Raw genomic sequence first — 249,502 nt, 5'->3', positions numbered from 1 at the left:
GTATGCATATGAGATGAATAATGTGGGGTAAGTAACATTATATAAGGTAGCATTGTTTAAAGTGGCTAGTGATATATTTACATCATTTCCCATCAATTTCCATTATTAAAGTGGCTGGAGTAGAGTCAGTGTCATTGACAGTGTGTTGGCAGTAGCCACTCAATGTTAGTGGTGGCTGTTTAACAGTCTAATGGCCTTGAGATAGAAGCTGTTTTTCAGTCTCTCGGTCCCAGCTTTGATGCACCTGTACTGACCTCGCCTTCTGGATGACAGCGGGGTGAACAGGCAGTGGCTCGGGTGGTTGATGTCCTTGATGATCTTTATGGCCTTCCTGTAGCATCGGGTGGTGTAGGTGTCCTGGAGGGCAGGTAGTTTGCCCCCGGTGATGCGTTGTGCAGACCTCACTACCCTCTGGAGAGCCTTACGGTTGAGGGCGGTGCAGTTGCCATACCAGGCGGTGATACAGCCCGCCAGGATGCTCTCGATTGTGCATCTGTAGAAGTTTGTGAGTGCTTTTGGTGACAAGCCGAATTTCTTCAGCCTCCTGAGGTTGAAGAGGCGCTGCTGCGCCTTCCTCACGATGCGGTCTGTGTGAGTGGACCAATTCAGTTTGTCTGTGATGTGTATGCCGAGGAACTTAAAACTTGCTACCCTCTCCACTACTGTTCCATCGATGTGGATGGGGGGGGTGTTCCCTCTGCTGTTTCCTGAAGTCCACAATCATCTCCTTAGTTTTGTTGACGTTGAGTGTGAGGTTATTTTCCTGACACCACACTCCGAGGGCCCTCACCTCCTCCCTGTAGGCCGTCTCGTCGTTGTTGGTAATCAAGCCTACCACTGTTGTGTCGTCCGCAAACTTGATGATTGAGTTGGAGGCGTGCGTGGCCGCGCAGTCGTGGGTGAACAGGGAGTACAGGAGAGGGCTCAGAATGCACCCTTGTGGGGCCCCAGTGTTGAGGATCAGCGGGGAGGAGATGTTGTTGCCTACCCTCACCACCTGGGGGCGGCCCGTCAGGAAGTCCAGTACCCAGTTGCACAGGGCGGGGTCGAGACCCAGGGTCTCGAGCTTGATGACGAGCTTGGAGGGTACTATGGTGTTGAATGCCGAGCTGTAGTCGATGAACAGCATTCTCACATAGGTATTCCTCTTGTCCAGGTGGGTTAGGGCAGTGTGCAGTGTGGTTGAGATTGCATCGTCTGTGGACCTATTTGGGCGGTAAGCAAATTGGAGTGGGTCAAGGGTGTCAGGTAGGGTGGAGGTGATATGGTCCTTGACTAGTCTCTCAAAGCACTTCATGATGACGGATGTGAGTGCTACGGGGCGGTAGTCGTTTAGCTCAGTTACCTTAGCTTTCTAAAATGGATGAAATTGTTTTTCCCCCCTCAATCTACACAAAATACCCCATAATGACAAAGCAAAAACAGGTTTTTAGAAATGTTTCAAATGTATAAAAAAAATTATTAAATGTGATATTTCAGTTTCATAAGTATTCAGAACCTTTAGCGATTACAGCCTTGATTCTTCTTGGGTATGACTCTACAAGCTTGGCACACCTGTATTTGGGGAGTTTCTCCCATTCTTCTCTGCAGAACCTCTCGCTCTGTCAGGTTGGCTAGGGAGTGTTGCTGCACAGCTATTTTCAGGACTCTCCAGAGATATTCGGGTTCAAGTCCGGGCTCAGGCCAAAGAGTTCAATCTTGGTTTCATCAGGCCAGAGATTCTTGTTTCTCAAGGTCTGAGTCGTTTAGGTGCCTTTTGGCAAACTCTAAGCATGCTTTCATGTGCCTTTTACTAGGAAGTGGGTTCTGTCTGGCCACTCTACCATAAAGGCCTAATTGGTGGAGTGCTGTAGAGATGGTTGTCCTACTGGAAGGGTCTCCCATCTCCCCAGAAGAACTATGGAGCTCTGTCGGAGTGACCATCAGTTTCTTGGTCAAATCCCTAACCAAGGACATTCTCCCCCGATTGCTCAGTTTGGCCGGGCGGCCAGCTCTAGGAAGTTTTGGTGTGTTTCTTCCATTTAAGAATGATGGCAGCCACTGTGTTCTTGGGGACCTTTAATGTTGCAGAAATGTTTTGGTACCCTTCCCCAGATATGTGCCTCAACACAATCTTGTCTCGGAGCTCTATGGACAATTCCATTGACATTACGGCTTGGTTTTTGCTCTGACAATTGTGGGACCTTAGACAGTTGTGTGCCTTTCCAATCATGTCCAAATTAAATTTACCACAGGTGGACTCCAATAAAATTGTAAACATCAAGGATAATCAATGGAAACAGAATGTACCAGACAATTCTCATATTCAAACATAAAAAATAAAAAACTGTATTTGCTTCATCATTATGGGGTATTGTGTATAGATTGATGAGGTAAAACATTTATTTAATCCATTTTAGAACATAGGTTGAGGTAAATATCTTCTCATCTGCAGCAACATGGTCCAGTTCTGTTGAGTTTTCTGTAGGTTCCCCATCACCTCCATGACAATCTGGAGAGAACAAGAAGAAATGCAGTTCAGACAAATTCCATAGTCTGTTCCTATGGTGTTGAAATATTTTCTTCAACATACAGTGCATTTGGAAAGTATTCAGACCCCTTCCCTTTTTCCACATTTTGTTACAGCCTTATTCAAAAATTGATTAAATAAAAAATAAATCATCAATATCACAATGACAAAGCAAAAAAATAAATAAAAAGTTTAGAAATGTGTGCAAATGTATTCAAAATTAAAAACAGATACCCTACTGGTCAAAAGTTTTAGAACACCTACTCATTCAAGGGTTTTTCTTTATTTTGACTATTTTCCACATTGTAGAATAATAGTGAAGACGTCTAAACATATGGAATCATGTAGTAGCAAAAAAAACAAGTGTTAAATCAAAACATACTTTATATTTGAGATTCTTCAAACAGCCACCCTATGCCTTTGCAAAGCTGTCACACTCTTAGCATTCTCTCAACCAGCTTAATGAGGTAGTCACCTGGAATCTATTTCAATTAACAGGTGTGCCTGGTTAAAAGTTAATTTGTAAAATTGATTTCCTTCTTAATGCGTTTGAGCCAATCAGTTGTGTTGTGACAAGATAGGGGGGATATACAGAAGACTGCCCTATTTGGTAAAAGTCCAAGTCCATATTATGGCAACAGCAGCTCAAATAAGCAAAGAGAAACGACAGTCCATCATTACTTTGAGACATGAAGGTCAGTCAATGCGGAAAATTAATAACTTTGAAAGTTCTTCAAGTGTAGTCGCAAAAAAACATCAAGCGCTATGATGAAACTGGACCGCCACAGGAATGGAAGACCCAGAGTTACCTCTGCTGTCATTAGACTTGCCAGCCTCAGAAATTGCAGCCCAAATAAATGCTTCAGAGTTCAAGTAACAGACATCAACAGTTCAGAGGAGACGGAGTCAGGCCTTCATGGTCGAGTTGCTGCATAGAAACCACTACTAAAGTACACCAATTAGAAGAGGCTTGCTTGGGCAAGAAACACGAGCAATGGACATTTGCTTCAATTTGTCCTTTGTTCTGATGATCCAAATTGGAGATTTATGGTTCCAATCGCCGTGTCTTTGTGAGACGCGGTGTGGGTAAACGGATGATCTCCGCACTTTTATTTCCCACCGTAAAGCATGGAGGAGGAGGTGTTATGGTGTGGGGGTACTTTGCTGGTGACACTGTCTGTGATTTATTTAGAATTCAAGGCACACTTAACCAGCATGGCTACCACAGCATTCTGCAGCGATACGCCATCCCATCTGGTTTGGGCTTAGTGGGACTATCATTTGTTTTCCAACAGGACAATGACCCAACACACCTCCTGGCTGTGTAAGGGCTATTTGACCAAGGAGAGTGATGGAGTGCTGCATCAGGTGATCTGGCCTCCACAATCCCCCCCGACCTCAACCCAATTGAGATGGTTTGGAATTATTCGGAGCGCAGAGTAAAGGAAAAGCAGCCAACAAGTGCTCCACATACGTGGGAACTCCTTCAAGGCTGTTGGAAAAGCATTCCAGGTGAAGCTGGTTGAGGGAATGCCAAGAGTGTGCAAAGCTGTCAAAGGCAAAGGGTGGCTATTTGAATTCTCAAATCTAAAATGTATTTTGAATTTGTTTAACACTTGATTTTATGTGTTATTTCATAGTTTTGATGTCTTCTATTATTCTACAATGTAGAAAATAGTAGAATAAAGAAAAACCCTTGAATGAGTAGGTGATCTAAAACTTTTGACAGGTAGTGTATCTTATTTACATAAGTATTCTGAATATTTAAGACTCGATATTGAGCTCAGATGCATCCGGTTTCCATTGATCATCCTTGATGTTTCTACAACATGATGGGAGTCCACCTGTGGTAAATTCAATTGATTGGACATGATTTGGAAAGACACACACACCTGTCTAAGGTCCCACAGATGACAGTGCATGTCAGAGCAAAAACCAAGCCATTAGGTTGAAGGAATTGCCGTAGACCTCTGAGACAGGATTGTGTCGAGGCACAGATCTGGGAAAGGGTACCAAAATATTTCTGCAGCATTGAAGGTCCAAGAACACACTGTTAAATGGAAGAAGTTTGTGGTTCCAAAGACTCTTCATAGAGCTGGCCGCCTGGCCAAACTGAGCAATCAGGGGAGAAGGGCCTTGGTCAGGGAGGTGACCAAGAACCTGATGGTCACTGACAGAGCTCCAGAGTTCCAGAAGGACAACCATCTATGCAGCACTCCACCAATCAGGCCTTTATGGTAGATTGCCCAGACGGATGCCAATCCTCAGTAAAAGACAACAGCCCGCTTGGAGTTTGCCAAAAGGACTCTCAGACCATGAGACACAAGACTCTCTGGCCTGATGAAACCAAGATTGAACTCTTGCCCTGAATGCCAAGCGTCATGTCCGGAGGTGAAGCAAGGTGGTGGCAGCATCCTGCTGTGGATATTTTTTATCAGAGGCAGGTACTGGGAGACTCAGGACCTCAGACTCGGGCGAAAATTCACCTTCCAACAGGACAACGACCCTAAGCACACAGCCAGAACAACACAGGAGTGGCTTCAGGACAAGTCTCTGAATGTCCTTGAGTGGCCCAGCCAGAGCCCGGACTTGAACCCAATCGAACATCTCTGGAGAGGCCTGAAAATAGCAGTACAGCGACACTCCCCATCCAACCTGACAAGAACTTGAGAGATTCTGCAGAGGAGAATCAAATACAGGTGTCTCAAGCTTGTAGCCACATACCCAAGACTCGAGGCTGTAATCGCTGCCAAAGACGCTTCAACAAAGTACTGAGAAAAGGGTATGTCTTTGGAACCACAAACTTCTTCCATTTAACAGTGTGTTCTTGGACCTTCAATGCAGAAATATTTTGGTACTTATGTCAATGTCATGTTTCCATTTATTTTATACATTAGATACATTTTTGAAAAATCTGTTTTTGCTTTGTCATTCAGGTAGTGTAGATTGAGGGGGGGAAAACTATTTAATCAATTTTAGAATAAGGCTGTGGAAAAACTCAGTGTCTGAAAATTTTCTGAATGCACTGTACAGTAACTAAGACTATGACTAAGAGCAATGTACTGTTCTATGGAGTACGGTTACTTTTACAATGTACAATTATTGTTGTGCTGGTAGCCTAGCAGTTAAGAGTGTTGGGCCAGTAACAGTAGGGTCCCTGGTTCGAATCACCGAGCCAACTAGGTGACAATTCTGTTGATGTGCCCTTCAGCAAGGCACTTAACCCTACTTGGGAAAGGGGGGTAACCTAGTCAGTTGTACAATTGAATGCATTCAACTGAAATGTGTCTTCCGAATTTAACCCAACCCTAATTGCTCCTGTAAGTCGCTCTGGACAAGAGCGTCTGCTAAATGACTAAAATGTCAATGTATAATTTAACAGCTTTGACAGTGCTGCAGCTAAAGAGGGTTGATGCAGAGTACCATAATAAAATGGTAGACAAACACCTATATAGGGCTCTGGTCCACTAGCCACGTAGGACCAGCCTGATTTTTGCGCTCCCCATTCCATTTAACAAGAGTGAGCTATAGACAGGTCTGGCTGGTTCACAAGGCTACTGGTCCACAATCATTATCAAGAATTAAACATGATATCTCACCTGGTCCTTTATAGACCATGTCTCTCTCACAGAGCTCCATGTCAGCCGAGTCATCGTGTCCTGAGGTGTCCAGCTCAGCCCTGGTCGGGAAGTCCTTTGGGGCCTCAGCAATGGCCCTGATAGCCTGGTCCTCCAGGGCCAAGGCTGTGTGACACGTCAGAATGGACAAAGGACCTGGATGTAGTGGGGTGTCCAACAGGAAATTAACAGATGGGGGGGGACATACGCTGCAAGAAGTTTATATTCCTCAAAGTAGATTAATACAGCTAAATAGGCTGCAGGGAAAGTAAAAGGCAGATTTTTGTGAGAATGTACAACCAAACTGTAAGCCTTGTTAACGCTGTTCTAGGAGATGTTTGTAGCAAAGTGTTATTTTAGTATTAAAGTATTTTAGAAGCTATTTTGGTATCGAAGACCCATCATTTAAGTTTGCCTTAAAAAAAAAAGCCTGAACTTTTATATTGGGTTTTGTCTGGCATCCCAAGAAATCGAGCAAGAAATCATGTGCAAATCCTGGAGACAGTCATGGTTAATTTATTAACACATTCTTACATACTGACTAGACTGGCCATGTTGATTTTGTCCATCCACACCAGACGCGATCAGGACACGCAGGTTGAAATATCAAAACGAACTCTGAACCAACTAGATTAATTTGAGGAAAGGTCATGCACATTTAGCTAGCTAGCTTGCTGTTGTTAGCTAATTTGTCCTGGAATATAAACATTGGGTTGTTATTTTCTGGATCTTTGTAGAATTTTGACCCCTTTTGAGTAACAAAAAAAGCATGTTCTCTACTCTGACAATTAAATTGACAGATTAAAGGGGAAACCTAGTTGGTTTCTAGTAATCTCTCCTCCTTCAGTCTTCTTCTGTGGACTTTATATGGCAGTTGGCAACTAACTTTAAAGGTGCATTACCACCACCAACTGGACTTGAGTGTGGACCTCAGTTCATCTTTGAATCCCCCACGCGGGTATATGCTCCTAAAACCCAATGAGGAGATGGGAGAGGATGAACTTGCAGTGCACAAATATAAAAAAATAGAACCAAGTAATATATTAGTGCCTGGCTACGCAGATGCTAATTGATGCGGGCGAGCAGTTTGGATAAAATAGTAAAATAGAACGTTATTCAACTCTCGCAGTGTGGTCAGCACGTTAGACAGCTGTGTTGCAAAGGCAGGAAGTAGCTTTGAGCAGAGGTTTGCATTTTCAGTGCAGTTGCACTCATGCACATTCCCCACCAGAGTGTATAACACTTAAAACATGGGAGTCAAAACATGCAACATTTTAGACAGTTTGGGGGTGAACATTTGAGGAATAAAGGCGTTTATTCCTTCCAACTGAATTGACTATCCCCTTTGTTAATATGGGGGAAAACCAACAGATCATGAGAAGAGGTTAACGTTGTCCCGGTTTGGATCTGAACAGCTATAACAAGCTGCCAGACTTGATTAGGGAGAATGTAAATTATTATTTGGGGTGAAAATCAGTTTTTAAAAAAGTATGGGTATATTAGCCATGGGTTAATCATTATATTATGGATATATCATAAGAGCAGGAAACTTGGTGAGAGTCAGACTTTACTTACGTCGCTGAGCTCTAGCGGCAGGCTCTCCGTGGGCTGTAACGCTGCAGCACTCAGGTACATGTCTCTGGGTAGTACTGCATCTAGCTGCTCTGGGGCCAGGCTGTCTGCTGTTCAGACTGGTACATGGGGGGTGGCAGGCAGAGATGCAGGGGGCAGCGAGGCTCCTCAGACTGGCCCATGTGGACCGGCCTATCACACTGAACATCTTTTAGCCCCAAACACATGTTAAACAGTACCTGGTTACTGTCCTTGTAGATGTCTTTGTCTTATGGTCAAGGATAAACACTTAATTAAATAAAGTATTAGATTGCATCTTTGTGGAAAACACCATCAGACCGTGACTATTAGATCTAGGATATTAAGTCTATAGGATGTTATTGCATTTCCATAGATGCATATGGCATTAAGAAGTTAAACAGAAACAAACATCTACCAGTTAGTAACACATATAACATGGAGATTATCAGGGTTACTACAATTACCACATACCAATAAACTTAATATAATTACACTATGAATTAGACTTATGCAGCGATTACCAGCGTTACGTCACACAAGCTCACTACAATAACAGTATTTGGGTACTTGTATGAAAAGCTGGAAGGTGCAAATTATTTACAAGGTTGTTTGGTTTTGTACAACGATACTCTGTACCTCATTTACAATAGCTTTACTTTGAATTAAATCAGGGTTTATTGATTCTTGGAAAAACATGCTAAATCAACAGCTGAATCACTTGCTACATCAGTCATTATGTTCAGCTTACTCTTTCTTGGTGACTATACAGTGCATTCAGAAAGTATTCAGACCCCTTGACTTTTCCACACATTTTGTTACATTACAGCCTTATTCTAAAGTTGATTAAACTACTGTTGTCTCATCAATCTACACACAATACCCCATAGTGACAAAGCGAAAACGGGTTTATATATTTTTGCACATTTATAAAAAAATACAATACAGAAATACCTTATTTACATAAGTGTTCAGACCCTTTGCTATGAGTCTCGAAAATGAGCTCAGGTGCATCCTGTTTCCATTGATTATCCTTGATGTTTCTACAACTTGATTGGAGTCCACCTGTGGTAAATTCAATTAACTGGACATGATTTGGAAAGGCACACACCTGTCTATATAACGTCCGACAGTTGACAGTGCATGTCAAGGAAAAAACCAAGCCATGAGGTCGAAGGAATTGTCCATAGAGCTCCGAGACAGGATTGTGTCGAGGCACAGATCTGGGGAAGGGTACCAAAAAATTTCTGCAGCATTGAAGGTCCCCAAGAACAGCATGGCCTCAATCATTCTTAATTGGAAGGAGTTTGGAACCACCAAGATATTTTACAGCAGCAGGGACTGAGACTAAGTCAGGATCGAGGGAAAGATGAGCAGAGCAAAGTACAGAAAGATCCTTGATGAAAACCTACTCTAGAGTGCTAAGGACCTCAGACTGGGGTGAAGGTTCACCTTCCAACAGGACAACAATCCTAAGCACACAGCCAAGACAACACAGGAGTGACTTCGGGACAAGTCTCTGAATGTCCTTGAGTGGCCCAGCCAGAGCCCGGATTTGAATCCAATCGATTGAGGGAAAGAAAAACTATTTAATCAATTTTAGAATAAGGCTGTAACGTAATAAAATGTGGAAAAAGTCAAGTGGTATGAATACTTTCTGAATGCACTGTAAGCAGGTTACGTTTGAAAACATTGTTGGATGTATGCATCTGCTTGAAATAATGATATTATCATTTGTTAAGGAGAAAAGGAGGTGTTTGTTCCTTCCAACTGAATTGACTATCCCCTTTGCTAGAATGGGGGAAAACCAACAGACCATGGGAAGAGGTTAATGTTGCCCTGGTTTGGATCTGGACAGCTACAACAAGCTGCCAGACTTGATTTAAGGCCACGTTCACAATAAGAGGGAGTGCGAAAATGCAGGTGCATCTTCTTCAGTTCAAGCACATGTAAGAATTTGAAGGGCACGAATGTCCAAGTAGCGAGGCTGGCTGGTTAACATGGCAACATCCAAGCTTATGTTGTAGGTTTTGCCACAAAGAGCATTAATAACTTACATAAGTCCATGTAAGTTATTGTACTTGTGCACATTTTAAAATCAACCCATGATGGATCATAGATCATACTATGACGGATACCACAGATGCAGTGTCGTGTCATTGGAATAAAATTGTTAGAGCAGCGGGTCCCCTCCACGTAGAAGACACACCTCTGGTTGGATCTCACTGTACGGACCTGTAGAGAGAACACACAATAACAGGGCAAAAAAGATTAAAATCTTCAAACAAAAACTTCAGCTTCAAGTTTAACACAAAATACATATTGAACAGAGGTTTCGCATGCATTTGCTAAGAAGTTATTCACAAAAAACTATCTGTGCAGTCTGCAGCAAAATATCACACTGTGCCCTCTACTGGCACTGTATTGTACATGGAAGGTCAAGCAGAGTGGTTTTACGGTGCTATAGACGGGTTGGTTATTTAACAACAAACCGATGCATGCGGAACATTGGGGCAAAACAGACAGGGTTGGCTTAGATTGTTAACAAACTATATTTAGTCTCCAAATGTTTATTAAAAACATATATACATTTGCACAATGAGCACCCATCTCTCAAATAAATTGTTAGTTGTTGGTAAGTTAGCTAGCATAGAAGTGAAATCAGTCAAAACACCTCAAAACAAGACATCAAATCAAACGTTATGTCACATGCGCTGAATACAGGTGTAGACCTTACAGTGAAGTGCTTACTTACAAGCCCTTAACCAACAATGCAGTAAAGGAAATACTTTATAAATAAACACTTTTTTTTAAAACAATAAAATACCAACTTTAGAAGCTTCTGATAGGCTAATTGACATCATCTGAGTCAATTGGAGGTATACCTGTGGATGTATTTCAAGGCCTACCTTCAAACTCAGTGCCTCTTTCCTTGACATCATGGGAAAATAAAAATAAATCAGCCAAGACCTCAGAAATAAAATTGTAGACCTCCACAAGTCTGGTTCATCCTTGGGAGCAATTTCCAAACGCCTGAAGGCACCATGTTCATCTGTACAAACAATAGTATGCAAGTATAAACACCATGGGACCACGCAGCCATCTTACCGCTCAGGAGAAAGGCGCATTCTGTGTCCTAGAGACGAACGTACATTGGTGCGAACAGTGCAAATCAATCCCAGAACAACAGCAAAGGACCTCGTGAAGATGCTGGAGGAAACAGGTACAAAAGTATCTATATCCACAGTAAAACGAGTCCTACATCGACATAACCTGAAAAGCCACTCAGCGAGGAAGAAGCCACTGCTCCAAAACCGCCATAAAAAAAGCCAAACTACGGTTTGCAACTGCACATGGAGACAAAGATCATACATTTTGGAGAAATGTCCTCTGGGATGAAACAAACATAGAATGGTTTGGCCATAATGACCATCGTTATGTTTGGAGGAAAAAGGGGGAGACTTGCAAGCCGAAGAACACCATCCCAACCATGATGCACGGGGGTGGCAAAATGGCTTAAGGACAACAAAGTCAAGGTATTGGAATGGCTATCACAAAGGCCTGACCTCAATCCTATAAAAAAAAAACGTTGTGGGCAGAACTGAAAAAGCGTGTGCGAGCAAGGAGGCCTACAAACCTGACTCAGTTACATCAGACGGAATGGGCCAAAATTCACCCAACTTATTGTGGGAAGCTTGTGGAAGGCTACCCGAAGGCTACTATCATTCTTACATTTCACATTCTTAAAATAAAGTGGTGATCCTAACTGACCTAATTAAGGGTATTTTTACTAGGATTAATTGTCAGGAATTGTGAAAAACTGAGTTTAATGTATTTGGCTAAGGTGTATGTAAACTTCCGACTAACTATGCAAGTCAGTGAAGAATAAATTCTTATTTACAGTGACGGCCTACCCCAACCAAACCCGGATGACGCTGGGCCAATTGTGCGCCGCCCTCTGTCCCACTGTCAGCAGCGTCTCTGCCATTTGCCACTAAAAGTCTGGTTTGAAGTAGTTTGTTTCACCTCTCGGCCTATGTCGTGGTCTACTCACATAGGTAGGCGAGATTAGAACTCAGATCAAGAAGCCTTCTGAGCGTTGATCAACACTGGGAAGGCAATAATATGTGGATAAACGATAATTAAAATAAAAAAGGCGAGTAAATGCCATTTCACAAATGTACATTTTAATCATTTAGCAGACACTCTTCTCCAGAGTGATGTACAGTAGTGACTGCATACATTTTAGTACTGGTGCCCAGTGGAAATCGAACCCACAACCCTGGCATTGCAAGCGCCATGCTGTACCAACTGAGCTACACAGGATTATTTAAAAAATTGCGTGAACGCTATTTACCCTCCACTACGTCGCTGGATGGGTCTGGCAAAGCCATTCCTAAACATCAATATCCTGCAAGGCAGAACTGAATCTGCATTTGCTCTGCATTTTAGCTAACAATGTGATGTTTGGAGGCGCCTTATCAGTCAGTTCTGTACCTGCCTGGCTAACACTGAACCCACACCAGCTGTGCACGTGCGCCATCGTGCATACATTTATTTTGTCCCCCTACACCAAACATGATCACAACATGCAGGTTAAAATATAAAAACAAACTGAACCAATTACATTCATTGGGGACAGCTCGAAAAGCATGACACATTTATGGCAATTTAGCTAGTTAGCTTGCACTTGCTAGCTAATTTGTCCTATTTAGCTAGCTTGCTGTTGCTAGCTAATTTGTCCTGGGATATAAACAGTGAGTTGTTATTTGACCTGAAATGCACAAGGTCCTCTACTCCGACAATTAATCCACACATAAAACAGTCAACCGAATCGTTTCTAGTCATCTCTCCTCCTTCCAGGCTTTTTCATCTTTGAACTTATATGGTGATTGGCATCTAAACTAAAAGTATTACCACAACGACCTGCAACACAGTTCATCTTTCAATCACCCACATGGGTATAACCAATGAGGAGATGGCACGTGGGTACCTGCTTCTATAAACCAATGAGGAGATGGGAGAGGCAGGACTTGCAGCGCGATCTGCGTCAGAAATGGAAAGGACTTCTATTTTAGTCCTTGGCAACGCAGACGCTCATTGACGCGGACGAGCGGTATGGATGCAATAATAGGCTCTATGCATTATACCGCCTCCAACGTTCTAATTTACTTCTGCCCGGGTTGATGACTTCCGGAGCGAGTTCTGCTATTGTTTTTATCATTAGCTTACTAGCTGTCGTCGATGCATTTCTGACTGAAATCGTTCGCAATGACTATGTTTAAATTACAGCCCCGCAAAGGAGGTGCTAATGAACATTGGTCAGTGCCTCTGTGTTCAGTTTCTTCCAAATGTAATGGTATTGTGAGCTTCCATTGTTTCCCGGTCAATGTAGAGCTCAGAAAAATGTGTTTGGTGGCAGTACGTTTTGACAACTTTACGGTCACCAAACACAAAGGTGTGTAGAACACATTTTTTCGAAAGTGACTTAGTTGAGGGAAAAATGGGGGGGGGGGGGGGGGGCAAAGAAGACAGAAACCTCCTGCTCCGACTGAGGGGGATGAAGAACAAGGTGCGCTGCCTATGGACTATGCCGTCTCTGATGGGGTCCAGACCCATGATTACTGTGCAGTCCCTGAACCCGCAGCCCTGGACAAGAGAAATTGAGGCGCTTCGAGCCAAGCTGGAGAAACTGACCACCCAACACGGCTTTGGTCTACAGCGATTTGCTGGTTCTGACGAGGATATACGTTTTTACACAAGGTACAGTAATGGTTTATTATTATCCAGCATTACTATTGTTTATTATTTACTATTAATTATTAGTCTAATTATCCCAAAGTCCATGTTCATTGTTATTTGAAACTAGGCTAGCATATCTTAGCCTAAGTAGGCACGTTCAATGTATATTGTCTGTACATTACTTTTCAGTTAACCCCCAAAAATGCTCCCAGGTCGTTGCTTCAAATAAGATTTGGTTCTTAGTCCACTTTCGATGTTAAATAACAGAACATTTAAAACAAATTCACTGCTGTGTTGATAGCTGCTGTGAATTACAGTACGAATTGCAGTAACAAGAAACGAGGCTACAATAGCAGCTAGTGCTTAGAGAAGATGGGCAATAACAGTAATGAGCTTTTTTGGTATTCAAATACTCTGGGTCCATCTTTAGATTTGCAAGCTACACCCACCTGATGGCCTTCTGGCACTTGATTGAGCGGGCAGCAGAGACCAAGTTTATAAGAGTCACAAGCACCAATCCATCTGAAACAAGTGTTACTCAAAGAAAACCGGTAAGGGACAACTTCATTAAATACTTGAGTATATTATTTGTTCTTACTGTAATTGTTAAACATGATTTACTTTTTGTTATGGACCGAATATAAGGACTATTGTACTAAAATGGGTTTCTTTAAGTTCAGACACTGCAATCAATCGACGAGTTCTTCTTGTTTATCTGTCGCTGGGTCTGAAGCAGAAGGATTTAGCCCATCGGTTCAGCATCCACCAATCGACAGTGAGCCGGATTATCATCTCTTGGGCCAACTTCCTCTACTGTCTGCTTGGATGAGCACGGATATGGATCCCCAAGAAAACCGTAAAAGCCCACCTGCCACCTGAGTTCAAGGACTATCCAGACACCCAGATAGTGATCGACTGCACTGAACTGCGCTGCCAGACACCATCTTCACTACTACTGCAGAATGAGGTGTTTTCTTCCTACAAGTCACACTGTACCTTTAAGGGCATGTTGGGAATGTCACCACATGGAGCTGTCACTTTTGTGTCATTGTTGTATGCTGAATCTGTGAGTGACGTGGAGATCTTCAAGCAGTCTGGAATTCTTTCCTTACTCACCCCTGACATGGCCATTATGGTGGATAAGGGATTTCTCGTAGATTACATTGTTCTGTGCAAGGTCTACCGGCCAGCCTTTCTGTCAAGATGCACACAGATGCCAGCACATGAGGTTAGGGAGACCCAATCCATTGCCAGGCTGAGAGTGCATGTTGAAAGAATGATCCGCAGAGTAAAGAAGCACAAGCTGTTTGACACAGTCATCCCCCTGACCATCTCAGGCAGCATCAACCAATTATTTGCAGTGGCGTGCCTGTTGGTCAACTATCAAAACGGACCTTTGGTCAGAGCATGGGCCAAGCCAGTGTAAATGTACGTGTTTATTTTCTAGCAGAAAAATTATCATTTGTTTATCTATGACATGTATCAATCATTTGTGTTGTAGTGAATATCAGTTTGTGTGGAGCTTGTATTGGCTTTAATTAGGCAATGAGTAACAGGGGTGGGGGGAAGAAATCAGGTAAACACAGAATAACAAGAATGCAAGATTGAATACGATGTTGAAGATGTGTAATTGATTAACTGAACTGTTGAACATTTTTTTAACAAATCTATTCTACTGTAGATTTCTTCACAAGAACATCAATACTTATTTTTCATAAAACCACTAAATGTGGCACCCATGCAGGGGATCCATTCAGGTGCGAGAGACACTTCTGCAAGTAGTGGTAAAAATAAGTGGTCAACCTTCTCTCTTATAGTTTTTTAAGCCTGTAGATCTTTAAATATCCTTTCAACTAGGATGTCCTCCTATGCACAGCTGACAAAGTCACACCAGCTACAACCTGTGAGAAGGATTTGACCATGCACCTGCCAGTAGTAAGCATGAGATCTCAACTTCAGCTCTCCATTCTGTATCTTCAGGTAAGGGCAGTCAACATAACTTGGTACATTTGGGCACTTGACCTCTAAGAGTCCAAAGTGTGGTCTTACACTGGGATCAAATATGATTCCATCTGGAGAGGATCCTAACCACGGAGCATTTGGGTGCACTACGAAGCCACACGGAAAGAAGTTAACATTCTTCAGTGTGCAGTACTCCTGTACAGCCACTGGCTCCATGGCTAGCCCCCTCTTCATCTCCATGGTCTGCATACACATAACACTTCCTGCAACACAGGAGTAATGGCTTTGGACCACTATCACTGGTACGGAGTGCTTTAACACCATCTCTGAAGATAAGTGTGATGAAAGACTAAAGTGAGAATAAATAACAATAAACATAGTAGTGTCTAGTCTTCTTAACTAGGGGCTCATTTAACTATACAGGAATACATTGTGTTTCAGTAACAAAACTACCAAACACTGCATCAACAGATCTTTAGTGCTGCTTTTGATACCATCGATCACCACATTCTTTTGGAGAGATTGGAAACCCAAATTGGTCTACATGGACAAGTTCTGGCCTGGTTTAGATCTTATCTGTCGGAAAGTTATCCGTTTGTCTCTGTGAATGGTTTGTCCTCTGACAAATCAACTGTAAATTCCGGTGTTCCTCAAGGTTCCGTTTTAGGACCACAATTGTTTTCAATATATATTTTACCTCTTGGGGATGTCATTCGAAAACATAATGTTAACATTCACTGCTATGCGGATGACACACAGCTGTACATTTCAATGAAACATGGTGAAGCCCCAAAATTGCCCTCGCTAGAAGCCTGTGTTTCATACATAAGGAAGTGGATGGCTGCAAACTTTCTACTTTTAAACTCAGACAAAACAGAGATGCTTGTTCTAGGTCCCAAGAAACAAAGAGATCTTCTGTTGAATCTGACAATTAATCTTGATGGCGTTACTCTGGACCCTGATCTCTCTTTTGACCAACATATCAAGACTGTTTCAAGGACAGCTTTTTTCCATCTACGTAACATTGCAAAAATCAGAAACTTTCTGTCCAAAAATGATGCAGAAAAATGAATCCATGCTTCTTACTTCTAGGTTAGACTACTGTAATGCTCTACTTTCAGGCTACCCGGATAAAGCACTAAATAAACTTCAGTTAGTGCTAAATACGGCTGCTAGAATCCGGACTGAAAAATGTGATCATATTACTCCAGTGCTAGCCTCCCTACACTGGCTTCCTGTTAAGGCAAGGGCTGATATCAAGGTTTTACTGCTAACCTACAAAGCATTACATGGGCTTGCTCCTACCCATCTTTCCGATTTGGTCCTGCCGTACATACCTACATGTACGCTACAGTCACAAGACGCAGGCCTCCTAATTGTCCCTAGAATTTCTAAGCAAACAGCTGGAGGCAGGGCTTTCTCCTATAGAGCTCCATTTTATTGGAATGGTCTGCCTACCCATGTGAGAGACGCAGACTCGGCCTCAACCTTTAAGTCTTTACTGAAGACTCATCTCTTCAGTGGGTCATATGATTGCGTGTAGTCTGGCCCAGGAGTGTGAAGGTGAACGGATAGACTCTGGAGCAACGAACCGCCCTTGCTGTCTCTGCCTGGCCGGTTCCCCTCTCTCCACTGGGATTCTCTGCCTCTAACCCTATTACAGGGGCTGAATCACTGGCTTACTGGTGCTCTTTCATGCTGTCCCTAGGAGGGGTGAGTCACTTGAGTGGGTTGAGTCACTGACGTGATCTTCCTGTCTGGGTTGGCGCCCACCCTTGGGTTGATCTTTGTGGGCTATACTCGGCCTTGTCTCAGGATGGTAAGTTGGTGGTTGAAGATATCCCTCTAATGGTGTGGGGGCTGTGCTTTGGCAAAGTGGGTGGGGTTATATCCTTCTTGTTTGCCCTGTCATCGGATGGGGTCACAGTGTCTCCTGACCCCTCCTGTCTCAGCCTCCAGTATTTATGCTGCAGTAGTTTGTCGGGGGGCTAGGGTTAGTTTGTTACATCTGGAGTACTTCACCTGTGTTATCCGGTGTCCTGTGTAAATTTAAGTATGCTCTCTCTAATTCTTTCTTTCTCTCGGAGGACCTGAGCCCTAGGACCATGCCTCAGGACTACCTGGCATGATTACTCCTTGCTGTCCCCAGTCCACCTGGCCGTGCTGCTGCTCCAGTTTCAACTGTTCTGCCTGCGGCTATGGAACCCTGACCTGTTCACCGGATGTACTACCTGTCCCAGACCTGCTGTTTTCAACTCTCTAGAGACAGCAGGAGCGGTAGAGATAATCTTAATGATCGCGTATGAAAAGCCAACTGACATTTACTCCGGAGGTGCTGACCTGTTGCACCCTCGACAACTACTGTGATTATTATTATTTGACCATGCTGGTAATTTATGAACATTTGAACATCTTGGCCATGTTCTGTTATAATCGCCACCTGGCACATCCAGAAGAGGACTGGCCACCCCTCATAGCCTGGTTCCTCTCTAGGTTTCTTCCTAGGTTTTGGCCTTTCTAGGGAGTTTTTTCTAGCCACAGTGCTTCTACACCTGCATTGCTTGCTGTTTGGGGTTTTAGGCTGGGTTTCTGTACAGCACTTTGATATATCAGCTGATGTAAGAAGGGCTATATAAATAAATTTGATTTACCAAATAACCTGGTAAATGGGCAATTCTAAATTGGGATTGGGACCCATCATTAAAATCGATCTACTGATAAGATTAAACATTGACACCGTCTGCAAAACATTTTGACCATGATGACAGTGTCTCACAGGAGATGTTTAACAAGGTCCCTAGAAGCTATCTATAACCTTTCCCTACTCTCATGCTGTGCAGCTTCTCACTCTTCCTCATGGACCTGTGGCAGGCAGCCCTCACGGTGATCTCCCCTGTCAATGTATCTTTGTTAGATACTGTGTAGAAGACATGAATAACAATTATTTTAAGCTAGCAAATATAGCTAGCAAGCATAACTTAACAAAGCTAACGAAAATATACACATTCTCAGGTAGATTGTCAAACTTACATCATTTTACGAAGTAACTAGCTAGCTACAGTTAATAGTTAAATTAGCTAGCTAATGATTGTAGCTAGCTAACGTTATATCACTGACTTGGTACTCACCTTCATAGTTGTCTATGTAGCTTCCTATATACATATTGAACCCCTTTTCATTCTTGCTAGCTGGAGTCTCGGAGGCTGATGTAACAATTCGATGTACATCATTAATATTAATTTGAGGCAAATCCTGAAGACACCTAGTAAAAAACTGCGACATAATGGTAGTAACGTTATAATCGTCGATAACAACTAGACTGACCGGAAATTGCCAAACGGATAGGAAGTGTGTTTAGAACGTTCGATCATGGAATGTGCACAAGGGCTATTGAATAACAGATTTCTACATTTATTTTGCAGCGCACGCGACGCGAGCGGTGTAGTCAGGGTGAGGGGACAGCATAAATGTATGCACGATGCGCATGTGCACAGCCGGTTTGGGTTCGGTGTATGTGGCAGTGTGGGTAGAATGAGCGAGCTTGCCTGGCAGCCAGTGCGCAAAACACGTGAGAAAATGAAACTGTCGTCTGCCTGGAAATGTATTTGTAAAACCAATACATTTCTAATATTTTTAGGATTAACATATTTGATCATTTTCTATTCTCTCATTTTAATTCAACTTGAGAAAATGTCTGATTTAAGGTATTCTATTACTTGAATTTCAGAGTGCCAAATCCAAGTACTTTAAGAACCTCAAGCACTTTGTGCGAACCCTGTACATTGATAAAAGTTAAAATCATAAAGTTACTGGTCCCCTCCCCATGTCAAACTCTTGGATTCAGGAGGCGGGTTTATTAAGAGGATAGGGTGTTTCACCCTAACACTCATTTTAATACACCAACGGTAACGTAATATTCCCTTACTGAATTTAAATAAGTACCGCCTTGTAACCAATCAGAGAAGGCATGTTTGCAGAGGGGCGTGATTAATATAGCTATACTGCGGGAGTTGTCATGTCATTGCTGCTGTGAACCACATCACGAGATAACAAATGGGAGATGTATAATAAAATGCAATTTAAAATGTGGTTCGAGTTCTTTTATGCATCACCAGATTTTCTTGAAAATGTATTTAACTGCATCCAAGTTTCTTGACATTGGCGTTTCAAAGAGCTGTCAGTCAAGGCAAGCACAAGAATATAAACTCCCCGCCCACTCAGGGTCATGGCTAGTTACGAAAGCCACAAAGTCATAAACCCTTGCCATTTCTACAAATTATATTCAAACGTGATTTTAAACCTAACCTTAACTACACTGCTAACCTTAGGCCTAACCATAAATTAAGGTAGTTAGCAATGAGGAAAATGTTTTACTTAAATTGAGCATTTCTATCCGTAGCATTTAAAAAAAAATGGCTGCTATGTTTGTACCTCAAAGTGCTATTTTACATGGGAATCAGAATGACTGTTCGGGACCTTAATGAGGATCCTGCATAAACCCAATCACGTGCAACATGGAACTGGCCCGCCTCTTTTTTTTTTGCCGAAAATTCAGCGAACTGTAGCTTTTTTGTTATCTTGCTAGCCAGCTAGCTTTAGTAGCCATGTTTGTTTAGCGTTCGTTAGCCTCGATGTAGCAAAATAGTTATTTATTCGCTGTCAATGTACAGTTGCTCTCTGATGTAACCAAAATATGTAATGGACAAGAAAAGTAATTTTAAAAAGCATTTTGGTTGATACAACGAGGAGTTTACCGTGTCGTTACCTAACCAGTTATCGAAGGCAACTGCGCCTTTTTCCCCCGCACACCCTGAGTTGAGAAGATACCCGCCCCATTTGAGTTTTGATTGGTGTAGACTTGTGGGTGTGACATACACGATTGTTTGAAAGACCTCTCTGTCAAATTAGAGAACCCACATCTGAGCAAGCGGAGATATTCAATGCATCTAGCCTAAGAACAACCCACCACACCCCCTCGGACCATATTGCCTAAATATACTAAACATTAGGAACGTATTCCTAATATTGAGTGTGTAATGTCTGTAAAAACCAAGTTTGTTGCATGATAAGATACACAAGAACATTTAGAAAGGGGTTTTTCTTCAAACATTTATTGACATGGGATTATATCAAACACATTTTTTTTAAATAACCGTGTTCACAACAAAACAATGCAGACTTTTAGATAGCCCAAACATTCCTATTCCAGACCTGAGTTTGTGGTACCACGAAAACATTAACAAGATGTGACAATAGGTACAAACTGATACAACTTTTGGAAAAGTTTATGAAGTAGATGAGTAGCAGTGACTTTGCACTTGGTTGCATGTCTTCCTTCTATTTTCATATCAGTGTTATTTTGTAGTCATTCATGTTCAACAAGCATTCACACAAGACAGACTGCATACAGTTATCCATGTATCAGTCCCAGTCGATCCTTAACTAAATATAGTACGATAGTGTGTCTTATCTTATAATACAAAACACAGAATGGAAGCATAATGCTCTTGGTAATACAAAATACAATTTCCTCAGTTTTAACAATAAAAAATCTGTTTGATTACAATCTTGCTGGGGTAGAGATTCAGTGCATTTTAAAGTATATCCATGTGTTTCTCTTCATATATCATCATAAAGGCTTACCTGAGTGACAAGAATCAATGGTTGGGCTCAAGTACTGTAGAAACTGAGCAGACTGTAGAAACAGTAGAACCGTACACCTGTTCCCTTAATGCATCAGTTAAAGTACTAGGAAACAGCTCCCATAATGTCAACTCGTTCCATTATATACAAAACCAATCAATAGCAAAATACCACATCAAATCAGTATGCCACAGCTGTGTTACATGATTTCTAGCTGATTAATTGTCCATTGGCAGTTTATAGATTGGTTGGTTGTTAAGCAACAAAAGCGATGTGTGCACAACTATGGGGCAAAACAGACAGTGTTGGCTTAAATTGTTGACATGTAAACTATATTTAGTCTCCAATGTTTATTGAAAACATAAATACATTTGCACAATGAGCACTTGTCTCTCAAATACATTGTTACAGTTGTTGGTTAGCTAGCTTGTGAAGTTTAGCCATATTAGCAAAGATGTGACATCAGTCAAAACACCTAAAAACAAGACATGGTATCAAGAACAAGAAAACTAACTGAAATGAGCAGCCTCTTGTATTGGTTCTAGCCATCTGGCCATCCAGAATCACAACACACAGACTTCTGCCCCATTGAAACATGTGCATCGTTTTTGTGACGTTGTCAGCTAACCCATCCATTGGACAAAGAGTTCTGTTAAACGGTCTGAAACATGTCAGAGCTAAGTTCAAGCCCATTTCCACCATCATACAATTTTAAACATGATTTAAGGAGAAAGACTATACCAGTTTGTTCATAAGCATGACAAACAGCAAGTCTGGAACATGAAGGGAAAGATTATCTTAATTGAACAGGTCATTCTCACTGAAATTAAATGTAGACAGTGATGGTTGACACAGTGGTACCGGAGATGTTATGTTAAAACCTCTAAAAAGTCCCTCAGTTGAGCATGTGTGATTGCCACAAGCAACCACATGGTGTGATTGCCACAAGCAACCACATGGTGTGATTGCCACAAGCAACCACATGGTGTGATTGCCACAAGCAACCACATGGTGTGATTGCCACAAGCAACCACATGGTGTGATTGCCACAAGCAACCACATGGTGTGATTGCCACAAGCAACCACATGGTGTGATTGCCACAAGCAACCACATGGTGTGATTGCCACAAGCAACCACATGGTGTGATTGCCACAAGCAACCACATGGTGTGATTGCCACAAGCAACCACATGGTGTGATTGCCACAAGCAACCACATGGTGTGATTGCCACAAGCAACCACATGGTGTGATTGCCACAAGCAACCACATGGTGTGATTGCCACAAGCAACCACATGGTGTGATTGCCACAAGCAACCACATGGTGTGATTGCCACAAGCAACCACATGGTGTGATTGCCACAAGCAACCACATGGTGTGATTGCCACAAGCAACCACATGGTGTGATTGCCACAAGCAACCACATGGTGTGATTGCCACAAGCAACCACATGGTGTGATTGCCACAAGCAACCACATGGTGTGATTGCCACAAGCAACCACATGGTGTGATTGCCACAAGCAACCACATGGTGTGGCATGAAACCAGAAAAACAAATTATCTAAATAATATAGACAAATGATTATGCACCTTATCAAAATCTCACAAAAATACAATTTCAGTTGCATTCAAAATGTACGAGTGAAGACATCAGTTATCGTTAAAACAGTAGTGGAAGCAACACTATGAATTCTGTTCAAAGCACTAAGACAAAAATCAGTCCATTATCAAAATGTGTAGGAATATGTAGATAAGTACTGTAGTATAAACTCTGTACGTTAGTGTAATTATTTGAGTATTATGACTAACATTTTACAACCATTTAAAACAATGACTGCAACACATTCAAATCTAGAAACTAAAATACAAGCCTTAAGGAAAATAAAAAAATATATTTTTTAAAGTTAACTTCATATTTGTCATGTCCAGCATCTTCCCAAAATCAACATGTGAAAATGGCACATTTATGTTTAGTAAAAACATTTAATTTAAAAGAGAGGAAGATAAGTTTTCCTAATATGCACCATTGGATTTAAACCAAATACGGGTTGGCATTGCATACTCATTGGAAACACTTATATTACTCTATTTTTTACTACAAAAAAATGCACAATTTTCACATGTTGATGTAGGGGTGGTGCTAGGGATGAATATGAAGTAGAAAAACTGAAATGTTCCTTTTAAATTTCAAGTATTTTTTGCAACTTTTAACTAAATGTGAAAATATTTTGTCCACTAAAGTCATTTTACATAATTAATATATAAAGTGTTGCAAATAATGCAGAGGGGGAAAAAAATGTACTATAATAGACAAAATGGGGGTGATTCAGTGACTACTTTTTAAACAAAAACATTTAAAACGATGGCTTTGAAGACATGCATTCTCAAATAAACTTGTGTAAGGAGCACTCAACGATCATTCAGTTCAACAGGACACCGCAGAAAGCGCAGGGGAGGCAGTTGGCAAAATGTTCTAATTGCATTCAACACTAATAATAAATAGTACATTTAAAAACATTCTGAAAAATACTAATTGTTAGCGAGACATACACAATTTAAGAAGTGAAGCAGACAAGTTTGTTTCTTCTACTGTGCATTCAAAATTACTTAAACAGCCATGTTTAAAGTATCAGGTCCAGTCATTCCATGAAATTGGATTTGAGTTCATATCACAATAAAAAAATGAATAACATCAAAAATAGTATTTACATTTTTTTAAATAAATAAATTCATTATGTTTTCTTTCACACCTGTTATTGCCCCACAGATGTATTGGATATGATGATGTAACAAGGGAGAAACTTCTGTACATGCATCACTGATAAGTATGTATTGGAAGTACATTTCTTTGCTGTCAAGTTGAAAACCACAACATGATTCCTTCAAACACATAAAGGGACCCAAAGTCACAGTGCAAATGTCTTATGGAAGGATGTGGAGGCGTCTACAGATACTGTCAGTAATTCACCCCTTCATCAGGGATCATTTGGGTAAAGGGGGGTAGCGGGGGTGGAGGTTCAGCAGGCAGGGGTGGCGGTCGAGAGCCCCCCCTTGACCCTCCACTGTATCTGTACTCCCCGTACTGAGACCGGTAGTCAAACATGGGAGGCTGAGCAGGTTGGACCCCCTGAGCACTCAGTAAAGAGTTCAGCATCTCAAATGTGTCCTGGTACTCATTTGACTGGCTTCCCCCGCCTGCATTGTGTCCGTTAGTGTCAGTCTTGTCCCCCTTGGAGTGAGAGAAGTTTCCCTGGTGGAGGGAGGGGAGACCCAGGGATGGGAGGATCTCAGCAGTTTGCGCCCCCAGGGAGTGTGCACTGGAGGCAGCTAACAGAGCAGGTAGCTGGTAGGCTGAGTTCCTGGAGGACTTAGAGACTTTGGAGGGGTGGGATCCCTGGGACTCAGTGGAGTGTGTCCTCTTTCGAGAAGCAGAGGAAGAGCTCATTCTAGATGAGTCACTGGGGGTCTTTTTGCTACCACTTCCTCCTACAGCTCCAGCAGCACTGGCTGAGTGTTTATGTGACGAGGACGAAGAGACGGAAGCACCGCTCAAAGACGACGATGAATGATGGTGATGGTGGTGATGGTGGTGGTGGGAGCGATCTCGATGCTTGCCCTCCCTACTCTTGCCCCCCTCCTCTCCCGAGCCTGCACTGCGTACTTTCTCAGGCACCCGGATTCTCACTTTGATGTCCTGTTCTCCTCCAGCTCCTCTGTTCCCTCCTCCACTGTGCCCCCCTCCTCCCCCAGTCCCCAGAGGGAGGCGCATCTTCAGGGAGCTGCGCTCGCCCCTCTCCTTTTCCAGGGGGATCTTGAGGATGATGGGCGAGGGGCTGCTGAGGTCAGAGGAGGCTAAGCTGGAATGGTGGGAGCTGGACTGCGGTTGATCATGGTGGTACTTCTCCTTCCTCTGATGTTGGCCTATCAGAGCTTGGGCTGCCGAGGCATACTCTCTCTTCACGCTGGCCTCCATGTTCTCCAGCTTCCTCTTCTGAGCAGCCAGGACATCAGCGTGCTTGGCCCGGTACTCACTCAGTGACACCTTGGCTGGGGCGTGTAGCTCAACGTGGTTGGGCTGGTCGGAGCCACTGCCCAGGGTCGACTTGAGCTCCAGTAGTATGGGAGCCATGGATGAAGAGGAAGGGTTGGAGAGGCTGGCCAGCGTGGTCTCCGAGGACGACATGGAGATCATGCTCATCATACAATCTGTCTGGTCCCCGTCCTCTGGCACCTTAGACTTCCCTCCCTTCACTGTCTGACCTGCCGCCTGGGACAAGAGACCATTGCGTTAAGGAACAGTATAAGGAAATACCCTGAATGAAATGGTGCTATGAGAATTTAAAATCAGTGCAAGTATGTTACAAACTACAACTTACTTTCCAGTTGCGAATGCGTTTTAATCGGCTTGGTGTCTTCTCCAAGATCTGTAGGAAGTCGTGAGTGAGTTCTGTGGGTAACAAAGTATTACAAGGGGCTCTGCAATTCACTTCCTTACAATATAACCAACATCTGCAGTACATCTCAAAGCAAGTGGCTCAGCTGACAGCCATGAGTTGTTTATCACGTTACATCATCATATCCAACTAAATGAAATTCCAACATACCATCCAGCAGCTCAAGGGTGACAGTATTGTCCACATACTCCCACCAGTGCTTGCCGTCTGTGGAGACAGGGATCTCCCAGTTGGACCACTTGCAAGCCAGGTGGATGCAGACGCAGGCCACTATGGGTGGGCTGTACTGCAGGCAGAATGTGGTCAGGTGTAGGCTACACAGCAGGTTGGGTCCCAGATCAACAATCCAAAAGGGGGGGGGGGGGGGGGGGGGGGGGGGAGAGAAGAAACCGATTCAGTTCCAGAATACGATGAAAAAGGACTGTGCATCTCATCAATGGGTGGTGATTTCATTCTAATACAGGTCATAAGAACATCTCCTTTTTCAGTTTAGACAATGTTGCATTGCACTTGTATTGAATTGACAAATGTAAAGCTCAAAGTTGAACACAGAGTGAACAGCATACCTGTTGGTAGCCATGAAGTATGAGGTCTGGGCCAAATCCTTACTCGCTGGGACAACAACACGAGAAACAAGAAAATACAATTAAAACCTGCTGCGTTCAAAATAATGCCATTAAATACATGCAATAAAAACACTCATAATACATTTAAATAGGTAAGAACCATTTATGCTATTTGTAAAAGTACTAGGGTTCTCAAACTTCACCAGTAGTCTAGAAAGGGGGTTTGTTGATTCTTACCTCTGACGAGCTGGGTGCACTTGACAACATGAGTATGTGGGTGGTCAATGGTGATTTCAAAAGCTGTAATGAAGGGGGTAGAGTGGAGACAAAAGGTTTCATGAGCAACAGAATTTCTAAGAACACTCTAGAATCTTCTATCCTGATTTATGGGAACCTGAGGGTGTTAAGTCAAAATAGCTTCAGCTCAATAGTTACTGAATTTTCAGTATTCTCACTGTGCGTTAAAATAATTCCCTGAAAACCAAAGTCTTATGAAACTACAGTAAATAGTGAATGAATGCACTGCTTTAGATCTTCAGATGACAGGCCCTGTATAAGACAAATGTAAATGAGTGAGTTGAGAATTAAAGGTTTAGCATTAACATTTAAGCCAGTCATTGAGACAAGGGTTATAGGTGGTGAATGGGCATTTTACTGTGCCATCCAAATTCTATCAATACTGTACTAAATTCATTATCTCTAATGTGATTACAACCAACATATCTTCCATCACAACAATTATGTGACTCAAAAGAATGGCTTAAAGTCAAGAGGTAAAGGTAAAAGAAAGTGCTGCGCTGTAAAGTTAATGACGAAAACAGCGGGGAACCGAAAATGCAAGACAGTACTGATAAAGTGAGCATGGAAGACTAGATGTGACCTTCCAATGGAATGGGCTGCTACTCAAAGACTGCTGTAGACAAGAACAAAGAGGTTAATATTATCAGTAGGCAAGCATCACATCTCTCTATTTTGGGATGAAATCAAAGACCCCATTCATTTGTCCATCCCAACTTACCCAGGGTCTGGAGTATAATGCTCTCAAGAATGACCAGGTCTTGGGCTTGTTGCAGGTAAGCCTGAGGTTGAGAGGACAGGCAGGAGACAGGCATTACTCACTAGGAGGCATTCTCTCACCCCTCATGTCTCACTCACACCTCTTGCTTTCCCTTTACGCAGTCTTACCTTCAAGGAGGTACAACTGCCTCAGAACACCCAATTTCTTACTTTGTAATAACAATTTAAGCACTTAAAGGAGCATGATGGTAAAGGTAAGATTGAGAAAAAGGAAAACCCCAAAGCGCAGGATAGCTTTAAAATTTCTACAGCTCAAAGCAGTGATTATGGATCAGGGGTTGGATCCGGTTAAGGGAACAGAACCGAAAACAATGGCATTTAAGGAACGGAAACAGGAACCTGGAATGAAAATGATCCACTGTTCCGGAACAAAACCATTATTTTAAAAGCATGGGAACCGGTTAATAACACTTTTTTAGTCCCAACAAAACGTCCATGCAACGCCCTCACTCGGTCACTCAAACTTATTCCAGTGTCTGTTTGCAACCTAAAAATCTTTGCCTGTGCCGGTTACCTGCCCTTCCCCCTCTGAAGCATAGGCTACGGTACTGACGTTAGAACCATTATTCAGAAGATAGGGAGATAGATTTGTAATTGGCTAGAGAAGGATGCTAGTTAAGGATACTATAGGCCTAGTTACCTTGATGGATTGGGATAGGGGGCAGCATTGGGAAGTTTGGATGAAAAGCGTGCCCAGAGTACTGCCTGTTACTCAGGCCCAGAAGCTAGAATATGCATATAATTAGTAGATTTGGATAGAAAGCACTAAAGTTTCCAAAACTGTTCAAATAATGTCTGAGTATAACACAACTCATATGGCAGGCAAAAACCTGAGAACAATCCAACCAGGAAGTGGGAATTCTGAGGTTTGTAGTTTAAGTGAATGCCTATGGAATATACAGTGTCTGTCCGGTCAGATTGCACTTCCTAAAGCTTCCAGTAGATGTCAACAGTCTTTAGAAGTTGATTCAGGCTTCTATTGTTTAAGGGGAGAGAATAAGACCACTCAAAGCAAGTGGCTCAGCTGAAAGCCATGAGTTGTTTATCACGTGACGTTCTTCCCTTTCCTTTCTAATGAAAACAGTATTGTCCGGTTGAAACAATGAATATTTATGATAAAAACACCCCAAGGATTGATTAGAAACTTTAAATGGAACTTATGACTTTTCGTCTGGACTTTGCATTACTGAAGTAAATGCGCGAACAAAAATGAGGTATTTCTGTAATTTGATGTGGCTCTCTGCAATTTCACCGGATGTTTGTTTGAGACTACGCATTTCTGAACATAATGCGTCAATTTCAAATTAGGTTTTTGGACATAAAGATGAACTTTATCGAACAAAACAAAAATGTGTGTAACATGGAGTCCTGGGAGTGCCACTAGATGAAGATCAAAGGTTAGTGATTAATTTTAATGCTATTTCTCACTTTTGTGACACCTCTCCTTGGCTGGAAATGTATTTTTTTTGTGGCTAGGCGCTGTGCTAACAATTATATGGTGTGGTTCGCCGTAAAGTCTTTTTGAAATCGAACACTGTTTGGATTAACAAGAAGTTTATTTAAAATGGTGTATAATACTTGTATGTTTGAGGAATGTTAATCAGATTTGTTTGAATTTGGCGCCCTGTAATTTCACTGGCTGTAGGCCAGGTGTTCCGCTAGCAGAACCCCCTTACCAGAAAGGTTAACCTCAGGGATAGGGGCCAGTATTTTCACATCCGGATGAAAAGTGTCCACAAAGTAAACTGCCTGCTACTCAGGCCCAGAAGCTAGGATATGCATATTATTAGTAGATTTGGATAGAAAAAAACTCTGAAGTTTCTAAAACTGTGAATAATGTCTGAGTATAACAGAACTGATTTGGCAGGCGAAACCCCAAGCACAATCCACCCAGGGAAATGTTTTTTGGGGGGGTCAATCTGTTTTCCATTAGTTTTCTATGGTAAGCCCTTTTTAATTAGGAATCTAGTTGCAGTTCCTATGGCTTCCACTAGATGTCAAGTCTTTATAAATTGGTTGTTTTTCCTTTTGAGAAATTAAGTAGCCCTGTTCTTTCCATGTGTCACTCCAGGTGGACTCTAGTCTGTTGGTGCACACTTCACTTTGTTTTCATCTGGTATTGAACACAGTTTATTCTGTGTTACATTTTTTGATTATTTACATTTTACGATACCTAAATTTGGATTAGGAACGTTGTTTGAAATGTTTGGACCAAGTTTACAGGTAACTTATTAGATACTTGGGCGAGTTGGAACCGGTGTATTTTCTGAATCAAGTGCGCCAAATGAATGGACATTTTGGGGGTATAAAGAAGGAATTTATCAAACAAAATGACAAGGTGATGTTTCTGGGACATTTGAGTGCCAACAGAAGAAGATATTCAAAGGTAAGGCATGAATTATATCGTTATTTCTGAGTTTTGTGTCACACGTGGCTGGTTGAAATGTCCAAAGCATGGTCTGCTTTCGCCATAAAGCCTTTTTGAAATCTGACTGCGTCTTGGTTAACAAGAAATTAAGCTTTATTTTGATGTATTATACATGTATGTTTTGTTAATTTTTATTATGAGTATTTCTGTTTTTGAATTTGGAGCGCTGCCATTTCACTGGATGTTGACAAATCAATCCCGTTACCGGGATCTGAGCAGGAAGGGATCACTTAGAAGTTAAGTTTTACTCTGTGGACCTAATTCAGATTATGCATAACAAGATGCCCAAGCCTCCTCCACTCCTGCAAAATTTCAGTTGCATTTGCATCATGGACAGACAAGTGTAGCCTATCATGCATGTAAAGAACTAGATTGCCTGCTTAATCTGCACTGATTGGTGAAGAAATTGAATGAGAACTTTAAAAAAATTGATTTCACAGGTTAAAAAAGGAACAGAAAGGCATTATATAAACCAGCACTTTTTGTGGGGTTCAAACCAGTCAGAACTTTATTTTGCTGAGACAAAAACAAAAAAAAGTCAGTTCAGAACAAAATAATTTTGGTTCCAACCCGTTATGGACAGAACTGTTTACAGATCTCCCCGTCTGAAAGGAAGATGGTGAGTGTGTGGAATATCAACACCCTCTTTCACAACCTGTGAAAGAGAATGCATTGGAGCTATGTCTTTGTCACAAAAGATAAAGACCACTTCAAATGTTATCAAGAACTTTAAAGTCAAGTTGCATTAAATGTTATTGCTCCGTTTCTTGCCAGAACTTGTATCAAATAAAGCAATATCTAAATAATTTTAAAAAATTGTTTCATAGAACACCAACAGCCTGCAAGCGGAGAAATCCATGTCAAACAGTTATGATGCAACTACCATCGTGCATATAGAGACAAAAGTACGTACTTTGGGTCTTTTAAAAATACCAAAAAAAGATAGAGAACACTGGATCTACACTCAATCAGTTTGTGGTCAAAGGATCACACTGCAAGTGTCATAGTGAGTTTGAAGTGGAGTGGTCAGACCATGGACACTTACATCACTGCGGACATCTGGTGAAGGGTCCTGAGGGTTGAGGCATGCATGGGTCACCTTGATAACATGCTCCAACTTGCGGGGCTGTTCCTCAACCTTTGCAGCCAGGAACAGTGTCGCTGGAGCTATGACCTAGGGAGAAAAATAAAATTTGGTACATTTTGATCAAAACTGGTGTCTTGTTAGTGCTACACATTATGCATTTCACAAAAGATTTAATTAACTTTACAAGTCACAATTGTGCAAGGGAGGCTCAGCGTGCAAAAGTACTTACATTTCTGTGGAACCTGGTGAAGGACTGGATCATGTAGAATCGGTGCATATACACAATAGCAGTATTAATTGTTAGCTGGGACCTGATGCATAAGGGTTAAGGATTATAACATGATATCTCAGTGAGATTTAACTCAAAGTAAATTTTGAGAAATTACAGAAATGTTATGTAACAGCAGCTACCAACTTATTTTCAACTAAACTAGCTAGTTGTGGGTGTAGCTAAGTGATCTGCTGTAACTACTCCTAATGTTGACTGGTGGTACATAGTAGGACATAACTGGCTAGCTAGAACTTACTAGCTGGCTAGAACAGCATTCTCAACCTGAAACCTGGTCTCAGAGTTTGTATGTAAATCCGAGTCAATCCATTTAGCATGTTACATTTGGTATGGTTGGGGTGGGTGGGTGAGGTAAAACGCAAATGTCTAGCAACCCAAAGGTTGCGAGTTCGAATCTCATCACGGACAACTTGAGCATTTTAGCTAATTAGCAACTTTAACTACTTTTTATGTTAGGTTAAAGGGCTATGGGAAGGGTTAGCTAACTCCTAAACGTAACCCTAACCTAGCTAACATTATTGAGATAGCTAAGCCACATAGCTAGAATTCGTAACATATTGTACGTTTTGCTAAGAATTGTATTGAGTAACATATACAAAATGGATGATGCACATTAACAAATTAATACATACCATACGAAATGTAACATATCATAATAAATTATGCTTATTGGCTTTAGTAACAGAATAATACGAAATGCTCTGAGACCAGTTTGGCATTCTGGGTCAGAGTTTGTAGTTAAGGAAGTAATTAATAAGTGGTCACGAAGAAGGCAATGACATGGTATCAGAAATAAGAAACTAACAAGCTTTAATACACCGGGGAATTTTTATCACATTGCAGCATTGGACCTCTCACCAATACCATTTATATTATGTCGTAAACGCCAGTTAACGTTCGCTTGCCCCAGGATGTTTTTAGCCTACTCGCTAGCTAGTTAGCCACTCGTAATAACAGACTGCCAGCTTAGCTCCCATAACAGCGCCACATATCTTTGATATCACCCTAACACTATGGCCAACAAAACCAATGCTTTTATCAAAATATAAGAACGTGTTTAATACACCTGAACCCCGTTTATAATAAATAACTGTCAAATGGCCCCTGCTCGGCTTTTGTTCTCCACAGGAAGCTTATGCCTAGGCCGCAGAGGCCTACACACAACGTTAGCTAACTGTCTAGGCTAACTATCTAGTTGTGCTAATAGAACGCAATTCCCTGGCACTCGCGAGTCACATCAGCAAGTCTGGGCTGCTTGTTACAAATAGCTATTAACTACGCCAGTCTGTACACACCACAGATGAATAAATAGGCTAACATGAATACAGTATCCATATAAGATAGCAACTAGCCATGCCGCCAAACCGGCATCAATCTCTATAGCTAGCCGTTAGCAGGCACAAATCGTCCCCGGCCCGACAAAAGATACACATTGAGTCGCTGTCCCATGTCCTGTAGAAGGTTCGCGGCTTGCTGTCTGTAGGATAATTCCTTGTCTGGATCAAGCCCCACACGACGAGATGGGCTATTCTCGATCTGTTCTCGGGTGAAGTACCATTTGTTGTTTGTTCCAGAAGGAGAAGGGAACGAAGCCGCCATTACTGAGAAGGACAATTTTTTAGACTCGGGGTACGTCACAGGAACTGACGTCATTGATGTGGATGGCGTAAATATGCCATGTGTCCCTAAACATAATTTCTAAACATCTGTGGCAAATAAACGAAACCTCTCTGGTATCCATGGCCTCACAGAAAAGTAAATGCGAAGGGCCTACAATCAGCAGACAATGGTGAGTTAATCTATAACATATTCCTGGTTTGGACGTGGGATGCAGAATATCGCCTCGTCAGGGGACTGTTTTTGGATTATTGCAGGTGTGGTGTAGTCTGGTCGTTTTTACAGTCGCGGAATAATCACCCTTCGGTAGTGGATAATTCAGCCTACCAATTGAGGAGGAGCTGTGAACGTCAGACGACCATGTCCCCTATGAAGAACTCCGGGGCTGTGTGAGAATGTACATGAACTTCAAAGGTACTCTCGCAGGTGGAATCTGAAAATCCAAGGTGTAAAAGAGTGAGAGGAAGAGGATATTAGAGAAGTAGTCATTAATATCCTGGGAAAAGTGGAACCATGCATCAAAGACAGGCTAAGAGACGTGATTGATGTGGTACATCGATTTGGGAAACGAAGATCTGATGGACCCCCTCGCAATATCATATTGCGCTTAACTATGCGCCATTACAGGGACATCATATGGAAAATGGCCACGGGGAACAAGTTTCTGGAGGAGAAGAAACTCTGCATCAAAGAAGCTCTGATACCGCAGGATCAGGCTGCCAGAGAGAAACTGTGGCCGTTTATACAGAAGGCTCAACAAGAGGGAAAGAAGGCGGGGTTCAAGGGCCCACACGCGTTTATCGAAGGACGAATGATTACTGGGTAACTCTGTTGACATTAACCAAATTGGAACTGTGAGTACTACCATGCGTACAGTTAATGTACTGCCAATTATACATGTACCGTTCGAACTACAACTGATGAACACTTACCAAAGAAAAGGAAGTTAATAGATTTGTTATTCTGTTGACCACAGCTACCTCATCTGAGCGTAGTTTTCCGTGGAGTAATCCTCTCAAGGTTCACTGTTTGTTTTATTGTTCACATTAATACTTGTTATCTAATTTGTGTTCTTTGTTTTTTAATGCAGGAGTTCGTTTTCAATTCACTCAATATCGTTAGTCTGAATGTTAGGGGTTTGAGAAATCCTACAAAAAGGAAAGCTTTATTTTTATACTGTAAACGCAGTAATGCAGATTTTGTCCTTCTTCGGGAAACTCATTAGGGTGAAAGTGATTTGAAATTTTGGAGAGCACAATGGGGAGATATTGGCCTATCAGTCATGGATCAAATCATTCTTCTGGTGTTTTGACACTTATTCACAAGTTTAAATGTGACATTCTAGAATCCACATCTTCACAAGGCGGCAGATGGGTCATAGTAACTGTTAAACTTGACAATGCTATTTTCATAATCTGTAATGTATACGGACATAACTCACATGCTCCTAATAAGACCCTTTTTACCCAATTTACCAGGAAAGTACAGGATTTAAACAACACATACTCGGAGGCTTTTCTAATTATTTCAGGGGATGTTTAATGAAACACCTGATGCATCTCCTGATCGTTTTCCTCCTAGAACGAGTCAAAACCCTCAAAATAGTAACATTATCATTACATTATGCAAGGATCTCTGTGTTGAGGATGCCTGGCGTTATTTCAATCCGGATGCTAAGGGTTATGCCTGGACCAACAAAACTATGTCACGTAAATCTAGAATAGATGTATTCCCAATTTCCCCTTTTTTGTTACAATTTGTTATAGATGTAGATCATCCGTTGGCTCCCTTTTCTGATCATCACTTGATTTCCCTGAATTTACAAGCTACTAAAACATCAAAAGGTACTCGAGGATATTGGAAATTAAATAATACACTTCTTAAAGATACTGATCTCATTGAAAACATAAAATCTTTAGCTAAAGATATTTTTGCTAGAAAAGACTTGGGTCATGGAAGTAGATGGGAATATTTCAAATATAAAGTCAGGAGTGGTAGCCATTAAACGCGCCAAAGAGCTGATGCAATTAAAGAACCATAGAGAAAAAGGAGATGATGAGCAAGCTTGACAGTTTTCTAAAGAAAGATAATCTATCTGAAGAAGAGGAGTCTGTGTTCAGGTCTTTACAACTAGAATTAGAACATACTTACACGGATCTGGCAAAGGGTGCCTTTGTAAGGTCAAGAGCAAAATGGATTGAAGAGGGGGAAACAAACACTAGTTACTTTTTTGCACTTGAAAAGAGAAACTACAAAAGAAAATCTATAACTGCACTCAAAATTAACGATGTTTTATGCAAAGATCCCATTACAATATCATCATTTGTCAATTCCTTTTATGAAAACCTTTACAGCTCTCAATTTTTTATAATTTTTTTATTTTACCTTTATTTAACCAGGTAGGCAAGTTGAGAACAAGTTCTCATTTACAATTGCGACCTGGCCAAGATAAAGCAAAGCAGTTCGACAGATAAAACGACACAGAGTTACACATGGAGTAAAAACAAACATACAGTCAATAATGCAGTATAAACAAGTCTATATACAATGTGAGCAAATGAGGTGAGAAGGGAGGTAAAGGCAAAAAAGGCCATGATGGCAAAGTAAATACAATATAGCAAGTAAAATACTGGAATGGTAGTTTTGCAATGGAAGAATGTGCAAAGTAGAAATAAAAAAATAATGGGGTGCAAAGGAGCAAAATAAATAAATAAATACAAATTAAATACAGTTGGGAAAGAGGTAGTTGTTTGGGCTAAATTATAGGTGGGCTATGTACAGGTGCAGTAATCTGTGAGCTGCTCTGACAGTTGGTGCTTAAAGCTAGTGAGGGAGATAAGTGTTTCCAGTTTCAGAGATTTTTGTAGTTCGTTCCAGTCATTGGCAGCAGAGAACTGGAAGGAGAGGCGGCCAAAGAAAGAATTGGTTTTGGGGGTGACTAGAGAGATATACCTGCTGGAGCGTGTGCTACAGGTGGGAGATGCTATGGTGACCAGCGAGCTGAGATAAGGGGGGACTTTACCTAGCAGGGTCTTGTAGATGACATGGAGCCAGTGGGTTTGGCGGTTCAGGAAGATGGTTGTGAAAGTTACATTTGCCACATTCAGAATTGTGTCCCTGTAATTGAGGATGATTTCCACTCAGTTTGCGATTCACCTGTGTCAATTGGAGAAATTAGAGAGGCTCTGAATTCAATGAAAAAAGGAAAAGCACCTGGCCCTGATGGCCTGTCAGTTGAATTCTGTAGACAGTTTTCGGAGTTACGAGAAGACCCGATTTTCAATATGTTTCAAGATTGCATTAAAAATGGGGAAATGGTCTCCACTATGAAACAGGGCCTTATTTCATTGATTCCGAAGCCTGATAAAGACCCTTCTCTCATTGACAATTGGAGACCAATTACTTGATTAAATGTTGATTACAAATTGATTGCTCTGGTTTATGCCAAAAGATTAAAGAAAGGAATAGATACCATTATAAATGAGACTCAAACAGGATTTATGATGGGCCGTCACATAAAATCTAACATTCGTTTAGTCTTGGACCTTATAGATTATTCAGATGCATTTGACTCAGATGCGGTTGTTCTATTTCTGGACTTCTGTAAAGCCTTTGACACATTTGAACATGAATTTCTCTTTAGGTCTTTTAAACTTTTTGGATTTGGTGTAATTAATAAGTAAGTAAGTAATTCGCATGTTTTACAAAGATATAAATAGTTCTGTGCTACTAAACCTTAATATTTCCAAAATATTTAGTATCAACAGAAGTGTACGACAGGGATGCCCAATTTCGCCATTTTTATTCATTTTGGTTGTGGAACTCTCTAGATATTCTGAATGATGCAAATGTGTATGGCTTAACCATTTTTAACAAAGAAATCAAAATTTTCCAACTGGCTGATGATGCTACTCTTTTCTTAAGAGACAAAGACCAGGTCGCACATGCCTTAATGCTATAACTGCATTTTCTATTGCATCAGGATTAATGCTGAATATTTATAAATGTGAAATCTTATGTTTATTTGACTCTGATGATAAAGAAATTGAAAATATTCCTGTCAAGGACTGTGTTAAATATTTAGGAATACATCTGTCAAAAAAACACTTAGTCAGACATTTTAATTTCTCTCCTAAAATTAAGATAACTAAAAATATATTTAATAATTGGCTACAAAGAGATCTTTCTATACTTGGGAGAGTACTTCTGTCCAAGGCAGAGGGACTATCTCGTTTTGTGTACACCTCATTATTGTTATGTGTAAATCCTGCTACTTGTAAAGAGATCAATAAGACCTTTCTTGACTTCATCTGGAAAAATAAGTCTCACAAACTAAAAATATATATATAATAATAATATATGTCCTTTCTAACAAAAGAGCTGAAGGCGGTCTAGAAGTGTTGGATTTTGTTGACATAAATAACACTTAAGATATACTGGTTGATACTGATTCAATATGGTATTTCATTCCAAATAATGTGTTTAATAAATTGGGAGGTCTTCAGTTTTTACTGAAATGTAATTATTTTCCTGAAAGATTACCTGCTAAATTGGCTAGGTTTCACCAACAAGCTTTACTGGCATGGAAAATATGTTTCCTGCACAATTGTTCCCCTCATAAAGCTCTTTTGTGGAATAATTCAGACATAACTGTAAGGAATAAGTCATTGTTCTACCCCAGCTGGCATGAGAGGAATATTGACTTTGTTCTTGATATTTTCGACAAGGGTAATATTCTCACATATGAACAATTTATAACATTGAAAGAGTTTCCAATACCTTTCAGAGAGTTTATTTCTGTGATCAAAGCCGTTCCCAGTGGTCTAACTACACTTATGAAGTAATCTTAATTTGGGGAATGATCAAAGTTTATCCAGAACTCAGATTGGAATGCGTGGGCTTACTTAATCTTGTTATAATAAATATATAAGACAAATTCTTCATTCACAAAACCAATTTACACAGAGAGAAACGTTTTTCTGGAACATGCTTATTCCTGACATTGTCTGGAAAAATGCATGGTTAAGGCCTTAATATTGTATACCAAACAAAGTTAAGGAAGTGCACTTCAACATTTTACACAAGATATCCATGTAATTCTATGATTTCCAAATTTGTGGCTATTGATGATATCTGTGAAAAGGGTGAGAATCTGTCTCACTTGTTCTTTGAATGTAAATGTGTGTCAGAGTTTTGGGAAAACCTTGCAAAGTACTTATTTACCATTATGAACACTGCCTATAATTTTAACAAAATATGTTACCATTGCAATGATAACAAAACCACTGAAATGATTGTACATTTTTTATTCAGGTTGCCAAATACTTTATACACAAACAAAAATTCCAAAATTCTATACCAAAATTACCAATTTTCCTGATTGAACTCTTATTAAAACACTAACCCTAGCGAGTAACAAGAATAACATCTTCATGAATCATTATAATAAGATATTTTCAGAGTGAATATAATTGCACATTTTTTGAATGTTTGAGCATTGTTAAAACCCGTGTTTGATGTAGCAATGTAAGTCGATTTTTGTATTATGAATAAAATACATGTATAATAAAATAAAACAATTGTTTTAGGTGTGGAAGACATCGCCCAATAAATCCAAAATATTTCTCATTTTAAAAGCGACCGAGATTCTTCTTATAAATTGCTATATAAAATAAATCCATTAATGTTCTTATTACTACTTAGCAGAATGACCCAAACAAACCAACCCGGTCTCAGGACATTTCATATTATCCTGTATGTAAATCCGAGTCACTTGGTATGTATTAATTTGTGGATGTCCATCACCAATTTCATAGTACAAATTGTATCTAGGTGGCTAGCATTAGATGACTGTTAGCCAGGTTAAGGGTTCAATTTAGGAGTTAAATTAGAGTTGGAAGATTAGCTAAAAATGGTTAGGGGAAGGGTTAGCGAGCATGCTAAGATGATAATCAAGTAGCAAACCCATAGAAAGAATCACAGAAAATAATTGAAAACGACTTTAATGACTAAATGTAATGCAACTGACAAGCTATATACAGTACATTTCAGTTCTGTTTGCAACAAAATAAAAAATAAAAAACATCTGTAAATACCACAATTTACACAGTCACATTTCCAAATCTTTCAGAACGCTTCCGTTTCTTTGCCTGTGGGGAAAAAAATGTACCATTAAAAAAAAATTAAAAATCTTTGCGGTATTAAGTATCAAAGAAATTGTATAATACCTGTATTGATTCAATACAGAATGTGAAAACATACCTCAACGTCAGGTGTAACAGCAGCGAGTATCCCAAATCTTTCTTTCCGCTTCTTCAGCTTTTCATCTTCCTCAACCTGTAACACACAAGCATTTTGCTACACCCACAATAAAATCTGCTAAATGTGTATGACCAATAAAATGTGATTTGACATATGGTATTAAATATGTAACTTGGAGGTGACTTAATCAGAAATGCTTTAGTGTAATAATCACAAGGTTTCGATTGAGCATTTCTTTCAGGATGCCCTGTAGTCTAATACACACACCATACAGTTCATTAGGTACACCACCCCATTCACAAAAATGGATCACCCCTAAAGACAGTGCGTTACGTGGCTGTGGCTTGTTATATAAAGCAGGCAGAGGCATTCAGTTACTGCTCGATAGAAAGTTAGACTTGTCAAAAGGAGTGACCTAAGCAACTTTGAATGTGATATAATCTATGGTGCACCGGATCCAGTATCTCAAAAACTTCCGCACTCCTGGGCTTTTCATGCATGACGGTGTCTAGGGTTTACCAAGAATGGTGCAGCAAACAAAAAAACATTGGTCAGCGGCACTCCTGTGGGTGAAAACAACATGTTGAGGAGGTCAAAGGAGAATGGCAAGAATCGTGCAAGCTAACAGGCAGGCCACAAACAGGCAAATAACGGCGCAGTACAACTGTGGTGTGCAGAACGGCATCCCGGAACACACAACTCATCAATCCTTGTCACAGATTGCAGCAGACTATCACACCGGGATCCATTCCCATCAGCTAAAAACAAGAAGTGGCTCCAGTGGGCACGCGATCGAACACTGGACAATTTGAGGAGTGGAAAAACATTGCATGGAACATGACAGTGAATTCAGTTTACTTGAGTGGCCTGCACAGTCCCCAGACCTCAACCCAGTAGAGCATCTTTGGGATGAGATGGAACAGGCTGTCCGCAGCATGAATGTACTGCCGTCCAATCTGCGTGATGCTATCGCATTAGCATGGACTAACATCCCTGTGGAATGTTTCCAACACCTTTTAGAAAGCCCTGAAGAATTCTGTCTGTTCTGGAGGCAAAGGGGGGGGTCCAAGGCAGTACTAGATAGGTGTACCTAATAAGCTGTCCAGGGAGGATAGAAGCTGCCCTACCCCTAGGCACTCACCTTCTTGGATACTGAAGAAACGTTCCCGCCAAATCGCTCTGCTCGCTTTTTTAGCTGTTCAACACTGACCGCCTACACAGAACACAGATGTTTGATTAAATATTCTGGGTCACTTATGGTTACATTATTTAAATGAGGGGAGGTCACTGTTTCTCATATTTGGATTACTCACAGTGGATTTATTCACAGTAACACCTTTGATAGAGAGAAACACAAATTAAAACCAGAGTGCAAATGCAGGAGAAAACAGTATCATTACTTGTGATAATGAGGTTGTTCAACACTTGTTTATAAACTGACTGCAGGTTATGGTTCTTGGAAAAAAATTATATTAAAACCACACATGAAAATGACTGGAAGATTCACACTGACCTGGAGTGGAAGTTGGAGGTGCAGCAGCAGGCAAACCAAACCTGAACACAATGCATATTTAATCAAATCCAAGTTTGTCAAATGCGCCAAATACAACAGGTATTTTTCACCTTAGAGTGAAATGCTTACTTACAGGCTCTAACCAATGGTGCAAAAAAGGTATTAGGTGAACAATAGGTAAAGAAATAAAACAGTAAAAAGACAGGCTATATACAGTAGCAAAGCTACATACAGATACAGGTTAGTCAAGCTGATTGAGGTAGTATGTATATATATATTTTTTTAATCTGTTATTTTACCAGGTAAGTTGACTGAGAACACATTCTTATTTGCAGCAACGACCTGGGGAATAGTTACAGGGGAGAGGAGGGGGATGAATGAGCCAATTGTAAACTGGGGATTATTAGGTGACCGTGATGGTTTGAGGACAAGATTGGGAATTTAGCCAGGACACCGGGGTTAACACCCCTACTCTTACAATAAGTGCCATGAGATCTTTAATGAACTCAGAGAGTCAGGACACCCGTTTAATGTACCTTCCGACATATGGTTAAAGTGACTGCATATGTATGATGAACATAGAGTAGCAGTTGTGTAAAAGAGGGGTTGGGGGGTGGTGGGACACAATGCAGATAGCCCAGTTAGCCAATGTGCGGGAGCACTGGTTGGTCGGCCCAATTGAGGTATTATGTACATGAATGTATAGTTAAAGTGACTATGCATATATGAGATCAGAGTAAAAGGGGGGTTGGGGGTGGGGCACACAATGCAAATTGTCAATATAGGTTAATAGATATGCCCAATCAATAGTGTGGGGAATATTTGTGGGATACTGACCGGGCAGCGCGTATGGCCTTCTTGCCATCAGCTGACGCAGGGACATTGAAGCGTTCTGCTCTTTTCTGTACCCTCTGTGAAAACAGGATTTAAACAAATAATTATACGGTTAGCACACCACCATTGCATTGACGACTTGTCATGACTGGTGAGAGTGCAGCAAGCATCATATTACCTCATCCACAGACGCTGGGGGTGTGATTTTTACCACTTTCTTTTCAGCCGTCCTGAAACGCATTAAGATCACATGACTAACATATTTCAATAGGGACATCAGATCATCAGGAAAATGGAGGGAAAATGTCACTCTTCAATGTGTGTTCACATAAAAGGAAAAACAAGGAAAAACTTACTCCTCAGACACTATGGGTTTCTTGTCATTATCCTCAGTGATGGCATCCTCTTTCGTGAGGTCCTACATGTTCAAATGCATAAAGCATCATCAAGAAATGCACCCATGATTATACATTTATTTTCCTAGCAGATATTTCACCAAAGCAATTGCAGCATGTACAAAGTGACTTTATACTGTATGATCAAAATCACACTGGACATGGTGGAACCCATCTAATCCATACATGAAGTGCCATTGCTGCTATTGTGGTTTAAAACCAGGCTTACCTCTGGCTCTTCTCCCAGAACATCATCTTCATTTAGGCCCATGTCATCCTCTGTTTAGGATGAAAATCAGGCTTATGATTCACCTTATCATTTCATAGACTGGGTAGACTTTTCACCATATTGCTCACACCTTAAATATAAAAGGGTGTCAAGGGGTAGGGGCTAGTAGAAGTTGATTTGGAATTCAGCAAGTTACACTTTCATAGGCCAATTCAAATCCTCAAGTTTGCAGATGACAACAGCCTGATTACCAAAAATGACGAGACATGCTACAGGAAGGAGGTGAGGGCCTTGGCGGAGTAGTGCTAGGAAAATAACCTCAACAAAACAAAGGAGCTGATCGTGGCTTCAGGAGAGAGCAGAGGGAGCAAGCACCCATCCACATTGATGGGGCCTCAGTGGAGAAGGTGAAAAGCTTAATGTTCCTCAACATACACATCACTGACAATCTGAAATGGTCCACCCACACAGATGGTGTGGTGAACAAGGCGCAACAGGAAGTTGAAGAAATTTGGCCCCTAAGACCCTCACATTTTTACCGATGCACCATTGAGAGCATCTTGTCAGGCTGTAGCATTGCCTGGTACGGCAATGGCATCGTCCACAACAGCAGGGCTATCCAGAGGGTGGTGTGGTCAGCCCAACATATCACACTGCCTGCCCTTCAGGATATATACAGCACCCAGTGTCACAGGAAGGCCAAGAACATAATCAATGACCTCAGCCAAATGAGCCACGGACTGTTCACCCTGCTTTATCATCCAGAAGGAGGTTAGTACAGGTGCATCCAAACTGGAACCAAGAGACAGAAAAACAGCTTCTATCTCAAGACAATCAGAGTTAAATAGCCATCACTAGCTGGCCTCCACCCAGTATCCTTCCCTGAACTTAGTCACTAGCTGGCTATCACCCGGTTACTCATCCCTGCACCTTGGAGGCTGATGTCCCATGTACATAGACATGGAACACTAGTCAGTTCAATAAATGTTTAATACCGTTTCCCCCATTTCATATGTATATCCTGTATTCTAGTCAAGGCCATGCTATTCAACTATTGCTGTACATATACTATTCTATTCACGTATTCTTCAGATATACTACATATTATATCCACTGTCCATAATGTCTATACATCCCATCACACACACACTCAACATGGCTCATCCTAATATTTCTATATTTCTTAATTCCACTTGTATACTTTTAGATTTGTGTGTTAGATATTACTGCACTGTTGGAGCTACGAACACAAGCATTCCGCTATATGCGCAATAACATCTGCTAAATATGTGTATGCAACCGATAATTTTATTTGATCGACATCGGCTGATTTGATATACGCTGATGTAAAAAGGGCTAATTAAACACATTTGATTGATTGGAAACAGCACCAGGCTTTATTAGAGTATGGGAACCTGACCCCATGTGTATTTAGTCCATCCATTATTGCATGCTCACCATGTTCCTCCAGATAAGCCTGTAGTCGTGTGATCAGTTCCACTTTGTTGCCCTTCACATCCAGACCCCTGGTCTCACACTCATGCTTCAGTTCAGCAAGCTGTGGGAGGTCAGGCATGAGTGTAGATTACTGGTTAGATTACATTTGAGATTTCCCACTAAATGGCATTTTTTTGCAATTCAAATGTTACTGCCCAACAGGGAAGTTTGGCCTAACATTCAAGCACATTCTGTACAATTTCATTCATTCACTTGTAGTCGCGCATGCGCCGATGTCAGTTGCCAACTTCACAGCAGTAGCAGAGCTAACTTTGGCCCTCGTTGAATAACAAAGCCAACCCAACCCAATACACGCGTGGATATCTTAAACCTCAAAATGCCTTGTTAGCTAGCTACACCGTGCAGCAAGCATGGACTATTCCCGTCCTGTCCGCTAGCATCTGCTAGCTAGCTACCTACGACTCTTTGTGTCCGAAGATCCCCAGCGTGCTAGATCATGATTTACAATGTAAAGATACCTAACAACATACAATACTTGATTTCCCCAAAATATAATACCGGTATTAGACGTTTCAAACTAAGCTAAAACGGGTTAACAACCTTTAGTTTCTGGAGCTCCACAACTTCAGCCATCTTGCTTTGTTGTAGTGGTAGGTCATTCGCGAACGACCGACTCTTTTTGAACGGCTCTTTTTGGTGACCGTCGGGAACCGAATTGCAACTGTGAAAGAGCCGTTCATTTGGCTTCCTGATTTGCATAGCCTACTGTTATTGCTTTTTGAGCCCCAGACATCGATTATCTGCTGACAAATTATACAAATATTCACTGAAGATGGTAATTGCTCAGCGCAGGAACAATCTAGTGAGGAGCCTCAGTCTGGTTCGCGCTCATTTTTTCAGTGCGTTACATTTTTTTCTCAATTTGTTTTTGCAGGCCATCTAATAATCTGGTCAGGTAAAAATGTATTTGAACTCAAATTTCACGATCTGGTAGGCAACCTTTTTTAGGATTTAAATTATATATTGACAATTTCATCATGGTTTTAGGTCCATTCCTAAGAACTAGTGAACGAAAAGCCCGAATTAACGGCTCCTGAGGGGAATGTAGACCAATGATACCAGTCACGGAAAAGACTCGGAATGCCTGTTACTACTTGGATGAGTAGATGCGGAATCAGTTTCAGCCATCAGAAATCGACCTGTCTGCTTCTTCAGTAAAATCCCAACCGCTTTGAGTTGGTACATTGCTATCATAAATATTTTTTTATTTTTGTGTGTAAATTCGGTGTAATTTTTGTAATTTGCTTTGACACAATGAAATGTATAGCCCAGTTTTTTATGTAAAATATCTTTATTGATAGGCCTAAGTCGTTCATTATATACATTGATCCATACTTTTTTTTTATCCAACAGATTTAGAAGGGAACAATTAAACAATTTGACTCCAATACATGCGATATAATCAATGGAATTTCGGATATGCTAATGAATTTCGTCACAGATGGTACAGTATTCTAACTACATTATGATGCATATTTATTGACAAATAATCATGTTCAGAGGCATGTTGCTCTTTCCTGTCATGCTGTGCAATGGAGAACGACGTTTCTAAAAGCAATCAGGTAAACACTTTTGCTTTCACCTTTGCATTTTGCTAAACTTGTAAACAATTGTCTAGCCTAATTGAAAAGGTAAAATAGGCAATTGTGTACTCCAATAATATGAAGTCTGAACATAGTCCTACTGTTTAAGTGAATCAAGCTTAATTGCCATCAAAGTTTACAAGTCCCATGCTCTGAACTGAGCTACAAAGGACTACAAAGTGAACTATTCTTGTGCGATGAGTAACCTTGCCTGAAATGTGTGTTATCTGCCTGAGCTAATGCCTAGATTTAAGCTCAGTGGGATAACAGTCTTGTGACATGCAGATTGACCTCGGTTCAAATCCAGTCAGTCTCATGGTTGATGCTAGGCGGTATCCTTGGGACATCCTATGGAGCCGGCCCCTGGCAACAACCCTCTGGCCAACACACACAGTGAGGGAGTTTTATTACGCTGGCCCGGGTTGACCCGAGCAATGGCCAGTCACATCATTGGGTGAAAGCAGGGAGGAAGGAGCACCCTTCTCAATAAAACAGTAATCTGCGCCAGTCGGTCATGTTGTCAACAAGGCAGCATGGTGCATCTTCCAGAAACACATCTCTTTTGCATAAAATAGGTGTTTGAATTTTCAAACTAGTTTTCATTGGGAAGGCAGATAAAGCGTTTTTATCAAGGCAATCACTTTTGCATGTGAAAACACATAATCCTACTCATCACTCCATGAGCTTAATAATTACGTCGCTTTTGTTTTGAGCTGACTTCGCCTTCGGCCAGAGCGGGGCACCTGGCTCACCCCCGGGAGGCGGTGCGGTTCCAAAACGAATGCAATCACATTTCACACAGTTCAAACTCCTCCCACCGAGGTATCAGTCTTGTGGCGTGGATATGATCTGGGTTCAAACACAGTCAGTCTCATTGGTGCCATTGGACCTTGATCGCACAGTTTATGTCTATCAGCTGCTGGGGTGTTGTGAGAGAAGGTCAAGGGAGGGGTGAAGTGTAGAAGGTGGTTCCGTGAACAGAATAATACTTGAGCTAGAGCCTAGGCATTCGCTCAGCAGTGGGCTAACACAGTCTTGTGGCATGCAGATGACTCCAGTTCAAACTAAGTCAGACACAGTGGCGTGTATTCATAGATGCCAAGGGAAGCCAGGCTTTCCCAAATATTTGACCAATAAAAATAATTGATCTTTTGTCTCTGTGTTATCATAATCATCTGTAAATTTGCAAGTGGCTGAATCTGATTGATTCTTATTTTTTCATTTTTTTATTTGCCAATCAGCATTTGCCAATCAACTGTGGGTTGTCCTGGTGCAGCAAAATGCCCCGCAAGGGAGGCCAATTTGGTGTGAAGCCAAATCCAATCAAATCACATCCTGAGCAAACGTCATCATGTCAGGAAAAGGTCTTGATTTCTAGTCTTCTTGTGTTGATGTCTTGCAGTAGTTCGCTTAATCTAGCTAGTTTGCTTAATCGGCCCTTTTCCAAGCCATGGATGGAGATGGGGATTTAAACTTGAGGTGATGGAGATAGGGATTTGGACTTGAGGATTTGACTTAATTCTCTGTACAGGCCAATGATTATAACGGCAATTCTGATCTAACCATAAATTCATGCCACTGGCCTGAGACGATTGAAGTTCAATATGTAGCCTAGTAGACTCACATTACCTAGCTAGCTAACATAGCTGGTTCATTGTTGCCCATGTGAGGAAGTTAGGACAGCACAAATTTTAGCTAGGTAGCCTATGAAAGCATAAACTAAAAGCGTGGGTTTGAATCTTGAAACATGGATTCCGATTGGTCAGACCAGCATTGAATAGACCTTAGCACGAATACTTCCTGTTTGAGTTTCTGCCTATAGGAAGGGAGGAGCAAAATGGAGTCGTGATCAGATTTGCCGAAGGAAGGGTGGGGGAGGGCCTTCTAGGCATTTGGAAAAGTTGAGTAGCAGTGGTCAAATGTTTTACCAGCGCGGGTACTACAGTCAATGTATTGGTAGAACTTCGATAGCGTTTTCCTCAAATTTGCATTGTTAAAATCCCCAGCTACAATACAGGCGGCCTAGGGATATGTGGTTTCCAGTTTGCATAAAGTCCCGTGTTGTTCTTTGAGGGCTGTCGTGGTATCTGCTTGAGGGGGAATATTGACCACAGTCAATGTGTTGGTAGAACTTCAGTAACGTTTCCTCATTTGCTTTGTTAAAATACACAGCTACAATAAATGCGGCCTCAGGATCTGTGGTTTCCAGTTTGAATAATGTCAGGTGTAGTTCTTTCAGGGCCATCGTGGTATCGGCTTGAGGGGGAATATACACGGCTGTGACTATAACCAAAGAAAATTATCTTGGGAGGTAATACAGTCGGCATTTGATTGTGAGGTCGGGTAAACTAAAGGACTTGAGTTTCTGTATGAGAGCCATGTTTCCGTGAAACAGAGTATGTCACAATGCCTGATGTCTCTCTGGAAGGAGATCCTCGCCCTGAGCTCGTCTACTTTATTATCCAGAGACTGAACATTAGCAAGTAATATACTCGGAAGCGGTGGATGGTGTGCACGCCTTCACAATCGGACTAGAAGTCCACTCCAAATACCTCTTCTCCGCCGGCAGTGTTTTGGAGCAGTCTTTGGAATAAGTTAAATTACCCTGGGGGGTATGAACAAAGGATCCAATTCCGGAAAGTGAGGTACCGCCGTTCTGATATCCAAAAGTTCTTTCCGGCTGCATCTAATAACACACAACATTTTCTGGGCTAATAATGTATGAAATAACACACACAAAAAAAATACTGCAAAGTTGCTTAGGAGTTAGAAGCAGAGCTGCCATATCTGTCTGCGCCATCTGTTCTGTTCTTAGGACACTGTTGTTCAGAGGAGCCAGCCAACAACACAGCTAACACAATAACTTCAAACTGAAGCTGGAAAGACTGTAAACTACCTGCACTTAGTTTCATTTGACCTTTTTTCAGTTGACATCTCTTTGTATATATCCATAAAAATCATGCCAGCTGATTCGTGATTTTGACTGGCTGAGAAATGCTGTCTGCCTCTCTCTCTCGTCCCAACACCCTACCCCTACACGTTGTATGGGACAGTTGGAGATAAAATTTGAATAATGAAACAATGTTGCAAATGTCCAAGAGACAGACATCAAGGTTTATACAAATCTCTGCTGTTGAAAACTAAATGTTAGTCTAAAAGAAATGTTAAATAATGTCTAGATGCTTTTTACAGTGCAGATCAAGTTTATACCTTCCCTACCTGGACTGAGGAGACAGTGGATTGCGCAGTCAGATGGAACAGAGTAAATAGGCATTTTAACATCATAGATTTAGCCCGGTGGTAACTTGTGGAATAGACACCGGCTGGAATTCGCTTTAAACCAATCAGCATTCAGGATTAGATCCAGCCGTTGCATAAAGAGCAAATATCACAACATAGGTTGTAATATGGCTTTTTTACTGTCTTGGCTTCCCCAGTGATTTTACACATGCACCGCTACTGGTCAGACACAGGTCACATAATTAGAATCTCTATGGCAACAGTAGCCTGGGCCCAGATCTGTTTGTGCTCTTGTCAACTTAATTGCTCTCATAGCTAAGCCAAACATCATATTTGGCATGACAGTGAGTGGCAGGGAGATGATATAAAAAAATAAAAAATAGACTGGCACTTAGGCTATGGCCACAGTAGTTCATTGGGCATCAACCTATGATGACATATCAGGCCCGCCGCCATGTCATAATGGTCGGATGAACTATCACAGGTGAGTTTGTAAGAAATAAATTATTGCTATGTTGCTGTTTTCAGGAGAAGACCTCAAAGCCCATGTGTCAGATACCCTCGCAACCAGAGAAGCAAACTCGTCCACTGAAAGGGAAGCCTCCTCAGATCATGATAGAAACAAAGCCGTCAGTGAGCAGCAGATTGCCTGCCATGACAAAGCTTCCGTTCCTACCTGGGGTCGCCTTTAAATTTTATAGAGCCACCCTGGGTAAAAAGGTAAGCAGAACATATATTTAACAGGATACGGTATAACATTTTTTTAAAGAACATGCATACAATAGAATGGTGCAGTAGAATAGAAGAAGGGTCCAGTACAATGATGCAGTAGAATGGTTGAAGGGTCCAGTAGAGTGGTGCAGTAGAATGGATAAGGATCCAGTATAATGGTGCAGTAGAATTGAAGAAGGGTCCAGTATAATGGAAGAAGGATCCAGTAGAATGGTGCAGTACAATGGATAAGTATCCAGTACAATGATGCAGTAGAATAGAAGAAGGGTCCAGTATAATGGTGCAGTAGAATGGAAGAAGGGTCCAGTATAATGGTACAGTATAATGGAAGAAGGATCCAGTATAATGGTACAGTAGAATGGAAGAAGGGTCCAGTATAATGGTGCAGTAGAATGGAAGAAGGATCCAGTATAATGGTGCAGTAGAATGGAAGAAGGGTCCAGTATAATGGTACAGTATAATGGAAGAAGGATCCAGTATAATGGTACAGTAGAATGGAAGAAGGGTCCAGTATAATGGTGCAGTAGAATGGAAGAAGGATCCAGTATAATGGTGCAGTAGAATGGAAGAAGGATCCAGTATAATGGTACAGTAGAATGGAAGAAGGATCCAGTATAATGGTACAGTAGAATGGAAGAAGGATCCAGTATAATGGTACAGTATAATGTTTATTTTTTATCTGTTTACATCGTTGTTCCTTCAGTTGTATCAGCCTACATCTGATTTCAACCTCAGTGACCCAAACTGTCACATTATGAGGCCGACGTACAACAGTTTGCATGACCCAAACCTCAATAAATACTACCATCAGAAGGAAATGCATGAGAAGTTAAAGAAGCGAAACTTCATCACTAAAGAGGACAATGTAAGTTTGAAGTTAATATGGTTGTTTCTGAACAGTGTAGTAGAAGACTATAAGCTTTACTGATAGGTAACTCCAGGAGTATTATAGCAGGAAACATTTTGATTCTCTCTCTTCTCAAGGTTGTATGCTCATTAAAGGAGTATAACACATACAAACATTACCTGGATATGGTCAAGACTGACCATCATAAAACTTACAGCAAAAAGTTGGTATGTGGGCAGTATGACTGTTCTTAAATGTGAATTTCTGTGAAGATCACACATGTTATTTTCACGAGAAAATGTGAAATTATCATTCATCACTCTAAAAACAATGTTACTCTAGCATGTATTTTATTAGGTAGATAAGTGTTTAAAATGTACAAAAATTGTATTTATCCTATTTAAGAAGGAACAGATACTGAGAATGGTTCAGTTGCAAGAGGAAGGCCATATACCTAAGGATGTTACCCTGGAAGATATGATAGAGTACTTACTGAATAAAGGAGCACAGAACCTGAAGCATCTGCAGTCAACCATTGGTTCCAGGTAGGCAAGAAGTGCATGAGGTAATAAAGTAGAGTTATATAGGCCTACTCTGTGTTGGCAATGTCATGACTCATCTGTTTAATGTATTGATAGGGACAGGGGACAGAAATATGGCCTGCAAACTGCGTTGTATGACCAAGAGAGAGAGTTTAAAGAGGATTGGGTTTCTATGGAGCGATCCAGGCTGAAACTCATTGAAAAGGATGTGAGGCACGATGTGAACAAGGCCAAGTATATGAAAGAGGCCAAAGAAAATCGCATCAGAAAGGTACAAATGTCACACTTTCATCATACTTCACAAAACTACCCACAATTATTTTCAAGTTTGAATAAATCATGAAAATTAAGAAATCATTTTACCTCAACTTTTGTGGATGCTAAATTGCTATTTTTGGACTCTATGTTCTTCACAGAAAATGTGCATTATGGAACAAAAACAGGCTATTCGGTTGAGGATAATGGAAGAGGAATTGAAAAACCTCCAGGAGTTTGAGAGGTTGAGAGAGGCCTCTATCAAACCAAATAAGCTGCTGGAAGAAATATTTGAAAAACCAGGTAAGATTTCATTTGAATTCATCACACAGTTAAGCAATGTTTAAATGACTATGCCAAATGCAACCTACAAGGAGCAGTTGAATGTGTTGTGCTGTATATCATCTCATATTTTGTATTTTTTTTTAAACTATTATAGCATCTGCTCAGCCTGCTCTCAAACCTGCTCACTCCAAAACTGTAAAGAAAACAGTTTCTCTGTCAGGTAAGAACATTTCCTTACTAAAGAACCATCATTTCATTACGAAATATCTTTCAGAGTATGTTCATAGCCAGTGAATGCTAAATTTAGTCAAATTTTTTAAATGTGTGTGTGTTATTAATAGGGAAATCTAAGGAAAAGCCAGCCATGCTACAGAGGAGACCAGGCCTTGCACCACTCCAGAGGAGACCATGCCTGGATGGTCTGGCACCGCTGAAGGGTTTCCAAGAACCTGTTTTGAGGATCTTCAAAGCCATCGAGGGACAAAGCATCCCAGACAGAGCTCAGCTGAAATCTGTCATCCTCGACCACTTGGGCTCCAAGCTTGTCAGGAAGCAGCTGGCGGAGTCAATCAGGGATGAGGTCAAACTAACAATTCCAGGGTCTACACCAGCGACACAAAGGGCTCTGAGTGCCAGAATCGCTTACGATGTGTTGAAGTGCGTCTCTCGAGCGGCCAATCCTAGCAATGAACCTTCCTGCAGACTCCGTGGGGGAAACACAATCAAACTCAATGCTCAAGCAGATGATCCAGAACCAGAGGAGTGGATGGCCAACGGAGAAGACATAAACACCTATGTGACAACGTTGATCACTGACGTTCTGGAGGAAGTCCAGGAGCAGGTTATCGTAATGATCCGAGAAGACTCCCCTACCCAATTCAGAGTTGTCTCTGCAAAGGCCAGCCAAACAGCCATTGATGTGGTAAGCAATGTTTTGGAAGACATTAGACACTTATTAAATGAGGAAAACATTGAAGAGCTTGCACTAGACTGTGATGCTGAAGAAGGCACCTCAAGCATATCAAACAGTCAGCCACCTGCATTAAAAAAGGCAGACCCCGAGAACCGCCCAGATTCCTGTTCAAAACTAGAAGGTGTCGCCTGTGACCTTATTAGTACTGCATATGACAGCCTCCTATTTGAGCTGGCTTTTCCTGAGCTTCAGGTTGAAAGAGATGAACAACCAAGCAACTCAAGGGCTATCAGAAGTGACATACAAATCTCTTTTGAAGAAAAAGCTCCTTCCCTGACTCTGGAAATACTTCCCTCAGAGCCAGTGAACTCATCTTTATCCAACTCTCCCAGTTATGGAATGATGTTTTCATCTGACACTTCAGAGGTTGCAGAAAACAGTAAGACAAGCAGCTCAGTGGCCTCCGCAGCTGCATTAACCTCGCCCCAGGAGACGGATACCACAACCACTGTAGAATGCAAAGAAGAAAGAGTAGAGAATGGTAACACCAGTGAAACAGACAACACCCTTCCTGTCCCCTCAGTCAGTACTGAAGAAGTTGTTTCAAAGCCTACTCTCTTGCACAAGGTGAAGAAAGAAAATGCAGCCACCAGAAGCGCTTCTCTTCCCAACCTGTATGGACTTGTTGTGGATGCAGTTATGGACCACTTCAGCACAGAACCCTTCAAAGACAGTCTGGCCCAATCAGTGAAGAATGAGGTGAGACGCACCCTTTCTATGCCTGACTGTGGATTGTTGAACACTCAAATGGATAATTACTTTGAGAGGAAAATGCTAGAGGATATGCTGAAGGAAGTATCCCGACAGTGCGGAGAAACAAGCTCTAGCACCATGGCGGAAGAGGCTACAGATGAAGAAGAGATCTACAGACTAGAATCTGCTGCAGCACAACTGATACAGAAAGTTTTCCAGGAGGTCAAGACACATTTTGTTGTCAAGATCAAGAAGGGTTCTCCCAAGAGATGTCTATCCCCAAAAGTAAGTCAATATATTAATATGTTGTATGTACTGTGTAATGTGTAATGTTGTATGCAACATTTATATGTGCTGTGTGATGCCATGACACTTTTCCTACAAGGGAGGTCATGTACACTGAGTATACTAAGAATTAGGTACACCTTCCTAATCTAATATTGAGTGGTGTCGAAAGCATTCCACAAGGATGCTGGCCCATGTTGACTCCAATGCTACCCACAGTTGTGTCAAGTTGGCTGGATGTCCATTGGGTTGTGGACGATTCTTAGAACTGTTGAGCGTGAAAAACCTAGAAGCGTTGCAGTTCTTGACACAAACCGGTGTGCCTGGCACCTACTACTATACCCCGTTCAAAGGCAATTAAATGTTTTGTCTTGCCCATTCACCATCTAAATGGCACATACAATGGTCCCAGTGTTTAAAAATGCTTTTTTAACCTGTCTCCTCCCCTTCATCTACACTGATTTGAAGTGGAATTAACAGGAGATATCCATAAGGGATCATAGCTTTCACCTGGATTCACCTGGTCAGTCTATATCATAGAAAGAGCAGGTGTTAATGTATTTGTGTTGATGTTTAATCTGTGTTGATGGCGAACTGATTGACTGTTGATGTGATTGTTGATGGGGATGCTTCTATTTGCAACACCAAGATAAATTCCTAGTATCATTTGTTCAGTGGGAAAAAGTACCCAATTGTCATATTTGAGTAAAAGTAAAGATACCTTAATAGAAAATGACTCAAGTAAAAATGAGTCACCCAGTAAGATATTACTTAAGTAAAAGTCTTAAAGTATTTATTTTAAAATATTTCTAAGAATCAAAAGTAAAAGTATAAATCATTTCAAATTCCTTATATTAAGCAAACCAGACAGCACAATTCTTTTGTAATTAAAATGTTCAGATAGCCAGGAGCACACTCCAACACTCAGACATCATTTACAAATGAAGCATGTGTATTTAGTGAGTCTACCAGGGATGTTCTCTTGATAAATGTGTGAATTGGACTATTTTCCTGTCCTGCTAAGCAATCAATATGTAATGAGTACTTTTGGATATGACAGGGAAAATGTATGGAGTAAAAAGTACTTTATTTTCATGAGGAATGTAGTGAAGTAAAAGTAAAAGTAGTCAAAATATATAAAATGTAAAGTACAGATACCCAAATAAACTACTGAAGTAGTACTTTAAAGTATTTTTACTTAAGTACTTTACACCACTGCATTTGTTGCATGGCGATAAAGTATTCTGATTCTATCTCCAAAGGTAAGCCGAACAGCCATCAATGCTGTGAGCAGTCTTCTGGGTGACATGGAGACAACTGTGATGGCCAGTGTTCCATGTTCTTGTACTACTTCCAGAGCAGATATGGAAGGAATGCTCTCTGAGGCAACAGGCGAGCACCCAGCGAAATCAATGGCCTCTGCAAAAGTTGAGTTGATCGCTGATGATTTAGTGGAAGATGCCATCGATATGTGCAGTGAAATGATTTTAGACGACCAGCCACTAGCTCTACTACATGACGATCCTGAAGAAGGTCCATCACATGTTGTTGTTCCTGGACCAATTCAGAGCAGCCTGTCTGGATGTGATGAATGCCACACAAAATCACAGGTCCCTGCAGTAAAGATTGAAGACCATGAGGTAAAGCCAATTTTGATTCAAGACACAGCGCTCATATCTCCAGGTGAGAAGAATACGGATGAAAAAAGAGTCATTAGAGTAAGTTATGTCTTTGACTCATCCCCTAGAAGGAAAGCTCACAAGGCCACCAGAAGCACCTCTTTCCCTAACCTCTATGTCACCCTTGTGGATGGAGTTCTGGACCAAATTAGCACAGAACCTTTCAAAGAAATACTGGCCCAATCTGTGAGGAATGAGGTAAGACGTTCTGTCTCTTTGCCTCAATTTGGATTGGTGAACCTCAAAAGCGAGGACTGCGCGGAGAAAGAAATGATTGAGGATATGTTGAAAAGTGTATCCAGAAAACTCAGTAAAGACCAGGCCTGTCAGCTGACCGGGAAAGCCAGTGAGACCATGAATGCCAATGTAGATGCCATTTCACTTACCCCCAAACTACAGTCTACTGCCAAAGACCTAATCATCAAAGTCCTGGAGCAGGTCAAGACTATAATAATCAATATGATTAGACAAGATTCTCCCAACAGGGCGATTTCCTCCAAGGCAAGCCAGACTGCCATCAATGCTGTCAGCGACATTTTGGGTGCTATGGGAACCTCTCTCATGGCAAGCAACACACCATTTGTTCCTGATGTGGCTGGACTCCAGCCTGACCTAGATGATGTAGCATCTTACTCAACTGAAGCTTTTGAGGCATATCCAGGGATCTGGATGTCATCCCAGAAGATAAAATATATTGCCTCCGGCCTCATGGACACTGTCTGTGATGACATACTGGATGAGGATGGTTTCCTCAGACGGAGCGCTGGTGCAATATCCTCACAGGAAGACCTTGATCTTCAGAAGGTCATTACTTCAAAACCAGCATCCCCAGTCAATTGCATGCCTGTCAAAAGATGCCTGTCAATGTCCTACCTTGATGCTTTGAAGAATCCTGAAGACACTGAAAATGCTACTCACCTCAGTAGAAGCCTTGACTCTCTCGCCGTAATTGATATGCCTACTTCAACCTCAAAGGAAGTTTCATACGGCACAGAATTGAAACTGTCACAGTTGCAAAAGGATGTCTCTGCATCATCCTCACTTTATGCCATGAGCAACTGTTGGAGCTCATTGGAGTTTACCTCCAGTGGATCTGATATCCCTATCGACGAAGAGGCCCAAAGGATTTCCTACACAGACGAAGAAGACAGTCTGTCCAAATCCCTCCTGACCTCTTCCAAATCAGTCTTCAATGTCTCTGGCCTCGTCCCTACTCCTCCAGAGGGAAAGCCAAAGGTGAGGCTGCCATGGCGCCCAGTGCTTCGCCGTAGAAAGGTTCCAGAGCAGCCCCCCAACAAGATGCACATTTACACAGTTCACAGGGATGCTTTTCATTTCCCAACTGAGACCATGCAATCGACCAGTCCATCATCACCCGAGGGAGACTTCTCAACTCCAGAGTCCCAGAGGCCAAGGTAATACTGTCTTTCTCAAAGTCCTAATCTGAAAAGCTTTTTAACACCTAGCCCACTGTTGATATTTGAACAGCCTTAATTCTAAATGTTTTTATTTTTGTAGAGCTTTGAGAACTCTGTTATGAAAAGTGCTGCACAAATTAAATGCATTTTTTATTCATTAAGAGCGGTGGACAGCTCAGACAAGGAGTCTATCTTTAATATAGACTCATCCAAAAGACTTGTCGCAGAGATAATGCTGTCTGTTCGGGAGGACGTTGTTGAGGCAAAGCAGAGCGAATTGGCCGCAAATCTGGCTGCGCTGTCAATTGACAATGAGATGCTCAACCCTTTGGCTCAGAGTGGGACACCCCGCACCGATTCCTGAACTGCCTCCAACACCACTCCTCACAGAGAGTGATAACTGAAGAAAGATTCACATGTTTACTTGGACATACATGATAGAAGCATTTGCTTACATTATTTTGAATCACATTAAGCTATTAAAGAATGCATTTATTTTCTAAAAAAGACAAAAGCATTTATTTACACTGTGTAGTTTTTCTTAGATGTTAGTGTTAAGTTAGGAATATTAAATTGAAAGTTAGGAGAGAGTAATTATATATCTTTTCACTGAATGGTGACATTGTTGAAACAGTCTCACAATTTGACAATAAAATATTAATACACTTTTTTTAAAACAATTTTACAATTTATGGTTCTAAAGGGAGGAGAGGACAAAGCTGGATGAATTTAGGAGTCACAAGCGCCCCAGTAATCCTTATTAACTTTACATTCCTGACATTTTTCCTGCCTGTAAGCAGTCTCTCTTGACAGCATTGTATGACCTATTGTTCTGTTGACACAGAAACGCTTCACTAATCAGTACAACTTACTCTGCATTCCAGTTATTATACCTCAGATTGTTGAATTTATGCATCAAGAGTGTTGAAGTATTTTATTAACTGTTTATTCTGGCAAGATTTGATCATTATTGCTCAGATTGTCAGAATATTTTAATTATTTATTTATTTATTTTACCTTTATTTAACCAGGTAGGCAAGTTGAGAACAAGTTCTCATTTACAATTGCGACCTGGCCAAGATAAAGCAAAGCAGTTCGACAGATAAAACGACACAGAGTTACACATGGAGTAAAAACAAACATACAGACAATAATGCAGTATAAACAAGTCTATATACAATGTGAGCAAATGAGGTGAGAAGGGAGGTAAAGGCAAAAAAGGCCATGATGGCAAAGTAAATACAATATAGCAAGTAAAATACTGGAATGGTAGTTTTGCAATGGAAGAATGTGCAAAGTAGAAATAAAAAAATAATGGGGTGCAAAGGAGCAAAATAAATAAATAAATACAAATTAAATACAGTTGGGAAAGAGGTAGTTGTTTGGGCTAAATTATAGGTGGGCTATGTACAGGTGCAGTAATCTGTGAGCTGCTCTGACAGTTGGTGCTTAAAGCTAGTGAGGGAGATAAGTGTTTCCAGTTTCAGAGATTTTTGTAGTTCGTTCCAGTCATTGGCAGCAGAGAACTGGAAGGAGAGGCGGCCAAAGAAAGAATTGGTTTTGGGGGTGACTAGAGAGATATACCTGCTGGAGCGTGTGCTACAGGTGGGAGATGCTATGGTGACCAGCGAGCTGAGATAAGGGGGGACTTTACCTAGCAGGGTCTTGTAGATGACATGGAGCCAGTGGGTTTGGCGACGAGTATGAAGCGAGGGCCAGCCAACGAGAGCGTACAGGTCGCAATGGTGGGTAGTATATGGGGCTTTGGTGATAAAACGGATTGCACTGTGATAGACTGCATCCAATTTGTTGAGTAGGGTATTGGAGGCTATTTTGTAAATGACATCGCCAAAGTCGAGGATTGGTAGGATGGTCAGTTTTACAAGGGTATGTTTGGCAGCATGAGTGAAGGATGCTTTGTTGCGAAATAGGAAGCCAATTCTAGATTTAACTTTGGATTGGAGATGTTTGATATGGGTCTGGAAGGAGAGTTTACAGTCTAACCAGACACCTAAGTATTTGTAGTTGTCCACGTATTCTAAGTCAGAGCCGTCCAGAGTAGTGATGTTGGACAGGCGGGTAGGTGCAGGTAGCGATCGGCTGAAGAGCATGCATTTAGTTTTACTTGTATTTAAGAGCAATTGGAAGCCAGGGAAGGAGAGTTGTATGGCATTGAAGCTTGCCTGGAGGGTTGTTAACACAGTGTCCAAAGAAGGGCCGGAAGTATACAGAATGGTGTCGTCTGCGTAGAGGTGGATCAGGGACTCACCAGCAGCAAGAGCGACCTCATTGATGTATACAGAGAAGAGAGTCGGTCCAAGAATTGAACCCTGTGGCACCCCCATAGAGACTGCCAGAGGTCCGGACAGCAGACCCTCCGATTTGACACACTGAACTCTATCAGAGAAGTAGTTGGTGAACCAGGCGAGGCAATCATTTGAGAAACCAAGAGTGTCGAGTCTGCCGATGAGGATATGGTGATTGACAGAGTCGAAATCCTTGGCCAGATCAATGAATACGGCTGCACAGTAATGTTTCTTATCGATGGCGGTTAAGATATCGTTTAGGACCTTGAGCGTGGCTGAGGTGCACCCATGACCAGCTCTGAAACCAGATTGCATAGCAGAGAAGGTATGGTGAGATTCGAAATGGTCGGTAATCTGTTTGTTGACTTGGCTTTCGAAGACCTTAGAAAGGCACGGTAGGATAGATATAGGTCTGTAGCAGTTTGGGTCAAGAGTGTCCCCCCCTTTGAAGAGGGGGATGACTGCAGCTGCTTTCCAATCTTTGGGAATCTCAGACGACACGAAAGAGAGGTTAGTAATAGGGGTGGCAACAATTTCGGCAGATAATTTTAGAAAGAAAGGGTCCAGATTGTCTAGCCCGGCTGATTTGTAGGGGTCCAGATTTTGCAGCTCTTTCAGAACATCAGCTGAATGGATTTGGGAGAAGGAGAAATGGGGAAGGCTTGGGCGAGTTGCTGTTGGGGGTGCAGTGCTGTTGTCCGGGGTAGGAGTAGCCAGGTGGAAAGCATGGCCAGCCGTAGAAAAATGCTTATTGAAATTCTCAATTATGGTGGATTTATCAGTGGTGACAGTGTTTCCTATCTTCAGTGCAGTGGGCAGCTGGGAGGAGGTGTTCTTATTCTCCATGGACTTTACAGTGTCCCAGAACTTTTTTGAGTTAGTGTTGCAGGAAGCAAATTTCTGCTTGAAAAAGCTAGCCTTGGCTTTTCTAACTGCCTGTGTATAATGGTTTCTAGCTTCCCTGAACAGCTGCATATCACGGGGGCTGTTCGATGCTAATGCAGAACGCCATAGGATGTTTTTGTGTTGGTTAAGGGCAGTCAGGTCTGGGGAGAACCAAGGGCTATATCTGTTCCTGGTTCTAAATTTCTTGAATGGGGCATGTTTATTTAAGATGGTTAGGAAGGCATTTAAAAAAAATATCCAGGCATCCTCTACTGACGGGATGAGATCAATATCCTTCCAGGATACCCCGGCCAGGTCGATTAGAAAGGCCTGCTCGCAGAAGTGTTTCAGGGAGCGTTTTACAGTGATGAGTGGAGGTCGTTTGACCGCTGACCCATTACGGATGCAGGCAATGAGGCAGTGATCGCTGAGATCTTGGTTGAAGACAGCAGAGGTGTATTTAGAGGGGAAGTTGGTTAGGATGATATCTATGAGGGTGCCCGTGTTTAAGGCTTTGGGGAGGTACCTGGTAGGTTCATTGATAATTTGTGTGAGATTGAGGGCATCAAGTTTAGATTGTAGGATGGCTGGGGTGTTAAGCATGTTCCAGTTTAGGTCGCCTAGCAGCACGAACTCTGAAGATAGATGGGGGGCAATCAGTTCACATATGGTGTCCAGAGCACAGCTGAGGGCAGAGGGTGGTCTATAGCAGGCGGCAACGGTGAGAGACTTGTTTTTAGAGAGGTGGATTTTTAAAAGTAGAAGTTCAAATTGTTTGGGTACAGACCTGGATAGTAGGACAGAACTCTGCAGGCTATCTTTGCAGTAGATTGCAACACCGCCCCCTTTGGCAGTTCTATCTTGTCTGAAAATGTTGTAGTTTGGAATTAAAATGTCAGAATTTTTGGTGGTCTTCCTAAGCCAGGATTCAGACACAGCTAGAACATCCGGGTTGGCAGAGTGTGCTAAAGCAGTGAATAGAACAAACTTAGGGAGGAGGCTTCTAATGTTAACATGCATGAAACCAAGGCTATTACGGTTACAGAAGTCGTCAAAAGAGAGCGCCTGGGGAATAGGAGTGGAGCTAGGCACTGCAGGGCCTGGATTCACCTCTACATCGCCAGAGGAACATAGGAGGAGTAGAATAAGGGTACGGCTAAAAGCTATGAGAATTGGTCGTCTAGAATGTCTGGAACAAAGGGTAAAAGGAGGTTTCTGGGGGCGATAAAATAGCATCAAGGTATAATGTACAGACAAATGTATGGTAGGATGTGAATATAGTGGAGGTAAACCTAGGTATTGAGTGATGAAGAGAGAGATATTGTCTCTAGAAACATCGTTGAAACCAGGAGATGTCATTGCATGTGTGGGTGGTGGAACTAATAGGTTGGATAAGGTATAGTGAGCAGGACTAGAGGCTCTACAGTGAAATAAGCCAATAAACACTAACCAGAACAGCAATGGACAAGACATATTGACATTAAGGAGAGGCATGCTTAGTCGAGTGATCAAAAGGGTCCGGTGAGTGGAGAGGTTGGTTGGTGATTTAGACAGCTAGCCAGGGCATCGGTAGCAAGCTAGCATAGGATGGAGGTCTGTTGTTAGCCACCTCTTGCGTTCCGTCAGTAGATTAGTGGGGTTCCGTGTGGTAGAGGGGATTAATCCAAATCACACAACAACAACAAAAATAAAAACAATAGATATAGTTATAGAGGCCCAAGAAGAAAACATAATAATAATAATAAAAAATAAAAAAATTGTCAGATTGTCTATTCAGATAGCTGTCTTACCGGCTGCTAACGGTTAGCAGGCCGCAGATGGGCGTTCAGGTAACGTCGCGACGGAGGAGCCAGCCGAATAACTCCTTCGGGTAGATAACGTCGGCAGTCCAGTTGTGAAGGCCCTGTGGGGCTCCGCGAAGGCAGTAAAACGGGTCCGGATAGGTGACTGCAGCCCAGGTGTGATAATACTGAATAGCCTCATTGGAATAGAGCTGCAACTATTTGAGTGTAAATCTCAGAATCATTAGGACTACTTTGGGACATTTTGAGTCCAGATTGGCCTAAATGCAATGGGTCAGGTGGTATTTTAAGATGGCTATTCACTTATTAGCACGGTTTTCACGTGACACTGTAATCACCAATGATTTATATATAGGCTACACTAGATGACCAATAAGACATCCCTCACCATTGTAAAAAATATTTTGGATGCAATAGAAATTAATTTATTAATGACTACATTTGTTTATGACACGTTTATCATATTACAGACACCTTAACCTTAATGCATACTTTTAAATTATATTATGTGAGCTAAACATACAAAACAATTTTTTCCCTGAAGTATAATTTTTTTGAGAGATTACTGAAATCTATGTCCCCACTACAGAATACTTAAATACATGTAATTATGTTGTTGAAACATTTAATTGAAATACTGTAGAATTCCATTCATTCCTATAGAGGAATGCTTCTACTGGGGAGTGCCAATATGGCCGACCGGTGTTTTCAACGCCTCTCAATAGCCAATACATAGCATAGCCAATAAATAACATTACCAATCCAGGGTGTATATACATCACTGCTAATTACCCAATTTTAATAAAAGCTAGTAACATTCTCAACACTCCAGCAGTTTCACTAGACTTCTTACAGTACCCTATAAGAAGTACATCTACTGTACATAACATAGTAGATATTTAGTGGCGATTTTAGCATGTAAATCTTGGTGGGGCAAACTCCCCAATTGTTTTGTTGTTGATGCATGCATGCAAAGCTAAACAACACATAAATTGAACTATAACAGTGAAAAAAGGTACCCACAAAAGGTACCCACAAGCTGTTAGGACCTGCATAAAGCTGTCCCAACAGCAGAGCCTTCTTTTCACTACCATGGCGTTAATCCTTACCACCACAACACCTGACTATCAGCGGGGCAGAGAAACAGTTCATTCAGCCTCATTCAAAAAACATAGCAGATATCAAATCAAACTTTATTTGTCACATTCAGTGAATACATGGCTGACTTGCTTAAACAAATGTGGTTTCTACTGACAATTGAGATGCACAAAATATGGCATAAGGGACCGATGAGCAGATAAGAGGCAATCCGTAATTTTGAGAAGACAGTAATGAGCAATTTAAGGTGGACGTAGTCAATATAACTATTTGGTCAGCATTTTTTAAATGTACAGCAACAGAATTCAAAACATAGGCTGTTCTTACTATATTCTCCCTGTACACCAAGTCAGAATCGTAGGGTAAATAATGGGGGCATATAAGCAGTCAATGAAAGCTCTTACAATATTCGATGATGACATTTCTCTAAAACAGGCTTTAAGCTACGGTTGAAGTCGGAAGTTTACATACACCTTAGCCAAATACATTTAAACTCAGTTTTTCATATTTCCTGACATTTAATCCAAGTAATAAATTCCCTGTTTTAGGTCAGTTAGGATCACCACTTTATTTTAAGAATGTGAAATGTCAGAATACTAGTAGAGAGAATTATTGATTTCAGATTTGATTTCTTTCATCACATTCCAAGTGGGTCAGAAGTTGACATACACTCAATTAGTATTTGGTAGCATTGCCTTTAAATTATTTAACTTGGGTCAAACATTTCGGGTAGCCTTCCACAAGCTTCCCACAATAAATTGGATGAACTTTGGCCCGTTAATCCTGACAGAGCTGGTATAACTGAGTCAGGTTTGTATGCCTCCTTGCTCACACACTCCTTTTCAGTTCTGCCCACAAATTCTCCATAGGATTGAGATCAGGGCTTTGTGATGGCCACTCCAATACCTTGACTTTGTTGTCCTTAAGCCATTTTGCCACAACTTTGGAAGTATGCTCGGGGTCATTGTCCATTTGGAAGACCCATTTGTGACCAAGCTTTAACTACCAGACTGAGGTCTTGAGATGTTGCTTCAATATATCCACATAATTGTTCTACCTCATGAAGCCATCTATTTCCCTCTTGCAGCAAAGCATCCCCACAACATGATGCTGGAACCCCCATGCTTCACAGTTGGGATGGTGTTCTTCGGCTAGCAAGTCTCCCCCTTTTTCCTCCAAACATAACGATGGTCATTATGGCCAAACAGTTATATTTTTGTTCCATCAGACCAGAGGATATTTCTACAAAATGTACGATTTTTGTCCCCATGTGCAGTTGCAAACCGTAGTCTGGCTTTTTTCATGGCGTTTTTTTGAGCAGTGGCTTTTTCCTTGCCAAGTGGCCATTCAGGTTATGTCGATATAGGACTTGTTTTACTGTGAATATAGATACTTTTGTTTCTGTTTCCTCAATCATCTTCACAAGGTCCTTTGCTGTTGTTCTGGGATTTATTTGCACTTTTAACCCCAAAGGTCGTTCATCTCTAGGAGACAGAACGCGTCTCCTTCCTGAGCGGTATGACGGCTGCTTGGTCCCATGGTGTTTATACTTGCGTACTATTGTTTGCACAGATGAACGTGGTACCTTCAGACGTTTGGAAATTGCTCCCAAGGATTAACCAGACTTGTGGAGGTCTACCATTTTCTTTTCTTGGCTGCTTTCTTTGGATTTTCCCATGATGTCAAGCAAAGAGGCACTGAGTTTGAAGGTAGGCCTTGAAATACATCAACAGGTACACCTCCAATTGACTCAAATGATGTCAATTAGCCTATCAGAAACTTCTAAAGTCATGACATAATTTTCTGTAATTTTCCAAGCTGTTTAAAGGCACAGTCAAGTGTATGTTAACTTCTGACCCATTGGAATTGTGATACAGTGAATTATAAGTGAAATAATTTGTCTGTAAACAATTGTTGGAAAAATTACTTGTGTCATGCATGAAGTAGATATCCTCACTGACTTGCCAAAACTATAGTTTGTTAACAAGAAATGTGTGTAGTGGTTGAAAAACTAGTTTTAATGACTCCAACCTAAGTGTTTGTAAACTTACGACATCAACTGTACATGTGCACCATGGCAAAGTTATGAAGGGGAAAGGGACCAAATTATTATGGTGAGGCACATGGGCAACTAACAGCTTACTACACAACATACACTTAGTATTACTTTCTTAGCTACAGTACACTTTCTTAGTTACAGACCTCACCCATTATAACTAGCATTTCCAGAGATACAACCTCTCTTATCATCCCTCAGTGCCTGGGCTTACCTCCGCTGTACCCGCACCCCACCATACCCCTGTCTGCACATTCTGCCCTGAATCTATTCTACCACGCTCAGAAATCTGCTCCTTTTATTCTTTGTCCCCACACTCTATGTGACCTGTTTTGATAGCCTTTAGCCATACCACCATCCTACTCCTCTGTTCCTTGGGTGATGTGGAGGTAAACCCAGGCCCTGCGTGTCCCCAGGCACCCTCATTTGTTGACTTCTGTGATCGAAAAAGCCTTGGTTTCATGCATGTTAACATCAGAAGCCTCCTCTCTAAGTTTGTTTTACTCACTGCTTTAGCACACTCCGCCAACCCTGATGTCCTTGCTGTGTCTGAATCCTGGCTTTACGAAAGCCACCAAAAATTCGGAGTTTTCCATACCCAACTACCACATTTTCCGTCAAGATAGAACTGCCAAAGGGGGAGGAGTTGCAATCTACTGCAGAGATAGCCTGCAAAGTACTGTCATACTTTCCAGGTCTATACTCAAACAGTTCGAACTTCTAATTTTAAAAATGAATCTCTCCAGAAATAAGTCTCTCACTGTTGCCGCCTGCTATCGACCCTCCTCCGCTCCCAGCTGTGCCCTGGACACCATTTGTGAATTGACATCTAGACATCTAGCTTCAGAGTTCGTTCTGCTAGGTGACCTAAACTGGGATATGCTTAACACCCCAGCAGTCCTACAATCTAAGCTAGATGCCCTCAATCTCACACAAATCATCAAGGAACCCACCATGTACAACCCTAAATCCGTAAACATGGGCACCCTCATAGACATTATCCTGACCAACTTGCCCTCCAAATACACCTCTGCTGTTTTCAATCAGGATCTCAGCGATCACTGCCTCATTGCCTGTATCCACTATGGGTCCGCGGTCAAACGACCACCCCTCATCACTGTCAAACGCTCCCTAAAACACTTCTGCGAGCAGGCCTTTCTATTTGACCTGGCCCGGGTATCCTGGAAAGATATTGATCTCATCCCGTCAGTCGAGGATGCCTGGTCATTCTTTAAAAGTAATTTCCTCACCATCTTAGATAAGCAGGCCCGTTCAAAAATATATATGCAGAACTAAGAACAGATATAGCCCTTGGTTCACTCCAGACCTGACTGCCCTTGACCAGCACAAAAACATCCTGTGGCAGACTGCAATAGCATCGAATAGTCCCCGCGATATGCAACTGTTCAGGGAAGTCAGGAACCAATACACGCAGTCAGTCAGCAGAGGCTGGCTTTTTCAAGCAGAAATTTGCATCCTGTAGCTCTAACTCCAAAAGGTTTGGGACACTGTAAAGTCCATGGAGAACAAGAGCACCTCCTCCCAGCTGCCTACTGCACTGAGGCTAGGTAACACGGTCCCCACCGATAAATCCATGATAAATCCATGCCTTCCTCTTGGCAACTCCAACCCCGGCCAACAGCCCCCCCCCCCCGCAGCTACTCGCCTAAGCCTCCCCAGCTTCTCCTTCACCCAAATCCAGATAGCAGCTGTTCTGAAAGAGCTGCAAAACCTGGCCCAGTACAAATCAGCTGGGCTAGACAATCTGGATCCTCTCTTTCTAAAACTATCCGCCGCCTTTGTTGCAACCCCTATTACCAGCCTGTTCAACCTCTCTTTCATATCGTCCGAGATCCCTAAAGATTGGAAATTTGCCGCGCTCATCCCCCTCTTCGAAGGAGGTGACATCCTAGATCCAAACTGTTACAGACCTATATCCATCCTGCCCTGCCTATCTAAAGTCTTTGAAAGCCAAGTTAATAAACAGATCACTGACCATTTCGAATCCCACCGTACATTCTCCGCTGTGCAATCGGGTTCCGAGTCAGTCATGGGTGCACCTCAGCCACGCTCAAGGTACTGAGTCAAGGTACTGAGTCTATGCTAGGTAAAGCTCTGCCTTGTCTCAGTTCACTGGTCACGATAACAACACCCAAATCGCTGAAGTTGGAGACTTTTATTTCCCTCACCAACTTTAAACATCAGCTATCTGAGCAGCTAACCAATCGCTGAAGCTGTACATAGTCCATCTGTAAATAGCCCACCCAATCTACCAACCTCATCCCCATACTGTTTTTATTTACTTTTCTGCTCTTTTGCACACCAGTATCTCTACTTGCACATCATCATCTGCTCATTTATCACTCCAGTGTTAATCTGCTAAATTGTAATTATTTGCTCCTATGGCCTATTTATTGCCTACCTCCTCATGCCTTTTGCACACACTGTATATAGACTTTCTTTATTTCTACTGTGTCATTGACTTGTTTATTGTGTTATTGGCTTGTTTATTGTTTATTCCATGTGTAACTCTGTGTTTTTGTCTATGTAACACTGCTTTGCTTTATCTTGGCCAGGTCGCAGTTGTAAATGAGAACTTGTTCTCAACTAGACTACCTGGTTAAATAAAGGTGAAATCAAATGAAAATAAATATCTCCCTGGTATTTTACATAATTTATGCACCAGTATACAATACATTTTTGGACTCACCGTTGTGCTGTGCTCACTTGAACAGGAAGGTGGCGCGGCGGTCCTTGCTGCCAAATTTTGTCATGAAACTTTGTCATCAAAGTCTGGCATTCTGTGGATGTATGGTGCTTTCAAGACAACTGAGAATTCAGAAAAAAACAATGTTTAATCATGACCTCAGGTCGGACCACTAGAAAGAGGTCTGAGTTCCTGACTTGGAATTTCGAATTGGATGACCGCTCAAAACGTATTTTCCTAGTTGGAGCTTGTTCTTTTCCGAGTTCCCAGTTGTCTTGAACTCACTGAAATATGAGATTTCCCAGTTCTGAGTTTCCAGTTGTTTTGAACTCAGCAGAGGTCACACCAATATATTCAACCTTTTCTGGCCCATGGAGTTGCGTGTGAATGTTTATCCTTTTAAGCTTGGAAAAGGAGGCCACACACCCTCTCCACCGAATAGCAAGGGAAGCAAAATAATGCTTGCTTTGCAACTCTTGCAGTTAGCCACTGATTCCTTCCAAACCGCTCATGTTGAATTTGTGATTTCCAACTTGTTGTGTAATGTCCAATGGCGTCGTCTTGGATTTTGTTGTCTTGGATTTTATCCCATGCTGTGTCACAGTGTCCGTGACCGGGAACCCCATGGGACGGCGCACAATTGGCTCTGCGTGGTTAGGGAAGGGTTTGGCCGGGAAGATTTCCTTGTCTCATTGTGTTCTAGCGACTCCTTCTGGCGGGCCGGGGGCCTGCAAGCTAACTTCGGTCAGATCTTCGTGGGCTATACTCGGCCTTATCTCAGGATAGTAAGTTGGTGGTTGAAGATATCCCTCTAGTGGTGTGGGGGCTGTGCTTTGGCAAAGTGGGTGGGGTTATATATGTTTTGCCATGTTTTAAACTCTAAGTCTATGGTTGCCTAGAGTGGTTCTCAATCAGAGGCAGGTGTTTTTAGTTGTCTCTGATTGGGAACCATATTTAGGCAGCCATATTTTTTGAGTATTTTGTGGGTGGTTGTCTCCTGTGTCAGTGTTTGTGCCACACGGGACTGTTTTCGGGTTTTTTGTATTCTGTATAGTTTCTCTGATTAAAGAACCATGAACACTTACCACGCCGCATATTGGTCCTCCGATCCTTCTCGCCTCTCCTCTTCGGAAGAAGAGGAGGAAATCCCTTACAAAGGGCTCTATAAATACATCTGATTGAAGATCTTAACTACCAATTGGATTTCACAAAATTGGGGAGAATAAAGGGGGTAAAATAAAAAAAATATATAACATGATTTGACATAATTTTTTCTGTGGCCAATGACCTTGAGCCTTCTTGGATTGGCACGTCTAATGTAAATCTATGGCAGCACCCAAGGGATTTTGAACTTTCTAGCGGTCCCTGTATATTTTGCGGTGACGTAGTGTCCCCAAGAGTGCCAGAACACTGAGCCAATCACGGTGCAACTAGAGAACATTACCAAACCCTACGCTCTGTACTTCCCCCTGTATGCCCCACCACCACAGAAAGCACTGAGCTGGGCTGAAACACCTGCATTTTGGAGCTTCCTTACTCAAGAAAGCAAGAAAGAGGCCATGTTTGTATGCAGCTTTATTAGCTCAATGCCTTGGGAAGGTAGACCGCTGATTTCACAAGTTGTTGCACCCATCCATAATCAGATTAATAAATTCAGTATGAATCTAAGTTCACTCATGAAGATGTGTAGGTAATAGTGAGTTTATAAGGCTACAGTATGGAAACAAACTAAGATAAAGAAGACAGAAATAGACAGAAGTCCCAAGACTCTGCACAGCCTAATGGGAAATAATCAGGTGTGTTCTCTTCTATTCATGTCTTACTTTTAACTGGATTGGTGGACGTCACTCCCCAAATAATATCACTCCCTGTGTCACCAGACAAGTTCAACTTCTTTCTTACACTCAGGTATCTTCTGATATCTTGTACACATGGTCTACAAAGGTCAACCTAAAATGTGCATGTAAAATACATTTGAATCTCCATTTAATTATGTGCCTTTACATAAGTGAGCCCTCCTTTACTGTTCTAGGAAAACCAGATAGGTCACAAATGCCTTTGGGGAGGTGGGATCACAGGTTTCAGTGGGGTAGGAGGGGTCTAGTACTACTGCTGTTATGTCAGAGATTAGAGCATTTATAAAGCCAGTAATCACAATGCTTTTGTGAGTTTGTTCCGACCTGCAGTGCAGGAGAAGAAAAGGGATGTTTCATATTTAAGGTGGAAAGGAAGAGTGCACACTTAGGACATGAGGAGAGGGACAGCTCTTGCAGTGTTGGTGCTGGCACTTTTTTCATCTGCTACAGCAAGTAAGTACAGCCACTCTGGATATCATTATGTATACCAGATAATCCAGGCATATCTACATTTATGTTTTCAAGAAAGTCTTTTTTAAATTTACAAAAGGGATTTATTCCTCATTTAAGGCTGTCGCTCACCAGGATCACCGGGGGGGGGGCCTTAAAGATAAAAATGGTCCAGTGAGAGGGCCTCAAGGGAAAAAAATGGTTCGGTGAGGGTGCCTCAAGGAATTTCTAACACACCTGCCCATTTTTTTCCCCTTGAGGTCCCCTACCGAACCATTTTTTCCCCTTGAGGTCCCCTCACCAAACCATTTTTTTCCCTTGATGCCCCCATTATTATCCAGATAATGATCATATTGCACAAAAAAATTATCAAGTTAGACATGCCCACTGGGCTAAAAATGGACCAGCACATCTGGCATTTCAGGCAACACTTGTTTTATTCAAACCTTTCAGTCTATTGAGGAACACTGCATTTGGTCTTGTCTTAGATGCTTTATGAAAGAGGCTCCACAGTGCAACACTATGTGCCCTTTGCATGACCAAGGGTCAGTTTCCCAGACACAGATTAAGCCTAGTCCTGGACAAAAACCCTTTCAATGGAGATTGTCTGTTTTGATAGCCAAATGCTTTTCAAACATTGCACAAATCTGAATTAAACCTGTTGACATCCTTGATTTTATGGGGAAGCATCATTGCAGTCATTGGGCATCTAGGAAGATCCAATGCAGTAATGCATGCTATCTTCAACATAGGTCAAGTAGCATGAGCTTTAAATGAATTGTTTAAAAAATCATTTGTGTCATTTGTGTCATTTGTCCCCAATCAGCAGTTTACATTAATTCCAAACAATATAGAAAGTATCTGTCAGCGGCTGTTAATTCTTAATTTAACAGTAAACTTGTACCGTTGGTGGGATCATTGCACAATACAGTAGCCTATTGTAACAATCATACTCTTGATAAGCACCTTGTGGTCTCCTCCAATTGGGATATCCATATTGTGATTTTGGCTAGGGTGCCATTTGTGGATGACCAGCGTTCAATCCCAATTCAGGATTAAAAATAAAACATACTACTACTGCATATGAAAATAATCAGTGTTTATCAGTGCCCTCCTTTATGGTTGCAACTGAAAGTGTGGTCAGCTCCTTCCTTTTCAACTCTAATGAATGCATGCTCTGCTTTATATGTCATTTCTATGATTATATTCCAGAGCCCAAAAGTCGCTTCACACGATATCCATCATGGAATATGAAAATGGATCCAGTCTGGAAAGATGAAGATCCTCGGTACAAAGACTCTTGGAAAGGTATGCACAGTTATCCTCTGTCTCAACACAATGTGTGTACACTGATGGTGACAGAGATATCTCTGTGAAATTTGTGGACATTTGTGGATTACCTCTGCTGCTCATACAGTAAAGGGGTATAAAGGCCCAATGCAGTCCAAAATTAGATTTTCCTGTGTTTTATATATGTTTCCACACTATGAGGTTGGAATAACACTGAAATGTGTGGACATTTTTGGATGACCTCTGCTCACTTTATGTAAAGTAAGTCAAGTATCTCTGTGAAATAGTATATTAATGATATTGACTTCAAAGTGTACATTCTTCCCAACAGGTGGCAAGGTGAAGTTCATTGTGGGTAATGATGCACCGACCCTGACTGGAGCCAATGTGACCTTTACCATCGAGCTGCAGTTCCCACACAACCAGAAGGTCACGCCCGATGGAGAGGTGGTGTGGGCTGAGAACTGCACCGTCAATGGTATGTCCTCCTCCAGGACTGACTGGGTTTTGGTAACCTCATCCCATGTCTGATGAACAAGATCAGGGTTCTGGTAACCTCATTCCCAAGCATTTGGCCATATGAGGGTCTTTGTCACTTATACAGTAATCTTGGCAATCGGAACCAAATATTGCACGAATGCTGGTTTCTAGCCAGCTATTGTTAATTAAGTCTGTCACGAGAGAGACTACAGTATTTGTATTGGGGGTTTTTTCTTCCATTTGGAGCCTACAGTGCCATGTTGCTGTCTGCAAACATTACATTTTGAGGTTAAATACTATGTTCTCTTTTTCTACATACACTACATCACCAAAAGTATGTGGACACCTGCTAGTCATACATCATATTACAAAATCATGGCATTAATATGGAGTTGTTCCCCCCTTTGCTGCTGTAACAGCCTCCACTCTTCTGGGAAGGCTTTCCACTAGATGTTGGAACATTGCTGCGGGCACTTGCTTCCATTCAGCCAGAAGAGCATTAGTGAGGTCGGTCACTGATGTTGGGCGATTAGGCCTGGCTCACAGTCGGCATTGCAATTCATCCCAAAGGTGTTCGATGGGGTTGAGGTCAGGCCTCTGTGCAGGCCAGTCAAGTTCTTCCACACCGATCTCGACAAACCATTTCTGTATGGACCTCGCTTTGTGCACGGGCGCATTGTTTTGCTGAAACAGGAAAGGCCCTTCCCCAAACTGTTCCCACAAAGTTGGAAGCACAATATTGTCTAGAATGCCATTGTATGCTGTAACGTTAGGATTTCCCTTTACTTGAACTAAGGGGGCTAGCTCGAACCATGAAAAACAGCTCCAGACCATTACTCCTCCTACATCAAACTCTACAATTGGCACTGTGCATTCGGGCAGGTAGCGTTCTCCTGGTATCCGCCAACACCAGATTTGTCAGTTGGACTGCCAGATGGTGAAGCATGATTCATCACTCCAGAGAACTTGTTTCAACTGCTTCAGAGTTCAATGGTGGCGAGCTTTACGCTTGACATTGCGCATGGTGATCTTAAGCTTGTGTGTGCGGCTGCTTGGCCATGGAAACCCATTTCATGAAGCTCCAGACAAATGACTATTGTGCTGACGTTGCTTCTAGAGGCAGTTTGGAACTCGGTATTGAGAATTGCAACCGAGGACAGACAAATTTTACTTGCTATTTGCTTCAGCACTCTGCGGTCCTGTCCTGTGAGCTTGTGTGGCGTACCACTTCGCGGGCTAAGCCATTGATTCTCCTAGACGTTTCCACTTCACAATAACAGCACTAACAGTTGACCGGGGCAGATCTAGCAGGGCAGACATTTGACGAACTGACTTGTTGGAAAGGTGGCATCCTATGACTGTGCCATGTTGAAAGTCACAAAGCTCTTCAGGACAGGCCATTCTACTGCCAATGTTTGTCTATGGAAATTGTGTGGATGTATGCTCGATTTTATACACCTGTCAGCAACGGGTGTGGCTGAAATAGCCGAATACACTAATTTGAAGGAGTGTCCACATACTTTTGTATATATAGTGTAATTCATAATACATACTCCTCTGTCTTAAGACAAAGCAGAAACCAACACTCGCCCTGTTTTCCTCCAGGAACAAATTTCCATCAGTCTGAGCCAGTGTATCCTGCACAAAACATGGACTGGAATGATGTCTTTCCTGACGGAACACCCTTCAAGAAGGGTGGTGACAAGCCCCCTGCATATGTGTTTGTATGGAAGACATGGGGTAAAGTGCAGCTGCGACCACTCTCACCTATTAGGGCCTACATAATTCATGTTTTACTTAATGTCTGCCAAAGATGTTATAAACCTGTAATAACACTGTTATAAACATGTAATAAGCCATTTTCTTTGCTTTACAGGTCAGTACTGGCAGGTGTCTGATGGCCCATCCTCCTCCCTCACCATTGGGACAGACAATGTCCCTCTGGGTTCCTACATCGTGGACATTGTAATCTACCACTACCGCAGCCATGAGAAGTTCATCCCTCTGGGATACGCCTCAACACAGTTCTCCATCACTGGTTAGTGTCATAAATGGATGAATGAATGGACAAATTAATGGATGAATATATGAGCAGCTGACTTGAAAAATAAGATGCGTGTCTGAGGGTTTTTCTCCATCTCTATATCTTTAGATCAAATCCCCTTCGCAGTCTCGATGACCCAAGTGAACGACATCAACGAGGCAGACCTGAGCTTCGTCCAGAACAGAGCCATAGCCTTCACCATCAGCCTCCACGACCCCAGCGAGTACCTGAGTGACACCGACATCACCTACAACTGGGACTTTGGTGACAGCAGCGGGGCGCTCATCTCCAGAGAGCTGACTGTCACCCACACCTATATAGTGGCTGGTGGCTTCAAGCCCCAGGTGGTCGTACAGGCCGTTATCCCTGATAAAGCATGTGCCACACCAGCTGGTGTCAACCCCACTGGTAATGATGTCACCATCGGGCCTGCAAACCCAGCCGGCACAACAGGTCATTCTCATCTTGAAGCGCTTTAGTCCAGAAGTGAATTTCTAAAGTCTTAACTTGGATTCTTTGCATCCTTAGTGTCTTCAAGAAGAGAGGATGCGGGGAATCATGGAAAATACTTTTGAGATTCACTCAATATGTAGGCTATGCCAGGATTGACCAAGAAAATAGAACATGTAGTAGTCCTGTTTCTACCTCCAGTGAGAGCTCCTGCTGCTGATGCGTCAGCTGCTCCAGTGATGGTGACCACACAGGAAGCTACAATAAATGTAGGCCCATCAGCTCCCGCTGAGACTGACACAGAGGACATGACTGAGGAGGGAGCCTCCACCGCTCGGGACACGAAGATACCTTCTCAAGTTAATCCTGACACTCCAACTGTCCCTGCTGCTGAGGAATTAGAGCCAGCAGGTACTGTATGTTACATATATGTCACGTAACATATTCATTTTAACTGATTAATTAAGCAAATTAACTGTTCATCTAATGTGCTTTAGATTGTTGGATTTTCAATTTAGTAACTGGAATCCATTGTTGTTTCTCATGATACAGGACAGACTGCTACAGGCCAAGCTCCCGTGGGGATAGTTGTTAAGCGTGAAGCCAATGACAAACCCAAGGATGATGACTGTGTGATCTATCGCTATGGGTCCTTCTGCACTGGCATTGACATCGTTGGTAAGTCCACTGTCTCTAAATAAATCAAATCAAATTTTATTTGTCACATTTGCCAAATACAACAGACCTTACAGTGAAATGCTTACTTACAAGCCCTTAACCAACAATGCAGTTTTAAGAAAATACCTTAAAAAAGCAAGAGATAAGAATAAGAAATAATTAAAGAGTAACATGTAACATGTAAATCTCCATCCTATTCCTTCTCCAGACCCAATTAAGGGAGTCTGTCTCAGACAATCACACCATTTATTATTTCCCTAAGCAGAATCATGATCCACAGACAAATCCACTAGGTATGTAGACCTATATTCCACCACTTAGGCACTAGGATCAGTTTCATTGCCCCAGATCACAGGATGCTGCTGAGGGGAGGATGGCTCATAATAATGGCTGGATTGGAGTAAATGGAATAGTATTAAACACATGGAAACCTTGTGCTTAATGTGTTTTATACCTTTCGATTCACTCCGTTCCAGTCATTACTATGAGCCCGTCCTCCATGTTTCAATTGAGACCAGCCGCCTCTGCCTCAGATTAATCCTAATCCTGGATTTAAAATCATTCTTGCATTTTAGTCCAGGATTAGTCTGGGTCAGGGAATTCAGATTCAGAAAACTGTATTGTCCTCAGAGAGGCAATTTGTCTTGCAGCAGTCATAAAACATATCACATCTAAAAATAAATAGCAAAGGAATCCGGTCCTTAGAGTTTCAACAAGTGTTTCTGACCCTGTGTCTGTTCTCCACCCAGCCTTCCCACAGAGGTGTGCACGGTGGTGTCCGATGCAGACTGTTTTATGCCCATCCACACCATGTGTAACACAGTGGCCCCCTCTAATGAGTGCCAGCTGGTACTGCGTCACTTTTTCAATGACTCCGGCATCTTCTGTATCAACGTGTCCATGACCAACGATGTCAGTCTGGCAGTCACCAGCGCCAAATATAGCGTGACCGTGGGTATGTACCGTAAGATGTCTGCTCTGCACATCTGCCTCGCCACGTCTTGAATCTGGGTCCCTGGGACAATCAGTCCAACACCTTCAGTCCAACACCTATTGTTATTGGAAATAATATAATTCATATATTGTAATATGATGTTATATTAAGTTGTTTTACATAAATTGTTGTCTGGGTTTTTTGGTGACAGGTTCCAGTCTGTCCTCAGCTGGCACTGTAGCCATGGCAATGATGGTCCTGATCGTTGCCCTGGTCACAGGAACCATGGTCTACACTTACAAGTGAGTCACAAATCAGCATTGGTCTACTCTAGTCACAGCTCTCTGAAGAGTTCCATATCACCACAAGGTATAACCTTTTCAGCTTGCTTGAGACATTACCCCTATGGTGTCTACACTGTATGCAGCATATTGTACAATTGATAACACTTTTCTCATTACCTTTTCATCCTTTATTTTACCAGATGAGTCACATTGAGATTGACATATTTGTGTAAGTGAGCCTTGGAAAAAATGAATGTAATTAATAATTTTCCTTTTGTTCCACAGACGATTCAAAGCCTACCTTCCTCTGAAGGAGGAGTCTGTGGTTGGCTCCACCTCCCAGAGCTCTGAGAGCAGTCCTGGTTGGAGCTCTGGGCCTCTACTGTTCTGGAACCTTCTGAGTCGATTGGACCTTATAGAGAACAGCCCACTGCTCGATGACAGGCTGGTGTGAATGGAAAACAACCCATTCAACTGCCAAATACACAACAGCATAGAAACATCTGTCATCTGAAATGTTTAGCTTTTTCTTTAATCGATTTTTTATACATTTATTTTTTAACTGAAAGTTCATTAATGGATATAATTTCGCTTATTACCATCAAACTTAAATGTGCATCCTCAAATGTTTATACTGGAAGTTTTATCAGTGAATAGTATTGTAAACTACTGTGAAGTCAGACATTTATATGTATTTTGGCAGTCACCCCCCCCCCCCCCCCCCCCCAAAACTGCACTAATGTCTTTATTTTTGTCAAGATAAGGTGGTGAATAAAGTCCAAGAGCACAAATAGCTCATTTAATTCAAACTTTTATTAGGTATCATAATAAGATCATGCAACAGTAAGTGTTTGACAATGGCTTGCCTGCAGGGGCATTTCAATACTCTTCTCCCTCCTCCTCTCCCTCACCCTCAATGGAGTCAACCCCTACCTCTTCATAATCCTTCTCCAGGGCTGCCATGTCCTCTCTGGCCTCAGAGAACTCTCCCTCCTCCATACCCTCACCCACATACCAGTGCACAAAAGCACGTTTGGCGTACATCAGGTCAAACTTGTGGTCAAGCCGAGCCCAGGCCTCTGCCACAGCAGTGGTGTTGCTCAGCATGCACACAGCCCTCTGGACTTTGGCCAGGTCTCCACCAGGGACTACAGTGGGAGGCTGGTAGTTGATGCCAACCTTGAAACCAGTTGGGCACCAGTCGACAAACTGAATGGAACGCTTGGTCTTGATGGTGGCAATGGCAGCATTGACATCTTTGGGCACTACGTCACCACGGAATAGAAGGCAGCAAGCCATGTACTTGCCGTGGCGAGGGTCACATTTCACCATCTGATTGGCCGGTTCAAAGCAGGCATTGGTGATTTCAGAGACAGAGAGCTGCTCATGGTAAGCCTTCTCTGCAGAAATAACTGGGGCATAGGTGGCCAGAGGGAAATGGATACGGGGGTAGGGCACCAAGTTGGTCTGGAACTCTGTCAGATCAACATTGAGGGCACCATCAAATCGAAGGGAAGCAGTGATGGAGGAAACGATCTGGCTAATGAGCCTGTTGAGGTTGGTGTAAGTAGGACGCTCAATGTCGAGGTTCCTACGGCAGATGTCATAGATAGCCTCATTATCCACCATGAAGGCACAGTCAGAGTGCTCTAGGGTGGTATGGGTGGTCAGGATGGAGTTGTAGGGCTCCACCACAGCTGTGGACACCTGGGGAGCTGGGTAGATGGAGAACTCAAGCTTGGACTTCTTGCCGTAGTCAACAGACAGGCGCTCCATCAGCAGGGAGGTGAAACCAGAGCCGGAGCCACCTCCAAAGCTGTGGAAAACCAGGAAGCCTTGAAGGCCTGTGCACTGGTCAGCCTGAGGAGAAAGAGGAACACATCAATAAATGGGCAGAAAAAGATGTCCACATTATGATCAGATAGTTGATAAAATATTTCATTCATTCATTCATCAAACCAACCAGTTTGCGGATCCTGTCCAGCACCAGGTCGATGATCTCTTTGCCAATAGTGTAGTGTCCACGAGCATAGTTGTTGGCAGCGTCTTCTTTGCCAGTGATGAGCTGTTCAGGATGGAATAACTGGCGATAGGTCCCAGTGCGCACCTCATCTGAGGAGAGAAAATGAGCAGCTCATTAAGGAGCTCAATAGCAAAAAAGCAAAAGAAAACCTCTTTTACATACCCTTGTTTCAATTAAAAGAGAAACAGAAATCTTACCGATGACTGTGGGTTCCAGGTCCACAAACACAGCCCTGGGGACATGCTTTCCAGCCCCAGTCTCACTGAAAAAGGTATTGAAGGAGTCATCTCCTCCACCGATGGTTTTGTCGCTGGGCATCTGTCCGTCTGGCTGGATCCCATGCTCCAGGCAGTAGAGCTCCCAGCAGGCATTGCCAATCTGGACTCCAGCCTGACCCACATGGACAGAGATACACTCACGCTGGAAAATAAATGGAAAAACATGTAATGTAACAGAATTACAATACATTTGACAAAAATGTACAATTGGCAAAAACACCACCTAGTGGAAGAATGGTTAGGCTACATGTAAACTAGAGAACAGTGACAATGGAGACAAATCAACTGATGTGCAGAGGAATCTTGCCATTTACACCTATGACCATTACTAAGCTGACAAGGAGGTCATATTACATCACTAAGGAATTAAAAGGAAGCTGGAGTGGAATAGGTTTATTTTCAGGGTTAAACTAGACATATTAACATATGTTACAGTCTACAACTGTAGACACATGTTACAGTAGAGACATATATTCCCCTTCTGTCCCCACCTAGTCTGCCCTCTCCCACCTAGCAACACAATGGATGACTTTAAGAATAGAATCCCATTTTATTCCAATTTTATATCCATTACCTGGATAGATAAATAAATGCTGCTGTATTTGATGAATACTGTACAATTCAACTGTGTTCAATAGCTACCAAAAAGTATGCATTCTAAATGTAGTGCTTTGTTCTTTCATTCCATCCCTATTCAATTAGCCTACCACTTTATGTAATAGCCTTGTGATAAACCGAAATAGCATGCAATACCTATCCCAAACGCATTGATTCAGTCCAACTCAATTCGTCATTTAAAAATGGGTTAGCAACACCAAGATGTTGCAAATTCGCCCCTATTTCGAATTAATTGACCGATACAATAAAAATCGACCTATTTTAGCCACTATACGGTCGTGTAGTGATTGTCTCATCATTTGAGAAATTCTCAACAGAAAACATCAAACACGTAATTATTTCAGGCTTATTATTGCTGAAAAACTACATGACTTACCATTTTTTTCTGAGGAGGATCGAACAATAAGGGAAAATACAAAGAAATAGCCTACGCAGAGAGATCTCTATTTGTGTCTGAATTAATGGGTGTACTGTATGCTCTGCCCGTCAGCGCCGACGCAACAACTGCTGATGAAGAGGGGCGGCGCTCCCAGATTTATGCACAGCCAGTGCACACTATGTAATGTGCCTGTATGAGGCTGACATTTACGTTTTTAAAACGAAGCTTTTTGTTTGTTTGATATTTTTCTCATTGTGCTTTGCGATTGAACAAAAATAAATAAATGTTATGTAGGGAGAAAACATATTTTCTCCAATTGAGGGAATGAATGGGAAGGTAGTGGATTTACCGTAAAGGATGTCCTCTGTCACCCCGTTTAAAGGGATAGTTCACCCCAATTAAAAATGCATCTTATCACGGATACCATTGAAAGTGAGCAATCCAATGTTTAGATGTAGGGACAGCTTTATCATTATAATTGATGACAAATCAATGGGAGTGACCGTGGAAGCCATGTCATGTTCACGGTCAAAAAAACTGGCAATATCACCCTACCTAAAACAAATACCCACATTTTTAAGTATGGTTATATATAGATTTGCATCCAAAGTCATTTTGTGGAACAGTACTGGATAAATCATGTAGAATGGCAGAATTAGGAGCCAATCCTTCTCACTATCCTCCTCCTATCTCTCCTTCCTCTTTGTCCTAGACTCTCTGCAATGATGATGTCATCCATCTGGGCTGATCACGTGATCACAGTGTCTTGCTGCTAAATGCACTGTGCTGGCCTTAGTGTATGTATGTTAAGGAAGTAATCCGTTTTTCTTTCAACCCATCTATCAAATTCAATACCCACGATGACCAAACATGTATTGACTTTTAGGGCTCAGGTCTCTGCAAGTGCATTATGGTAATCCAAGCCCTCTGATAAAGCCAGAGCGTACATCATGATACTCCAGAAGGATTACACAACATCCGATGCTTGAAAATCCTGCATTTTGTCAGACTATCCTGAATACTGGAATTTGTCTGGCAGCTATTTAAATTAAAGTTTACATCAGTTTGTACTACAAAGTCATGTACTACAAAGTAATGTACTACAAAGTGAATTGTCGCCTCGATACAGTCTCTCCAAAATCCACTCAAAAGCATCTGTGACACAAACTACACTAGTTGTATATATCTGTGAATGTATTGTAATGTTTTAAAATTGTATAAACTGACTTAATTTTGCTGGACCCCAGGAAGAGTAGCTGCTGCTACTGCAGCTAATGGGGATCCATAATAAATACAAATAGCTATTTAGAGCTTAAATTTGACATTTTGTAAATATAGCCCACCGAGTGAGCAGAAATGGTTGAAATTACATATTTTCAATCAGTTTTGCTCACTGGGCGGCTTACCAACCAACAAAGATGTAAAGTGTGGGGTAATACAGTAAGTGTAAGTGTGATTTAGGCAGAACAAGATGTGTGGCCCTATGAAAACTGTTCCAGTAGAAGGTCCTCATTCCCCAACAGCTGAGGGACAAGGAGGAGCCTGACATTAAACAGTTGCAAGCGAGAAGAGGGTGGAGTGTTTGAGATGGGAGTGGTCCTCCATGGAATGTGCACACTTTTCCTTTAAAGGTCCATTGTAGAAATTTGTAGTATCTCAATATAAAATAATTTCTGGGTAACACTTAAGTACCTTACTGTGATTTTTTTCTCTCGATTTAAATGATCAAAAATAAACAAAAATAGCTTATTTATTTATCAAGCAAGAATTTTGCTCGGACTACCTGGGAGGGGTCTGAGCAGGGCCTCCCTGCAGGAAAAACTGAAAACTAGCTGTTATTGGCAGAGACGTTTGTAACTCTCTTTCTTATTGGTCTATTAACTAATTTACTGCCTGGTGACGTCATCAGGCAGGCCAAAACTCCATTCCACCTAAACAGGCTGACATTTCAGGCGGTCTTATCAAACAACTCTTACACTAAAAGTGGGGGCTGGCCCTTGTGGCTCAGTTGGTATGGCGTTTGCAATGTCAGGGTTGTGGGTTCGTTTCCCACAGGGGACCAGTACAGGGGGAAAAGTATGAAATTGTATACACTTTAAGTCCAGAGCTTCTGGTAAATGACTGATATGTAAAACATTTCCGGAAGTTGGAGAATTTAGCATTATGCTTAATTCTAAGTCATAAATAGGTATATTTGTCTCTGCATATCTAAACATACCTCTTGAGCGGTCTATATCCTCCTGACTGGTGTTTCTTTTTTTAAATAAATACTGTGCTCTTCTGCATCTATGCTAAAATCTGGGTAACAGATTGAAGGATTGTGAGTCTTATTCAGTACATTTAGTTATTACTTGATTCACTAGGCACAGATGTCAATTCAATGTCTATTCCATGTTGGCTCAATGTAATTATTATTGAAATTATGTGGAAATAATATTGATTCAATCAGTGTATGCCCAGCAGGTAGCTACTATAACTTGATAGCCTGAAATGGCTTCTTGGTAGCTAGTTTTTAAGAGGTTGGGAGATTGGGAACCTATATGGGCTAGCTAAAGCCAACTTCAAATCAAATCAAGCTTTATTTATACAGCACATTTCAGACATTGAATGCAACACAATGTACTACTGTAAAAAAATAAGTAGAACTAATAGAAGAATCGTTAAATCAATTCTAAAACTCACAGGCAGCCACTGCAGAGACCTTAACACCTCTGTAATGTGTGCTCTCTGTCTGGTCTTGGTCAGTACCTGTGCATTCTGTATGTTTTGCAGTTGACCAATGGCTTTCTTGGGTAGACCAGACAGGAGAGCATTACAGTAGACAAGCCTGCTTGTAATAAAAACATGTATCAGAGAGACTCGTCCATTACCACCTAAGAAACACTTTGGCAATGCTCCTCAGGTGGTAAAAAGCTATTATGGTAAAATGACTAATGTGTGATTTGAAATTGAGTTCAGAATCTGAAATAACACCTAGGTTTTTACCTGGTATTTTATCTTTATTGCCTGTGAATTCAAATGTGCAGCTAAATTCTCTCTCTGTGCTTTGGCTCCAACAATAAGTACCTCGGTCTTGTCTTGATTTAGCTGGAGGACGTTGTGAGCCATTCAAGTATTTAAATCACTAATAAAGTCTAATAATTTATCCGTGGAACTATAATACTCTGGTGACAAAGAAATACAAAATTGTGTATTGTCTGTACAGCAGTGAAAATCAATGCTGTGCTTTCTGATAACGTTGCCAAGGAGTAACATACAGTGGGGAGAAAAAGTATTTGATACACTGCCGATTTTGCAAGTTTTCCAACTTACAAAGCATGTAGAGGTCTGTAATTTTTTATCATAGGTACACTTCAACTGTGAGAGATGGAATCTAAAACAAAAATACAGAAAATCACATTGTATGATTTTTAAGTAATTCATTTGCAGTTGGCACTTTAAAAAAAACATTTAGCTGTTTGAAAACCTAATTCTCCAGAATTTTGCTTAAGAATGGATGGTTGGGGATTGGCTCCGAAAATTGCTAAGAGCTGAAGAATCTAGAATCTAGAATACTTTTCTTCATCAGAAAATTGCCAGGTGGCTAGTAGTATTACAGTATTATAATTATTATTAAACAGTACAAATCTGAGTGGGCACGTGCCCCTGTGCCCCTTATGAGCCTACTGATAATCTCTATGAACAAGTTGAAGCTTCTCTATTGAATGAAAGAGAATGATACAAGCCACTTTTGAAAAATAAGCATATTGTTGACTGTGAAAATGTTTATTTGCTTACTGATTGTTGTCATTCCACTGCAGGGATACTTCGGGATTTTGCCAATGAAGCCCTTTATCTATTTATCCAGAGTCAGATGAACTCGTGGATGAATGTTGTATGAATGTTGTCTCTATGCCCAGTGTTAAGGAAGTAAGAGGCAGTTTCGCAAGCCAGTGCTAACTAGCCTTAGTTAGCGCAATGACTGGAATTCCATGGGTATCTGCCAGCATGCTTGTTTTTCACTACATTTTGTTCTATTCCAGCACATACTACAAAGAGAAAACCGTATTGTCCCTGTTTCATTGAACGCAGGATGAGCGAAAATAAAAACATGGAATGGGGTAGGGACTGTCTGGGAGGAAAGCCTCAGTCACACCCCCCACTGCTGCAGCTCTGTCCTCCTCCCCATTAGTGCTGTTCAAGCTTGGTCATGTGACTAAGAGATAAAGACGCTTTATGTGGATACTAGGCCTGTATCCAAGCAACGTATTCATTACTTAGCAACGGTCTTAGATCTAGGATTGAGTAATTTGACCTCTATCGCAGACAGTAGTCCTATGACAAGCAAGAACTCACGTTAAATTGGTCCAGTCTGGAACATAATTGTAATGAAACAGGCAGGGAGCAGGTCTCGAACCCTACACCTTCTAGCCCGAGGTCCGGCGCGCTATCGACTGTGCCGCAAAAGCATACTCGTGCGGCAGGGTCTTTACACTACTCCCTCCTTTCAAAGGGCGCGTCCTCGCGCTAGCTTGCGACTCTACGTCTTACAGGAACGCGCTCACCGGCCAAGCACACGCACTGTACATCGACTCCCTTGCAGTCATATTGTAAGCCCTATCGAGGAGCCGAACAAAAATAAATATGGTAAGATTGTTTTTATTGTATTTACATTTAATTACTGAATAATTTTAAATTGTATATTTGAAAAATGTGACATTTATATCAAACTCTTTAATAAGAACCTGATTTAGAACCGTTTATGCCTAAACAGCTATTATTGTTATTATATATATATTTGTTAAGTGTCTCATTTGGTTCTATAGGAAATTTTAATTATAGCATTAGTATTAAATAGATATCCAAGGCAGACTTCTGTTCTGCTCAAATTATGTCTGCGCCTAATATAACATGAAATACCAGATTCGAGCGCATGTTAGAATAATGGCGTAATGTCCCAAACAAAACGGGGGTTAGGAAGGTTGTGATGTGAACGGAATTCCGTAGAATGTGCCAACCACTAGGGGTGCCAACAATAAAATGAAATAGGCTAGAACATTTTAATGTATCTCTACGGTGCCAACCGGTTCCGTTTTGTCCCGGTGTTTATGTAAATAAAATAGCACGGTCTTCGATATGTTCACCGCTTCCTTTCTCATCCCCGACTGCAGTGGGATAATTTAGCTTAATAGATCGAAATGGAGGATGCACAGTGTTCTTATTTCATCGAATGCCTTACGCCCAAAGAAACATTATCCTCGTTTGCTGACATGCACTGTCAGCATGCATCATAGTCATCAAAAATGTATGTTGCCGGTGATGGAGGATCAGAATACCCCCCAGGAGAGAAATTATTCTGGATAATGTAGCATATTATTTTATAGCTATTATTATTTGAGAGATACTGATACTGTGAAGGCTGTTAGAACGTAACTACCATATAAAGTCTACACTGATACATGAATGCCTAGCACAGAGCAATTCCTAAGGCGTTGCCTTTCTCTCAAAACAAACCTACATGAAAACATACTTAACTCTCTTACAACTTCTTTTGAGAACATTACACCTCTCCGTGATTTATTTTCAAGATGTTCTGAATGTATAGAAAAGTTGTCCAGACTAAACAGGCCTATGTTTTCTCCACAGCTTGAGTGTATCTCAGTTCATGTGGGTCAGGCTAGAGTCCAGATGGGCAATGCCTGCTGGGAGCTCTACTGCCTGGAGCATGGGATCCAGCCAGACGGACAGATGCCCAGTGACAAAACCATCGGCGGAGGAGATGACTCCTTCAACACCTTCAGTGAGACTGTGGCTGGAAAGCATGTCCCCAGGGCTGTGTTTGTGGACCTGGAGCCCACAGTCATCGGTAAGATTTCTGTTTCTTATTGAATAGGAATTGAGTCAAAGCGGTGTGGCAGAAAGTATTTATTGCTTTCTTGCCATTTATCCCCTTATTATCTGCTGCTCTCCTCAGATGAAAAAGGTTCCATGTAGAACCCTTGTCCCCGTAGAATAACTCTTTTAGAACACCCCTTTCTCTGAGTGCTCTGCTTCTCACGAGCTGCTGTTTTTCTCTCAGATGAGGTGCGCACTGGAACCTACCGCTAGTTATTCCATCCTGAACAGCTCATCACTGGCAAAGAGGATGCTGCCAACAACTACGCTCGTGGACACTACACTATTGGCAAAGAGATCATCGACCTGGTGCTGGACAGGATCGGCAAACTGGTGAGTTTAATGAACAAGTGAATTACAGCATTCTTTAAATTAACAAAATTAATATATTATGTTATCCTTTTTTTGAATGGCTTTCTCTTTCTACTCAGGCTGACCAGTGCACAGGCCTTCAGGGCTTCCTGGTTTTCCACAGCTTTGTAGGTGGCTCCAGCTCTGGTTTCACTTCCCTGCTGATGGAGCGCCTGTCTGTTGACTACGGCAAGAAGTCCAAGCTTGAGTTCTCCATCTACCCAGCTCCCCAGGTGTCCACAGCTGTGGTGGAGCCCTACAACTCCATCCTGACCACCCATACCACCCTAGAGCACTCTGACTGTGCCTTCATGGTGGATAATGAGGCTATCTATGACATCTGCCGTAGGAACCTCGACATTGAGCGTCCTACTTACACCAACCTCAACAGGCTCATTAGCCAGATCGTTTCCTCCATCACTGCTTCCCTTCGATTTGATGGTGCCCTCAATGTTGATCTGACAGAGTTCCAGACCAACTTGGTGCCCTACCCCCGTATCCATTTCCCTCTGGCCACCTATGCCCCAGTTATTTCTGCAGAGAAGGCTTACCATGAGCAGCTATCTGTGGCAGAAATCACCAATTCCTGCTTTGAGCCGGCTAATCAGATGGTGAAATGTGATCCTCGCCACAGCGAGTACATGGCTTGTTGCCTTCTGTACCGTGGCGATGTGGTGCCCAAAGATGTCAATGCGGCTATTGCAACAATCAAAACCAAACTTTCCATTCAGTTTGTTGACTGGTGCCCAACTGGTTTCAAGGTTGGCATCAACTACCAGCCTCCCACTGTAGTCCCTGGTGGAGACCTGGCCAAAGTCCAGAGGGCTGTGTGCATGCTGAGCAACACCACTGCTGTGGCAGAGGCCTGGGCTCGGCTTGACCACAAGTTTGACCTGATGTACGCCAAACGTGCTTTTGTGCACTGGTATGTGGGTGAGGGTATGGAGGAGGGAGAGTTCTCTGAGGCCAGAGAGGACATGGCAGCCCTGGAGAAGGATTATGAAGAGGTAGGGGTTGACTCTGGAGAGGGTGATGGACAGGAGGATGGAGAGGAATACTGAGTGTTCATGCAAGGATACCATGGCTCCTATATCTTATAAAAGCACAATAAAAAAAGCAATGCATTTATTTTTACGGTTTCATATTTATTGTTGCTTGTTTAGGTTTAAAACACATAGTGACAGTCACAGGGGAAAAAACAGTTGTCTCATTGAAGATTCACCAATAAAATGTGTTGAAATTGTTTCCCACGTATATGTTTTGTTGCATACTATTTCATGAATTACTTATCTATGTTTTCAAAACCAATATATTTACCGGAAGTAGAGGAATCTGCATTCAATAGACCTTGGAGGCAGATCGCCTAGCGGTTAAATGAGCGTTGGGCCACTAAGTGAAAGATTGCTGGTTTGAATCCTAGAGCTGACTAGGTGAACAATGTATCATTGTGCCCTTGAGCAAGGCATTTAACCCTAGTTGTTCCTTTAATTAAGCTGCTCTGGATAAGAGCAACTAAAAAATATACTGCAGTTACAATGTAGTAAAATCTTAATAATTTGGTGACATATGAATTCTGAAATTGTAGTACTGCAGTTGAACTGCAAAATCACTGGATACAGCATACTACAGTGAATGGGAATATTTTGGACATATAACTGCAGTTATACAGGGTTACTTCAACTTGCACAAGTAGGCTCTGAAGATGCTTACACTTATATCAGAGAAAAACCCTCATGCAGAGTTTCAACATGCCTATGAGATACTGTGTAGTATTCTACTCTGATAGCCAATTGGGACCAGGCATATCATAAGATCTTCCAATCAGTTTCGACAAAGCCTGTCTGTCCACTGTATCGTGGAACTATAAATGGCCCCACCCACTGAATTTGGTATCACACTGACTTCTTACAACAGACTCCTAAAGGTCTGCCTGTAAGTGTTGAACTAAAAGAAGATTCATTTTCTCCGCACCAAATCTTGAATCTTCTCAGCTTAAACATGGTGAGTATAAAACAAATACTATTATTGTTGCTTTCATTCATTTTGTCTCAGTGTTCGGATGAAGGCTGTTTCTATTTTATTTCTTCAACACACTTCGTCAATTCAACTAAAATGATTTTTAAAGTCATACTCTTACACAGGTTTAGTTTTGTAGCCTAACCCAAACCAAAATGATAAACAGTCCCAATTATTTTGATTATTCCAGTCAACTACTCTAACAAAACTTGATGTCAAAATGGATGTCTCTGCTTAGAGGCATATTTGTCAGTGACATCTCTCTCTGCTTTGATGTCTGGATTGTCTGCATTAGAAGTGACCCAGGGAAGAGGACTTATTGTAGAGGTAAATGTAAACTCGGTCATTGACACTCATAATATATTCAAACAATTGCCTCGTTTATGAACTAGGCAAGTCTATCCTGTAAAATGTATTTAGAACTCAAATATTTCATGAGATATTTCAGAATTTCTGATGATATCAACATTCAAACTGCTTTGCTGATATGCTATTACATTTTTTAATGCAATATTAAATACCTTTATTTAACATTGCATATTAAAATAGATTTGGTTAGCATTAAAGGTCTACTAAATACATTTGAAGTAAAATGCATTGTGTTGGTCAGATGGGAATGATTTGTCAAATGAACCACCCACAGTAAACTATGTCGGACATTTGGCTTCAAAAACACTGTCTGTTTGTCTGTTCAACAGCTGATCACTTGTTTCTTTAGTCAGGTGATGCGTCCCCATGTGTTCTGGTTTAAGCCGGTAGCCTATCTTCTTCTACAATGAAAGCATTTTCTGTCATGCCCCCGTGCCCACACCTCTCCTCCCTCTCCTCCCCTACAGAGTTGCTAAGAATAATGTAGAACAAACAATCCTATTGGCATTTTTGAACAAATTAAATATTGTCGTTGCTATTCCAGTTTTAGATGAATGTTTTGGTACAATTGTCTATTGTGCCCAAAGATGTACTCAGATATAACAGTTTGCCCACTGGGCACACACTGGTTGAATCAACGTTGTTTCCACATCATTTCAATGTAATTACATTGAACCAACTTGGGATAGGTGTGGAATTGACATCTGTGCCCAGTAGTTCATTCAGAAGATTGTACAGTAGAACTTTTGACTATAACTGAACTTATGTGTATAGTTCATATTTGATCGATTTTCAAATGAAAAGTAGTTATTGGTTTGAGGAAGTCGTAAACAACTCTCTTTCCACAGCGTGAGTGCATCTCCGTCCACGTGGGTCAGGCTGGAGTCCAGATTGGAAATGCCTGCTGGGAGCTCTACTGCCTGGAGCATGGGATCCAGCCAGACGGACAGATGCCCAGTGACAAAACCATTGGAGGAGGAGACGACTCCTTCAACACCTTCTTCAGTGAGACTGGGGCTGGAAAGCATGTCCCCAGGGCTGTGTTTGTGGACCTGGAGCCCACAGTTATTGGTAAGCTTTATGTTTCCTACATTGAGTCAAAGTTGTTTGTTAGATATGATTTTTTGCTTTTGTGGTATTGAGCTCCTCCATGAGCTGCTCATTTTCTCTCCTCAGATGAGGTGCGAACTGGGACCTATCGCCAGTTATTCCATCCTGAACAGCTCATCACTGGCAAAGAGGATGCTGCCAACAACTACGCTCGTGGACACTACACTATTGGCAAAGAGATCATCGACCTGGTGCTGGACAGGATCCGCAAACTGGTTGGTTTGATGAATGAAAATATCAGTAAAATATGTTATCAGATACATGTCCTTCCATTGATGTGTTTCTCTTTCTCCTCAGGCTGACCAGTGCACAGGCCTTCAGGGCTTCCTGGTTTTCCACAGCTTTGGAGGTGGGACCGGCTCTGGTTTCACCTCCCTGCTGATGGAGCGCCTGTCTGTTGACTACGGCAAGAAGTCCAAGCTTGAGTTCTCCATCTACCCAGCTCCCCAGGTGTCCACAGCTGTGGTGGAGCCCTACAACTCCATCCTGACCACCCATACCACCCTAGAGCACTCTGACTGTGCCTTCATGGTGGATAATGAGGCTATCTATGACATCTGCCGTAGGAACCTCGACATTGAGCGTCCTACTTACACCAACCTCAACAGGCTCATTAGCCAGATCGTTTCCTCCATCACGGCTTCCCTTCGATTTGATGGTGCCCTCAATGTTGATCTGACAGAGTTCCAGACCAACTTGGTGCCCTACCCCCGTATCCATTTCCCTCTGGCCACCTATGCCCCAGTTATTTCTGCAGAGAAGGCTTACCATGAGCAGTTAACTGTCTCTGAGATCACCAATGCCTGCTTTGAACCAGCCAACCAGATGGTGAAATGTGACCCTCGTCACGGCAAGTACATGTCATGCTGCCTTCTATACCGTGGTGACGTGGTACCCAAAGATGTCAATGCTGCCATTGCCACCATCAAGACTAAACGTTCCATTCAGTTTGTTGACTGGTGTCCAACTGGTTTCAAGATTGGCATCAACTATCAGCCTCCCACTGTGGTCCCTGGTGGAGACCTGGCCAAAGTCCAGAGGGCTGTGTGCATGCTGAGCAACACCACTGCTGTGGCAGAGGCCTGGGCTCGGCTTGACCACAAGTTTGACCTGATGTACGCCAAACGTGCCTTTGTGCACTGGTATGTGGGTGAGGGTATGGAGGAGGGAGAGTTTGCTGAGGCCAGAGAGGACATGGCAGCCCTGGAGAAGGATTATGAAGAGGTGGGACGTGACAGCGGTGAAGGAGATGAGGACGGGGAAGAGTATTAGAAATGGCTGTCTTTCTTCCTCTGTCTTTCAAACTCTTTATCACCCTCTTCTTTCATTTCTCTTTTCCATATATCCACCTTTATCTTTTCATTCTCCATTTTCATAGATCCACATTTTCTATTATTTCCATCCACTACACTCCTAACCTCAGTCAAAAAGCACTTTAATTTTGACAAGAAATGTACATTGTATGGAAAACTACATGTTTACTTGTCGTAATTTTCAGGTTCCCCTTTAGAGGTGTTCATACATTAGTTTATAATCCTCTCCCTTATGTGTATTCTTATATAGGTGGCTTAGACAAATGTATTGGTTTCTAGGAACACTGTTAACAGTCACAGAATTTCAAATAATGTTTATCAGTGGAGGCTGCTGAGGGGAGGACAGCTCATAATAATGGATGGAATGGTGTCAACCACATGGAAACCACGTGCTTGATACCATTCCTTTGACTCCATTCCAGACATTATTATGAGCTTTCCTCCCTCAGCGCTGCTGTCTATTATGGATTCATAATAATCTAGAAATGATTTGTTTTAACTACTAACTTAAAGAATTTAAAGTTTAAATCATTTCAGTATTGAACTTTGTCATGAGACCTTTTCTTTAAAAGAGTGGTGCTTGTGTTTGTTAGTTTGCTTTGCTACCTAACCACCACTTTCATGTCTAGAGGGCAGTGTTGTGCAATAAATACATGTCCATTTCCTTCTGTGAACATGAACGGGCAACAATTCCCAATACATACCCCAACAGATCAATACTTTCCTGAACGCTACAAAATATCATAAAGGTAGTATTAAAACAACACACTCAGAAAATCACAGCCATAACTGCATAGAGGGTAGACCTAGACTCTGCATTTTCTCACCCTCAGGATGCAGACAAATAATACATGCAGAATATTACATTCTATGTTATCTACATTAATTGTGAATTGGAGATGTGAACTGTGAAATGTACTCTCCAATTTACCAATGTGAAAGCCAGCTAGGCCTGAGAAGAGCCCAGTCCCAGTTCACAGCCCTGATCTAAAATAGGTCCTGGTATTCATACCCTGCCCTGTCATGGGGGAGATCTGTCAAGCTGTGGGACAGGACAGGTGGGGTTTAAAAATACTGTTCCCAATGTGTCTAGATTGGACCTAAACAGGACGACTGCAGATGCAAAACATGCTATAGGCTCGTTTACAATTATATTACCTGCCTAGCAACCTCTTCAAGAGGTTTGAACCTTGTGGCATAACAGTTAAGGTGTTGGCTTGACAGTTGCTTGGACCTGTGTCCAGGTCCCGGTCAAAGCTATCCCCAGATTTTTATAAAATAGACATATATGAGCAAGGGGCTTCACGTGGGTCTGATGTCATGAGACCAGAAGGATGGAAACAACAATATATACTGTAGATCATTAGTCATGTGCAAGTATGTGCCCCGTGAAGAAAATAACGTATAGAGTGCAAACGGAAAGTATTCAGATACCTTGCCTTTTTCCACATTTTGTTATGTTACAGCCTTATTCTAAAATGGATTAAGCCCCCCCCCCCCCATCAATCTACATGCAATACCCCATAATGACAATGCAAAAACAGATTTTTAGATTTTTACAAATGTATTGAAAATGAAGGTTTTCATAAAGGATCTCTCTGTACTTTGCTGCTTTCATCTTTCCCTCGATCCTGGCTAGTCTCCCAGTCCCTGCAGCTGAAAAACATCCCCACAGCATGATGCTGCAACCACCATGATTCACAGTAGGAATGGTCCCAGGTTTCCTCCAGACGTGATGCTTGGCATTCAGGCCAAATAGTTCAATCTTGGTTTCATCTGACCAGAGAATTTGTTTCTCATGGACTGAGAGTCCTTTAGGTGCCTTTTGGCAAACTCCAAGCGGGCTGTCATGTGCCTTTTACTGAGGAGTGGCTTCCGTCTGGCCACTCTACCATAAAGACCTGATTGGTGGAATGCTACAGAGATGGTTGTCCTTCTGGAAGGTTATTCCATCTCTACAGAGTAACTCTGAAGCTCTGTCAGAGTGAATATCAGGTTCTTGGTCACCTCCCTGACCAAGGCCCTTCTCCCCCGATTGCTCAGTTTGGAAGAGGATGAGTCTTGGGGGTTCCACATTTCTTCCATTTAAGAATGATGGATGCCACTGTGTTCTTGGGGACCTTCAATGCTGCAGAAATTTGTTGGTACCCTTCCCCAGATCTGTGCCTCGACACAATCCTGTGTCGGAGCTCTACAGACAATTCCGTCGACCTCATAGCTTGGTTTTTGCTCTGACATGCACAATCAACTGTGGGACCTCATATAGACAGGCGTGTACCTTTCCAAATCATGTCCAATCAATTGAATTTACCAAAGGTAGACTCCAATCAAGTTGTAGAAACATCTCAAGGATGATCAATGGAAACAGGATGCACCTGAGTTCAATTTCGAGTCTCATAGCAAAGGGTCTGAATACTTATGTAGATAAGGTCTTTCTGCTTTAATTTGCAAACATTTCTGAAAACCTGTTTTCACTTTGTCATTATGGGATATTGTGTGTAGATTGATAAGGAAAACATATATTTAATCAATTTTAGAATAAGGCTGTAACATAACAAAATGTGGAAAAAGTCATGGAATGCCTACAGAAAATATTCAAGACTTTTTCCACATTTTGTTGCATTACAAACTGGGATTAAAATTGATTTGTCTTTTTTTATCTAGACAAAACACTGTAATATTTGTATTTTATTTCAATTAACAAAAAATAAAACATTAGTATACACCAACTGTTCGAAGGCCGTCATTGAAAATAAGAATTTGTTCTTAACTGACTTGCCTAGTAAAATAAAGGTAAAATAAAAAATATATATGAAGACATCCCTTCAAATTAGTGGATTTGGCTATTTCAGCCACACCCGTTGCTGACAGGTGTATAAAATCGTGCACACAGCCATGCAATCTCCATAGACAAACACTGACAGTAGAATGGCCTATACTGAAACGCTCAGTGACTTTCATTGTGGCACTGTCCATTGGACTCTGGAGCAGTTGAAACGCATTCTCTGGAGTGATGAATTACGCTTCACCATCTGGCAGTCCAGCGAGCGAATCTGGGTTTGGTGGAAGCCAGGAGAATGCTACCTTCCTCAATGCATAGTGCCAACTGTAAAGTTTGGTGGAGGAGGAATAATGGTATGGGGCTGTTTTTCATGGTTCGGTCTAGGCCCCTTAGTTCCAATGAAGGAAAATCTTAACTCTACATACAATGACACGCTAGATGATTCTGTGCTTCCAACGTTGGGGAAGGCCTTTTCCTGTCTCAGCATGTCAATGCCCCAGTCAATGCCCCAGTGCACAAAGTGAGTTCCATACAAAAATGTTTTGTCAAGATCGGTGGTGTGGAAGAACTTGACTGGCCTGCACAGAGGCCTGACCTCAAACCCATTGAACACCTTCGGGATGAATTGTAACGCCAACTCCGAGCCAGGCCTAATCGCCCAACATCAGTGCCTGACCTCACTAATGCTTTTGTTGCTGAATGGAAGCAAGTCCCAATAGAAATGTTCCAACATCTAGTGGAATGCCTTCCCAGAAGAGTGGAGGCTGTCATAGCAGCAAAGGGGGGACCAACTCCATACAAATGACCATGATTTTGAAAATATATGTTCGACGAGCAGGTCTCCACATGTTTTTGGTAATCTAGTGTACTGTATTTGTATGTTTAGTGTTAGAGAAAATGTGCAACTTTCTATCGGTCTCTCTTGATCAAAACATCTGCACTCATCACAGTGAACGTCTCACAGAGCTCTAGCTTTGCTTCCTGAACTTGTTAATATTTCTTCTCATATTAGTATTTGTCTATGACAAAGAGAAAGTGTTTTTTTCTTTAAAATACATGAATGATTTTAGATGAATGGCTATAAATCGATCTCTGAATATGCTACAGTGATGAAACCACTCTCCTGGTGCGCTATGATGTAAGGATTGCAGGCATGTGCTTTGTCAGTTGTTTTGACATAATGTTCAGCCAGGATTTGATGGACAGTTCGGGAGAGCGCATTAAAGATTCAAGTGGTTTCAGATTTCACATCCTTCGTCACACACACTCAGAAAATATAATATGGTGTCCGTGGGAACCAGGGCTATCACTCAATGCAATCCATTTCAATCTATGGTGTCCACAGATTGATTTATAAGTGAAAATGGCGGTCGAAACCGGTACCAGAACAACGCAGGTCCCCTAAACAGGGGACATTATATCTAAGAGCTTTTTAAATAAATACATGTTGGCTGCAGGGTCAAACTAAAGTCACTTCTGATTGTGGGCCTCTTTAGTGTATTATTGTAATGAAAATATGTTACAGAAACATTTGATGTTTTACAAAATAATGCCATGGAGAGTAAGGAAACTGGTAGGGAGTCTTATGTAGTTATGACCATGATATAAGTTCATGGTCCATAGCGGGGAGTTGAAACAGTAAGGAAATAGATCTGAGTCCTCTTTTACATTACCAGGAAACTGGCAAGAGTACCTTATCTCAAATATCTTTTTCAACTTATTTATCAATCATCTTTTGAGGCGAAGACAATCTTTTGGGACAATAGGGAAACTAAAGCTAGGAATAATGATTTAGACACAATCTCTAATGATTTAGACACAATGCACAATCTCAGAGTGCTCTCAATTAAAATACGCTACATTCCTCTCTCCCCCAAACATGAGGTATAATCTCATTGACTCTACAACAACAACAAAAATATATATGTGGGATTGGATATTACTCAAAAATGCAACAACACAATACTTTCGTAGATTAAAATATGTGTACTTCAAAAAGGTACAAAAACACACACACAAACAAACAGTGCCCAGATGCTTACAAAAGTTGGGAGGAAAATCTGCTTAATTGATTTTGAAGCGCAAGCTGTTTGTTCTGAATGAAATGCATTTTAAATAGTGTGACCTACTCAAACATACAGACCAACAAAATCCCTAAACAACTGCTCACAATTACATTCTAACAAAGCAAACCCATTTGTTCAAATAATTACCCTCTCAAAATCTTCACAAAGTGTTCCCCAATTGTTTAGACAGAATTGACCCCCCACCCGCCCACGTCTGTCACTGTGACTCCATTGAGTCATGCTTTTATTGACGTCAAACCATAAAATAGGGTGCTTTACCTTACTTTTGATCAGACAAACAGAAAACAGTTTACATACATTAGACATTACACCAGAAATGCAATACCACACACACTGGTTAAAGTCCTAAAATGTATCCTCTATTCTGTGTCATTTGAAAACCTCTTGCTGAATTATACAACACCTTTTATTAGTGCAGTACCAGTCCCGTTACAGATATTGTTTTAAACACAAGTCCAGTGTGACTCACTCAAACATTTGCCTTGGAAAGCGAATATTTGATGTGAAAACATAACCGTACATGACATTGCACTGCTGTGGTGGGTTGTGTTGCCATTGTGGTTAAAAGAATCACTGATTCTCAGACATTGTCGAATCTATATTCTGTAGTTCATGTCTTACAGGAGCCCTGTGATGTCAAAGAGACTGTGAGATGTCTTTACTGATGTCTACTGAAGAAAGCTGAGAATATGGCAAAAAAGAAAACAGATAATCTAATGGTGGCATAATATATAAATTGCAACACTGAGTATTACACCCCCCCCCCCCCCCCCTCCCTCCTCCCTCCTCCCTCCTCCCTCCCCCCTCCCCCAAACTCGGCCAAGGGGTGCAAGTTTCCATTTTATGCCCTAACACTATACAGCGGATTCAAATGAGGATTAGTTGATTATTTGAAACAGCTGTGTAGTGCTAGGACAAAAACCAAAACATGCACCCCTTGGGATCCAGAGGACAGTGTTTGGGAAAACCTGATCTACCAAACTAAATTTCAAGGAACAAATTAGTGATGGATATTCAGTTTATTTGAGATTTTCCACTATTTAATTTGTTTTATTTTTTAAATTGTACCTTTATTTTACTAGGCAAGTCAGTTAAGAACAAATTCTTATTTTCAATGACGGCCTTCGAACAGTGGGTTAACTGCCTGTTCAGGGGCAGAACGACAGATTTGTACCTTGTCAGCTCGGGGATTCGACCTTGCAACCTTTCAGTTACTAGTCCAACGCTCTAACCACTAGGCTACCCTGCCGCCCCAAAAGACTACATTTCTATAGGCAAGCTATCAGTTAAATGAATATCTAATTACAAAACTAATTATTTAATGACACTTAGGCTACGTTTAGACAGACCGCCCAAATCTGATATTTTTTTTAACTAATTGCTCTCTTGACCAATCAGATCATCTCCAAAAAAACAAAATCTGATGTGAAAAGATCTGATTTGATTGGTCAAAAGACCAGCTAGAGGAAAAAATATCAGAATTGGGCTAACTGTGTGAACACAACCTCACCTGTCCAGTCAACAACCACTCTAATCTGTCGGTGTTAAACCGTTGAGCGTAGACTTAACTTGTGTATAACATGCAACAACATCTCCAGTGTAGATACTGAAACTCACCAGTGGATCCACCCTTTACAAGCACTGTGTCCATTCAGACCCTCTTCCTGACATTCAGATTCATTGATGTCCTTCAGTCTTGATTCATAAGGATTCATAAATCCTTCAATTCGGCTCCAGATATTCCAAGACTCTGAAAATTAGTTTGGCCTTAAAGAGCTTCAACACAGTCACAAGAGGCTGTGTGTGGAGAAGCTGTTGTCAGTTTCCTTCCATATAAGGCTTGAATTTCTTGGTAGTCTCTTTGTTCTGGATGATCCTTGCTTAAAAATGTGGGCAATCTTACCTCAACACCAATGCAAGCTGGTCACCTGTGGGAAAAAGTTCAAGCAGACAAAACAAATATGAAGACAAGTTAATATGTCTCATCATAATTATCACCTTGAAGTACCTCAGAGTCAAAACAGTAACTTTTGGTGTAATCAGATCAAACAGACATTTCCTTACATGTTGCAAGGGTAAGAAGTTGAGCGCCATTGTGTTTCGACTGCTTGAAACAAAAGCAACATGGGGCCTTTCAGTGTATATAGTGCGGCAAAAAAGTATTTAGTCAGCCACCGATTGTGCAAGTTCTCCCACTTAAAAAGATGAGAGAGGCCTGTAATTTTCATCATAGGTACACTTCAACTATGACAGACAAAATGAGAAAAAAAATCCAGAAAATCACATTGTAGGACTTTTAATGAATGTATTTGCAAATTATGGTGGAAAATAAGTATTTGGTCAATAACAAAAGTTTATCTCAATACTTTGTTATATACCCTTTGTTGGCAATGACAGAGGTCAAACGTTTTCTGTTAGTCTTCACAAGGTTTTCACACACTGTTGCTGGTATTTTGGCCCATTCCTCCATGCAGATCTCCTCTACAGAAAATCCAAAGATTTTCTATGGGGTTGAGATCTGGAGACTGGCTAGGCCACTCCAGGACCTTGAAATGCTTCTTACGAAGCCACTCCTTCATTGCCCGGGCAGTGTGTTTGGGATCATTGTCATGCTGAAAGACCCAGCCGTGTTTCATCTTCAATGCCCTTGCTGATAGAAGGAGGTTCTCACTCAAAATCTCACGATACATGGCCCCATTCATTCTTTCCTTTACACGGATCAGTCGTCCTGGTCCCTTTGCAGAAAAACAGCCCCAAAGCATGATGTTTCCACCCCCATGCTTCACAGTAGGTATGGTGTTCTTTGGATGCAACTCAGCATTCTTTGTCCTCCAAACACGACGAGTTGAGTTTTTACCAAAAAGTAATATTTTGGTTTCATCTGACCATATGACATTCTCCCAATCTTCTTCTGGATCATTCAAATGCTCTCTAGCAAACTTCAGACGGGCCTGGACATGTACTGGCTTAAGCAGGGGGACACGTTTGGCACTGCAGTATTTGAGTCCCTGGCGGCGTAGTGTGTTACTGATGGTAGGCTTTGTTACTTTGGTCCCAGCTCTCTGCAGGTCATTCACTAGGTCCCCCCGTGTGGTTCTGGGATTTTTGCTCACCGTTCTTATGATCATTTTGACCCCACGGGGTGAGATCTTGCATGGAGCCCCAGATCGAGGGAGATTATCAGTGGTCTTGTATGTCTTCCATTTCCTAATAATTGCTCCCACAGTTGAATTCTTCAAACCAAGCTGCTTACCTATTGCAGATTCAGTCTTCCCATTCTGGTGCAGGTCTACAATTTTGTTTCTAGTGTCCTTTGACAGCTCTTTGGTTTTGGCCATAGTGGAGTTTGGAGTGTGACTGTTTGAGGTTGTGGACAGGTGTCTTTTATACTGATAACAAGTTCAAACAGGTGCTATTAATACAGGTAACGAGTGGAGGACAAAGGAGCCTCTTAAAGAAGAAGGATTTTTCCCCCTCATTTTGTCTGTCATAGTTGAAGTGTACCTATGATGAAAATTACAGGCCTCTCTCATCTTTTTAAGTGGGAGAACTTGCACAATTGGTGGCTGACTAAATACTTTTTCCCCCACTGTATCTGTAACTGGCAGGACAGTCCTAAGAGCTGTGTTAGTTACCTGGGTCGACAGAGTTTCATGACAGGATGTGTACGAAGAGAATGGCCAGGCCAATGTTGAGCAGAATCACCATGGTTATCACGATGGTGTTCGGACCCTGAAAGAGAGAGAGTAGATTTATTTAATCTTTTATTTAACCTTTATTTATACAGGTTTATCATGTTGTGATAAATTCTGCAAGACAGACCTGTTCAAGATAGTAGCAGTCAAGAAAGCAGGAGAGAACAATGATTGTTAGAACAATGAATATACCGGTAAGGTACTTTAAACCTCCTATAGATCTATAAAACATCAGCAATATGAATGGGATGAACATAAAATCTCAATGATCCTTATGGTAACATTTTACAATGAAGCTGCATCTATTCCTGTGTAGCAATTCTGTAATGACTCTAGTAACAACATTTAGCCTGGGCTATTGGAAAACCTCCCCTAGAATACATGCCTTATAGGGCAGACTGCTTAGGGCTCACGTACCAGTCAAACCCCTAGTCTGCACGGCATCTAAAATCGAAGTAATAATTCCGAACAAACAACTGTTGCTTCTGTAAACACCTATGTAACAGTCACCTATGTTTATTTACATATTTTCATTGATGGGAATTGGTCATCTGGATGACAAAATAGGAATTTTCTTAGCTACTTAGAGCTACTGATGGTAGCTGTTGGTTGCTGGAGAAAAATGTTTGTCATGTAATCTGTTCATAATTTCCCTTGTACGCTCCCAACCAGTAATGGGAGAATTGTATTGATTGTGTTCGTCAAAAAGTAAATGCCGTTGAGAATATGTACAAACATAACTAGAGGGGTTATTATTAACATAACAGAGTAGAGGAGGAGGGGAGGTTACTGAGATAGGGAGTCTGATTAGTCTGGTTTAAAAGACCAGCACCAATGGCAGTAAACAGTCTCCAGAGTAACATAATGTTACAAATTTGCACTTAGAGGAGAGAGAGGACCTACTGTATGCTATGCGTCTACTTTTAGAACTCAGGTCATGGGAGAATGTACTACAGAACATGTAAGAAGAGTCTTCATTTGACTGAATTTGTTCTCAACACTGTTCATTACATGAGATATTAATTGCTTGAATTGCCTTACCTGCTCATATTCATCTAGCTCTGTAACGTCACTTGTACCTGGGCTCTTTACCATGTTCTTCATCAGCTTGGCCTCCGCTTTGGGTTCAACCTTAGGTGCTTGTTTGAGTGCAGGTGTGGCAGGTTTTGAAGCCGGACTGGCCTCTCGTTTTGGCGATGGCTTGGGTGACGGCGATGGCTTGGGTGACACTTTATCAACAGACTGAGCGCTGGACCCTGGTTTGCTCTCAGATACAGCGGACACTGGTCGTTCATTGACCGATTCTGTTCTTTGTGTGGGCTCTGCCTCATTCAGCTCGGGGGTGACGTCAGCTTTGGAAGACTCTTTGGAGGCGGGATGAGGGGGTGGGACTTCTTCTTCTGAGTAGGTGACACTGGTCCTTACCAAGGGAGTAGCGTTGGACAATTTAGCCTCAGAGGCCGTCTTCTCCAGGGGCTTGATCTCCAGGTCAGAGCCCTGCTCTATCTTGTTGCTCAGGCGGCTGGAGGCGCGGGAGTTCCCCTGGCTGCTAAGGATGGGGGCAGAAGTGGGGCACTCTTCAGGGGGAGCAGTGGCAGGGGCGGAAGTGGTGGTGGCCACATTGGATGAGGGGGTGGTGGGTCGGCTGTTGGTTCTGCTGTTGGGACGGCTGCTCCCCCGACTTCCACCACCTTTGTCCCCGTTCCAGCCAGCAGGGCCGAGTAGATGGGAGTCCTCTTTGCTGATGCTGCCCTGTTTGGAGTGCCTGGATGCTGGAGGGGTGATGGCCGGGCTGGGGGAGGGTGTGCAGGCTGGAGTGGAGCCAGGCCTGTCGTGCAGCATTGGGCTTTCAGCAGGTGTCAGTGGCTGCTCTGCTAACAGTTGCTCATGCATTCTAGGGTCTGTGTGCTCATTGGCCTCTGAGATCTCCTGTAATGCTCTCTTTTTCATGTACTCTGGGCCTGTGGAACAACATGAATAAATGTTATGTTTGATGAGATTCTAATCTCAACAACAAGCTAACACCCTGACTAGACTGGCCATGTTGTGTGCATGCGAGCGTTGCAAAATAAATGTACACATACATGTTATTCAATCAAATGATCAAAACTGCTCACGGGCGTTTGCGTAGCCAGGAGCAAAAATAGAACTTGGTTCTATTTGAGACCCTTGATGCAAGTCCTGCCTCTTCCATCTACTTATTGGTTTTCACGAGCATACTAACCCACGTTGGTGATTGAAAGATAAACGAGGAGAGATTAATTAAAGAAAAACAAACTAAATTTCCTCTTTTATCTGTGGATTGTCAGAGTAGAGAACACAAGATTTTGTAGGACTCAAAATGGGTCAAAATTTTCCAAAGACTCAGAAAGAAAGGACCATATACATTTCAGTTAAAATAACAAACCAAATCTCACAGGACAAATTAGCTAGCAACAGCAAGCTAGCTAAACATCCATGAATGTTTCATGTGTGTTCCGACCTGTCCCCAAATTAATATAGATGGTTCACAGTTGTTTTTGGTATTTTAACCTTCGTGCCATGAAAGCGTCTGGTGGGGACAGACAAAATCAACATGCGCATGATGGCGCACGCGCTGTGCCGGTTTGGCCAATATGTAAGACTAGATCAGACTAGATAAAGATCAGACTAATTTGTTTAGCTAAGAAGTGGAGACAGTGAAGGATGGATTTTCCGGGGTATCACCAAGGTCTCTATTTGAGGGGTATCACCGAGGTCTCTATTTGAGGGGTATCTATTTGAGGGGTATCACCAAGGTCTCTATTTGAGGGGTATCACAAGGTCTCTATTTGTATTTGGAGCCACTCTCTCTGCTTGTAACACAGTCCAGTTCCAGTCACACCAGGAACGTCTTGCTAGAAAACCTCATGTGGGGGCTACAGCTGAACTGAGAAAACAGAGCAACTGCTGATCCCATTAAAGATCCCATTAAGATTGATTATTCATAGTTCTCATTTTCACAGTCTGATAAAAAAACATGGTACTTTAGGCTGTAAATATTACAGAGTGGACCTAATCTTAACAGCTGAATTGCAATATGCCAATCCAAACAAGTTGAGTCTGTAATATAGGCCTAATGAAATATGAACTGCGAGCTGGTTCTTGATGTACAACCTATAACATAATTCTGCATGGTAGGATTTGAAATACTGATTTGTCAGAGCCTTCTATTTACAGGCTCTGATGTAAACACTTACTATCTGACGTAAAGGGCAGACAAGCAAACACGGACCCAGACAAATAGACTAATAGATGGAGTGAGAAAAGATCGATCACATACTGTTGTTTAGCTAACAATTTTTCATTCAAGAAGATCCAAGACAATTCTTGCAGGTAGAATCTAGGAAATATTATATCCTCTAGTTTCTCCCTGTCAGCTGTGTGTTAGTGATAGTTGATAGTGGAATTCACAGTGGGCTATGCCCATTTGTACCATAAGACCCAGACATTTAGGGCAGGCACTCAACAGTCAGTGACAACTTGTTATCAGTGTCTTTTTAGATCTGCAAAGCACTCCACGGTGTCCTGGGTGGGTAGTGAGTGACTGAGAGGAGAAAGAAATGCAGGGGCACATTGTGTGGCCCTGGGCCACTGACAGACCTGTAAGGAAACTGATATGGTCCCTCTACCCAAGTAAGACACTTCTTTTTTTAGACCTTCAAAGGTGACTACCCTTGCGGAGAGCCTACCTCAGCCAAGCAAAGAACAGAAACAGCAGCAAGACAGATCTTTCTATCGGTCTGTACAGCAAGATGCTAGATACCTTGAACAGGACTTTACTTTGCTTTTAAATTCTTGTAATATCGTTCAATTCACTTTTAAATACTGTTCTTGAAAGTATTGCATTACTGTTCTTCCAGGTCTTGTACAGCACGTGGCTATTGGAAGGTATGTGAGAAAGCCTGGATATCCAGGTTCTTGGGTATTGTATCTCTTGTCAGTATCATGCCCTGGATCATACAGTTGAGAAGTCCACTTCACATACCTGGCTGATAGAAGGAAGGGGACAGTTCCCTGGCCACCACCCTGGCGACGCTGGACTCGTGGTTGGAGGCCTGGGAAGCCTGATCGGCAGCATCTGACTTGGCCTTAGCATGGGTCGTCCTGCAGGGAAACAGACAAAGCCTAATTTACTCAATATCCACAAACCCAACCTAACAATGACTTACTTGACTTATTCCTTATTCTCCTGATATACTATATACAGTGCATTCGGAAAGTATTCAGACCCCTGGACTTTTTCCACATTTTGTTACACTACAGACTTATTCTAAAATGGATTAAATACATGTTTTCCCTCATCAAACTACACACAATTGTTGTATTTTTATTTATGTAAGCTTGATTTAACTAGGCAAGTCAGTTAAGAACAAATTAGTATTTACAATGACGGCCTACACCAGCCATCCCTACGGTGAAGCATGGTGGTGCAGCATCATGCTGTGGGGATGTTTTTCAGCAGCAGAGATTGGGAGACTAGTTATGATCGAGGCAAAGATGAATGGAGCAAAGTACAGAGATCCATGATGAAAACCTGCTCCAGAGCGCTCAGGACCTCAGACTGGGGTGAAGGTTAACCTTCCAACAGGACAACGACCCAAAAGCACACAGCCAAGACAATGCAGGAGTGTCTCTGAATGGCCTTGACTGGCCCAGCCAGAGCCCAGACTTGAACCCAATCAATATTTCTGGAGAGACCTGAAAATAGCTGTGCAGCGATGCTCCCCATCCAACCTGACAGAGCTTGAGAGTATCTGCAAAGAAGAATGGGGAAAACTCCCCCAAATAAAGGTGTGCCAAGCTTGTGGCGTCATACCCAAGAAAACTCGAGCCTGTAATCACTGCCAAAGGTACTTCAACAAAGTACTGAGTTAAGGTTCTGAATACTTCTGTAAATGTGATATTTAAATGTTTTATTTGTAATACATTTTCACAATTTCTAAAAAACATTTTTTTCTTTGTAATTGTGGGGTATTGTGTGTAGATTGATGAGATTTAAAAAACAAAACAATTTTAGAATAAGGCTGTAACGTAACAAAATGTGGGGTCTGAATACCTTCTGAATGCACTGTATATATACTTTTCTTTTTACATCACATAAATGTTTGGGGTGAAAAAAACATGTTACAAAGAAAAATACATTGAACAAATATTTGTATTTACTTTTTATCATATGTGCACTGTATTGGCCATTAGGACTCAGTTGATGGTAATTATGAAACATTTAGTCTCACAGTAAATGGGACAGTGGGTATAAAGTATCGTTAGAGCATCCTGATTTACACGACATGTATTAACAAGCTTTTATTTATTTCATGTGAAAACTCACCAAACTATTCCTGAGATATTTACCCATTAGAAACAATTTTACTCACAAAATGGATAATTATACACGGTGACACCCCCGCACGTGAAATATCTTTGAAAAGCCCAGAATATCCTCTCTAAAGGTACACAGTGGCATGTATGGCTTTAGACCTACGGACCAAAAACGAATGTCCCCTAGACAGGACAAAAATGTATTGCTGGGTCTCAAGAGGTTATAGCTCCTAGCGGAGCAAAGGACCACAAAAGTGCATGTTTAGTGAACCCTGTCTGTTAAACTTTACAATGGCTAAATCTGTAGCTACTTACGTCATCGTGATCAAATATTAAAATGTTCAAATAAACAGATCTGACCTAAAAGCTGAAATATTGTGAATCAGATTCTGATCATTGATCATGACAATTGTCTGTGAAAATAATTGGGAAATTCTGCTACCCTTTCACTAGGTTTTAGGTGATCACTGTTGCCACTGCAAACCCAAGCACCCCATAGACATCATTCCCCTACTATTTATTTGGAAAGATACTTTGGCTGGACTATAAAAAGCAAAGAGAACATCCCCAACACTTAAGAGTCTGTTCCCATGCCTTATAGCCAGCTAGCCCTTTAGTCCAAGAGATTTATACTGGTACGAACTAAAAACTCAGGGGTTGTGCTGTAAGAAACAAACGTTACTGTAACAATCCAAAACCAGACTCAGATGGACCAAAATACTACAGAGATTATTGTTTACAATATTTCATCTTTAAAAAAATATTTGATAGGGCTGTTGTGTGGATTTGAGTTGGTTGCAAGGTTTATTATTAGTATTAGCTGGAGAGGGTGTCCTATTCTGCCATTGGAGAACTGGAACAGAAATAAATGACTCTTTAACACCTCAACCCTGACAACGAGATACTGCCAGGGGGCGTTATCCTGTATGTTATATTCACAGAAGTATTAGTTTATCATGTGAATTTATTAATTATGTTATTTCTTAATTTGAATACTATATAAGAGGCAAATGCAATAAATGAACATTCCCAGTCTGCTGGTACTCCATTAAAAAAGTTGACCTATTTGCTGTGTACTAATTGAAAAATAAATCAAATGCATATACAGTATATCGTGTCTGCACAATGTGTCTGTGGCATAATGGCTACATCATATTGCATTAAATAAATGTATATCAAATGTTGGACCTTGACAGCACTTCAAGATGTATACTGTATTGTATAATCTACAGAGACTCCTCCTCCTGCCCAACACTTTCTCTTCTATTTTTCTGGTTACCTCACAGGGTTTTAATAAACCCTAGTGTAGTAGTGAGTGTGTTATTATAAACCCTAGTGAAGGAGTGAGTGTGTTATTATAAACCCTAGTGAAGGAGTGAGTGTGTTATTATAAACCCTAGTGAAGGAGTGAGTATGTTATTATAAACCCTAGTGAAGGAGTGAGTGTGTTATTATAAACCCTAGTGAAGGAGTGAGTATGTTATTATAAACCCTAGTGAAGGAGTGAGTATGTTATTATAAACCCTAGTGAAGGAGTGAGTGTGTTATTATAAACCCTAGTGAAGGAGTGAGTGTGTTATTATAGTGAAGGAGTGAGTGTGTTATTATAAACTCTAGTGTAGGAGTGAGTGTGTTATTATAAACCCTACTGAATTAGTGAGTGTGTTATTATTAACCCTAGTGAAGGAGTGAGTGTGTTATTATAGTGAAGGAGTGAGTGTGTTATTATAAACCCTAGTGAAGGAGTGAGTGTGTTATTATAAACCCTAGTGAAGGAGTGAGTGTGTTATTATAAACCCTAGTGAAGGAGTGAATGTGTTATTATAAACCCTAGTGAAGGAGTGAGTGTGTTATTATAAACCCTAGTGAAGGAGTGAGTGTGTTCGGGCTTCAATGCTACTGATATCTACCCCAGGCCCAGGCTAGGGCTGAGTCTTACTGATTGTGATGACTCCGTGAATACTTGACATACTGTAACGTTACACTGGGGCTTTAAATAGATCCATCCACTTGAAGACTTTGAGGGGTAGGCAGCACCATAGAGATCCAACCTGGACTCAGGGGTAGATGTAACATAGTAAATGTAAATCCAGGACACTACAATTAGTCTGATATTTCACTTTTCATTTGGTATGTATTAATTTGTGGCTGTCCATCATCCATTTCATTTGAAATGTTTAATACAAATTACAATTTGTATCATACTGTATGTTATGAATTGCAATTAGTACAATATGTTACGATTTTGCAAAACGTATGATATTTTACGAATTCCAATTTCTTGTGGCTGATGTTAGCTAGGTGGCTAGATGGCTAGATGGCTTACGTTAGCTAGGTGGCTAACATTAGCAAGGCTAGGAGTTAGGGTCAGGGGTCAAGTTATAGTGAAGGTTACAGTTAATATTAGGGTTAGGTTAAAGGGGAAGGATTAGCTAACATGCTAAGTAGTTGCAAAGTAGCTAAAATTTAGTAAGTAGTTGCAAAGTAGCTAAAATTCTAAAGTTGTCCGTGATGAGATTCAAACACGCAACCTTTGGGTTGATAGACATTTGCGCTATACCCTCACCCATCCACGCCAACCAACTACCCTTAACCATACCAAACACAACATACATATTTGAGTGTCCTGGATTGACTTTACTATGTTACATCTAGTCTATGAGACCAGGTTGAGAGATCATATTAAATTACTAGAGGGACAATGTCATAAACCCTCAAAGTTCCAGAATGGTCCAAAAATTCTAGTATTCTAATTCCTAATTATGTGGGAAGCACTTCCCCAACAGAATAATTAGGTTGAGGAGGCTGAGAATCCCTGTCTTCATATAGTACAGTAGATCAACAACTGTCTGCTCTTATGTCAACAATCCCTCTTTTAAGGGCTTCTTCACGGTTTCTTATACAGTAGTCTCAGACACACTGAGGTCTTGATAAAATGGCAAACAGAGAGACAGAGAGTCTGTTCGATTGAACAGCTGACAAGGCCATCTGCCGTTTACAAGTTTATGAACTAGGATATCTTAATATAAAACAAACTCTTGAACACTAAAACTCAAAATGATTACTTAAACAAATTCAATTCTTCTAGACTAGAATGGCAGTTATAGCAGTATAGTGTTATAACAGTATAGTGAGTGTAGTGGGACTTCAATGAACATACAGTATATACCTAAAATGTAAACAGTTGACAGATACGACAGGCTCCTTCAAGGAATGCATAACAAACATGATCTGGTGTGTAGTGTTTAGAGGTTCCTAAAATGGCCGTTCTGTTGGGTTGCCAGGCAGTGCTGTGCCTTTCCGTGGGAGGAGTGTCATGACAGATGGTGCTTCTTGACTACCTGCAGTACTCCTCACAGTCCTCTTAGATTGCTTGTAAAGTAAACCATCAGTGTAGGCCCTGATCCCAGATCTGTTTGTGTGAAGTGAACCGATGAGGAGAGGGCCACCAATGCTAGTATATTGCTTCTGAACTACTGATGGTAGCCTTGTTCCAGATCTGTTTGTGCTATTTAGCCAACTCCTATGGTTCGGTAATAACCATAGGAATTGTCAAGAAAGACAGCACAAACAGATTTGGGACCAGCCTACACTGGTGGTTTTACGTAGCCTGGTCACAGATCTGTTTGTGCTGTATAGCCAACTCCTATTGCACAACAATGACCATAGGAGTTGGCAAGACAGCACAAACAGATCTGTGCCCAGGCTATAGGATCATCAGTGCTCACTGCTCCTGAACCAAGGCAGCTCTACTCATTGGTTCACATCAAAAAGTTTGTTGAACAAAGTCTATGTGAAGCTGCAACCTAAATACCTATGCACTATTCTGAGGGCAAGAAGCCAGTGAATGCAAGACACTCAGTTGGTCGTCACAAACTTGAAATATTCCTCAGCACCCCCCCACCCCATCCTCAGACGATCCGCAGGTGAAGAAGCCGGATGTGGAGGTCCTGGGCTGGCGTGGACTGCGGTTGTGAGGCCTGTTGGGATATACTGCCAAATTCTCTGAAACAACGTTGGGGGCTGCTTATGGTAAAGAAATTAACATTCAATTCCCTGGCAAAAGCTCTGTTGGACATTCCTGCAGTCAGCGTGCCAATTGCACACTCCCTCAAAACTTGATACATCTGTGGCATTGTGATACATCTGTGACATCTGTGGCAAAACTGCACATCAGCTTCTTGGTATGCCACACCTGTCAGATGGATGGATTATTTTGGGAAACGAGATCACTAACAGGGATGTACACAAATTTGTGCACAACATTTGAGAGAAACAAGCTTTTTGTGTGTATGGAAAATTTCAGGTATCTTTTATTTCAGCTAATGAAACATGGGACCAACACTTCACATGTTGCGTTTACATTTTTGTTCAGTATATATTTTTAAACATTAACATAAAGCTAGCTTGACATTCATTTGAAAAATAATAGCTAATGTAATTTTCCTTAAAAAGCCTTCATTAGCCATGACTATCACTGGACATTACATTTAGGTCAGTCTGCTTTTCGTCATGCTACAGCTCAGACTTCACACGACAGTCACAGGAGATACTCTGTCATTGTGCCTGTCACTGGAGCTCTGCAGAGGAGTGGGGTCCTGAACTTGTGCCAGTGGGAGGGTTTTACAGTACTACTAGCAGTATGGATGTGCTACTTGACTGAGCAGTCAAGCAATACAGTATCTGTTTGTTGTTCTGGGTGAAAGGACACCAACATTAGACTTTCATTACCTCTTCTGATTTGAAACAATGTAAACATGAAAACTGCTGACAATGTAGTCAGGTAAAAGTTTGTCTCATTACTTTACAGTTTTCAGCATCACATTAATTCTGACAATAGACATTCAATGTACTCTAAATGGGTATTGAGGAAGTGTACGTACAGTACAACGGTTAGAATAGACAGTGTTATCCCAAACACTCATATTTACTAATCATATGATTGGCTGCATTGAGACAAAACCCACTGGGCACAAGCGTCATTTCAATTTCAAGTTTTGATTTACATTTGGTTGATTTGTCAACTAACTTGAATTTAACGTGAAATCAACATTAAATGTCACCATGTCATTAGATGAAGCTTAAAAGTGAAAAAAATAAAATAAAATGCCTTTACGTTGATTAATTTTTACAAAAACAATCAGTTTCCCACTTGATTCAATATCATCACGGTGAATTATTTGGATTAAATGACATAGAAACAATGTTGATTCAACAGGTTTTTGCCCAGTGGGAATGTACATGCCAAACTCTTACCTCCACTGCTCTAGTATCCATGATGTGTTGCCTGTCCACTAAGCTACTGACTGCTCTAGAATCCATGATGTGTTGCTAGGCTACTGACTGTCCTTGTATCCATGATGTGTCGCCTGTCCGCTAGGCTACTGACTGCCCTAGTATCCATGATGTGTTGCTAGGCTACTGACTGCTCTAGTATCCATGATTTGTAGCTAGGCTACTGACTGCCCTAGTATCCATGATGTGGTGCCTGTCCGCTAGGCTACTGACTGCCCTAGTATCCATGATGTGTTGCTAGGCTACTGACTGCCCCAGTATCCATGATGTGTTGCTAGGCTACTGACTGCCCCAGTATCCATGATGTGTTGCCTGTCTGCCAGGCTACTGACTGCCCCAGTATCCATGATGTGTTGCTAGGCTACTGACTGCCCTAGTATCCATGATGTGTTGCCGGTCCGCTAGGCTACTGACTGCCCTAGTATCCATGATGTGTTGCCTGTCCGCTAGGCTACTGACTGCCCTAGTATCCATGATGTGTTGCTAGGCTACTGACTGCCCCAGTATCCATGATGTGTTGCCTGTCCGCTAGGCTACTGACTGCCCCAGTATCCATGATGTGTTGCCTGTCCGCTAGGCTACTGACTGCCCCAGTATCCATGATGTGTTGCCTGTCCGCCAGGCTACTAACTGCTGTGGTGTCCATGTGTGTTACTTGCAGACCTGGGTTTAATTAAACACTATTTGAAATTGTTCAAATACTTTTATGGATTGCTTTACCTGCCTGCAATGTCAGATAGGTGAGGTTTGTATTGTGCCAGGCAAGCTCATTTAAGCCCAGCTACAGTACTTGAAATTATGTCAAATACTATTTAAACCCAGGTCTGGTTTCTTGTCTGCTAGATACCAGTCAGTAAGTTCTAAAACCTATTTGAGAGCCTTGTCACTGCATGGGGGACTGGTTAGCAAACTGTTCCAACAGACCACAATGTTGTCTTCAGGTTTAGTTGAGGATACTAACACCATAAACATAGTACATTTTTAGGTCTTAAGAAGAAAGCCTGTAGTCATTCAAGTAAGCAAGACTTGGTTGTTTAATTCATTGATGAGCTGTTTTACAGCAGTACTACTTCTACAGTAAACTATGATGTGACGTTACTAGTCTACCGTGTCAGACAGAGCGTAGACTATTTAGCAGAGAAAACATCCTTTGGCTGTGGCTTACTGTGACTGGGCAGGAAAGATGAAGGAAGACGGGAGAGCAACAGCAATCAGCTGTTGCCTGCATTCCCTTGTGATTGTGATACAGCAACAGTGTGTGCCTGCCCTTATTTAGCCAGCCAGTCAGGGCTCCAGTTTGTACTGAGTACTGACACTAGGCCTTTCTCTATCTGTGCGTCATTTACACCCAGACAGTCCCAGACAGCCGTGGCCTCTTCTTCCTTCAGATACTCTGAAGAGACTCAGCCCACATCAGACACACACACGTGCGCACACACAATACCAGGGACAACTCAAAATATTAACTGAAAGTCAGGGCAGGGAGGCACGGGGGCAGAGAGGGAGCATTAACTAACCTTACCTGCAGGCGGCTGAGTGTCTCAATAAACCAACCACGTCTCAGAGCATTTCTTATAAATCTGTACAATATGTTACGAATTGCAATTCGCACAATATGTTATGAATTTACAAACGTACAATTTGTTACACATTTGCAAAACGTATGATATGTTACGAATTCAAATTTGTTGTGACTAACATTAGCTAGGTGGCTAATGCTAACATTAGCTTGCTGGCTAACATTAGCTAGGCTAGGGCTTAGGGTTAAGGTTAGGGTTAATGTTAGGAGTTAGGTTAAAGGGTTGAGGTTAGGGGAAGGGTTAGCTAAAAGGGTTAAGGTTAGGATCAGGGTTAGCTAACATGCTAAGTAGTTGTAAAGTAGCTAAGAAGTAGTAAGTAGTTCAAAAGTTGCTAATGAGCTAAAGTACAAAAGTTGTCTGTGATGAGATTCGAACATGCAACCTTAGGGTTGCTAGCCATTCGCATTATACACCCCACCCATCCACCCCGACCAACCACACTCATTTTTGCCTTAAATAAACTGCTGTCTTATGTAACCATACCAAACGTAACATATCTTAGTAATTTGACTGTCCCAGATGTACATTTATTATGATACGTCTATACTATGAGACCAGGCTGAATAAATAGGTTGTATTTATAAACCCCTGACTAATCACAATGGCTGATGGTTGTTTGGCCCTGGCACCTTGGCTGTTGCCTGTGCAGTGGACAGGGAGCACTGCTGCTCTGCTGTCAGGGACATGGTTCACGTCATGCAAAAGGATACCATCCTGGCTAGCTGCCCTGCCCTGTCCTCCACCCCACAACAACAGAGCAGAAGGCTTCAATGGAAAACTCCTCTGGATATAGGGGTGATTCAATCACTTCCCAGTTCTATTTCTAGAATACAAGTGACAATCTTCTCATGACTGTTTCCAGAGTAGCAATATGATTAAGTAGAATATATATTATTTTGCATCACTATTGCATTACTGGCTGTTAGAGATTCTGGGTACCACTAAAATGAGCTGGATGTATGGGACAATCAGATTTGACCTCATCCATTGATGAAAAAGTCAAGAGACCAGACAGGTTATAACCACTGTGGTGTCCTTAATCCACTAAGTGTGTTTCCACAGTAAGTCCACAAAAGGCTTCTGGTTGTTTCAGATGTCTATTCATGGAGTCTTCGGGACTAGGCCTGTCTAGAAGATAATGTAGCTGAGCCTTAAAGCAATACAAAACACATTTGGCCCATAATTCTTGTAATACTGCTTGTCTCAGTGGCAAAATATTTAGATTTCCATCTGTCTAGGAGTCAGCACAGGATCTGCAGTTCATCAGCCTGAGTATATGTCTCAAATGGCAACCTATTCCCGGTGTAGTGCACTAATTTTGACCAGAGCACTATGGGCCCTGGTGAAAAGTATTGCACTATAAAGGCAATAGGGTGACATTTGGGATGTAAACCTACTGTTGTAAACACAGGGCTTATTTCAGGTGCTGCTGTGGCTTACAGTAGATCTAAAAGCTGCTGCCTTCTATGGTGAGGCACGAAAGAAACCTCTGTCATCTTGAAAGTCAGCGACTGGGTTTCTCTGTGTCGGTTGCATAAGCATGTATGGACAAATTAGGTCTAGCCGGCCTACAGTAAATAAAGAACAAAATCATATTCTGATATCAAAACTTAATTGTAAAGAGATGCCTCAGAGATTTCCTTCCCTATCAGTTTAAGCAAATAGGGGAGTCTCAACCAACACCCTCTCTCAAAAGTGTACTGTATCAATATAAATTGAAGTGCACTGCAGATAATGATTTCCAGCCACAATGCCTACTGTCACACACAAATGACAGAGGTAAGAGGGGTGTCACGTAATCAATCAGACTTTGGTGTAATGGTGACATGGGCCTTTCTCTAAAAAGTATGTTTGGTTCCCTGACATCCCCCTTACCTTGCCAGGGGGGCTGCACAATAAACTGAAACCATGGCATTGCTTCCGCTGTCGAACTTGACATTGATTTCTGTGTGACATGGCTGACTTTGCCCCATACACTGCAGGAAAAGAATGGCCTTCGTTGTTTGAGGCACTGTGCTGTCAACGAACAGCGGTGCTAATTTGTCAAGGAACAGCCTTCTACTACAACGGTTGACCCCTTGTATAGCACACAAGAGAAGCAGGAAAACTAGAAGAATGCAGAATGCAGAAGAATTTCAAATAAGACTAGATGAGACAGGGTGGCACACAGACATTGTCCTTTTCTCTTCAGTCTGTTACAAGCTGTATATAATGACTCCACACAGAAGAAGTCACTTCTTTCTCTCTGTGGCTCCTATTGTGACCACAGCCAGAGAAATCACAGGAGCAACACCTGCAACTGCTGAATCTGATCTAATTCAATGGCGTCTTTATTTGCTATCATCAACCTATTTTTTACCATTCAGTGCCATACAGTAGCCCTCCTGTCCATGTACTGTTATGCAGAGGTAGGCATCAGTGTCTAAAACATTGAACATTGACATTGAAGCAGAGCCTTGCTCTTGTGGGTGCATTTCTTGGGGAATTGCTAAAAGGAATAGTGGGAGGAGAGGCATAGGGTGAGTTGTTATAGAGAAGAAATGTGGTGTACTTGAAGGATTTAAAAAGTGTGACTGAAAATGTGTCTGATCATGATCACCTAGTCTATCCCAGTAAGGAATATGCATGGTCTTTTCCATACCTGGAGGCAGCGATCTCTGCTTTCTGTTTGGCGATGGCTGCCGCCCGCTGAGCTCCCTCCACACTGCGCTCCACTTTCTGCCTGATCTTGCTGCCCTTCAGTTGGATAACCCTCTTCTTCATGGCCTTCACCAGCATGTTGTTCATATACTTTCCTTCCTCCTTCCCTCCTTCCGCAAAGGTAGTGCATCCATAGCCGTGTCGCTGGTTGTCCAGCCATTCGCCTTCATACTTTAGCCCACTGGAACGTTCGCTTATTCCATAGCCTGAACGCTTGTCGTTCTTCCACTCACCCATGTAAACCTCTGTGGTGGTGGCATCGATGTCGGCCTCCACAGGGGGGAAATCCTCTGCCCCGGCTAGGCTCTCATCTCCTAGACTGATGGTGGAGTTGGCATCACTGGCCACATCGCTGGCCGCTGAACTCAACGCTGACTCGCTCCTCGCTCCCAGGAAGCTTAGCTTGCTCCTCACGCTGGATAAGGAAGTACGGGAGTCAGACTTCTTCAGTTTCCCCAGGAGAGACCCCCTTCGGAACAGGCCCTTCTTCTTGGGCTTGACGGCGTCTGGGTCCACCTGGAGCGTGAGGGCGAAGCCACCCCGGGAGGGTCCCAGCTGGGTGGGTGTGGTGACTCGGGCCTCCTGGCCGGCAGCGTTGGTGGCGATGATGACGGGGACGTCCTGCTGAAGCAGGGTGCCATTACTTTGCTCACTGCGGAGGGATGTGAGGGAAGTGCGGAGAGGGGAGCGAACCACCGCCGCCATGCCGTAAGGCACGCTCTGGCGTACTCCGTACCCGTGTCGCATGCCGCCAGTAAATTGGCCCTGAAATGTGCCTGGAAAGACAAGAGAGGGAATTGATAGATATGTTAACATCTGGAGAAATAGCCAATAAAAAATTAAGCTTTGTCGGCATCTGATTTGATTGAAAATGTTTTGGCTAGCTGTTTAACTCACACCAAATGATCACCCTTATATAGTTGCAAGCACTTCAACAGTGAGACAAGATGAGTGGTTTTGTTTTGAAAGTAAAATAAAGTAACCAGAACTTTTTCCTGCACTGTAAAGTGCATTGGCATAGTCAGCCTATACGGTTTGATACAGTAGGTATCATACACTGACCTAAAATATAAACACAACATGTAAAGTGTTTCATGAGCTGAAATAAAAGATTCCAGAAATGTTCCATATGCACAATTTTTTTTTCTTCAAATTTTGTGCACACATTTGTTTACATTCCAGTTAGTGAGCATTTATCTTATGCCAAGATAATTAACCCACCTGATAGATGTGGCATATCAAGAAGCTGATTAGACAGCATGACCATTACACAGGTGCACCTTGTGCTGGGGGCAATAAAAGCACACTCTAAAATGTGCAGTTTTGTCACAGAACACAATGCCACAGATGTCTCAAGTTTTGAGGGAGCATGCAATTGGCATGCTGACTGCAGGAATGCCCACCAGAGCTGTTGCCAGATAATTTAATGTTAATTTCTACCATAAGCCGCCTCCAACATTGTTTTAGAGAATTTGGCAGTACGTCCAAGTGGCCTCACAACCGCAGACGTTGTGTGGGCGAGCAGCTTGCTGATGTCAATGTTGTGAACAGACTGCCCCATGGTAGCGGTGGGGTTATAGTATGGGCAGGCATAAGCTACAGACAACGACCACAACTGCATTTTATCTATAGCAATTTAAATGCACAGAGATACCGTGACAAGATTCTGAGGCCCATTGTCGTGCCATTCATCCGCCACCATCACCTCGTGTTTTATCATGATAATGCATGGCCCCATGTCACAAGGATCTGTTCACAATTCCTGGAAGCTGAAAATGTCCCAGTTCTTCCATGGCCTGCAAACTCACCAGAAATGTCACACATTGAGCATGTTTGGGATGCTCTGGATCAACATGTACGACATCCTGTTCCAGTTCCCGCCAATATCCAATAACTTCGCACAGCCGTTGAAGAGGAGCGGGACAACATTACACAGGCCACAATCAACAGACTGATCCACTCTATGTAAGGTGGTCACATCAGATACTGACTGGTTTTCTGATCCACACACATACTTAAAAAAAAATAGATATCTGTGACCAACAAATCCATAGATTAGTGCCTAATGAATTTATTTCAATTGACTGATTTCCTTATATGAACTGTATCTCAGTAAAATCTTTGAAATTGTTGCATGTTGCGTTTATATTTTTGTTCAGGGTAGTTGGAAAGTCTGTAGTTCAACTAAAGTTATTAATGTAGCTCAAACTAATCATGGGTCTCTCATGCAAAATCAGACATGTGTCTGGATGCCATCGGCTGTAGCTATAGCTAGGCCGTCTGCTGGGCTATTATTACTTCCTGACACAATCAACCAATCAAAAGGGCCCAAAACTGATGAGTCAGCTACTGAGGGCACCAGGGGCTTTAAACAGACAGCACTGCCACCAATATCATTGGTGTGATCTCTCAGCAGGTTCAAGTGTAGTGCCAGTATGAGGACAATATAGCTTGGTCCGAGATCTCTACTGTATGTGTGTTTGTCAACTCCTCTGACTATTAGTTCATTCAACAGTAGAGCAATCAGTGTTTCTCCTCCTGTTTCTTTCATTTACTCCCACCGGTTCTTTGGGGCCCATACAATGTCTCAGAGTAGGAGTGCACTTTTTCCTTTTAGCTCATAATGAATACAATTGCATGGACAGTGGGGGACCTGATTCTAGATCCGCACTTTTACTCTAGGCCCACGACTTATTGTGTTTGTGTGTTTGCACGCGTGTTCGTTCGTGTGACAGCAATTGAAACAATAACTTCCACATAAAAACCCAGCTTAACATCCCACAACATAGCACACACTATGTATGGACACACACCGCTAATGCACCATCCACTGCCACTATCGTTTGGCAAGAGGCCCTTAGGAATGGGCAAGATCCCAATGGACCATCTGCAGCAACACTTGGGTTCCTCTCCTTGGTTCACTGCTGCAAGCTTGAGTCACTCATTCTCTCATAAAACACCCAAATGGAACATTAGTATTGTAGTGTAGTGTATAGCCCACTATGCTTTATTGATAATCACTCATATTCCTGCTATTATATTCTCAGCTGCACCTGGATATATCAGCAGAAACCAAAACTGCATACCTGTCCTATGTAATTAACTACCTCTACCCTTTACCTTCTTCAAATGTTAAATGTCAGGTATGACAGATGTCAATGAGGCTAATAGATGTGCTATTGTTATTACACAGTTATTACATATTACAAATGCAACATTCCCATGTTGTGTCTAGGAAGTACATGATGTGTCTAGGAAGTACTCCACCAGATTCAGGACAACATATAAATAAAGGAATAAAAAACATACCACCATCAGCATAGGTCTCTGTGCCATATCCATCTTGCAATCCGTTATTCCATGTTCCTTCATACTTTGCCCCACTACCAACACTCAGCCTCAAGCCATATCTCCCCTTGAAGCCATGAGTCCATTCTCCCTTGTAAACCCAATGTCCTTTCGTCTCAACTCCAAGACCATGGCGCTTCCCTTGCGACCAGAAGCCTTCATAGGCGTTTCCGCTTGGCCAGGTGTAGACTCCAACCACCTCAAACCCGTAATTCCAGGAGCCGGAGAACTCGCCCTGTCCTTTAGGTCCGGTGCAGATCCCATGCCCATGGGCTTTGCCACCTTCCCAACCACCACAATAAGCTCCACCATCATCAAATTCAAAACGACCTCCACTCATACCTTCCCTTCTGTGACTGCAGACAAAAAAATGTAGTTTTAAAGGCGGAGTCAAATCAATGACTTTTTGAAAATCTTGGTAAAGATCAAATATTTTCTGTCAGAATGGATCCGCCTTCACCTGTCATCAAAAACGATTTAAGAGATCCTTGGCACTGTGCTTAGAATATGTTCTTTGTATTGTTCTTAAATATTTTTTGGGTATTTTCCATGTAGCCTTGCACTCTATAGACACTTCAAATCAATTTGTTTCAGACGCGCATTTTAGTCTACTTAATTATCTCTTATTCTTGGATTATTTCAGTACTCTTCTTCTATTGATCGCTGTTCGATTTCAGATTCATGAACTTCATAAAGGCTCTGTGCTGACTGAGTAAGATTTGTTACGGTTGTTTTTCCTACTAATATGCGATTATTTAGTTGAACAGTTTTTGGATGTCTTCTTTTTCTGGTTGAGCCAGGGATCTTGCATGGCTTTCCAAGGTGGCCATAGAAAAGCCCCTTCCCCTGTCCCTGCCTCCCCTCACTGGCGCTGCTATCACCAAACAGTTGGTGCTATTGGAAATGTTTTAGCAGACCTAACAAGGCGACCAGATCCACACACACTGTTCCAAAAATACAACCCAATCCTTACGCTGCTGCAAGGAGTGATGCCAGATCACTTGCCACTTCGGGGTTGGGCGTGCATATGGTCTATCTACAGCCACATACTCTAATCTAGTGCATTTAAAATAGGCCCCAATCTTCTATTTAACGCTTCAACCAATTATGCACCACCAACAACGTATGGTGAAAGTATAATGTCAAAATATTTAAAAGATGGCGTAATAGCTTAGTAATTGCTAAATAGTAGCACTGCTAAAATTCCCTTTACTGGGACCAGTAGACAACGACTTGGATGGGAAATAAGTAAGCTATAACGTTAAATACTCAACCAAATTGTACTAAAACTTAGCTGCAACCACACTCTTATTGCTTATTCATTTGACGCATCTTAAAACTTGCATTTCTGCCATTTACAGTGGCCGAATTTCTATTGAAACATTTCATATATTTCACACCCATTCGTTCATTATGCACTTGATTTGCACACTTAGTTTTACGCCGCCTTGAGGCTTGCCTGGGATATCTTTTGGCACTAAAGTCCAGTGACTCGGATCCTGATTGCTCAGCCCAAGCATGTTATGTCGCCCCCTCTACTGGCACGGATCAATCATTGCAATATTTGCGGTTCAAAAACACAAAAAAACATAACAATTGCTTTACACAGGTGCGGGGGGGAATTCAATTGGGCTTTTTGGCTATCATTCGCGGGATTGGGCTGCATCTTATTTCCACCTAAACACATTTTCCCTTGGGTGAGTTTTAATGGAACTATCAATGTTGGAAACTATTAATTTGAATTAAGGAATTTAATTAACTGCTTTCGAACACCCTGTTCTAATAGAGAGCACTTTGATCTTCATGTCAAATGCACCCTTCTCCCATCACTGGCAAGGGGTTTCCACCGCGCATGTTTGTGCGTGTGTGATGTCGTCTACACTTTGATTTAATTGTAAACGTATTTACATATTTGAGTTATTAAGGGTTAGCGTTCTGTGGATTACGCGGTACCATTTTTGCAAGCTACCTTTATCGAAAGAGATCTAGATTTCAGTACCGGTAGCTGTCCGGAACTGATTATAGCACATCGCGTTGAATTGATGATGCTCCGTTCGTGGTACTGAAATCCTTTGCGCTTTGGCTCTCTTTCATTTCCTCTCTGTCCCTCCCTCCCTCCATCTCTCCTCTATCCCTCCCTTGGTTCTATCTCATACGCACAAACCCCTCTGTCATGGCGTCTTCCAACAATGTTACCCCTACCAACTGTAGCTGGTGGCCCATCTCAGCCTTGGATGAAGACGGTGAAATGACAGACGGAGAGAAAAGCGAGGAGCCAGCTATCGAGACGAAACCTAATTTCTCTAAAGACAAGCTTGTTTTGTATCACTGGACGCAGTCTTTCATCTCTCAAAAGGTAACACACAGACATCATGAAAACGAAATGGGGGTGTCTCTCTCTCACATGTCATATCTGCTATAGGAGCTAAATGTGTTATTCGAAAATAATTATTTGAAATATAATGTTATAGGTCTGTGTTAGAAATTATTTAATTCTGGCAATATTTCCAATATGAGACGTTATGAAACGTCGGCAGCATGTGTGGACATTTTCCTTGACATTGGTTTATACGAGATAGAAAGACTATAGCTGGATAGGTGATCAATATTATATAACAATGGATGATTCAGCGAAGAAGATGGTGTCTAATTCTAACAAGACGTCTGTTTTGACAGTTTTCCCCTCATCGATGAGAAATCAGTCTACACCGCATATGTGGTCCGACGTGACAAATCGAAATAATTTATGTAAAATGAGGTATCTCTGTGAAAAACAAAAGATAGGCAACATTTCAACCCTCCCTGTGGCTTTCTCTCAGTGCAGCGCTTGTAAGTTATTCTGAAATATATTAATAGACTTGGACATTTTTATTCAAATAGGATGTAGAACCCCACATGAGTCTTTGTGAAACAGAGATCTTTCCCTTCAGATGTGTAGAGCATGATCTTATTCATGTTGTCTGCAGACCACCATAGCTCAATGCCTTGACATCTCGGCGTTTTGAGTTAGTGCCACTTATACCCGTACAGCCGTGGGGCGTCTGTGAGAGATGTTGCATTATAACAGAGCTTCAATCTCCTTTCATTATTATCAACAGCTTTCCAGATGACGAATTTAAGGAACAGGCGGATGACAAAGTCTGAGATTATTGCCTCATCTAACATTTTCTGTGAAAAAATAATGTCCACCTCATTTTGAACTTATTCTATCCTCTTTGCATGTGCTTTCAATGTACAGTATATGTAATAGATAGGCTACAGTATGTTTCGATACTCGGGCATAATGCTTACATTTCAAGCCCTGAAGGACATGTAAATTGGCAATGAAAGGTGTAGACCGAATCTATATTATGCATTTTGAATGTAGAGACAGAATTCTTTACCTTTCCCTACATACAATTATAGTGAAACCAGGATTGGCACCAATATGACATGATACAGTGGGGCAAAAAAGTATTTAGTCAGCCACCAATTGTGCAAGTTCTCCCACTTAAAAAGATGAGAGAGGCCTGTAATTTTCATCATAGGTACACTTCAACTATGACAGACAAAATGAGAAAAAAATCCAGAAAATCACATTGTAGGATTTTTTATGAATTTATTTTCAAATTATGGTGGAAAATAAGTATTTGGTCACCTACAAACAAGCAAGATTTCTGGCTCTCACAGACCTGTAACTTCTTCTTTAAGAGGCTCCTCTGTCCTCCACTCGTTACCTGTATTAATGGCACATGTTTGAACTTGTTATCAGTATAAAAGACACCTGTCCACAACCTCAAACAGTCACACTCCAAATGCCACTATGGCCAAGACCAAAGAGCTGTCAAAGGACACCAGAAACAAAATTGTAGACCTGCACCAGGCTGGGAAGACTGAATCTGCAATAGGTAAGCAGCTTGGTTTGAAGAAATCTACTGTGGGAGCAATTGTTATGAAATGGAAGACATACAAGACCACTGATAATCTCCCTCGATCTGGGACTCCACACAAGATCTCACCCCGTGGGGTCAAAATGATCACAAGAACGGTGAGCAAAATTCCCAGAACCACATGGGGGGACCTAGTGAATGACCTGCAGAGAGCCGGGACCAAAGTAACAAAGCCTACCATCAGTAACACACTACGCCGCCAGGGACTGAAATCCTGCAGTGCCAGACGTGTCCCCCTGCTTAAGCCAGTACATGTCCAGGCCCGTCTGAAGTTTGCTAGAGAGCATTTGGATGATCCAGAAGAAGATTGGGAGAATGTCATATGGTCAGATGAAACCAAAATATAACTTTTTGGCAAAAACTCAACTCATCGTGTTTGGAGGACAAAGAATGCTGAGTTGCATCCAAAGAACACCATACCTACTGTGAAGCATGGGGGTGGAAACATTATGCTTTGGGGCTGTTTTTCTGCAAAGGGACCAGGACGACTGATCCGTGTAAAGGAAAGAATGAATGGGGCCATGTATCGTGAGATTTTGAGTGAAAACCTCCTTCCATCAGCAAGGTCATTTTTATTTTTTTATTTTTTTTATTTCACCTTTATTTAACCAGGTAGGCTAGTTGAGAACAAGTTCTCATTTGCAACTGCGACCTGGCCAAGATAAAGCATAGCAGTGTGAGCATACAACAAAGAGTTACACATGGAGTAAACAATTAACAAGTCAATAACACAGTAGAAAACGAAGGGGGGGTCTATATACAATGTGTGCAAAAGGCATGAGGAGGTAGGCAAATAATTACAATTTTGCAGATTAACACTGGAGTGATAAAAGATCAGATGGTCATGTACAGGTAGAGATATTGGTGTGCAGAAGAGCAGAAAAGTAAATAAATAGAAACAGTACGGGGATGAGGTAGGTGAAAAGGGTGGGCTATTTACCAATAGACTATGTACAGCTGCAGCGATCGGTTAGCTGCTCAGATAGCTGATGTTTGAAGTTGGTGAGGGAGATAAAAGTCTCCAACTTCAGCGATTTTTGCAATTCGTTCCAGTCACAGGCAGCAGAGTACTGGAACGAAAGGCGGCCAAATGAGGTGTTGGCTTTAGGGATGATCAGTGAGATACACCTGCTGGAGCGCGTGCTACGGATGGGTGTTGCCATCGTGACCAGTGAGCTGAGATAAGGCGGAGCTTTACCTAGCATAGACTTGTAGATGACCTGGAGCCAGTGGGTCTGGCGACGAATATGTAGCGAGGGCCTGTATACATGCCACATTGAAGAGGAAACGAAGAAGAGGAAACGTGGCTGGGTCTTTCAGCATGACAATGATCCCAAACACACCGCCCGGGCAATGAAGGAGTGGCTTCGTAAGAAGCATTTCAAGGTCCTGGAGTGGCCTAGCCAGTCTCCAGATCTCAACCCCATAGACAATCTTTGGAGGGAGTTGAAAGTCCGTGTTGCCCAGCTACAGCCCCAAAACATCACTGCTCTAGAGGAGATCTGCATGGAGGAATGGGCCAAAATACCAGCAACAGTGTGTGAATACCAAAGGGTATATAACAAAGTATTGAGATAAACTTTTGTTATTGACCAAATACTTATTTTCCACCACAATTTGCTAATTAATTAATTAAATATCCTACAATGTGATTTTCTGGATTTTTTTCTCATTTTGTCTGTCATAGTTGAAGTGTACCTATGATGAAAATTACAGGCCTCTCTCGTCTTTTTAAGTGGGAGAACTTGCACAATCGGTGGCTCACTAAATACTTTTTTGCCCCACTGTATGTATGGTAAGTTACTAATCATTGTGAAATATCATGCAATGCAGACAACATGGGCCAGTGTTGTTCTGCACCTGATTAGACATCCACTCTCACAGCTGTTTGTATTGTGCTCAGCTAGCTTTGCTCCACTCCCCATGTGGCAAAGATGTGTGATTTAGTCTGTCAACCATTAGGATATTGGCTACGAGCCTCTCTGGAAGCTACTGCTGATCTGTTCCTGTTGTCACTCAACAGTACTAGTAAAACATGAGGCTCATTGTCGTGGTTCCACTCAATACAGGATTTAGAGATGTTGCATTCCTTTAGGTTAAACAGTGCGACTGTCATTAAGCAAAGTCTACCCTGTCTTCTCATTGAGGTTGGTATAATGATAGTTATGGGGCATTCATGTTGAGATAATGAACAAGGAATGTTAGGATACCCTGGTTCCTCTGTCCTCTCAGCAGCTGTAAATGTGGCATGTATACAGGCAAATAGAGTATATTTTATACTTACACTCTTAGAAAAAGGGTTCCAAAAGGGTTCTTCGGCTGTCCCCATAGGATAACCCTTTTTTGGTTCCAGGTAGAACCATTTTTAGGTTCTACATGGAAATGTCTGCCGTGCTAGAGCTGTCCCGGTCAACTGTAAGTGCTGTTATTGTGAAGTGGAAACGTCTAAGCGCAACAACAGCTCAGCCGCAAAGTGGTAGGCCACACAAGATCACAGAATGGGAATTTTTACATAGTGCGTAAAAATCGTCTGTCCTTGGTTGCAACACTCACTACGAGTTCCAAACTGCATCTGGAAGCAACGTCAGCACATTAACTGTTCGTCGGGAGCTTTATGAAATAGGTTTCCATGGCCGAGCAGCCGCACACAAGCCTAAGATCACCATGCAAATGCCAAATAAAATCACATTTATTTATATAGCCCTTCTTACATCAGCTGATATATCAAAGTGCTATACAGAAACCCAGCCTAAAACCCCAAACAGCAAGCAATGCAGGTGTAGAAGCACGGTGGCTAGGAAAAACTCCCTAGAAAGGCCAAAACCTAGGAAGAAATCTAGAGAGGAACCAGGCTATTAGGGGTGGCCAGTCCTCTTCTGGCTGTGCCGGGTGGCGATTATAACAGAACATGGCCAAGATGTTCAAATGTTCATAAATGACCAGCATGGTCAAATAATAATAATCACAGTAGTTGTCGAGTGTGCAACAAGTCAGCACCTCAGGAGTAAATGTCAGTTGGCTTTTCATAGCCGATCATTGAGAGTATCTCTACCGCTCCTGCTGTCTCTAGAGAGTTGAAAACAGCAGGTCTGGGACAGGTAGCAGATGCAGAGCCTCGGTCTGACGCCATTAAAAGGTAATTTACTACCTTCACAAGTGCAGTCTCAGTGCTATGATGGGGTCTAAAACAAGACTGAAGCATTTCGTATACATTGTTTGTCTTCAGGAAGGCAGTGAGTTGCTGAGCAACAGCTTTTTCACTTATTTTTGAGAGGAATGGAAGATTCGATATATAGGCCAAAAGTTTTTTATATTTTCTTGGTCAAGGTTTGGCTTTTTGAAAGAGAGGCTTTATTACTGCCACTTTTAGTGAGTTTGGTACACATCTGGTGGATAGAGAGCCGTTTATTATGTTCAAAATAGGAGCGCCAAGCACAGGAAGCAGCTCTTTCAGTATTTTAGTTGGAATAGGGTCCAGTATACAGCTTGAAGGTTTAGAGGCCATGATTATTTTCATCATTGTGTCAAGAGATATAGTACTAAAACACTTGAGTGCCTCCCTTGATCCTTGGTCCTGGCAGAGTTGTGCAGACTCAGGACAACTGAGCTTTGGAGGAATATGCAGATTTAAAGAGGAGTCCATCGTTTGCTTTCTAATGATCATGATCTTTTCCTCAAAGGAGTTCATTAATTTATTACTGCTGAAGTGAAAGCCATCCTCTCTTGGGGAATGCTGCTTCAAGCGTTGGCTGGAGTGGTTTAAAGCTCACTACCATTGGACTCTGGAGCAGTGTAAATGCTTTCTCTGGAGTGATGAATCACACTTCACCATCTGCCTGTCCAACGGTCAAATCTGGGTTTGGCGGATGTCAGGAGAACGCTAGTGCCAACTGTAAAGTTTTGTGGAGGAGGAATAATGATCTGGGGCTGTTTTTCATGGTTCAAGCTAGGCCCCTATAGTTCCAGTGAAGGGAAATCTTAACGCTACAGCATATAATGACATTCCAGACAATTCTGTGCTTCCAACTTTGTGGCAACAGTTTGGGGAAGGCCCTTTCCTATTTCAGCATGACAATGCCCCCTTGCAGAAAGTGAGGTCCATACAGAAATGGTTTGTCGAGATCAGTGTGGAAGAACTTGACTGGCCTGCACAGAGCCCTGATCTCAACCCCATCAAACACTATTGGGATGAATTGGAACGCCAACTGCAAGCCAGGCCTAATCGCCCAACATCTGTGCCCTACCTCACTAATGCTCATGTGGCTGAACAGAAGCAAGTCCCTGCAGCAATGTTCCAACATCTAGTGGAAAGCCTTCCCAGAAGATTGGGGGGGACCAACTCCATATTAATGTCCATGATTTTGTAATGAGATGTTCGATGAGCAGGTGTCCACATAGTTTTGGTCATGTAGTGTATGTCCCTGCACAATTCACATGATCCATATGGATTTTGTCCAAGATGCTGCAAATATAGCTGAGACAGACAGAAAATGGCTGTGTCATTGCACTACTCTGTATAAACCTGTTTTTCTTGCTGTCTTTAGAAATGCATCAAGATATCTAAACTACTGCTGAATAGTTCTCTCATACAGTAGTTCCTTTGATCACTGATCCATCTGTCATACAGTAAATGATGGATTGTGCACACAAAAGGAATGACTGTAGCGGGAGTTTGATAACTTAATGTAACCACATATTTGGAAGCCATTGAAGATCAATACTCCACTGTCTGTCATTCTAAACTGCTTCAGCAGGTTGGAGATTTACACTTTCGTCATGATAGTATAACTCAGAGCCTGTAGGTCTCTACTGCTAGATCTATACAGTAGTCAACACTAAGTTGTCAGTCAGCAACTCAGATGACAGTGAGTCCAACTCGGGTGTCAGTGAGTCCAACTCAGGTGTCAGTGAGACTAACTCAGATGTCAGAAGTTCTCTGAGTAAGATATAGAGATCTCTATAACTATCTGTTGCTCTGGTGGTTCCAGCTCAGATGTCAGAGGTTGTCAGTGGATCCATGTCAGTTTATGATGACGAGTTAATGTTAGGGTGTCATTAATTGTCTGGTTAGCAATTAGATTGATACAATTGCTGCAACCAGAGATGATGTTATTGATTAAGAGATAAATATGATTGAGAAATATTTGTCATTGTTGAATCACTTGGTCTGGTTGATTGTATCCCCTAATCCTTCTCTACAGTCATCTATTCCAGTCACTGTTAAAGTTGAGGTTTCATGCTAATACATACATAATCAGTGATGGGAATTGTTGCAGTATTTTTGGAAAAATAATCATTAATCATGTAAATTGAGCGAGCTACAAGGTCTTCCTGTTCTGTCTTGCGCACCAGACTTCATCCCTCTGTGCTCAATAGCAAGGTTTTCCTGTACTAGAAAGGTGTGGTAACAATTCCTATACTAACTGTTTACTCAGTCGGTGCACTCCCACTTTGTGATGTTTTGTTACAAGTTTACAACAAAAGTCCAACGTTTCTCACTCCATGGCCCCCTCACCTCCATAGTGTGATCTACCGTACACAGTGCTTGACTTGGACTGAAATAGATGAGTGCCTGTACTGTTTATACTTAGGTGCAGGAGCTCCACAATACTTTTGAGCTAATATTCTATGAGAGGAACAGGAACTCAAACTGTAGAACATTTGAGGTGCCGGTACTCAGCTCCGGTGAGCTCCTGCCCAAGTCAAGCGCTGACTATACATTCATTCATCTTATTTCTATAAATGACCCTCCATGCATCTCCATGGAACTTGGCATGGCTTTAAATAGACATTGTAAATGGATATTACCTGCCTCGCAAAAGCCATTTTTGTTTCATATTGAGCTCAACAAAACATTATTTTGCCTGGGGATAGGAAAACAAAAGATGTAGGGCCTATGTCTGGCAATGGTGCATGAGTGTTACTTCTTTTAACGGCCTGTTTTATGCCTGTACTTGTGTAGGTAGAGCAGGGTTCCCTGCTCTAAGGTTTGCAGTTGGTTAGAAATAGAGATATCATTGTTTTATTTTTTTATTGTTCTTCAACAAAACATTGTAGACTACAAATTACAATTTTCTTTTGAATATTAACCTTTGTAGACCTGAATGAGTTTCTCTATCAGAGTAACTTGCCAAGCACATTTATGTGTTATAAAATTGTAATAACATAGACCATTAGAGTACTGATTGTACTAAAACACAAAAACACATACAAACAAGAGTAAAGCTATGAGACGAAGATGTGACTTGTCTCTCTGTTCCCCGTGTTTCTCTGTGTTAATATTCCTCTAGGTGCGTCTGGTGATCAATGAGAAGGGTCTGCTGTGTGAAGAGAGGGATGTGAGTCTCCCTATAGCCGAGCACAATGAGCCCTGGTTTATGAGGCTCAACCTGGGGGAGGAGGTGCCTGTTTTCATCCACGGAGACACCATCGTCTCAGACTACAACCAAATCATACAGTACCTAGAGGCTAACTTTGGGGGAGGTATTGCCTTTTAGACTACTTGATTTCTTTCCATTATGATAGTGACTGCAGTGTGATCTGATGTGAGTGACTGCACATGCTCTTTTTAAGGTTCATTTAGGAGAGATATTGCCTTTCAGACTACTCATCTCTTTTCATCCATGATGTTACAGTAGTGACTGAATAGCATACAGTATACAATCAGATAATAGAGTATACACTCTTGTAAAAAAAAAAAGGTGCTATCTACAACCTAAAAGGGTTCTTTGGCTGTCCTCATAGGAGAACCCTTTGAAGAATCCTTTTTGGTTCCAGGTAGAACCTTTTTGGTTCCAGGTAGAGCTCTTCTGGGTTCCATGTAGAACCCTGGCCAAGTCTACTTTGGGGGAGGTATTGCTTTTCAGACTACTCATATCTTTATTAGTGACTGTAAACAGTATCTACCAGGTTATTGACTACTTAGAGACTGAATTTGGGAGAGGTATTGCTTTTGACATTACTATTGATCTATTTTCGTAGTATTTTTATGTCTTTTTAAGTTTGCTATTACAACCAGATTATTGAGTAAATAGAGAGTAACTTTGGGAGGGGGTATTGCTTGTCAGACTACTCATCACTTCCGGTGTCCATGATGTTTAGTGAGTGACTGCATAGTGAAACAGTATACCGTATTACTTAAACAGTATTACTTTGGGAGAAGTATTGCTTTTCAGACTAACTTGATCTCTTTTGTTGATGATGTTAGTCAGTGATGGACTGCATAGGAAACAGTATGCACATTTTAAGAATACTGATCTCAATCAATCATCATATTAGGTGCAGTTAGGAACATGTCAGAGATACATCTAACTGGCCAATTATATGGTTCATTGCAGCTCAAGGATAAATGATCTTCCATGAAGTTAGTGACTGGCTGGCGGCTGCATAGCAAAGATTGGGAATATTTTAAGGTTTCTATTGAGCCTAAGGTTGCTATTTTAATGTTTATAAACATTGGTAAGATTGCTGTTTTTCATCAGGGAAGTGTAATTCAAGTATGTATGGTCCTATGGGTCATTTTAGGTGCTGATGATTGTGGGTCGTTATGTAACGTCCTGAAAGGATGACCCCAGGAAAGCTGGAGGGGATATTGAACATGGCCTATGGATGAAGGACGACTTCTCAGTTCAGATGGAGATATTTCATGCTCACCCCCCCATGACAGAGAAGCTTGGTGTTATAGCTGCCAACTACTGTACACTGATTTCAGATTTCAGAGGCAACGGATAGGCTATGGTTCAATGGTTGCTCAATATCCTAACCCAGCTCTTGTCATTAATGTCCGTTTGCTAATTTGAAGCCCATTGACTTTAAACAAATGTAGCTATTTTGATGAAATCTACATTATTTTCAGTTTATATTTTTAATGTAGGAATTGAATAACAGATTTGTGTTCAGCAGGGCACAGTGTAGCAAAGCATTTAGCATTTGCTTATTTGACAAGTTCACACTGTGGTATACCTCCCCGTTTCACTTTGTTGGAAAACGCTTTCTGCCTAATGAACATGACTCAGACCTCATGCTCATTCTAAAGAGGATGTTGTGTCATTCAGCTACTTGATTTAAAGATATTTTCTCAACTCTGTGTAATTTCTAATGCACCCTGCCAAAGGGGATGGAACTGGCCTAGAAAGTGCAGATGGTGCAGCAGAGAATATCCTATTAGAGTAGTGGACAGAATCTCCTGCCAAGGCAACTCAAGTTACCCTATGGTGTAGTGGACCCTGGTGAAATCCTACCTCCAGCAAGGTGTAATCCACTGCCCAATCACATAGTATTTTTATGATAGCTAAGAGCCCTAAGCTCTCCATATTCTCTCCTTATGCTTTCTCAGGGAGAATCTTGTTTTGGTATTTTGTCAGCTGTAGCCCATTTGCTTGATACATTCTTAGAAAAAAATGTGCTATCTAGAACCTAAAGGGGTTATTTGGTTGTCCCCATTGGAGAACCCTTTGAATAACCCTTTTTGGCTCCAGGTAGAACCCTTTTTGGGATCCATGTAGAAACCTTTCCACAGATGGTTCTACATGGAACCAAAAAGGGTTCTCCTATGGGGACAGCCGAAGAACCCTTTGGAACACCTTTTTTCTAAGAGTGTAAATGTGACTGAGCAGTAACACAGTCAGAGATCATTGGGTTCTCTCCTGTGTGACATTTCATTGTGCACCATCATCATGTCGATCCAGTAGTATTGTGTGCCCAAGCCAAGGCCATGCCCCCTGTTTGTCCTAAGAACTGATTTAAGGAGCCTGCTCTGATATTCACACCCCTGTGCCGCTGCAGCAGAGAGCACCAGCAGATTTCCAGAGCCAGGGCACGTACAGCCACACCCATGCCCAGGTCGGCATGTTAGTGATTGACTGATTAGTCAGTAGTCTGGCCTTCTGCCAGGTGCAGCTCCGGGCATCGGCTCCACCATAGAGCCAGGCAACCGGAGAATCAGCACATACTGGAATATCCCTGGGCCTTTCCTGTGTCCCCACTCCCAATCATCAGTCATCATCAGTAAGCCTTCTCCAGCCCATAGCCTACCTGTATGGTGTCCTAATTTAAAGTAAAAACACAGAGCTATTTGTTAATATGGTGGAATGTTTGCTTATATGTCTGTCTAATGGTCTATAGATCCCATTCTCAGAAACAGTTTTGTAGCTGAGTGTACACAGGAAAATACCCCTAATGCACCATTGTTATCCTTTGTGATATGTTAAGTGGACTGTTGCACATAAAGTAAAGGCTGAAGTTGGTATACAGTGCTGTATCTTTATGTTACAGACCTAATATGTGAGAATGCTGTACGCTCCTATATGTGTAATTATGTCACAGTGCTGTACACACCTCGGTCTGTTTGAACCTGGTGTCCTTGTAGAAACGGTGGCCCAGCTGATTCCCGATGCTGGCTCTCCTGTCCACGAGTGTGTGCAGCAGTACCGTGAGCTGCTGGACGGCCTGCCCATGGATGCTTACACACACGGCTGTATCCTGCACCCAGAGCTCACCACAGACTCCATGATCCCAAAGTACGCCACTGCTGAAATACGTAGTAAGTCAAGTCAGAACTCTGTGTTTCACAGTGGGAACACCCCATTCACAATTCATGAGAAATATTGCTGTAGAATATGCAGGACATGAAAACACACATGTAAATAACATTCAATATAATATTGCATATAATTATTTCATATAAATTTGATTGATAGTATCTGCAATTTTCCATTAATAATGCACTATTCAGCATTCTCACAACATTTTCCTATTAACAGGCTGTGTCTCAACCAAATCATGCTGTCCAATTTGACCTGGTTTCAAATTAAAATACTTATCACAGCAAAGATCATTGGAGCAAAGTCATTAATTCCCTGTAGGAGATACTAGGTAATTGAGTCGGCAGCCACTGCATTGCTCCTTCATGGACGTGTTTGTGTAAATCAAGAAAAAGTCTGGTCCGGCCTAAACCCTGCAGGGGAATCAATTAACCAGAGATCCCCCTGCCCAGTGTGATGTCTGTTAAATCATGTTGATGCTTTATTTGTTTGAGGAAGTTCACTGATGATGTTAATATTTTAATCAGTCATTAATGTGTTTTCATGAACAACACTTTATTCATTTATCTTTATTCATTTATCTCACATTTTATAACTGAAATTGGTTGTCGCTGGGAAATTCAGATTTAGCAGGAAAACAGAATAGTCAATGGGGTCTCTGCACATTTGTAAATTGTGTATTTCTAACACATTATATTCTTGTATGTAGGAAAGTATACACTAGGTATAATTTGTTGTTATTGAACATCCACTCTCTGTTTTGGTACTGCTTTAGACCACAGAAGGGTTTCAAATGACTATTTCCTCCGATAGTCACTGACTATTGTCTCTTAACTCAGAGCAGTATTTCATCCAGGAGTCATTAATGTCTCTATCTCTCTGTCCTCAGGACACTTAGCCAACGCTGCATCTGAGCTGTTGAAGCTGGACCACGAGGAACCCACGCTGACAGAGCCATACCTTTCCAAGCAGAAGAAACTCATGGTGAGACTGATAGCATGGCACCACACTGCACGAGAAGGGTTAGGGTTAGCATGACCCTAGATAGGGTTAGGGTTAGCATGGCACCACACTACACGAGAAGGGTTAGGGTTAGCATGACCCTAGACAGGGTTAGGGTTAGCATGACCCTAGACAGGGTTAGGGTTAGCATGACCCTAGACAGGGTTAGGGTTAGCATGGCCCTAGACAGGGTTAGGGTTAGCATGGCACCACACTACACGAGAAGGGTTTAGGGTTAGCATGACCCTAGACAGGGTTAGGGTTAGCATGGCCCTAGACAGGGTTAGGGTTAGCATGGCACCACACCGCACGAGAAGCGTAAAAAGGGCGAATCAATTATTGATATAATGCAATAGCAACAATAGACTTTTCCAGTCGCCCTATTTACCTTTTACGTGTGTGCATGTGTTTCTGTATGTTAGAGGCATATTAAGATTTCATTAAATGAAATGGCCTCACAAGATTGTTAAGATGACCTGATAATGGTCTGACTCATATTGTCACATACTGTACACAAACATCAAGCAATATGAGTTAGAGTAAGTTATTACGAAGGAGAGCAATTCCAACGTGGTTGTTATTTACAATGTTTGAGTGTGATGTAGGATAGATATTTCAAAATGACCCTAATTGCTTGCGTCAGGGTCTGTGCTAGTTCTGTATCGACCCATGATGAATCAACATGGATAGCTGTCATTGCCAGGGCCAATCTGCTGGCTAAAAAAATGGTTTCCTTTTAACGGGTTGGCTCAGCCCTTTAGACAGTACCTATATTTTCCATTGTTATTAGTTACACTGTTAAAAATAGGTTTATTTTACTCTGTTATTGTATTTCGAGGAGACATATAGATGCTTGCTTACCCCAGATGAAGACATGCCATAGCTCTCTGTTGTTCAAGACAGCTGTAGGTGCTCTGTTCTGAGACCAGTCTCTTGGCAGATGTTGTCCACCAATGTTTTCTGTGGCCTTCACCTATGAGCGGATAGCGACAATACGAGACTGCATAGACAGACATATTGATGGGTTGTACACATGAGACATGGGCTTGTTCTTGTGCTCACAGGCAAAAATATTGGACCACGATAATGTGACCTACCTAAAGAAGATCCTTGGAGAGTTGGCCATGGTACTAGATCAGGTAGAGGCCGAGTTGGAAAAGAGGAAAATTGAGTATGAAGGTGAGTGCAGATTATTACTGGTGTTTATGTCCTTCAGTTCAGACATTACATTATCAAACATGGTGGTCGTGTCCGAATACCTATATTAGCGCACAACTCACCTAAACTGCACATTAATTTCAACCATTTGGTCTAGTAGAATTCACTCCTCTTTTCCGACAACAGCTGATAATCAGATACACAAGCTGTACCAAAATGAGCGAATGGCGAGAGTCAACGCAATCATGCAGTAGATGACGCATTTGGCTTACTATTTCTATTTTTTCCGCATACTATTTAGTATGGGTATTTGGACATGGCGACTGTTTCATCTTGCTAGCCTGATCCCAGATCTGTTTGTCCCGTCTTATATGATCATAGGAGTTGCAGTTGGCACGATAGCACAAACAGATGTGGAACCTTGCTACTTTGTACCACTCTGCTACAGTAGCATGTTTTATTTTGGCAGGTCAAAAGTGTGAGTTGTGGCTATGTGGACCTGAATTTACATTAGCTGATGTCTGCCTGGGAGCCTTGTTGCACAGGCTTAAGTTCTTGGGACTCTCAAAGAAATACTGGGAGGACGGCAGCCGACCCAACCTCCAGTCCTTTTTCGAGCGGGTGCAAAAACGCTACGCTTTCCGAAAAGTTCTGGGCGACATCCACACAACCCTTCTGTCAGCAGTTCTACCCAATGCATTCCGAATGGTAAAAAAGAAGCCGCCATCTTTCTTCGGGGCCTCTTTCCTCATGGGCTCTCTGGGAGGGATGGGGTACTTTGCCTATTGGTTTCTAAAAAAGAAATATGTGTAGTGAGCGCCCCCCCTCCATGTCTTAAATGTTTGTGTATTTGTGTGATGTTTCAATTTTTCTGTAATGTTTTACAACAGGAGGAAAATATGAATCTATATAGGGAACACTATTACTTACCTAGGTGAACAAAGATAAGAACATTCCATACACAAAGGAATTGTTAACAGCACATTTTTCTGGTATTCCAATCCATCTATTTAATTTCTGGCTCCCTTCTTCAGGTCTCTATCAACCTACAGTATTACTTTCTAATTAGCTAATTTTGGAGGCATGCATTATCCAGTTATTTTAATTAACGGAACAAACTTATTTGTTTTTAATGATCATTAGGGCCATATTCCCTACACATGAGAGACAATGTCTTGACATTGCATCGCCATATCCAAAGTGGGGCTCATCCACACCCTGCACGTCACTAGTTTTATTAAGTCGTTTTTCATCACAGTTTTGGCGTTCACCTATTGCCCTTCATGCCTCTGTTGGCCATTGGTTTATTTTATTAAATCCTTCTGATACTTCCTGTGCTGCCAGATGAGAAGATAGGATAGTGAGACGTCCAGTCGGTCCCAATTCGCTCCCTTTCCTTTTCCCCCTTGACCATAATTGTTGTTGGCAGATTTGTAAGTTTCACCTCTGTTTATACCAATCCAGACCCTCCAGTTATGCAAACATTGAAGGATCTGGCCAAAGGAAAGGGGTAAGGAGTGAATTGGGACTGTATACAGACACTCTCAGCCATATACAGGCACTCCCTTTAAAGCACTATGAGAGTATATGCACTCCATCAATTCATTCATTAATAAAATGTGATTGTCATTTCTCACACCACAGTCTTGAGCTGATCATGAAGTGCTCTCTGACTTTAAAGTCAGAGAGGATGGGTCTGATAGAGAAATAATTTAAGTGTCAATTGAGCCATCCAAAATATTGAGCGAGGAATCACTCAGCGGCTTTTGACAGTGTCCATACAGAGTGACTATGAACTTATACATGGTTCAGTTAAATAGTCACATAAATAGCTGACATGTTGGTTTGATCCCAGCAACATTGAGCAGCACCAGTTTTAGTTCAATAATCCAAGCTTTTTTCTCCATAACTTGTATGACTAGCCATTTAAACTACACTCTTACACTATAAACCTCTTAGAAAACTGTGACAAGTGTTACAAAATTCTGGGAACTTTCAACATATTCCCTGGTTTTTCCAGAAATCCTAGTTGGAGGATTCCAGAATTCCTGCTTATTCTCTCCAGGATTCCCAGAATTAGGAGAGCATAAGCAGGAAATCCAGAATCCTCCAACTAGGATTCCTGGAAAACCAGGGAGTTGATTGAACGTTCACAGAATTTTGCAACCCAAATCCTCTGGAGTCTATCTGACCTATACAATGTTCCCCTCTGCTCAGAAGTGCTAGCATGTACACAGCTGGGGTTATAATTGTATAACTACAAGGATTTATTTCAATTGAAATAAGGTCTGGGTAAAAAAATAAAACATACAGTAACTTGACACTCAATGCATAACAAGACAACATACAAGACAGTAAGATCCAGTTCTGGTTTGCCACTGAAATAGCTCTTTCTCAATAGTCTTTACTCATGTCCTCCTTTTCAAAATGGCAGAGGGAAGTGAGGTGACAGGAGAGCATTAAAGTAGAAGACAAGAGAAACCTTGGATCTTCAGTTCCATCTCATTGTGAAGTCATGGGCAGCAGACTTCGACAAAGAACATGTTTCTTCCTTGTAGGAAAAGGCAAGATTTTTGAGTGAGCAGAGTAACCGTGCGTATGGTTGTTAACAGACTGCATGGCTGAAAAACGATGGCCAATGCTTCATTAACAGCGTGTCAGCTGTGTGGGGTATCTATGTTTAAGTACTAAATGGCACCCTATTCCCTATGTAGTGCACTACTTTTGACGAGGGACCATAAGGCTCTGATCAAAAGTAGTGCACTATGTTGGGAATAGGGTATAATTTTGGATTCACCTAAAGGTTTCACTTTGAATACTTGTCAAGACACACCTGGAACCGGTTTCTGAACACAAATTAAAGCTAGTCCTGGACTAAATGGCATGCTCAACAGAGAATCTCCATTGACATAACTTTTTAATCCAGGGACAGGCTTAATGTTTGTCTGGGAAACCAGCCCTACAAGTTCATCTGAAAACAGCAATTTGAGAAGTCACAGTTCATCTCATCACATTGGGTGTTTGTTGGTGAGAAGAAAACATTCACAACTGAATAACTGTCTGGCGTTTTCTTCATGTTGAGCTTTGGAGATCTATGTAATGGAAAGAACATTTGACACCAGTAGTTGCCTGTCTAACAATAACATAAAATGGCACAGGTTTGAAAATCTTAAGTTTGACTTTTTTTGTTGTTGCTGGAAGTAAGCAAGTTAACACATTTTACATTTAGCCTAGTACTCAACTAATACACTGGCTTTCATTATTAGCCATACAGTAGTTAAAAACAAGTGTGTCTACAATCCTTTCATTTGGTGGGTTTTTTCCTGGGACTTTCACTGATACATAAACTAACACTGTCTGGGTGTAATGCCAGAGACCAATTGAGAAATTACATTTCCATAACTAGCCTATCATTGTCAGTGTTTTTCTAGGTTTCATTATATCAATCACCATTGTTACCAATAATTCACTGCCTCTTAAAACGGAGTTCCTGCAAATGATGTATTTATTTCATATGGCTCACATAACTCTCAAGCCAAGGAATTCAACAAGTTGAGTAATCCTAGTTGTTATTTGTGGCCAATATATTTCACAATAGTATTTTTTATATTTATAAATATGCATTTATTTAGTGCTTTTGATGATGTCTGTTCATAAGCCTTAATTTATTCAATTGTCATCAAGGAAAAATAAATTCTGAAAATGAAAAACATAACTTGCAGTTTACAGAATTGTTATTTCAACATGATTGAATGTAATGCATTCTCTTATTTTGTACTATATGGCTTTTCGCAATGCTAAGCAAAAGACACAATTCTCCTGGTTATGAAGTGTTATAATGCATTGTCAGGCAACCTACTAAAAATACCTTTTATTTTACTTGCACATCATGCATCAATGCTGTCTACCAATATTCCCTTGGTAGTGCTGAGAATAAACAGATAGGCCTACAGCTAGTAGTAGCCATAATATGAATAGAACCTTTTGGTTCTGGAAATAATTGCATGTTGTCCTTTTAATGATTTGTAAAAAAACAAAAAACATTTAGGATATAATTTTGTCTGGCTATGTAAACCTTATGACTAAAACACAATGTTGATTGAGAGCTGCTGGACATTCAAGACATTTGGCATTTACATTTTAGTCATTTAGCATCTTATCCAGAGCGACTTACAGTTAGTACATTCATCTTAAGATAGCTAGGTGGGACAACCACATAACAACCACATAAGAACGGATCTCATTTCTATTTGGAGGGTTGTGTTACAAAAAAATGAGTTGGCAAAGCACCCAAAAATTTAAAATACCTTAAACTATTTAATTGTAAACATTCTCAAGTGTTCCCCACTACAGTTGATTACTTTATATATTTCTCTCCAATATACATTTCCACACAAATAAAATGAAAATTGAAACAAACTGAAAATGAACTAACACTAAAATGACACTCTCCAACCATACATACACATACTGCAAAGGCTTTCACAACAACATTGGCTTTTAAAAGTATTAAAAGTGACCAAGTATTATTCCAAAAAAATAGCACGACCCCCAGAGTTGTGGTGAATTCATTTTTCTTTATGTTGGGGTGCACACCTTTATCTTAAAAAAAAGTCAGTTTACTGCTTAAATTGAAATGAAATTGGCCCCAACCCTGGGGCCGACTAGCTAGTGGATAGGCCTAGGCATCAACGCCATGCACTGCACTGATCTCAGATGACATCAGTGTCATTTTAAGAACACCAGATGCCTACAGCCACACAGGGAGTCGAGACCCGCGTGTGCAAACCAACCCTGGCCCCCTGTCCAATGACCTTTCTGAAAGAAAGAAAAAAAACTTTAAATAGCAATAGTCAACTTGGAATGTGAGAAGAATGTCAATGTTTTTAACGTGAGTGTTTTGAAGGTGGCAGTCAAACATGTTACAGAGCCAATACATTAGGAGAGTAGGAGGTCTAGCCTAGTGCTAAGTAGTGCTGGTTTTAAGCTAGTTATCTCTGCTCTTTTGGCTGATATGGGAGACCAGGAGAGAAGGGCATTGAATACCATATCCGATATGTGACAAACCATGGCACAATCCCCAAAACTGTCCCGAGAAGCTTCTCAGGGAAAGAATGAAAGTACACCGAGGTACACACAAACATCCATATCCAGGTGATTACTATCCAATTAAGGGAAACATATAACAAATCCAAAACAGTATTCCTGTTCTTCTTCACCAGGTGCACCATAGGTGCCATTTCTTCGGCAATGATGAGTGCAGAGTACGACAGAATGAACGAGTGTCCTGAGATGGCAAAGCCGTCCCATTGACCCCCAGCATTCCTGCATGAGGTGATATCATCATGAGGGACTTGATCCATGGCTTCAGATTCAGGAACGTGACAGGTACCTGTGGCATTGTTGATGTAGGAAAAAAACTTGGTGATGGTGTACCAAATGGCTGTGGCCACCACCAATGAGCTCAGTCGCCGGAGGGCAAAGGTCAAGTTCTTGTATGACGTGAAGAGGATGAACGGGGTCAACAGCAGCAAGGACCAGCCCCAGGAAACTTTGACAAAATACCTGGAAGAGATACAGGAAGTGGTCATTTAGGTAGCACTGTCACACACAGTTGATAACCAGACTGCAGGTATTGGTAAATACATAGCTGCAGGCAAACTCTCTCGCTGACTGACGTGTGTCTAACGTGAGCCTAGAAGAAGAATTTGGTAAGGGGTTGTTGTAGCTAGCCATCTTAGCCCCATGTCACTCCTTCTTGACAATTTAAAGATGGTGCAATGGGCTGACGCACCATAGGGGGCACACTGCCTGCCCTCCTGGACATCTACAGCACCCAGTGTCACTGGAAGGCCAAGAAGATCAAGGACCTCAGCTACCCGAGCCACAACCTGTTCATCCTGCTACAACCGAGAGACTGATAAAGAGGTTCTATCCCCAGGCCATTTAACTAACCATGACCACATTCGCATAGAAATGTGAGTTATAGATCTGTCATACTAATTGAATGCAAGTCTAAGAAGCAGTAGATCTGTTCTGTGTGCTATTTCTATGCTTTTTCTTTCTTTCTAAGTTTAGTTTCCCCCCCCATCTTTTAGTTTTGTACACACCAGCTTCAAAAAACTGAAAATACATTTTGTTGTTGTTGATGGGAAATATATAAAAATATATTTAGATGGTACAATGACTCTACTGCTTGTTTTCTCACATTAACTGAAATTAGGCAAACTATATTAAGTGCCATAATGGTATTTTAGCGATCCATGGTAGATGTCCTTCCAAATAAATATGCCCCCCCACCACCACCCATCCAGCTGATTTGAGCTGCTGAACAGTACTTGTACTTGAGATGCGTTTATGAATGAGAAAGTGAACTTGCCATTTCCAAAAAGTTTAGAGGGGATGCCCTGCTTTGCGATGCATTGCTCTAGGACACCAACAGCCAGCCAGGGTGTCCAATTAAGCCTAATTCAACTGACACATTTGGCGATGTTCAACTTCAATTCACTTGGCACTATGTATTGTAGCTTAGCCATTCTCATTGATATTAAATTAGAGATTAGGCCATACTTTTGGTGAATTTACAAGGCATTGCAAGCCAAGACATTGAAAGACACAGATTATCAATACCCCTTGCTGGCTCACCTGCTCTTTTTATTTGCTATGAAAGATGGGAGTGTGTTCAGTCACAGAGTTTCTAAATCCAGAGGCGCAACATCGCAAGACTTCTGGGAATGCTTGCGAAACACACCAGGCAGAGGTTTGGGGTTTGAGAAGTCCATGAAAGAAGTAAAAAGTGTGCCTTAGTTGTACATTTTCTTGAAATCTAAAGGCACAACCTAGATCCGGGCCAATGTCTTAAGTAGTTGAACATGTTATTACTCCAAACTTGTGAAGGCGACAAACTGACATTTTCGTGAAAAACAACTTTATATTGAAGGAGTGCCTTTGATTTGACGGCCTATATATGCAGAGTTTGGCGTGAGACGACTGCTAGACCCGGTGACTGTTTCCTTTTCTATTGGAGAAGCAGTTTTATCCTATCTTCATACTGTACTGTGTATGGTTCAGTCTATTGCATGTAGAATATTTCAGCCTACTCATTGACAGACCCTACTTTAGTGTACTTGAGAGACAGTGCAAGCCAAGAAATTAAGAGAGCCTACAGCATTGTGACAGCCTATAGATATTTTGATTACCGCAGTTCTGACTGTAGGCCTGCTGGCTGACCTGCCTACCTATGCCGCTCCCATCTCTCTCCCTTCTCTTTGTTGTTAAAGATGCAAGAGATTGTATTCTCTGAAGTAGCCTATAGCAACTACTCAGTATCCTCCGTTGCAAAAATACTGAATCTTAGGAGTCGATTCCGCTACTTGAGTCGACAGGCAAGGAGTTGAGGAATCTATTATTTTGTAGTCGACAATCTCTCAACCAGTGCCATAAGGTGAACTTTGATACCGCCCATTAATAAGCAGTGCCCATTTTGTCAAAGCCAGGGGCTCAACATATTCCCAGCGCGCCTCTCCAGTGCAAAGTAAAATGGACAATATAAGAATGGACAATCACAACTGTTGTCCAAGAATTTCACCCCATTGTCATGATCAGTGGTTCAAGTTTGTATCTGACAAGCTGATAATAGCAAAAACAAAATACTTTGCATTTCCCACTGTGTAAACACATTGAAAAATAGGCTCACAATAACTCCTGATGAAGTTGGGTAGCATGAAAAAAGTATTGGTGTATGCATGTATTGGTTTTTGGTCTAGTCCGGACCAAATCAGATGTTTATGTTTGGTTCAGATTTTGTCCGGTCAGGACCAGCCTTGATTTGGACCAGACATAGACAATTACGTCTTTTCTACTTTCATTCAGAACCAACATCTGGGAAATACTTATTTTCCACTTTCATTCAGAACCGAAAATGAACCTGATTTTAAAATCCCGAAAATATGCATTTTAAACTTATGTAAAAATGCATATTTTCACTTGTCATTCATTACTTAAATTCAACGTCTGCACCTATCCGCTGTACAGTATTTGAAAAAAATATATAAAAAATAATCATGGCTGTGCTCGAAAGGGTTTGCCACTTCGTAAGCTAACTTAGGTGTTAGCTAGCCTACAGCCTCAATGATTATCGAGCTGTCATTGTGGCTAGCTAGTTTGCTAATGGGTAACCGCTACTTACATATTGACAACATTTCTTCTGTTGCTGAAATATGTCTCCGGAACGAGCTGTGTCCAATTTACAAAGGATCCCAATATTGAAATAGCAAAAAAAATCTGAGCCAATATAACACGGTTAAAAGGTTTACTCCAAAGTGCAGCAAAGTTGTCCACGATGACATCCACGGCTGCCATGTTGAAATGCTGACACTTGGAACAAGAATGATCTGGGGATTGGTAGGTATATCAGCCCTCTCTAGCCAATGAACTCTTTGAATGTCGCATTTTGGTGTTACGACAGGATGTCTTCTTCTCTGGTATATTCCACCCGGTTCTGACGAGGTGGAATAGAGCAGTGTTGGAAAAAGTAAACAATTGTCATACTGAAGTAAAAGTAAAGATACCCTAATAGAAAATGACTTAAGTGAAAGTCACCCAGTAAAATATTACTTGAGTAAAAGTTTGATTTTAAATATACTTAAGTATCAAAAGTAAATGTATTTGCTAAAATATACTTAAGTATCAAAAGTAAAAGAATAAATAATTTAAAATTCCTTATATTAAGCAAACCAGATGGCACAATTTATAGTTTAAAAAAAAGAATAATTAGGGATAGCCAGTGGCACACTCCAACACTCAGACATCATTTACAAACTGTGTTTAGTGAGTCCGCCAGATCAGAGGCAGTAGTGATGACCAGGGATGTTCTCTTGATAAGTGCGTGAATTTGACCATTTTCCCGTCCTCCTAAGCATAAAAAATGTTGGGTGTCAGGGAAAATGTGTGGAGTATGGAATGTAGTGAACAGTGAAGTGAAGTGAACAGTCTATGACTTGGGTGATGGGAGTCTGACAATTTGTTGGGCCTTCCTCTGACACTGCCTAGTATATAGGTCCTCAATGGCAATGAAGCTTGGCCCCAGTGATGTGCTGGGCCGTACGCACTACCCTCTGTAGAGCCTTCTGGTTGGAGCAGAGCAGAGCCGAGCAGTTGTCATACCAGGCGGCGATGCAACCGGTCAGGATGCTCTCAATTGTGCAGATTTTGGGGATCTGGGGACCCATGCCAAATCTTTTCAGTCTCCTAAGGGGGAAAAGGCGCTGTCGTGCACTCTTCACAACTGTCTTGGTGTGTTTGGACCATAATAGATTGTTGGTGATGTGGACGCCAAGAAACTTGAAACTCTTAACCCGCTCCACTACACTACTTTGTTGAAGCACCTTTGGCAGTGATTACAGCCTCAAGTCTTCTTGGGTATAACGCTGAAAGCTTGGCACACCTATATTTGGGGAGTTTCTTGCATTCTTCTCTGCAGTCCCTCTCAAGCTCTATGAGGTTGGATGGGGAGCGTCACTTCACAGCTATTTTCAGGTCTCTCCAGTGATATTTGATCGGGTTCAAGTCCGGGCTCTGGCTGGGCCACTCAACAACATTCAGACTTGTCCCGAAGCCACTCCTGCGTTGCCTCGGCTGTGTGCTTAGGGTCATTGTTTTGTTGGAAGGTGAACCTTCACCCCAGTCTGAGGTCCTGAGCCCTCTGGAGTAGGTTTTCATTAAGGATATCTCTGTACTTTGCTCTGTTCATCTTTCCCTCAATCCTGAATAGTCTACCAGTCCCTTCCACTCAAAAACATCCCCAAAGCATGATGCTGCCACCACCATGCTTCACCGTAGGGATGGTGCCAGGATTCCTCCAGACGTGACACTTGGCATTCAGGCCAAAGCGTTCACTCTTGGTTTCATCAGACCAGAGAATCTTGTTTGTCATGATCTGAGACTTTTAGGTGCCTTTTGGAAAACTCCAAGCGGGCTGTCATGTGCCTTTTACTGAGGAGGCCTGATTGATGGAGTGCTGCAGAGATGGTTGTCCTTCTGGAAGGTTCTCCCATCTCCACAGAGTAACTCTGGAGCTTTGTCAGAGTGACCATCAGGTTCTTGGTAACCTCCCTGACCAAGTCCCTTCTCCCCCAATTGTTAAGTTTGGTCGTGCGGCCAACTCTAGGAAGAGTCTTGGTGGTTCCAATCTTCTTCCATTTAAGAATGATGTAGGCCACTGTGTTCTTGGGGGACCTTCAATGCTGCACACATTTTTTCGTACCCTTCCCCAGATCTGTGCCTCGACATAATCCTGTCTCGTAGCTCTACAGACAATTCATTTGACCTCATAGTTTTGTTTTTGCTTTGACATGCACTGTTAACTGTAACCCTTACAGACCGGTGTGTGCTTTTCCAAATCATGTCCAATCAATTGAATTTACCGGAGGTAGACTCCAATCAAGTTGAAGAAACATCTCAAGGATGATCAATGGAAACAGGATGTATTTGAGCACAATTTTGTCTCATAGCAAAGGGTCTGAGTATTTATGTAAATAAGGTATTTCTGTTTTTCCATTGTAATAAATCAGCAAACATTTGTAAAACCATGTTTTCGCTTTGTCTTTATGAGGTATTGTGTGTAGATTGCTGAGATGTTTTATTCATGTATTTATTTATTTATTAATACATTTTAGAATAAGGCTGTAACTTAACAAAATGTGGAAAAAGTCAAGAGGTCCGAATACTTTCCGAATGCACTGTACATACAATGGTATGTGGACACCCCTTCAAATGAGTGGATTCAGTTATTTCAGCCACACCCGTTGCAGACAGGTATATATGCAATATCCATAGACAAAACTTGGCAGTAGAATGGCCTTACTGAAGAGCTCAGTGACTTTTAACATGGCATTGTCATAGGATGCTACCTTTCCAACAAGTCAGTTTATAAAATGTCTGCCCTGCTTGAGCTGCCCCGGTCAACTGTACGTGCTGTTATTGTGAAGTGGAAACGTCTCGGAGCAACAACGGCTCAGCCGCACACAAGCCTAAGATCACCATGCACAATGCCAAGGTCAGTAAAGGAAGAGAATGTGCTCAAGTCTAAATTCCCTTCTGTAACCCATTAAAAAGGATGCTTGGAACCAGACATTTATTTTTTATTTTGTATGATACCCATCAAGGACGAGACTGGTGAGGCCACCTCCAAGGTGATAGTGGACATCTTCAACACCCACGGTTCTCCTGAGGTCATCTCGAGTTTTGGAAGGTAGGCTATACCTTCCAAAACTGTTGAAAAGTAAATTTCTCCCTTTTATAACACCTTACAGGCTGTCATTGTAAATAAGAATTTGGGCGGGGTTATATCCTGCCTTGTTGGCTCTGTCTGGGAGTAACTTTGGACAAGGTCTCCTGTATCTATGCTGCAATAGTCTATGTGCCAGGGGTCTAGGGTCAGTCTGAAATATCTGGTGCAATTATTTTATTATTATTATGTTTATTTGTCAGGGACCATGTATAACATGCCATTGCACCAGATTTAGCTAGATAGCTCATTTTCATCTGTAGTCCCTGGGCAGAAAACAATCAACATTAATACATCAATGTCTTATCTGGTGTCCTGTGTGATCTTAGATTTACTCCCTCTAATTTCCCATCTCTCCCCTCCCGGAGGACCTGAGCTCTTGGACCATGCCTCAGGACTACCTGACCTGACGACTCCTGGCTATCCCCATCCCCAATCCACCTGGTCCTGCTGCTGATCCAGTGTCTGCTGCTGTTCTGCCTGTGGCTATGGAACCCTGACCTGTTCAACAGTCGTGCTACCTTGTCCTGGACCTGCTGTTTCGACTCTCTCTCTCTCTTTACTGCACCTGCTGTCTCGACCTCAATGCTCGGCTATGAAAAGCCAACTGACATTTACTCCTGAGGTCCTGACCTGTTGCACCCTTGATAGCCACTGTGATTATTATTTGACCCTGCTGCTAATCTATTAACGTTTGAACATCTTGAAGAACGATCTGGCCTTGATGGCCATGTACTGTTATAATCTCCAACCGGCATATCCAGAAGAGGACTGGCCACACCTCACAGTCTGGTTGCTCTAGGTTTCTTCCTAGGTTCCAGCTTTTTCAAGAGTTTTTCCTAGCCACCATGATTCTGCATTACTTGCTCTTTGGGGTTTTAGATTCAGTTTCTGTATAAGCACGTGACAACTGCTGATGTAAAAAGGGCTTTATAAATACATTTGAGTGCTTGATAATATGAATTACCCTGAGACCACGTTGTCCTATCAGTATAGCCATATCTGAAAAACACAGAATTCGGATTGTATTTTGTAATAGATAAGGTTATATCTAACAGATCAGATACTTGTAGAGTTACCACCACGATGCAGTCATTTCTAAAGTAAAATGTAAAGAAAGAAAAAAATTGGCATCCATTATACCTTTTTGTTCGCAAATGTAATAAATCTGCTTCATTTATTGTTACAGAATAATACGTCGTTTTCAGTTATATAGGCTATTGTTATATCAGTTTCCCAACGGTATGGGACCAGGCATCGCATGGCCCCTAGATGGCTGTCTAAGCATGAGGGATATTGAACTCGAGGGTTCAGAAGTGGGCTATCCTTCAGTGTAGCTTGATGCACTTGGACTTGGCCAATAAGCTTCTCTTAGAAATCACATTTCCCCATCAGTGTCTTGTGTTTGGCTGTCGTTCTTGAGATCACTCTGTCTCAAGAATCCATGCCTGACTGTACAGTCTGGGCTGGGTTGAGGTGAAACACTGGTGTTTGAAATTAAATGGTTACAGATTTCAACAAATGTCTGGCAGAGGCAGGCATAGTTTAGAGGGAATATGCTAGTTACATTTGGACGTCCAATTGAAATCTTGAGTCAAATCTTTACCATGTGTTGGTACAAGACGATTATAGAACATTTTTCAATGTGTTGCACATTACAGCAGACACTGCAGTTTGAAATTGACATTGCTTTATAACAGTGACATGAACATACTTTACTAAACTTACTTTACTGTTGTTCAGAGACTATTGTAGTCTAAATTTTTCCAGGCAAACCCTGTGTCCTTAGCGGAATGATAAAGGTGGTTATGATATCCGGCTCGGTGCTTTCTGATCATTTGTCAATATAACATTTGATGGATTGGTGAGCAGCCAGAGATTACACATGTTGGTTGGATCAATATGTTTCCCAAGCAAGAGCAGGCAGCTTTTGCAGTATTTTTGTTGGTCTGTTTTCAAGCAAGGACAAGAAACATTTATGATTATGATGCATTGCAAAATGTATGATAAATATGATCACATACACACGGTATTGAATGCCTCAACAAATCCAGTCATTGTTCAAATTGAGGGCAAAAAATCACTGCAAACTAATTTAAAAGTCAGTTGGCAAGAGTGTGGAGGGAGACCCTTTCCAAGTTTCTCTGGAGTTTCAAAATGTTGAACAAATACTGTGCAGGAGATAAAACATTGGATGCTGTCCTGCAGACATTTTGGCCCAATGATCAAGAGGGTCTGGACTTACCCAGAGTACAACACTTAGACTGTACATTTTTTAAACAAACTCCCCTGACCTGGCCGTATAGGGTGCCAACTCTACATGCATTCCCCCACAATGACTGGCATGGTGACTACTGTCTGTTTTACTGTCCATGTGTTTATTGACTTCAAGCTGAAAAACAAAGCAGACCCAACTGTGTCTGAGACCTTTCCCTAATTGACATAAGTATCAACAACTCCTACCAAGTTTTTTCTTTAATTGATCTCCTTGCTTGGAGAGTAATGCAGTCAGTGTTATTTTCCCCTTGACTATGGGATATATTTGCTGTACATTCTAGACTGTTAGTTGTGTGTCTGCTGTGACACAGAGGTAGAGCCTATATTTCACCTGCCAAACCTCTTCCCTCAAGGCACCAGCTGCTAATGTAGTTTTTTGTTTTTTTTGTAAGGTTGATTTTATGCTCACTGAAGGTAAATATGGGGTCCATTTAGTGTGCAGAGATTTTCTGTGCCATGCATTTGGCACTACCTAGACACTACGAGGTCACAGTGTGCTTTTGTATGCAAGGCCACAGTCAACTCTGTCTAGACCCAGACAGATGATGTCATATTGCAGGGCCAGGGGGTGGGATTGTCTCTGGCCTGATTGTCTGGTCTGGGTATCATCCTCCCAGGCTTCAGTCTGACCTACTCCAAGCTTTCCCGAAGAAAGGTCTGGTCAGATTTATTGGACAGTTAGCAATGCTTCAGCAGAGTTCCACTCGATAAATCACCAGTCCAGACCTGGGTTTGAATAGTATTTGACATAATTTCAAATACTTTAGCTGTGCATGATTGTTAAGCTTTCCTGTTGCAATGTAAGCGATAAAGCACTCCCAAAAGTGCAAACCATGCCTATCTGGCACTCCAGGCAGGCTAAAATAAACTCTCAAAGTATTTGAAAGATTTCAAATAATTTTGACCCAGGTCTATACCAGCCTGGCAATTATTCATTTGGTGTTTTAGGTGATCGGCTATTTGAATACTAAGTGACATAATCTTCTAAAAGAGTAGGCCTAGTTGTTTTGGCTTGAGGGATCGTGTAGTTTGTGATCATGTACAGTAAATGTCAAATAAATACATGGAAGAGAAGACTGAGTGAATGTTGTGCTGAATTTCACACAGTTTACACTTTTGGGACTATTTCCGTTGGTTCCATTGTACCAGACCAATTCAATCAAGCACAGCTTGATTATTTGAAGTGTTTGACATAATGTATTTGACCCAGGTCTGATACACATTATATAGCACAATATTACGCTGTGGCTAATGTGTCAATCAGCATGGTTTCCTCTCTACTTGTGGTGCTGGGAATAACAGTATCTTGTCTTTCTAAAGTTCACTGACGTACATAAAACACACAAATGCTCCAGAAGTAGGCCTAATAATGTGTGAAGGATTCAATTCTATAACATTGTCATTTTTGGACCTTCATAACACCTGTCAAACCATTAATTGTGTCTAAATGCCTGGCTGAAAGTTTCTCCTAGAAAGCAGAATGTTCAATTCTTTCAGTTCCTCTAAATTCCACCAGGAACGATGACCCAATTGTCACTGTCTCCCTCCGTCTCTCTATGTTTCTCTATGTGCTGCTACATCACTGGGTACATTTGGTTTTCTTGCTACCAAAACAAAGTTTGGACAAAGTTTTCTGACATGAAAAAAAACAACGGATCATTACATGGAAGCAGCAGGAGCATAGAGAGCAGGACTCTTTCTTGGATTCATGCTAAATGACGTGCTTCACACAGGGATAGCTAGGCGTTACTCTACCATTTCCTTGACTGGGAGTGGAGGGAAAACCACACAGCTGTGCACTCCTTGACCTTCATGTCTACAATTAGTTGTTATTCAACATCCAACTGGCCTGGGACTGGGAGAAAACAAGGAAATATCACTGCTGACTGCTCATATGTACTGACTCTTGAGGCAATGAGTTTGTCTGAGGAGGAGGAAATTATTTTTTGACAAGCTTGTTGCCTACATTACACCCAAACACACCAATAACACAATCACCCAACATGTCCTGTTCCATCCCATAATGTTGCATCATTCATCTAAATATTACATGATAGTCCATGTCCTCCTCCTTGTAGGCTACTACTGTGCAGGTTTGATGGATCCATTTGATATTGCCACAACATTTTTCCTCTCCTTTGATGTGTGATGACAGAACTGGTAACTATGTGGCAGAAGTGACATGGGTGTGCTTGTTGCTATATTTAAATGCTAGCCCTGACAAGGTTCTGTTGTCAGTCGTAGACCTGGCACTTTGTGTCTCATGGTCATCCTTCATTTTATCATAACCAACACCAAAACATTCCATTGATGTAACTCTAAAGATAACAGTTTGATTCAGGCCAGTGTCACTGGAAAAAGCCAATTGCTTAAAAATGATGACAACAGCAACTGTATGACACAGCGCTAAGAGACCATTAGGTCAGTGTCTATTATATAATCATGCTGGTTGGCACATATATCCAACATATTAAAGTATACAAACATGTTAAGTGAAATAAAGTATTTCTCTAATTATTTTCTTCCCATAACAAGTAATTCAAACAACTGTCTAAATAAAGTACAACATGAATGTCCACGTCTTTTGTGGTACTACCACTGCAAATCAGTGAAGATTGAAGATCACCAGACGTTGAGAGTAAACCTTGACACAGACAAGGGTCTATAGCTTTCTGGTGACCTCCTATGACTTCCTGAGCTCACACAGACTCTTTGAAGGAGTTTGCTGTGCATTTTAGACACTCAATCGCAAAGTCTGACAACACTACTAGACTGTGTTGAGGTATTTTTGAAGGCTTTGAAATTGGGGCATACAATTGAGTGATCAGGTTTTACAGGCATATGAAATTGGCTTTAGTTCAAGATTGGTTGTTTTGTAAGCATTTGACCATGGCTGCATGGACAGCCTGCCAATCTTTTGAAAAAAGGAGGACATGTTTAATGAAGCAACAAAGACTTTGGCTGGCGAGGAAATTAAGGCACCATGCTTTTCATAACCTACATACTAACATAAATCACAAGAGCATGTCAAATGTAACTCAAAAGGGCAAAATGCTTGTGTTTCTACTCAGTTGCCTATAGTCAGAGTTCCAGAACTCTCTGGAACCTATTCCTGAACCTAATCACTGTCACCATGGTGATCCTAACTGGACTAGGTCAACCTGGCAGTATGTCTTGATTTACAGAATAAAAACAAACCTCTCAAGTAAAAATTTGATGACAACTCAACAGAGTCTAGAGTGCTGATTCTGCTTTTTGGTATTGTATCGATTTCTGCAATATACCCTGTTTTCATCCTTTCACATACCAATAAGGCCGAAGTTAACACAGACAATCTGTCAGTGAATTATAAGGTTTTTATGAATAATGGCAGTACAATTTAGTGTTTAGATCAGGGCTGTTCAATGTCACTCCTGGAGGGCCAAAACACTTTCATCCTCTCCTTCTAATAAGGGACTAATTCAGACCTACACTCTTCGAAAAAAAAGGGTTATTCAGCTATCTCTGTAGGGCAGGGCTGCCCAACCCTCTTCCTGAAGATCTACAGTCCCGTGGGTTTTCAGTCCAACCCTAATTTAACACACCTGATTCTACTAATTATCTGCTCAACAAGACCTTAACTAGCTGAATCGGATATGCAAAATTAGGGTTGGATTGAAATTCTACAGGACAGTAGATCTCCAGGAAGAGGGTTTGGCAGCCCTTCTGTAGGGGAAAATTTTTGGTTCCAGGTAATGGGGACAGCCGAAGAACCCTTTTAGGTTCTAGATAGCACCTTTTTTCTAAGAGTTTAGATCACCAGGTGATTGCAACTAACCACCAGGTAGAAAAAAAAACTCCAGAACCAGGAATGTTCCATTCTGGTTAAGTTAGTGACCTCAAGTATCCGAAACTTCATCAGAAAGATCCCACTTACAGGTTCCAAACATCTTGTGCAGACCTGAGGTAAAGAGGAAACAGATATCACACAACACCTTTACTGTAATTTGGTTTCTATTCACGATGGCTGTGTGGAATTGAAATAATTCAAATATTGAATTTGACGTCCCATATACAGTACACACACTACTCTGTCACACTGTCCGGGCGAATTATTTTTGCCAGGTCATTCAAATGGGAAATGTCCATATACCATAAATACTCTATATAAAAATGTATGGGGTTTATTTTCATTTCCTATACATTTTTCCATTGTGTGGTCTGGCTGCTCCTTGTTCCATGAGTGTCACATTCCTCTCACACCAACATGATGTCAAGATTAGCCAGAGTTGAGGGAATGTCAATTATTTCACCACACATAGGTCCAGTTAGTACCTAAAGCAGGCATCAATATAGTTGTTCCTCAATTATTTATTCTAAACAGGATGCTTTTCAGGAAGTCTTATATTTTACTGACAAAATTATGGGTTTTCACTTGCATGAAAAAATTGTACTTATTGCAGTTAGCATTTAGGCCAATTTGACTGAAATCCATTAAACTCTCTACTATAAACTGGTTAAACAAATAAGGACTGAGATCCCAAGCTTTTCCTATCCACTCAATGTGAGAGACTCACTGGAAGACCTAAGTTAAAGACTGCTGGTAATTCTGTACACATACCATGTTTCTCCTGGGACATGGCATAGAGGCAGAGCAGGGTTTCCCAAACTCGGTCCTGGGGCCCACCCTGGGTGCACATTTTGTTTTTTGCACTAGCACAACACAGCTGATTCAAATAATCAAAGTTTGATAATGAGTTGGTGATTTGAATCAGATGTGTAGTGCTAGGATCAAGTTTGGCAAACCCTGGGGAAGAGAATGGATGGAGCCTCCAAAATGTAAAGACATTTCCATAGGATTCCATGGCATACATCCAGGGTATTTCCTGGCTGTGACACATTCTTTATTAATTCCACAATACATTCAGAGGTTTGGTGGTCAATGGTTAGACTATGCTGTTTTTTTCTCCGTTATTGAAACTAAAGTATAGAATAGTGCCTCATGTATACAGTACTCACAGTCTTCTAGAGAAACATAATATGCAATTGTAACCGTTTGACATGCCAACCGTATGTGTAACTACAGTTGAAGTCGGATGTTTACATACACCTTAGCCAAATACATTTAAACTCAGTTTTTTACAATTCCTAACATTTAATCCTTGTAAAACTTCCCTGTCTTAGAATCCACACTTTATTGTAAGAATGTGAAATGTCAGAATAATAGTAGAGAGAATGACTTACTTCAGCTTTTATTTCTATCATCACATTCCCAGTGGGTCAGAAGTTTACATACACTCAATTAGTATTTGGTAGCATTGCCTTTAAAATGTTTAACTTGGGTCAAACTTTTCGGGTAGCCTTCCACAAGCTTCCCACAATAAGTTGGTGAATTTTGGCCCACCTCCTGATAGAGCTGGTGTAACTGAGTCTTTTTCAGTTCTGCCCCCAATTTTCTATAGGATTGAGGTCAGGTCTTTGTGATGGCCACTCCATTACCGTGACTTTGTTGTCCTTAAACCATTTTGCCTCAACTTTGGAAGTATGCTTGGGGTCATTGTCCATTTGGAAGACCCATTTGTGACCAAGCTTTAACTTCCTGACTGATATCTTGAGATGTTGCTTCAATATATTCACATAATTTTCCCTCATAATGCATCTATTTTGTGAAGTGCACCAGTCCCTCAAGCAGCAAAGCACCCCTACAACATGATGCTGCCACCCCCATGCTTCACGGTTGGGATGGTGTTCTTCGGGTTGCAAGCCTCCCCCTTTTTCTTCCAAACATGGTCATTATGGCAAAACAGTTCTCTTTTTGTTTCATCAGACCAGAGGACATTTCTCCAAAAAGTACGATCTTTGTCCCCATGTGCAGTTTCAAACCGTAGTCTGGATTTTCTATGGCGGTTATGGAGTGGGGTCTTCTTACTTGCTGAGCGGCTTTTCAGATTATGTTGATGTAGGACCTGTTTTACTGTGGATATAGATACTTTTGTTCCTGTTTCCTCCAGCATCATCACAAGGTCCTTTGCTGTTGTTCTGGGGTTGATTTGCACTTTTCACACCAAAATACGTTCCTCTCTAGGAGACAGAATGCGTCTCCTTCTTGAGCGGTATGGCGGCTGCGTGGTCCCATGGTGTTTATACTTGCATACTATTGTTTGTACAGATGAACGTGGTACCTTCAGGCATTTGGAAATTGCTCCCAAGGAAGAACCAGACTTCCGGAGGTCTACAATTTTTTTTCTGAGGTCTTGGCTGATTTCTTTTGATTTTGCCATGATGTCAAGCAAAGAGGCACTGAGTTTGAAGGTAGGCCTTGAAATACATCCACAGGTACACCTCCAATTGACTCAAATGATGTCAATTAGTCTATCAGAAGCTTCTAATGCCATGACATAATTTTCTGTAATTTTCCAAGCTGTTTAAAGGTACAGTCAACTTAGTGTATGTAAACTTCTCACTCACTGGAATTGTGATACAGTGAATTATTAGTGAAATAATCTGTCTGTAAACAATTGTTGGAAAAAGTACTTGTGTCATGCACAAAGTAGATGTCCTAACCGACTTGCCAAAACTATAGTTTGTTAACAAGAAATTTGTGGAGTGGTTGAAAAATGGGTTTTATGAATCCAACCTAAGTGTATGTCAACTTCCGTCTTCAAATGTATATATGGTATAAAAACCTTTTGATTAAGTCCCTAACCACTGATTTAATCACTGTAACTACCTCTCCTTTGCCATTTACAGTTTAAGTTTTCCACTGACGATGCCAGTGTCTTGGCGATCTCTTTGACCTCACGCTGCTGGTAGAGCTTTGCCAGTTGTTGCCGTGTTGTGTACCTTGGCAGTTCCATGGCACTTGTGCCGTGTAGTGTACATTGGCAGTGCCAGAACCTTCTTTCCTAGAAATCACCAGGACAGCTGGAGATGAATGCTAATGCTGCAGTGTCAGGGACTTTCAAAATAGGACCATTAATGCTTAACATGCATTCTTCTCTCTTTTCATTCTTAAAGGCTTTCTGCTTATTTATTGTTATTTTTAATTTTGTTTTATTGAAACAACCTGGGGATGGCTGGGGAGGTAGAGGGCCAGCCAAAGCATGTGTTCTACGATGACAAACAGCTCTTTAGGCAGACCTCAACACTCCCCAAAAATATTGGTAAATAAACATGTCCCAAACTCCAAACGAAATGGATAGTTTTTATAGCCGTTTTCTCCCCTGAATAATCTGCTCCTTCTTTTGATGGAAAAATCTAATTCTATTGTTAATCTATATGGTTAATCTATATGGTTAATCTATATGGTTAATCTATATGGAAGGATGAACCACACAATCTTAATTATTCAGTTGTACTATTTTTCAAGTAAGCAATACATCTAAACAAGAAAATACAAAAAAAAATGGCTATGTTTTTAACAATTCTATAGAAACAGAATAGAATTCATAAAGTACAGTATATACAGTACCCCCGGAGAGTATTCAGACCACTTGACTTTTTCCACATGTTGTTACGTTACAGCCTTATTCTGAAATGGATTCAATAAATAAAACTTCTCAGCAATCTACCCCATAATGACAAAGCGAAAACAGGGTTTTAGAAATGTATGCAGGGCTATCGACGTTAAGGCTAATCTGAAGATGGTGCTGGCTAAAGCTAAAACTGGTGAGTGTAGAGATTATAGAGATACTGTTATCCACGTCGGCACCAACAATGTTAGGATGAAACAGTCAGAGGTCACCAAGCGCAATATAGCTTCAGCCTGTAAATCAGCTAGAAAGATGTCAGCATCGAGTAATTGTCTCTGGCCCCCTCCCAGTTAGGGGGAGTGATGAGCTCTACAGCAGAGTCTCACAACTCAATCACTGGTTGAAAACTGTTTTCTGCCCCTCTAAAAATATAGAATTTGTAGATAATTGGCCCTCTTTCTGGGACTCACCCGCAAACAGGACCAAGCCTGGCCTGTGACGGACTGGAGGGGTGGAGCTGGAGGGGCTCTCTCATCTTATCTCTCATCTCATCTCATCTCTCATCTTAGCTGGAGGGGTTCTCTCATCTTATCTACCAACATAGAAAGGGCATTATCCCCTCTAGCTCCACAATGAAATAGGGTGCAGGCCAGGCAGCAGGTTGTTAGCCAGCCTGCCAGCTTAGTGGAGTCTGCCACTAGCACAGTCAGTGTAGTCAGCTCAGCTATTCCCATTGAGACTGTGGCTGTGCCTCGACCTAGGTTGGGAAAAACTAAACATGGCGGGGTTCGCCTTAGCAATCTCACTAGAATAAAGACCTCCTCCATTCCTACCATTATTGAAAGAGATCGTGATATCTCACATCTCAAAATAGGGCTACTTAATGTTAGATCCCTCACTTCAAAGGCAGTTATAATCAATGGACTAATCACTGATCATAATCTTGATGTGATTGGCCTGACTGAAACATGGCTTAAGCCTGATGAATTTACTGTGTTAAATGAGGCCTCGCTTCCTGGTTACACTAGTGACCATATCCCCCGTGCATCCCGCAAAGGCGGAGGTTTTGCTAACATTTACGATAGCAAATTTCAATTTACAAAAAAAAACCTGACGTTTTCGTCTTTTGAGCTTCTAGTCATGAAATCTATGCAGTCTATTCAATCACTTGTTATAGCTACTGTTTAAAGGCCTCCTGGGCCGTATACAGCGTTCCTCACTGAGTTCCCTGAATTCCTATCGGACCTTGTAGTCATAGCAGATAATATTCACATTTTTTGTGATTTTAATATTCAAATGGGAAAGTCCACAGACCACTCCAAAAGGCTTTCCGAGCCATCATAAACTCAATGGGTTTTGTCCAACATGTCTCTGGACCTACTCACTGTCACAGTCATACTCTGGACCTAGTTTTTTCCCATGAAGTGGATGTTGTGGATCTTAATGTTTTTCCTCATAATCCTGGACTATTGGACAACCATTTTATTACGTTTGCAATCGCAACAAATAATCTGCTCAGACCCCAACCAAGGAGCATCAAAAGTCGTGCTATAAATTCTCAGACAACCCAAAGATTCCCTGATGCCCTTCCAGACTCCCTCTGCCTACCCAAGGACGTCAGAGGACAAAAATCAGTTAACCACCTAACTGAGGAACTCAATTTTACCTTGCACAATACACTAGATGCAGTTGCACCCCTAAAAACATTTGTCATAAGAAACTAGCTCCCTGGTATACAGAAAATACCCGAGCTCTGAAGCAAGCTTCCAGAAAATTGGAACGGAAGTGGCGCCACAGCAAACTGGAAGTCTTCCGACTAGGTTGGAAAGACAGAACCGTGCAGTATTGAAGAGCCCTTACTGCTGCTCGATCACCCTATTTTTCCAACTTAATTGAGGAAAATAAGAACAATCTGAAATTTATTTTTGATACTGTCGCAAAGCTAACTAAAAAGCAGCATTCCCCAAGAGAGGATGGCTTTCACTTCAGCAGTAATAAATTCATGAACTTCTTTGAGGAAAAAAGCATGATCATTAGGAAAAAAATGACAGACTCCTTTTTAAATCTGCGTATTCCTCCAAAGCTCTGTTGTCCTGAGTCTGCACACCTCTGCCAGGACCTAGGATCAAGAGAGACACTCAAGTGTTTTAGTATAATATCTCTTGACACAATGATGAAAATAATCATGGCCTCTATTCCAACTAAACTACTGAAAGAGCTGCTTCCTGTGCTTGGCCCTCCTATGTTGAACATAATAAACGGCTCTCTATCCACCGGATTTGCACCAAACTCACTAAAAGTGGCAGTAATAAAGCCAATCTTGAAAAAGCCTAAACTTGACCCAGAAAATATAAAAAACTATCAGCCTATATCGAAACTTCCATTCCTCGCAAAAATGTTAGGAAAATCTGTTGCTCAGCAACTCACGGCCTTCCTGAAGACAAACAATGTATACAAAATGCTTCAGTCTGGTTTTAGACCCCATCATAGCACTGAGACTGTACTTGTGAAGGTGGTAAATGTCCTTTTAATGGCGTCAGACCGAGGCTCTGCGTCTGTCCTCGTGCTCCTAGACCTTAGTGCTGCTTTTGATACCATCGATCACCACATTCTCTTGGAGAGATTGGAAACCCAAATTGGTCTACATGGGCAAGTTCTGGCCTGGTTTAGATCTTATCTCTCGGAATGATATCAGTTTGTCTCTGTGAATGGTTTGTCCTCTGACAAATCAACTGTACATTTTGGTGTTCCTCAAGGTTCCATTTTAGGACCACTATTGTTTTCACTATATATTTTACCTCTTGGGATGTCATTTGAAAACATAATGTTAACATTCACTGCTATGCGGATGACACACAGCTCTACATTTCAATGAAACATGGTGAAGCCCCAAAATTGCCCTCGCTAGAAGCCTGTGTTTCAGACATAAGGAAGTGGATGGCTGCAAATGTTCTACTTTTAAACTCGGAGAAAACAGAGATGCTTGTTCTAGGTCCCAAGAAACAAAGAGATCTGTTGAATCTGACAATTAATCTTGATGGTTGTACAGTCGTCTCAAAAAAAACTGTGAAGGACCTCGACGTTACTCTGGACCCTGATCTCTCTTTTGACAAGCATTTCAAGACTGTTTCAAGGACAGCTTTTTTCCATCTACGTAACATTGCAAAAATCTGAAACTTTCTGTCCAAAAATGATGCAGAAAAATGTATCCATGCTTTTGTTTCTTCTAGGTTAGACTACTGCAATGCTCTGCTTTTCGGCTACCCGGATAAAGCACTAAATAAACTTCAGTTAGTGCTAAATATGGCTGCTAGAATCCTGACTAGAACCAAAAATTGTGATCATATTACTCCAGTGCTAGCCTCCCTACACTGGCTTCCTGTTAATGCAAGGGCTGATTTCAAGGTTTTACTGCCAACCTACAAAGCTTGCTCCTACCTATCTTTCCAATTTGGTCCTGCTGTACATACCTACATGTACACTACTGTCACAAGATGCAGGCCTCCTAATTGTCCCTAGAATTTCTAAGCAAACAGCTGGAGGCAGGGCTTTCTCCTATAGAGCTCCATTTTTATGGAATGGTCTGCCTACCCATGTGAGAGATGCAGACTCAGTCTCAATCTTTAAGTCTTTACTGAAGACTCATCTCTTCAGTAGGTCATATGATTGAGTGTAGTCTGGCCCAGGAGTGTGAAGGTGAATGGAAAGGCTCTGGAGCAACGAACAGCCCTTGCTGTCTCTGCCTGGCTGGTTCCCCTCTCTCCACTGGGATTCTCTGCCTCTAACCCTATTACAGGGGCCGAGTCACTGGCTTACTGGTGCTCTTCCATGCCGTCCCTAGGAGGGGTGCGTCACTTGAGTGGGTTGAGTCACTGACGTGATCTTACTGTCTGGGTTGGCGCCCCCCCTTGGGTTGTGCCATGGTGGAGATCTTTGTGGGCTATACTAGGCCTTGTCTCAGGATGGTAAGTTGGTGGTTGAAGATATCCCTCTAGTGGTGTGGGGTCTGTGCTTTGGCAAAGTGGGTGGGGTTATATACTGCCTGTTTGGCCCTGTCCGGGGTATCATCGGATGGGGCCACAGTGTCTCCTGACCCCTCCTGTCTCAGCCTCCAGTATTTATGCTGCAGTAGTTTATGTGTCGGGGGGCTAGGATCAGTCTGTTATATCTGGAGTACTTCTCCTGTCTTTTACGGTGTCCTGTGTGAATTTAAGTATGCTCTCTCTAATTCTCTCTTTCTATCTTTCTTTCTTTCTTTCTCTCTCTCGGAGGACCTGAGCCCTAGGACCATGCCTCAGGACTACCTGGCATGATGACTCCTTGCTGTCCCCAGTCCACCTGGCCGTGCTGCTACTCCAGTTTCAACTGTTCTGCCTGCGGCTATGGAACCCTGACCTGTTCGCCGGACATGCTACCTGTCCCAGACCTGCTGTTTTCAACTCACTAGAGACAGCAGGAGTGGTAGAGATACTCTTAATGATCGGCTATGAAAAGCCAACTGACATTTACTCCTGAAGTGCTGACTTGTTGCACCCTCGATAACTACTGTGATTATTATTATTTGACCGTGCTTCTACACCTGTATTGCTTGCTGTTTGGGGTTTTAGGCTGGGTTTCTGTACAGCACTTTGAGATATCAGCTGATGTACGAAGGGCTATATAAATACATTTGATTAGATTTTACCATGCTGGTCATTTATAAACATTTGAACATCTTGGCCATGTTCTGTTATAATCTCTACCAGGCACAGCCAGAAGAGGACTGGCTACACCTCATAGCCTGGTTCCTCTCTAGGTTTCTTCCTAGGTTTTGGCCTTTCTAGGGAGTTTTTCCTAGCCACCGTGCTTCTGCACCTGCATTGCTTTCTGTTTGGGGTTTTAGGCTGGGTTTCTGTACAGCACTTTGAGATATCAGCTGATGTAAGAAGGGCTTTATACATACATTTGATTTGATTTATACAAATATAAAAAACAAAAATACCTTATTTACATAAGTATTTAGACCCTATGAGATTGGACATAATTTAGAAAGGCACACACCTGTCTATATAAGGTCCCACAGTTGACAGTGTACGTCAGACAAAAAAACAAGCCATGAGATCAAAGGAATTGTCCATAGAGCTCTGAGACAGGTTTCTGTCGAGCCACAGATCTGTGTAAGGGTACCAAAACATTTCTGCAGCATTGAAGATCCCCCAAGAACACATTGGCCTCTATCATTCTTAAATGGAAGAAGTTTGGAACCACCAAGACTCTTCCTAGAGCTGGCCGCCCTGCCAAACTGAGCAATCGGGGAAGAAGGGCCTTGAACAGGGAGGTGACCAAGAACCCAGTGGTAACTCTGGCAGAGCTCTAAAGTCTCACTGTGGAGATGGGAAAACCTTCCAGAAGGACAACCATCTCTGCAGCACTCCACCAATCAGGCTTTCATGGTACAGTGGCCTGGCAGAAGCCACTCCTCAGTAAAAGGCATATGACAAACCATTTTGAGTTTGCTAAAAGGCACCTAAAGACTCTCAGACCATGAGAAACAATATTCTCTGGTCTGATGAAACCAAGATTGAACTTTTTGGCCTGAATGCCAAGCGTCACGTCCTTGAGTGGCCCAGCCAGAGCCCGGACATGAACCTGATAAAACATCTCTGGAGAGACCGCTCTCAATCCAACCTGACAGAGCTTGAGAGTATCTGCCGAGAAGAAAGCGTGAAACTCCCCGAATACAGGTGTGCCAAGCTTGTAGGGACATACCCCAACAAGACTCGATGCTGTAATCGCTGCAAAGGTGCTTCAACAAAATACTGAGTTAAAGGTCTGAATAGTTATGTAAATGTAATCTTTATATAAATTGTATAAATTAGCACAAATTTCTGAAAACCTGTTTTTGCATTTTCATTATTGGGTATTGTGCGTAGATTGATGAGGGGAAAAAACTATTTAATACATTTTAGAATAAGGCTGTAACATAACAAAAAAGTCAAGGGATCTGAATACTTTCCAACGGCACTGTGTATATATATTTAAATGATTACTGGAAAATCTTGTGTTTGTGTTTTTTACAGGACCGAGTTTACATAATGACTGTATTGAGAAAGCCAAATTGCCTATCAAATTGTTTTCTGGCCCCTGGGAAGGAACATCTCTGTGGGAGAAAAAGAAGAAGAGGGAGAAGAAGAAGAGGGAGGAGAAAAAGAAGAGGAAGAAGAAGAAGACAGGAGGGCTTGTGAGTGCGTCAGATATCCTGAGAGAGTTGGCCCAGTTAAATTTCCCTGACACAGATGTCAAACGGTCTTGTTTGCAAAGCCTAGTGTTTAAGTGTGGATCTGCTAGGCTTCTCTTCTCCTATCTGACTGCTCTGCTCTGCTCTACTGGGCTAGAATCACTGATGAAGGTATCTACTGTCTGGGTCTGGGGCACTGTTACAGCTGATGAAGGTATGTAATGTCTGGGACTGGGACACTGTTACAGCTGATGAAGGTATGTAATGTCTGGGTCTGGGGCACTGTTACAGCTGATGAAGGTCTGTACTGTCTGGGTCTGGGGCACTGTTACAGCTGATGAAGGTATGTAATGTCTGGGGCACTGTTACAGCTGATGAAGTTATGTAATGTCTGGGTCTGGGACACTGTTACAGCTGATGAAGGTATGTAATGTCTGGGTCTGGGGCACTGTTACAGCTGATGAAGGTCTGTAATGTCTGGGTCTGGGGCACTGTTACAGCTGATGAAGGTATGTAATGTCTGGGGCACTGTTACAGCTGATGAAGTTATGTAATGTCTGGGTCTGGGACACTGTTACAGCTGATGAAGGTATGTAATGTCTGGGTCTGGGGCACTGTTACAGCTGATGAAGGTATGTAATGTCTGGGTCTGGGGCACTGTTACAGCTGATGAAGGTCTGTAATGTCTGGGTCTGGGGCACTGTTACAGCTGATGAAGGTCTGTAATGTCTGGGTCTGGGGCACTGTTACAGCTGATGAAGGTCTATACTGTCTGGGTCTGGGGCACTGTTACAGCTGATGAAGGTATGTAATGTCTGGGGCACTGTTACAGCTGATGAAGGTATGTAATGTCTGGGGCACTGTTACAGCTGATGAAGGTATGTACTGTCTGGGTCTGGGGCACTGTTACAGCTGATGAAGGTCTGTACTGTCTGGGTCTGGGGCACTGTTACAGCTGATGATGGTCTGTACTGTCTGGGTCTGGGGCACTGATACAGCTGATGAAGGTATGTAATGTCTGGGTCTGGGACACTTACAGCTGATGAAGGTATGTAATGTCTGGGTCTGGGGCACTGTTACAGCTGATGAAGGTATGTAATGTCTGGGTCTGGGGCACTGTTACAGCTGATGAAGGTATGTAATGTCTGGGTCTGGGGCACTGTTACAGCTGATGAAGGTATGTAATGTCTGGGTCTGGGGCACTGTTACAGCTGATTAAGGTATGTAATGTCTGGGTCTGGGGCACTGTTACAGCTGATTAAGGTATGTAATGTCTGGGTCTGGGGCACTGTTACAGCTGATGAAGGTATGTAATGTCTGGGTCTGGGGCACTGTTACAGCTGATGAAGGTCTGTACTGTCTGGGTCTGGGGCACTGTTACAGCTGATGAAGGTCTGTACTGTCTGGGTCTGGGGCACTGTTACAGCTGATGAAGGTCCGTAATGTCTGGGTCTGGGGCACTGTTACAGCTGATGAAGGTCTAATGTCTGGGTCTGGGGCACTGTTACAGCGGATGAAGGTCTGTACTCTCTGGGTCTGGGGCACTGTTACAGCTGATGAAGGTCTGTAATGTCTGGGTCTGGGGCACTGTTACAGCTGATGAAGGTCTGTACTGTCTGGGTCTGGGACACTGTTACAGCTGATGAAGGTCTGTAATGTCTGGGTCTGGGGCACTGTTACAGCTGATGAAGGTCTGTAATGTATGGGGCACTGTTACAGCTGATGAAGGTCTGTAATGTCTGGGGCACTGTTACAGCTGATGAAGGTATGTAATGTCTGGGTCTGGGGCACTGTTACAGCTGATGAAGGTCTGTAATGTCTGGGTCTGGGGCACTGTTACAGCTGATGACGGTCTGTAATGTCTGGGTCTGGGACACTGTTACAGCTGATGAAGGTCTGTAATGTCTGGGTCTGGGACACTGTTACAGCTGATGAAGGTCTGTAATGTCTGGGTCTGGGACACTGTTACAGCTGATGAAGGTCTGTAATGTCTGGGTCTGGGACACTTACAGCTGATGAAGGTCTGTAATGTCTGGGTCTGGGGCACTGTTACAGCTGATGAAGGTCTGTAATGTCTGGGGCACTGTTACAGCTGATGAAGGTATGTAATGTCTGGGTCTGGGACACTGTTACAGCTGATGAAGGTATGTAATGTCTGGGTCTGGGGCACTGTTACAGCTGATGAAGGTCTGTACTGTCTGGGTCTGGGGCACTGTTACAGCTGATGAAGGTCTGTAATGTCTGGGTCTGGGGCACTGTTACAGCTGATGAAGGTCTGTACTGTCTGGGTCTGGGACACTGTTACAGCTGATGAAGGTCTGTAATGTCTGGGTCTGGGACACTGTTACAGCTGATGAAGGTCTGTAATGTCTGGGTCTGGGACACTGTTACAGCTGATGAAGGTCTGTACTGTCTGGGTCTGGGGCACTGTTACAGCTGATGAAGGTCTGTAATGTCTGGGTCTGGGGCACTGTTACAGCTGATGAAGGTCTGTACTGTCTGGGTCTGGGACACTGTTACAGCTGATGAAGGTCTAATGTCTGGGTCTGGGGCACTGTTACAGCTGATGAAGGTCTGTACTGTCTGGGTTTGGGGCACTGTTACAGCTGATGAAGGTCTGTAATGTCTGGGTCTGGGGCACTGTTACAGCTGATGAAGGTCTGTAATGTCTGGGTCTGGGGCACTGTTACAGCTGATGAAGGTCTGTAATGTCTGGGTCTGGGGCACTGTTACAGCTGATGAAGGTATGTAATGTCTGGGGCACTGTTACAGCTGATGAAGGTCTGTAATGTCTGGGGCACTGTTACAGCTGATGAAGGTATGTAATGTCTGGGTCTGGGGCACTGTTACAGCTGATGAAGGTATGTAATGTCTGGGTCTGGGGCACTGTTACAGCTGATGAAGGTCTAATGTCTGGGTCTGGGACACTGTTACAGCTGATGAAGGTCTGTAATGTCTGGGTCTGGGGCACTGTTACAGCTGATGAAGGTCTGTAATGTCTGGGTCTGGGGCACTGTTACAGCTGATGAAGGTCTGTAATGTCTGGGTCTGGGGCACTGTTACAGCTGATGAAGGTATGTAATGTCTGGGTCTGGGGCACTGTTACAGCTGATGAAGGTATGTAATGTCTGGGTCTGGGACACTGTTACAGCTGATGAAGGTCTGTAATGTCTGGGTCTGGGACACTGTTACAGCTGATGAAGGTCTGTAATGTCTGGGTCTGGGGCACTGTTACAGCTGATGAAGGTCTGTAATGTCTGGGTCTGGGACACTGTTACAGCTGCTTTTTCATGCTGCCTTTTTATTTATTGAATATAAATGAGATTGTGATAACTGTATGCAATAAGAAAGTTACTAGTATTTATTGATGTTTTTAGATATGTGAGAATGAATTAATGGATACTTGTTCAACAGACATTTTTTTTGTAGAATTGAATTAATATTATATTGATTACAAATAGTTGTGTCTAAAGTACAATACTTATAATGTATGTTAAAAAATATAATGATTAGATTATGTCTGTGTAATTTATGTATTAATTAATATGGTTGAAATATGGTTATATTGTCTCTATAGGGTAGCCTAGTGGTTAGAGCGTTGGACTAGTAACCGAAAGGTTGCAAGTTTGAATCCCCGAGCTGACAAGGTACAAATCTGTCGTTCTGCCCCTGAACAGGCAGTTAACCCACTGTTCCTAGGCCGTCATTGAAAATAAGAATTTGTTCTTAACGGACTTGCCTGGTTAAATAAAGGTAAAAAAAATATATATAATAATAATAAAATAAAAAAATATTAGGATCTACCTACAGTACTGGTATATATATTGTTTCCCACACTACAGACAATACGTTAGAAATTGAAACAATTTTATTCTCTTTGTCTCCTGTGTAAACTTGATTCTGATTTCTAATCATTAACTTGCTTATTAATTCTTAATTTTATAAAAACGTTGATATAGTCCAGCTAACACTTTGCACAGAAATGAGAAAAAATGACGAGGCAGTTATCCAGGGGGTTGCTTTAGAGAAGCTTTCCCCCAAACATTTTTGCCTTTTTGGCTATTTTTAAAAACATACGTTATTTAACATTCTTGCCCTCAATGCCTCTGCCCTCCACAGAAGCCTACTAGAACCCCGTGTTGCCGGAGCCCGACCCAGAGACAAGAGAAGAGGGTTGAGATGCGTCCTGTTTGTGCTCAGCTCCTCTTCGCTGCCATCTTGTGTTCAATGCCTTACACTGGAGCTGCTGCTGTGCGGAGCCTATCCAAATCCAACCAGACTAACCATCTCCACCTAACTAGACCTGGTTTCGAGTCAGACCCTGACTCTGACTGGAGTAATCTGAATCTTACCAGCATCAGCGTGCCTCGTATCCGAAGGAGGCGAGCCATCTCCTCCAGAGAAATTAATTCCTTGTTGGATTATCACAACCTTGTCCGCTCCCAGGTCTTCCCTCAGGCTGCCAATATGGAGATCATGGTGAGGCCTGCATCTGCTGAACCAGGACAGGAAAACAAGGGACTGCTCCTCTGTCACATTCTATGGCTGGGCTTACTAACACTTAATCAAATCTGAAACATAACTGTGGTATTCTTGCTCTACACCAGAGTTAGATTTGACATTTTAAAATTATATTTTTTAAATAATTGTTTTATTATGTATATTTATTGAATAAGTCAAATCTCACATAAGTAAGTACAGACAAAATCAAACATAATGTGAAAAAGAGTCGCTAGAATGATAGGACCAGTGAATATCTGTAAAACCTTCCTCTTGGCAGGGACAGGGTGAATGTCAAAAATAAAAAAAATAAAAAAATATGATTTGAGAAGTGTTGAACAGCTGCTCTCTCACTCTCCATGCTTTAGGTGTGGGATGAGCAACTGGCTAAATCAGCAGATTCCTGGGCTTCCCGCTGCATATGGGATCATGGACCCTCACAGACCATGAGATATATGGGCCAAAACCTGTCCATCAACTCTGGCAGGTACTGTAGAACTAGCCCTGTTCTTTCCATGTTTACAACTGTTTTATAGCTGTTGCTTATGTGATTGTTGGAGATGTGGTGTGTTTTTGTTCAACAAAGACTGTTATAGGAACACTGTCTAATGCTACAGTATATCAAGTCAAATATGAAGTAGGGTGGTATTTTAAGAAATATGAAATGCTGAAAGGTCTTTTCCTTCTCCTAGATACTGGTCAATCATTGAGCTGGTGAGGTCCTGGCAAGATGAGAAAAACTCCTTCTCCTATCCCAACACATGCAGTGGACCAGTTTGTTCCCACTATACACAGGTGTGTGGCTTAGATATTGCACTAAATAAGAATGTACAGATGTAGGATTTTAATTTGAGCCAGTTTGCTACAGCAGGAAAATAATCCTGCAGCTACATGAAATGTGAATTATGTGTATTATAATTAATGTACATTTTTGTAGGGGTTGATACATTTTTCATTAGGGCAAATCAAGTATTACATTTCAAAGTGGAAATTACAAACGTTAGAAGCCTGTTTAAAACTCAAATACTCAACAAAAGAGTGTTCCAATTAAGATCCAACATATTTTTTTGTGTGGTATGTACTATATATGGTCTTCTATTTACAGAAGATCTGTGCTTTGCTGGTATAGTTTATATTTGTATTAGTAAGACATTGGGTGACTGTGTGTGAGAACTGTCTGTGATTGATCATGTTGACCACATCACATCAACACATTACAGATGGTCTGGGCCAATACCAATAAGATGGGATGTGCCATCAACAAATGCTCAAACATGAATGTGTACGGGAGCTCTTGGAGGACAGCAGTGTTCCTGGTTTGCAACTACTCTATCAAGTAAGTACACACTTCTCTGTTCATGGCAAGAGCAAGCGATCTTGTTATAATGAACACTTTACAGTATACGCAAATAGACATTTACAGTACATACCCAATATAGATTAATTAACCTCTACAGGATCGGTGGGTTCCCACGCAGGACAGTTGAGCTAACGTACGCTAATGTGATTAGCATGAGGTTGTAAGTAACAAGAAAATTTGCCAGGGCATAGACAAATCTGATATTGGCAGAAAGCTTAAATTCTAGTTAACCTAACTGCACTGTCCAATTTACAGTAGCTATTACAGTGAAATAATACCATGCTATTGTTTGAGGAGAGTGCAAAGTTATGAACTTGAACATGTATTAATAAACCAATTAGGGCAGTCTTGATACAACATTTTGTACAGAAATCCAATGATTCATTGGATCGGGCTAAAATTTTGCGCATGCACTGCTGCCATCTAGTGGCCAAAATGTAAATTGCACCTGGGTTGGAATAATATATTATGGCCTTTCTCTTGCATTTCAAAGATGATGGTACAAAAATAAAACGCATGTTTTCTTCTTTGTATTACCTTTTACCAGATCTAATGTGTTCTATTGTCTTACATTAATTTAATACACTCCTTTTTCTATTGCATAAGCTTGACTCATCAGAGCCTTATATTTAATTGAATATCCTTTATAATGACAGGAAACAAACAAGCAAACAAGATCAGAAGTTAACCATGTTTTATTTCTCTTCCAGAGGGAACTGGGTTGGAGAGGCTCCCTATAAGAGTGGCAAACCGTGCTCTGCCTGTCCATCAAAATATGGAGGTTCATGTAACAGAAAGCAGTGTTCCTTCAGTGGTTCAAAAGCCAAAGCCAAGAAAAGAAAAAGGTATTAGAAAGACATCAGTCATACTTTCCCTGTTATAATGGAAGACTTTTTAGAGTTCATTGTTTCTGGTCAATTATTCCGTTCCATTCATCTCAGCAACAAACAACTGCAAGAGAGGGTGTGTGAAAGAAAGGTGAAGGATTTCTAAACATAAAAAACGAATCAAAGCACAAGACCTGCTTTTTTCAGTGATTCAATTATAGTACCACTATTTTTGTGTTTATCATAAACTAATGTTTGATCCATCCACTGGATGTTAGGGAAAGAATGTTTTTCCCCCATGATGTTGTGAACTTAAATCTACGTAAACTCTTGGGTTGCAAAGCTCCATTTTCTCACCATGACACAGAAAGAACCCAGCTACCAAAAACCAGACAGTACTTCTGTTGTATTCATTTGATTATGGCCTTTTTTGAAAATGTTAAGAAGATGAGTGCAATGTACACTATATATACAAAAGTATGTGGACACCCCTTCAAAACAGTGGATTCTCTATTTCAGCCACACATATTGCTGACAGGTGTATAAAATCAAGAACACAGTCATGCAATCTCTCATTGACTTTCAATGTGGCACCGTCATAGGATGCCACCTTTCCAACAAGTCAGGTCTTGAAATGTATGCCCTGATAGATCTGTCCCGGTCAACTGTAAGTGCTGTTATTGTGAAGTGAAAACGTCTAGGAGCATCAACAGTGAAGTTGTAAGCCACACAAGCTCACAGAATGGGATCATCGAGTGCTGAAGTGCGTATCGAGTTTAAATCGTAAAAGTCGTCTGTCCTCGGTTGCAACACTCACTACCAAGTTCCAAACTGCCTCTGGAAGCAACGTCAGCACAAGAACGGTTCGTCTGGAGCTTCATGAATTGGGTTTTGGCCGATTAACCGCTTACAAGCCTAAGATCACCAATAGCAATGCCAAGCGTCAGCTGGAGGGGTGTAAAGCTTGCCGCCATTGGACTCTGGAGCAGTGGAAACGCGTTCTCCAGAGTGATGAATCGCGATGCCAGGAGAACGCTACCTGCCCCCAATGCATAGTGTCAACTGTAAAGTTTGGTAGAGGGGGAATAATGGTCTGGGACTGTTTGTCATGGTTCGGGCTAGGCCTCTTAGTTCCAGTCTAGAGAAATCTTAACGCTACAGCATACAATAACATTCTAGACAATTCTGTGCTTCCAACTTTGTGGCAACAGTTTGGGGAAGGCCCTTTCCTGTTTCAGCATGACAATGCACCCGTGCACATAGCTAGGTCCATACAGAAATAGTATGTTGAGATTGGTGTGGAAGAACTTGAATTGACTGCACATAGCCCTGACCTTAACCCCATCAAACACCTTTGGGATGAATTGGAACACCGACTACGAGCCAGGCCTAATTGCCCAACATCAGTGCTCGACCTCACTAATGCTCTTGTGGCTGAACGGAAGCAAGTCCTTGCATCAATGTTCCAACATCTAGTGGAAAGCCTTCCTAGTTGAGTGGAGGCAGTTATAGCAGCAAAGGGGGGACTAACTCCATATTAATGCCCATGATTTTGAAATGAGATGTTTGACGAGAAGGTGTCCACATACTTTTGGTCGTGTAGTGTATTTGTATGCTTATGCCAACGTGTTTGATAAATCCACAAATTGTTTGCACTGCTTTTGGTTGATTATATGGCTCTTGATTGACATTTTGCGTAGCTAAAAATAAGCACTTTTATACTGTTTTTTTATTATTATTATTATTATTAATTTATAACACATTTGTTTACTGTAGATTTAGAGACATTGATCATGTTGGTTACTTTTGTAGACCAATTCTTTTTTTTTATAACATTGTCATACACTTATTACAGCTCATGATTGGCCTGAATGTGAAATAACTGTCAATAATTATTTGAATAAAAAAGAAAGGAGTTTAACTCAGTAGTGGGTGTTTAAACCTTACAGTTCCAGGTTGCTTTTTCACTTATATCTGTATTAAAAGGAGATTTTCTTCCTATTTCTTCCTTGCCAATCCCATCTTAATATTAATGTACACCTAAACACAGCATGTCAGCATAGATTGGAAACTATGACTGGCTACATGTGCATGTTAAATGTCCCCTGGCCTGCATGTTTTCATTTAACTAGGAGTCTAGTGGAGGCTAGGAGAGACTAGGAGAGGCAAGGGGAGGCTAGGGGAAGTGAGACTAGGGGAGGCTAAGGGAAGCTAAGGGAAGGCTAAGGGGGCTAGGGGAGGCTAGGAGAGGCTAAGGGAAGCTAAGGGGGCTAGGGGAGGCTAGGGGAGGCTAAGGGAAGCCAAGGGGAGGCTAAGGGGGCTAGGGGAGGCTAGGAGAGGCTAGGAGAGGCAAGGGGAGGCAAGGGGAAGTGAGGCTAAGAGAGGCTAGGGGAGGCTAAGGGGGCTAGGGGAGACTAGGAGAGGCTAGGGGATGCTAGAAAAGGTGAGGCTAGGGGAGGCTAAGGGGACTAGGGGAGGCTAGAAAAGGTGAGGCTAGGAAAGGTGAGGCTAGGGGAGGGTAAGGGGGGCTAGGGAATCCACTCTACTGGTTTTCACCTCATTTATTCTCCATATTCATCTGCAGAGAGTCTATCTCCACTATTAAACTGGACTCTAATTAGGCTTTTATGGTCATAATTATGAGATTCAATTGGTTTATATCCATTAACATTGAGAGACTGGGATGAAAATATGATTTGTATATTTTATTCCATGTCCAAAATGGTTCACACCGATAACCCAATATTCTACCATAAAGTCTTAATATGTACTGCATACACCCCTCTTTACATGTTCATGCTTGTAAAATATATTTGAAGAGTGAAATTATACGACTCCTACTCAATCAACAAACATTTCAACATTTTCAGAGGATATCTGATTCTGTGGGAAATGGCCAACATGGGAAATTCCATTTCAGGACAGCAACTGACCCATACATGCAACCAAAAGTGAAAGTTCCCACAAGGTAAACGAATGAACTATTTTGTAACAATATCAGTGTGAGAAGAAAACATGGTACAGGTCAAGTTATCAACTTACTGCTATTCACAGGGATATTTGTATGTTATTGTATTTGTGCAGTGTTTTTCTGTTCATTCATTGCGTAACCTGGAGAGAATAGGAGTACTTCTCAACCAAAACATTAGAAACTTAATTCACACTCACCATCCTGAGGTGGGGAGGTGACACCCTCTCAAGTCCTCTCTCTCTCTTTCATGTCCCTTTTTTCCACCTTCCCTCTTGCAGGGGAGTTCTTCATTTACTCCTGTTCTTCCTTCCTTCCTTTACTCAATGCACATTAATAAAATAAACGTGCCTACAGACAGGCTTTTTGTTTCTACCATCTTGTTGCTATAGCGATAGCTTCCTGCCATATATATGTGGTCTCTTTATGAGCCTGGTTACTGTTTAACATCTCCACCCACATTTTTCTCAGAGTAGAAAAATCAATAAGATAACAGCTGGAAGTACCTACCTAATGCTGGGGCCTTACCTTGCACCAACACCACCTTCCTCATTATAACGCAGCCAGTGGCTAACTTCCATATTTGAAACCCTAGAACTTTGGGAATACAGAAGAAAAAGAAAACCCATAAGAAAGAAACAGTGAGAGAGATGGTTCATGTAAACTCACAGGTCAGTACAAGCATGGAGTTTCCATTCGCTGGTGGTGAGTACACAGTTTCTGTCTTTTATCATCTCACGGTTTCGGTGCATTATGGTGGAGCTCACACCAACTGTTGACTTTGTTTAAACTGTAGTATGCAATACACACTGCAGAGGGTTTCTCTTATGGCAGGTCCATTCGATGTAGAAAATATCATCGCCATTTTTTTTTACACGACTGCAATCTAGGAGGTGTGGCGACGATATGAAGGTTGTTAAAAAGGGCCCCATAATAAGCTGAGACTGACTGATGAGACTGATGTCAGCCTGGCATGGCAAAGCTTCGGAGTGTAGCATAACATGATGAATGAAGGACCGCTATAGGCAGTGGGCTGAATGTAATCATAACAACACATTTCAGGATAGTGGAAAGGTGTGGAGGGCAGCCTCAGACTCTGTCAGAGGACAACACTGGACTTTCCCCTGAAAAACACATGGGAACCACCTGGGAAAAACTAGGAAAACACCTGACAGCATCTGCAAACTGAGTGTGACTCAGTTACACTGCAAAGTGTCAGAACATGCCTTTTCAGAAGTGTACTGTGGCCTATGCATGAATGGTTTGGTGATTTATTGTCATTATGTCATTGATCACACATGGTATAATTTACATTTAAGTCAAGGAGATGCAAAACACCTTTGACCAACCAAACTGACGATATTAGTTTCCCCTTCCTGGTTTTATTGTACTGTACCATCTTTCCTTTATAATACAGTCAAATGTTCAAAGCACTTTCTCAGGTTTCAGTGAATAAAACCTAGTGGTCAAGCAGGGACATGGTTTTTCCACCATTCATTTTTCCCATAGGAGATTTTAGAAACACTTCAAATAAGGGCTGTGATTCTTGTAGACTTACCCTGGCGTGACGTTTTGATCACTGTGTATATCTCTTTAGGGCAAGGTGACTTTTATCATAAAGACCTACAAATGCCATGATGATCTGGACGAGACTGCCGAATCAAAGCAAAGGTGCGAATCTCTGAATGAACTATCTAATGCTATCTAAATATGGTAATGAATAAATTGGCTACATTTATTTAAATGGACAATTCTGTGAACTGTCTTGTGCAAGTTTTAAATGGACACAGTACCTGTCAGGAAAGGTGTCAGCTAGAGCTTGTAGGGATTTGTAGTTTTGCATGATATCTACTTTGATGCTAATTAGCATTTTCGAATCTGAGAGTAAATAGAGCCAAATATATTGATAAAAGCCACCTTGTACGAGAGAGATTGACATGTTATCAAAACGTCATGCCAGTGTAAGACTACACCAAACACAGCACTTATTTGAAGTGCTTCTATAATCTTATATGGGAAAAATGGATGGTGGAACAACTATTGGAACCATTTCCCTGTTTGACCGCTAGGTTTTATGGGTATTATGACACCTCCACTGTGGTGCTCTATATGGTGGAACACACCAGCTGTTGCTTTACTTTGTGCTGGCTCATACTGTCGAGAGCCGACTAGTCGTAAGAAGTGTATAACTGCCTCCCGAGTGGCACAGTGGTCTAAGGCACTGCATCGGGTGGCGCACAATTGGCCCAGCGTCATTCGGGTTAGGGGAGGGTTTGACCGGCAGGGATGTCCTTGTCCCATCGCGCACTAGCGACTCCTGTGGCGCAGTGCACGGCTCTCGACCTTCGCCTCTCCCGAGTCCATACGGGAGTTGCAGCGATGAGACAAGAATGTAACTACCTATTGGATACCACGAAATTGGGGAGAAAAGGGGATAAATAAAACACATAGAAATAAATAACACTCTGTACAATACCTGCATTTTTCTCAAGGAATGTGTTACCTCTGAGTGCTTAAAAGAGCTTCACAAACCAGGAAATGTACTGTATGTTGCAAATACATTTCCTTGGCAACTAACTTGTTTAAGCTTATTTCTGGCCTAGATCTTGGGTTATATGTTTCTTTGTGCAGACACAAGAATGCTGCAAATCACTGTTGATAAGGTCTCTTCTAATTCATAATAGTCCTTACACAATGTCTCTCATGCATCAGGAGACTTACAAATACTGACGTTAATGTTTCACAGGCATGACCTGCAGTTATGAGTTCTTGTCCCTGGTGGACATGACCTGGGCTGCGTCTGAAATGGTATACAGTAGTTATGAGTTCTTGTCCCTAGTGGACATTACCTGCAGTTCTGGTCCCTGGTGGACATTACCTGCAGTTCTGGTCCCTGGTGGACATTACCTGCAGTTCTGGTCCCTGGTAGACATTACCTGCAGTTCTGGTCTATAAGTGTGAATTTAGGAGATGCCGTATATGACTCATATATAGTGACAGTGTTGGCATAACGGGCATTGGAAAGCATTTGCCTTTTCAAATAACATGATAAATACCTTACTAAGGTGGAGAAAGTTTTCTGATCTGGTGCAGTAGACTTATGCTTCAGAGCACAGACAGACACATCCTGTATCTCTCCATTCATAATCTCTAAACCATCTCATTTGTCATTCTTTGGCTATTCATTCTTTGGCTATAACTGCTCTCTATGCTTGGATAGGCTACATGCTGAAACTTTTTCTCATTTTTTTAAACTATAAAAGTCATATTGAGTTTGGCATTTCTTTTTCAATGAAGAGCTGGACTCAACTGCTATAATGAGTTAACACGGTCTAGATGTGTTTTTGTATTAAACCCAGCAGAGATCCCCATTAGCAGTGTGCGTGGATGGGGGTATTACACACTCGGTACACTTGACACTATGAAGCCCAGTGTTCAAGACTCCAATCAAATCTCATTGTGACAGGCATTATAGGATTATCCCTGCTGCCACTTCATGGTCACGTGGCTGCAGCCTCTGGCTCGCACACACACACATACACACACACATTTTACCTCAGGCCTCTGTGAATGGCTTATGGCCCTACATCCCCACCGGCTACAGCCCCCTTGTTCTCCCTCTCTCAGACACACACTCCTTCACCCTCACTCTGCTCAGGCCGGGCCTGGGTTAGTACTGCAGCGTGCTCCCGGTGAGAGGGGAGAGAGAGGCTGATGGGCATACAGTCTGGTCCCTGGGCCTGGTCACTGTCAGGGGTCAGCTATCCAAAGTCAGGAGGATGTATGGAGGGGAACATGGAACACTGCATGGTCACCTCACCACTCCAGGTACAGATGTAGGATTTTCATTTAAGCCAGTTTGCTGCATCAGGAAAATAATCCTGCAGCAACAGGAAATGTGAATTATTATGTGGATTAATAGACATTTTTGTAGGGGTTGATAGATTTTTCACAAGGGAAAACCAAGTCTAAAATTGGAAGACTGAAAGTGGAAATTACTAACTTCAGAATTGTTTTTAAACTTTGAATACATTACAATTAAAAACATTCCTGCATTGCAGTAAAGTTCTCTTGCAAGAGGATGGTCAAATGAAGATCTTACATATGTACAGTCAGTCAGAAACACATGTCACAGGGAAGTATTCTGTAATTCTATGACTGTTGTACTATAACTGTAGTACTATAACTCTCAGAATACAGCCATACAATAGATTTAGACTCTTACCCTGTTACACATACTTTTACATAGCTGGTGGAAAGAGAGAGGGATTTCATGCAGTAGATTATTCCACCACACAACAAGCTACTCTGTTGTCTGTTTACTTTTTAAACCATCCCACTGGGCAAAAACTGGTGGAATCAACATTCACCCCCCCCCCCCTCCCCCCAATCAACGTGGAAAACTGATTTGCAAAAAGTAATGAGCATAAAGGCATTTCATCTTTTAACTTTTAACGTAAATGGTGACATGGTGACATTTTTTGTTGATTTCATGTTGAATTCACATTAGTTGACAACTCAGCCAAATGTAAATCAAAACTAGACGTTGAACTGACGTTAGTGCACAGTGGGATGGGACTGTAAAGCTGCAGACGGACTGCTCACAGAACAAAGCTTTATGTTGTTCGTTGGTTAAATGAATGCTTTCTGACTTAAAAATATGATCAATTTAGCTGTGTCTGAAAATAGACACACTATTATAGATACATATTGATGTGGTAGCCCACATGAACAAAATACTACAGTTTACAATAGAGTACTACAGTACTTACTATAGAATTCTGTAGTTAACTGTAGAATACTATACTACACACTGTAGTATCCATCGATCATCTGTATTACTTACTATAGAATGTTGTAGTATACTGTAGAATACTATAGTAAATACTACAGTATTATTGGGAGAGAGAAACAATGTAGTAAATACTAGAGTAAAGTCTACACTTTTTTTTAAACTATAGTTAATACTGCAGTATATTATTTGCATATACCCTGCCCATTCCCTGCCCCATATTCCAATTTGAGCCACCCATAAGTATATTGTGTACAGGTTATAGAAAAGAGCAGAATCTCTGAATTAGCCATTCAGACCCCAGTCCTATATACCTACCTAACGACAGGTTATGGACCATTTGCTCTTTTAGTATTTCCCCAGTAGGTTTCCTCAAGGAGAAAGCCTCCACAAAAACACTATAGTAAATATTACAGTAAAGTCTGCAAAAACACTACAGTAAATACTATAGTGTATAAATATAGTAATGCTACAGTATTTAAACCATAGTATAATATAGTCTTTTTTTTATATGAAGGCCATATTGGTAATGTAAAAGGCCAAATGAAACCATGTATTAACGTTAATGTGTATCAATTTATATTTTATCTTGAGTGTATTCATACAAAATTGGGAAAACTGCAGATTGATTAATTTGCTCTAAGAGTTTACTTTGTCACAGACCAGTCTTCTTTTTGAGAAACTCTATTACAAACAAAAACCATAGGATACTGCCTCCATTGTCCACAAGGTGGTGCTGCTACCAAGTGATTCCAATTTCCCTTACACAGGTCAGCCTGTGAAATCTACCTCCTCATTCATCTTAATGCTTAATACTTAGATCACTATCTGAACATCCTCTTTCAACTCTCCATTGGGTTGAACTGTTCAAACAGAGTGATGACTGTAGCAGAGAGGTTGCCAGTCATCAAGCTCAGTCAGTAGACTGTAGAAGGATGATGTACCCTCATAATGGGGCCACTGAGTTTTTTTCAAATGTTGAAACTGTCCTCTAAGAAGGTTATATACACATGTAGGATCTTAATTTGAGCCAGTTTAACACATTGGGAAAATAATCCTGCAGAAACAGGACATTTTAATTATTAGGTGCATTATAATTGATGGACATTTTTGTAAGAGTTGGTCCATTTTTCATAAGGGAAAATCAAGTCTGAAATTTCTAAGTGGAAATTACTATTTTCAGAAGCTTTTTTAAACCTCAAATACACTACAAGTTTTAAATGTCCTGCATTACAGGAAAGTTCTCCTGCAACAGCGTGATGAAATTAAGATCCTACATCTGCAGAAGGCAAATAGCAGAGTTAATGAAAGAGGCACCAATGTCAGTTGCCGTCCAGCTTCTGCTGCTACTTAGGTATTACATTTTATTTGAATGTGATGATTTAGGATGAGGTTGAATTCCTTGGCTTATAGTGTCTTGTGATTCCTTCTTGATATTGATTGGTTGATCATGGGAGAGCCTATAGCAGCAGAGAGAGTGATAACCGGCCATGCGGTCTGCTGAGAGATAGGATTTGTGCTAGCAGGCAAAATGAATTCTCAGCAAAAACAGCAGTTAATGATTAAAGGGCTTTATCAAGACACTGTGATTGATTTACGAGGACCATTGGGTTAAATGTTTATTGATGCAATTGTTGACTTATTTAGTGTACAGACATGGGGCTACTTGAGTTTTCCTCCTGCATGGTGGAAAAAACAACTAGGGGTGGATGTGTAAGAAAATATCCCAATGGTAGTCTAAGTTTTAGTTTAGGAAGTTTTGCATGTAGATGGTAGTCTAAGTTTTAAATGTCAAATCCTTGATTGTTGAAAGTTATCTACAAACAAAGTGTAGCATATTCCCTCACAACTTTTTTAACAGCAACTATTAAAATATCTTTATCTTCTTTATTGCCCAATAATTTTGGGGTTATGGAGGGTGAGCAAATTTAGGCCCTAGAAGTTTATCATTGCCCTTAGACCAAACAGCCATGGGTCAGGACTATGAGAATATTTCAGTTGTTTCAGAGAACTATTTTAACAATCCGAGATGTTTTTCATATGAAGATTTGAGCTTTTTCCTTCTGTAAATCCACAAGGAGGAGTTGAGTCCTGGATTTGTGAATAGTTAAAACTGGTAAAACTGCATGTTTTTGTATGGCAACCTAAACCTTCATTTGCTGAGAAATTGAGAGTAATTGAAAGGTCAATCCCATGGACAGTAGTACACAGCAGTCTTTTGCTTTTGGTTTCCTCCTCTGTACTTGAATCAAAGATTTTATTTTATTTCACCAAGTTAGTGCCATTGAGAGAGACCTATTTTTCAAAAGAGACCTTGCCAAAATAGCATCACACAGCAATTCAGATATAATTACACCATAAAACACTAAGCACTACAGTTTAAAAACATACCATTTACACATTGAACAGGCAATAATTTTCTGGGGAGGTGTGTTGCATCTAGGGGTCAAAACATTGACAGACCCCACTAAACTGTCCACCATAGATTTGAGCCTAGCTTTGAACTCATTCAAGAAGACGAACTCATTCAAGAAGACGAGCTCCTGCAGTGTCATGTCCTTTTGTAGCTCGTTCTAAGTGGAAGGGCCACTCTAAAATAAAGGGATAACGCTCAAGACAGAATTATAGAGAGCTCTGAAATGTACTATTGGTGCCTCAATCATAACTCTGTTGTTTTCTGTTCCATCCTGAGATGGCAGACTAAAAGCTGCCTAATGTAGGCCCTCTGAACAAAGTGTAAGTAACATGTTCCGACTGTGTAGGCCTTGTTCACACTGGCAGTTTGAAGTGACTGAAATCCGATTATAAACTGGAGGGTTCGAGCCCTGAATGCTGATTAGCTGAAAGCTCTGGTAAATGATACCCTATACCACGGTTATGACAAAACATTTATTTTTACTGTTCTTATTATGTTTGTAACCAGAATCATAATAGCAATATGGCACCTCAGGGGTTTGTGGTATATGGCCAATATACCACCACTAAGGACTGTATCTAGGCCCTCCTCGTTAAGTCGTGCATAAGAATCTGAATCCTGGCCATGTGACTTGTGTCTGAACGGTCAAATCGGATTTATTTGACCTCAAGTGTTTTTAGACTTTTGTTAGGGATATCTTGTTGATTGTTAGTTACTCTGTTGACAATTTGGGGCGGCAGGGTAGCCTAGTGGTTAGAGCGTTGGCCTAGTAGCCGGAAGGTTGCAAGTTCAAACCCCCGAGCTAACAAGGTACAAATCTGTCGTTCTGCCCCTGAACAGGCAGTTAACCCACTGTTCCTAGACCGTCATTGAAAATAAGAATTTGTTCTTAACTGACTGAAATAAAGGTAAAATAAAAAAATAAAACATTTGTCAACAAAGTGTGGTAGCTAAATAGCTTGTTAATTGTTTACAAACAAATGAGTGAATGTGCTAGAAAACTAAACAGCTAGCTAGCTAACTAGTTGACTGCTGTGACTAGCCAAAAATGACTCGTTTTGAATGTTGGATCATCTTCCACTTTGAGGCTATAAAAGTGTTCTTACACTATGATTTCGAACATTCTAAGCAACTAGGAAACTTCCATGGCAGGCATTATTGCCACCGTAGCTTTCTGCACAACATCTTCTGAGTGAGATGAAGCAGGAGCACCATCACCAATCAGGCAACACCACCACACACACACACACCATTACTATGACAACTAGCGTAGCCATCAGCAAATGTCTGAACACACACAAATCTGATTTGTTCACTTGTAACTTGCTGTTGGACAGTCAGTATTCCAAAACGGATTTGAAAAACAAAGCATTAGGGCCTACAGTCTGAACAAGGCTTGAGAGTCTACTACTACTGCAAGTTTAAGATTCAATGTTGTTCCAGACATTTGCACAAAATGGTTGTGAGTCAAAGCATTGATTTCACCTCAGCTTATTTTTTTACTGACAGCTGTTTTACCAAACAATCTACAAGAGGTGTCGGTCAGTGCTAGCTAAAACAGGGGGAAAGGGTATCAAGTCAACATAATTACCTTCACTAGTAAACATAATGTTTCAATTGCATTGCCAAAACCAAAGCAACAACAAAAACAGCAAAAAATAATAATTTCAACAAATGTCAACATTAATATATTAAGTCAACAATTTCGAACGGCACAGACACATATTACCACTGGTCAGCCAAAGGGGCTTGGAGTTGCACAAGCTGTGTGATTTGTAGATAGTTATCATCTGTTGACAAGGTCTTCGCCTGCCATGACACTACTGCTACTCACATGGTATCTCCTACATCTAACACACACAGACAGACAGAGCAGCGCAGGCTCAACACTGGCCTCAAGTATGCTACAACAAGCACATTGTTAATGTCTCCGTCCTTCTTTCATTCATTCCTATCAACATCTACAACAGTGTAGAATACACACATCATAAACACTCACATTTGCCCTGTGCTGGAGCTCTCCTAAAATGTTCCCATACAGTATATTCCAAATATTATTGACTCTTGGTTTTCCTCCAGTTGTTGTCTCCACTTATTCTCTTTTAGCTTCAGTAGCTCTTTCCATTGGGATCGGACGTATGGAATGAAAAAGAGTCATTCAGTGGAAGGTACAAATAGGCAGTGGTTAACAAATGGAGTTTGGTCAGTGGTCGGACTATTCAGATTCCTATTCAGAAGACAGACAGGACTTTGTTCACAAACTGGAGTTTGAAGTTAGTTTCAAAGGGGAGAATTACACGGGTGTTACATCAGGTCTCATCAGAAGTCAGTCTTTTGACTTTTAGCCCCGGGCTGCTTGTGTGACTCATTATAATACTGACAGGACAGAACTTACATAAAGACGTCATACACACATCAACATGGCTGCTTCAGGTGTGTACGACGAGGATTGACTGTGTCAAACGGGAGCACGAGGGAACATGTTATGTCACGTTAACCCTTCATAAAAAAATATGAATCATCTTGTTGAGTACACAGAAATAAACTATTTGTCTAGAAGACATTTCACTTTTGGAGTTTTATGGACTGCATCTTACTGCTATTGTCTAGTCTTCTGGTGGCTGTGTTATGGTCTGGCCCAGTGTTAAAACAGACTAAAGTGAACTAGTTAAATCAGGAGGCTTCTCTGGTTACTCTATGATAAGATACTCTGGAAGCTGGTGGAAAGTTGTGTGCTATGGGAGTGTGCCTATCAAACAGGGACTAATGTTAATTATAAACCGGGTGGTTTGATCCCTGAATGCTGATCGGCTGACAGCCGTGGTATATCAGACCGTATAAAACAAAACATTTATTTTTACTGCTCTAATTATGTTGGTAACCAGTTTATAAAAGCAATGAGGCATTGGGGGGTTTGTGGTATATGACCAATATACCACGGCTAAGGGCTGTGTCCAGGCAATCCGCGTTGCATTGTGCATAAAAACACCCCTTAGTTGTGGTACATTGGCTATATACCACACCTCCTCGTGCCTTATTGCTTAAACATACAACCTGATATGATAGAACTCTCCATATGTGCAAAAGCATGACAAATGAAATAGTTACTAAGAATATATATAATAATTCAAGATTACATTTTGAGTACTATGACATGTTATGCTGTTATCATTATGTAAATGACATGTAAATCGTGAAAAAAATCAATATCAGTTACTAAAACGTAGACAAGTTATGTGAGTTTAAGGTGATGATCCAAAATGTTGCTATCAGTATCTTTCTAAACCTGAACAGTCTGTCACTGCCTGAGTGTGATTAAGAAAGTCTTAACCTTGCAGATTACACTTTATGGAGCAGTATATGATTGCCCTTGGAGGAGTTCACAGAAAATGAAGACGTGAGCTGGCGATAATAAAGACGTTTAATGGCTAAGGAGATAAGATTTGTTCTAAGTGACTCGTTCTCTTCATTCCGTCACACAGATTTCCCTCTAGCTTCACCATCATTACTGCCGTGGTGAATGAGGCCCTTGAAGGGCACTCCAACAGAGTCTATGTTTGTGTCCCAAATGTCACCATATTCCCTAGTGCACTACTTTTGACCAGGGCCCATAGAGCACTATATAGGGAATAGAGTGATCATTACTGCCTTGGTGCTCAAGCAAACATGAGCAAATGTGGGCACTTGAGAGGCGTTACTCTAGAGTCTATGTCTACCTAAGATGTGGAGAAGTAAGCAATGTAATGACCTCTGTTCAGACTTATGAAACACGGACACCCAGAAGCTCTGGCGAGGCCCTAGATTAGTTGCATGTTCTATTTGACCACCTCTTGTCATCCATTGATAAAAAATGTTATTGGTTACAAATATTCCTCTCTAAAGTTTAAAGAAGACAAGGTTCTTTGGTGCCGTTTTGTTTGTTATGCTAAACTTGTTTTCATCCATCTAACTGGTTATCCTGGGCAATGTAATTCTACCAAACATTAATCAAGATGGTGTCTCCCATATTGGCTTCTGATATGATTTGGATACATTTTAGTCAATATTTGCTCTTCTCTACACTCTCAGGCGGATCACAGTGACCGACTTAACCACAGGAATGTTACGATGGTAAACTCGGAAGAAGAGATTTTATTTTATGAATCCTATATGCTTTGGGTGGGTGGTTCTCGGGTTCACCAGCCTGCGTTTAACTGCTTTGAGGTCTCTGTGAACCCTAGATCATTGACCTGTGGCTTGTAGTGTACTGGCACGTTCCCTTCTTCAATTACAACACTACTGTTTACCATGGCACATTTACTCATCCTGTGGGGCCACCTTATTTGCGTATTCTGCAACATTTATTCTTCTAAAATCAGTTGCTTTACAGGCCGGGGGAAACAAATGTTTACTGTATTCGAGTTAATACTCAACTGTATTCAATGTTTAATGTCATTTTATGAACATATAATAGTAAACTTCTCTGACAGTGCATTCTGTTGTCAAATTCTTGTTAAGCCACTTTACATTGTTAATCCTGCTGGAAGCTTTCTAATACGTTACTTGAACGTATCCCAATGCAGTCCTACAAACATAGGCTCCTACCATCACAAACCAATGACATTAGTGACCAAAAAGTGCTCTAAAAGCCTTGAATTTGACGCTAAGGAGCAAGTTTCTGAAGAGTTGGGTCACACTGCTTTGGTATGTAACGTGTGTACAGCATTTTGTGAAACAGTGAACTCCTTTGCATAAAGGCAACAAGTTATTTTCAGCAATAGTTATTTCCCTTGTTTATTACGAAATAATTAACTGAGATTTACCAGAGACATATTACATTTGGAAGTACAGTACCAGTCAAAAGTTTAGACACAACTAGGGTTTATCTTTATTTTTTTAAACAATTTTTAACATTGTAGAATAATATCAAAACTATGAAATAACACATATGGATCCATGTAGTAACCAAACAATTGTTAAACAAGGCAAAGGCCACCCTTTGCCTTTGACTCTCAACCAGCTTCACCTGGAATGCTTTTCCAACAGTCTTGAAGGAGTTCCCACATATGCTGAGCACTTGTAGGTTGCTTTTCCTTCACTCTGCGGTCCAACTCATCCCAAACCGTCTCAATTGGGTTGAGGTCGGATGATTGTGGAGGCCAGGTCATCTGATGCAGCACTCCATCACTCTCCTTCTTGGTCAAATAGCTCTGACACAGCCTGGAGGTGTGTTGGGTCATTGTCTTGTTGAAAAACAAATGACAGTCCAACTAAGAGCAAACCAGATCTGATGGCGTATCACTGCAGAATGCTGTGGTAGCCATGCTGGTTAAGTGCGCCTAGAATTCTAAATAAATTACAGACAGTGTCACCAGCAAAGCACCCCCACACCATCACACCACCATCCAAGCTTCATGGTGGGAACCACACATGCAGAGATCACCCGTTCACCTACTCTGCGTCTCACAAAGACACTGCGTTTGGAACCAAAAATCTCAAATTTGGACCGATTTCCACCGATTAATGTCCATTGCTCGTGTTTCTTGGCCCAAGCAAGTCTCTTCTTCGTATTGGTGTCCTTTAGTAGGGGTTTCTTTGCAGCAATTTGACCATGAAGGCCGGATTCACGCAGTCTCTTCTGAACAGTTGATGTTGAGATGTGTCTGTTACTTGAACTCTGTGAAGCATTTATTTGGGCTGCAATTTCTGGCTTGTAACTCTAATATGGCTCCAGGTCATCTACAAGTCCATGCTAGGTAAAGCTCCGCCTTATCTCAGTTCACTGGTCACGATGGCAACACCCACCCGTAGCACGCGCTCCAGCAGGTGTATCTCACTTATCATCCCTAAAGCCAACACCTCATTTGGCCGCCGTTCCTTCCAGTTCTCTGCTGCCTGTGACTGGAACGAATTGCAAAAATCGTTGAAGTTGGAGACTTTTATCTCCCTCACCAACTTTAAACATCTGCTATCTGAGCAGCTAACCGATAGCTGCAGCTGTACATAGTCCATCGGTAAATAGCCCACCCAATTTACCTACCTCATCCCCATACTGTTTTTATGTACTTTTCTGCTCTTTTGCACACCAGTATCTCTACCTGCACATGACCATCTGATCATTTATCACTCCAGTGTTAATCTGCTAAATTGTAATTATTCGCCTACCTCTTCATGCCTTTTGCACACAATGTATATAGACTTTTTTCTTATTTTTTCTACTGTGTTATTGACTTGTTTATTGTTTACTCCATGTGTAACCCTGTGTTGTTGTCTGTTCACACTGCTATAATTTATCTTGGCCAGGTCGCAGTTGTAAATGAGAACCTGTTCTCAACTAGCCTACCTGGTTAAGTAAAGGTTAAATAGAAAAATAAATAAAAAATACATACTTATCCTCTGCAGCAGAGGTAACTCTGGGTCTTCCTTTCCTGTGGCAGTCCTCATGAGAGACCGTTTCATCATAGCGCTTGATGAATTTTGCGACTGCACTTGAAGAAACTTTCAAAGTTCTTGAAATGTTCCATATTGACTGACCTTCATGTCTTAAAGTAATGATGGACTGTTGTTTTCCCTTGCTTATTTGAGCTGTTCTTGCCATAATATGGACTTCTGCATACCACCCCTACCTTGTCACAGCACAAATGATTGGCTCAAGCACATTAAGAAGGAAAGAAATTCCATGTTCATTGAAATGCATTCCAGGTGACTACCTCATGAAGCTGGTTGAGAGAATGCCAAGAGTGTTCAAAGCTGTCATCAAGGCAAATGGTGGCTACTTTGAAGAATCTCAAATATAAAATATATTTTGATTTGTTTAACACTTTTTTGGTTACTATATGATTCCATATGTGTTATTTTATAGTTTTGATGTCTTCACAATTATTCTACAGTGTAAAAAATAGCAAAAATAAAGAAAAACCCTTGAATGAGTAGGTGTGTCCAAACTTTCGACTGGTACTGTAGATCTGAATCCAGACTGTTGGCAGGCCCCCTCATTATGCATTACTTCCTGTTGAGCTGCACCTCTCTTCACATTGAGTATACATTTGATTAAGACATTTAGCTAAAAGGCTAAAACAATCGGTGTGATTTCAGATTGCAATAAGAATCCATATGATAAGATAATTTTTTTGGTGCTGGAGGCATGGGGTAAGAGTGTCTTGGCATTCTTTGAAAGGCCTACAAGTGGAGCTTCCTATTTTTGGTCAAAGACATTCAGTTATCTGATGGACAACTGGTTTAAACTGGCAGGAAACAACAAGAGGTGATGTCAAGCAAGTAAAGCGCAATGATTTGGCTGAGATTCAACATTTTATGTCTCATAGTATAATCGTTGATCTATTACTGACAGCACGGTGGAAAGAGAAAGAAGGAAGGAGAGAGAGAGAAGGGAAAGATTGAGAGTTCCAAGTTATGTTATCTTTGAGAGAAAAACAACTGTGATACACCAATAGAGGAGTATAGTTAAATATCAACTTGACATTCACCCCAGCCCTCCTCTGGTTAGCAGCCTAACTGGGAGGAGGCTCCTCCTGTCAGTCACAACCAGGCTCCTCATGGCCTCCTCCTCCGGAGCTCTGGAGGAGAGACTGTCCCCATCGAATACTCAGAGGTATCTCTATCTACTTTTATGAGGAGGAGCTTGGCCAAATATGGGAGAAGGGGGAGGAGGGGTGCAGGGGGGGCACTTAGCCTCTTGGACAAATCTTTTTCCCCACTGTCAGGTAGCTGAGAGGGAATTTGTTTGTCCAAAGAACTAGTAGACATGGATATGGCAGACTATAGCGATGCCCTGGACCCAGCCTATACCACCCTGGAGTTTGAAAACATGCAAGTGCTCTCCATGGGCTCAGGTGAGTCAGAGTTACACATTACCTGGTTGAACTTTGAGACTTTTAGCTATTAAACTGGTCTTCTGTAGCTCAGTTGGTAGAGGATGGCGTTCAACACCAGGATAGTGGGTTTGATTCCCAGGACCACCCATACGTTAAACTTTTGGACAGGTCAGTTGTGGACGGAGGGTTTTAGTTGCTGTTATCAAGAGCAGCTCTCAGTTGTCCATCTTGTATTGGATGCTAATGGATGATAATGTGCTTCTTTCCTGATAATATTATCCCCTCTTCTTGCAGTTGTAAAACATTCAGGGGTTTTGCACAATACACACAATGCATCTGGATAATTTGGTGGTGAAACAACCATTTGGTAGAGAATTACCTTCTCCTGTTGTAACATGTAGATTGTTATGGTATAGTGGTCATATTTCACTTAAGATAGAATTACAACGAATAGATATTCATACTATGCGATAGTGATTTAAGAGACATGGACATCTCTCTCTTGTTACCTACATCTATGTTCGGCATTTTGAGGTCCATAAAATGAGAAAAACATTTCACAAAGTTGTGTGACAGCATGATATATGCTTTTTGAAAGTGAGAAATTGTCCTTTCTACTCTCCCATGACATTTGGCTGTGAACCTGATTCTAAAATGAAACAACTTCCTTGCAGGATGAAAAAGCAATGACCCTTGAAAGACACTTACATTGCATGGCCAATATCATCTTTGATATGCCTTAATTATTGAACTGTTTAATCCTCACAAAATTCAATTGTTTTATGATACTTAAACAGCATACAATACAATGCCGTTTATTTCTACTTTAGATGTTACTAGTTTAATTACAGCTTTAATGCACAGGTATTAATAAGAGTAACTTAATGTGACGTATAAGCAGTATAAGAGTAACCAGCAATGCCACTGACTTTAATGTAATCACCTGATGTAGTCAACAAATTAATGTCGCTCTCACCTTTTGAAATGAATCAAAATATCTGTTTTCTTTGAAAGTATGTTGGTTAGTTAGTTAGAGGGACAATAGTGAATGACCTAAGTTATATTCAGTCAATATATTGATTATATTAGTCAATAAATGAGGACTGAGAGAGCTAAGAGTAAAAAATAAAAAAAGATTACATTTTTCACATTTTGTAGAAAAACATTCTGGTTAAAGTAACAAATGATTTAAATGAATGACCTTTCCTCTAGTTCTCTCAAACTGTTGACCACTAGTTATTCCATAACATCCATCCCTACACTCGCTCAGGTTATCTTCCACCAACATAGCAGTTCATGATTTAATTACTTTATATAGCCCTCATAAATATCTTTTAGTTTTGATTTTGAATCACATAACTGCACATATCCTCTATCTCATGTCCAACATTGATGGCCCAAAGAGCCCCTGACTTGATAAGGAATATCTCTCTCTATCTCTCACTCCATACTCTTAAGCATAGGGTGATACGTCTAGATACATCTAAAATATACTGTATAAAATATGTCTTTGTCCATTGTTGCTTCAGACTCCTCGCCGGCTGAGAGTGCCAACATGAATGCAGCCAACCACCTCGGAGCGGGCACCCTGTGTGCCATCTGTGGGGACAGGGCCACGGGCAAACACTATGGGGCCTCCAGCTGTGACGGCTGCAAAGGCTTCTTCCGTCGGAGCGTTCGCAAAAACCACATGTATTCATGCAGGTGAGGTTTAGGCCAATATTACACACAAGAGCAAAGACATTGACCATCGTATCCTTGGGCATTTACAATAAAATACTATTACATTTGACAACTTTTGGGATTGGGATACAGCACCTGTACATAGATGGGGTGTTCATTGACAGTTGCAATATCAAACTGATGTAGCTAGGCCTTGAGAGAAACCAATAGACTTCAACGTTCTACAGTAGGTTGCAATAGCACTGGCATATTCAACAAGAGTCTTCTAACTGCAATCTACTCAATAGGCCCTTAATAATCAAGCCTTCTTCAAACTCACTTCCCAGGTTCAGCAGACAGTGTATTGTGGACAAAGACAAGAGGAATCAATGCAGATACTGTCGATTGAAGAAATGCTTTCGAGCTGGCATGAAAAAAGAAGGTATACAATTCATTCAACTTCATTCAAATGGTAATTAGAATGAAAGAATGACAACATTGAGAGTGGCTTATGTAGCCATATTGTGTTATTACGTATTATACTCAGTCTCTACACAATGTGATGACACTAGCAGTTATGATTTAATCATCTCTGGTAAGGTATATTCTAGAACTAGAACGTTCCATTTGTATCAGCCAGTCCCTATCATAGAATTGTAGAGAGGAGCAGAGCCATTGGGACTTCTCATGGCTCAGAGTAGGGTATGTTGCAAGAGCCATGAGAGCAGCACTTTGTTAATGTTCACTCCATGATTCACTGAATTCTATGACCAGCTTATGCTGAGCGAAAACTTCTGTGAGGGAGTTATAGCCACACATACTAATAAACACATCAGCCCTGGGAGAATGTTTTCTCCCAATACTGTTCTGAGTCAATGCTAATAACCCACTAGGAACTATGAATGTCTGTCAGATAATCTACGCACTGTTTATTACATATGTTTTTTACTGCACATGGAATGGAATATTTGAGTTGAATGACTTTGTAGGTTTGTGAAGTGAGTTAGAGTGTGTCTGAGAAAATGGGGAGTGCTTTGACTAAACCATTTCTAGTGAACAATAGAGTATTTATTCTATTCTGATAGCCGGTTTATGTTTCTATTGTTTCTCAGCTGTACAAAACGAGAGAGACAGAATCAGCACTAGGAGATCTAGCTATGAAGACAGCAGTTTACCATCTATCAATGCACTTATCCAGGCAGATGTACTCTCAAGACAGGTAAGGCCCATGGATATGGCTTTTTCGATCGAAATCATGTAAGTATTTAAAACTCATTTTTATTTGCCCCAGTTGTACTGAATAGAATGGATTTCAATTTATTTTGGTTAAATAAATTATGTTGATAATTTGGCTATGAATACATAGGAGACTCATTCATTTTTAATTCTGTATGTGTAGATATCCTCACCTGGACCTATACTGAATGGTGACATCAGGACAAAAAAGGTAGCGACCATCACAGATGTGTGTGAATCAATGAAACAGCAGCTGCTGGTGTTGGTGGAATGGGCCAAGTACATCCCTGCCTTCTGTGACCTGCCCCTGGATGACCAGGTAAGGTTGCATTAGATTTAACAGTGACAGACTAGGTTAGACTAAACCATACTACTCTCATTCAGGGGTACTGCATTTTAGGGGCTGTTTTGTCCTGGACTAAAAAGCATGCAATATAAGGCCAGAAACTGGTCTGATAATGACATTATTGGGATTCTTAAAAAGAACAACTTGAAGCTATGTGTCCAGGGAATATAAAGCTCTTCGGTCAGCATTTTGAGTATGGAGTGCTGCTGCTGCTGTTTTTTAAGACCTTCGAGTCCAGTTAGAATATGATGAGCTAGTTTGATAGTTGTATCTCTGATCAGAACTATTCCAGAATCATTAACACCGTGACAACCAGGGCTTTGGTAACTGATTTGCTGATGTTGAATTAGTGAGGGATCCATCAGGTGTATCTTCACACATTTACTTGACTCTCTCTCTGTGAGAATCTCTGGTTAGCTCTTCAGTGACCTTAAAGGTGGTATGAAAGGTTACTTGTTTAATGGTTAGGTGTGATTGGCAGAAGTGATGTAATATTTTCCATATCTTATCAAATTGGGATTCCCGAGTGGCGCAGCGGTCTAAGGCACTGCATCTCAGTGCTTGAGGTGTCACTACAGACACCCTGGTTTGAATCAAGGCTGTATAACAACCAGCTGTGATTGGGAGTCCCGTAGGGTGGCGCACAATTGTCCCAGCGTCGTCCAGATTGGGCCGGTGTTGGCCATCATCGTAAATAAGAATTTGTTCTTAACTGACTTGCCTAATTAAATAAAGGTTAAAAAAAAGGTTAATAAAAAATAAAATGCATTGTTTCATAGAGAAGTTCAGAGGCGGTGTTTTTTTAAGTTTTTTTTTTACCCTGTTTTCTCTTCATGGTATCCAATTGTTTAGTAGCTACTATCTTGTCTCATCGCTACAACTCCCATACGGGCTCGGGATAGACGAAGGTTGAAGGGATGCGTCCTCCGATACACAACCCAACCAAGCCGCACTGCTTCTTAACACAGCGCACATCCAACCCAGAAGCCAGCCGCACCAATGTGTTGGGGAAACACTGTTCACCTGGCAACCTTGGTTGATTCAACCAGTTTTTGCCCAGTGATTAATAATGAAAGGATTTCCTTTATTTCAGGTGGCATTGCTGCGAGCCCATGCAGGAGAGAATCTTCTGATTGGAGCTGCAAAGAGGTCTATGTTGTACAAGGACCTCCTGTTACTAGGTAAACTCAAGATAAGATATTAGCTACTGTACACCATCTAATTGCTCCAGGGTCATCATTAATAATGGTAGACCCTGGCAGTGACCCCATTCTCCGAGCGTGTCTCAGGTGGATTTGGTATATGCAAAAATCACATTTCCAATTAACGCATGCATATGGTAACTGATACACACTTGTAAAAATATAAGCACACACCAAAGTAATATTATTATTATAATTACACCATGTCATATAATAGTTATGTAATATAATAGACTAGTTACATAAGAGTTATGCTAGCAATATGATATTTGTTTGGGAGGGGGGCAAAATCATCAAAAAAATCACAGAGTGATTCGGCATGGCATTTATTGGTTTCTGTTCCTTATAGGAAATGACCACATTATTCCCCGGAACTGCCCGGAGATGGAAGTGTGCCGGGTAGCAGTGAGAATTCTGGACGAGCTAGTGCTGTCCTTCCAGGAACTCCAGATAGACGACAATGAATACGCTTGTTTGAAAGCCATTGTTTTCTTCGATCCAGGTATTACATGGAACACAACGTCACTTTTAAAATGAACAGCCTATCATCTGATTCAAACAGTGAGACATCATATGAAGCATTCTAGGGCAGTAACATTTATGTTGCAAAACAAAAAAACTATGTAACCAGTGAGCAACTAAACTAGTGACTAAGAATGCCTGTTATATGAGCAACGTGTCCGTGCAGCGAGTGACCAAGCTGTTAACCAAATGCCTACTCTCTCCTGCTCCAGATGCCAAAGGTCTGAGTGACCCAGGTAAGATCAAGCGGATGCGGTACCAGGTTCAGGTCAGCCTAGAGGACTACATCAACGACCGGCAGTATGACTCCCGGGGACGCTTCGGAGAGCTGCTCCTGCTGCTGCCCACACTACAGAGCATCACCTGGCAGATGATCGAACAGATACAGTTGGTCAAACTCTTTGGCATGGCCAAGATTGACAACCTGCTCCAAGAGATGCTCTTAGGAGGTTAGACATCTTGATATTGTTACAAAGAAAGTAAAAGGACTCAATCTAATGCCAAAATAATTTAATACAAAACAACTTTCCTTGAGTTCTATTGGTTAGAGAAGTTTACACTCTTCAATATGATAGAATGCTAGTTGAATATCATACTCTATTACCGAAGGACAGTGAAGGAGAAAATTAACTGTTTGGGGGGTTGTTTTCCTCAGGTTCTGCTACTGAGGCACCTCACACACCTCACTCTCTGCATCCACATCTGGTTCAGGAACACCTCAGCAACAATGCCATCGTTTCAAGCAACATGGCTACTTCCATCCACAATGGCCAAATCTGTGAGTATCAATAACTACATGCCAGACCCCAAATGTCCAACTCCAAGTGTTGGTTCCCCAGAGACAGATTAAGCCTAGTTCTGGATTAAAAAGCACTGAAAGCTGTGTCCCGGACACTGACCCCAAAATTAGAAAAAAAATGCTTGAGATTCTCAACCAACAGTGAGCTCAGTGACATCAATCCACTGCCATGTGTAACAGAGTCAGGTAGTTGGAAAGACACACAATCTTGGCAGAATAATCCACTAAGAAGTTATTCAGAGAGACTAATCAGGCTTGCTTTGTCAAAGAAAATGTCTGTTATTTTTTATTAACTTTTTTAATGCCCTCAGAAAATGTCACAAATGTACTTATTCCTTGTCTGAATATATTCATATTTTTTCAAGTAATGTCATGCCACAAGGTAAATATGTTGATTTGTTTGTTAACCCGACTTTTGTTAATTCCTCCACTAATTGATCATTTCTGGTTTGTTGCAGCCACTCCTGGAACCCCAATCCCCTCTCCTCCCACAGTCTCCAGTTCAGAACACTATAAAATGGCTCAAGGGGTTATAGCCACTGTGCCCAAGCATCCTATCTCCATTCCTCAGCTCACCATCACCAAGCAAGAAGCCATCTAACACAGAACTGGACCCCACAAACCCATCCAACAAAGCATTTACAATTTTACCATCTTTGCTAGCATATGTTTCTCTGTAAACATGCTCAGTATAAAGGTGCAACAACAATTCTCATTAGTGAGAAATGCATATTTTCCAAAAATCTCAGGGAGTGTACTGTACAGTTGGGATACATTAGTAAACTAATCCCCAGCTGAGGTACAGTACCTATGGTAGGCCTACTCATATTATTGCATGTAGTATCAAGCTGAAATTGCAAACGGCTAGAACAACCTCATTCATGGGCAATTTGATACAGTATGCTCTTTGACATACAGCACCAGTCAAAGGTTTGGACACACCTACTCATACAAGGGTTTTTCTTTATTTATACTATTTTCTACATTGTAGAATATTAGTGAAGACATCAAAACTATGACATAACACATATGGAATCCTGTAGTAACCAAAATAGTTGATGACAGCTTTGCACACTATTGGCATTCGCTCAACCAGCTTCACCTGGAATGCTTTTCCAACCATCTTGAAGGAGTTCCCACATATGCTGAGCATTTGTTGGCTGCTTTTTCTTCACTCTGCGGTTCAACTCATCCCATACCATCTCAATTGGGTTGAGGTCGGGTGATTGTGGAGGCCAGGTCATCAGATGCAGGACTCCATCACTCTCCTTCTTGGTCAAATAGCCCTTACACAGCCTGGAGGTGTATTTTGTGTCATTGTCCTGTTGAAAAACAAATGACAGTACCACTAAGCGCCGAACAGATCTGATGGCGTATCACTGCTGTCCTTTAGTAGTGGTTTCTTTGCAGCAATTTGACGATGAAGGCCTGATTCGCGCTGTCTCCTCTGAGCAGCTGATGTTGAGATGTGTGTTTCTTGAACTCTGTGAAGCATTTATTTGGGCTGCAATCTGAGATGCAGTTATTCTAATTAATTTATCTTCTGCAGCAGAGGTAACTCTGGGTCTTACTTTCCTGTGGCGGTCCTCATGAGAGCCAGTTTAATCATAGTGCTTGATGGTTTTTGCGACTGCACTTGAAGAAACTTTCAAGGTTCTTGAAATGTTCTGTATTGACTGACCTTCATGTCTTAAAGTAATGATGGACTGTCGTTTCTCTTTGCTTATTTGAGCTGTTCTTGACATAATATGGACTTGGTCTTTCACCAAATAGGGCTATCTTCTGTATACCCACCCTACCTGGTCACAACACAACTGATTGGCTCAAATGCATTAAGAAGGAAAGACATTCCACAAATGAACTTTTAACAAGGCACACCTGTTATTTGAAATGCATTCCAGGTGACTACCTCATGAAGCTGGTTGAGAGAATGCCAAGAGTGTGCAAAGCTGTCATCAAGGAAAAGGGTGGCTACTTTGAAGAATCGCAAATGTAAAATATATTTTAATTTGTTTAACACTTTTTTGGTTACTACATGATTCCACATGTATTATTTCATAGTTTTGATGTCTTCACTATTGTCCTACAATGTAGAAAATTGTAAAATTAAAGAAAACCCCTTGAATGAGTAGATGTGTCCAAACGTTTGACTGGTACTGTAGCTGTACAGGTTATCTATGTCTTTATACACAGATTTCAAATTATGAATTGGTAAATAAAATATAACTGTATACATGTTAGATATATTTTCTTAATCACATTTCAATTGTATAAATGTTACAAACAGGCCTCATATCTGTGATGAGGCAGATCATGATGTTGTTGTTACACAGTATTTTAAAGATTGTTGTCAATGGCAATACAAGTCTTGTTGACTGATATAGTCACTCACAACTTGTACCCAGAAAAAATAATACAATGATATTATCATGTTTTTAAATAATGTAATTATGTGACAGATGGAGATATACAGGTATGATAGGCAGTCAATTGGTTCTGAAAGGACATATTTAGCTTTTTAAAGCTATCGTGTACTTGAAATCCAGGATTAAGATATCCCTGTCTATATGCACTGGAATTCGCTAGTTGTGTAGTAAAACGCTTAAATGTTTGAATTAAAACAGCTCAGTTAATTTAATACCAGGGTTGGGGAGTAACGGATTAAATGTAATTAAATGTAATCCGGATTACATGTAACGGATTAAATGTAATCCGTTACATGTAAGGGATTACAACAACTGTAACCCGTTACGTTACAAGCAAAAATATTGCAATCAGATTAGATACTTTTGCAAAAACTAGATGATTACTTCAAACAGGATGATTGCGAAAAAAATATTTGACACTTCTCTGTTTTCTCAATGACATTCACATCATCATTGAAAAAAGGCGCACATTTAAATGTGTTCCACCTGAGCGAGTCTGAGCACAAATCAGAGTCCACTACGATGACACACCAAACGTGTTTGATGGATCGCAGGAAAACAGCAGGAATGTGCTTTTGTAGGCTACAGTCCAAGCTATGTCTTCCAATGGTGCAACTGCTGTCGGTATCCATAAATTATTAAATTTGAATAAACGCTTTGAGGTAAGGATGACAGCCGTGGTGTAGTCTATGGCGATGCGGATATAATTTACTATTGATATCTACATAGCGCATTGATGTGAATCACACTGCTGCCCTCTCATTTAGCTATTTGCGCCTTACGGATTGTGGTTGTTGTTGGATGGCTGTTCACAAATTTAATGTATATTTGAACACAATAGCGGTTGAATTCAACAAGTTTAAGCTGCCTATCAATCATTGTTTTTGAAACCAGTGGATCGCCAGTGAAAAATGCGCTCTTGCAACAGCTGCATAGTGCTGATCCCAGCCTATGGAATAAAAGTGGGGCTTTTATTAATCAAATTCATGCTGATAAAAAAAAGACATCCATAGTCCTAATGGACACATGCTCAAACTGGCACACTTTTGATAGACTTAAATGGGGCAATCTGTAGTTAATACATCCATTTTTGGATTTATATACTAGATATATTAATGTAAAGATATAATTTAATCATATTATTATATGTAGTACAAAGCAATGGGTTAGAAGAAGCCTTCATAACCAACCCATAAAGTAAAATGTTAAATCCATGTATGGCCAGTTATGTAAACTTTAACATTGATTTATCCTGCAACAGGCATTCACAGGTTGATGAATTCATAATGTTTTACCCATTCCATTTTTATCTTCAGTTCTACTGTAAAGACCTTGTAGTGTTTTTTAAATTTTTTACCATAGAATGTTATTTTGTGACGGTATTATAACTACATGACAAAATACATGGTGCCTTGTCATCTGTACCGCCTTGTACTGCAAAGATGGGCAATGTGTTTCACCTTACAATGTGAAGATGAATAAAATGTCAAGGTTTATTTTTACATTGCATTGTACTGTGCTTTATTTCAATAAGAGCAGATGTTAACGTACAAAAGGACATGCAACCTTAAACTGTAGGAGATGAACTGTAAATGTAGCAGGATAGCTTCTGGTAAACCCTTATGTCAGGAGGAAAAATATAACATTTTGTTAACATTATTTCAGAGGTCTTCCCCTGTCACACTCTGACACTTTGCTGGCTAAGTCAATATTGTACAAGTTAAGTGAATGAGCAAACGAGATGGTTTGTTATCTTCATTTTACTGTCCTGAGTTATAACTAAGCTGTGATTAATGAAGATGAAGCCTACAATCAAGATGAGTATTTCTCAATGATTATGCTATTGTAACATGGATGATAACCAATGGCCATAATGGTATCCAATGTTTCTTTATCAAGGACAGGTTAACCCTGGCTAAAGATTTGGAGTGACATTTCAAAACCAGTTTAAACTGCTTGTTGGCTGTTTTTTAGTGTCTGACCACTGGGCATAGACGTCAATTCAACGTCTATTCCAGGTTGATTAAACTTAATTTTATTGAAAGGATGTGGAAATGTTTTTGGTTCAACCAGTGTGTGGCCAGTGGGTGACGAATGATACAAGCTGTTGCCTACGTGGCAATGCATCGTCAGGATAATTAGTAGGCGTGTTTCTTCAGGCTGATAAAAGGTCATAAAGTAATTGCAGATAGAGGTCAAAGGAAGCAGGCGCCTCACTTCAAAGCTTTTCCAATATTTCCTCTTGAGTAAAGAAGAAATGTCAGTGATATCTTCCCCACTATTAATGCCTTTTATGATGGGTTACGGAGTAGGCATTTCATCATAGGTGGACTCAACCAACTCTTTTTTCCAGCATGTTGTATGTACCCTATCGCTGCCCCTTCCTCCTTTCCCTCCATTTCTCACAATAGGTCTACTATGAGTTTGTTATTGTGGTCCAATTTTTGGAGTAGTGTTATCTTACAGGCATGTTCAGGAGCATGGAACAGCGACAATTCAATATAGGCTATGGTCTACAGTTGAAGTCTGAAGTTTACATGCCTTCAAACTCTTTGCTTGACATCATGGGAAAATGTAAAGAAATCAGCCAAGAACTCAGAAATTGAAGACCTCCACAAGTCTGGTTCATCCTTGGGAGCAATTTCCAAACACCTGAAGGTACTACGTTCATCTGTACAAACAATAGTACGCAAGTATAAACAGCATGGGACCGCGCAGCCGTCATACCGCTCAGGAAGGAGAAGCGGTCTGTCTCCTAGAGATGAACGTACTTTGGTGCGAAAAGTGCAAATCAATCCCAGAACAACAGCAAAGGACCTTGTGAAAATGCTGGAGGAAAGAGGTACAAAAGTATCTATATCCACAGAAAAATTAGTCCTATATCGACAACCTGAAAGGCCGCTCAGCAAGGAAGAAGACACTACTCCAAAACTGCCATTAAAAAATCCAGACTACTGTTTGCAACTGCACATGGGGACAAAGATCGCACTTTTTGGAAAATGTCCTCTGGTCTGATGAAACAAAAATAAAACTCTTTGGCCATAATGACCATCGTTATGTTTGGAGGATAAAGGGGGACGCTTGCAAGCCAAAGAACAACATCCCAACCGTGAAGCACAGGGGTGGCAGCATCATGTCGTGGGGGTGCTTTGCTGCAGGAGGGACTGGTGCACTTCACAAAATAGATGGTATCATGAGAAAGAAACATTAAGCTTGGTCGCAAATGGGTCTTCCAAGTGAACAATGACCCCAAGCATACATCCAAAGTTGTGGCAAAATGGCTTAAGGACAACAAAGTCCTCAATACTATAGAATATTTGTCGGCAGAACTGAAGAAGTGTGTGCGAGCAAGGAAGCCTACATCCTGACTCAGTTACACCAGCTCTGTCAGAAGGAATGAGTCAAAATTCACCCAACTTATTGTGGGAAGCTTGTAGAAGGCTACCGAAACGTTTGACCCAAATTAAACAATTTAAAGACAATGCTACCAAATACTATTTGAGTGTATGTAAACTTCTGTCCGACTGGCAATGTGATGAAAGAAATAAAAACTAAAATAAATCATTCTCTCTACTATTATTCTGACATTTCACATTCTTAAAATAAAGTGGTGATCCTAACTGACCTTAGACAGGAAATTCTTACTAGGATTAAATGTCAGGAATTGTGAAAAACTGAGTTTAAATGTATTTGGCTAAGGTGTATGTAAACCTCTGACTTCAACTGTATCTATTTATCATTTTTCCCTTGAATCCTCAAGGATTCAAAGTCCCTTGAAAGTCCCTTGAATCCTCAAGAAGACCAGTTGTAAAGCAAGCGTTCAATTCAATGGGCTCAATCTGTGTAGGGTAGGAGTCAGCAAGGCGGCCCGCAGGCCAAAACCCGGCTTGCGAGTTATTTTATTTGAGCCCCAAAAGATTTGAGTAAAAAAAATGTTTTACTGAGTTAGAGTTCATAGAATGAAATCAGTCAAATAAATTAATTAGGCCAATGCATACATTTCACATGACTGGGCAGGGGTGCAGCCATGGGTGGGCCTGGGAGGCTTTAGGCTCACCCAATTGGGAGTTAGGCAAACTCACTGGGGAGCCAGGACCAGCCAATCAGAATGAGTTTTTCCCCACAAAAGGGCTTTATTACAGACAGAAATACTCCTCGAATCATCATCTGTTCGGGTGGCGCAGGTGAAGAAGCCGGATGTGGAGGTCCTGGGTTGACGTGGTTACATGTGGTCTGCGGGTGTGATGCCAGTTGGCATACTGACAAATTCTCTAAAATGACATTGGAGGCGGCTTATGGTAGAGAAATAACATTCAATTCTCTGGCAACAGCTCTGTTCAACATTCCTGCAGTTAGCATGCCAATTGTACGCTCCCTCAAAACTTGAGACATCGGTGGCATCGTGTTTTGTGACAAAACTGCACATTTTAGAGTGGCCTTTTATTGTCACAGAACAAGGTGCACCTGTGTAATGATCATTCTGTTTAATCAGCTTCTTGATATGCCACACCTGTCAGGTGGATGTATTATCTTGCCAAAAGAGAAATGCTCACTAATAGGGATGTAAACAAATTTGTGCAGAAAATTGAAGAGAAATAAGCATTTTGTGCTTATGGAAAATGTCTAGGATCTTTTTATTTCAGCTCATGAAACATGGAACTTTCCACTAGATGTTGGAACATTTCTGCATTAATTAGCTTCCATTCAGCCAGAAGAGCAATAGTGAGGTCAGACACTGATGTTGGGTGATTAGGCCTGGCTAGAAGTCGACGTTCCAATTCATCCCAAAGGTGTTTGATGGGGTTGAGGTGAGGGCTCTGTGCAAGACAGTCAAGTTCTTCCACACCAATCTTGACAACTACTTCTGTATGGACCTCGCTTTGTGCACGGTGGTATTGTCATGCTGAAACAGTTCAGCACTTTCCCCAAACTGTTGCCACAAAGTTGGAAGTACAGAATTGTCTACAATGTCATTGTACACTGTAGTGTTAAGATGTCCCTTTACTGGAACTATTGGGCCTAGCTCGAACCATGAACAACAGCCCCAGACCATTATTCCTCATCCACCAAACTTTACAGTTGGCACTATGTATCAGGGCAGGTAGCGTTCTCCTGGCATCCGCCAAACTCAGATTCATCAGTCGGATTGCCAGATGGAGAAGCATGCTTCAACACTCATGAGAACAGGTTTCTGCTGCTCCAGAGTCCAATGGCAGTGAGCTTTACACCACTCCAACCAACGTATGGCATTGCGCATGGTGATCTTAGGCTTGTGTGTGGCTGCTCTGTAATGGAAACCGATTTCATGAAGCTCCAGACGAACAGTTATTGTGCTGACATTGCTTCCACAGGCAGTTTGGAACTCAGTAGTAAGTGTTGCAACCGAGAACAGACGATTTTTACACGCTACGCGCTTCAGCACTCGGTGATCCTGTTCTGTTGGCTTATGTGGCCTACCACTTCGCGGCTGAGCCGTTGTTGCTCTTAGCCATTTCCACTTCACAATAACAGCCCTTACAGTTGACCGTGGCAGACCTAGCAGGGCAGAAATTTGACAAACTAACTTGTTAGAAAGGTTGCATCCTGTGATGGTGCCACGTTGAAAGTCACTAAGCTCTTCAGTATGGGCCATTCAACTGCCAATGTTTGTCTATGGAGATTGCATGGCGGTGTGCTCAATTTTATACACCTGTCAGCAACGGGGACCAATCCACTCTGATGAAAAGTGAATGATAGGCCTAAAACCTACACTAGGGTGTAGGCCAAGTTGCCTATCCCTGGTGTCGGGTGTAAACCTATCATCTGAAGTCTGTGGTGCAATTGCACCATCTACTGGATAAAATGTGCGTATAAAACCTGGATTTAACTTTACATTATAGTAGGCCTAGGTTAACAGTTTTAGGCTGACGGGCTGACAAGGATGAAATATCAAGTGTATCATAAATTATATTTTTTATTTAATACACATAAATGCATGAATGCTAATTGAAAATAAATCGAACTAAAGCCAACACAATTCCTAATAGCATATTTAGCTGTGGATATATCACACAAAAGACAAACCAAGAGATTCATTACAGTAGTAGGCTACCAAAATCACTATCTAAATGAAGTGAGTTTTGATGATGATTTGTTGTTACAATGTAGCAAGTCCTGCAGCTTAGTCTCCCCTTCAGCCTGTGTAAGGATCAGATGTGTTCATTTATTTTAACATTAAGGTTGTTTGATTTGGTTAAATAAAAATGTGGTAATTTGGTCGTTATTAAAAAATATTTGGGGGAGTCCATTTTTGGGGGAGTCTTGTTTCCATCCTGAACAGTAGAATGCGGGATGCACATTCAATTCTGCAATCGCCAATATACCATAGAAGAAGAAGAAGAGTGACGCAGCTCATCACACTCTCCAACGAGAGAAGAAATGTCGCACCACCCGGAACTGTCCGCGGATTGCTCCAGGCAGGTTGGTTTGTTGTTTACAGGTTCTGTTATGATTTGGCAAGCATTTGTCTTGATAAAACATTCAGAAAATCGACATGGAATTATGATATATTACAACAAAAAAATCGACCCTGGAAATACTAATTCCATTGGCTGGTATTCTGAAGCCGCAGAGGCGTGTGGCTTCACGAGTGCCGCGCTGTCAAAATCAGCAATTATGAGAAATGTATAAATGTTTAAGAGGCAATGTTTTCAAGATATGTATTTTGTTTAGGTCACTGCTGTTGCTGTCTGCTAGACTAGAGAATACAGTCAATTGTGTGGCTACAGTGTATGACTAATTGCCGATGACCTCAGCGATGTCTAGTGGTAATTGTGGTATTTCGCACGTCCTTCTACGGTCTTGTGATGCTCTCCAATCCATTTTTTTTGTATCACGAATATTTCTGCTGTGTTGTTTAATCCCGACATTTATGTGGTATTCATACAAATTTTAGTGGCCAAAATGATGTCTGAAGAAAGTGAGCCCATGAGGCACATTGATCTTGGGTCTCCTTCTCTGGAACAACCAGCGGCTGGTCACTGGTTCCCTGGCCCTCCCCCGCCCGTCTACTCCTGCACTCTGACTCCTGAGCTGGTGGCCAAGGCCCGGGAGGAGCTACAGGAGAAGCCAGAGTGGAGGCTGAGAGACGCACAGGCCCTGAGGGACATGGTGCTGAAGGAGCAGCCTAACCTCCGGACCAGGCTGGACGATGCCTTTCTCCTGCGCTTCCTACGGGCCAGGTAAAGCATGATGCACTACAGTAACTACCCATAATGCTCTCTGTACAATGATCCAGGAAACTGGCCTTAAGCGTCTCACAGTAGGTCGGATCTAGGATCAGGTCCCCCTGTCCATAAAATCATATTATTATGATTTGAATGGCAAAGCTGATCCTATATCAGCACTTATACTCTAAGGCACTTTATGAATAAGGGCCCTGGTGTCATCTTATTGAAGATGTTCTATCTTAAAGCTTACATAATGATGACCTGTCCCGTCTCCTTGTCCATCCAACAGGAAGTTTGACTATGACCGTGCCATGCAGCTGCTCCTCAACTACCACACCAGCCGGCGGGCCTGGCCCGAGGTCTTCCAGGACCTGAAGCCCTCCACGGTCAAACATGTGTTAGACCTGGGCTTCCTGACTGTTCTGCCCCATCCGGACCTTAATGGATGCTACATCCTCTGTCTCAGACCTGGTCAGTGTCTTAGCTCACACAATCTACTGTTCTTTTATGTCCTAGAAGGGTTTTATGTCCTAGAAGCGCTCTAACTCATTTTTTGATCTTTATTTGGAAATACTTTATATGAACACTGTCTTCATAGAAGAATAGAATAATACTTTATATGAACACCCTCTTCATATAATAGAATACTTTATTAATTCATACAAGCCGGAAATTGGTTGTCTGCTTTACCCAAACCGGCATTATAAGTGTATTTACTTACTATCCCTTATGACCTATGTATAATGCATGACATAGGTGCTAATAGCTGCCCATAAACATCTATAATTTTTTAAATCTTGAAAACATGTCCGATAATAGCCTTGCTAAAACAGATTCAGATTGTCCTATGCTTGGCCTTTTTCAGAGTTACTAAATATACGTTATTTTACAACAGGAAAATGGAAAGCAAATGACTATCCATTTGAGGACAACATCCGGGCCATTTACCTGACTCTGGAGAAGCTGATTCAGCCAGAGGAGACTCAGGTGAATGGGATCGTCATCTTAGCAGACTACACTGGGGTGGGCTTGTCCCAGGCATCCAATCCGGGCCCGTTCCTGGCCAAGAAGGTTGTCAGCATCCTTCAGGTAAGCCATCAAAGACCTTGTTATTGTTCTGTTATTTAAGTTTTGAGATTGTCACCCATGACAGCATGATCAAAATACACTGAGGTCTATCTAGAATATGTATCTTATCAAATATGTATTGTTGAAAACATAACACCCTCGAAATATGGCTTGTGTCTTCTGTCAATAACAGACATTGTAATGTTGGATTTCAGGATAGCTTCCCAATAAGAATCAAGGCTGTTAACATCATAAATGAGCCCCGGATTTTCAAAGGGATCTTTGCAATAATTAAGCCTTTCCTGAAGGAGAAGATGGCAGAGAGGGTGAGTTTCATTTCTTTGTCTTTTACATAATATGGAGTCTTTCTACATATCCTCCTTTTTCTGTACATGGTAACCTGTTAATTTGATCACTGCATTCAGATGACATTTATCTCGTATAACAGTTGTGATATGATTTCAGTGATTTCCAAAGTGTTTTAAAGCCATTATGAATAAACCTAATCAAATGAACATGGGGCAGAAGCCCTCTTGAAGTACTGTAGGATCCTTTGTGATTGTGAGACATCAGCCTAACATAATTCCCTTATTTTTTCATACAGTACGTTCTCCACGGGTCAGACCTGCGCTCTCTGCACCGCAAAATTCCTCAATCCGTCCTGCCAGAGGAGTATGGTGGAGTGGCCAGACACCTTGACATGTCAGCCTGGTCAAAGACATTACTGGACTCTGAGGAGGAGTTTATAGTGGAGTTCTGCCAGCCAGATCCTCTAGAGGGCGTAGTCCTCCCAGACTCCATGCTGTTTGAAGGGGAGCAGCCTGGTGGTGGTGCCAGGGATGACGACACCTTCAGGGGGCTACGCTCTCAGCTCTACTACTGTTACTGATAATGACCACCACCACCTCTCGCTACTATGAGGACACTAGCCTGGTCCCAGATGTGTTTGTGCTGTCTTGCCAACTCCTATGGTTATTGACCATAGTTGGTAAAACAGAACTAGATCTGGGACCAGACTGAGGACACCACTGTTTATTTTTCCCACTAATTGTTATTTTGACCAATCACATCAGATATTTTTTTAGATCTGATTGTTTTTCACTAATTGGTCTTTTGACCAATCAGAATAAGGCTGCCTGTATAAACGCAGCAAAAGTTATTTAGTAGAAATCACTACAGGAAGAGCTAAAGAGATGTCTGGGCCCATATTCAAAAAGCGTCTCAAGAGTAGGAGTGCTGATATAGGATCCGTTTTTACCTTTGAGATCAAAATGAATATGGGGCCTACTACACTCCACATTGGCCAAACATAAGGCAACTTTAGGTTCTGGTAAGGAAGCTTTACAGGAGCTGCTAATGCATGTTTACTTATTTAGTAGTTTGTGCCTCTGAGTTTTAAAATGGCTCTGATTTCCATTGTAAGATTTATTTCCCATAGAGGAAGACGTTCGACTGTGCCCATTTGAAATGCCACTCACTTCCACTTTCTCCTTAATTTCTCAGAATACATGTTCTGAGGCTCTTCATCGGCATGGTGATATTCAAACACCATGTGGTTACAGAATACAAGTACCGAGGCTCTTCATCGGCATGGTGATATTCAAACACCATGTAGTTACAGAATACAAGTACTGAGGCTCTTCATCTGCATGATACACGTACCGAGGCTCTTCATCTGCATGGTGATATTCAAGCACCATGTAGTTACAGAATACACGTACCGATGCTCTTCATCGGCAAGGTGATATTCAAACACCATGTAGTTACAGGACACATACTTTGCCTTAATCTATTTTTGATAATGATAGATATGCAAGGGGTTATGAATGGGGTTTAATTTGTATGTAAGCATACAAGTATGCCACTTTTATCCAAAGCAACGTACAGTGCAGTGAGTGGATAGCGTACAATTGTAGCATGTGTATGTAATTCCAGCAAGAATTGAAACCCATGAACTTGCCTTTGCTGGCGCCATGCTCTTCCTGAACCACTCAAGACCTGTAATGTCTGAGTTACTGAGCGCCAAAGCCTACAGTGTACCTACATGGCAGTGTACCTACATTACCATTCAAAAGTTTGAGGTCACTTTGAAATGTCCTTGTTTTTGAAAGAAAAACACTTTGTCCATTAAAATAATATCAAATTGATCAGAAATAGTGTAGACGTTAGTGTTGTAAATTACTATTGTAGCTGGAAACGGTTGATAGAAAAAAAAAGAAAGGAATATCTACATAGGCGTCCAGAGGCCCATTATCAGCAACCATCACTCCTGTGTTAGCTAATCCAAGTGTATCATTTTAAAAGGCTAATTGATCTTTAGAAAACCCTTTTGCAATTATGTTAGCACAGCTGAAATCTGTTCTGATTAAGGAAGCAATAAAACTGGCCTTTAGACTGGTTGAGTATCTGGAGCATCAGCATTTGTGGGTTCAATTACAGGCTCAAAATGGCCAGTAACAAAGACTTTATTCTGAAACTTGTCAGTCTATTCTTGTTCTGAGAAATGAAGGCTATTCCATGTGAGAAATTATCAAGAAACTGAAGATCTCGTACAACACGGTGTACTACTCACAGAACAGCGCAAACTGACTCTAACCAGAATAGAAAGTGGGAGGCCCCGGTGCACAACTGAGCAAGAGGACAAGTACATTAGTGTCAAAAAAATTAGCTTTTCAAAAACGAGGACATTTCTAAGTGACCCCAAACTTCTGAATGGTAGTGTACCTACATGACAGTGTGACACCAAAGCAATATTGATGCACATTTGTTCATATTAATATTAATTTAACTAGTCCTGATCAGTTGTCACTCATGCTGATTTGATTTCCACCACTAGCATTGTAAATTGTGGATAGTTGTATGATATAAAAGTACTAACTACAGTATTACATTAAATTTAACATAGCTCAAATTAACATGAACATTTTTTACATTTAATAGCTAGTATGTAGATGAAATGGCCATGTTTATGCATTGTTCTAGACAAGTTTGAATCCACAGACTATTTTGATATGTAACGTTACAGATAGATACAGCTACTTTGTGTTTTCTTTGCATTAACAACACTTAGGGCAGGTTTCCTGGACACAGATTAACCCTAGTCCTAGACTAAAAAGCATGATCAATGGAAATTAGCCATTGAAATTGCCTATGCTGTGATCTGGAAACGGGTCCATAATGTTTTGTTTTACCAATCTCAACCCAGGGTACAGAAGCCAGCTATGGGGATACCCACCCAGCAACACTGGAGCTATGTCATTGTGCCAAATATTTTATTATTACGATGGACCATTTAGAGGTTAGGTTATATTGTGCAGATGAACTCACTCAATAGACAGAGAGTATACCAAACATTAGGAACACCTTCCTAATATTGAGTTCCTTCTTTAACCTGTCTCCTTCCCTTCATCTACACTGATTGAAGTGGATTTAACAAGTGACATCAATAAGGGATCATAGCTTTCACCTGGTCATTCAATGTCATGGAAACAGGTGTTCATAATGTGTTATATACTCATGAGTTTATATTTTATTCATTATTTTATGAAAGGCCAAATTGTTTAAAAAATATATATTTTGTCATTAAGTTACATTCCACAATGTTATATTGTAATTAGCTAATCAGTTTATTTTTCTAAGATGTCTAAGCATGTCTGCAGTCTCTTCATATTTTAGAGTAGGCCTCCATTGATCAATATATGAATAAACACATTTCAAATTCAGATGTGTGATTTGCAAAACCCTAGGCCTACATGTCCAGTACAGAGGATGGTTTCATTGGGTAGAATAGAACACAACACTATCTATTTTAGTCAATTCCCAGATTGCCCAGTAGGCTGCCGTTTAGGCTTTATGCGACTTGAGAATTAGGCCTAGTCGAAAGCTTAATTTTGTCACATTCTATTCGTTTTCATATTTGAAGTTATGAAGAGTTTCACGTTTCAGCGTGAGTGAAATGTGAGCCTGGATCACAAGACTATGTCTGATTGGCTGTGGAATGGCTAACTCCATTTTGGAAACAGCTGTTTGAAGACCTAACCTTCCCTCATTGTTTCGGGAGGTTGCCAGAGAAACATTCCCGCTTTATGAGACTTCATCGCTGTAAGATTTACATTACGTGTTGCAGAAGGGCCCGGAAGCTGAATTGGTGTTTGATCCGATTGTATCAAGTGGATAATTAGGGCTACCGAATCAAGGTTAGTCATTTGTCTTTTTGTTACACTATAACAATGTTTATGTGAAAATGACTGTTGCCGCGCAACCTCGGTGGATGCACATTTGGTTACGAGGGATTTGTTCTGATTTTGATGCAGGTCGTGTGTTCGTCAAACTTGCCAACATTAGGCACTTGAGGGACGTTTTATTTTGTTATTTACTCAGTGGAATGCCTATCTATACTTGAACAATGTAGGTGGTCTCGTCTGGTGGAATATAGGCTACTGCCTATCCTCTTCTGGGCGATTTGAATGTGAAATTGGGACAAATTGGACTACTCCAATATTTTAACACCATATTCCACGTTTTATTCAACCTTTTCAGTTTTGCGTATCAACAGATAGCCCTAGACAAGTTCAGCTAATTATCTCACTTATCAGAACAAATAAACTGATCTTGTGAAATAACCAAATACTCTATTTTTTTTTTAAAGATCACATTTTCTTATGCCTTTTACAATGGTCTTGACAGAGGGATTTCAACAAATACCCTTTCACTTAATTGTTGAAGGTCAGTAAGGATAGCTGTAGTCTGTAGGATAGCTGTAGGCTATAGGCTAGGTGTAGGCTGTAGGCTAGGTGTAGGCTATAGCAGTTGTTCCCCAACTTTTTATAGTCCTGTACCCCCTTCAAACATTCAACCTTCATCTGCGTACCAATTCACCAGGGTTAGCGCACTCTCAAATGTTGTTTATTGCCATCATTTTAAGCCTGCCACACACACACACTATACATTTTATTAAACATAAGAATGAGTGTGAGTTTGTGTCACAACCCGGCTCATGGGAAGTGACAAAGAGATCTTAGAGGACCAGGGCACAAATAATAATAATAATACATTTTGCTCTTTATTTTACGTAAAGGTTTTATGTAAAACCTTATTTGATCATTGGAAATTGTTTATAACTCACCAGAGGTTAATGAGAATGGTGTGATTGAAAGGATGCACATAACTCAATAAGCAATGTTGGGCATATCCACACAGTCTGTGCCTGTATTTAGTTTTCATGCTAGCAAGGGCCGAGAATCCACTCTCACACAGATACGTGGTTGCAAAAGGCATCAGTGTCTTAACAGTGCAATTTGCCAATGCAGGACACTGAGCGCAGGCCAATCCAGAAATCTTCTGATTAAATAAAATTTTCACAGAACCGCTTGTTGCAATTTAGATGAGGCTCTCTTGTTCAGATATCGGTAAGGCGGGGCATGAAAGGGATAACGAATCCAGTTGTTTGTTCCGTCCGTTTCGGGAAAGTACCTGCGTAATTGTGCACCCATCTCACTCAGGTGCTTCGCTCTATCACATTTGACATTGTCCTTAAGCTTGAGTTCATTTGCACACACAAAATCATAGAATGATGGAAAGACCTGTGTGTTGTCCTTGTTAATGCAGACAGAAAAGATCTCCAACTTCTTAATCATAGCCTCAAGTCTGTCCTGCACATTGAATATAGTTGTGGAGAGTCCATGTAATCCTAGATTCAGATCATTAAGGTGAGAAAAAACATCATCCAGATAGGCCAGTCATGTGAGAAAATCATCATGTGTAACGGATGTGAAACAGCTAGCTTAGTTAGCGGTGGTGCAAGCTAAATAGCGTTTCAATCGGTGATGTCACTTGCTCTGAGACCTTGAAGTAGTAGTTCCCCTTGCTCTGCAAGGGCCGCTGCTTTTGTGGAGCGATGGGTAACGATGCTTCGAGGGTGACTGTTGTTGATGTGTGCAGAGGGAACCTGGTTCACGCCCGGGTATGGGCGAGGGGACAGTCTAAAGTTATACTGTTACATTGATGCTGTTGACCCGGATCACTGGTTGCTGCGGAAAAGGAGGTCAAAGGGGGGTGAGTGTAACGGATGTGAAACAGCTAGCTTAGTTAGCGGTGGTGCGAGCTAAATAGCGTTTCAATTGGTGACGTCACTTGCTCTGAGACCTTGAAGTAGTGGTTCCCCTTGCTCTGCAAGGGCCGTGGCTTTTGTGGAGCGATGGGTAACGATGCTTCGTGTGTGACTGTTGTTGATGTGTGCAGAGGGTCCCTGGTTCGAGCCCGGGTATGGGCGAGGGGACGGTTTAAAGTTATACTGTTACACATGCAAGCGGTCAGACAAGTGAAAATTATGGTCAGTAAAGAACTTTAGGCTCGTCTCTCAATTTAAAAAAACGTGTTAATACTTTCCCCTTGATAACCGGGGTCACAGCGTTATATGGTCGCTGCCCATGTCATTGCATAATGCAGAAGTTACACGAGAGTTCAGGGGCCTTGCTTTAACAAAGTTAACCATTTTCACTGTAGTATCCAAAACATCTTTCAAGCTGTCAGGCATTCGTTTGGCAGCAAGAGCCTCTCAGTAGATGCTGCAGTGCACCCAAATGGCATCAGGAGCAACTGCTTGCAGGCGTATTACCACTCCACTATGTCTCCCTGCCATGGCTTTTGCGCCATCAGTTCAGATACCAACACATCTTAACCACCAAAGTCCTTTTGACGTCACAAAGCTGTCCATCCAGTACTTTATCCTCTCCTGTTGTCCTGGATTCCAGTGGTTTGCAGAAGAGGATGTCTTCCTTAATTGACCCCCCATAAACGTAACCGACATACCAGGAGCCTTGCCAGGCACGCCACGTCTGTTGACTCATCCAGCTGTAATGCATAGACTTCACTGGCTTGTATGCGAAGCAGTAATTGTTTCAAAACATCTCCTGCCATGTCACTGATGTGTCGTGGGACAGTGTTTGAGGAAGGCATTGTCTGTATAGTTTTTTTGGCCGTTTCCCCCAGCATGTTCCCAGCCACATCTGCTGCAGCAGGAAGAATTAAGTCCTCCACAAGAGTATGGGGCTTGCCTGTCTAGCCACTAGGTAGCTCACCATATACAACACTTCTAGCCCCTTCTTATTAATGGTATCTGTTGCTTTTGTCTTGCTACTCGCAAGTCGTCTTTATTCTCGTTCAAAAAACTCCCGTGGCTTATCTTTCAAATTGTCATGTTTCTAAATGTCTGCGCAAGAGTGAAGGTTTCCCGTGGAGAGTAATGGTTAATGTGATTGGATGTTACTTATTTGACTAGGCTACCTGTATTTGACGTTGTTATTTTGCTGAACACTAGATGGCTTAATTACATTTTTGCCAGTGAAATGAGGCTACTCAGGGAGGAAAAAAAACTACCAAATGTATAGCCCCATTGGAAAATATATATTTTAAAATATGAATCACATTTTTATTTGGCGTACCCCCAACGACATTGACTGATGGTCCTGTAGGGATACTATGTGTATTTTCAGGGTTTTGTTCAAGACCGGCAGCACAAACACCTGACAAACAATACCATTAGCTGAATCAGTTGATATGAGCTTGCACATAAGCCTGCACACACCTGTAGGACCAGGGTCGAAAAACACTTAACATTTTTTTATCATACAGATAGTTATTTAAAGGTGCACTATGCAGAAATCGCTCTGCCATTTCCTGGCTGCTAAAATTCTAATAGTGCACCTAATTTCAGTTTGACAAAACAAGCAAGTAGAGAATCATTGTACCATCTAAACCGCTGTGAATTGTATTTTCAATAACCAAAAATATTGTATTTTCAGCTGTTTGAAGCTGGTGTACAACACAAACTAAAAGATGGGGGAAAAAATACCAAACAAGTTACATATTGCAGCTTCAAGGCTTCATGGATCAACAATAATGAGGTCATGTACTGTATATCTGCAGTGCAGCAGTGGCACTACCAGCATCACTCTCCTCTTCCTCCAACTTTCCCTTTATCTAATGGATGTCTGCTGTTGTGTTGATAGTGGCCAATAACATTATTAGCAATGAAAAATTAAGATTGAATACAGTACTCTGGACGAGTGTGAAATGTATGTTTTGTTGGGGATAAGGGTCAGTTGTAAGGGTTAGTTGTGTATGGTTGTTTTATCATATTGTAGTTATTACTTTCTTCCCTCAGGAAGTAAGTTTTTTTTGTGTCTGAGCCCAACCAGATCTGGGACATCTTGCCAACTCCTACTGATGTGTTGTGCCACTGACTCTACAGTTGTCATACTATTATATTGGTCTTTTAGTAGATGCGCTTATCCAGAGCAACTTACAGGAGCAGTTAGGGTTAAGTGCCTTGCTCAAGGGCACATCAACAGATTTCTCACCTAGTCAGCATGGTGATTCAAACCAGCGACCATTGGCCAGCTACCTGCCACCAATTAAGAGTATTCAGTAGGGATGCATGATATATCGGTGAGCATATCAGAATCGGCCGATATTAGCTAAAAATGCCAATATCGGCCCGATATGTAGCTTAACGGCGATATGCAAAACCGATGTCAAAGCTGACGTGCATACCTATATAACGTAGGTAGATGACGTAATGACACCACGAAAACACAGCGCTACACAGAACAAAAACAGAAAAATACTAAGCGCACACTTCCAACAACTAGTTAAAGTCGAGCAGTCATTTGAAAGTAAGAACATTTCAGCGATACAACTCAAAGGCAAAACCCGTTAATGCCAAGATAATGGAATTTATTGCCCTTGACAATCAACCGTCCTCTGTTGTGGATGACGTTGGCTTTCGCCGACTGGTCAAGCCCCAGTACACTGTTTTTCAGATGTTGCCCTACTGGAGTTACAGTATTGTTGAAACGTACATATATGAGCATCACAACTGACATTTGGACCAGCGATGTCAGCCCCATGAGCATGCTGAGTCTGACCGCACAGTGGGTCGATTTTTATTTGATTTATTTAACCAGGTAGGCAAGTTGAGAACAAGTTTTCATTTACAATTGCGACCTGGCAATTGGGTTGATGAGGATTTCATATGGAGGAAAGCCGTATTGCATGCTCAAGAATGTGCTGGTTCCCATACCGCTGATGAACGTTTGAAACTTGGCAACATGAAAACGCTCTTAGCGCCATTCAAAAAACTTGCGAAATAAGCTTATCAACTGCGTCTGCAGCAGGCGTGATACCCTCTGTCATGGCATTGAAACGGCTGCTCAACAAAACTGCCAATACAGACTGGGGTTAAATTTACAAAAGTACTTGAGGCTGTGAACAAGCGATTTGTGGCATTCTCTCTGAGTCTCTTTACAGTGTCGCCACCATGCTCGGTGCAAGGACCACTACTTTTACGCAGACAAGAAACAGGGTTTACATGAAATGTTACATACACAGCTGGACACGGTAGGGTAGCCTAGTGGTTCGAGCTTTGGACTAGTAACCGGAAGGTTGCAAGTTCAAACCCCCGAGCTAACAAGGTACAAATCTGTCGTTCTGCCCCTGAACAGGCAGTTAACCCACTGTTCCTAGGCAGTCATTGAAAATAAGAATTTGTTCTGAACTGACTTGCCTAGTTAAAGGTCAAATAAATAAAAATACACAGCTGGACAAGATGGAAACGGACACAGTGACAGTGCGCACCGAGGAAGAGAGGCCATGGACAGACAGCTGAAACTGCTTGACATGTATAAGGAAATCCTGGTTGAGAATTAAATGACTGAACAAATTAGCAATGTAACGGCACAGCAATTAAGTGAAAAAGATTTTGATTATGTTTTACTGGTAATGGGGACATGTAAATGCCATCAAAATAACGTGTATGTGACTTATCTAGGCAAGTAATTTAAGAACAACTTATTTACAATGACTGCCAGACCCGGACGGCGCTGGACCAATTGTGCACTGCCCTATGGGACTCCCAATCACGGCCGGATGTGAGAGAGAGCCTGGATTCAAACCAGGGACTGTAGTGACGCCTCTTGCACTAAGATGCAGTGCCTTAGACCGCTGTTTGTTAACTATTTAACTGTACTAGAATGCTTATTGGATATCGGTATCGGCCAAAAATGTCATGTCAGTGCATCCCTAGTATTCAGGACTATCTTTCTTACACAATACAAAATATGTTACTGGACGGAGAGAAGCGATCCAGAACTATAAGCATAGTGCCCACAGACTTCAGTCTAAAATGTGTAAAGCATTTGGTTGCTCTATATCAAATCCAAATCAAATTTATTTATATAGCCCTTTGTACATCAGCTGATATATCAAAGTGCTGTACAGAAACCCAGCCTAAAACCCCAAACAGCAAGCAATGCAGGTGTAGAAGCACGGTGGCTAGGAAAAACTCCCTAGAAAGGCCAAAACCTAGGAAGAAACCTAGAGAGGAACCAGGCTATGTGGGGTGGCCAGTCCTCTTCTGGCTGTGCCGGGTGGAGATTATAACAGAACATGGCCAAGATGTTCATATGTTCATAAATGACCAGCATGGTCAAATAATAATAATCATAGGCAGAACAGTTGAAACTGGAGCAGCAGCACGGCCAGGTGGACTGGGGACAGAAAGGAGTCATCATGTCAGGTAGTCCTGAGGCATGGTCCTAGGGCTCAGGTCCTCCGAGAGAGCGAATTAGAGAGGGCATACTTAAATTCACACAGGACACCGGATAGGACAGGAGAAGTACTCCAGATATAACAAACTGACCCTAGCCCCCCGACAAACTACTGCAGCATAAATACTGGAGGCAATCTCCAATCTATAGAAATATCCAGCATGTGTGTAAATTCATAACTATTAATGGGCATTATATTTTAGTCTTCTACTCCCTCTCTAATTATGGGAGATGTGTTTACACATTTACAGGCTGTGTTTTTGTCAGTAGTCACCTACTCAGTACTCCACTGACCTCTAACCATGTTTCATGCTCTGTAGTTAGATTAGGCTATAGGACATTTGATTTTTAGCTCCATCACTGGCTGGGAAAGAGGTAAGTACCACAACCACCCTTTCTTTCTTGTGACCAAGTGACTGTCAGGAAGAAAAGTAGTACTTATGCACAATTATATTATAGACACGCAGGCATACAGACACATCTATAGACCATAGATTTTTGTATTATTTTTGATCCAAATTAACTCCTTGTCTTTCATTTGTCGTGCGCCATATGATTTTCATATTATCCTTCACTTTGGCTTTTTTAGTAAGTCAAGATGTTTATTGGTTTAGCAAAATAACTGTGTGGGCTTAGTCATTAAGGACATGTAAAAGAATGAGGGATAAGTGGGTATGATTGAGTCCCTCTTAGAATAACGTTAATGATCAACGTTAATATCGCAATAACATATGTGGGTAACCAACTAGCAACGCAGATTTAATTGCTCCATAATCTTAATTTACTACATTCAGGGTTGGGGAGTAACTGTCACGGTCGTTTGTAGAATTAACGGACCAAGTTGACGTTGAGTTCCACACAATTTATTAAAGAAGTGAAACTTTAGCAAAGACAAAACAATAAACCAACAACGAACGAACCGTGACTACACCACTAACTCAAAACAAACACTATCCCATAACCCACAGGAAAAATGCTACTTAAGTATGATCCCCAATTAGAGACAACGATCGCCAGCTGCCTCTAATTGGGAATCATACCGAAACCAACATAGAAAAAACAACCTAGAACCCCACATAGAAAATAAAAACTAGACTAACCTCCCCAGTCACGCCCTGACCTATTCCACCATAGAAAATAAAGGCTCTCTATGGTCAGGACGTGACAGTAACAAGTGCATGTAATCAGTTACATAAATTCCGATTACAAAAAACAAACTAATCAGTTACGTTTAGGTTTGGAAACGATCTGTTCAATTTCCGTACATTTTCCATGGGAAGTAAAGACCGGGTATTTTGGGAATATTGCTTAAATTCATCAAAAAAAGTTAGCTTATAACGGTGAACCTTTGTGGGATACACAAGGCAATTCTAGGTCTTGTGGCATATTTTGGTTAAACTATCCCCAATTCAATGGAATTGTAACCCTCTGCATGCATAGTGCATTCTTCCATCACATGTACAGCTGATTCTCAAGATCTTGCACACTAATGAGATGCTGTTGATCCCACACAACTACACGGTCTGAGCCAAGGACTACATGCTTTCTGGTAAGTTTTGATGATAATACTGGGTGGCGTGAATACATTTTATATGGCATACATGCAATTATAATTTTTTTAACTAGTAAATAGTAGCCTATAGAAAAGTGTGTTTTACATAATTTCTAACAACAATTTCTGTTAGTTAGTTTTTGCTACCATGTGGGTTTTAGCTTGCTTGTGCCTGCTAACTGAGGAGTGTTAATTGACCTGTTTCCTAACATGTTTCATTTTTAAAACATTTCTCTTACAAGGAGTTGTTTAATCTAAATTCTTAACTATTTATCTGTACATGAAATTGTATTAGTTTTTTAAATGCATTTTTTTCTAAACTTTACAGGAAAATGCGTGGATATGTGGAGACATTTCATTGCAGCTAATGTAGAAAGAAAAGCTGTGTGCATTTGCAAATACTGTGTCAAAACAAAAAAAAAATACGAATGATGAATTGGACACCTTATCGATAGCAACAGCTCATGGTCCTCCTGGAATCAGAAGTGTTTTTGACTCAAAGGAGGACCTGAATGTCTTGCTCGAGCTGTGTCTGCAACTGGTTCACCTCTCATGCTCACAGGCAATGTGTATTGGAAGACATTTCTAAATGTTCTTCGCCCAGCATACACCCCTCCAACCAGACATGCTTTATCTACTCATTTGCTGGATGCAGAGTTCAACAGCGTTCAAGTGATGGTCAAGCAAATCATAGAGAAAGCAGACAGTATTGCAATAATCTCTGATGGGTGGTTGAATGTTTGTGGGAATGGAATAATTAACTACATCTCCACCCCTCAACCAGTATTCTACAAGAGCACAGACACAAAGGACAACAGACACACTGTTCTCTACATTGCAGATGAGCTGAAGGTGGCCGTTAATGACCTTGGACCACAGAAGGTATTTGCACTGATGACCAGACAATGCTGTGAACATGAAGGCTGCTTGGTCTAAAATGGAGGAGTCCTACCCTCACATCACACCCATTGGCTGTGCTGCTCGTGCATTGAATCTGCTCCTCAAGGACATCATGGCACTGAAAACAATGGATACTCTACAAGAAAGCTAAGGAAATGGTTAGTTATGTTAGGTAAGGGTCATCAAGTTATAGCAGCAATCTACCTCACTGAGCAAAGTGAGAAGAATAAGATCACCACATTGAAGCTGCCCAGCAACACCCGTTGGGGTGGTGTTGTCATCATGTTTGACAGTCTCCTGGAAAGGAGTCTCTCCAAGAAATGGCCATATCACAGTCTGCTGATATGGACAGCCCCATCAAGAGTATCCTCCTGGGTGATGTATTTTGGGAGAGAATGGTAAGCAACCTGAAACTCCTGAAAGCTATAGCATTAGCCATTGCTCGGATTGAGGGAGACAATGCCATCCTGTCTGATGTTCAGACTCTGCTTGCAGATGTAAGAGAAGAAACCTGTACTCCCCTGCCCACTTCACTGTTGCTCCAAGCAGAGGAAACATTCTGAAATACATCAAAAAGCGTGAAGACGTCTGCCGGAAGCCTATCCACGCTGCAGCGTACATGTTGGACCCCAAGTATGCTGGTAAGAACATCCTGTCTGGTGCAGAGATCAACAAGTCCTATGGTGGCATCACTATTGTGTCTCGCCACCTTGGCCTGGATGAGGGCAAGGTTCTTGGCAGTCTGAAGTACACTTCCAAGTAAGGGCTTTGGGATGGAGATGAAATATGGCAGTCATGCCAACATATCTCAACGTTTACGTTGTGTGGAAAATATCCAGGATAAAGAGAATGTTTTTGTGATGATACGATTGTGTTTTAGTTCACTAATGAGATCATAGTAAATTGATACCTTCGTAACTAGCCACGCACCAGGTAACCCAGAGAGCTTGTCAGCCTGACAAGCTTTATACCTGAGGGTATAAAGCATTTGAGTTGAGAATTAACATATCAGACTAAAATGGGCTGCAGCGTGGGCTAAGATAGATGTGACCCCCAAAACGCAACACGAGGTTGAAGAAGACAAGAACCTCTTAACAATCAATGCTATGGTTGAGTAGCAGTATCTAAGAAGATGAATTTAAGTAGGACCATCCAGTTATTCTCCTCGAATCATCGTGTCCTACACTGCTTTCATCACCACTCTGGGATCATCGACATGGCTGATTAGCTGTCCTCTGGAGACCCCTCATCCAGAACGAGTGCAAGTACACAGACAACTAAGGACATTGTGCCCTCTTGTGGACAATCAGAGACTTACACCTGAGAATGAAAGACAAGGCCATCAGAGGGCCCAACAGAGATACACCAGGAAGACCTTCAACGTGTAAATACATCATTACATTACTTCTTACCCAAAGGAACGGCAGTTCGGGGCAAGGTATTAGTGCTAAACTAAGCGTAGTTTACAAATATATCAAAGTGTTGCTTGTCTTTCTCTCTTGCTGATTACATCGCCATAACCTGAAAGGCCGCTCATGAAGGAGGAAGAAGACACTGCTCCAAAACCGCCATTAAAAAAGCCAAACTACGGTTTGCAACTGCGCATGGGGACAAAGATCGTACTTTTCGGAGAAATGTCCTCTGGTCGATGAAACAAAAATTGAACTGTCTGGCCATAATGACCATCGTTATGTTTGGAGGAAGAAGGTTCTTCGGCTTGCAAGCCATCCCAACCATGAAGCATGGGGGTGGCAGCATCATGTTGTGGGGGTGCTTTGCTGCAGGAGGGACTGGTGTATGTAAACTTAGACTTCAACTGTACGTAGCAGGGTGTTTTTAGTCATCTAAAGATGTAAAGGAAAAAACAAGACCCTGTTCCTGATTGCCTTATTTAGCCAGAGCTAGGGCTTTTACGGTAACCATATTACTGCCACACTGAATGTTTAGTCTCGGTAATTAGGCATCTTCAAGCTCTGATGCTGCTGATGGTCATTAGTATCCTACCAAACTTTCTAACTGTGGTACTCAGGACTGTGTTGTCCCTCTAATCACTCTGACATCAATGCAAATGTGTCAAATCTAATCAAACACTTAATGGGAGCACATGAGCTCATGTTGTGCAACATTTCTATAGGCTATGCAATTGCATGAGAACAGAGTGATTGCCTCTTAACTTTCTATAGGCTGGGCCTACTACATTTATTTCTCAACTTTCAAATCAAATTTTATTTGTCACATACACATGGTTAGCAGATGTTAATGCGAGTGTAGCGAAATGCTTGGCTGTCATGAAAATGAACCATGGGAAAAGCGCATTCCATTCGCTATGTAAGTGCGTAGACAACATGTACAGTGGGGCAAAAAAGTATTTAGTCAGCCACCAATTGTGCAAGTTCTCCCAATTAAAAAGATGAGAGAGGCCTGTAATTTTCATCATAGGTACACTTCAATTATGACAGACAAAATGAGAAAAAAAATCCAGAAAATCACATTGTAGGATTTTTAATGAATTTATTTGCAAATTATGGTGGGAAAAAAGTATTTGGTCAATAACAAAAGTTTCTCAATACTTTCTCAATACTTTGTTATATACCCTTTGTTGGCAATGACAGAGGTCAAATGTTTTCTGTAAGTCTTCACAAGGTTTTCACACACTTGCTGTTTTTTTGGCCCATTCCTCCATGCAGATCTCCTCTAGAGCAGTGATGTTTTGGGGCTGTTGCTGGGCAACACGGACTTTCAACTTCCTCCAAAGATTTTCTATGGGGTTGAGATCTGGAGACTGGCTAGGCCACTCCATGACCTTGAAATGCAAACTTCAGACGGGCCTGGACATGTACTGGCTTAAGCAGGGGGACACGTCTGGCACTGCAGGATTTGAGTCCCTGGCGGCGTAGTATGTTACTGATGGTAGGCTTTGTTACTTTGGTCCAAGCTCTCTGCAGGTCATTCACTAGGTCCCCCCGTGTGGTTCTGGGATTTTTGCTCACCGTTCTTGTGATAATTTTGACCCCACGGGGTGAGATCTTGCGTGGAGCCCCAGATCGAGGGAGATTATCAGTGGTCTTGTATGTCTTCCATTTCCTAATAATTGCTCCCACAGTTGAATTCTTCAAACCAAGCTGCTTACCTATTGCAGATTCAGTCTTCCCATTCTGGTGCAGGTCTACAATTTTGTTTCTAGTGTCCTTTGACAGCTCTTTGGTTTTGCCCATAGTGGAGTTTGGAGTGTGACTGTTTGAGGTTGTGGACAGGTGTCTTTTATACTGATAACAAGTTCAAACAGGTGCCATTAATACAGGTAAAGAGTGGAGGACAGAGGAGCCTCATTTTGTCTGTCATAGTTGAAGTGTACCCATGACAAATTAAAGGCCTCATCTTTTTAAGTGGGAGAACTTGCACAATTGGTGGCTGGCTAAATACTTTTTTGCCCCACTGTATATATTGCCCCTGTTTTGTAACAGGTGCATAATAGTGAGCCATTCTAAATCCGTTGCGTCCCTGACGTTTTTATCTTCACTTGTAGCCTGTGAGAAAGACCCGATCAAGGGACGGAGAGACGTGAGTGAAAGGTGCTTTGGAGCACGCAGCCAGGAGAAGGGAATTATTATTATAATAATAATAATAATAATAATAATCAGCCCAAGGGCCCAGCGGCCCCCGGACGCAAAAGGCATGTTTGTTTTTAGGGGGCATTAGACACCCAAAGGGGATGCCGCCGGGAAATTCGAGGCATTATCAAGTGTTTGTCAAATTGTGATTAAGAGACTGATGAGTGTACAGCCTGTGAAAAAAACAAAGCAGAGCTCCTGCCTTTCATGTGACTTTTCAAATCCATCATTAGTCGCATCATGCAGCCTGACAATGTATTAAAATCATAACATATAGCCCAATGTTTATCACAACTAAAGTTACATTATAACTCAAAATTAAGCGCATAGGGGTACTTAATTCTTGGTTAACCGCTCAACACAGAATAGCCACATGTGCGCACTCCCTCAAATAGTTTTTTATTTCGCTATGTTCAATTGTATTCTTCATACTATAAAATAATGCTATGGAATTCTAAGCAAATCTTGTCTGCTAAATTAATTAGTGTAGCCCACAGCCATATGGCATAGCCAGATCAGGGCCTAACATAAGGACAATTCAGTGTATGCTATTCTGTTTTTCTGAAATAGACTACATTTTCTTCATATCGTGTTTCTTTAGACCTGTCAAAATAAATAATGGATTTATTGTGAAAGTGTTGGCTTTATTACGTGGATTTATTATACTTTTTAAAATGAAGATGTTCTTAAGGTCTGCATCAGTGGCTTGTTGGCTATGCATGGACGCTAGGAGATGCTAAATGTGTTGATGTTATTTTCTTGACAATCACCAGCTGACAAAATGTGATGACAGTCACAACCCTAGCCACAATCACAATAAACATGCATTATCTCCTCCCTCCCCTGTTTATGCTTAGTAGATGTGAGCAATGGTGGTCCCGTTCCAGTCTGTTCAGTTTCTCACATTCTTTTTTTAGATTTTAGCTCTGATTGTACACACAAGGAAAATACCATGAAGAAGTGGCCCTGATAACCCACCTGCTTCCTGTCTTGTTAAGGTCCTATGTTGTTAAAGGCCCAGTACAGTCCAACATTTTCCTGTGTTTTATATACAGTACCTTCAGAAAGTATTCACACCCCTAAACTTTTTCCACACTACAGCCTGAATTTAAAATGTATTAAATTGAGATTGTGCCAATGGCCTACACACAATATCCCATCATGTAAAAGTGGAATTATGTTTGTACATATTTTTTACAAATAAATGAACAGGTGAAATGTCTTGAGGCAATAAGTATGCCATCCCTTTGTTATAGCAAGCCTAAACAAGTTCAGGAGTAAAAATTAGCATAAGTCACTAGTCACTAAGTTAAATGGGCTCACTGTGTGCAATAAGTGTTTAATATGATTTTTGATTGACTATCTCATCTCTGTACCTCACACACTATCTGTAAGGTCCCTCAGTCGAGCAGTGAATTTCAAACACTGATTCAACCACAAAGACATGGGAGGTTTTTCAATACCTTGCAAAGAAGGGCACCTATTGGAAGATGGGTATAAAAAAAGCAGACATTAAATATCCCTTTGAGCATGGTGAAGTTGTTTACACTTTGGATGGTGTATCAATACACCCAGTCACCAAAGATACAGGCGTCCTTCCTAACTCTGTTGCCGGAGAGGAAGGAAACCGCTCAGGGATTTCACCATGAGGCCAATGGTGACTTTAAACCAGTTAGAGTTAAAGTGATAGGATAAAACTGAGGATGGAACAGCAACATTGTACTTACTCCACAATACTAAACTAAATGATGGAGTGAAAAGAAGGAAGCCTGTACAGAATAAAAATATTCCAAAACGTGCATCCTGTTTTCAATAAGGCACTAAAGTAAAACTGCAAATAATGGGGCAAAGAAATGAACTTTTTGTCCTGAATACAGTTATGTTTGGAGAAAATAGCACTGAGACCCACTCTTCATATTTTCAAGCATGGAATTGGCTGCATCATATTGTGGGTATGCTTGTCATTGGCCAGGACTAAGGAGTTTTTTGGAGGGAGATAAAAATAAACAGAATATAGCTAAGCACAGGTGACATCCTAGAGGAAACCTGGTTCAGCCTGCTTTCCAACAGACACTGGGAGACATTCACCTTTCAACAGGACAATAACCTAAAATACAAGGCCAAATATACAGTGGAGATGCTTACCAAGATGACATTGAAATGTAAAAAAATATGATAATTAGGAGTAAGAGCTGTTTGAGAATACCACCTGAAATTTCGGGCTGTTCTGGTGGGAGGGAATGTTGGCATGCCTGGTGATATCACCAGGTGGTAAATATGTTAATAGACCAATAAGAAAGAGTTCCAAACCTTCTTTTTGACTTTTTTTAAATTAGTAAGGTACTTAATTGTTACCCAGAAATAATTTGATCTTGAGATTAAAAAGAAAGCGGCTGCATTTGGCCTTTTTTATAAAAAAAAATTAATGGGGGAGCAGAAATAGACTTGAGCTAATATTGACGAGGTCCTGTCACCATAACCACCATGACCCTTGTCTCCCTCTCTCCCCATGGTAGTGAACAGATATGAAGAGACCAGCATGGACCCTGCTCAGACAAAGCATTATCTGCATGATAAACCCATATTCATCTGCTTGACATATACCTATAACTTAGCCTTTTACTTGAAGTATACAAAAGAGGATATTAGTAAATGTTTTGAGTATACATGTCATACTGAACATTAATCTTGAACATTTTCAACATGGTTAAGTAGGCCTTATAACATTCCATTGTGCTGATCAGTGTTTGTTTAGACGGCTAAGAAAGATGCATCACATCTTAAATAAATAAATAAAAACGGCACATTGTACCTTCCGTCACAGTTGTTTTAGAAACATTAATATCTGGAGCCTTATCCTTGCCAGCAGTGGTGTAAAGTACTAAAAGTAAAAATAATTTCAAGTACTACTTAGGTAGTTTTTTTTTTAGGTATCTGTACTTTTATATGTTAGACAAATTTTACTTCTACATTCCTAAAGAAAATAATGTACTTTTTACTCCATACATTTTCCCTGACACCCAAAAGTACTCATTACATTTTGAATGCTTAGCAGGACAGGAAAATTGTCAAATTTACACACTTATCAAGAGAACATCCCTGGTCGTCCCTACTGCCTCTGATCTGGCGGATTTGTCAAACACACAGACATAATTTACAAACGAAGCATGAGTTATACGTATATTTCAGCAATTACATTTACTTTTGATACTTAAGTATATTCAAAACCAAATTATTTTAGACGTAGTATTTTACTGGGCATTCCTGGTTGCATCCGAAATGGCACCCTATTTCGGATCTAGTGCACTACTTTTAACCAGAGCCCTATGTGTGTATACGCAATAGAGTGCCATTTCAGATGCCCCTGTGTCTCACCTTATGGGTGTCTTGTCTCATTAGCCTTGTTTTCCTCTGAACTCATTCTGCACCAGGAGAGAGAACTTCTGGGTTTCATGGATTACTTTCCCAGTCTCTGGAAAATAACATACCATTTTTATCCCGATTAAACTTTGTTACAATAGTAAAACAATTATGATTTAGCAGCATGGGAAAAGGGCAACATCCAAAATGTGTGTTTTATGAAGATGAGTGCTTTGGACTGTTTACAGCAGCTTGTCTTCTAAAGCTGTTAACACCTGCTGCTGATGCCACCTCAGCTGTGATGTGTGGAGTCCTACACACACACACTGGGGAATCCCCTTACTGTTTAGGCTGGGTTGGGCATGTTTCTACAGTACATTCATTGTCATGTGTCTGGCTGACAGGGTGGGGTCATCTACACACATCTCTAATGCATTCTGGACAAGAGAAGAGAGTAGAAGGGAATGATTCATTTTAGTTCATTTACAGCGCTACTTCCAACCATGGACACCATTCATCTGCTGCTTTGCCCTCAAGTGTGTGTGAGAGAGATGCTTTGCCTGAAAGTGTGAAGCCATTATACTCTTGTGGCCATGTGGTGTGGTTCCATTGAAGACACCGTGGACCATACATTGTCATTTAAACCTGGTCCACAGGGAGTTGATATTGACCCAGCTTTAGGCAGTCTGTAAGACACTGAACTATGCCAAGAAGAGGACAGACTGCCTACTGTACAGGATGTATTCTACCTGTATTGTGACATGATTTATTCTGGTTTATGATAACTTTGCCATCTGGTTTTGGGCGTCAAGTAGGGTTCTGCTTTGCCTTGACGAACCTGTGAAGCAAGATAAATATTGAACTGTCTGTTCTTTCCACATTACGTTTCAGGTAAAAAGAAAATGAACGTTGTGCTCCTTTTAAATAAATAAAAAGATCCTTGGCCTACTATGGTTTTAGAATATTTTAAAACAACGTGAGTGGATGTGATGTCAGGGCTGAACTTGATGTGTTACAGTAGCCTAGATTATGTAGGTTTTTATTCAGTGGGCCTGGGAGCAGCAAGTTATTCAGTGAAGCAGTGAGTTATTCAGGGAGCAGTAAGTTCCTTGAATAGGCACCTTGAGAACTTGTGGAAGTTATGAAGGACTTTCTGAGATGTGGTGAGTTGTCATGTGAGGGATGATGGGTGAAGCCTCTGATGTCATCCTCCAACTGAAGGTCCTAAAGCAGAAGGGTTGTGTTCAGTAGGATCATTTCCAACAGAACTTGTCAATGATGGGTGCAAAATGTTCTTGCTACAGCGTGCGCTACTAAACACTTTCACTGATACTCCATTACTGCTCTGCTCACGCCACCACTCACTTCCAACACACAATGATTCAAATTATCGTTCAAGAAATGAAAATTAAATATTGAGTTGTTTTTGACAGTTGTGAAGTGTTGGCTCTGCTTCCTGTCAATATTATCCTGCATCTAAGGCTTGTTTTGATTTAACAGTAATTTTTTAAAGTAGCTTTACACATCAAGCTAGCTCGATTATCTATTGTTTTATTCATCAGTTCATTGTCACTTTCATGCTAATAGTTGCTTTTGTTTTATGCAGGCTTTGGTCATACCTTTACCTCTCCTTGAGCTGTTAGAAAGATACAACAACTGGATGGTATTAGTGATGGGGAACAACACTTAGACACACTTTCTTTTATATGTATCTGCCTTTCAACATGTTTCTACAGCATCAAGAGGGGGAAAACGGATTGTATCAAATAGTGTATTATCCCTTACTGATGGTCTGTACTCTGTAGCTATGGGAACAATTTGGCTGAGATTTACATAGTGAGCAATGAGGGCAGCTGCAGTTGTAAAGTGCTGAAAAGCCCTAGTGACACGTTTAAATAAAACTTGGCAAAGATGTCAGCCTCAGCCTCTCTCCTTCAGTCAGTCAGGGGAATTCCTTACTTGACAAATGCAAACTGCTGGAAGTTCTCTCTCCAGGCTAGCTTTCTGTCTCACACCAGGCTAGCTTTCTGTCTCACAACTTGTACTACTCACTATCAGGGGAAATGAAGTCTTCACACCTAGGTCCAGCGGCCTCGTATGAATATTAAAGTCCATCAAATTTTATTTGTCACGTGCCGAATACAACTGGTGTCGACCTTACAGTGAAATTGCTTACTTACAAGCCCTTAATCAACATTGCAGTTTTTTTTAAATATTCTGTTTAGTGTTCATTCTATTACCGATTTGGTAACAGAATGAAGCGTTTTAAATCACTTAAATCATAAATCAAATTGTTATCAGTAAAAACACTAATGGCACCCTATTTCGGATCTAGTGTACCACATGAGGGAGGAGGATGTCTTCCCAATAATTGCCTGCAATGACAACATGCTCAGTCCGCTGATGCTGTGACACACCGCCCCAGAACATGACGGACCCTCCACCTTCAAATCAATCCTGCTCCAGAGTACAGGCCTCGGTGTAACGCTCATTCCTTTGACGATAAACGCAAATCTGACCCTTCACCCCTGGTGAGACAAAACCGTGCCTCGTGAGTGAAGAGCACTTTTTGCCAGCCCTGTCTGGTCCGGTGGGTTTGTGCCCATAGGCGACCTTGTTGTCGGGGATGTCTGGTGGGGATCTGCCTTACAACAGGCCTACAAGCCCTAAGTCCAACCTCGCTCAGCCTATTGCCGGCAGTCTGAGCACTGATAGAAGGATTGTGCGTTCCTGGTGTAACTCTGGCAGTTGTTTTTGCCTTCCTGTACCTGTCCCGCAGGTGTGATGTTCAGATGTACCGATCCTGTGCAGTTGTTGTTACACGTGGTCTACCACTGCGAGGACGATCAGCTGTCCGTCCTGTCTCCCTGTAGCGCCGTCTTAGGCGTCTCACAGTTCCGATATTGCCATTTATTGCCCTGGCCACATCTGCAGTCCTCATGCCTCCTTGCAGCATGTCTAAGGCACATTCACGCAGATGAGCAGGGACCCTGGGTGTTTTTCAGTCAGTAGAAAGGCCTCCTTAAGTATCCTAGGTTTTCATAACTGTGACCTTAATTGCCGACCGTCTGTAAGCTGTTAGTGTCGTAACGACCGTTCCACAGGTGCATGCTCATTAATTGTTTATGGTTCATTGAACAAACATGGGAAACAGTGTTTAAACCCTTTACAATGAAGATCTGTGAAGTTATTTGGATTTTTACGAATTATCTTTGAAAGACAGGGTCCTGAAAAAGGGCTATTTTCTTTTTTTGCCGAGTTTAGATGTTTTGTCACATACACCTTTTATAAGTGCAGTGAAATGTGTGGTTTTACAGGGTCAGCCATAGTTGTACAGCACCCCTGGAGCAAATTAGGGTTAAGTGCCTTGCTCATGGGGCACATAGGGGGAAAAAATTTCCTTGTCGGTTCGGCTGTTCGAAACTGCAACCGTTCAGTTACTGGCCCAACGCTCTAACCGCTAGGCTACCGATGTTCATATACTGTAAACAAATCCCTTTATCCAATCTGTGAGCCCCCCCCCCCCACACTATCACACATTACAATAGTGATATATTCTTTATGGAGCCAATGAAAGCCCACCCTCTTTCTGAGAATCACCGCTTGTTCAGAGATTCATAGGACATTGTAAATGCACCTTGGTGTCTAGAGGCGCTAAACTAACAGGTCACTTATTGTAGTGTAGCGATTTCCTGTAGAGGATTGAGGAGTTTGTCTGGGCTGAAAGCACACCTGTGACATTACTTTGGTAGTGTTTAGAAGCTGCAGCTGGGTCCAGTTTCCTCTCCTGCTCTGCCCTTTTCAGGACCTTTCAGGAGCCTCCTTTATGAAGCGGTCTGTTGGCTAATATATTGAGTTACCATTGACTTTTAAACTGTAACTTATGGGTAAACAAACTTCAACCATAGACAAGTGGCGAACTGAGGGTAAACCTGGTTGCAGTTAGGGCTGAGTGATACGGCCTAAAAGTCATATCTAAAAAAAAAAATTCAAATTTGTTTTTTTCCCCCCTCAAAATAAGCTTTCTTGTACAATTGTAAAGGTCAAATACACTGCATTTTAAAACTGTCAGCAATACTGTCATACCCAGGCTGAATCTACACTCCGGTCAAAAGTTTTAGAACACCTACCCATTCAAGGGTTTTTCTTTATTTTGACTATTTTCTACATTGTAGAATAATAGTGAAGACAACACTATGAAATAACACACGTGGTTACTGATTTTTGCTTCCAACCGCCGTGTCTTTGTGAGACGCGGTGTGGGTGAACGGATGATCTCTGCATGTGTATTTCCCACCGTAAAGCTTGGAGGAGGAGGTGTTATGGTGTGGGGGTGCTTTGCTGGTGTAACTGTCTGTGATTGATTTTAGAATTCAAGTCATACTTAACCAGCATGGCTACCACAGCATTCTGCAGCGATACGCCATCTGGTTTGGGCTTAGTCGGACTATCATTTGTTTTTCAATAGGACAATGACCCAACACACCTCCAGGCTGTGTAAGGGCTATTTCACCAAAAAGGAGAGTGATGGAGTGCTGCATCAGGTGACCTGGCCTCCACAATCCCCCCGACCTCAACCCAATTGAGACAGTTTGGGATGAGTCAGAGCGTGGCGGCAGGGTAGCCTAGTGGTTAGAGTGTTGGACTAGTGACCGGAAGGTTGCAAGTTCAAACCCCCGAGCTGACAAGGTACAAATCTGTCGTTCTGCCCCTGAACAGGCAGTTAACCCACTGTTCCTAGGACGTAATTGAAAATAAGAATTTGTTCTTAACTGACTTGCCTGGTTAAATAATGGTAAAAATAATAATAAAATAAAAAGAGCGCAGAGTGAAGGAAAAGCAGCCAACAAGTGCTCCACATATGTGGGAACTCCTTCAAGACTGCTGGGAAAGCATTCCAGGTGAAGCTGGTTGAGAGCCATATGCGTTAGTTCATAGTTGTGGTGTGTCAATGTAAATAGTCCGGGTGGCCATTTGTTCTGAAGTCTTATGGCCTGGGGAAGAAGCTGTTAAAGAGCCTTTTGGTCCTAGATAATGTAGGAGGCAGGAGTGCTTGTGCAAGTAGCCAACTAATATTTATATTTCAAGTTGTGCCAACTTGGATCTTTGTATAAGAGCTCTGAATTCAACTAACAAGTCATAACAGTTGAGTTATGAACACAAAATTCTGTCCGTCTCAACTGTTTGAAAAGCATGCTAGCCTATCCACTTTGTTCAGAGGTTGAAAACAAGTGGCATACCTTTTTTGTCAGAATGACAACGAGTTGCCAATTCCTTAGTTATGCACGTTTATAAAAGACTAAACCGCTAGTAATAAACATATTTTTGACAAATGTTGCTAGCGCATTAATTTTCCAGAATGCGAGAGGTTTCACTCTCGCAAAAAGTTGTCCAAGATAAGCGCAATGCGGTTATTTTGAACCTAACACGGAACCCAAACCGGCTGCGCCCGGTTTGGGCGCTTTTTATACATCGTGCAGAAATTTATTTTGCCCCCCCACACCAAACGCGATCACGACACGCAGGTTAAAATATCAAAACAAACTCTGAACCAATTACATTAATTTGGGGACAGGTCGAAAGTCATTAAACATGTATGGCAATTTAGCTAGTTAGCTTGCACTTGCTAGCTAACGTTAATTTGTATTTATTTAGCTAGCTTGCTGTTGCTAGCTAATTTGTTCTGGGATATAAACATTGAGTTGTTATTTTACCTGAAATGCACAAGGACCTCTACTCCGACAAAAAACGGCCAACCGAATCATTTCTAGTCATCTCTCCTCCTTCCAGGCTTTTTCATTGTTTAACTTATATGGTGATCGCATCTAAACTTTAATTTTATTACCACAACTACCAGCAAAACAGTTCGTCTTTCAGTCACCCACGTGGGTATAACCAATGAGGAAATGGCACGTGGGTACCTGCTTCTATAAACCAATGAGGAGATGGGAGAGGCAGGACTTTCAGCGCGATCTGCGTCAAAAATAGGAATGAGTTCTATTTTAGCCCTTGGTGTCGCAGACGCTCTTTGGCGCGTGCGAGCAGTGTGGGTGCAATAATTGAATAAAATAAATTTAGAAATCCAATTTGCGACGCTCGCGCACGCGACGTGTCCGGTCTGGTCAGCATGTAAGCTTGTCGCCAGTTTTCATGCCTTTGGAACAACGATTCCTATTGTTAGGCTGGAGACATGAGCATCTCATTATACACAAATCTCTGGTGTTAATGGGAAGTTGCACAGCATGGAAGGAGCGAACGAGATGAGACCAAAAAGACAAATGCTCATAAAAACAAAAAGTACAAAAACTTGATTCTGTGATACAGGAATTTGGGATATCGTTCAAAAACATACATTCGAACTAATCAAATTTAATGAAATATATCGCTCAGCCTTAAGCAGTTCGTGCCATACATTATAATAACACGTGTATGTAGATGATGGACACCACACACACACACCATAGTTTCAATAAGATGCTGCAGCGTTCCTCCACAGTGGAGGTATTCTTTAGTATAGAGCACACCATAGTTATTGTGTGTGCGTTCCTGTGTATGTATGTGTGTGTGTTTGAGAGAGAGAGCAGGGCTGAAAATCAACATGTCTGGGCAAGACCTCAGACCACAGAATGGTAATTTAAGGTCCCATACACTGTCGCTAGGCAGACTATAACAACCTACCATCATTCAAGAAACAGAGCTGCATTAGCTAGTTTGTAATGTTGGTCTAAAGAACATTAAAACAGGATTTCTGTCTGCAGAGAAAATAGAGGAGTGGATGTTTCTCTCTTTTTCTAATGTAAAGCTGTGCATTAGCTTAATGGCATACAGTGGTGCAAGTTATGGTGCTATAAGGGCAATTCCACTTGAGTGACATTTGTGTGTTGTGCTGTCCTCTCCTGGAGGGGAGAACGGACCTAGCCCCTCAGACCACGGCCATTTGATTGGTACACCTAATTGACTTGAATGGGAATGGCCATTCTAGTAATTCTATGGGACTATCTGCACATTCCTGCTCATTGCTCATTCTAAAGCAGCCCTGGTTTGGCACAGCTGCCCTGCTTTACTCTGACCCTGGGTACTTCTCATTTGGCACGGTAGATAATATTCTGTACAGAGGAAGCCATTCCTCTGAGTGATACTGAAGGAATGTGATGTGAGTGAAAGTATTTGGGAAACACCCGACCCTGGGTTATTGTGTCAATGCATGAGAGAGAAGGCCTAGCTTTGTCTGCCAACTTTCTTTCTCCATTCTTTATGGTTCAGGGCTTTGTCCAAGTGGCTTATCTGTGGGGACATGTGACCTTGACTATCAGATTATGTAGCACAAGCACTTCGCTACACCTGCAATAACATCTGCTAAGTATGTTTACTAAATGTGACCAATAGAATTTGATTTGGTTATGCTCCTAGTTGATGTTCAGATGTTTAATCAAGTCTTTGTAATGCTGTTGGCCATGCCATGTTGAGGCTTTGGGGCCAGCTATGCCTGATTCTTAATGACGGTTGGAGGGGGAGGGAAGTGTTTGATTGTTGGAGTAGGATATGGCCACTTGTCCAGCTGCCTATAATTGTCTGACAGATTCGTAGCCTGGCATACAAATGATTTTGCTACGTGTCACTGTTTCAAACAATAGTTGAGTGCCGTGTTTGGCCTGGTTTAAACGGCTAACAGATTGTCTTCCTCATCTCTTTTCCAGAGGAAGGCCCTACTTCTAAAAGGAACAGATTGTCTCTTATTTTTGGAGCAGATTTTTTCCTCCACCCACCTGTTCTCCTGAAACCACGAGCTAGCTGTATAGTATTGTAGTCCCTGGCAAGATCCATGACCCAATTTTCTGTGGGCTGAGAAGAGGAAGACTGAGCAGGGAGGAATGAGTAGCTAATGTGAGCTGAGAAGAGGAAGACCCAGCAGGGAGGAATGAGTAGCTAATGTGAGCTGAGAAGAGGAAGACCCAGCAGGGAGGAATGAGTAGCTAATGTAAGCTGAGAAGAGGAAGACCCAACAGGGAGGAATGAGTAGCTAATGTAAGCTGAGAAGAGGAAGACCCAGCAGGGAGGAATGAGTAGCTAATGTAAGCTGAGAAGAGGAAGACCCAACAGGGAGGAATGAGTAGCTAATGTAAGCTGAGCTCAATAGGCTCTCTTCTTTTCTCTCTCCCCTGGTCAGCCTCTGCACTTTTGAAAGACTTAATATGTATAAAGAACGTATTGTAAGCTTGCACTGTTCATGTGAGTAGTTTTTAGAGAGTCAAAGTTAAGTGAGTGATTGGCTTGAGGGTTTGAGTCCCTGATCAACGCTCTGTTTTTTATTTTATTTTAATAACTTGTAATTAGGTTGGCAAATTAGCTCTGACGCTAGCGCCATTAGCCCACTGTGCAGAAATAGAAAGGACAATATTTCACTGTCAACTCTGAGCTCTGGATATGGTACAGACTATTTGTATGGCTCAACATTGAGATAGTCATACCCCTCACACTGTCGTGTCAACTTGAACATAATTGTGGTGGTTCAAATGTTTATTTTTTTATATTTCCTTTTTTTCCACAGTTCCAGCTTGGTTTAGCTCAGCTTTGTTTTGTTGGCCTCAGTAAGGCTGTCCCTCTCCCTCCCCCTCTCCATCAGACAAGAGCAGGAAATGATTTCAGTTCAGGTCCCTCCTTCCTTCAGACGCTGTAGGGTCCCTCCTTCCCTCAGACAGACGCTGTAGGGTCCCTCCTTCCCTCAGACAGACGCTGTAGGGTCCCTCCTTCCCTCAGACAGACGCTGTAGGGTCCCTCCTTCCCTCAGACAGACGCTGTAAGGTCCCCACATGTAAGTTGAACAGGTATAAACACACATTTATTCCCATGTCCATCTAATACCTAACCAGCAATAAGTAAAGCTGAACTGTGTTAGTACGCCTCTGACAGAATAAGGGAATATGGAAAGTATTATGTATGTGACGTGTATCATGATGTGTGTAATGTACAGTGTCTATTTTGTATACATCAGTACTGGGTGTCAGAGATAATTTCCCCCTTGGGACATTAAAATGAATCCTATCCTATCCCTCCCTGCAGGTGTAATGAGGTGTCTGGTCATGGACAGATAATGGATGTGGAGACAACAACACCGTACTCTGACTTCATCAACTGTGATCGTACAGGCCGCAGGAACGCAGTACCTGACATACAGGGACAGGCGGCAGCAGCCAGCACCAGTGAATTAACCAAAGACATGGAAGGGCTGGACCTGAAGGTGGCGGGTGAGTGTGTGTGTGTGTGTGTGTATAGATAGATATAGCCAGGTGTTTGTGTTCTACATCTTCATTCACTTAGTCAGCATTACCTCCTGCCTTCTCTCCCAAGCCATCTCTAATCTATTGACACTTGTGGGCACTTTCTTTGTTTTTAATGGACCATGTTTCCCGTGTCTTTCAGAAGGAGACTCTGGTGCATCACCAGCCCCTGAGGGTGAAGGGTTGACCAGCCAAGAGGCCCAGGGAGGCGAGGGCCCATCCTAAACCACCTCACAGGAGTGGAGAGCGGGACACGGAGAAGAAGGGACAGAATAAGACAGAGAGAGGATCTCCTGAATGTCCTGCCTGACTAGACCCTACCCCTCTCCTAACTCAACAGTGATGACATCTCTCACTGTGTAGCTTTGATGGAGCTTTGCTGGTCCAGCTGCATGATCCTTCTCCTTTATCAATTGGCATTGTGGGAAATGTAGTTGACAGAACAGTTGTTGACAAGTAGGACTACATCTGTTCTTGGCCGAGAGGTGCTGCTGGGCTACGGTGGTAAAGGAAATGTTCTCACATCACTATGAGAATGTACCAAACTTTGGATCTATGTCTCTCCAGATGTACTGAACACTATCCTTTCTTAGAATGAAATGTTGTTGTTCCAAACCTAACATGGAACTATCATCAAAAACGAGCCACGCAGAATCTATAATCATGTTTGCCATTTATTTTGTGTTTATTATTTTACCTTTTGTTGTATCATATTTATTTCAAATGGTTCTCTGATACCTTTTGTAATAGTCATTTCTTTTCTGTAATAAAATGTTTATGTATCTTCTGTTACGGTATGTGCATACTTCTGCTGTTGGCACAACTGTAATCTTATCTTCAGAATACCATTGCTGCCTGAGGCACTCCCGGAGTCTTTCATTTTCTTCAGTGAAGCTACTTTCAGTGGTCAGAACTTGTACTTTCAGTGGTCAGAACTTGTACTTTCAGTGGTCAGAATTTGTACTTTCAGTGGTCAGAATAATGCTAGTGGGATTTATTTAGTTCAAGTAGATGTTTTCTATAGATTTTTTGAAACACTGACGTTAGCCAGGATGTGACCGTTCAAAGACACCCATCGCTGATGGAAGTTGAATATTTGAGGTTATCATCAATATTTCCTAATGCAGTTTAGTGTACATTGGAGTGGTCACAGGAAGCCAATTTACAGCATATAGGACAGCGCCCTAGCACCTCCATGTTGTATTCTTTTTTGATAAAGGAGAAGAAGTGTTTGAGTGAAGTGGTACTCATGAGCAAGCTCTATGTTCCTGGGTCCAGCCTGTGCTTTTCCAGTAAGATATGCTGCTGCTCTGTAAGAGCTGCCACTCAAGTGGTTTACATTTGAACTAAACTGTCCATAGTGAGGTAAGGTCCATATTGCAGTTGATTCTGATACTCCTTCAATAATGACAATTTTAAGATGCAAAAGCGTTTTTATTGTAGATATTGCTCGTATTTTAACGTCATTGTCCTCAATGGAAGACATGTATTAAATGGAACTGCTTTTCAATTAGTAAAATGCAAAAATGACAAAATGTTTCACTAAATCTACCTCTGAGAAAAACCTCTTCCAGAAGTTACTATAAAAATGGTAAGACCACTTCAGTAGGCTTTACTCTCCACCAAGTGAGAACAGTACAGCAGTAGATAGAGTACGTCACCTAGTGCTCACAACTAGGACTACAATATTACATTTTTGATAATTTTTGGTATAGAGCTGGTTTACCTGAAGCATTCCTAATTTATTTTAAAATGTGGGGTAAGAACTCTATTTCCACCAAAGGAAATGTAAGTTGTTGGCATGACGATTCAAATAGTCTATACGACCTATCTTACATGGCAAAGTGGTTGGTGCCTGGGTTGTTGTTGCAGCTCTGATCAGTACTTAATTTAAAAGCCAGTGTTCTCCACCATTCCATAGGCTTCGTACAACTTGTTAATAAGATCCTTCTTCTCCTTCTCAGGCAAGAAGCTGGAGTTAGCGGAGTTTATGTTCTGAAAAACGAAGTGAATGAGAGACTTATTAAACCATAAGGAGAGAATATACTGTAGTATTTAATGGTATTATCAACAGTCGCAAATCAAATCAAATTTATTTATATAGCCCTTCGTACATCAGCTGATATCTCAAAGTGCTGTACAGAAACCCAGCCTAAAACCCCAAACAGCAAGCAATGCAGGTGTAGAAGCACGGTGGCTAGGAAAAACTCCCTAGAACATAGTATTTCTCCCTTTACATAGTATTTCATAGCCTGGTCCTGGTCCTGGATCTGGATCTGTTTGTGTGGTCTTCCCAACTCCTTTGGTCATTAATTGTCATGTTAACAACCATAGGATTTAGCTATACAGCATAAACAGATCTGGGACCAGGCTAAATATTTAATGGTATTGAGCTGCCAAGCCAAATAGGAAGAGTTGAAATGTGTTTTCTTACCAGTCTCTTGAATTCCTCCTCGGTGAAGCCCATGTAGTTCTGGGCAGTGCTGTAGTCTAAGTGCAGGGTGGAGTTGAAAATCAAAGGGTCGTCTGTGTTCAGGGAGTAGTTGGCCTTATCCTTTCTGAAGCTACACACACACACACACACACACACGGGAAAAGTAAACCCAGACAAAAATGAAACGGTTAAAAAAAGGTATTGTTTCCAAACGCCTGTTACATTCTTTATGGTGTTGGGTTGTTGAAACTTTATCAGAAGTATCATTCATAGAATATGATGAGTAGTGAAAGATGGCTTACGTGATGACAGGATGCTTGGTGAAGTCTGGATCACAGGCTCCAGTCAGTTTGCTGGATATGGGACACACCTGAAAATCACACGGCATTCCTTCCTTACAGAACAGTAGCCTTGTCTGCCAGGATTCTAGGCTGTAGTTGGACACATGGCTAGTGAAGGAGACTAGTTCTTGGTTGCCTCCCAATAAACTCCTTCCTCCTGAAGTGTGCACATGTTCACTACTCCCCACAAGTTTAAAATAATTGTGTTGGCTATGGGGATTTTCCATATACAGTGCATTCGGAAAAGTATTCAGACTACATGACTTTTTCCACATTTTGTTACGTTACAGCCTTATTCTAAAATAGATCAAATGAATTTGTTCCTCAATCTACACACAATACTCTATAATGACAAACTGGAAATACCTTGGAAAGGCACACACCTGTCAGAGCAAAAACCAAGCCATGAGGTGGAAGGAATTGTCCATAGAGCTCCGAGGCAGGATTGTGTCAAGGCACAGATTTGGGGATGGGTACCAAAACAATTCTGCAGCATTGAAGGTCCCCAAGAACACAGTGGCCTCCGTCATTCTTAAATGGAATAAGTTTGGAACCACCAACACTCTTCCTAGAGGTGGCCGCACAGCCAAACTGAGCAGCTGGGAAAGAAGGGCCTTGGTCAGGGAGGTGACCAAAAACACGATGGTCACAGAGTTCCTCTGTTCCTCTGTGGAGATGGAAGAACCTTCGGGAAGGACAACCATCTCTGCAGTACTCCACGAATCAGGCCTTTATGGTAGAGTGGCCAGACGGAAGCCACTCCTCAGGAAAAAGGCACATGACCGCCCACTTGCAGTTTGCCAAAAGGCACCTAAAGGACACTCAGACCATGAGAAACAAAATTCTCTGTTCTGATGAAACCAAGATTGAACTCTTTGGCCTGAATGCCAAGCGTCACATCTGGAGGAAACCTGGCACCATCCCTACGGTGAAGCATGGTGGTGGCAGCATCATGCTGTTGGGATGTTTTTCAGCAGCAGGGACTGGGAGTCTAGTCCGGATCGAGGGAAATATGAACGGAGTAAAGTACAGAGAGATCCTTGATGAAAACCTGCTCAGGACCTCAGACTGGGGCGATGGTTCACCTTCCAACAGGACAATGACCCGAAGCACACAGTTAAGACAACACAGGAGTGGCCTCGGGACAAGTCTCTGAATGTCCTTGAGTTGCCCAGCCAGAGCCCGGACTTGAACCCGATCGAACATCTCTGGAGAGACATGAAAATAGCTGTGCAGCGACGTTCCCCATCCAACCTGATCGCTTGAGAGGATCTGCAGAAAAGAATGGGATTAACTCCCCAAATACAAGTGTGCCACGCTTGTAGCGTCATACCCAAGAAGGTGTAATCGCTGCCAAAAGTGCTTTAACAAAGTACTGAGTAAAGGGGGTCCGAATGCTTTTGTAAATAAGTATTTGTTTTTCAAAATATATATCTACATTTGCAACAATTTCTAAAAACCTATTTAATCTATCTTAGAATAAGGCTGTAACGTTATAAAAAGTGAAAAAAAAGTCAAGCAGTCTGAATACTTTCCGAATGCACTGTACCAGTCATTTTACTTTCAAATCTATGTAGGAAAGTAGACCCTTTGGGAGAAAGGAGCTATTAATTGGGACACAACGCTTGTGTAATGTCTCTTCATGACCACCAGAGGTCATTGCACTAGCCGCCTTCATGGTAGGAAAAGGCTATAAGTCCACAACCTGATGCCCAAACCAATATTTTATTTAATAAAAGTATTAAAATTAGGTTAAGGTTAGGGTCGGTGTTAAGGATTTGGTTAGGGTTAACGTAAAGGTCACTTTTTAGGTTTTTGCTAGTCGGTTTAAGCGTCAGCTGTGTAGCCTCTCCATTCATGGTAGGATCTATTTATCTTGTTTTATGAGGTATGCTCATACATCATGTAATATTGTGTGTGTACGAAGTCTAATGTTACTTTACATTACAGGTGAAATATAAATGTGTACGTTCTTACCTCAAAATGCATATTCTGCTCCAGGAGTTGTTTGTACAGCACTTGGTCCTCCAGTATGTTGTAGCCATGTCCTATTCTCTCTGCTTTCAGGACCTCCACAGCCTGAAGAAGTCATGAGATATGTGTCATCAATCAGTTTTGTCAAAATCCTCTCATGAACAGAACTACTGGCTATTCCTGGCAACATGCTGTCTTTGGTTGCATAGTTGCCTGACATTTTAGAAATATGGCTTTCATAGAAAGTAATTCACATAGGCTAGTGAAGAATTCCAGGGTGACGTGATATTGGCTAGTGATGAACAGACTAGTGCGCTCTGTATACTCAGTAGTTTTACTTGATTCTATCTGACAAACAAACCGTATTTACGTTCTTATAAAAGAGGACATATGTTTTCACAATGCAGTGTCACTTATAACATGATAACAGTTCAGTGAGAGACGTTATGACGTACAGTACCAGGCAACATTTTGGACACACCTACTCATTCAAGTGTTTCTTTATTTGTGCTATTTTCACCATTTGTAGAATAATAGTGAAGACATCAATACTATGGAATCATGTGGTAACTGAAAGTGTACAACAAAAAATGTTTTAGATTCTTCAAAGTAGCCACCCTTTGCCTTGATGACAGCTTTGCATACTCTTGGCATTCGCTCAACCAGCTTCACCTGGAATGCTTTCCCAACAGTCTTGAAGGAGTTCCCACATATGCTGAGCACTTGTTGGCTGCTTTTCCTTCACTCTGCGGTCCAACTCATCCCAAACCATCTCAATTGGGTTGAGGTTGGGTTATTGTGGAGGCCTGGTCATCTGATGCAGCACTTATCACTCTCTCTTTCTTGGTCAGATAGCCCTTATATTGGAAGTGTGTTTTTGGTCTTTGTCCTGATGAACAACAAAGGATAGTCCCACGCAGCGCACCCCAGATGGGATGGCTTATTGCTTGTTAGCATGCTGGTTAAGGGTACCTTGAATTTGAAGTAAACCAGTGTCACTAGCAAAGCACCATCACACTTCCTCTTCCATGCTTCATGGTGGGAACAACACATGCAGAGATTATCTGTTCACCTACTCTGCGTCTTACAAAGATACGGCGGTTGGAACCAAAAATCTCACATTTGGACTCATCAGACCAAAAGACAGTTCTCCACCGTTCTAATGTCCATTGCTTGTATTGCTTGGCCCAAGTCTCTTCTTATTGGTGTCCTTTAGTAGTGGTTTCTTTGCAGCAATTCGACCATGAAGTCACGCAGTCTCTTCTGAACAGTAGATGTCTGTTACTTGAACTCTGTGAAGCATTTATTTGGGCTGCAATCTGAGGTGCAGTCAATTGGCGATTTCTGAGGCTGGTAACTCTAATGAACTTATGCTCTGCAGAAGAATAACTCTGGGTTTCCCTTTCCCGTAGCGGTCATCATGAGTGCCATTTTCATCATAGTGCCCCTACCTTGTCACAACACAAATGATTGGCTCAAACGCATTAAGGAAAGAAATCCCACAAATGAACTTTTAACAAGGCACACGTGTTCATTTAAATGCATTCCAGGTGACTATCTCATGAAGCTGGTTGAGAGAATGCCAAGCATGTGCAAAGCTGTCATCAAGTTAAAGGGTGGCTACTTTGAAGAATCTCAAATATAAAATATATTTTGATTTGTTTTAACGTTTGTTTACATGAGTCTGTTATTTCATAGCTTTGATGTCTTCACTGTAGAATAATAATGTAGAAAATAGTACAAATAAAGAAACTCTTGAATGAGTAGATGTGTCCAAACTTTTGACTGGTACTGTAGGTGTTGCTGTTGTGTGTTGAGAAGTAGAGAAAGTCTTCGGTCAAGTTGAACTGCCAAATAAATATTTAATGGTCCCCAAAGGCTGTACAGGAAAGGGAAGCTCACCTCTTTCACCACAGAGGCAGGGCCTACCTCTCCAGCATGGACTGTTCTGTGGACCCCACATCTCTCAGCTTCCTGTCAACAAGGTCATTCACATCAACACCAAGTTAACATGAGAAACATCTGGCTTTGACAGTTAGTCCCAACTGAAATACCTTCCATTGTCTTGAAACTGTCATTATACATGGATGAACATAGTCATAACATGATTCCAAGAGCCCATGCTTCGGTAAAGAGAATGCATTATTTTTTGCCAAAGGCTAGATTGGTAAGATTTGAATCTCACCAACATTTGAGAAATGTCAGATCTGCTTTTGACAAAACCCATCTTAGAATTTAAGACCTCTGAATTTAGAGCTTGTACAGTTATAACTGTCTGTATTAGTATCAGCGTGGCACTCTACTAAGAGCATGTTAATTCTCCGACTCCTAGTGTTTGGAAATGGACTTCTTCACACTAATGATTTAAACAGATGTTAACATGTCCACATTTATCACTTCAGCCGCTGGATGACCTTACCACAGTGTTCCCAGATGTTATCCTGGGGGGAATGATTGAATGGCTGTGTGTTTAATTCAGGAACCTCCTGAGATAGAACGAACTATGCAGTTGAAACACATAAGTGGCATACTTTGGACAAATTGCCTAAATTTGGTCATCATGAACATGGTGAATAGTTTCACTGATTCAGTTATTGCTCTTGAGAGAGTTTTCTGTTGCAATAAATTGCAGACCTCCAACTGTCTGTCTAAAGCGACCTTCAGGTCTCCATTTATGGGTATATGTATAGAGAGTTGATGAGTTATAATGATAAGGTGTAAATTATTGGCTAGTTATAAAACAAATCAACCAATTGTAGGCCTTTTAAGGTCTGAAGTTCTGCAATAGCCCCAATAAAGATGGTTGTACTTTAACTCTACTATCTGACAACGGGTAGCCAACAGTGTCAAATGGGATTTTTTTTTCTTTCATAGTGTCACAAATTTTAAATTCTTGTGCAAGTTGGAGGGTGATCTGGCACCTTTTTAAGCAATAAAAATGAGCATGGTATGCTGCATGACAGCGTTCAGTAGGAAAATGGTTAGCGTCATATCCTGCTGAGGCTAGCTATTGTCTTGTATCGTGGCCATGAACCATGCATGCATGGAACAGTTACCTACAGCACATACAGAATGAATTGGACACGAGGGTTCAAAGTTGGGCAGTGGTAAGTTACCTCATAGGCCATCCTGTGTCCTGGGTAGGCCTCACAGTTGAGTGACTCGTCTCCTGCCAGATCAATAGCCACCACTCCATCCTTCTTGTACTTCTTACACAACTCCACCACGTCCTTGGACCAGCCTGCGCAACGCAACAACCCAGTGAGGTCAAAGACCCAGAGACAGGTCGTTTTAAAATGCAGGATGTTTGATTTGTGTGGATGTTTGTGAAATGTTTTCATGCTAGATCTATGACCTAAAGGTTATCTGAATATCTGCTGCTACAAATGAGAGACATTGTGAATCATGTCAAGCATCTCTGTGGAAGCTAGTGTAAAGCAATGGTTGTAAAGGTCAAATTGTTCAGTTCCAAACTTATTGTTAACAAAAGCAGAACAAAATACAAAAAACTAAATACTGACAACAGAAAACTGTTCACTGGAATGTTTGCCTAAAATAGTCACTTGTATTTTGTTGCATGTAATAACAAAAACAGATACTATGCTCTGTGAATTCAGAAAGTTACATATAACCAAATTCCTTTACTGCTGGGACTATTCTGGACTGTATAACATAGGAGATTTGGCTTGCAATTTTTAATTCAGTGATACATTACACAAATGAGCCCCTTTTTACTGTCTGCATTAGGGTCAGCAAATGGTGACATTAGCTAAGGAGAAAACTCAATAAGCACAGCATCACACCTCCTCACATATAGATCAACATCATTGAGTGGGGTTGAAATGAAACAAGACATAGTCAGACGATGCCCAAAACAGGAGCGAGTATTTTTGACTGGGAGATGTTTGGCCTGCAACTTAGTGTGATGAGGATCACAGACAGAGGACTGCGGACAGGAAAACAGACAGAGGCAGACAATAAGGAGGGGCTGTGTTGGGCCAGACAGACCGGACAGGACCGTGAGGGCATTACTTGGCATGTGGCGCATGCAGCACAGAATGGACCTGGCTATGATGTTGAATGCCTTCTCTCCCTCAGCCAGACCCTGGTTCACCAAGCAAACAACCTCATCTGGGCTCAAGTCACCTCTGGGGGAAGAGAGAGTGAAATCAACACACAGAGAACTCTTCAATGCATTGCAATGTCACATTTTTTATCTCTAAGAACAGATACCTACATGAACAATACAAGACTGCAATCGGAGAGCACAAGTAACTCAAATAACTGTATTGTGCATGTCCATATGGTAATTAGACATCAATCACACATACAGTATGTTTCAAAGGCACGCTTTTCTGTCATCTACTTTACCGGATCAGAAACATATAGTATCATCCACGTACTCTTTTTGGTTCCATGGAATGGGTTCTACGTCAGTGTTAGCCAGAAAGTGTGGGCTGTATCTGACTTCAACGTAGATCACCCCCTCTTTGGCTTTGTCCTCCACAAACTCATAGGCGATCCTCTTGATCGCCTCTCTGTCACCACTGGAAAGTTCACAGAAAATCAGAGGAAGCCCAAGAGAAACAACATAAATATTTACTCAACTATGGCAGATAATGAATAGTATTAGTCACCAGCAAAGGCCCTACATTTGCTTTAGATTTCATCACATCATGTTCATCCAGTTACAAATGAAGATGTTGGAAGAAGCTATATTTCAATTTTCCTGTAAAATAAAGGAAACGTTCTAGGAACAGCCCATTGTTCTTTGTGTCTCTTCCCTCTTGGCCTGCAGGGTTAGTACTGGGTATTACAGGTTTAGTAACAGGGTATTACAGGGTTAGTACTGGGTATTACAGGGTTAGTAACAGGGTATTACAGGTTTAGTAACAGGGTATTACAGGGTTAGTACTGGGTATTACAGGTTTAGTAACAGGGTATTACAGGGTTAGTACTGGGTATTACAGGTTTAGTAACAGGGTATTACAGGGTTAGTACTGGGTATTACAGGTTTAGTAACAGGGTATTACAGGTTTAGTAACAGGGTATTACAGGTTTAGTAACAGGGTATTACAGGTTTAGTAACAGGGTATTACAGGGTTAGTACTGGGTATTACAGGTTTAGTAACAGGGTATTACAGGTTTAGTAACAGGGTATTACAGGGTTAGTACTGGGTATTACAGGGTTAGTACTGGGTATTACAGGGTTAGTACTGGGTATTACAGGTTTAGTAACAGGGTATTACAGGGTTAGTACTGGGTATTACAGGGTTAGTACTGGGTATTACAGGGTATTACAGGTTTAGTAACAGGGTATTACAGGATTAGTAACAGGGTATTACAAGTTTAGTACTGGGTATTACAGGTTTAGTAACAGGGTATTACAGGTTTAGTAACAGGGTATTACAGGTTTAGTAACAGGGTATTACAGGTTTAGTAACAGGGTATTACAGGTTTAGTAACAGGGTATTACAGGGTTAGTACTAGGGTATTACAGGTTTAGTAACAGGGTATTACAGGTTTAGTAACAGGGTATTACAGGTTTAGTAACAGGGTATTGCAGGGTTAGTAACAGGGTATTACAGAGTATTACATGGTAGAAGTGTTTCTCTAAATGACAGGAGGGTAATCTGATGGTAAATCCTCAGCACGCCACGCCAGGAGGACTATTACTGTCAGAGAGAGCCAAGTGGCTGAACCAATGCTCCCTGTGACCCCTGACCTGAACTTGACTGGCACTGCTACTGCTAATATGACTAACTGTCAGCAGGAGAATATGACTATCATTATCCCTGTATGATAATGAAGGTAAAGGACATAAGATCAGCCTGTGTACAGTATTTGAGGGATGACATAGGGCAGGGACCACCAATTAGATTAAGCCGCGGGCCAATTCTTTTTTGAGTGGATGGTCCTGGGGCCGGAACATAATTCTAAATGATTTGTAGACCTACACTGCAAATTGACTGCAAGAAGCCCAAACATATATAGTGTTTGACATATTTCCTAAATTAAAATAACTTTGAGCTGATTTCCTGGGGATTTTACAGCCATTTATGTCCAACAACAAAAATCATTATATATATATATATATATATATATATATATATATATGTGTTTTACTAATTTGGCTTGAGTTCCACCTATTTGGAACCCTGACATAGGGAATGATAGAATATTATATTCATTTGTAATTTTAATTTGATTTTGAGTGCATATCATTCTGTTTTATAGTAGACATTTCTGTAAAAGTCCCCGTGGAGCAATGGGTATTCTGGTTGGAGGGGTGGGAAATGTCTGCAAACTCAGTGGGACAGATATATCCAGCATCAATTCCCTTTGTTGCTTTTTGACTTAACAAAGTTTCTGTTTCACATCACGATTGGAAAACAGACCAGCATTTACACTAGACGTGAATGCCTGTTTCTAACATGCCTGGTCTGAATGCTTGTTGTCTCTCCCTCCGACCCCGTGACCCCCCTCTGTGCCGGTCTATCCGCCAACACACACAATTCTGCATGAGCCAAACACAGCTAGCAAGTTCCCCATGTTGTTGTCGTGTAGGGGGGAAGCACCAGATGCAACAACACAGCTTTTCAAGGGAAGGCCTTGCTAAATAAATGCTTCATTCAGCATAACTGACAGCTAGCAGCTTCCCTGGCTGCTATTACAAACCATCATTGGGTCTTTTCATACTTGTTGTGGGCAGTGGTGTAAAGTACTTAATTAAAAATACTTTAAAGTATTGTAGTAAGTCGTTTTTGGGGTATCTGTACATTACTTACTATTTATACTTTTGCTCCCCTACATTCCTAATGAAAATAATGTGCTTTTTACTTCATTCATTTTCCCTGACACCCATAAATACTTGTTACATTTCGAATGCTTAGCAGGATAGGAAAATGGTCCAATTCACGTACTTATTAGGAGAACATCTCTGCTCATCCCTACTGCTTCTGATCTGGCGGACTCACTCAAGCGTGCCTCTGGCTATCCGTGAATTAAAATAAGAAAATTGTGCAGTCTGGTTTGCTTAATATAAGGAATGTGAAATTATTTATACTTTTTGCTTTTTATTCTTAAGTATATTTTGGCGATTACATTTACTTTTGATACTTATGTATATTTAAAACCACATACTTTTAGACTTTTAGTCAAGTAGTATTTTACTTGGTGATTTTCACTTTTACTTGAGTCATTTTCTATGAAAGGAATCTTTACTTTTACTCAAGTATGACAATTGGGTACTTTTTCCACCACTGGTTGTGGGAAGTTACTGGTTAGTCTGGTATGGAACTGAACCATCACAGAAAATGTTGTCTTTTAATACATTGTTTAGTTTCAGCAGTGGGTGAGATTTGAGTTTAGATTTTACTATGATCGTTGCTTTTTTTCAAAAGTACCATCTTGGGGTAAAAATGTGAAATATGTTGATAGCTTTAGGGTTAAATATAAGCTAGTATTGTAATGGGAACGATATCTATAACGACCAATTAGACACTGTAAATTCAGTTGGTTGCCACAGACATACCTGCCTGCATCATGACCTGCTCCTGCATTACATCCACTCAGTAACCAGGAAGAAGACCAATCAAGACTGGTCTTAAGTGTTCTTTAAAAGCTTGTTGATTGCATTGTTGGCAACAACACCAATTAATCGCGGTCATATAGAGTACATAGACTCTCAACTTCCAACACCATGTAACTGTTGGTAACAGAAATGTTTGTGTTTGCCACTTTTAACCGCACACTTGTTGTTTGTGTACATGGATTTCAGAATGTCATATGTTTTTCCCCCAACACCACTTTACATCAATTTATATTGCAGATCCTCATGCCAAATTGAGTCAAAAGATTTTTTAAATCAACAAAGCATGAGAAGACTTTGCATTTGTTTTGGTTTGTTTGTCAATTAGGGTGAATACGTGGTCTGTCGTACGGTAATTTGGTAAAAAGCCATTATGACATTTGCTCAGTACACTGTTTTCACTGAGGAAATGTATGAGTCTGCTGTTAATGATGAGGCAGAGGATGTTCCCAAGGTTGCTGTTGACGCATATCCCACGGTAGTTATTGGGGTTAAATTTGTCTCCACTTCTGTTGATTGGGGAAGATGCTAGAGCTAAAGATGATGTTAAAGAGTTTAAGTATAGCCAATTGGAATTTGTGGTCTGTATATTTTATAATTTAATCGAGGATACCACCATCACCACAGGCCTTTTCGGGTTGGAGGGTTTGTATTTTGTCCTGTAGTTCATTCAATGTAACTGGAGAATCCAGTGGGTTATGGTAGTCTTTAAAACATCTTAGGGCTGAGATCCCGCTAACGGAATCGATATGACAACAGCCAGTGAAAGTGCAGGGCGCCAAATTCAAAACAGAAATCCCATAATTAAAATTCCTGAAACATAGAAGTATTTCACACCATTTTTAAGATACACTTCTTGTTAATCCCACCACAGTGTCCGATTTCAAATAGGCTTTATTTCGAAAGCACCACAAACGATTATGTTAGGTCAGAGCCAAGTCACAGAAAAACTGTTATGGGATTTTTATCAATAATGACTAAATGAGGTATACTGCACTATAACTGGCAAGAATTCTACCCTGTCTTTCTTGTAGTATTAAATAATGTTTGTCCATTAGGAAGGAGTTATATGGCATGGACCTAGGAAGAAAGGAATGTATGTGGAGATAAGAGAGGACAGGGAGGGCTCCTCCAGAGTTATGGTGTCTGGGGGAGCCTGGGACGGTTAGTTGAGGGGTTATAAACTGTGGTTTTGCCTGCCATATGAGTTCTGTTATACTCACAGACATCATTCAAACAGTTTTGGAAACTTCAGAGTGTTTTCTATCCACATATACTAATAATATGCATATATTAGCAACTGGAACTGGGTTGCAGGCAGTTTACTCTGGGCACCTTATTCATCCAAGCTACTCAATACTGCCGCCAGCCATGAGAAGTTCATTCTAAGATTTGTATTTGGTCATGTATATGTTTTTGCTGTTTGTTCTTTGTTATAAGGTTATAGGGCCAAAAAGATTGGAGAAGTGGTTTACCCATACATCTCCGTTTTGGATAGATAACTCTTTGTGTTTGTGTCTCTCTCTACCCTGTGTGTGTTTCTCCCTCTCTCTTGAGACCCTCCAATCCTGTAACACTACCAGTATGAAGGAAACTGACCGTGACCCTCATTTATTAAGATATTTGTCAAACTCTCACTCTTGAGTTTGACATCCCTAGCTTGTTCCCAGATCTGTTTTTGCTGTCTTACCAATTCCTATGGTCATTGTTATACTATTGGCACAAATAGATCTAGGTCCATGAAAACCCCTCTCTGTGATAATGATAAGAAAACCCCTTCCAGCATCGGGAAATACCCTTCCTGCACCGCTACCTGATTTGGGCTAGGTGATCTGGACATTTCTGACAAGTTATAAATATCTCTCTAAGGTATGCAATGACTAACATGACAAGAGGAACTGGTGATGCACTACCCAATTTCAAAATTGCACCTTGTAAATTCTACTATTACAACTTTCAACAGTAAGTTGAAAGCCGGACAGAGTTCCTTAAAAAAAGGTGGTTCACAGTTTGGGAATGTAAATGAAACCAAAAGCTCAGGTGGTTAGTACAGTAGTCAGCATCTAATTATCTCATATCTATCTTTATGTTCAGGGTACTTACGCAATGACGTGCATGTACTCTGCGAACTTGCCGAGGAACTCTGTGAGCGTGGCAGGCTGGTGCACCACACAAATGTGTGTCATCTCCTTCACTGTGCCTGCAGGCAGGGTAATCCCACGTCGCCTGAGACAGACAGAGGACTTTAAAAGTACAATCAGCAATATTTAGCTACAGCTGTTCAATGTTCATTTCTCTAGGCTGAAAATGAAAGGAGACCAGGCATTTGCCATTAGGGCCCCTAAACTTTGAAATGGTCTGCCAGATTTAGTGCCTCTTTTGAAATCTCTGTTGAAGACAACCTTTTATGAAGATGCTTTTAATATATGATTCAATGTATTATTTTAATTAAATGTATATTTTTACTATATTTTTAAATTTTTTACTATGTTTGTTTCTTAGTACTTTTAATTGATTATTTTATGTGAATCACTTTGTTATTTGTATTGAAAAGCACTATACAAATACAATTATTATTATTTAAATTAATTATATTAAGGACATTAAAGATATTTGCTAGTTCAAAAAGAGCACCATAACTAGACCTACATGTTCCAAACACAAAGACTGAAAGAACATCGTATGTCAATTGAACCTAACAGCCTTTTTGTGAAGGGTAATAGGCAATTAATGATTCAAGAGAACTAGCAAAACCAATTTTAACACATTATTTAACTAAAAGAAAAATGCTAAGAACTCAACAGGTTTATGAACTTACCTGGCAACGTCTAGGATCGTCTCCACTCGGATAGCGCCATCAAGATGCACATGCAGCTCAATCTGAAGATAAAAATATGACAAAAATAAAATACAGTGTAGACGTTATTAATGTTGTAAATGACTATTGTAGCTGGAAACAGCTGATGTTTTATGGAATATCTACATAGGCGTACAGAGGCCCATTATCAGCAACCATCACTACTGTGTTCCAATGGCACGTTGTGTTAGCTAATCCAAGTTTACCATTTTAAAAAGGCTAATTGATCAATGGAAAACCCTTTTGCAATTATGTTAAGCACAGCTGAAAACTATTGTTCTGATTAAAGAAGCAATAATTCTGGACTTCTTTAGACTAGTTGAGTATCTGGAGCATCAGCATTTGTGGGTTCGATTACAGGCTCAAAATGGCCAGAAACAAATAACTTTCTTCTGAAACGCGTCAGTCTATTCTTGTTCTGAGAAATGAAGGCTATTCCATGCAAGAAATTTCCAAGAAACTGAAGATCTCGTACATTGCTGTGTACAACTCCTTTCACAGAACAGAGTAAACTGGCTCTAACCAGAATAGAAAGAGTGGGAGACCCCGGTGCACAATTGAGCAAGAGGAGCAAGAGGACAAGTACCTGCCTCTTTGCTTGACATCATGGGAAAATCAAAAGAAATCAACCAAGACCTCAGAAAACAATTATAGATCTCCACAAGTCTAGTTCATCCTTGTGAGCAATTTCCAAACACCTGGAGGTACCACGTTCATCTATATAAATAATAGTACGCAAGTATAAACACGGGACCACACAGCCATCATACCGCACAGGAAGGAGACTCATTCTGTCTCCTAGAGATGAATGTACTTCGGTGCGAAAAGTGCAAAACAATCCCAGAACAACAGCAAAGGACCCTGTGAAGATGCTGGAGGAAACAGGTACTAAAGTATATTTTTTCACAGTAAAACGAGTCCTCTATCGACAAGTCATTTTCTGGCATTGTAGTAACAACTCATTTCCTCATGGGCTATTCTTCTGTGGTTTCCTACTTTACTAACCGTGACCAATACAAAGCATATAACCTGTTTTATCTATCAACAGGTATAAATGTAATGGAAGAAACTGTTATTAATCATCTGTGTTCTTGTTGTTATAAATGTGTGTCTATAACAGCACGGCAACCTTATTTTGTTTGTGTCACAGCCATCATTACACAACTTTATGTAACAGCCATGAGGCCAACAGCACGTTTTCACAAAATGCATGCATCATTTTATAGACAATTAATACTCAAACAATGTGACATGTTGTGTAATGTATAGTCATTACATAACTTCATATAGTTCTGTTTCTGTTGCATGGATAGTTGAGGTCAGGCTCATCACGCCCCATACATTCAGTTATTGGTAGATAATCAAGATGTTATCAATGACAAAGTCACTCTTCAAGGTTGTCCATCCCTGTTTACTGTATTACTGCACACACACATTACGCTTCTTGTTATCAGCTATCAGCTCCTCGCCCTGTGCATGTTCTGCTGACGCAGGACCATAACTCCAAAGGGCACTATTGTTTGTGTGCTGGTGCTAATGGGTGGTATATGTTCAAGAATACTTAGGATCAGTATTTACTGAAGTGTCTTTCTTACCCCTGGGCCAGTATCTTGTGTATAGGACTAGGAGTGCTGATCTAGGATCAGGTCCATCCTGTCCATGTTATACATAATGATCCAAAAAGGTCTTTATTACCCCTCACCTCCTGAACTAATGTCCGAGCAGCGCACACACACACACACACACACACACACACACACACACACACACACACACACACACACACACACACACACACACACACACACACATATATATCGTACATATGTGGTAGTAGAGTAGTGGCCTGAGGAAACCCACTTGATAAGTTGTGAAATGTAATGTAATGTTTTTAATTGTTTAACTGGCCTTAATTTTGCTGTACCCCAGGAAGAGTAGCTGTTGCCTTGGCAGGAACTAATGGGGATCCATAATACATACAAATCAATCGAGCACTCACTAGGCATTCTCCACCTACTGCGGATGTGCCCTTGATCAAGGCAACTTAACCCCTAACCTGCTCCAGGGTCACTGCTCTGTGGCTGACCCTGTGCTGCTCCCAGCCTGTTGTGTGTTGTTGTCTGTACGTTGTGTGTTGTCTGTATGTTGTCTGTACGTTGTGTGTTGGGGCTGGGGACTCTGACAGCAAAAACAACCACATTACCATTGTCTCTGAATAATGGAACAATAAAATATTGTATTGTTTTTGTGTTGCCCCTCTATAGGAGACACAGTGGTGCAGTACAAGCTACAGTGTGTGAATTGAATTACACTGTCCGGGTATCAGGAAGAGCAGCTTGCTTAACCTTAATCTCTCGTGGGCAGATTCTAAATGAGACATTACTTTTGGGTAACCAAGATTAATTTACCCTCTACATCAGTTTAAAAAGGGAACACTGAAACAAGTAGAGTAGCCTACTGCTTATAATCAACAGCCAAACTATCTTATTACTGGTGTTTTTGGTGCATTTGTCCACCATTAATATTTAAACAATGGTATATATGTGTTATATAGGCCTACAGTGTCACCCCTTGTCTTTTGATACTCTAAACACAGCCAGTAGTCTTCATGGGCTTGACACATCAAGATATCTGGCTCCACCAGTAAATGCACCTGCCAATCCCACCACCCTGAGCCACCTCTGGCCTTTCGGGGACGCTAGGCGAGATTTGTTCGGGAGACTGTGTTGCCGTTTTAAAGCAATCTGCAATTATTAATATTTTTGCCATGGGGCAGAGAACATTTAGCATTTTTGAAGCAAATTTCCTGCCGTTCTACACATTGTGTCATGTTCACATGATATATGTGTGAGTGACTAAGTAAATCAACATGCCCTGCGTGCCTGGTTGGTAATTTGGTGATGATTAGGCCTCATACAAGGGTTAGATAGTTGGCTAGACTACCTCACCTAGCAATCTAAAAGCTTTGAGTGACTGACATAAGTGGAAATATACTGATGCTCTAACGTGGTGCCCTACGCCTAGCGCGCTTAGTCTGCCTATAGAAAGAGGCGGCACCACCAATGCTCATCCATAATTACAGTGAAATGTTATCTAATGCTCAACGTATTACATGCTATGTAAAACCGAAGTGAGTGGGAAAATACCACACAACACTTTAGAAAATGTATCAATGGAAAATGCATCTAGTTAGGATCTTCTTAAAACGTTTAGCTAGGTATTGATGCAAATGAATAGGCTACAGGAACGGCCCACAGATGGCACAACAGTTCATCAATAGTAGCCTACGCTCCCTTTCTACTTTTCGTTTCTTCTAACCACGTGCTTCCTTGATTTTAGAATTTGAAACAAATGAAAGAGCCACGTCAAACCCTATCATTACCGAACGAAGTACAGCCTACACCGTGACAAGTTTGAGAAGGAATAATAGGGTAATGAATAAATGGTTACAAAGTGGTTGAGAAGGAGAGTAAACAGGATAATTAATCATTTAATGCAACTGTCATTATGCCTGATACATTAGTCGTCAAATACAACTTACCTTTGGTTTGTTAAATACTATTTGTTCAGTGAAGTGTTCTGCCATTGTGAAGGCTCTCCTATGTCTGCCGGTGAATGTGAAAGTGCTGATAGCACAGAATGAAAGGCGCAACTTCAGAGCTTGTCACGCCCAGGACTCGAATAGCGTTCATTACTACCATTATATACATGTCTAGCTCACATGGGACATGGGACACGCCTTGATCCTACGCCCAACAACAGCATGCAATTAGGCCCATTGTCATAAACGTGCAAGCAAATCGAGTTTATCTACCGTTATACTATGGAAGGTATTGTAACCAGATAATTAGGTCTACAGATACATTTTCACGGTAACAATGTTTCCACGGTGTAACCAGTAGACTAGTTGTGGTGAGTAGGATTAGCAGAATACAGTAGGTTAATCGTTGGCCAAATGCTTAGAGGTTTACCAATGATCTGATTATGGCCTGTCCAGAGCTACTGTAGCCAGACCAAGTCCTACACATCCAGGGAAAGGAGGAAGTGATACATGTAATCAGTTACATGTAATCTGATTACACAAAACAAAAATGTACCTGAATGTACAGCAAAAATATTGTAATCAGATTACAGATACATTTGAAAACTATGATTACTAGGTGATGTACTTTTAAAATCAGAAAGGATGTTTGCAAAAAAAGACATTACAATACAAAATACAAATAAAAAAATATTTAAACTTTGTTTTCTAAGTAACATTGACTTCAGCATTGAAAAAAGCGCATGTTTAAGTTTATTCCTTTGAGACTACAAGTCAGAGACCACTATGATGACACACCAAATGTGTTTGATGGAACCTTTTTGTCTTCTTCTAATGCCTTTTAAAGGGCCAATGCAGATATTATTTTTTTATCGCAATATCATATCATTTTTGGGTAACAATTAAATACCTTACTGTGACTGTATCAATTAAAATGGTCAAAAAGAAACAAATAGTTTTCTCAAGCAAGAATTTTGCCAGGACTGTCTGGGAGTAGTCTGAGTGGGGAGGGGAAAACTGAAAGCTAGCTGTTATTGCTCGATGTGGCAAATCTGACCATAATTCTATCCTCCAGATTCCTGCTTACAAGCAAAAACTAAAGCAGG

The 249,502-nt window shown here is 41.5% G+C and overlaps 15 protein-coding genes and 2 long non-coding RNA genes across 26 annotated transcripts; 9 read left to right on the top strand and 8 right to left on the bottom strand.

Annotated features, from left to right (window-relative positions):
* Positions 1-21,394: 21,394 nt before the first annotated feature.
* Positions 21,395-32,940, bottom strand: LOC109908283 (cyclin-T1-like). Of its 2 annotated transcripts, none has more exons than XM_031794565.1 (9): positions 32,394-32,940; positions 30,905-30,986; positions 30,634-30,762; positions 27,102-27,162; positions 26,321-26,383; positions 26,084-26,129; positions 25,668-25,831; positions 25,440-25,510; positions 21,395-25,330 (listed from the first exon to the last, which is right to left on the bottom strand). In XM_031794565.1, the coding sequence occupies exons 1-9, from the start codon at positions 32,615-32,617 to the stop codon at positions 24,020-24,022; spliced, it is 2,151 nt and encodes a 716-aa protein (XP_031650425.1). In that variant the 5' UTR covers positions 32,618-32,940; the 3' UTR covers positions 21,395-24,019. The 2 variants fall into 2 exon arrangements, with proteins under 2 accessions (XP_031650425.1, XP_020362477.2); XM_020506888.2 differs by having other exon boundaries at positions 26,084-26,138; positions 32,394-32,616.
* A 4,931-nt stretch (positions 32,941-37,871) lies between these two features.
* LOC109908282 (SAP domain-containing ribonucleoprotein) lies at positions 37,872-44,091 on the bottom strand. Its single transcript, XM_020506887.2, has 11 exons — positions 43,872-44,091; positions 43,272-43,371; positions 41,814-41,863; positions 41,546-41,607; positions 41,368-41,419; positions 41,193-41,266; positions 40,356-40,396; positions 40,156-40,178; positions 39,984-40,055; positions 38,843-38,917; positions 37,872-38,730 (listed from the first exon to the last, which is right to left on the bottom strand). Exons 1-11 carry the CDS (start codon positions 44,028-44,030, stop codon positions 38,683-38,685), a joined length of 756 nt encoding a protein of 251 aa, XP_020362476.1. The 5' UTR covers positions 44,031-44,091; the 3' UTR covers positions 37,872-38,682.
* Positions 44,092-48,557: 4,466 nt separating this feature from the next.
* Positions 48,558-56,837, top strand: LOC109907064 (uncharacterized). Its single transcript, XM_031794556.1, has 10 exons — positions 48,558-48,874; positions 49,590-49,751; positions 49,871-49,960; positions 50,139-50,278; positions 50,372-50,546; positions 50,692-50,833; positions 50,970-51,035; positions 51,157-52,766; positions 54,029-55,860; positions 56,026-56,837. Exons 1-10 carry the CDS (start codon positions 48,701-48,703, stop codon positions 56,225-56,227), a joined length of 4,593 nt encoding a protein of 1,530 aa, XP_031650416.1. The 5' UTR covers positions 48,558-48,700; the 3' UTR covers positions 56,228-56,837.
* An 11,135-nt stretch (positions 56,838-67,972) lies between these two features.
* LOC109908281 (melanocyte protein PMEL) lies at positions 67,973-75,971 on the top strand. Of its 4 annotated transcripts, none has more exons than XM_031794558.1 (11): positions 67,973-69,026; positions 70,236-70,331; positions 70,645-70,791; positions 72,399-72,533; positions 72,670-72,831; positions 72,946-73,290; positions 73,489-73,698; positions 73,840-73,965; positions 74,715-74,920; positions 75,111-75,201; positions 75,469-75,969. In XM_031794558.1, exons 1-9 carry the CDS (start codon positions 68,966-68,968, stop codon positions 74,867-74,869), a joined length of 1,437 nt encoding a protein of 478 aa, XP_031650418.1. In that variant the 5' UTR covers positions 67,973-68,965; the 3' UTR covers positions 74,870-74,920; positions 75,111-75,201; positions 75,469-75,969. The 4 variants fall into 4 exon arrangements, 3 of the variants coding, with proteins under 3 accessions (XP_031650418.1, XP_031650417.1, XP_031650419.1); XM_031794559.1 differs by lacking the exon at positions 67,973-69,026 and adding an exon at positions 74,174-74,258 and having other exon boundaries at positions 69,043-70,331; positions 75,469-75,971; XR_004203710.1 differs by adding an exon at positions 74,174-74,258 and having other exon boundaries at positions 67,974-69,026; positions 72,399-72,831; positions 72,946-73,698.
* Positions 75,972-75,978: 7 nt separating this feature from the next.
* On the bottom strand, positions 75,979-82,984 carry LOC109908278 (tubulin alpha chain). 2 transcript variants are annotated; one of them, XM_031794561.1, is made up of 4 exons: positions 82,817-82,984; positions 77,404-77,626; positions 77,147-77,295; positions 75,979-77,043 (listed from the first exon to the last, which is right to left on the bottom strand). In XM_031794561.1, the coding sequence occupies exons 2-4, from the start codon at positions 77,522-77,524 to the stop codon at positions 76,063-76,065; spliced, it is 1,251 nt and encodes a 416-aa protein (XP_031650421.1). In that variant the 5' UTR covers positions 77,525-77,626; positions 82,817-82,984; the 3' UTR covers positions 75,979-76,062. The 2 variants fall into 2 exon arrangements, with proteins under 2 accessions (XP_031650421.1, XP_031650420.1); XM_031794560.1 differs by lacking the exon at positions 82,817-82,984 and adding an exon at positions 78,479-78,613.
* On the top strand, positions 82,595-85,951 carry LOC109908280 (tubulin alpha-1B chain-like). 2 transcript variants are annotated; one of them, XM_031794563.1, is made up of 4 exons: positions 82,595-83,107; positions 84,107-84,326; positions 84,540-84,688; positions 84,787-85,951. In XM_031794563.1, exon 4 carries the CDS (start codon positions 84,871-84,873, stop codon positions 85,765-85,767), a length of 897 nt encoding a protein of 298 aa, XP_031650423.1. In that variant the 5' UTR covers positions 82,595-83,107; positions 84,107-84,326; positions 84,540-84,688; positions 84,787-84,870; the 3' UTR covers positions 85,768-85,951. The 2 variants fall into 2 exon arrangements, with proteins under 2 accessions (XP_031650423.1, XP_031650422.1); XM_031794562.1 differs by lacking the exon at positions 82,595-83,107 and adding an exon at positions 83,526-83,765.
* A 1,977-nt stretch (positions 85,952-87,928) lies between these two features.
* Positions 87,929-90,178, top strand: LOC109908279 (tubulin alpha-1C chain-like). Its single transcript, XM_031794564.1, has 3 exons — positions 87,929-88,162; positions 88,268-88,416; positions 88,499-90,178. Exons 1-3 carry the CDS (start codon positions 88,042-88,044, stop codon positions 89,471-89,473), a joined length of 1,245 nt encoding a protein of 414 aa, XP_031650424.1. The 5' UTR covers positions 87,929-88,041; the 3' UTR covers positions 89,474-90,178.
* A 5,016-nt stretch (positions 90,179-95,194) lies between these two features.
* LOC109908277 (junctophilin-2-like) lies at positions 95,195-117,226 on the bottom strand. Its single transcript, XM_020506880.2, has 6 exons — positions 116,303-117,226; positions 112,935-113,769; positions 102,085-102,203; positions 99,120-100,039; positions 98,019-98,115; positions 95,195-96,311 (listed from the first exon to the last, which is right to left on the bottom strand). Exons 1-5 carry the CDS (start codon positions 116,679-116,681, stop codon positions 98,035-98,037), a joined length of 2,334 nt encoding a protein of 777 aa, XP_020362469.1. The 5' UTR covers positions 116,682-117,226; the 3' UTR covers positions 95,195-96,311; positions 98,019-98,034.
* Positions 117,227-118,260: 1,034 nt separating this feature from the next.
* LOC109908274 (ganglioside-induced differentiation-associated protein 1-like 1) lies at positions 118,261-135,687 on the top strand. The gene is made up of 6 exons (XM_020506878.2): positions 118,261-118,697; positions 126,561-126,753; positions 129,638-129,811; positions 130,702-130,796; positions 131,879-131,993; positions 132,442-135,687. The coding sequence occupies exons 1-6, from the start codon at positions 118,515-118,517 to the stop codon at positions 132,783-132,785; spliced, it is 1,104 nt and encodes a 367-aa protein (XP_020362467.1). The 5' UTR covers positions 118,261-118,514; the 3' UTR covers positions 132,786-135,687.
* LOC109908276 (fat storage-inducing transmembrane protein 2) lies at positions 134,219-140,510 on the bottom strand. The gene is made up of 2 exons (XM_020506879.2): positions 140,161-140,510; positions 134,219-137,537 (listed from the first exon to the last, which is right to left on the bottom strand). Exons 1-2 carry the CDS (start codon positions 140,331-140,333, stop codon positions 136,964-136,966), a joined length of 747 nt encoding a protein of 248 aa, XP_020362468.1. The 5' UTR covers positions 140,334-140,510; the 3' UTR covers positions 134,219-136,963.
* Positions 140,511-159,251: 18,741 nt separating this feature from the next.
* LOC109907063 (peptidase inhibitor R3HDML) lies at positions 159,252-167,812 on the top strand. Its single transcript, XM_020504855.2, has 6 exons — positions 159,252-159,375; positions 163,324-163,683; positions 164,073-164,191; positions 164,397-164,499; positions 164,925-165,040; positions 165,775-167,812. The coding sequence occupies exons 1-6, from the start codon at positions 159,370-159,372 to the stop codon at positions 165,914-165,916; spliced, it is 846 nt and encodes a 281-aa protein (XP_020360444.2). The 5' UTR covers positions 159,252-159,369; the 3' UTR covers positions 165,917-167,812.
* Positions 167,813-168,575: 763 nt separating this feature from the next.
* LOC116354435 (uncharacterized) lies at positions 168,576-178,411 on the bottom strand. Its single transcript, XR_004203709.1, has 2 exons — positions 178,067-178,411; positions 168,576-169,456 (listed from the first exon to the last, which is right to left on the bottom strand). It is a non-coding gene; the product is annotated as an uncharacterized LOC116354435 (long non-coding RNA).
* A 5,308-nt stretch (positions 178,412-183,719) lies between these two features.
* Positions 183,720-193,576, top strand: LOC109908273 (hepatocyte nuclear factor 4-alpha). Of its 2 annotated transcripts, none has more exons than XM_020506876.2 (10): positions 183,720-183,899; positions 185,411-185,585; positions 185,891-186,015; positions 186,656-186,762; positions 186,943-187,098; positions 188,219-188,306; positions 188,677-188,829; positions 189,062-189,298; positions 189,505-189,627; positions 190,107-190,659. In XM_020506876.2, the coding sequence occupies exons 1-10, from the start codon at positions 183,812-183,814 to the stop codon at positions 190,247-190,249; spliced, it is 1,395 nt and encodes a 464-aa protein (XP_020362465.1). In that variant the 5' UTR covers positions 183,720-183,811; the 3' UTR covers positions 190,250-190,659. The 2 variants fall into 2 exon arrangements, with proteins under 2 accessions (XP_020362465.1, XP_020362466.1); XM_020506877.2 differs by having other exon boundaries at positions 183,726-183,899; positions 185,891-185,985; positions 190,107-193,576.
* A 4,859-nt stretch (positions 193,577-198,435) lies between these two features.
* LOC109908272 (alpha-tocopherol transfer protein-like) lies at positions 198,436-204,072 on the top strand. The gene is made up of 6 exons (XM_020506874.2): positions 198,436-198,533; positions 199,009-199,294; positions 199,572-199,753; positions 200,178-200,371; positions 200,566-200,676; positions 200,955-204,072. Exons 2-6 carry the CDS (start codon positions 199,017-199,019, stop codon positions 201,237-201,239), a joined length of 1,050 nt encoding a protein of 349 aa, XP_020362463.1. The 5' UTR covers positions 198,436-198,533; positions 199,009-199,016; the 3' UTR covers positions 201,240-204,072.
* A 100-nt stretch (positions 204,073-204,172) lies between these two features.
* On the top strand, positions 204,173-230,521 carry LOC109908270 (cAMP-dependent protein kinase inhibitor gamma-like). 3 transcript variants are annotated; one of them, XM_031794553.1, is made up of 4 exons: positions 204,191-204,546; positions 228,078-228,499; positions 229,441-229,625; positions 229,801-230,521. In XM_031794553.1, coding segments are annotated over exons 2-4 (270 nt in total). In that variant the 5' UTR covers positions 204,191-204,546; positions 228,078-228,497; the 3' UTR covers positions 229,884-230,521. The 3 variants fall into 3 exon arrangements, with proteins under 3 accessions (XP_020362461.1, XP_031650413.1, XP_031650414.1); XM_020506872.2 differs by lacking the exon at positions 228,078-228,499 and having other exon boundaries at positions 204,173-204,546; XM_031794554.1 differs by lacking the exon at positions 204,191-204,546 and having other exon boundaries at positions 228,250-228,264.
* LOC109908271 (uncharacterized) lies at positions 220,187-226,278 on the bottom strand. Its single transcript, XR_004203708.1, has 3 exons — positions 226,095-226,278; positions 221,502-221,604; positions 220,187-221,218 (listed from the first exon to the last, which is right to left on the bottom strand). It is a non-coding gene; the product is annotated as an uncharacterized LOC109908271 (long non-coding RNA).
* Positions 230,320-248,541, bottom strand: ada (adenosine deaminase). Its single transcript, XM_020506869.2, has 11 exons — positions 248,397-248,541; positions 244,817-244,878; positions 244,102-244,224; positions 238,811-238,954; positions 238,440-238,555; positions 237,524-237,648; positions 236,310-236,381; positions 234,411-234,512; positions 232,395-232,462; positions 232,093-232,222; positions 230,320-231,653 (listed from the first exon to the last, which is right to left on the bottom strand). The coding sequence occupies exons 1-11, from the start codon at positions 248,439-248,441 to the stop codon at positions 231,549-231,551; spliced, it is 1,092 nt and encodes a 363-aa protein (XP_020362458.1). The 5' UTR covers positions 248,442-248,541; the 3' UTR covers positions 230,320-231,548.
* Between the last annotated feature and the right edge of the window lie 961 nt (positions 248,542-249,502).

Source organism: Oncorhynchus kisutch, linkage group LG17 (assembly GCF_002021735.2).
Source record: "Oncorhynchus kisutch isolate 150728-3 linkage group LG17, Okis_V2, whole genome shotgun sequence".
NCBI lineage: Eukaryota > Metazoa > Chordata > Actinopteri > Salmoniformes > Salmonidae > Oncorhynchus > Oncorhynchus kisutch.
The sequence above is the reverse complement of the archived record's forward strand: the minus strand, read 5'-3'. Positions and strand labels throughout refer to the sequence as shown.

Coding starts and splice junctions, on each gene's coding strand:
- LOC109908283 (XM_031794565.1), bottom strand. CDS start 32,617: ATGACGTCAGTTCCTGTGACGTACCCCGAGTCTAAAAAATTGTCCTTC. Junction 30,763..30,904: donor TCACCAGGTTCCACAGAAAT/GTAAGTACTTTT, acceptor TTTTCTCCCTAG/GTCATAGCTCCAGCGACACT. Junction 25,511..25,667: donor CACCCTTGAGCTGCTGGATG/GTATGTTGGAAT, acceptor TGTTACCCACAG/AACTCACTCACGACTTCCTA.
- LOC109908282 (XM_020506887.2), bottom strand. CDS start 44,030: ATGCAAATCAGGAAGCCAAATGAACGGCTCTTTCACAGTTGCAATTCG. Junction 41,864..43,271: donor GGCTTATCTGGAGGAACATG/GTGAGCATGCAA, acceptor CATCCTAAACAG/AGGATGACATGGGCCTAAAT. Junction 38,918..39,983: donor TTTCTTCAGTATCCAAGAAG/GTGAGTGCCTAG, acceptor TGTGTGTTACAG/GTTGAGGAAGATGAAAAGCT.
- LOC109907064 (XM_031794556.1), top strand. CDS start 48,701: ATGTGTCAGATACCCTCGCAACCAGAGAAGCAAACTCGTCCACTGAAA. Junction 48,875..49,589: donor GAGCCACCCTGGGTAAAAAG/GTAAGCAGAACA, acceptor TTGTTCCTTCAG/TTGTATCAGCCTACATCTGA. Junction 50,547..50,691: donor AAGAAAATCGCATCAGAAAG/GTACAAATGTCA, acceptor TGTTCTTCACAG/AAAATGTGCATTATGGAACA.
- LOC109908281 (XM_031794557.1), top strand. CDS start 70,142: ATGGTTGCAACTGAAAGTGTGGTCAGCTCCTTCCTTTTCAACTCTAAT. Junction 72,534..72,669: donor GTTTGTATGGAAGACATGGG/GTAAAGTGCAGC, acceptor TTTGCTTTACAG/GTCAGTACTGGCAGGTGTCT. Junction 73,291..73,488: donor AAACCCAGCCGGCACAACAG/GTCATTCTCATC, acceptor TTCTACCTCCAG/TGAGAGCTCCTGCTGCTGAT.
- LOC109908278 (XM_031794560.1), bottom strand. Junction 77,296..77,403: donor CCTGGAACCCACAGTCATCG/GTAAGATTTCTG, acceptor TTCTCTCCTCAG/ATGAGGTGCGCACTGGGACC. Junction 77,044..77,146: donor TGGACAGGATCCGCAAACTG/GTTGGTTTGATG, acceptor CTTTCTCCTCAG/GCTGACCAGTGCACAGGCCT.
- LOC109908280 (XM_031794563.1), top strand. CDS start 84,871: ATGGAGCGCCTGTCTGTTGACTACGGCAAGAAGTCCAAGCTTGAGTTC.
- LOC109908279 (XM_031794564.1), top strand. CDS start 88,042: ATGCCCAGTGACAAAACCATTGGAGGAGGAGACGACTCCTTCAACACC. Junction 88,163..88,267: donor CCTGGAGCCCACAGTTATTG/GTAAGCTTTATG, acceptor TTCTCTCCTCAG/ATGAGGTGCGAACTGGGACC. Junction 88,417..88,498: donor TGGACAGGATCCGCAAACTG/GTTGGTTTGATG, acceptor CTTTCTCCTCAG/GCTGACCAGTGCACAGGCCT.
- LOC109908277 (XM_020506880.2), bottom strand. CDS start 116,681: ATGAGTGGAGGTCGTTTTGAATTTGATGATGGTGGAGCTTATTGTGGT. Junction 113,770..116,302: donor AGAGACCTATGCTGATGGTG/GTATGTTTTTTA, acceptor TTGTCTTTCCAG/GCACATTTCAGGGCCAATTT. Junction 102,204..112,934: donor GCAGAGATCGCTGCCTCCAG/GTATGGAAAAGA, acceptor GTTTCCCTGCAG/GACGACCCATGCTAAGGCCA.
- LOC109908274 (XM_020506878.2), top strand. CDS start 118,515: ATGGCGTCTTCCAACAATGTTACCCCTACCAACTGTAGCTGGTGGCCC. Junction 118,698..126,560: donor AGTCTTTCATCTCTCAAAAG/GTAACACACAGA, acceptor ATATTCCTCTAG/GTGCGTCTGGTGATCAATGA. Junction 126,754..129,637: donor AGAGGCTAACTTTGGGGGAG/GTATTGCCTTTT, acceptor GTGTCCTTGTAG/AAACGGTGGCCCAGCTGATT.
- LOC109908276 (XM_020506879.2), bottom strand. CDS start 140,333: ATGGCAGCCGTGGATGTCATCGTGGACAACTTTGCTGCACTTTGGAGT. Junction 137,538..140,160: donor AGAAGAAATGTTGTCAATAT/GTAAGTAGCGGT, acceptor TATCTCTTCCAG/GTATTTTGTCAAAGTTTCCT.
- LOC109907063 (XM_020504855.2), top strand. Junction 164,500..164,924: donor TTTGTTCCCACTATACACAG/GTGTGTGGCTTA, acceptor AACACATTACAG/ATGGTCTGGGCCAATACCAA. Junction 165,041..165,774: donor GTTTGCAACTACTCTATCAA/GTAAGTACACAC, acceptor TTTCTCTTCCAG/AGGGAACTGGGTTGGAGAGG.
- LOC109908273 (XM_020506876.2), top strand. CDS start 183,812: ATGGATATGGCAGACTATAGCGATGCCCTGGACCCAGCCTATACCACC. Junction 185,586..185,890: donor AACCACATGTATTCATGCAG/GTGAGGTTTAGG, acceptor CTCACTTCCCAG/GTTCAGCAGACAGTGTATTG. Junction 189,628..190,106: donor CATCCACAATGGCCAAATCT/GTGAGTATCAAT, acceptor GGTTTGTTGCAG/CCACTCCTGGAACCCCAATC.
- LOC109908272 (XM_020506874.2), top strand. CDS start 199,017: ATGATGTCTGAAGAAAGTGAGCCCATGAGGCACATTGATCTTGGGTCT. Junction 200,372..200,565: donor AGGTTGTCAGCATCCTTCAG/GTAAGCCATCAA, acceptor GTTGGATTTCAG/GATAGCTTCCCAATAAGAAT. Junction 200,677..200,954: donor AGGAGAAGATGGCAGAGAGG/GTGAGTTTCATT, acceptor TTTTTCATACAG/TACGTTCTCCACGGGTCAGA.
- LOC109908270 (XM_031794553.1), top strand. Junction 229,626..229,800: donor GCTGGACCTGAAGGTGGCGG/GTGAGTGTGTGT, acceptor CGTGTCTTTCAG/AAGGAGACTCTGGTGCATCA.
- ada (XM_020506869.2), bottom strand. CDS start 248,441: ATGGCAGAACACTTCACTGAACAAATAGTATTTAACAAACCAAAG. Junction 238,955..244,101: donor GAGTACATGCACGTCATTGC/GTAAGTACCCTG, acceptor TGAACTTTCCAG/TGGTGACAGAGAGGCGATCA. Junction 237,649..238,439: donor CTGCATGCGCCACATGCCAA/GTAATGCCCTCA, acceptor TGCGTTGCGCAG/GCTGGTCCAAGGACGTGGTG.